General features: G+C 40.0%; 2 protein-coding genes across 2 annotated transcripts; both read left to right on the top strand.

The window, feature by feature from the left end:
• The first annotated feature begins 8,462 nt into the window (after positions 1-8,462).
• EFCAB2 (EF-hand calcium binding domain 2) lies at positions 8,463-34,095 on the top strand. The gene is made up of 7 exons (XM_072141197.1): positions 8,463-8,700; positions 16,704-16,788; positions 17,355-17,427; positions 30,467-30,546; positions 32,682-32,724; positions 32,886-32,952; positions 33,038-34,095. Exons 1-7 carry the CDS (start codon positions 8,676-8,678, stop codon positions 33,151-33,153), a joined length of 489 nt encoding a protein of 162 aa, XP_071997298.1. The 5' UTR covers positions 8,463-8,675; the 3' UTR covers positions 33,154-34,095.
• Positions 34,096-56,483: 22,388 nt separating this feature from the next.
• On the top strand, positions 56,484-271,183 carry KIF26B (kinesin family member 26B). Its single transcript, XM_072141195.1, has 15 exons — positions 56,484-57,152; positions 66,253-66,654; positions 146,499-147,032; positions 173,533-173,699; positions 197,101-197,284; positions 229,308-229,514; positions 235,109-235,202; positions 235,838-236,100; positions 237,753-237,936; positions 243,121-243,280; positions 252,691-252,853; positions 254,141-257,495; positions 267,457-267,659; positions 268,847-268,997; positions 270,302-271,183. The coding sequence occupies exons 1-15, from the start codon at positions 57,090-57,092 to the stop codon at positions 270,448-270,450; spliced, it is 6,279 nt and encodes a 2,092-aa protein (XP_071997296.1). The 5' UTR covers positions 56,484-57,089; the 3' UTR covers positions 270,451-271,183.
• The last annotated feature ends 17,175 nt before the right edge of the window (positions 271,184-288,358 follow it).

The following is a 288,358-nucleotide window of genomic DNA, read 5'->3' as shown; positions in this document are numbered from 1 at the left end:
AAAAAAAAAGTCTAAATCATAACACAAACCCCACATATATAGTATCACCGCGTCCGTAACAACCCGTAGAATAAAAGTAAATCATTATTGAACCCCCACGATAAACGCCGTAAAAAAAAAATGTTATAAACCCTCCAAAAATTATGATTTTTACCTTTTCAATCCCACAAAAAATGCTATAAAATGCGACCAAAAAACCATATGTACTCAGACATGATACTGGTGCAAAGTACAACATGTCCCGCAAAAAACAAGCCATCAACCAGCTCCGTAGCCAAAAACGTAACAAAGTTATGCCACTTGGAAGATGGCAATACAAAAATTATAGATTTTTCCCCACATTAGGGTTTTGTTTGACAAATTTAGTAAAACGTAAGAAAATATATTCATGTCTGGTATCCCCGTAATCGTATCGACCCATAGAATAAAGATAACAGGATTATTAGTCTATACGGTGAACACCAAAAAAAAAAAAAGTCAAAAATCCAGTACAGAATTGATGCTTTTCTACTCCTGCCCTCAAAAAAAGTTCCTAAATTTTCAACAATAGGTGATACCAACCCCAAAATGGTAACAATGGAAAAAGCATCTCATCCCGCAAAAAAAATGCCGTCACATGGCCCCAATAACGAAAAAGCGAAAATTTTATAGCCTTCAAAAGGGGCCAATGAGGAAACTAAAATCCTGGCAGCTGCAGCGCCCTCCTTCCCTTCTGCGCCTTGCTGTGCGCCCATAAAACAAGTCACAGCCACATGTGGGGGGTCGCTGCACTCAGGAGAAATTGCAGAACAAATTGTATGGTGGGTTTTCTCTTTTTATATTTTGGAAATGTGTAAATTTTAGGGCTAAATGAACGTATAAGGGAACAGTATGACCATTCTAAATTTCACCTCCATTTTGATTCAATTACTATGAAGATCTCAAGGGGTTAACAATCTTCGTAAAAGCTGTTTCTGATAGCTTGAGGGGTGCAGATTTGAAAATGGGTAGATTATATAGGGGGTTTTGATGCTAAATATGTAAAATTTCATTCAAAACTGTATTTATCCCCAAAATAGTCAATTCTGAAAATCCGGAAAAGCGATATTCTATTTGTAGGCCGCGTGACGTCAAAATAAATTATCCAAACATTTCAGAAATTATGAAAATGTAAAGTAGACAAATGGGAAATGTTATTCTGCAAGTTATTTGGGTGGTAAATCTATCTGCCTGAAAACGCAATGATTTTGAATTTCGAAAATGGCAAATTTTTCAAAAAATTTATCATATTTTCTTTTTTTTTGTAAATAAACGCAAAACTTATCAGCCAAAATTTACCACTAAAATGAAGTACAACATGTGGGGAAAAAACAATCTCAGAATCGTTTTGATAAGTAACAGTGTTCAAAAGTTATAACCATATAAAGCGACGCAGGTCAGAATCCAAAAAATCGGGCTGAGCCTTAAGCTGTAAAATGGCTGCGTCCTTAAGGGGTTAAGATTGTTTTCAGGCAGCTACTGATTTATTTTTATTTTTATCTATATGGTACTTATTTGTCCATTTTATAATCATTTTTTATACTAACTCATCTGATGTGACTTGAGCATCTATGTATTACTTTATGCAAGGGTCCTGCATTAGTATGTCTTTGTATTTTATGTATTTTTAGATTACCATTAATAAATATATGTGATATTTCCATCTATTGCAGTGCCTGTTTATATTTTTACATTTTATACCATTTCATGTTTTAAGAATTAAGTTGGGATTTTTACCAAATGTTCCATCACAGCTGGCTACAACTCAGGATCTTTTTACCTGTCTTGTGTTCTTATCCAATTATTGAACAACAAAAGAAACTCCATTCTCCAGATTTATAGAGAGCAAGTCCATCCTATTTATAACTTAAGGCCTTCTGGACAGTCAGGTAAAGTGAGTTTTACCCATCTTTGACTTGTTTAATAAAACCATAAAATAGTCCACTAAAGTAAATGAGAGCCATGGCTGCAGTTACAATTTCTAGGCTACTACTCAGAGCACTAAACAGTCAATTACTTGGTAAAACTGCAGATGTGGGTGTTGATGGATGGTAAACGTAATTTTAGTGACCAGAGCCAGGCATCGGCTGCTAAAGCAAATACAATTATGGGATGTATTAAGAGAGGAATAGATTCTCATGATAAGGACATGGAATATTGGGGCACATTTACTAAGGACTTTGCGACAGTTTTCTGTCAGACTTTGCACATTCTTTTAGGTGTAAACTGCTTGCATGGGTATTTAAGAAGTGTTTGTGCCACTATTGTGCACGCGACCCTTATGTGGTGCAGCTGCGCTAGCCACCATGTGGCACAAGTTAGGGGGCATTTAACATGCAAAGTCTGTTGCACGCCCTATGTTAAAGTTGCAGCACAAAAAAGTTTTTGAATTCAGTCAGGACAGAGCAGGGAAGCGGCAGAGTCATGATTTCTGCCGCACGTTTTTAATGAATATGTTGCACCCAAAATTATACATGGGCAGAGCACTTTTAGTGCAGAATGGGAACAGGTGCAGAGGAGAGCAACCAAGATTATTAGGGGAATGGGCGGACTAGAATACAATGACAGATTACAAAATTTGGGGATATTCAGTTTAGAAAAAAAACGGAACTGAGTAGAGATCTCATCTAATGTACAATTACATGAATGGACAGTATAAGGATCTCTCCAAAGATCTTTTTATACCTCGGCCTGTGACCAGGACAAGGGGGCATTCTCTACGCCTAGAGGAGAGACGATTCTACCATCAACATAGACAAAGGTTCTTTACTGTAAGAGCAGTGAGACTATGGAACTCTCTGCCGCAGGAGGTTGTTATGGCGGACTCTATGTACATGTTCAAGAGAGGCCTGGATGCCTTTCTCGAGAGCAGAAATATCACGGGTTATGGGAAAAACATTTGCTTTTTTTAAAGGTTGGTCTTGATGGACTTTTTCCAGCCTTATATACTATGATACTATGAATTATAAATTTCAGGACAACTCCTTTAAAATGTAGTCATTAAAAGGGTTTTCCAATCTTTTTCTTTTTAACTGAATTGGAGCAGAGCCTGCAGCACTTCATAACGCCCTTCACAGTGGCTTAAGACTGCTTTCTGGTTCTCTCCACTCTGTTGTGATTGATTGTGGGCTGGGTGTCAACCCCTACAATTATATATTGATGTACTATTTGAAGTATAGGTCATTACAAAAGAAGCGTGGATCCCCCTATAACTGACTGTGGGAACTTACAGAATGTCACATGTTTGCATAATACATCACTGTGTAAGGGGATTTTAACCTCTCTCAACATGACATTAATTTCTGGGTACATTAGTTTCCCAATGTAATAACCTATTAGCAAAAATAAAATGTGAATCGCCATTGGGTTTTCTGCACTGTTATAGGGACAGCAGGTTAAAATGCTTGGAGACCCCAGTTCCCCAGATAAGGAACTAATATAATTTATGGAGAAAAGTCTGTGATTGTACTAAATAAATTATCTTTCTGTGGTTATACAGGATTTCTCTCACTGAGCAAATTGATATGCAAACTAGTTTTCCTTTGTACCATGTTTGTACATGGTGGACGTCATATTGGTCTTTACAATCCCAAATTCAGAATAACAATGTTTTGTGTACCTTTTCTAGTAAATCTGAATAAAAGCTTTATTATGCCTCATGTATACAAAACACACCATTTGGAATATTCCATTCAGTGCGTAAAGTGACACCTCTGCCCCATACAATAAGTGAGCAAACAGGAAATAAAATAGGCATTGAGAATTTACTACTAAATAAAATATTCCTATGTTAATAGATTTTAAAATAAAAAAAATATTAATACCATGTACTAGGTATATGTATACTCAGCTTCTATTAAATAACTTAGCAACAAAAAAAATTTAATTTTACAAGTTATTACCACGTTGAATAAGCAGGATAATGTTTTCCAACATGCAGGGGTTTCCCAGGAATGTCTCCTCCAGGCCTGCCTGGTGATAAGATTTATTGCCAATTAAGTATGTTATTTATAAAAAAAAACTGGAATGCCAGCTTCTACAACCAGAGAGTAGCATCTACAGGCTCAGCTTTAACATATGTGGGCTTATATACTGCAGGATACTATACAGATCCTACATGTCTGTAACTTTCCAATTTTCACTGACTTTGTAAAAATGGTGTGCCACTCCAAAGTGACTAAAACTGGCAGAGGGTTGTGTCATAAGGGCCAAAGAGAATATCCATGGGTAATTGTTTCAACACTACAGCTGGAATTACTCACCATCACAGCACTGAACAGGGTAAGTGTCACGCACGGGGGTGTGGGATAGTCTCTTGAGTCTGTGGACTCCCTGGACCACCGTGGAGAATGATTGTACTGGCCGCAACCTGGGAGCGGAGTCTAAGTGGACCCCTGGTCTTCGCAACAGCCCACCGCAAAGCGGGATGGTCCTACTGCGGTGGGAGCCACCAGGTCGCTCCACGGGTGCGACTAGGCCCGCGGTGGCAGCCAAGGTAGGGACACGGGGAAGCCAGGACCATGGGCAGGCAGGATCACGGGATACTGGACTGCCACAGGAGTACAGGACGCCACAGGAATACCACAGGAATACAGGTATACTACAGGAACACGGGAAACACGAAGGCACCTGGAAACGCACAGGAATGCAGAGGTGTCTGGAAATGCTCAGGAAACACGGAGGGCTTTCTCTTCAACAGAAAGACCTGAAGATCCGGCAGGGGATGCTGGGAGCCACCGGGCTATATAGGAACCCGGAAATGCCAGCGCCAATTAGGAGGACGCTGGCCCTTTAAATCTTGCAGAGTCGGCGCGCGCGCGCCCTAGTAAGCGCGCGGCCAAGTCAGGCAGCAGGAGCACCGGAGCCAGGAACCGGGAGAGGTGAGTACGGACCCTGGGGGAGCAGGCGTGGCAGCGGGGGCACAGGTGCACCTGTGATCCATACTGAGGATCGCGGGTGTATCCATAACAGTAAAGAACTGTCTCATCATGCATTCTCTTCATGTTTAAGAGCATTTGGACTTTGCAGTGACCTTTCATTATCAGAAAGAATCAAAAGGCTAGACTCACCTTTGCTGAGGAGCATGTTGTGTGGACAGAAGAGAAGTGGTCCACAGTTCATTTTAGTGATGAAAGCAAGTTTAATTTATTTTGATGGGATATATTGGGGGTCATTTACTAAGGGCCCGATTCGCGTTTTCCCGACGTGTTACCCGAATATTTCCGATTTGCGCCGATTGTACCTGAATTGCCCCGGGCGTGGCCGAACGAAAACCTGACGTATTCGGAAAACCGCCGCATTTAAAAACCGAAAAAGTGTCGCTTTGGGAGCGCTTACCTTCACCTGGTCCGAGGTGGTGCATTCCGGCGCGTTGAGATGATTTTCAGCGCAGCAGCGCCACCTGGTGGACGGCGGAGGAACTACCTTCATACATCCCGGCCGGACCCGAATCCTGAACAGAGAACGCGCCGCTGGATCGCGAATGGGCCGGGTAAGTAAATCTGCCCCATTATGTTTGGCTTCAAACTGAGGAAAGACTGAACCCCAAGTGTGTAAATAAGTCAGTGAAAGGTGGTGGATGAGGTGTCTTGTTTTGAGGAATGTTTTCTGCAGCAGGAGTTGGACCTCTCATACAGTTAAATGTGAACCTTCTTCCACAATACGTAGTTCCTTTGTTCATTCAATCAGCGTAATTTTAATGCCTCCTGTCACAGAGCAACATAAATAAATCATAACATTGAAACAATGAAATAGCCAGCCAAGATCTAAACCCAATAGAAAATCTGGAAAATCCTTGGTACAAGTTACTCGTACTATCTGGCCGCTCACATGGTCTATCCCCAGTGGTGGCTTGACATTGATAGGCGTAACACTGCTACGGTTCTGGCAGGTGCCATTAAGAGTTTTAAATGTGGTGCTTCCACTTTTCCTCCTCGCTCCTCTGGGCCTGTTCTTGTAGTAGTGACCCAGGAAGCGCGATCAAGCGCTTCCTGTGTCACAGGCACTGCACAGGACGTCCTGTGCCACGCTGTCAGCAGATGCAAGTGCTATTGCTTCTAGTAGGTAGCGGAGCATCTGGTGAGGATGAGCTCGGCGCCTTCTCCGCCGACCCCCCCCTACCCTCTGTGGGACAATCCTCCAACATTGGTGGGGGCCCCCGTAGAAGCAAAGTGGTGGGGGGCCCGGGAACGCTTTATATAAAATAACCATGAGGGGGCTGTTTGGTATGATAAACTGGAGCCGACCTGGAGTCGACCTTGTTCACACATATAAAGTTTCAACCAATTCCTACAACTCCTTAATGCATTGGTGCATCAATGATCTGCAATTAGCTTTGGCCTACTTATCCAGGAGAAGAAAGTAGCTCAAGCCTCTCAGGATGTATGCTAAAAATATGCTATTAAAGACTTTTTTTTGTAAAGCACCTGGTTGCTTTGCCATGATGCTGGATAACTAAAAATGACCAGCCTTCATTGTGAAGGAGAATGCCTCAAGCATGCCACTTTTACTGGGATAAAGACGGTATTTGTTATGTTATTGTTATTTTTTGCATGCTTTGTGGCAATTTATAGGTTTATTGCATTTATCAACAGCAAAGTGGACCCACTAAGTACAGTTTGCCTCACGTATCTGCAGATTGTGCCAGATAAGTGAATACTGGCGCACAATTATCTGCCGCACCCTGCACTGCTTGGAAAGTGCGCACCATATTATTTTTGTTGCTTGTTTAACCACTTAATGACCGCCCTATCGTCTTTTTACAGCGGTCATTAAGGGTACGGCGCGTCAGAAGAATATTTTGGGACATCGGGTCCTGCAAGTGCCAGTGTTGGGCTGTGATGTCCGGCACTAACACCCGGGATCGGAAAATCTCAGATCCCGGGTATCTAACCCCTTAAACCCCTTACACACCAGGCATGTAAGTTTGTCCCCCGTGGATTGGACCCCCGGTCAGCTTACTGGGTGATCCGATCCCTCCTGCCGCAGCCCCGGGATCTAGCGAGTGCCCCGAGGCTGCCGGCTCCTCTTCATGCTGGGTTCCGCCTCCTGGCAGGACCCGGCTATAAGTAACTGAGCATGCTGAACAGTTACTTACATTGTACACTGCAATACAAGTGTATTACAGTGTAAGGGCTTGAACAAGCGATCGGATGAATCGATCCCATAAATCCCCCAGTTACATATAAAATGCTAATAAATGTATATACACATATTAACACAATTAAAAATACATATTTGATATCACCGAGTCCGTAATAATCTGTACAATAAATCTAAATCAATATTGAACCCGCTCGGTGAACAACGTAAAAAAAAATACAAAAAATGTTCTAAAAAGTGATCAAATAAAGTTATACGCTTTAATATGATACGACTCAAAAAAACAACTCTTTTCGCACAAAAGTAAGCCCTCAACCAGTCAACAAAAAAATACAGAAGTTATGCCCCTGAAAAGTTGTCAATAGTAAACAAAATGCAATTTTTTCCAATATTGGTTTTGCTCAGGAAAATTGAGCAAAGATATAATCGCAATCGTAGTGAATCATAGAATAAAGCTAAAATATTAGTTTTATGTTATGATGATTTTGTTTGTGTCCCCCTTTAGATAGTTCATAAAATATCATGAATAACCTATAGACGCCCAAAATGAATTATTTATACAAGTGTACCTCACCTTGCAAATAATAAGCCTCATATGTTCACATTACCAAAAAAAATTTTAATTTTATAGTCTGTACAATGTGACAATACAAATCTGCTATGAATGGTTCTGCTTTCATTCTATACCCGGCCCTGCGCCCATACAGCAGTTTTCCACCACATTTGGGGTATTGCCACACCTGTTTCCCCGTGCGAAGTTGTGCAGGTGCGAGTGTGCCTGAGAGCTCGGTGACGTCACCGGCGCTCCGGCACTTCAGAATCAGCCGCACGCACGGTTTTTAATATAAAGTATAAATCAGTGATCGGGGGTTTATTCTACTAATGAAAATATGCTCCGGCACCGGTGCCATGTATCTGTGGGTGCCATGTATCTGTGGATATGTTAAAGCCTTCTGAAGTTATAACTAATTATTGTGACATGTTGGATTCTAAAAATCAAGTCTGGTTAAAATTCTTATATTTTGCATCACAACATTTGGCAATATGCTATTAAATATTCTGTATATTAGTTAAAATTCTTTCAAATAGAAAATAAAAGGTCAGCATGCTGTCTTGCTGCTAGATGTAATAGCATGTTAGTACAACACTGAATTGAGTTAGTTGTGTAAAGAGCCATAGTGTATGGTATGGGACCGGCTGAGGGCAGGAGGTCACTTTACAATGGCAGATGGTCCAGCAATGAGAGTAGCAGGAGAGAAGACAGATGGACACAATGGAAAATGTGACTGCCTGCAATTCACAGACTGTTCCCTAGGATGGTCCGATCAGCCAGGAGCTTCACGTCACGTCATTGGCCCCTGTTGGCGCATCTTGTTGTCACCGTGCTAAAAATAATTGTGAAATAATAGATAAAATGCTAAGTATATAAATATGTGGTAAGATACTACAAGCCCCAGGGCTCAGTGCCGGCGCTGCAGCTCCGCCTCCTCATTCAGCCATGGCGGCCGCGTGATAACTGGCAGGACGCGTCACCACGGAGACTGAGCACAACAAACATGGCGGAGGAGAAGGACGCAGCCGGTAAGCGAGCATATTGATGAGTGCTCCAACACGTTCAGTATTCTGCTTTTGATCACTTCAGTGAGACATAGTTTTTTATTTTATTCGTTTTTGGGTAGTGGGGGGTATAAAAAGAGAGTAAAAATTCCACCATTTCGGGGATTTTGACGTTTGTCTTTCTTTCTAGAGCTTTGAAATGTCTTGTCAGTCATTACAATTTTATATGTCTTTTTTACTTTTATTGGTACATTATTACACTATTTTGCAGGATGTAAAAAATGTAATGCGTTTTATTCTTTATCTTGGAAAGCAGAAAAAAGAACACCGGAAGGTTAAATAATATCATACCTATCAATTATTATTTAATGGGCTATACATGGCAAATAGATGGGTGTGCTGTCTATATCTCTCTTCACAATAATATCACAGCAGTGTGTTGTGCTTGTTGTCATGTTCACAGGTATCCAGCCGCTACCTGCTGCCGAGCAAGTGCCATGTAAGGGGTAGACAAAGGTATTCCCCCCCAAAATGCCATCTCCACCCCTCAAATGCTGGTGGAGGGGGTGAAGTTTTGGAGTACATGAGACATTAAAGGGGTTGTCTACTTTACCTCATGTTTTTTGTAATGTGTGAGGAGCAGGATATTAGGTAATTTACCAATGTACATCTATTACAGGTTCTGCACTGCGTTCTGATTTCTTGATATGTAAAGTGAAGCCTCCTGTCTTTTTCCTCATCAGCCAGACATTACCGTCCATAAAATGGCTGCAGATGGAGAATAATGTGATCTCTATCTGTCCATGAACAATCATATGCCCTGGCAGGGTGATTGCTCATGGACAGATCGAAGGACGGAAGGTAAAGTGGCCAGCCCCTCTAAACCTGGCAATACTTCAGGTAGGCTACATTCAGATGCCCGTTGCCCACCATACCATAGCACGACGGGCACACGGCAGCGCGGGGAGAGGAGGAGGTGAGCGCTGCTCACACTGGCCCCTCTCCATAGGGATATATGGCGAACGGCGCCGTATGCCGTGTAAAGATAGGACATGTCTTATCTTTTCACGGAGTACGCAGCAGTGCGGTGCCGCACATGTGCTGCACCATACCGCTCCCGTAGGGCGTCGTGTGTGTCTGTGTGAGTAGTGTGTTGTGTCGTGAGAGGTTTATATTATTTAGGAACACTTATTTAGTTGACTTTTTACAGTAAGTGACTGTGGTATTTTTATGTATAATAAAGGTTTATTAGGATAAACACAAATAGGGGAAATACAAGTAAGTAATGGCATTATATGGCTTATCACGCAGGATCAGATACATTATAAAATATACATGTTCATTAAATGTTGGAATGAGTTCACAGCTTCAAACAGGGAGTAAGATAACTTCTAATGGGTAATTGTTAAAGCATGTCCATATATTAAGCCCTCTCCATAGCTGGTAAGTATTTGCTGCATAATGCAGCAAAGGCTTACCGGTAACATCTGCAATCGGTGCTAGCACCGATCGCGGGTTCTTTCACGTCGATCGCTGCCGGCAATGCTGCCAGCGGCTTCAAATAGATGGCGGCGCATGGGCATGTAGAATGGCATGTAGTATGGCAGTATATGGTAGGATCGATCAGACAACCTAGGGTTAAATACCCTAGGGAGACTGAAAAATAGTAAAAGTAAAAATAAAAAAAAAGTTTAAAAAAAAATTATAATAACCCCCCCCCCTTTCCTTAGAACTGATATAAATATTAATAAACAGTAAAAATCATAAACACATTAGGTATCGTCGCGTCCGAAAATGCCCGATCTATCAAAATATAATAACGGGTTTTCACTGCGTTTAACCCCGTAACGGAAAATAGCGTCCAAATTCGAAAATGGCATTTTTTTTTGCCATTTTGAAAAATATAAAAAATTTTATAAAAAGTGATCAAAAGTTCGCAGTCCTAAAAATTATAGCAATGAAAACGCCATCAAAAGACGCAAAAAAATTACACCACCCACAGCTCCGTACACCAAAGTATGAAAAAGTTATTGGCGCCAGGAGTTGGCAAAATCCCCCCCCAAATTTTTGTACAGGAGGTTTTAATTTTTGTAAATGTATGAAACCATTATAAAACCTACACATATTTGGTATCCCCGTAATTGTAGCGACCCAAAGAATAAAGTAGACATGTCATTTGGTGCGCAAAGTGAAAGCTGTAAATTCCAAGCCCACAAGAAAACCTAGCAAATGCGTTTTTCACCATTTTCACAGAATTTTTTTCCCGCTTCCCAGTACAGGGCATGGAATATTGTTACGCAGAAAACAAGCCAACACAGAGCTCTTTATGTGTAAAAGTAGAAAAGTGATAGATTTTTGAAGGTGGGGAATGAAAAATGTAAATGAAAAAACAAAAAAGAGGTCAGGTCGTTTAAGGGTTAATAGATGAGATGGAGCCAGGTATAATTGACAACATAGCTATATGGGGGGATGGGGTGACCCTCCTACCAGTAACGTGATGGTAGGTGTCAAAGACCTTTACTCCATATTTGGTGGAGCTGTTAAGTGCTCCAACCATTCTGGAATGAGTTCCCACCTCCGCACCGCATAGCCAACACACGTCTGACACATCAGGGAAAATTCTGTAAGGTTCAGAGGGGCATCAAAACCATCTGGACAATATTTTATAGTTCTTTTCCTGGGTGCTATAGGGGAGCGGTATCTTGTGTGAAAATAGGAAGGCTTTTTCTAGTTCTGCATCAGTTATTTTGCCAAAAAGTACCTCTTCCCATGCCCTAATGAAGCCCACCCTACCCGGGGTAGCATCCTCTAGCAACATGCCGTAACGGGTAGAAAGCACGTGGGCTCGTGGAGACGGCAGTCTAAATAGAGCCTTCAGGGCTGTAGGGGATGACCCAAAGGTAGTATTATCTGGATCTACGGATACGTAGGACGTCAATGGTCTATGTTCAAGTCACAACATAGGGATGTCTGGATGAGAGGCCTGCATGGACTCCAAATTAGGGATAGATGTGGCATCAACAATCTGGCCTAAGTGGATGTCAGAGAAGGTGACTGTGGTATTTTATGGGTGTTGTGCGGAGATGTGGTGCCGGGAGCTGAAGACATCTGGCAGCAACATAACAGTCATGGGCGGGAAAAGTCATAATGAAGTCCACTTGCAGATGGAGCAGATTGTCACCTGTGAGGTACTAGATGCAACTAATGTCTGTGTCACTGACTGACTACTAGCTCTTAGCACATGTAGTGTCAGTCACAGAGGGCCAGTTACTAATGTCGTCATTTTTTTTATCAGGTTGAAGATGCTTCTTAAAAGTTTGTAAAGGTAGAGGGCCGGACATATTCTGGAAGAAGGGGTGTCTGGTGTTGGGGGACATTTATATTTTCGCCTCAGGCAGCAAATAGGCTAGAATCATTCCTGATTGGGCATGTTAAAAGACTGCCCATGGAATAAGACCTGCTCTAAAATTTGCAACTCTAAAATTAGCCGACACCTGGGACCGTAATCCAAGTGGCACCTGGTTTTCACCAGAGCCCGCCGCAAAGCGGGTTGGACTTGCTGCGGCAGGATACCACCAGGTCGTTCCCAGGTGCGACTAGCCCGCGATGGCAGCCGAGGTCGAGGTACCTTAGCACAAGACAGTCTCGTAGTCAGGTCCAGGCTCGGGGTCAGGGCAGGCGGCAGAGATGCAAGGTCAAGTCCAAATCCGGGGTCAGCAATGGGAGGTCCAGGCACGTGGGACCGGGAACACAGGCACACGGGAACACAGCAACACGGAGGAACTCGGGTAACACGGCTACACAGGACTCAGGAGCGGAGACACACAGGAACGCAGGAATAATCACCAGGAAGCTTTCTCTTAGGCTGTGAGGCACAAAGATCCGGCAGGGGACACAGGAAGAGGCAGGATTCTTAAAGGTGAGGTGTTCAGCCAGTGCACCAATTAGCGGTGCGCTGGCCCTTTAAATTTTCATCAGGAGCTGCGCGTCCCCGCCTCCTAGGGCAGTCAGGAGAAGAGCAGGAGCCGGGAGAGGTGAGTGGTGTGACCGGGCAGCAGCGGGGGCACACGCAGGAGCACGGATGCGCCCGCGATCCGAGACAGGGATCGCGGGAGCACCCGTGACAGTACCCCCCCTTTGGCCCCCCTCTCTTCTTGGGCCTGAGAAAACGTTGGAGCAGGCTCTTGTCCAGGATGTTATCCTCTGGCTCCCAAGATCTCGCCTCAAGAACAAATCCTTTCCAGTCTACCAGAAACAACCGCCTACCTCTCACTGTCTTAGTATCCAGGATCTCTTTCACCTCGAAGACATCGGTGGAATCAGCTTGTGGTGCCGAAGGAGGAGTAATTTGTCGGTTAAAGCGGTTGAAGATGCGCATGCTGGGAGGCAGGCGCAACTTGTAAGCCACCGGGTTGATGCGGCTGAGAATTTCAAATGGACCCAAGAACCGGGGTCCCAATTTATAGCTCGGGATCTTCAGCCGAACATACTTGGCGGACAGCCAGATCCTGTCACCAGGAGCTAAAACAGGAAATGGTCGGCGTCTTTTGTCTGCTTGACGCTTGGTCTGGGCTGAAGCTTGGAGCAATGAGGTGTGGACTTGTTCCCAGATGGCTTTTGGATCACGTACCAGGTCCTCCACAGCAGGAACATCTGCAGACATGGGTAATGGAAGAGGAGGCTGAGGATGCAGTCCGTAGTTAATAAAAAAAAGGGTGCAGAACCGGCAGAAGTGGAGTCCGGGGAATTGTAAGAGAACTCTGCCCATGGTAGAAGAGAGGCCCAGTCGTCCTGACGGGCAGAGACGAAGTGGCGGAGATAGCAACCTAAAGTCTGATTCACCCTCTCCACTTGGCCGTTAGTCTGTGGGTGATAGGCAGAAGAGAAGTCCAAGTTCACCTGCAACTGGTTGCACAGAGATCTCCAGAATTTGGACACAAACTGAACTCTTCGATCCGAGACGATGTGCCGAGGGAGACCATGAAGCCGGAAAATATGCTGGAAGAAGAGGCTGGTGAGACGTGGAGCAGAAGGCAAACCTGGTAGACGAACAAAATGAGACATTTTCGAAAAGCGGTCTGTCACCACCCAGATAACGATATTGCCAGAAGATGGCGGTAGATCCATAACAAAGACCATAGCCACATGAGACCATGGGCTGGTAGGCACGGGTAACGGCAACAGAATACCAGCAGGTTTTAGTCATGAGGGCTTGTTGCGGGCACAAGAGGCACAGGAACCCACGAAATCCCAAACGTCCTTGACCAAGTCAGGCCACCAGTAGAAATTAAGGCCACAGAGCGCTGCACCCCAGGGTGCACAGCCACACGAGAAGAATGTCCCCAGGTCAGGATCCCCTTTCAGAGACCACGTCTCACACAAGTCTTGCTGGGAGGCAGCTGCCGGAGGTCCACCGGTGCGGCAAGCACAAGTCTCTCTGGAGTAACAATATGCCTCGGAGTCCTCCCCCATAACATCAGAAGCACGGGACAAGGCGTCAGCCTTGATGTTTTTCTCTGCAGGACGAAAATGGATTCGGAAGTCAAAGCAAAAAAAAAGAAGAGGGACCACCGGCCTTGACGCGGATTCAAACGCTGAGCCGTCTGTAGATACTGAAGGTTTTTGTGGTCCGTGAAAATGCTGACTGGAAATCGGGCTCCCTCCAGCAGATGACGCCACTCTTCCAAAGCCAGCTTGATGGCCAGAAGCTCCCGATCTCTAATGGAATAATTTCTCTCCGTGGAGGAGAAGGTTTTTGAGAAGAAGCCACAAGTGAGTATTCGGCCCCTAGGCCCCTTCTGGGTAAGTACTGGCCCAGCGCCTACAGAGGAGGCATCAACTTCTACCAGGAACGACTTTTCAGTATCAGGTCGGGTAAGGACTGAAGCAGAGGGACGTAGCCTGGGTTCAGCAGCAGGAAGATAAGCTGGGGTAGCAGGAGTCACAGCGGCCGCTTCAGGAGACTGTTGCTGATGTTGGGTAGCTTGCAGCTGTTGTAGCATGGCGGTGAGTTGCTCTAGCTGATTCCGCTGTGCGGCAATCTGCCGGGACTGGTGGATCACGATGGTGGCGAGATCAGGCTGACTGGGAGGATGAGCCACAGTGGGATCCATGGCCAGATCTTACTGTCAGGATCAGTGGATCCTCTGGACCACCGCGGGAGATGGAACTAGCCGACACCTGGGGCCGTAATCCAAGTGGCACCTGGTTTTCACCAGAGCCCACCGCAAAGCGGGTTGGACTTGCTGCGGCAGGATACCACCAGGTCGTTCCCAGGTGCGACTAGCGCGTGATGGCAGCCAAGGTCGAAGTACCTTAGCAGAAGACAGTCTCGTAGTCAGGTCCAGGCTCGGGGTCAGGGCAGGCGGCAGAGATGCAAGGTCAAGTCCAAATCCGGGGTCAGCAATGGGCGGTCCAGGCTAGTGGGAATGGGAACACAGGCACACGGGAACACAGCAACATGGAGGAACTCGGGTAACACGGCTACACAGGACTCTGGAGGGAAGACACGCAGGAACACAGGAATACACAGGAATGCCATAATTTACGTCACATAAATGAAGGAATGGATAAGAGAAAAAATGTGTGCTCTACTATTCACTTTAATGGGCCGGATCTCCATCAGTCCCAAAAAGAATAATTGCAGCAGACGCACAACCTGGTGCTCCATTCTTTAGAGGGTACAAGAAACTCTTGATTTGTGATCAGTAGAAATCACTGTAGAAGGACTACTACAAATCAGCAAGATATGCATCTTATGCTGCAAGAAGAAATTCCATGGGATAAAATTCCTGGGCCACCCTTATATTTAAAAAAAAAAAATAAAATCTTTGCTTATCTGAGTGGAAATTAAACTGTCAATCCTTATAGCAGATAATAGAGTCTGTGCTGCCATATTGTTGCTTTGTGCTAAATTTGTAATCTCTATTGTAATTGTATATCAACAGATTTTTCATTTTTTAATGTAATATTTATATATTTATTGAAGTCTTCTTCTGTAGCGTAGTATGGTACCCCGTGGCCTTGCAGCAAAGGAGTCCATGTATCTTATCCTCCTTGGAAACAATGTAAAAAAGAAGATTTGAAAATCCATTATGCCCATCCTTCTGTCCCCCTATTCCTTTTGTGGAGAGTCAGACAACCCGTTCACATTTAATGGTCATCTGGTTGTTCTGCCAACATATATATAGAGCAGGAGAGAAAGACATTGCTGGTGAAAGCAGAAAAATTAAAACAAAGAAAGAAAGGACTGATTTGGCAAGATCTGTGCAGTGCTTCGTAATCTGTTTGCGCTATATAAATAAAAGAATTATTATTATTATAAGGATGATGTGACAAATCCCCACATTGGCGCACATTTATTAAAGTGTTTGCACCAGTTTTATGTATAACTTTGCACTGGAAAGAATACGCAAACTGCTTGAACATGTATTTATAAAGTGTCTGCACCAGTATTGTGTCGCGACTGCACTGTGCGCGACAAGACAGAAAAAATGTGCACCTAAATGGTCGTGTTAGTGCTTAGTCAGAGTTTGCACCACATTTATTACTGACATACACTTCAATTCTGTCTGCACCACAATTCTGCAGCATGAACAAACAGACCCCAAAAAATGATGCCCATTTCCAGAGCAGTGCAGGGGTGCCAGATTAGTGAAGAGGGGCAACACTTTTGATGAATCTGGCGCAATTTGCACACTCCACAGGCTGAACTAGTTTTGATAAATGTGGACCAAGGAGTTTCATATTTTCCTGCAAGAATAGTGAGCATGATACCTATTGAGTTAGAGACTGGCCATCCATTTGGCAAATGTTGGGAATGAAAAGGGTTAATTTAGTTGAATTTAGGCAATTTTCCTATATATTTTCTTTTACAAGAATGACAAAATATTGCTTCCTTGTTGTACATATTATTGTTTCTTTCCAATTGTCAGATAGTGATTTGAATAAAAAAATAATTCTACTTTTGTATTACTGCACTTGTCATGGTCTAACTTTTGTCCATTTGCTTTATACTATTTCTATAGATTCTCTTGTATCTGATCTCCAAAAAAGAATTACAGAAGCGTTTGAAGTTTTTGACCATGAAAGCAACAAAACTGTAGATGTCCGGTAAGATGATCTTGATATTTTTCCACAAATGTGGAATTGTATTGCCCATCAATTTGGGTAGATTGAATAATTGTCTGTTTGGGAAAGCTTCCTTTTTTTGTTTTGTTATGATTTTCTCATAACACAGTGTAGTATAAATTAGTGCGGCTATAGATTCCTTATAATATGTTTTTGTTAATCAAAATTGTAGAGATATATATATTTGAGAGTGACAGCACTGAAACTGCATGCAACATATAAAATAGAAATTTCAATAATACAGGTCATACTAAATGTCCAAGGTTTGGGAGAAATAATGGAGAACCACTTTGGTAGAGGTACCTCCTGCACCGGTGAACTCGATCCATTCTTATAGTATACATTATATATACATTCCTGCAGGAGAATTGCCTAGCTGGCTGCTGTATACCCTAGCAAATCACAGCTGAGTTCCACATTCTGAAATAGCCTAATATCTAACCTCTCTATACATGTATGGAATAAACATTTTAAAAAACATTTTAAACAAAAATTTAAAAGAATGTGATTCTGTGAAAAGAATGATTTGTGGTTATTCTATTTTACAGTGAAATTGGGACTATCATTCGGTCCTTAGGATGTTGTCCAACAGAAGGAGAACTCCATGACATGCTTGCAGAGGTAGGAAAGTTTTCATACTATGGTTTTTTCACATTTATATTTAATGCCAACATGTAACATCCAAGTCAAAATTTTTACCATGTTTTCAAAATGTGTGGTCGCAATTTGGGTTGGGTCAGCATGATATTGTAATGCAGAGTCTGGGAATGGGCCAAGGACATAGACATAGACGGTGGGCCTGAAACTAATCCGCTTTTCAGCTATTCATCTTAGGGAGTGGGTAGACAACTAGAAGATGATCCCTCCCTGCACCAAAGCGTAAAACATGTAGACAAGGACAAAACAATACAAACAGAATACAGTGGTCGCCAAAGCCGGGTCACAACTGAGAACGCAAAATCACAAAAATGAGAGGTCTAAACAAGAGCAAAGAAAGAGGAAACCATTAAAGCAATGAGTAAAGCAATGAACAAGGATAAAACTAACTAGGATAAATTCTTTAGTGGAGTCCGCAGGACTCTTATATGATCTCAGAGCCCTGGCCTCCATACTGATTGAACCAGAACTCAGAGAAGCAGACAACACAGGAGTGAGAGAGAAGTGTGAGGAGGTGTCAATCACAATGGTTAACTAAGAACCAGAGCGAATGCTACAGGAAAGAGATGAGTGTGGTAATAATCAAACCAAACAGCATTGCCACCAAAACCCATATTCACACTGCAGTAATTCAGACAGTACAGACAGAGCCTCCTGAGGTGCATATCACGAAAACACAGGATGATCCCACGGTAGGTGTTACAGAGATTTTATTGCTTTTTGATTGGAATTCTGTTAAATATGGTTTTTATGGTTATGAAAGATCTGTATTAGGCTGCATTTACACAAACATATGCCAGGTGGGCATACGTCCGGCACGCTGGAGAGGAGGAGGTGTGACCCTCCCCTCTCCAAAGACATAGGCACAACATAAGGCCGTGCACACGGGGAAGTATAGGACATGTGTGGAGCGGTATGGTAGCCCCATCCTTATTCTTTTCTGTAGTTCCATCATTATAAGGACGATCCACAGAAAAGTGGAGTTTATAAGGAGTGGGCCACAGAAGACGGGGCATTATGATAGCTCCTTTTCTCTTGCCCCTTACTTGAAAATGCCCACCTTCACCCACTCCCCTCAAGCAGCAGTGGTCCTCTTCTCCTTGTTCTTATCCTTGTGCAACCGCTGTACCCAAGGCTGAAGCTGTCAGCCACGATGATGTCATCACTTAGTGCCTGCCTGCTTCAGAGCAGAGAAGTTGTCTGCTATATTATAGAGCAGACAACTGCAGTAAACTGCCAGCATTTAACCAGTTATGTGCCAGGGACAAACCAGACAGTAGTGTCAAATGGCAGTTTCTATAGCACATAAGAATCAAACACCCTAGGGGGCCCTTAAATAAGCCATAAGATAAGATTACATCTATAAAAAAAAGTAGATAAATGAAAAAGAATTAATAAGGGGGTTGTACTCCCTTATTAAAGAGGTTGTACCAACTATGTAAGTTATCCCCTAGACACAATGTTGGCGGATAACAAGCTGCTCAGTGAGGGTTCGACTGCTGGGACCCCTATTGATCACAAGAATATTTTCACCATGAAAAATGGCGCCAAACCACCATGAAAAATAAATTACTTCTTCACTATATATTAACAACAATAGGATTCAATTGGGCCAGCATTGGAAGTTGTCATGATCAGTCCTGTAGGAATGGACTTACCTTATAGTGTGTGCAGTGTATATATATCAATCATATATCTGGGTATGACTGAACGTATGCATGTGTGTATGAGTTTACAAATGTATGTTAGTATAAATGAGTGAATAAATAAGTATTTTAACCAGTTCGTGACCGCCCGGCGTGTATTCACGGCGGCGGTCGGGTCGCGCTGCATGGAGAGGGCTCATGGGCTGAGCCCTCTCCATAGCTGGTAAGTCTTTGCTGCATATTGCAGCAAAGGCTTACCGGTAACACCCGCGATCGGTGCTAGCAAAAGCGATGGCTTCAAAAAGATAGCAGGATCGTACCTGGGATCGCCACTCCCCGATGACGTCACGGGGAGCGGCGATCCCAGGTACGATCCCGCTATGTTTTTGAGTCTCCCGCTTATCTTTTTGAGTGTCCATGGTAGCCTCGGGTCTTCCGAAGACCCAAGGCTATTTCGTTTTAACCCCTTCATTACAATGTGCTGATTGTAATGAATGAGGAGGAAAATCCCCATATACTGCCATACTGTAGTATGGCAGTATATGATAGGATCGATCAGACAACCTAGGGTTAAAGTACCCTAGGGAGTCTGAAAAATAGTAAAAATAAGTTTAAAAAAAAAAATTATAATAAAAAACCCTAAAATTTCAAATCACCCCCCTTTCCCTAGAACTGACATAAATATAAATAAAAAAGAAAAACTCATAAACAGATTGGGGCAGATTTACTTACCTGGTCCATTCGCAATCCTGCGGCGCGTTTTTGCCATTTTGAAAAATATAAAAAAATCTATAAAAAGTGATCAAAAGGTCATACAGTCCTAAAAATGATATCATTGAAAATATTATCAAATTTCGGAAAAAATTACACCACCCACAGCTTCGTACACCAAAGTGTAAAAAAGTTATTAGGGCCAGAAGTTGGCAAAATCCCAAAAATAATTTTTGTTCAGTAGGTTTTAATTTTTGTAAATGTATGAAAACATTATAAAACCTATACAAATTTGGTATCCCCTTAATCGTACCGACCCAAAGAATAAAGTAGACATGTCATTTGGGGCGCTCAGTGAAAGACGTAATATCCAAGCCCACAAGAAATTGGCGCAAATGTGGTTTTTCACCATTTTCACTGCATTTGGAATTTTTTCCCCGCTTCCGAGTACATGGCATGGAATGCAATTTGTTACGCAGAAAAAAAGCCGTCACACAGCTCTTTACATGTAAAAATAAAAAAGTTCTAGATTTTTGAAGGTGGGGAGTGAAAAATGGACATGAAAAAACAGGAAAGGGCCCGTTAAAGGGAAGGACGGCCCCATTCAGAAATCTGCTATGGTGTCCAGACTCCCTTAGTTACACCCCTGGGTTAAGACATAACTTTTATTAATTTAACACTAAAATCCAATAGTGCAGCTTTATTCTTGCTGCGGACACAAAGACATAACATCACAGGTCTGATTATGATGACAAGCTTCAGCCTTGCTCTGATGACAGCAACCAGCCACAGATTCTGGTCACTAGATGTCTCCCTCTCTCTGAAATGATCCGGTTGTTAAAAATTACTGTGGGCCGGGCTGGGGCGGGTTATATACAGCCCCCCTATATTAACTATATCCAGTTCTCCTACAATAAATATATCCAGCCCCCTGTAATAACTATATACAGCCCCCCTACAATAAATATATATAGCCCCCCTACAGTAACTATATACAGCCCTCAAAAGGAATATGAACAGCATCGCTATAATAACTATATACAGCCCCCCTATAATAACTATATACAGCCCCCTAAAATAAGTATATGCAGCCCCCTATAATAACTTTATACAGCTCCCCTATAATAACTATATACAGCCCCCTATAATAACTAAATATAGCCCCCCCTACACTAACTACATACAGCCCCCCAACAATAACAATATACAACCCCCCTACAATAACTGTATACAGCCCTCTATAATGACTATATACAGCCCCCTATAATAACTATATACAGCCCCCTATAATAACTATATACAGCCCCCTAAAATAACTACATAAAGCCCCCTATAACTATATACAGCACCCCTACAATAACTATATACAGACCCCCTATATTAACTATATCCAGCTCTCCTACAATGAATATATCCAGCCCCCTGTAATAACTATATACAGCCCCCCTACAATAAATATATATAGCCCCCCTACAATAACTATATACAGCCCTCAAAAGGAATATGAACAGCACCGCTATAATAACTATATACAGCCCCCTGTAATAACTATATGCAGCCCCTATAATAACTGTATACAGCTCCAATATAATAACTATATACAGCCCCCTATAATAACTAAATATAGCCCACCCTACACTAACTACATACAGCCCCCCAACAATAACAATACACAACCCCCCTACAATAACTGTATACAGCCCCCTATATTAACTATATACAGACCCCTATAATAACTATATACAGACCCCTATAACTATATATTGCCCCCTACAATAACTATATACAGCCACACTATAATAACTATATACAGCCCCCTATAATAACTATATACAGCCCCCTCAAATAACTATATAAAGCCCCCTATAACTATATACAGCCCCCCTACAATAGTAATATACAGCTTTCTGTAACAAATATATACAGAACCCCTCAGTAATACATTTTTATACAGCCCTCCATAAAATAATAAAATTGTACTCACCTTCCCATGTTCCCCTGATGCTCACTATCTTCATTTCCCTCGTGGTGTCGGCATACTGGCACTAGCACCAACATCCTGTGTGCGCTCCGATGGCCTATGGCAGAGCAGGGAACTCATAGACTTATAGATTCTTGAATTGGCTGTTCAGTCGGGAAGCCGGACCCACACATACTATGGGCGCATTAATCCGCTATGCGACCGCATGAATTGCCCACCTTTGGTGTTGGGCCCTTTTAAGGGCAGAGTGGTGGGGGCATTGGGCCGCGCACTGATTACGGCGGCATCTGACCACCGCTGGATCTACAGCTAAATAAAATAACCCCCTCCCACCAAAGGAGTATGTGATGCAGAGCCTATCAGTAAGCAAGCACAACGATTGGAGAGACATGCCGCATTTCCCACAGCTGTTCCAGCCATCGGTAGGAAAAAACCCAGACCTGGACAAGTTAAGTGGAAACCACGTCATCACTTACTTCACCCACAGGGCGGGGTATGTGATGCTTTTCCCCACCCCCAGCCCAATCGCACTGCATAGTGACAACGCCACCTGCCCTGAGGGGAGAGGAGAACATGGTAGCAACATCAGGACAGGAGGTGTACAGGTAAGCCCCTCCGGCACCCAAATCAGATATACAGGTGAAGGGGGTTCAAATGCAACAAAAATGGAAGAGATGCCCACTGGTATAGTTCACATGAGTGGTTCCTGTGATTTCTGACAAGCACTCAAAAACCAGGCTACACATAAACAATACACATATACAGGCAGTCCCCGGGTTACAGATCAATTCTGTAGGTTTGTTCTTAAGTTGAATTTGTATGTAAGTTGGAACTGTTTATTTTATAATTGTAACTCCAGACAATTTTTATTTTTGATCTCTGTGAAATTTGGATTTTAAAAATGTTGAGTTGTCATAAGAACCATGATTAACAATAAAGCTTAATTGCAGACACCTTTAATAACTGTTATAGCTGATCATTGTGGCATAAGGCTAAAGTACAGTAAATTAACAATTACCCGAGGTCTGTGTATAATTAGGCGTCGTCTGTAAGTCGGGTGTTCTTAAGTAGAGAACCGCCTGTATACTGCAAATGTGAAGGAGAGCATTAGGAGATTATTATTGTCAACAAAGAGCTATGTGGACACAGATGGTAAGACATCATACACAACGCTGTAGGAGGCTCCCCACATAATAATTCAAATTGATAGTGCCAGCATTCTTGTATGAAGAGCCGCATTCTTATGTAAAGCACGTAGAACTGATACCTTTAAGACCTTTTGGGGGTTACACTCAAACTTAAAAATCGATTGATAATAATAATAACAATAATAATTGGGCCTCCTTCCTATAAATCAGATTGTCCTAGTCTCCTCCATGCTTCAGAGGCCAGATTTGTTCAATGGATTGAAATAATCTAAAATCCCCACAATGGATCTCCCACATGGGTGTCATTTGTGTCTAACATCCCCCATCTGATCCTGTATAGCTCCAGCATAGTTTTCCCAACATAATTGAGGGGACATGAGCCTGGATGCAGGAAGGGTATCCAGGTAGCTATGCACAAGCCAATCTCTGCTGTTTTCACCCCTTTGGAATGTCCCTAATGGTCTCTTAGCGCCACCTGCTGGCTGTAAGAAAACATGCATGACCTATAAGAATTCTACTTTCAAATAACAATAATAATACATCTTTATATGCCACCATCACCTTCTGAAGTATTCAGCCCCCTTAAACTTTTTTACCTTCAAATATAAAGATATAAAATTGTAATTTTTTTGGTGAAGAATCAACAAGTGGGACACAATTGTGAAGAGAAATGATCCAATGTCCTAAATGACTGATGATGATGATAAATATAATCCACCTGTGTGTAATCAAGTCTCCATATAAGCAGAGAAGCTTAAAGCCGCATTTGGATACAAAAAGATTTCACAAACTTTAACTCCACAGTGCAATAAGACGTACCCTTACTTCTTGTTGCGCATGGGGGATTATGAAGAGGGCTCACAGCTGAGCCCTCTTCATACTCACCGGGCGTTTACTTTACAATGAAACAAACGCCCGTCGCTAACACCAGCGATTGGTGCTGGCACCAATCACAGCTGTTATCCCTTTGATTGCTGCCAGCAAAGCTGCCAGCGGTTTTAACGAGCCAGCGGCGCGTGAGCACCGCCATCATGGCTCTGATCGTCGCTCCCCATGATGTCATCGGGGAGCGGCAATCCATTCCATGACAGCCTCGGGTCAATCGAAGATTCAAGGCTATCATGATCTAGGCCAGTGGTGGCGAACCTATGGCACCAGTGCCAGAGGTGGCACTCAGAGCCCTGTTTGTGGGCACCTAAACCATCAACACAGCACAGAGTTTACCAGACAGGACTCAAAGGATCATCCTGCAGTCGCAGGCGAATCAAGAAATGCCATTGCTGTCATTGCTATTTTAAACCAACACATTCTTGGTGACTTGGGATTGCAATAAGAAGTAGAACATATGGAAATGGGCTGATTATCTTTAGAGCTCCTGCTGGCCCCACATTTTTTCCTATACAGGGGGACCCTCATGAGAAGCTACAATGACAGTCCAAATTTACCCTCAATTTTTCAACTGTATTGCTGTCTGATGATATGATTGAAAGTTGTGGTAGGACAGGTAGCAATAAATTACAGTGGATTTTGGTTGTAGTTTGGGCACTTGGTCTCTAAAAGGTTCGGCATCACTTGGCTATCTATTACAATGTGCGATTTGCACATTATAATAGATGGTGTGCAAAATCCCCATACACTGCCATACTGTAGTATGGCAGTATATGGTAGGATCAATCAGACAATCTACGGTTTATATAAATAAATATAAATAAACAGTAAAAATCATAAACACATTAGGTATTGCCGCATCTGAAAATGCGCAATCTATCAAAATATAATAACGTTTTTTCACTCACATTTAAACCTGTAACGGGAAATAGTCGAAAATGGTACTTTTTTGCCATTTCGAAAAATATAAAAAATTCAATAAAATGTGATCAAAAGCTCGTACAGTCCTAAAAATAGAAGCACTGAAAACGTCATCAAAAGTCGCAAAAATGACATCACCCACAGCTCCATACACCAAAGTATGAAAAAGTTATTAGCCCCAGAAGATGGCAAAATCCCCCCCAAAAATTTTGTACAGGAGGTTTTAATTTTTTTAAATGTATGAAAACATTATAAAACCTATACAAATTTGGTATCCCCGTAATCGTACCGACCCAAATAATAAAGTAGACATGTCATTTGGGGTGCACAGTGAAATCCGTAAAATCCAAGCCCACAAGAATACGGCACAAATGTGTTTTTTTTACCAATTTCACTGCATTTGGAATTTTTTTCCCGGTACATGGCATGAAATATTAAATACCACCATTTTGAAGTGTAATTTGTTACCAGAAAATAAGCCATCACACAGCTCTGTACATGGAAAAATAAAAAAGTTACAGATTTTTGAATGTGGAAAAATTAAAACGCAAAATCGAAAAAGGGCCGCGTCGGGAAGGGGTTAATATTAATAAACAGTAAAAATAATAAACACATTAGGTATCGCCGCGTCCGAAAAATGTCCGATCTATCAAAATATAATAGCGGTTTTTCACTGCGTTTAACCCCGTAATGGAAAATAGCGTCCATAGTCAAAAATGACATTTTTTTGCCATTTTGGAAAATATAAAAAAATTAATAAAAAGTGATCAAAAGGTCGCAAAGTCCTAAAAATGATAGCAATGAAAACGCCATCAAAAGTCGCAAAAAATGACACCACCCACAGCTCCGTACATCAAAGTATGAAAAAGTTATTGCCGCCAGAAGATGGCAAATTAAAAAAAAAATTTTGTACAGGAGGTTTTAATTTTTTTAAATGTATGAAAACATTATAAAACCTATACAAATTTGGTATCCACGTAATCGTAGCAACCCAAAGAATAAAGTAGACATGTCATTTGGGGCACACAGTGAAAGCTGTAAAATCCAAGCCCACAAGAAAACGTCGCAAATGTGTTTTTTCACCATTTTCGCTGCATTTGGAATTTTTTTCCCACTTCCCAGTATGCGCCATGGAATATTAAATACCGTCACTATGAAGTGCAATTTGTTACGCAGAAAATAAGCCATAACAGAGCTCTTTATGTGGAAAAATAAAAAAGTTATAGATTTTTGAAGGTGGGGAGTGAAAAATGGAAGTGAAAAAACTAAAAAAGGCCAAGTCGTTAAGGGGTTAAAGATTGCCACAAGCCTCCTGGTAGACACCAAACATGTGGAAAAAGATGCTCTGGTCAGATGAAACCAAAATTGAACCTGACTCCAATAGAGAATCTGTGTAAAGAGCTGAAAACTGCTGTTCACAAACGCTCTCCATCCATCCTCACTGAGCTGGAGCTATTTTCCAAGTAAGAATGGGCAAGAATTTCAGAACAAATAAGTAAATTACCGTAAAACCTTACCAATGTGTGACGTATTAGAAAGAGGCACAAAGAGAGAAAAAGCTTCTTCCACTTTTTTCTAAACTACCCACTGTAGTAACCACCCGTCCTCCAGCTTCCTCATCCTGTAGCCTCCTGTCCTCCAGCCTCCTCATCCTGTGGCCTCTGCCCTCCAGCCTCCTCCTCCTGTCCCCCAGCATCATCCAACCCTCCTCCTCCTGTCCTCCAGTCTTCTCCGCCAGCATTCTCCTCCTGTCCCCCAGCCTGCTCCAGCCTCCTCCTCCTGTCCCCCAGCCTTCTCCTGTACTCCAGGCTCCTCCTCCTGCCCCCAGAGACTCCAGCCCTTCAGCCTCCTGCTCCTGTCCTCCACCTCCTCCTGTCCTCCAGCCACTCCTGTCATCTATCCTCCTCCAGTCCCCCAGCCTCCTCCAGCATCCTCTTGTCCACCAGTCTCATCCTCCTCCTGTCCCCAGCTTCCTTCAGTTCTCCTCCATAATTCTCCTTCTCTCCTCCAGCCTCCTCTTGTCCTCCTCCAGCATCCTCCTCCTGTCTCCCAGCCTGCTCCCGCCTCCTCCTGTCCTTCAGCCTCCTCCTTTTGTGCCCTAGCCTGCTACAGCATCCTCCTGTCCTGCAGCCTCCTCCTCCTGTCCCCCAGCCTTCTCCTGTACTCCAGGCTCCTCCTCCTGCCCCCCAGAGACTCCAGCCCTTCAGCCTCCTGCTCCTGTCCTCCACCTCCTCCTGTCCTCCAGCCACTCCTGTCATCTATCCTCCTCCAGCCCCCCAGCCTCCTCCAGCATCCTCTTGTCCACCAGTCTCATCCTCCTCCTGTCCCCAGCTTCCTTCAGTTCTCCTCCATAATTCTCCTTCTCTCCTCCAGCCTCCTCTTGTCCTCCTCCAGCATCCTCCTCCTGTCTCCCAGCCTGCTCCCGCCTCCTCCTGTCCTTCAGCCTCCTCCTTTTGTGCCCTAGCCTGCTACAGCATCCTCCTGTCCCCCAGCATCCTCCTGTCCTCCAGTCTCCTCCTCCTGTCCTCCAGTCTCCCTGCCCTCTATCCTCCTACTGTCCTCCAGCCTCCTGTTGTCCAGCATCCTCCTCCTGTCCCCCAGCCTGCTCCAGCCTCCTCATGTCCTCCAGACCCACTGTCCTCTATCCTCCTCCTGTCCTCTAGCCTCCTGTCATCCACCATCCTCCTCCTGTCCCCCAGCCTGCTCCAGCCTTCTCCTGTCCTACAGCTTCCTCCTCCAGCATCTTCCTCCTGTCCCCAAGCCTGCTCCAGCATCCTCCTGTCGTCCAGCATCCTCCTCCTGTCGTCCAGCATCCCCCGGTTCATCATCCTCCTCCTGTCCTCCAGCCCCACTGTCCTCTATCCCCCTTCTGTCCTCCACCCCCTCCTGTCCTCCAGCCACTCTTGTCACCTATCCTCCTCCAGTCAACCAGCCTCCTCCTCCTGTCCCCAGCTTGCTCCAGCCTTCTCTTCCTGTCCTCCAGCATCCTCCTCCTGTCCCCTAGCTTGCTCCAGCCTCCTCCTTCCTTCCCCCACCCTCTTCCAGCATCCTCCTGTCCTCCAGTCTCCTCCTCCTGTCCACCAGCCCCTGTCCTCTATCCTCCTACTGTCCTCCAGCCTCCTGTCCTCCAGCATCCTCTTCCTGTTCCCCAGGGTCCTCCTCCTCCAGCATCCTCATGTCCTCCAGCCAACTCTTCCTGTCCCCCAGCCTCCTCTAGCATTCTTCTTCCTCCAGCTTCCTCCTCCTGTCCCCCAGCCTCCTCCTGTCCCCCAGCCTTCTGTCCTCCAGCCTCCTCCTCCCGTCCCCCAGCCTCCACCTCCTGTCCCCCAGCCTCCTCGAGAATCCTCCTGTCCTCCGGCCTGTCCCCCAGCCTACCCCTGTCCTTCAACCTCCTCCTCCTGTCCCCCAGTCTGCTCCGGCCTCTTCCATCCTCCTCCTTCTGTCCCCCAGCCTCCTCTTCTTGTCCCCCAGCCTTCTGTCCTCCACCTTACACCAGTCCTCCATCCTCCTCCTGTCCCCCAGCCTCCTTCAGCATCCCCCTCCTGTCCCCCAGCCTCCTCTTATCCTCCATCTTCCTCCTCCTGTCCCCAGCCTCCTCCTATCTTCAAGCCTCCTCCTTCTGTCCCCCAGCCTCCTCCTGTTCTCCATCCTCATCCTGTCCCTCAGCCTCTGCCATCCTCCTCCTGTCCCCAGCCTCCTCCAGCATCCACATCCTCTTGTCCTCCATCCCTCTCCTCCAGCATCCACATTTATTACAGCAACTCAACAGAATTGTGTTGCTTGCAGTATGTTTAAGGTGCACCAAAAAAGATGGTGCACACTTCGAGAGCAGTGCAGGGTGTGTCACATTAATGAAGACTATGCACCAGTATTTAATAATCTGCACAATCCCTACACATTAGTGCAGTTTGTACTACTCTTGATAAATCTGGGACTAAAAATTTGGCTAGAGACATAAAAAAAGAAAGAGTGAACAATGCCCTTAAAGCCAATGAAGTGAAGTAAAACAAGGTGTACAGGCAGTACCAGGGTTCCGTACAAAACATGTTCATTAGATTTGTTCTTACAGGCGTTTTTGCATGAAATAAATTTCTCACATTTTAATCCCCTAGTGATGTTTACACAATAAAGATCTTTTTTAACCCCCTTACTTTACAATTTTACAAAATTCCAGAGTGTGGACTCTCTAAGAAGGCACTTCATGATTGCTGTGTGCTGACAATGGGGCTCATTTACTAAGGGTCCAAATTGCACATTTTCGCTGGGTTTCCAAATATTCCGATTTGCGCCAAATTGCCCCGGGATTTTGGCGTACGCGATCGTATTGTGCCGCATCGGCGCCGGCTTTGACGCGGCAGAATTTGGGGGTGTGGTCGTCGGAAAACCCGACGGATTCTGAAAAACTGCAGAATTTTTTTTAAAAATTGTGTCGCAAGAATAGCAGTCACGTACGCTGGAACGGAGAAGGTGAACTCCGGCGGACTTCAGCACAGTAGCGACACCTAGTGGACATCAGGCGCACGACCTTCACTTTACATATCAATATAGCAGTGCAGAACTATTAACAGATGTTAATTGGTAAATTACCTAACACATACATTACTAAAAAGTTGAGGTAAAGTGACCAACCTCTTTAAATAAATCTCCCCCAAGGTCTCTAAATTATCAAAAGTGTCTGAGAGCAAAACTGTTCTAGTTTCTCATGGCAACCAATCAGAGCTCATTTTTCAGACTAAAGCTGAGCTCTGAAACCAAAGAAAGGAAGCCAAACTTATTCCAAACTGTATCGCTACAGCTCTCAAACATAAAGTTTAATACACAACTCAAACAAAGAGAGCTGTAAAGAGCCATCCATAAAAATGCATAATATATTTTATTAAAGTAATAATGTAAACAATACAAAGTATATATCACGTGATAGGGAAGAAAAAGGGGGAAACAAGTGGCCCCTGATGGAAATGGGGCAACCATAAGAAACACAAGCACCCTCAGAAGAACCTTCCCAGAGCCTAAAAGTCAGTAAATAACAGTACAGACTACAAGTCTGACAAATAAGAGATGCAAACAGGAATGTAAACAATTAAATGTCCTAAACAATTAAATGTATCGGTCCTTTGTGAAGTGGAGACCGGAGGTACCTTCCGGTTCCCACAATACATATATACAATTAGTGCTTACCCGAAAGCATGATGAAAGGCTCAGTGGGGAAACCTAAGGGGCCAGTAAACTACACCCCGACGCGCGTTTTGCTGATGCTTCGCCAGGAGCTGAGCTCTGATTGGTTTCCATGGGCAACTTGAACGGTTTGCTCTCAGACAATTCTAATACATCTCCCTTTTGTCAGGGGAAGCCCTCAGAGATGTAGACATACCATACATGGACACATCTTCTCAGAGAGGATTCCCTTGCAGCTACCAACAACAACCTCCAACAGCTATTACTGGAGGCAGAAACATGAGCCAGTGTGCAGGAAGAGAAGTCGTATGAATGAGATACCTGTTCATAACTAGAGGACTTTTGAAAGTTAGAATGACATAAGTCAGGACCTTCGGTAATATTCTTCTCATTAGAGATAGCAGTGATAGAATAAAGATGTGCTGATGATTTTCTATCATGCTTGATTATTACATTTCAACACAGGAGATGTTTTATAATCCTTTACAATGTAACGTTCATCATATTTAATCAATCTTTTTATTTTTGGCAAGGTGGAAGAAGAGGAGCCTACAGGATACATTCGCTTTGAGAAGTTCTCACCAATGATGACAAAAGTCTTATTAGAGAGAAGGTATGGGAAATCTTGAGCTGTTACAGACACAATGGGGGTTATTTATCATTAGGTAGATCCTTGGGACAGCTCTATGTCTGTCTTTGGAGACACGCTGCCATCAGTTTCATTAAAGTGGCCTTTTAATAAATGTACTTATGTGCTACTTGTGTCTCGGATTTTTCTTTCAAAAAGGTGCAAACAAAAAGGTGCAAAATGCATAAAAATATGCAGCACATACATCAGCAGGGGGCCAGAGTGACTATGTGCGAAAAGTCTGAATCTGGCTTTGCACGGCATTGCATTGTTTACGCCAGTATAGTGAAGTGGCAGAAATAGTCATGTTCAACTTTTTAGCAAAGTTGCAAAAACAACCTCTACACAACTTTGTGATTGTCTTACAAAATTTTCATAGCATGCACTAAGGCTAAGAGATTTACCAAATTAATTTAATCAATTTGCCCATTCATAGATAATAATAATTCTTTATTTATATAGCGCACACAGATTACGCAGCGCTGCACAGAACTTGCCAGATCGGTCCCTGTCCCCAATGGGGCTCACTATCTAATCAACCTACCAGTGTGTTTTGGAGTGTGGGAGCAAACCCAAGGACCCGGAGGAAACCCACGCAAACACAGAGAGAACATACAAACTCTTTACAGATGTTGATCAAAGCTCAGCTCATTGCCGAGAGATATGAGAATAGTGATGTTAGCTTCACCTCCAGGACAGAGAAAGTGGTGGAAAGGGGATGGAGCTGGTACTTTTGGAGCAAGATGGAAAGAAGGGAAAAGGGCAACATAAATGGTTGTGGAAAAAGATATAAGAGGGGCCCGAGAGCAGGGGCATAGAGAGTTAACCTCATAAAACTGTGGAATATGTACAATAATACAGTAAGTACAAGAATACTGACAGGGTATGAGAGAGTATGATACAATAAATGGTTGCAAGCAAAACAAATTAACATAATGGCTGATACAAAATGTATATCATAATGTCATAGGACTAAGGGTCGTAGTAATTAAATTGTATACTTATACAACATACTTATATCATGCATCATAAATGCATAAGACAGAGGCAAGGATAATGCGACACCTAACGGACTACTAGAGGGCAAATAAGAAGAGTGAGAAGATGAAGAAATATCGGCCACTGTGTGGTTCTGTTTATGTGTACAGCATAGTAGGTAGTACAACTCACCACGTGTGGAGGGACGCTGCATGTATGGGCATCAGGCAGGAAATAAAAGGAGAGGGAGCAGCTTGGGCATTTATCACTGGAAGCCAATTATTCTGTACTATTCTGTACACATAAACGGAGCAGAGGTGTTATTTGGAGCGCACAGTGAAAGTTGTACAAACAGAGCCCACAAGAAAATGAAGCAAATGTGTTTTTTGCCAATTTCACTGCATTTAGAATTTATTTTCCAGCTTCCCAGTACTTGGTGTGGAATAATAAATAACATCACTGAGAAATAAAATGTGTTATGCAGAAAACAAGCCCTCACACAGCTCTATACACAGAAAAATTAAAAAGTTATGAATTTTTGAAGAGAGCAAAAAATGAGCGAAAAAAACCCCTGCTTCCTTAAGGGGTTAAATAGATGAAGGAGTCATAAAGATAAGAGGGAGGATCCTGGAGAGATGGGGACTTAAATAGGAAAATCAAGGTTAAAGTCACCAATTGCCTTGTTAATTGAAATAATAATTGACTTTTATTTTAGTTAAAATCAGCCATCCCTATCGTACTTTGGAGCTCTGTTTTTCTTGCGCTATTGCATACCTTCTGCAGTATTTTCCATGGTATTTTCCCTCTAAGGGCTCATTCACAGGGCCGTCTGCAGGGACGTATATGCGGCCGCAAATTTGCAGACACATATACGTTACCACAGACGGCAAAGGCCGCCCGGAATTGGTACGGTGCCACACATATGTGGCACCGTTCCGCTTTGCACACCAGGAAATAGACCATGCCGCTTGTGAATGAAGCTTAAGAGAGATGTATAATCAAAGAACATACCGATATACAGAATATAATATTCATAGGAAAATTCATAGTGAACAATTTAATTTGCTTATCTTACACAGACAGTTAAGGGAACTTTGCTTTGCATATCTATTTTACCTTTTCCTTCTTTGATTTGATTGTAGATACCGGCCAATATCTGAAGATATTCTCCTGCGAGCGTTTGAGGTCTGGATATACTTCTTACAGTTGTCTCAAAATCTCAGCTTCTAGAATGGCATGATAGCATGACCGCTACAGACTTTCATGGCATACTGGGAGTTTAGCTTTACAATATCATATTTATCTATTCAATGACCAGGCTCTTCATTTCTTGGTCTACTCTTTAGGTTTTAGATGAAAAGAAAAAGGGATTCCTAACTAAAGATGAGCTCGTCAAATATATGACTGAAGAAGGTAATTTACATGAATCTTCTATTACTGAGGTCCGTCTTTCTGTGCTATGAGAATTACTATATGAGATTAATTCTATCTCTCATAGGAGAACCATTCACTCAAGAGGAAATGGAGGAGATGATCTCAGCTTCTGTGGATCCAGACAAGAATATTGTTCCTTACAAGGAATACGCTGCAATGATGGTAGTAGAAGACTACTGAAAAGCTCACAAGCAAAAATAGTTCTCCAGGCTGCTGTTCTACAAAAGATATTAGATAGATTTTAGTGATTTGGTGTTTGGTGGGGGTGCACCTTCCAGCACCTTAGTTGAAATAATTGTTCAGAGTTGGAAGAACAAAACTCAAAAGGCACAGTCATAAGTTTTATGGACATGATCGAGAGCTGAGACTGCAGTCAGGTTAGATGCTAGATACACTATGGAGAAGTCTGATGTCTGATTCCTGTTTTAACCATAATACAGTAAGTTTGCACAATTTCAGTCAGTGGGGTGACGGATGTCGCACCCTCACAGATCCTATGGATATGTCATTAGTAGTATAAAGAAGCCTGGAAATCCTCCCAACATTTGTATCAGCCTGCAGTATTACAGAATAATTGGGAATGTGTAGTAGCACCAGACTCCTGAGTATGCTGCATTAAGCAGTGAAACATATTGGCAAAAATGGCTAAAACTTTTACTTATTTTTAAGCATCAACATATTTCACAGGATTCATGACAACATCTGCCATTGCTAGTGGTTTGAACCTTGAATCCCAGACACCTGTGCTCAACAAAGTTGTTGGAGATTATCCATATAAATACGGCATTACAGTATTTTACGGACTATAAGGCGCACCATCAATAAATGCCTGCTTAAATGTCCAGGTTCATATATAAGGCGCACTGGACTATAAGGCGCACCTGATTATAAGGATGAATGACCAGCAGGTGGCAGACCTGTGCACATTTCAAAGCAGCTGTTGTCTGTAAGTAAGGTTCGTATATAAGGCGCACTGGACTATAAGGCGCACCTTTGATTTTTTGCGCGCCTTATAGTCCAAAAAATATGGTACTCTTGAAAGCAAATGTCTTACAAAGCCCCCCGTTAGAGATATAGAAATATGATTTCTAAATAAAGTTTAGAACACAAAAATACAATATACATACATGTTTTTATTGTTTATTTTAAATCCCCTTATGACATGGTTTTATGATGGCCCTTTGGGGGCTATATTTTTTCACAGAGAAAACATACAACATAGATAACATCAGGGCCACTGACGATGTGATGATCGTATAATTGCTGGGAGTAAGCACAGCCATGAATGTAACTAATGTGACAGGATCTTACCGGCATTTACTATGGACAGTCCTAGAGATTTGGATCAGAATCCAGGGCTGCCATAGCAATGACACCACCAGAAAACACTGTGGGGGGTCTCGAGCAGGCAGGGAATGCCCCTGCAAGCATTTAAATGCCAAGGACATCAGAGCTCTCTTTGACCACGGGTGTTGCACAGGGACGTCAGCTGTAAGTTACAGCTAACACCCAGTTTTTCCCTAAATCCAGCATCCAGTTCATGACATTACTGCATGGAGTGCTAAGTTACAATGCTCCATGCAGTAATAGTTTGTCATGGAGTACTACGGAGTAAAAGCACTCACTCTCTTCCATACTCCTATCCCCATCCTAATCAATATGATTTGTCTTCAGGGTGGTGCACAAATATAAAATATAAGAGGATTACCACAGTCACAGTGCCAGATCTATGATTATGTAGTATAGCATGCTTGGTTTTGATGGTAGATTTTCTTTAACATGGAAAACAGGTGCAGAGATAAGGGCCTAGAACGCATAAATATGTTATGTCTCAAAAAATGCTATATCAAATCTATGAAAAACAGCCCTGTACAACAAGTATAAAACATTATGGGGCAGATTTACTTACCCGGTCCATTCGCGATCCAGTAGCACGTTCTCTGCGCTGGATCCGGGTCCGGCCGGGATTTATTAAGGCAGTTCCTCCGACGTCCACCAGGTGGCGCTGCTGCGCTGAAGTTCCCTTAAAGCACTGGAATACACCGAGCCGGGCTGAGTGAAGGTAAGTGCAATTTTCGCAACACATTTTTTTTTTTTTTTAAAGGCGGCAGTTTTTCCGAATCCGTCGGGTTTTCGTTAGGCCACGCCCCCGATTTCCGTTGCGTGCATGCCGGCGCCGATGCGCCACAATCTGATTGCGTGCGCGAAAATCCCGGGGCAATTCAGGGGAAATCGGTCAAATAGGAAATATTCGGGTAACACGTCGGGAAAAGGTGAATTGGGCCCTTAGTAAATGACCCCATATGGGTGTTAAATGTTAGATTTTTGTTGCAGGTGTTAAAGGAAATCTACCATCAAAATCAATCATGATAAACCAGGGACTTGCTCATAGATCCAGGCACCATGACTGTGGTAATCTTCTTATGTTTGTTATCCAACTTAAATGAACTCTTAAAGTTCAAATTATTTTAATGAGCTTCAAAGGCTACTGAGGCGTTTCCCAGAGCCCCTCCATGCTGCAGAGGCACAGCGCAGCAGATGTGCTGAAACTTCCTCTGCTGCAGTGAGATTACATCAGGCAGATGTAAGGTTGAAGTGCGGGGGAGCAGAGAGGGAAGGTGAGACAATCTAACAATCTGTTAATCTGCAGCATGGAAGTACTGTGGGAACCGCCCCAGCAGTGTTTCAGGCTCATTAGCCTGTTTCAAGTAGATTTTTTTTAATAACACATTTTATTTGATTTTTTATTACACAACTGTAATACATTGTAACATAAATAAGATGAAAAAGAACATACATTTCTAGGAAACATTTTCATCACTCCAGTTGCTACAGGACAGCATATTGTTTTTCAGATGTATGAACATAAAACATTTAAGAGAAATTGTGGTTGGACCCTCTACTTGATTTCCCCTCAGAAGGTTGACTTCCTTATGAAATCTTTCATCTCATAGTTTGATTTTTAATTACACCTGCAGGGCACCAAGGGAACCTTTTAGTTGTTCTGTGTTGTACCATTACGGCAGAATGGTGAGACCAACTCTACAAACTCTGTTCTATTCATATTCAAAATCCCTTTGTTTGCTTATCTTTGTGCCTTAAGGTCTCCAGCCTCTCCATCCATATCAGATATCACATTTGGGCTATTATTTCAGAGACAGTGGGCATGGACTGCTCAATCCAGTTGGTCATTACACATCTTTTTGCCACCAATAGAAAGGCGCGTAAATCTAGATGTAGGGTTAGGTTTTTGTTTCTGACTTCCTCCCCTTCCTCGTCATTAAAGATAAGAAGTAGCAGGTCCATGGGTAAGTCAACCTCTTACCGACGCGCACTACAGCACGCTTCAGGTTCCGGTGCATGGAGAGGGGTCAATGGCTGAGCCCTCTCCATAGCCGGTAAGTCTTTGGTGCATATTGCAGCAAAGACTTACCGGTAAGCACCAGAAGATGGCAGGAGGACTTTTTTTTTTAGTACAGGAGGTTTTAATTTTTGTAAATGTATACAAACATTATTAAACCTAAGTAAATATATTATCCCTGTGATCGTACTGACCCACAGAATAAAGTAGACATGTCGTTTGGGGTGCACAGTGGAAGCTGTAAAATCCAAGCCCACAAGAAAATGTCACAAAGGCATTTTTTTAACCAATTTTACTGCATTTGGAATTTTTTACCACTTCCCAGTACAGGGAATTGGATACTAAATACCATCACTATGAAGTGCAATTTTTTATGCAGAGCTTTTTCAGGGTGGGGAGTAAAAAATGGAAACGCAAAAACAAAAAGGGGGTAAAGATGGCAATATTTGGTCCATGCACAAGCTAACTTATCACAGTCCCCCAGTCCCTGCATGTACTCAGGACTACTGTCACTGTATGGGGGTAATGATAATCAGTATATGGCGGTAATATACCTCACTGAATGGCAGTAATATGATATTCATTGCTATATTTGTATAGCATAGTATAGCAATACTATAACATTGGCCTTTCTATAGTCTTTATTACCAGAATGATGCTATTTATGTGGTTGTAAAGGTGGCATCATGATAAGGCAGTATTATTTGTCTTATTGTTAGGTGGTATTGTGGCACCATTTGGCTAAATTTCCGTGTTGGCACCTCGCGATAGAAACGTTGGCTTTGGTTTGCAGTTTGGACACTCGGCCTCTCAAAGGTTCGCCATCACTGCTATATAGTATGGCAGTATATGATAGGATCGATCAGACAACCTACTGTTAAAGTACCTTAGGCACTCTGAAAATAGTAAAAATAAAATTGTTTAAAAACCTAAAAATTCAAATATAAATAAACAGTAAAAATCATGCACACATTAGGTATTGCCGCATCTGAAAATGCCCGATCTATCAAAATATCAAAAGTCGAAAAATTTGGCACTTTTTTGGCATTTTAAAAAATATAAAAAATTCTATAAAAAGTGATTGAAAGGTCATACAGTCCTAAAAATGGAAGCATTGAAAACGTCATCAAAAGTCACAATAAATGACACCAGCCACAGCTCCGTTAAAGTCATTAGCGCCAGAAGATGGCAAAATCCCCCCAAAATTTTTTGTAAAAGAGGTTTTAATTTTTGTAAATGTATGAAAACATTATAAAACCTATACAAATTTAGTATCCTCGTGATCGCACTGACCCAAAGAATAAAGTAGACATGTCATTTGGGGCGCATAGTGAAAGCCATAAAATCGAAGCCCACAAGAAAACGTTGCAAATGAGTTTTTTCACCATTTTGTATTTGGAATTTTTTTCCCGCTTCCCAGTAGACGACTTGGAAAATTAAATACCATCACTATGAAGTGCAATTTGTTACACAGAAAACAAGCCATCACAGAGCTTTTTACGTGGGAAAAAAAATTTATAGACTTTTGAGGATGGGGAGTGAAAAATGGAAGTGAAAAAATTAAAAAGGGCCAGGTCGTTAAGGGGTTACTTTTCCAGTGTAATTTGATATATTCCCTAACAGAGTTCCAGAAATTTTGTGAGTGCTTGCATTGCCATAAGCCATGCCATACATCTGTGTTTGTTGTGGAGCATTTTGGACATTCAGTCAGTCTATCGGGTTTAGAGGATGTTTTAGGAAGGTTGAAACCATATAAAGCATGGTGGAGAATTTTAAAGAAGGTTTCCCTCCATTTCTCACTCTGTACACATTTACATATTTTTGCCTATCCCTTTAAACTCCCTTCCAGCTCCTCTCTATCTGGGAATAGAGAGATTCCCAACATCTACCCACAGTTAGCTGCGCTCCTTTGAGCATTTGTGTTTTTAGGTCACTATATAATATGGAGATGGATCATGTTACTCTGTGGAGTTCCTAATAGTCTGAGCTATGCCAGAGCCTGTTGGACTTGCTACACCGTGGTACCACCATGTCACTCCACAGGCTCGACCTTGTCCGCGGTGGTAGCCAAGGCAAGGTACAGGGGGACAGGGAACGCAGGAGTACCAGTGACAACTTGCTGAAGAAAAATCAGCCCCCTCCCTCACCCCTCCCTCAGGAATTCTCTTCAGCGAGTCACACACATATCCTAAGGGAGAGTGGAATGAGCTGGAGGCGCAGCTGAGCAGGAAGAACATGAATATGCCAGACTCAGCTCAAAGGAAAGGCGTTGAATGGACTCACAAGGGGTAATTTGCATACATGTTGAGTCAAATTTATGAACGGACTGTGGAACTTCACATGCATGGTAAGGTATAAAGGGATAGTTGTACTGCTGTATAACAGTTTTCAAAGTTGTGTTTAGTTAGTGTCAGTATAACTGACAGGTTCCCTTTATGACATTACAAAACTGTATAAATGTATCTCCATAATCATACAGACCCAAAGAATAAATGGTATGTGTAAGTTTGACTGTACAGAGGCATGGACTGTGACATTTTTGCACAGATCATTAGGCACACTACAGCTTTTTGTCCAGTTTCTGGGATGTAAACATTGGAAGGTGTGTGAATGCATCAGGAACCATTGTGCACAGAAGCAGGTGAGCACTGATCTCTTACCCTCCCCCTGGCAATACACCTCCTCTACAGTACTTTCAAGTAGGCACTTAGTGTACCAGGAGCTGCCCTTAAAGTGAATCTAACACCAGTTTTACACCACTAAACTACGAGCACCCTCAGGTAGGGTATGAAATGTCTTTTCTAGAACTTCCTCTATCATGTTAAATGTCACCCCTTTACCTATGCAAAAATCATCCCAAAAGGCATGCAAATGAACTAAGAGGAGTCATTTTTTTGCTTAATATGAGTTACTTTGAAGCTGAGATAGGAGCATCACTTCAGATATACATATATTCTGTAGTACCTTTGGTGTCTTAATAAAACAATCGCATTATTCAAAGCACATCAGGCTTGTGGTTCTGTGATCTACATAACCGGAAATACAGAGACACTTCTGATCTCATTTCAGTACTTTATATAAGTTTAATTCACATTACCTGGCTTCCTTCCAGCATCATATGGTGAGTCCCTTTAACTGTCAATTTTACTGTCTGTCAGGTTCTTTAGAATTCTTATTTTTAATATGAAAGTAACAAGATGGTTCTAAGTACAACATAGCTCACAACAGGAGCATTTGAAGTGTTGCTCCCACTTCAGCCTGTCAGTGTGTCTCATCTCTGGTTACCTTCAGCTCTTCTTAATTCGTTTGTGTATTGCATTGGAGGTAGAAAGGATATTTTATACCCTACCTGAAGGTTCTACGAGTTTAGTCATTGTAACAGCTGGTGACAATATCCCTTTAACCTCCATCCACTGCTGGAGAGTGGGGGCCACAGTGTCCTCTAAAGTATAAATCATTAGGTGTCAATAAATTCCGTATCGTGTCATATGGTAATCCGCCCACAAAATGGCAGCATTTTGATTATAAAATGACGCAAGACACACTATGCAGTATATATTAGATGTATTGTACATAATTGGTAAACTCTTTAATTGTAACTTCCAATAACACCCATTTCTGGGTCATGGTACTAGGAAATTGATCAGTTGGGTATCCTCAGAATACTGTACCAATAAAAAAAATTGATCACAGCCCACTGAATTCAACCTAGTCCTCTTGCAAAATATGCAAAAATGTATCTCCAAAATTTGGATTCTTAAATAAGAAGGGGATATATATCTGATATTATGTTGTATACCCAAGCATCGATCAGGACACATTTACTGGATACTAGGTATAATATCATACAGAAGTGGAGAAATCTCTGTTACATAATTACTCAGTTAGTATAATTTAGTCCCTTTCTGTAGAGGAGATACTCATATTTTTATGATTTTATTACTTCAGTAAGAATAAGCTGATGTTTTGTTTCTATATCAACACTAGAGGGCACCAAGTCCCCATGAACATGACACATGGGGGACGCCTGAACTGTTTAGGAATGCAACCCATTGCTGCAGTAAGGGCACATGTGTTCCCAGGAGACTGTGTGATGCTCAGATAATTGAGTATTTCAATGCTTACACTGCTGCTGCAGGAGAAATGCTGAATGTGATGATATTCTGACATTGCCTTCCAGTTTCATCTGTGCAAATATAAAAAAGGAGTGTTGAATCCCAGGTAATTTGATGCTTGGTTGAGACACTAAATTGCAGAACAAAGAAAGGTAAATCTACTTAGCCATGAAGTATACGACAGTGTGTGCACAAATACAAGGCCTGAATATGGTGTTTCACCAGTATTATAAAGAGCAGGTCTTCATCCATTCCCAAAAGGTTCAAATCAGTGCAAGCAAGACATAAAAAGACATCAAAATTAAATTGTTTTTATCCACAGCATGTGTATGGCATTGATTTTACTATCATCCAGTGTGACTGTTAATAGCTTCTCTAAGTATGGATTCACACTGCTGTGTCCATTGACAACAGATGTATTGTCTCTGTATTGCTAACAGTATTTTTCCATATTATACCCATAATGCTTCCATTGTTCCGTTTTTTTCACTGCAAAAAAAATTGAGGTTTTAAAATTGGTTAGAAAAAAATAACACCTGGTCCCCCAGCCACATCAGTGAAAAAAAATGGATGTATCATCAGTATTCTATTTCCTTCCGTGATACACATCTTCTATGCAAGTGTGAAAGAGCCCATAGGGTGATGCCACACGTGGCGTTTTTGGACTGTTTTAGGCTGTGGTCACACGTGGCGTTTTGAACCCGTTTTTGGCCTGTTTCAAGCAGTCCGTCGTTAAAATGTATCCGTTTTTGACAGGTTTGACCGATTATCTTAATTAAAACTGGTCAAAAAAACGACTGCGTTTTCAAAAAACGCATGCGCTTTTTGACAGACTGCTTAAAAGCGGGCCAAAAACGGGTTCAAAACGCCTTAGAGCATGCGTTTTCAGTCCGTTTAAAAATGCATGCATTTTAAAAACACATCCTTTTTTTACTGTTTACCATGTTTTGGCTGTTTTGAACATCTTAATAGATAAACAGGTTCAAAGCAGCCAAACACATGGAAAACAGTAAAAAACAGATGTTTTTTTAAACGGACTGAAATGCATGTTCTAAAACAAACCAGAAATGGCAAAAATCACCAAAGGGTGATGGCACAGGTGGCGTTTTGAACGTGTTTTTGGCCCATTTTTAAGCAGTCTGTAAAAAAACGCATGCGTTTCAAACTGTTTTTTTTGACGGACTGCTTAAAACCTGGCCAAAAACGGGTTCAAAACGCCACGTGTGCCATCACCCTAAGGGTACCTGACCACTTCACCATACACAGACATCATTAACCAGGAGGAGTGCCCTACAATGTGTACACTGACAAGCCTATATGACTCGAATGGCTTCTGGAGACTGAAGTATGGTATAGTGAAAAGTTATTGAACTTAATGGCTTGTTTGACTGAACAATATGATGAGATAAAATCACAGAGTAGTGTGTATACCCCAAATGCCCTAAAACAATGCATTTCTAATGAGAAATTTTAAACTTTGCCAGGTAGGGTAAAAGTGGTAGGATTACTTTTATAAATAAGGGAACTGACATTGTTGCTTTACTAAATGTGCCCTTTTCTGTTTTAGAAAACATTTGCATATTTGTGTTTATAATTTAATTTCCTGTTTTGTAAGATATACAATATAGACCAGCCCTGAACAGATCAATGTGTCTTCATAAAAAAACATTCCTCCATGTAGTATGATCAGACATGAGTCACCCTACTCCATGTGCCCTGCACTAAAATACAGATAAATAGGTTCCTTGTTTTGACTGCTAGTTAGTAATAGGCAGCAGAGCCCCCTAGGGCCATTACTGTATCTGGGTGGTCTTGGGTGGTCCAGATTTATCAAAAGTGAACTGAGACATTTCCCTGCCACCAGAGAGTGGAAAATGGAACACACTGCTGGATTATGGTTTAATAACAGGTTAAATATTTCTTGCACTGATGGAAGTAATTGAATTGTCCTGAAGGAAACCTGCCAACTCTGAAATTACCCCACATGGACAAGTTTCCCATTGATCTGTCATTTTAGAGAATATTCTGTCTTTATCTTTTTGCTCTTTTTACACCTCCTTTTGCATAGCCACACCAGCACCAAGAAGCTCATTTAAATAAATTTAAGAGATTTAACATTTTTACTAAAATGAAATATCTTAGAATGAAAAAGGAAATGTATGTCTGGAAAAGTGCCATGCACAATGCTCTTATGACATCAGTCATTTGGGAGCCTTTTAAGAAGTCATTGGTCTCATGTATCTATATTTTTTTTTCTCTTCCACAATGTTAAAAAGAGTCCCTATAACGTTATGTTACCATATAAAATTTGCTAATTCAATAGCTTAGAAGTTTGCAGATTCTAGTGCACATCGCAGCAGAGGTTTCCGATAACGCTAGCAGTGTAAGGCCCGTTCCACACTTGCGAGTGTGATGCGATGAACTCGCATCACACTCGCAACGCATGCTGCCGGGAACGCACGGCCTGAACGCTGCACCGCGGGAGTGAACTGACATGCTGAGTTCACTCCCGCGGTGCAGCGTTCGGGCCGTGCGTTCCCGGCAGCATGCGTTGCGAGTGTGATGCGAGTTCATCGCATCACAGTCGCAAGTGTGGAACGGGCCTAACACTGCTGCGTCTGTTGTAGCACTAGAAGCTGCTTATTCTACCATCAAAATCAAGCATGATAAATCAGCGACTCATAGATCTAGGCACTGTTATTTTGGTAATCCTTTTATATTTGTTATCCATGGCCTCCTTCCTTTGAAAATCAACTTTTAAAATTATGCTAGCCCCTCTATGATCTGGCTTTACAGACTGTTACATTGTTTTGTCCTCCCCTGCTCCCTCAGCAGTGAGCAGGAGGGGATTGATTTATTTTTAGGGACGCAATGTTGAGATGGACTGCTTCCTAACTTAAAGGGTACCGTCACACATTGCGTTTTGGTTGCATTTTCATTGCGTTTCAAAATGCATTACAACAGCTGAGGAGTGGGGATTTTTTTTTTTCTATAGGGAAATGACATTGTACTTTTATTAATATTTATTTTCTTTTACAAGTTTTCCCCTGTAACTAAGAGCCTCAGTTACAGGGGAAATGACCACCTGTGACTGGGGATTCTGATCAGAGCTCTACTGGGTCTAATTTGGCATTTCTGACTAGAAATAAACAGTATCTAATAAGAAGAAAGAGGTCTATAGCCACTAACTTACTGATGCTAGTAATAGAGACTCTCAGAACTTTGCTGCGATCACTTCAACTCCAACAAGCATATTTACTAGACAGCCTTTACTTGGTGCAGTGTTATGCCAACAATGAGTGCTGTATTTATTATACTCTCCCTCCAATCCCCTGGTGGGAAATCACCTATAGACTAATGAAACATGTCCAAATGAAACCATGCTTTTGGTATAGTATAAATTTATGCAGTTGTTTGTTGGTAGGCATTTCTTCGGAGAGCCTCACAACCTGCTTCACAGCCCCCCATGTATTAGCAAGAGGTACCCTGATCTCCATTACACTATGGGTTGATTCTCTGACCCATTGTCAACCATATGAATGGGCATAGTGAGGCACTGAATTAAGCCTGCAATTTGACTTTCCACTTTGATTTTGATTATCATCTCAAACCTAGACCTCCATTTTGATTATCACTGATCATTTTTAGGTTTTATTGTTCTTACCATTCATTGAGATCTAGGATGTGGTATATTGGTGTCCTTTTTATTTTTTGAGCAGTATATTTATATATGTATACCGTATATACTCAAGTATAAGCTGATAAATGTGCTCAAAAACCCTAACTCGGCTTGTACTCACCATTCCGACACCCCCCACAGGTCTTCTTCTTTCTCCGGTGAAGCTTTGGCTCTGTTGCTGGAGCATCACTGGAGAAACAAGAAGACCTAGGCTGGGCATACCTCGGGCAGGGAGCTGTAAGGCTATATACTGAATATAGGGCTGAATATAGCCCTGAATATAGGGCTGAATGGCTACATTGTGGGGGGAAGGGCTGAAGGCTATATACGGGGGTGGAATTGCTATATACAGTGAGGGAAGGGGCTGCTGGCTATATACTGGGCTGGGCAAAGGGCTGGCTGTATATTGGGGACATGAGCTGGCTGTATACTGGTGCTGGGACAAGCTGCCTGTATATTGGGGCTTCAGCTGGCTGTATACTGGGGCTGGGACTAGCTGGCTGTATACTGGGGGCAGGGACTAGCAGGCTGTATACCGGGGCAGGGACTATCTGGCTTTCTACTGGCATGGGCTTGCTCGCTATGTATTAGGGACAGTGGCTGCTGGCTACATATTGGGGAGGCTGTGACAAATGCATTTCCCACCCTTGGCTTATAATGGGTCGGCTTATACTTGAGTATATAATATATAATATATATTATACACACACATTCAAGCTCCATTTACTGTGTGAGAATGCCATCTACTTGCCTTCCTATATAGCTCACACAGAATAGTAACAATAGACAAAGATAAATAGGCGTCTCTGTGTACCTGTGTTTCTTTGTAATGGTTGGTTGTCACTTTAGAACTGTGTGTTTACATTCCATCACTAGCAAATAGTATGTAATATATGCTGCATGTGGTTTACTGATATTGTTGTCCACTGTATCATGCAATAACTTGTAACCCCTTGTACGGCAGGTGGCAAGTGAGCACATGACCCAGAAAATTCTCAGCTTGTTAAACCATAAAGTATGATTTTGGGGTAAGGAATCCATTTAATTGGTTTCGTTAAGGCAGATTTCATTTTTGGTTTGATGCAGTGCAGTAAATAAATTTGTTTCTACTGATTATACACATTGAATAAAACATTGCTTTTACCTTCTTACCGTCTCTTGTTTTACTACATAAAGCTACACTAATACATACATAGATTGACACCATAGATTAATAAGGCTTGCTTCACACTTCACGTCTCCCAAACACATTAATATAAGACTTGTCAGCTCCCAATGCATTCATTAAACCTACCCATAGACCCCCATTTACTGATGGTGGTATATTTTTGCATTCCATTTTCCAGCATCCTCTAGGATTCGTAAGCTGTATGGAATAGCACAAAAGAGTGCTTTATACCATAAACAGGCATCCACAATTATGAGTGTACAGGCGGTCCCCTACTTAAGGACACCCGACTTACAGACAACCCATAGTTACAGACAGACCCCTCTGACCTCTGGTGAAGCTTTCTGAATGCTTTACTATAGTCCCAGGCTGCAATAATCAGCTGTAACCTCCGGACCCTATCTTGTATGTAACCCGGGGACTGCCTGTATATGAAAGTGGTCGGCTTAAAAAGGTCAAAAAAATGGATTCAAAACGCCATGTGTGGCATCACCCTCACTCTTTTGCAGATGCTTTTTTTTTATGCATGGTACATTAAATTTTTTTGCTGCATATTTTTCGGGGCACATAGAGCTAGTTAAAAAGGTATAAAATGTTTAAACATTTTTTTAAAATTTTTATTTCATGTTAAAAGTGGAATTTATAGTACTTTTTTTAAATTTTCAAATTTACATAAAATTAACATTATTAATGAATTTCCTATTTTGTTTTGTGTTTTTACTTTATATGTCCCCCCATGAGGTTATATAGACCCCTAGAGGACATCTTCACTTCTTTTTTTTTTTTTTAAATTTGACTTTATTTATTTTTTTCTTTTACAAATTTTCCCCTGTAACTGAGGCATGTGTAAGAGAACTCGCATCACACTTGCAACGTGTGCTGCTCGGATTGCACAGCCCGAACACTGCAAAGCGGAACTGAACTCAGCATATCTGTTCAGTTCCGGTTTGCAGCGTGCGGGCTGTGCGATCCGAACCCGTTTTTGGCCAGACTGCTTAGAAACAGACCAAAAACTGGTTCAAAACGCCATGTGTGGCATCACCCTAAGAGCCTCAGTTACAGGGGAAATGACCACCTGTGACTGGTGGTGCTGATCAGAGCTGGGACTAATTAGACCCAGCAGCTCTGTTTAATCCCCTTAGACCCAGCGGTCACGTGACCACCAAGTCTATGTAGCCGGTGGCAGTGCTGGCTCTGCTCCTCTGTGCATCACGCTCATTTATCTCATTCAGATGCTGTGAGAAGTGGAGAAGGGAGAACTAACCACATCTCTCTTCTCCCTAGGGTCTCCAGGTGCCTCTGACACCTGGAGACCGGATCCTGCTCCCGTGGCTAGCACAGTTGCAGTAAAAAGTTAAAAGTCAGTGGGTGGTCCGAGAGGAGTTAATAGAAGCACCAGAGATACAGGGCCAGTCACAAGAATTCTATGTTAAATATAAAATATAGACATAAGTTACATTATATTTCATTGTGAGGAGAATATACATTGGGCATAGCAGGACAGGAAAAGGAAACAGGATCTCACTCTCAGTCTGTCCCCCCTCTGCATTTGGCACCCAGGGTTACAAATAGGCTAAATAGAGCTACAGCACACATCATTTTCTCTGTTATAATTAACAAAAACATAACACAAGAAGAGCCTTGTGTACAGGTATCCCATTGGGAACCCTCCGTCACCTTCCATTTGGATTTTATGCAGTGGCGTAACTAGGAGAGGCAGGGCCCCATAGCAGATTCCTGCATGGGGCCCCCCATCCCTCTTAAAAATATTCATGCATACACAGACGTTTATACAATCATACACATTTATACACTTAAATACACCACACACATAACATTCTACACTCACTTTTATATACTCGTACACACAAACATACGTATACACTCATATGCACACATTTATGTACTCAAACATACATTTATACACTAATACATACAGTATATACACACTCATACTGTATATATATACTACTGTATGTATATACAGTATGAGTTTGTATATACTGTATGTATTAGTGTATAAATGTATAAATGAGTACATATATGCATCAAAGTTTCAAAGGATGGACTGGGCCCTGCGGCCGCGGAAGCAGTGGACCGGCAGGGTGGCCGTGAAGAGCCTGGGCCGCGGATGGACAAGGCCACCCGAGCGGCTGTGGAAGGAGTACGCAGGCGACTGCAAACAGACTGGGGTGGGCTACCGCGGGACGAGGCTGGCGGGCGGCTGCGGAAAAGAAGTGGGCGGGCTGAGTGCCAACAAATGAAGTGGCCAAGTCCGGCGGCCTGCAGTGGGCGGACAGGGACAGAGGGACGGTCTGGTGTCCGTATTACTGTGCAAGGGTGGTCCAATTTTGGCTTTTCATCCCGGGCCCCTGTGCCGCCCGGGCCCCGTAGCAACCGCTACGGCTTCTACGGCTATTGTTACGGCACTGATTTTATGTTAAAACTAGCTGTAGATCCCGGGACTGCCCAGGATAAGAAATAACTGCTTTTAGCTATGACAAAATAGAATGGGTTAACAAAAAATATTTTATATGTATCTATCTTTCTCTCTGACTCTCTCTGTGTCTCTCTGTCTTTTACTGACTGTCTCTTTCAGTGACCATCTTTGTCTTTTTCAGTGATTGTCCCTGACCGTCTCTTTCTCTTTCAGTGACTGTCTATGACCCTCTCTTTCAGTGACTGTCACTGACGTCCCTGTCTCTTTCAGTGACTGTCACTGACCATTTCTGTCTCCTTCAGTGACTGTCCCTGACCGTCTGTTCCTTCAAGTAACTGCCACTGACTGTCTCTGTCTCTTTCAGTGACCGTCACCGACCATCTCTTTTAGTGACTATCTTTGTATCTGACTCCGACTGTCTCTGACTGCCACTTGGTCTGAGGGGGGATTTATCAGAAGTGCTCTAGTTGACCAAGAGCTCAAGTTTCATTTTTGCACAGCTGTTTACAAAATTACAGCTGATCTCTGATTGGTTTCCATGGAACAGTTTTACCTCAGACATTTCTGATAAATCTCCCCCTACCTCCTTATCCCTATCCATCTTACCTCACACATAAGTGCCTTATACTCATTGTCTATAGTAACCACTCAAAGCTCAGCGCTCATATTAATGTCAGCAACAGCAGCAGACAATGGCTCCTGTATATGGTGGATAATAAGTTTATTTTGGAAAGCGCAGGGTGAAAATTTCAGCTCAAAACTGAGTCTATGATGTTCTCTGAGTCACAGGAAGCGGCTGTGCAAAATTGGGTGATTGTAAACGCGGTGTTACAGATTCCTTTAGCAGACATACATACATACACGCATATATCCAGCTTTATATATTAGATTGGAAGAACATAACAGAAAAGTATGCCCTTCCAGGAATTAAAATTGAAAAATGATCGCTGCAGCCAGGGGTGGATTCAGACTGCCACTTTCCCTGGGCTGTATGAATATTATAGCCCCTAAAAGTCTGGAACCGATTCCTACAGCATGGTACTAGAATCAAGCTTCTTGGAGAATGGAGGATGCGTCCCTTCAGGCTGCTTTCAAGTACCACTGGAGGACCTGCAAAGGTCGTGAAAAGGCTCTTGTGTACATGTTTATTGAGAGGAGGAACAGAGGTATGAGGATTTCATGGATGAATGCCCTTCTCAGTATAGAATTTGGTGGGTGGTTTTGGTGGCCATGGAACCCCTAGAAAGCTTGGCCATCGGGGGTTTCTTTTTGGGGGCAACACTATGACTAGTGGCAAGAGCACTAGGACAACTGGGGTCTGTACTGGTGCATCTGGGTACTGGGGGCAGAGTTAGGACTACTGGGGTCTGCACTGGGACATCTGGGTACTGGGGGGGGCAGAGCTAGGACTACTCGCTACTCGGGGCAGGAAATGTGACTATTTACTTGGGGCAGCACCTAGGACTAATGGCTACTGGGGAAGCAACTAGGACTCTTGACTACTGGGGGCAGCACTAGGTATCATGGCTATTAGGGGCAGCACTAGAACTACTGGCTACTGGGGAAGCACTGTGACTACAGACACTGAAACTACTCTCAAAAATATTGTGTCTACTGGCATTATGAGTATACTATATTAACTAATGTGGGGGGACTGTTATTATATTAGTTACTGTGTTGTACTGTTACCTTATTGTTAGAGAACAGTATTAGGTTTGTTATAAGAAGATGGAGGAGATGATGATGACGTGAGGAACCTAAACTTTCTGTAGAAATGAGTTATGGCTGTAAAAGGCTTAAAGGGGTATTCTCGCCTGAGCATTCACATTCAGTTTCACTAATCTTCCATTTATAAACATTTCTTAAATTGGATGTTATTAAAAAAAATGTTCCTGTGTGAAGATAATTTCTCATAAATAGTAGTCATTCTGTCCCTTAGAAACGAGATGGCTTCCTCGGTTATGACCACGTCACACTCTGGCAGCGGTGGCCAGACATGAGCTATTGAGTCTTGTCTGACCTCCTGGATTCAGCAATCATTACCACAGGACGGCTGTGGGTCATGTAGTAAATCCCAGACATTTCATATACAAAAACTATTTGTTTCTTTGTGCAATCCCTCCAGCAGACGTGGCCGTATCCGAGGAAGCTGTCTCGTTTCTAAGGGACAACATGACTACATTTATGAGAAATTATCTTCACACAGGAACATTCTTTTTAATAACATCTAATTGAAGAAATGTTTATATATGGCAGATTTATCAAACTGAATGTGGATGCCCAGATGAGAATACCCCTTTAAATTGTGGCAAGGTGGAAAAGGAAAATAAGAAAGACTCCTTAGATCAAGGACAAGTGCTGGGATTACACATGAGCTCACACTTCTGCTCTTAATATTTATGAACTGAGCATGATGGGTTTTGGTGCTATAGTTTTTCGACGGATTTAGGTTCTGGTGCCACATTTATGTACTGCGCCTGGTTCTGGAGTTGTAAATATATATGAACTTTGATTTAGTGCTGTATTTACAGTGAAGACAGAAAGTTTTCAGACCCCTTTAAATTTTTCACTCTTTGTTTCATTTCAGCCAATTGGTAAAGTAAAAAATGTTCTTTTTTTGCTCATTAATGCACTCTTGACAAAAAAAAATGAAATGCAGATATTTTTGGTAATTTATCAAACAAGAAAAACTGAAATATCACATGGTCATAAGCATTCAGACCTCTTGTTGTGACGCTAATACTTAACTCACATGCTGTACATTGCCTTCTGATCCTCTTGAGATGGTTCTACTCCTTAATTGGAGTCCAACTGTGTTTACGTAAACTGACTTCATTAGGAAAGGCACACAGCTGTCTATATAAGACCTCACAGTGCATATCAAGAGGTCTAAGGGTGATGCCACACATGGCGTTTTGAACCCGTTTTGAAACCGTTTTGAATCTGTTTTTGGCCCGTTTTTAAGCAAAAAGAATGCGTTATGCTTAACAACAGATTCAAAACGGGTTCAAAACGCCATGTGTTGTATCACCCTAAGGATCTAACCAAGCAGCACAGAGACAGAATTGTGGCAAAGCACAGGTCTGGACAAGGTTACAGCACTCATGAGGGGAGATTTATCATTAGGCAGGATTTTGAGCAGTTGTCTATGTGTTAGGCCCCTTCCACACCCCTTCCAGTGTCTCAGTTTTTCATGCACATTTTCAATGCAATTTCAGTGTGTGAAAAGGACTCAGGTCTGAGCTCTATCTTTTCTATGGCAATTGATGCTTGAAAAACGCATTGCACTTGCATTGACTTGTATGGTGCATTTTTCCCGCGCTTGACTTGCAAAAGTAGAGCATACTGAGATTTAAACGCACGTTAAAAAAAACGCATGTGTGTGGATGAAAAAAAATGCAAGTCTGGAAAAGCCCTGAAGTCTGAAAAGCATTGATTACAATGGGTCAGAGTGCCATGCAAGTTCTGCGCATCAAAAGCATAGAACTTGCATTGCACTCTGACTCATTGTAATCAATGGTCATTTTTTTTCACGTGCACATGTGCATTTTTTTCTCTACTTTTGCAAGTCACGCACATGAAAAACGCACCATACAAGTCTATGGTGATGCATCTGAGACACATGCAAGTGCAAGGCGTTTTTCACGCATCAATTGCCATAGAAAAGATAGAGCTCAGTCCAGAGTCCTTTTCACGCGTGTTATCTGCGCATGAAAAACGCATTGAAAATGCATTTGAAAAACTGACACTGAACAAACTCTGACTGAAAACTGATTGCACTCTGATGCAAAATGTCAGTTTTTCACTGACCAAACCCTGATCGCACCCTGATCAGACTCTGAAGTGAAGGGGCCTTAAACTGGATGGTTTCCATCAGTCTGATCTTTTGTCTGGAGTATGTCAACTGTGAGTGCTCTATGCGGATAGACTGCACATATTAAAGGGGTTGTCCGAGAGTTATGAAAAAAAACTAAAGGTGGCCGGAGGGGGCTGCTTAAAAAAATAAAGATCTACTTAACTTCTGGCACCCTCCGGTGTCCCACGCTGCTGTCGCTCCGGTCCGGGCGCCATGTAAACAAACATGGCCGCCAGAGCAGCACTGGACTCAGCTTCCGGCCGGACCCGACAACCATCCGGCCCGCATACACAGTGCTTTTAATAGGGACGGGTAGGCTTCGCCGGCCGGAAGCTGAGTTTACATGGCTCCCGGATCGGATCGACAGCATAGAGGGACACCGGAGGGCGCCGGAAGGTAAGTAGATCTTTATTTTTTTAAGCAGCCCCCTCCGGCCACCTTTAGTTTTTTTCATAACTCTCGGACAACCAATGATGTTTTTGCACAGGAAATTCTTTAATACCTCAAACATAAAATTGAGCAAAAGCTTTAAAATGGAGCAAAACCTTCCCCCTGTAGTAGCAATGGACCCAAAATACAGGTTACAGGTAATTTACAGGTTTCTATAAAAACAGGTGAAGCCAATTTCACTGATGAAGACAACGGGAGGATGGATATATATGAACATGTCCCTCAAGACTTGGGTCAACATTCACTTAAGCATTATCATAGTATATAAGGCTGGAAGGAGACGCAAGTCCATCAAGTCCAACCTTTAAGAATTAAATAAATGTTTTATCCCCATAACCCGTGATATTTTTGCTCTCCAGAAAGGCATCCAGGCCTCTCTTGAACATGTACATAGAGTCCACCATAACAACCTCCTGCGGCAGAGAGTTCCACAGTCTCACTGCTCTTACAGTAAAGTACCTTTGTCTATGTTGATGGTAGAATCGCCTCTCCTCTAGGCGTAGAGGATGCCCCCTTGTCCTGGTCACAGGCCGAGGTATAAAAAGATCTTTGGAGAGATCTTTGTACTGTCCGTTCAGGTATTTGTACATTGTAATGAGGTCTCCCCTCAGTCGTCTTTTTTCTAAACTGAATAATCCCAAATTTTTTAATCTGTCAGTGTATTCTAGTTCCCCCATTCCCCTAATAATCCTGGTTGCTCTCCTCTGCACCCGTTCCAGCTCTAATATATCCTTTTTATACACTGGTGCCCAAAACTGTACACAATATTCCATGTGTGGTCTGACCAGGGATTTGTATAAGGGCAAAACTATGTCTTTATCATGAGAATCTATTCCTCTCTTGATACATCCCATTATTTTATTTGCTTTAGCAGCAGCCTCCTGGCTCTGGTCACTAAAATTAAGTTTACCATCCACCAATACCCCCAAGTCCTTTTCAGCTTCAGTTTTACTAAGTAATTGACCGTTTAGAACATAATTATACTTTTTGTTTCCATGGCCCAAGTGCATAACTTTACATTTATCTACATTAAACCTCATCAACCATTTCTCTGCCCACTCCTCAAGCTTCCACAAATCCCTCTGTAATGCTAGACTATCGACCTCAGTATTTATTACTTTACACAGCTTAGTATCATCTGCAAATATTGAAACTTGACTGTGTAAACCCACTACAAGGTCATTAATAAAAATATTAAAAAGAAGTGTCCCCAATACTGACCCCTGTGGCACTCCAGTGGTAACATCAACCCAATCTGAGAATGTGCCATTAATGACGACCCTCTGTTTTCTATCACTAAGCCAATTACTTACCCAAATACACAGATTTTCTCCTATTCCCAGCAGTCTCATTTTATATACCAACCTTTTATGTGGCACGATGTCAAATGCCTTTGAGAAGTCCAGATATACAACATCCACAGCGTCCCCCAGATCCAGTCTTGAACTTACCTCCTCGTAGAAACCAATCAGATTAGTCTGACAGGACCGATCTCTCATAAACCCATGCTGATGCTGGGTTATAAGGTTGTGCACAGTGAGATACTCCAGGATAGCATCTCTAACAAACCCCTCAAATATTTTCCCCACCACAGCAGTTAGACTCACGGGTCTGTAGTTTCCAGGATCGCTATTTGATCCTTTTTTGTATATTGGTACCACATTTGCTATGCGCCATTCCTGTGGAACATAACCAGTCCTAAGTGAATCTTCAAATATTAAAAATAACGGTCTGTCTATCACCGTACATAGTTCATGCAGAACCCGGGGGTGTATGCCATCTGGCCCAGGTGATTTATCTATCTTAGTGGTTGCGAGGCGGCGCCGTACCTCTTCCTGGGTTAAACTGTTGACATTATAAAAAGAATTAACATTATTCCTCATTGTGTCTTCCACCAGGGGATTTTCCTGGGTAAAGACAGTTGAGAAGGCGACATTCAGTAGATTGGCCCTTTCCTCATCTCGTTCCACCATGACCCCCATGTTATTTCTAAGGGGACCCACACTCTCTGTTTTTAGTTTCTTATCATTTATATACTTGAAAAATAATTTGGGATTATTTTTGCTCTCCCTGGCAATATTTCTCTCAGTCTCTATTTTTGCGGCCTTTATCTGCTTTTTACAGGATTTATTTTTCTCTCTATAATCCTGTAATGCCTCATCACTACCTTCACGTTTTAGCACCTTAAACGCTTTATCTTTCTCGCTTATTGCTTTCCTTACAAGACTAGTTAGCCACATAGGGTTTTTCTTGTTCCTTTTATGCTTTTTCTCATAAGGTATGTGTTTCTCACAGGACTTTTTCAGAATATATGAGAAAAAGTCCCATTTTTTTTTGGGGGGGGGGGGGGGGCTTTTGTCTTTGAGAACATTATCCCAGTCTATGCCTTTAAGGTCTTCCTTATGGGTGAGTTTGTACACACTATTCACAAATTAATATTGTTTAGCATTTCATTATATAGTATTTATATTTATTTATATATTATTAGTGTATATTAGTAAGAATTTTATAGTCCACTTATTTTGAACATGGGCCTTGGCCCCCTGTAGTCTTTGGGACTCTTACAGTCCCTGTACCCTTAGGCTTGGGATTTTTACAGTCCCCTTACTTGGCTTACACATGTGTTTCCCTTTGCTTGTCACTATAATAATATTTTTCTTCTTTTATATTATGTTACCCACCCTTAGAACAACTACAAGTCCAACTATATATACAGTGGTACAATGAATTTTGCATCTTCTCAAGAAACCCCCTACAATTAGAAAAAAACATCTTTTGGATAATCATGGACACCGTTCCGTATCTGAATGAAGTAAGTAATAACAGAAAATAAAAATTTTACTTTGATAAATGTGGTGTTGCACATTCTGTGGTGCATTTTTAACGCCACTGCGTGACTTTAGAGATTTTTCCTCGCAAAAAAAAGGAAAAAAGATGTTTGTGCAAAAATTTGCGACACTTATACGCCAAGAAGCTACATAGGACTAATGATAAATCTCCCCCATGGTTTCTAAGTGTGCAGTGGCATCCAGAATCCTTAAATGGAAGAAGTTTGGGATGACCAAACCTGGCCGTCCAGCCAAAAATAAGCAATTGTGCGAGAAAAGCCTTGGTGAGAGAGGGAATGAAGAACCCTAAGATCACTGTGGCTGAGCTCCAGAGATGCAATAGAGAGAAAGTTCCACAAGGTCACCTATCACTGCAGCTTCCACCAGTCAGGGCTTAATGGCAGAGTATGCTGACAGAAGCCTCTCCTTAGTGCAAGACATATGAAAGCCACATACAGTTTGTAAAAAAAACACATGAAGGACTCCCAGACTATGAAGAATACGATTCTTTGGACTGATGAAATGAAGATCAAACTTTTTGGTGTCAATTCTAAGTGGTGGCAGCATCATGCTATGGGGGTGTTTTTCAGCGGCAGGGACAAGATAACTGGTCGCAATTGAAAGAAAGATGAATGCGGCCCATTACAGAGCTATCCTGGATGAAACCCTCTTCCAGAGAGCTCTGGACCTCAGGGTGCATTCACATGATGCCTTGCATTTTTTGATGCGTTTTTGACACATTCCAAAGCCTTTAGCCTAGATCACTTGCTGAGGTTACATTGCGTTTTAACAGATGCAGTGGAAACGCAATGTAACCTTGGTACGTGATCAAGGCTTAAGCCTTTATAATGCGTCAAAAACGCATCAAAAAAGGTAACACATCGTCTAATTGCGCCCTCAGACTGGTTCACCTTCCAACAAGACAAAGACCCGAAACAAACAGCTACAATGCACTTTGCACACAGCTAAAAGCACTTTATTCATGCTGCAGAAGTGTGGTATATGCCACTAAATAAACATGGCACAAACTCCAACTAAGCTCTTACATGCCCCTTTAGGTGCACATTTTTCTGTCTTGTCGTACACAGTCTTTCAGACAGAAATCTGACCATAGTCACACAGGTGCACGGCTCGTTGTATCACACAGATCTGATTATTCTGTGATATTAATGAGCCGTGCACCTGTGTGACCATGGTCAGATTCCTGTACGTTGGAATTATAGAAGCTTTCTATAGAACGACAGCAAGCAGAGATCTAGAAAACAGAAAGGAATTGAAATATATTGTAAATTGCATAACTTTTTGTTACACAATAATTTATTATTATCTTTATGTGTGGAAACAGGAATACCCCTTTAAGCACTTGTGTTTTGTGGCTTGCTGTCCCAGGAGCAGGTTATGAATACAGGTGTAAATGCTGTGGAGAAAGTAGTATGGAGGCCGCAGGTAGCCCGTCCCCAGCATCTGCCTCCCTCTCTCAGGGTGACTATGTGCATTACAAGCTGTGCCCAGCCTCTCATAAACCCACATCAAACAGGCTGCCCTCTCCATGTGCGGGAATATGGAGGCAGGCGGCTTTTATGAGCGGCGCCCCTGCCCCTCGCCGCCACATAACAGGCGTCCTGTGTTGTGCTGCTGCTGCAGGAGGCTGCGTTTTATACGGCGCTGAAGTTACTGAGCCCTGAACACAAAACCGTACGATCAGAAAGCAACTTGTGCACAGCAGCGCGTTCCTGCTGCCGCCAGTGAGTGTCAGTCAAGGTGTGTGCTGTAACCCTGCAAGCTGAGGCACAGCCTCCCGGCCGGGAGGAGGGGGACCGCCGCTCACCGCTTCCCCACTCATTGAGCACAAGCCACACTGCTGCAGCACGGAGCGCTTCTCCGAGCAGGCTGCCTTATATAGCGCTGCCAGCCAGGCACAGGCTCCTCCCAGGGCAGCAGCTATTACCGGGCACCACCGAGGCGGGCATGGAGTAAGTCGCAGGGACTTGTCGCTCAGTTACATTGCCAGGTGTGTGGATGCCACCTTCCTGCCCGAGCTGTACTATGCTCACCAGTGGATGTGCTGCAGATGAAGGGCAGCGGTAGGTACAAGGATCTGATGTGAGGACTGCTGCTACATACCGCTCACTTCTGGAAGGACTAAGGAGCTACTTACCTTCTCCTGAGAACTGGATGTAAATTGTACTCCTTCAGATTGTCCCTGATCCCATCACATCATGAGCTCAGTGACAGGAAATAAAGAGAGGATCCCAGTCACCTCCAGGAGCAGGAAATATGGGGTAAGACATGCCATTATACCAGCCAGTGGGCATCACACTGCTAGAGGTGTATGCTGTGTCACTGATCACCTATACATCAGTATATGTACCAGCCAGTGGGCATCACACTGCTAGACGTGTATGCTGTGTCACTGATCACCTATACATCAGTATATGTACCAGCCAGTGGGCACAACACTGCTAGACGTGTATGTTGTGTCACTGATCACCTATACATCAGTATATGTACCAGCCAGTGGGCATCACACTGCTAGAGGTGTATGCTGTGTCACTGATCACCTATACATCAGTATATGTACCAGGCAGCGGGCACAACAATGCTAGACATGTATGTTGTGTCACTGATCACCTATACATCAGTATATGTACCAGGCAGCGGGCACAACACTGCTAAACATGCATGTATGTACTCCTAGAGGTGTATGCTGTGTGACTGATCACCTATACATGTACCAGGCAGCGGGCACAACACTGCTAGACGTGTATGCTGTGTCACTGATCACCTACATATCTGTATATGTACCAGGCAGTGGGAACAACACTGCTAGAGGTGTATGCTGTGTGAGTGATCACTTATACATCAGTATATGTACCAGCCAGTGGACATAACACTGATAGCGGTGTAAGCTATGTGACTGATCATACCTATATATCAACATATGTACCAGCCAGTGGGCACAACACTGCTAGAGGTGTATGCTGTGTGACTGATCATACCTATATATGTACCAGCCAGGTGAGCACATGCCATCACACACATACCCATCATATTACACTGCATATAGCAGCCAGCATGCACATAACAAGTATCCATTCCTAAATCACTATACATAGCATCCAGTGTGTACAATACTTTACACAGTACAGCACTTAAATATGAGGGATCATATGTATATATCCTAGTGTATAGCAGCCAGTTTGTACAGTGCATTACATAGCTCTACACTAATATATGAGGGATCATATGTATATATCCTAGTATATAGCATCAAGTGTGTACAGCACATTATACAGCGCTACACTAAAATGTGGCTGATCATAGGTATATAATACTGTGTATAGCAGCCAGTGTGTACAGGACGTTTACACAGTGCTACACTGATATATGACAGATCTATGTGACTGATCATATGTATACATCAGCATACATGCCAGACAGCCTGCACATTACATCATGCAGAGATATAACAATATATGACTGATCATATATAAGCATTAACATAAGATCACATAGAAATGCACTATAGACATAGAGTATAGATATAGAGTATATAGAGAATCATTGCTCATGTCATCTCGGTGCATTTGATAGAGGTGAATTGATATGTGACTGGGGCATAAATCACCATGTATAATATTACATAGACGTGCACCAATATATTATTAGTCTCTTATACATACCAGTCAATGACCAAACTATAATATGCTGCATGTCATAGAAGTGGGCAATTAATATTATGAACTTTACAGCCAGCACATAAAATGTCTATGCACTGGTACTGTGCCAGCCAGTGGGCACATAAAATGCTCATGCACAGGTATTATACCAGCCAGTGGGTATCTAATGTCTATGCGCAGGTACTATACCAGCCAGTGGGCATATACATTGTTCATGAACAGATATTATACCACACTGTGGGCACATAAAATGACTATGAACAAGTACTAGAACAGCCAGTGGGCATACAGCATTACACTGATATTTTATGTATGTATTTAGGTGTTAATGTGTAATATATTGTATTGTCTCTTATTGTCAAATTGTAAATAACTACACATGAAAACAGAAAATTTACAAAATCTGTGCTAAAAGGAAATAAAACAAATGCCAATGTTGTTGGCACAGATTAATACATGAACAGGGAATATCCACATTTGGCACGTGGGGGTTATAGTCAATACTAACAGATGCTTTATGATGGATACACATTGGTCTTTTATTGAGACATGTATGTGCAGAAAGCTGTCATTGCCCCAGACATTTGTAACATGTGATGTATAACAGAAGACACGACTATCCCTGACAAGGACTATGCCAGATAAACATGAGTGGTCACATTGATAACTGTCTATAATATTATGATAGTCTTCCTCTGGAAAGAAGAACATCTGTGCTATATAAAGTACACTTTCCATATCCATATGGTGTGTATTGGAAATGATTTCTTTAATACTTTTAATTTCACGTCATTGAACTTGATGGAATGAAGAACCTGGGTATTTATTCCAGAATCAATTCATCTCTCCAGCCAGGAGCCTCATGGGCATACTTCTACATTACTGTCTAGGAAAAAAAACATGATGAGATCTATGTTTCTTACTTATAGCAAAGACAGAGAGCAATTTATGAGGAAGAATTAGCTATTGTCAGAGGTGTCTACTTGTCCTCAAAGACAAGATGACACAGGGACAGCACTTATCTTTGTAGACCTGCACCTAGATTGTGGTGGTGGCAATTACAGGGTATGTGTCCACAGATCCCATGTCATCCATGGCAAGAATGTCAATTACCGGCAGAACACAGATTGTCCACGTTATTTCCAGGGAATTCATCTCCATTCCATGTAACTACATATCTGAGGAATATTATCTGCATTGAGGAGGAGCTGTGTTTCCTGCAGGATTTCTGCTCTTGATGAATCGGAGCTTGGGTTGAAAGCTAAATTAGGAGGATTAGAGGGAATTATTGAAGTGATCATATTAAAATTGAAGCGTATAGTACTGTGCAAACACGGTACATCCCTATGTCACATAAGAATGCAGGGAGATGATCAGGGTAGGACGATATGATAAGTGTATCATTGTTCCATCAGCACGGCACACAGATGGGCATATCAGTGCAGAGAAGAGAGAGAAAGGGACATAAAATGCACATGTTGGCAGCTTGTGTCTGATTTAATGTTTAATTCCTGCACAGATCTTTATAGACTATAGGTAAATCCAATAAAATATTCTCATCTGTGGTCACGTCATGTCCATGACAATATCACTATGGCCCAAAGTTCTACCTCTATGCTTGCCTTTCCGCTACATTTTGATCCCTATGCAGATCTCTGCTCCATTTCTTTTGTCTTTTTGCTGTGTTGCCAAAGCATATGACTACTGAGGCTCTGTGCAGTATCTGTATAGAGAATGACATTCCTATATGAGGATATATACGTATGTCTGTTGTACAATGGCATTTTAGTCATTGCTATATTTTAGATTTCATTTTGCGCTGGCATTACAAGTGCAGTTTTTCCGGCATTTGTGGCCACTGTTGTCATTCTGTGCCTTTGTTCATAATTGTAACACTGGCAGATTAAAGGGGTTTTTGGGGACCATGATATAATATCAGCTACCCCCAGCACCACTGTAGACCAGCTGTTAGATGAGGCCTCAGGGTATGGATGGTATAGTGCCTGAGCTTGGTAGAGCAGTTCAGTCCAATTCATTTCAATGCGTCAATGAAAGCGATGTCACAAGCGTCCAACGTGAAGGGTTAGTAGATTAGTTGCGCTGTTTATGGCAGTCTGTATTCTGGTAGTGCAAAGCACATGGGCTGCAATAAACAATAATCTCTGCTGTCCCCTATAATATAACTTTGTGGAATAAAACTTCTGTATATACTGAAGGCTACATAGACATAAAAACTGTGAGAAGAGGAAAGGCTTTGAATTAAGGGAAAGGGAATGTAATACTCCCCATACTGGTCACTCTGTGTAAAGTGAATCTCTACAATGAGTAACATTGTTGTATATAACATATATACACTATAATTACTGTTAGTCAATAGGTTATAAAATCCTGTTGTGTTATAGTCACAGAAACCTACATAACTTTACTGTGGATCATTGTGGGATCCAAACCCACTTTTACAGATCATGACTCCAATAATACATTATATTAGCTTCCTACTAGGCAAGTGCCATAAAATTTTTGCCTACTTTTCTATAGGTCAGCAGAGTATACAATTAGTTGCCTATATTCTACAGACTTCCTACTTGTCTTATTTCTTTGTAATATACGCCAATAAGCTTTTTCTTGGATGGAGGCTGCTCCCATCATGGCCAGATGCTTGTTCTGTAGTGAGGCTGCAGCAGGTGACCTCTGAACCTCCACCGTCACCGTGATGTCTATCACCAGTGCTACACAACATTGAGGTACAGACTTTATAAGACCTCATAAAAATTATAAAATGTATTAAATCTGGGAACTAGAATTTAGCAGCAGGTCTAGTAGACTGCCAGCAAGGCCTCCATTGATCAGACTTGCTTTTCATATCACATCGGATGCTTGTCAGATTGAGATTTGGGGGATTTGGAACTAAATTAGTTTAATTTATATGGCCTTCGATAGACCATCAGATTTCCTCCTTCCCATAGAGCTTCTTAGTGCTTTCTTAGGTAAGCAATGTGTCTAGAAAGAAAAATAAGAAAATATTACATTACAGAGCAATAACATGGTTAGACAGAACAATAGGAATGTGGACCCTTCTCATAAGAGCTTACAATCTATGAATGGTCTAGTCTTAAAGGGGTATTCCCATAAAGACAAGTTTCTTAACTTGTCTCAGGATAACAAAATAACACATTCTCTAATTCACTGTTATTTACTAAAATGCAGAATTTCACAGGTATAAGCACTACCTGTCTCTATCAGTCCTGCTGCACACAATTTCAGTTTCCCCTAGTCACGACCCTGTAACTTCCGACTTCTTGGATTTCTGTGTGACAGAGGTGCTGCTGAGTTTCTCTCTCTCTCTCTGCTGCCTGCACTCTAGCCCCGCCCCCCTGCAGTCCAGGACTGGCTCACTCAGCCTGAGGAGAACTACAAGCTACGGACAGATAAGTTCTTTATCTGAGGAGGCACAGCAGGAATGTACATCAGATGTAGTGTGTTGTGGAATGACACAATGTAGGAGAGCTGACTGTGTCATTGTGTGCCATAGGTATCTAATGGATCTCATCTCATCTCTGATCTGTTTCATCTCTGTTTCTATGTGTCAGATACTAGTACAGTGTTCAGAAGGTAAATGAAAGTGTATATAAACCTGTACCCTTATATTCTAACCACATTGTCAGCTCACAGAACTAGATGGATTATAATGTGTTTGCTTAGGCAACGTGTTAACATCACTCTGGGATTGAAATTTGCGAATTTTCTTTCATGGGAAAGCCCTTTTAATGTCCTTATGCCAATTGCAGGTGCTTATGGTGATGGATTGAGGTTATCATGAAAATTGTGTTGGGTCTGGTTCTATTTATAGTGTCCTGACACCTTTCGGTAACATATTTGCAGTATATACTACATTAACTAACTCAGACATCAGACCTGTAGCGTTATGAGCCTTGGGCAGCCATCGCCCATTTGCTGCTGTATCAGTTGTGCCTTTGTAGACCACCTTTGGTAGGTACCTAATGCGTATCGAGAACACCCCAGACTTGCATTTTTCACAGTCTAGCAATGATAATTTGACCCTTCTCAATGTTTCCCAAATCATTGTACTTTCCTACTATACATCAACTTCAATAACTGATTGTTCATTTTCTGCCTCATAGTTACCTCAATATCATTTGCGTCAACTGATGGTTGATCCCTGTACTAGTTACAGTAATGATGGCAGTTGTTATAGAGAAATCCATGCAAATATTATACATTCCCAATTCTTTCCAGGAGCTTGTGGTCCCTTATCACAGCATAATTAAGGCTCTGTACGCTATAATTACAATAAGTGGATTAGCTATGGATATTACAAGCTCTGACACTTGACATGAGATATTTCAGGTTGTTTGGTTAGTTTGTAGCAAGTGTGCACAGACTCCATTCAGTTGGTAATGCATGTGAATGAGGTTTTATAACCTATTCACGAAACGTGGTTTGGAAAAATGTGCAGCATATTCATTATTTCCATTGATTCCATGCTGGAAATCCACTGAACATCAATACATCTAATCCATCTATGGCACGACGTAACATTTGCAAAATAATTTGCACTTTGAATGTGGATTTCTGTCAGTGAAATTTGTGTCAGTCTATGGTACATGTGTAAATCCTTATCAAATGAATATGACCTTGGGGCTTGTACATATGGCTTTAGTATGTAAATCCAAAGTATGGTGGCCAAATAAGTACAAATCCATCAAAAACCTGGTGTACTCCATCCAACTTATTTATTTAGCACTAATTACATTTCTGAACTGTTTTATACTCTGTGCTAATGTGGTGAGAGATAAGAATGACATTATGACATTTTGGTATATTTAGTGAAAGCTAAGCCGTCTAATAAGAGGTGCAACACAGATTTATCATTATCACCAGATGATAATAATATACGTCTGTCTAGTTTTACACTGCCTTAAAATAGCAAATAGTAAGGCTACCCCTGTATATATTAAGGTATTCTAGCCTAAAAAGCATTCTACCTGATAAAGCCTTTACACATGCACATATTAAAGAGGATCTACCACCAGGATGAAGGATTGTAAACCAAGCACACTGACATACTGGTGTGTGCCCCCTCTGGCAGGATCTGCTCTTCTTTTAGCATCTTATGCCTGGATTTTACAAAACTTTCAAAATGTTTCAAATGAGCCCTTGGGGCTCCAAGCTCCATAGCTGTTAATGGAGCCTGGAGCCCCTCAGGCTAATTTGCATATTTTTTAAGGCCTTATTTTCTTAAAAACAAGGTCATAGGAAGAGTGGGTCCTGACAGAGGGGACACACACCAGTTTGTCAGTGTGCTTGGTGTACAATCCTTGATTCTGGTTGTAGAGGTCCTTTATGGATGGCTTTATGTTATAGGTATGCCAGACCCAAGTTTAGTAACTGGAAGCTTCATCTGGAAACTTAGTTACAGTGTTGCTATATCCGTTTGTAGGCAGCACTATGTAACAGCCTTCAGATCATTAAAGACCAGTAGAACCCATATGTAGCTGTTCACAGCAAGCAGGTTACATGAAAGACCGGGCACATCTACTCTGTTTGTTTGAAGAGCCGGTGTTGTTACAGCATGACGTCAGTGGGGGGTGCTTGTAGGATTTGTACAGAGGAAGATTTCTGCACTCCTCTTTAAAGAGCTTTCCTATCCTGCGGAAGGTTTTCTTGATATCACCTTAATAAATGTATGAAAATAATTAGTCTCCTAGACCTTTCAGTTATGTCAGAAATATAGGGATTATGTTATTTGTAGAGTTACATTACAAAGATGTGATTGTTAAACGTATAACTTCCAATATCGGATTTACCTAAAAGATTAAACGTGGTCACAAGTTGAGCAGTGAAACTAATGCAGTGTCTTATGTTTGATGATAAATCTGGGGTAGTTCAAGATTATTAGGTCAAATGTTAAACCTCTTTTTTGTTTGCAAAATTTTAGCCAGAGAAACAAAGTAAAATGTTAGTACAGTTGCATAATTTATTATTATACTATGCACCCCTTTTATTAGACCATAGCACTATTTATAAAAGTATCTAAAACTTGTCTGAAACCTTTGATAAATGTGGCGTGAGGCACAGTAGGCAGTTTTTTTTTTGGTCACGAAAAAAAAAAACTGATTTCCAATGTTTAAAGCAATCCTACAAATTCTAGCATGAGAACCAGGTATCTTCTTTCTTGTGGGTTATTGAGTCTCACGAATGAAAACCAGGTAGCCTTTTAGTGTATTAAAAAAATGTACCACCACGATGAAGGATTCTAAACCAAGAACACTTACATGCTGGTGTGTGCCCCCTCTGGCAGGATCCTGGAGGGCTCTGGGCTCCTTTGCTGTTAATTGAGCCCAGAGCCCCTCAAAGTTAATTTGCATCATTTTTTAAATCCTTTTTTTTTTTGGTAAAAACAAGAACATAAGAAGCTAAAAGAAAATATAAGAAAAGCGGATCCTGTCAAAGGGGACACACAACAGTGGGCTTGGTTTACAATCCTTTATACCTTATAGACCAGATATTTTATATACCGGTAGTTGTTTTGACTTCAGTTAATCTACAGCATTTAACCAATTTATTATATGGTGTGATGCTGACATGATATGTAAGCTGGTCATAGATCCTAGATGAAATGGACATACATGACCATAAGCGAAGGCTATAAAAGATGAAATTCCAAGTTTTCCCTACAATCTTCTTCTCTTTTTGTGTGTGACATGTAGATACTGTTATATAGTTCACATTTTTGCAGTGTTGTGTCTGTGCTGTATGCTGTGTTTTCAGTGAAACCTACAATTTAAAGAGGTATTCCAATTGCAGCAAATGAATGTAATCCCTTTTATAATAAAAAGTTATACAATTTTCCAATATCTTTTCTGTAGCAATTACTCACATATTATTAGATCTCTGCTTGCTGTCATTTTATGGATAGCTTCTATGTTTACTACCAGTGGACAGAAATCTGACCATGGTCACACGGGTGCGCGGCTCATTATAACACACAGCTCTGATTACTGTCTATGATACTAACGAGTTGTGCCCCTGTGTAACCATGGTCATATTTCTGTCCACTAGTAGTAAACATAAAAGCTTCCTATAGAATGTCAGCAAGCAGAGATCTAGAAATCTGTGAGGAATTAATACTAAAAAGTATATTGGAAAATAGTATAATTTTTTATCATAAAAGGAATGACATTCATTTGTTGGAATGCCCCAACCATAATAAACCACATAACATTTTAAGGAAGCAATACAATATGTTCTTCAGATGTCTACATGACTTTTAAGCATTGCTGATTGACAATCTTCTCCCTCTGCTTCAATCAGCTGTCACAACATGGCAGAAGGCACCACACCAAGAACCATATTAGTGGAACTTGGCTCCAGTTTTACTTGATACTATAGTAACTATTGTAGGATTAGACTTTGCGCTGACACTATTTGACTGATTGACTGTAAATGTTAAACATATATTGCATCTAATCATTTTAGAGCATTTCAGTTGTGTCATTAATATATTCTTTATTCTGCTTTTGTATTGCAATGTAGACGACAAGCTAAGAAATAATGGGGAAATTTATGTTGTTTATATTGCCAAACTTGATTTAAGAAACAAAATACATTTTCTTATTTTGGAAGTTCAAAAAGCCTTGTCTGTTTCTTACACAAAGAACAATCTGCTGCTGTCTTGTAGGTCAATGAGGTCTGCTCCCCAACAAAAACATCAGCACCCTTCTCTCCAGAGAGCTGGTATAGGAAAGCCTATGAGGAATCCCGTGCCGGTGGAAGGCCTGCCCCTGAAGGTGCGGGATCTATACCAGGCTCTTCTGGCACCCCTTCTCCTGGCTCTGGAACATCTTCCCCTGGCTCCTTCTCTGGGTCTCCTGGACCAGCATCTCCTGGGATTGGCAACAGCTCTCCAGGATCCTTAGGAGGATCTCCAGGATTTGGCACGGGATCTCCCGGTTCTGGTAGTGGAGGAGGATCATCACCTGGATCAGACAGGGGTGTGTGGTGTGAGAACTGCAATGCCCGTTTGGTAGAACTAAAGAGGCAGGCCCTAAAGCTTTTACTGCCCGGACCCCACTCCAGTAAGGTAAGAAAACCATTTGTATAGTTTTTTTTGTTGTGATCAGTTGAACTACATCTGAGCTGGTATATATGAAATTTTGAGTCCAGGAACCATGAGGATCTCTGTTATGTTTTGTAGTGAAAAACATAATGATGAATAATTATTTCCTAGTGAAAATATGCTACAGACCATACTGAGCCATTACATAGTAATATCACTGTGTTAACTATTTAACTGTGGGTTATTTATTGGTTAAGAAATTACTTGGACACCTAGTAAGTATATAAAAATCTTATATGTAAGAGGTTAAAAAAAATAAACTGGATGTCTCCCAAGAATTTGTGGGCAGTCCCATGTTACACATGAATCTATAAATGTGTCTTAAACTGTAACATGGGCAGAAACTGCAACAAAACCTTATATCACTATTAAATAAAAAACATATAATGTAAACTTGTTAATGTCATGTTTAATATTTAAATGACTAAAACATTATTTTATTTGCTTATAGGACCCTCCTTTTACTGCTGTTTGTATATTATAGAACTATATATATATATAACACTTTGGTGCCTTTTGTTTTCCTTATGCTTTGATGTCCATTAAACACAGTGGGGGGGATTTACTAATTCTGGCGCAAGCACGACTGTCGGCAACAGAGATCAGTCTCCGCAAAGCACAGCCAAATGTTTTAAAGTGGTGCTGTAAGTAAATAATGGGTAGGCGGTAATAATCAGTCGTGCGCCATAAATGTGCGCCAAAATCTTACATGGACTGCGCCTTAATTTTGCTCTCTGACCATTTTTTTCCTGGTCTATTGTGCGCCAAAAATTGTGCCTAAAAATGCAGACAAAATACACATAAATGTGATATTGTGCCAAAGTTAGGCCACACCCACTTGGCGGAAAAAGAAAAGACGAAGTCGGGATAGTCTGAAACATCTGTTCTTTCTGGCGCAAACTCATTATAAATGATCCGCAACAATTCTGCGCCCAAAAAAACGAAATATCCCAGCATTTTTAGGCGCAGATACGATAATACATGTCCCCCAGTGTGTGTGAGATCAGGGATGGCAAATTCTCATGGCCGGTCCTGTTAAGAACACTACTTTTATCAATATGCATAAAACAAATGACACCTGCCAACCACTCTTGTCTACTTCAAAGGAACTGCTTATAATCTTGTGCCCAATGTTTATGTGTAGATTGGAAAAACATGTAAATATGGTACATTTTTATTCGGCTGTCTCTGGCACTCTTATTTATCTTTAATCGGCTCCATTCATTTATGAGAATTAGACCTTCATTCTTGTAATCATTTGGGATCCCAGTGGTCGATCCTCCACCAGTCAGATTATTATCCCTTACCCAATGATGTCTTATTTTCTTCTGTCTTTTATGGTCACCAGTGCTCAGAAAAGAAGAATCTGTACTGAATGTTGAGGGCTATAACATAAGGTCACTAGAGGTCCTCTAAACACGTCCCCTGGTTCTCCTAGTTTCATGATTTATTGCCCCTCTCGGATTTCTCCTATAGCCAATATACCCTTGTCATATATGGGCAGACAATTGTCTAAAAGTAAAACCTTGGTGAAGACTGTCTGGTCTTACTTTGCACCTACTGTACATTCAGCATTTTGGGCAGGATTTTTCTTAGGACACGCTCCTTTAAACTGAGGACACACACCTTTTGCTGCAAAAGTAGCAAAGCTGTCTGAAACCTTTGGATACATGTGGTGCAAGGTGTTTTGGCATAAATTATTATATAATTCTTTTATAAACAGATTGATAAATATGCCCGATAGTCTGCCAAAAGAAGGTGCATGCTTGAAGGGGATCAAAAATACAGGCAGTCCCCGGGTTACGAACAAGATAGCTTCTGTAGGTTTGTTCTTAAGTAGAATTTGTATGTAAGTTGGAGCTATATATTTTATAATTGTAACCCCAGCTAAAATTTTATAGTCTCTGTGACAATTGGATTTAAAAAATGTTGGGTTATCATAAGAACCAGGATTAACAATAAAGCTTCATTACAGACACCTGTGATAACTGTTACAGCTGTTTATTGTAGCCTAGGACTAAAGCACAATAAATTACCAATATCCAGAGGTCCGTGTGTAAATAGGGGACGTCTGTAAGTCAGGTGTCCTTAAGACAGGGGATAAATATCATAGGGGGGTCTGTGCTGTTGGAACACACCTAGTCCCCCACCCCACTATCTTCAGAACAGGGTATTGGGGATCACATATTTCTCTCATCAACTCTGGATGTCTGGGTTCTGGACATCCTGCTAGCCAAACAGAAGTTCCATTTAAGTTAATGGAGTACTGGTTGTAGCTCTGTCCTGTGCTCCATTGATGTCTATGGGACTTTGGGATTTCCTAACAGTACAGCTGGTCCAATGGAAGAGACATACACAGAATAGAGGGCACATATTATTGAGGACACCGCTTTTAGTCATTGAGCCTCTACAATAATGTGTATTTGTACTTATGTGCACATTTTTACATTTTTGTTCTGCACACATATCCTTTTGGTGAGATTATTCAAGCATTTAGTCTGGTAACATCATAATTTGGCTTTGTTTATAAAACATTAGGGATGATAGCTGATGTCTTCTGCCGTTCGTTATGCGTGCAAGAAAAAGAAAAATGTCATTCCATAAGTGACCTGTTTCATTAAACCACAAATATCATTGTGTAATCCTAAGTGACTGCAGCCGTGGTTGTTAGGGAAACCTTACATTGAGCAGGTGGCGATTTCACATCACCTAGCCATTACATTAATGGCAGAAAAAAGAAATACCGTAATAATGGCAATGATTTGGGCAGAAGGTTCACATGGGGACAACACAAAAACACATCTCATTATTTAGTATTTTGAAGTCGATAAATTGCGAACTCCAGTCACACTGTTATTATGTAACATTTGCGATTTTTTTAATGAAAAATCATAGCAAACATCCAAAAGGTAGAGGTGTCATTTCAGTCATAGAACTGATCTTCATCAGATTCTGTGAATAGATCGAATGAGTGAAAAACTAAAAAAAAAAATAGTTTTCAATAAAACAAACAGTAGCAAAAGTCTATACATGCAGGAGGAAGCAGACATTCTGTGTCAATCTTAACCAGGATAAGGTAAGTATTAGAAAATGATGATATGTTCACAGATAAATCAAATTAATATCATAAATTCGAGGTGTAAGGAAGTATAGTGTAGTAGCTATACTACATGACCTGAAGACAAGATGTAGTAAAACGCTGTAAGTATAGAGGGCGTGATAGTCTGATGAAGGTGGGTTCCAAGACCAAAACATCTCCTCTACCTTTTGGATGCGAGCTATGAATTTTCAGTAAAAATCTTACACAATATTACACAATAACAGTGTGACTGGAGTCTGCAATTTTATCTATTTTACAAGGGACTGAGCCCCTCTCCAGAGCACCTGTGATCTCTTAAGTGCAGTGAAAATCCTATTCAATTAGTATTTTGAAGAATACAATATTTTATTACAGGTAAACCCAGTTAAATAATAGATTAGATTAGATTCACAGTATTGACCTAAGATGTTCTAAGAAATGCAAAAAGGAGGGTGCTTCATGGATTTGTTTAGCAATTAATGGGTTTGCTTTAATGGGTTTTCACAAAATTGCAAGTTATCCAGCCATTGGTTGCAATTCCTCTCTCTCAGTTCTCTCCAATGTCGACTTCCAGCATCGAATCATCCAGAATTCCCATTGCGGGATGAAAACATTATTTGTTAATTGACCCCCTCCAGCCATCTCTATATCTATTACATTAATGTTACCGGCTTCCTACGTTATGGTAAGCTCTTGGGGAAGGCTATTCTGTAGGTCCAGTCCCATGTGGTTCTGCCTGGTCAGGATACAAATGTCATTGTTCAGGGAAAGTCAAATGACCAGAAAAATAGAGCTCAGCATGAGTATAGCACATGGCGTTAATGGGTTAATCAGTGGTGTGTGGCGTTACCATGGTGACAATCTTTATGCTGAAATCTTTTTAAAGGGAAACTGCCATGAAATATAATGTATGTGTAGCGCTGCGCCATAGAAGCATGTGATAGCACACATACAATAAATACCCTGAGCTTTACATTATTCATTTAGTAGTGGGAGAAGCATTTTCTGAGTGGCGGACATATTTATCATTCCCTTCGATGGGTCACTTATGTTATTTTACATTGTAAACTAATAAGGATTTCTAACATATATTTTAGAATACAATATAAAAAGGGTAATAAATATGTTCTTCCATATGGTGGTGCTCACTTTTAAGGTTTAAAGGGGTTATCCGGGTTAAAAAATTTTTTATGTCCGGGCTGGGGAAGGCTAGTTAAACATATACTTAAACATACACATGTACTTACCCCCTCCGGCGGCGCCGTTGTCCCGCGCCGCGGTCCCTTCTATCCGTGCCCCTGTTTGTTTACAGGGGCACGGAAGCCGCGCACAGGGAGCTTCCGGTCCACGATGTGGACGGCTCCTCCCATGCGTCCCTATCTCTCAGCGTTGTAAGCGCTGAGAGATGGTGCGCATGGGAGCTTCCGGCCGGCCGGAAGCTCCCTGTGCGCCGGTGTAATGAAACCGGCGCACAGAGAAGACGGGCCGCGGCGCGGGACATCGGCAGCACCGGAGGAGGTAAGTACATGTTTATTATGTTTAACTAGCCCTCCCCAGCCCGGACATAAAAAAAAATTTAAACCCGGATAACCCCTTTAATGGTGCCAGGATTATGTTTCTTTTTTGCCATAAGTTAAAAACTTCATATATTTTTCTGTATATGGAGAACATGCTGATTCTTCACATGTAAGGAATCTGATCTTCTATATTTTTTACGTTATTGAAGCTAATAGTTGGTTAGTGAATTGACCAAAAAAGTTATTGGGGGACATTTATTTTCTTTATTTTCTCCTGTTAGTGCTTATTCTCCATATTGTCGCAAGTTAAAACATCCAATGGTTTCTAAGATCTTCTTATGCATTTTTATACACCCTTTCTTTCTTTCAAGGGCCTCTGAGGGACCAGTCTGATCTTGCATTTTTTCATCCTTCCTTTTTTATTTAGATTGTCTTTCTATTGTTAACTGATACTATAGGAAAGACTGGTTATGGACAGAATTATATTACCTTCGGATCACTAAAGATATACTAGAAAGGTATTTGTATGGATGGGTGAACTATAAGGGAAACAGTACATGGTTGTTAATTGAACCTGGAACACTCATTCGCATAATTTTTTTAACTTTTTTTTTTTTTTGTAAAAACAAGACCATAAGAGGCTAAAAGAAGATTAAATCCTGTCAGATGGGGCACACCGGCATGTGAGTGTGTTTGGTTTTCAATCCTTGATCCTGGTGGTAGTTTTCCTTTTACCCCTTCCGGGTCCTCCGGTTTCCTCCCACGCTGGTAGGTTGCATACTGGTAGGTTGATTAGATTGGGAGCCCCATGGGGACAGGGATTGATTTGGCAAGTTCTGTGTAGTGCTGCGTAGTCTGTGTGCACTACATAAATAAAGGAATTATTAATTATTATTATAACCCCTTAATAATGTGTGCATAGAGCTGAGCCCTCTCCATAGTCGATGAGCGTTTGCTGCATATTGCAACAAACACTTGCGGTTTTAACCCTACATTTGCTGCCAGGAAAGCGCATAGGCGCCGTCGTCATACAAAGACCTGAGGCTGTCTGATTTTAATTCCTTGTATCTGCAATTTGCACATTATAATAGATGAAGTAGAAATAGTACTGTAGTATGGCAGTATATGGTAGGAATAATCAGACAACCTCGGTTTAAGGTACCCTAGGGCAGTGGTGGCGAACCTATGGCACGCGTGCCAGAGAGGGCACGCCGAGCCCTCTCTGTGGGCACGCGGACCATCTCCCCTGCTGTCTATACATAAATCATTAGAACTCCCGGCAGGCAGGAAAAGCTGCCGATCGCCGAGAGCTCCAGTGATCTCTTTCACTGAAGGCTGCGTCTGACCTGCTCTGTGATCATTAGTGCTGCCTAGAGACACAGCAGCAGGTCAATGCCCGCCCCTCCACTCCCTCCCCCCTCAGCCCGGGAACAGGAGGAGAGTGAGAGGGAACTGCCGGAGCTTACAGCATCAGCGCACAGTGAGTACAGAGGAGTGCAGCAGGAGGGCAGGAGCTGCTCTGTGTGTATTACACAGGCAGCAGGCAGGCAGCTTTGGGACACTGAACAACTGTAGGTGCTTATTGTTTAGTGTCCCAAACTGCCCTGTATGACACATGTCTGTGGCCACATGTATACTGCCCCTTATCCAGTTCTCCTGTCACTGTGCCATGCTGCCAGTGACCCTGGGGTGCGCTATACTGCCCTCACTGGCAGCATGGCACAGGTGCCCAGAGCTCCAGACCAAGGGCAGTATATATATGTATAAACGTATGTGTGTGTGGACACAGGCATGTCATGTGGGGATTTGATGGTAAATTCACCTGCCTGATTGCATGTAGATTTGCTTTTCAGTGCACCCACCCTACAACATACACATTACCCTACACACCCCCTCCCGAATTCAAAAATCCTTCAAATTGCCACTGGATGGGGGTAGTGATCCTCAGTGGATGGGGGTAGTGATCCTCAGTGGATGGGGGTAGTGATCCTCAGTGGATGGGGGTAGTGATCCTCAGTGGATGGGGGTAGTGATCCTCAGTGGATGGGGGTAGTGATCCTCAGTGGATGGGGGTAGTGATCCTCAGTGGATGGGGGTAGTGATCCTCAGTGGATGGGGGTAGTGATCCTCACTGTATGGGGGTAGTGATCCTCACTGGATGGGGGTAGTGTTCCTCACTGGATGGGGGTAGTGTTCCTCACTGGATGGGGGTAGTGATCCTCACTGGATGGGGGTAGTGATCCTCACTGGATGGAGGTAGTGATCCTCACTGGATGGGGGTAGTGATCCTCACTGGATGGGGGTAGTGATCCTCACTGGATGGGGGTAGTGATCCTCACTGGATGGGGGTAGTGTTCCTCACTGGGTGGGGGTAGTGTCCCTCACTGGGTGGGGGTAGTGTCCCTCACTGGGTGGGGGTAGTGATCCTCACTGGGTGGGGGTAGTGTCCCTCACTGGGTGGGGGTAGTGTCCCTCACTGGGTGGGGGTAGTGTCCCTCACTGGGTGGGGGTAGTGTCCCTCACTGGGTGGGGGTAGTGTCCCTCACTGGGTGGGGGTGGTAATCTCCGCTGTATTTGCTCCTGCTTTGTGATATAATTGGAGATGTTGGTCTTTCTTTAGTGGTCTGTTTATTATCAGTATGGTGGTATTTATCTTGTTGTACTGGTAATGGTCATCATGTAGCAGTATTATATGTCCCTTATAGAGTGGTATGGTGTGATTTTAGGCTAAATAGACATGTTGGCACTTTGCGGTGATTACATGGACTTTGGTTTGGAGTTTGGGCACTCGGTCTCTAAAAGGTTCGCCATCACTGCCCTAGGGGGTCTTAAAAATAGTAAAAAAATTGAAAAAAGAACTGATATAAAATAAACAATAAAAATCATAAACATGTTAGATATCGCTCGTCCCAAAATGTCCAATCTATCAAAATATAATACTGGTATTCCTGGCTTTTAGCCTTTGTAACAGAAAATAGCGCCAGAAGTCGAAAATGCAACTTTTTTTTTCCATTTTACAACATATATAAAATTTAATAAAAATTGATCAAAATGTAGTACAGTCCTCAAAATAGAACATTGAAAACGCCATCTTATCTTGCAAAAAAAAAAACACACACACTAAAGTATGAAAAAGTGCCAGAACATGGCAAAATTAAGATTTTTTTTTTTTTTTTGTACAGGAGGTTTTATTTTTTGTAAATGTATGAAAACATTATAAAATCTGTATAAATTTGGTATCCCCGTGATCATACTGACCCAAAGAACAAAGGTGACATGTCATTTGGGGCGCACAGGGAAAGCCATAAAATCCAAGCACACAAGAAAATGACGCAAATGTGGTTTTTTTCCCACCAATTTCACTGCATTTTTTCCCGCTCTCCAGTACACGACATGGAATATTAAATACCATCACTATGAAGTGCAATTTGTTACACAAAACAAGCTCCATAGAGCTCTTTACATGGAAAAATAAAAAAGTTATAGATTTTTGAAGGTGGGGAGTGAAAAATGAAAACTCAAAAACATAAAAGGGACCTGGTTGTTAAGGGGTTAAGGCCCATTAAGTCCATCTCTCCAATAAAGGATGCCTTGCAGGCGTGTGGAGACTTACAGCCATTGATGCTCCACTGGGGCATTCCGGGAAATATGCAAATACATTTTCCTAGGCAGAAAATAATTTCCTGTTTGCACCAAAGGCAGTCATTTGCCGTTTTTCGGCCTACAGCTTTTCAGCCCACTCCTTTAGCAGAATAAATATGGAATAGGAACTCCTTTTCGCACATATCAGGCATTTTAAAATTGCCCTTCTTTCATCCAATATCTGCTGTTGGTGGAGTTGAGGTTCTGCCAATCCTGCCAAAAATGTTGGCTTCAGCTACCCTAATGTGAATAGTTATCATTGCATCTTGAAATCAGATTGTCATAAGATACTTTGAGATGTGTACTTGTGTTTTTAAGCTTGCAGGCACGTCTTCTTTGGCTCACTTCTTCTGAGGAATGCATCATATAAGCATCTAAGGGGTAACAAAGCACACAAGTATGTTTAACTTCCCAATATCTTTAAATGATTGCTCATTCGTATCATGTAATGAACATTCCCAGATCATGTATAGGGTGAAGTAATGGACTGTGGACCCTAAGCAGATTCACTTAATTTATACCCAGTCATGTCTTCTTCATCTTTCCCTCCGCACCAAGATGAAGATGGTCCGTTCTTTTTCATCAACCTTATTTATCTGGCTATGTTCACACCCACATACTTCTACTGGGAGCTGGCTTTGTAAAATGTATCTGATCCTACCCATGGTGGTTTGTTGTAAAGCAATGAATGATTATAAAGATGTAGCTATTACACATTCACAACATCTCACTTTATTTCTTGCAGTCATATTCATCCAGAGTCTTATTATTGGTAACCATCATACAGTGGAAAGTGACAATTTACTAAATTGTTCTCTATATCAGTCTGTTTCATCTGTTCTTGTAAGTGGAAGTAATACAGTTATGAGTATAGTTAAGAATAGCACTGTATTTACACTCTGCTTTTTAACTTGCTTCATAAGCACAATAAAAACACACACTTTAAAAATACACAGCACACACATACAGCATTTTAGGCATATCTTTATAATGTTCAGTTCAGGGTGTTCCCAGCTGCAATGACGACATTGAAGACACAATAACATTTTTCTTTATAAATTGTAAAGATAGCTAAACATCAAGATCTATCAAAATGGTACAGGAGCTACAGGTAAATTGGTGCATCCAGATAAATATTTGTCGTGTGTGTGTGTGTGTGTGTGTGTGTGTGTGTGTGTGTGTGTGCTATATGCATGCTACACCACATACCACAACATCAATAATAGACTGTACAATATAAGCTTTCCTGCTGTGCGGCTGGTGCACAGGGGAGAGAAGTGACTGGCAATTACATTGCATCTTACCCCCTGGGATTTACAACCAGCAATATCCTGAAACCTTCGATAAGAAATCCACATATCCAGAAGTGCAGGCTACTACATGAGATGGAAAGTGCTGCACATTCATATGATTGCATAGCACTGCTTTCCATTTTCCTTTCCTATATATATGTATGTGTAGAATGAAATTGCCAGCTGTGAAGATTATTCTGAGTGGCTTCGCACAAGGTCTCGCTTATCTTGTTGATATTGACTTGGGTTCCCTTTCACGTTGACCATCTACACTCCAGTTATGTTGTGAATGCTAATTGGGTTAGAGGGTTATGTCTTATGAGAGGATGATTTCACTTGCAGTATTGTGTTTGTGCTATTACAGAAAATTTCTTAGAAAATACTGAGGTCAGTTGTAGTCCTGTTGGTAGAGGCGAGCACCCCGCAAGTACATAACAACTGTGTATGCATAGACCAGTGAATGGATGCTTGAGCACAGAGATACAAGTGTTATCAAACGGTAATGTTTACCCTTCCACTTCAAAGCTTTCAGATTAGATCAAGTTCAACGCTGATGTTGTACAGGCATGACGGTTGCAGTTGGTTATAACTCTTTACATTGTGGCCATTCTTTATATTACTGCTTCTGTGCAATGTGTAACTCGATGGAGAAATTCTATTATGAAATGTTCACCCCTATCTCTGTGTAATTGATGGCTTTCATGTTATCATCTTCACCTTATGTTTAACTAAAGAAGGCATGCCGGTTAGTAATGGGTGTGCACTAAGAAAGAAGTTATGTCTAGGTATGTACTTAGTCTAGTAGCCTCAAGCAACCACTTATCGCAGCACTATGGCACAACATTAATCCTTTATATTCATATAGTCAGGCAGCAATTCTCAGGTGCAGTTTGCCGCTTTATCTGCCAAAACCACAGCAGAAAGCTGAAAGAATTGTGACCAATGGGTCTTCCCTATCTGCCTTTTTAATAAGCAGTGTCCTTGCACAGTTACTGATTGGACAGGGCCAAGGACACAATTCCAACAACCCTCATTTTGGTAGAAATAATAAGCCAATAGGACAGCACAAAGCTTAAATTTTTTTGCCAAAATACTGTAGATGTTAACATGATTGCACATTCATAAATTTTTTTTGTAACAAAACCCGCACATCACCACTGCTTTTTTTTAATTTTACTTTTTTTTTTAAATTGTTCTGCTCCAAAAACTGAGGGGTACAATAGAAGCCCTAGTGGTTATGTGGACACCGTTTTATGCTCCTTTTACACGACCGTACAAACAGCAGCTATGATATGGCATAGCATATTCGATATGCCGTAGAAATGCATTGTATACAGCATGCTTGTGACACAAAAAAGATATTGCATGCTTTATCTTTTGCTGTATAGAGAGGGGAGGGATGAGGAGCGCCTTCCCCTATTCTCTAGCTGCACGTATGCTACCATACGTGTGAAGGGAACCTTACTTTAAGAGTGGAATAAATAATGAAAAACGGAGTCGGAGGAGGCCGAGGTCACAGCAAATCCAAGTAGATCGCATTGCTTCAATTACATTTTGTAGGTAACAAGTTATTGTAATTCAGGAGGGAGAGGAGGAAAGAAAGTTCAAATGCCGGCACTGCTCACTCCAGAATACATAAATGAACACCTTTTGCAGACCAAAGGCAGGAGACTGGGCATTAGGGAAAACAAAGCAGTCCAGGGTGCACCTCCAATATATGCAGACAGATGCGGCAAAACAAAAGAGGGAAATGTGGCACTCACCGGAATGATGTGAAAATGCTTTCTTTATTAATGTTGTAGAGGTGCAGAGTTCTTGTGCCCGCTTTTACTTCCCTAGATGCGTTTTGTCCTTTCCCACCATCTGTAGGAACTGATATCCCTGCATGGATTAGCACAATATTTTACTAGTGCACTGTGTATCTCCACCTAAACAACTGCAGCCAACTGGAAGCTCTGGAATAAAAAACACAATGCCGGTGGATTCATTTCCTCCCAGACCTATTATTTGTGTATAATATTGGCCAGAGAGCATTGTGCCCTGATTTGCTGTACAGTCCAGTGCCTGATCATTTCACCCTTAACTCATTGTAATGCAGATAGGATTATTGTATTAGAAATGTGATTTTCAATGGCCTAGGAGGGTAATTTGTCAGCATTCGGGAGGATTAACTGCCTCATAGCCGGTCCTATAGAAAATATTAAAAACAAGCGAATGCCAATATCAAATGTCCTGAAAAACCTCTCTACCACCTTTTGTGTTCTGTAATAGCTGCAGCAATGAAGTCCTATGAGGCAGTGGATTTTATTTATTGGCGCTCACCCTTGTGTACCACATTGTGCAGTATAACTAAAATGCAGCAATTGTACATGTAAATTCAGAGCAGTTTTAGTATCATATTTAGATTGTGTTCATAGAGGTAATCTTTACATAAAACATTGGGGCACATTTACTTACCCATCCGGCGGAATTCACAGAAAGTGCATTGCCCGACTATAATTCACTAAGATTGTGCACCCGATATCCTGCATGTGTCGCTTCCCCGCTCAGGTCCCCCGAGTTCACCTTCTTCTTCCTGGTGCATGTAAGTGCATTGTCTTGTGACACAATTAGAAAGTTATATCCCGCGCTCAGTCCAAATCAGTCGGATCATCCAACGGCCTGCTCCCCGATTTCTGTCGCATGAAAGCCAGCAGAGCTGCGGCACAATCTGATCGTGTGCAACACAATCCCCTGTCAAATACCTGTCACAGCCGTGCAAAACCCTAAAACGTCGGAAAGTCTGACGAAAATGCGTTCGCAGACTATTAGTACGTAAGCCCCATTGTGTATATATCTGCTACCTTAAGCTTAGGTTTTGTTCACATCTATGGAGCAACCACTTTTTAAATCAAAAATGTTTAAACCACAACAGAACCTGATGGTTGGTCCTTTAGCTGGGGGGGATGTCTGGAATAGCTGTAGTGGATTAGTTCTCATTCTAGAGAGAGGTGCCGCCCGTGCCCTAAGGGAGCTGATGCACGGTGGCTGAATGTAAGCCTGCAACGGGAACCAGCACAAGAGTTATAATTCCTTATGTCAGTGGTTCTCAACCTTTCTAATGCTGTGAGCCCGCAATACAGTTCCTCATCTTGCGGTGACCCCAAACCATGTACAAGAATATTGTATTTGTGCCAAAAATGCAATAAAATCGTGGCTCCGATGGCTTTAGGCGACCCCTGTTTTTGGGTCATTCGACCCCCGCCGGGGTCGCGACCCACAGGTTGAGAACCACTGCCTTATGTACATACACAGTGCCAGTGCATTGAAAGATTAGGTAAGAAATGTTTTCACTTTTGTCAGCTTTTCATTTTGAGATTGTCATCTTTGCTTATAATAATGTGTAAATAATAGTTGGCATATGGCTTCCACTGTTGCCGATTTGAGCACCAGGATCCAAATGAGTTTCCTAAGAAAAAAAATCCATACATAAAACCTTTCATGCATGCCAACATAAATTAATTCAGTGATCGATTGTTTTCAGGAAAATTAGAATTTTACTTGAAATGAGGAAACCGCTTAAATGTCCTCTGTCATTGCACCATGTTAAAATATATATTTCAGGTGTTGTGTTGCTGAACAATAGAATGCTAGTAATAATAATAATGTGCAATACACACCACTTATACACGCACATATCATTATTTTCATGGCTCCAGGGCTGACACGACATTTAGAAGCATTTCAATGCTTTATAGAAAACAAGACTTTTCAGAGTAAATTTGGCAGGGAATCTGTTCATTAAAATGAGGACAATCTTACTGTGTACTAATATGAAGGACAGTGTGTTGGTACTAGTCATTTATCATTTATTCTGATCGCCTATTAAGATTTTCTTGGGAATTTGAGATTAAAAATATTAAAACTTCAACTGGCCCCAAAAATGATCTGGTAGCTCAATTAGAGGCCGTGAAAACATGAGATTAGTAATATATGCTTCTGACTCCAGGCTTTATTTACCGGTACATACATCACAATATTTATTTTAATCTTATTATATTATTCAATGTTTTTACTGTTTCTATAACGTTTGATAAAACTATACAGGCAAGTATGATTATTATATACACAGACATACATGTATATACATACACAAAAGACATCTGTGCACAATAGTATAACACATCCAGAGATCATGCATACCACAGGCACATTCATAATACATACTGTATACGGTACATAAGACATGCTGCATACTTACACATGTGCATTTATTATACTTATTATTGCTTATTGTTCATGTATGTCTCCTGTTATTAGGAAAGTATTTTGTATGTAGAGGGATTTTTATGACCTCATAAACTCTGGTCACGCACCCAGACCCCCTGGGAGGAACAGACAGAAGATATATCAGACAGGTCAGGGCTGTAATTGAAATTTGGCTTTTCATTTGGTCGGTTGGTGTGAAGAATAGTAAATCTGTGCTATCTGTTCCTGCTCGAGTACTGTAATTTAGGAATTCATTTCTCTCTCCTCCATGAGTTATCACCATGCAGGAATGACGCTTGCAGAGCCACAACTATTGGGAATAGCTTGGTGTAGTTGGGAATTCCGCTCATATTGTTCATTTGTCATTTTGCTTTCAGTATTATGTAAGCACCAATGCCTTACATCCTTAAAATAGTTTCGTATTCGGTTTGTGTGTTCATGTTTCCAGTTTATATATTTGCAGATTATTTATTTTTATACCATAATTCTCAGGGAAAAAAACATATCTTTCATTCATCTTTTGCCAAACCCATATAACTGTATTGATCTCAATATATTTGTTAAGCTGACACATTTTTCGTGATTACAACACATTTACTGGACAGAAGATTTATGATGCCTTTTCCATGGTCAGAATGAAATTCAGGTTTCCTTTAAAAGTTCTTAATTATACACTATAACTTATTCCCCCATAGTTTTTGTCCATGTACTATTCACTGATTTAAATTCATTTATATGGGATCACACTTGTGACCATGGTTTACATGTCCCCTTGTGTGAACTGGTTGCCGAGCTACATAACTCAGAGCAGGTCGTATTTCTGCCTGCATTTGCACAGTCTTTATTGTGGTCATTGGCGTGTGACCAGACCTCATGTGCTGATGACACATAGACCGTGGATTTGTTGTCTTCTGCCCCATGAAAAACACATCTTGGTGTGTAAGGAACCTTACATTGTTCTTAGTAAAAATCAAAGCAGGTCCAAGCAGGCGGGTATAGTGCTTGGTTGGAGTATATGACAATGGTTTCCCAGATTAATGAAGACCGGGGTCAGTATTCAATTATCTGGCGCACCCTGCACATTTGTGAGGCAAAGTTCACTTAGTGCAGTTAGCCTCACTATTAATAAATCTGGGCCATATTGTTTGCAGATACAATAACAGTTTTGATGTTTATGTCTGTGTTCATATGCAGCTGCAGGGAGGGGCTTGGCCTGTTCAGATGTGTTTGGTTTGTATATGTACCCCATGATCTGTAAAGTTCTGTGGAGTATAATGTGATTACATAAATATTTATTATTAATATTACTAATATATTTATCATAGATGCTTTCATAAGCCATGAGAACATTGGGAATTTTAGATCCCATGTGGTTAAAATGCAGTGTCACTGGCATGGGCGCCCCTGCGATTTTCTCCGCAGCCCCGCTCCCTAGGCCACGCACAGCGGTACTTCAAGATTTAAAGGGCCAGCGCACAGGTGATTGGCGCTGGCCACTTCCGGGAATGCATTTAATCCAGCGGCTCCCATCATTCCCTGCCGGATCTTCAAGCATTCTTGTGAAGAGAAAGCCCTCCATGTCCCTGTGTCTTCAGCATATCCTGTGTTCCTGTCCCATGTGCCAGCTCCGGTTTCCTGACGTAAGTCCTATTGTCTCCTGCATCGCTACCTTGGCTGCCAACGCAGGCTAGTCTCACCTGTGGAACGACATGGTGGCACCCCGCCGCAGCAAGACCATCCCGCTTTGCAGCGAGCTCTATTGAAGACCAGGTGCCACTTAGACTCCGGTCCCAGGTGTCGGCTAGTACCATCTTCTGCGGTGGTCCAAAAGGGTCCGCAGCCCTGACATGCAGGTCCATTAGGAGACACTGAGACACACATTTTTTTAAAGTGTTTGCACCAGTATTGAGCCGCGGTTGCACTGTGTCCAACAAATATGTGCACCTAAAGGGACGTTTTAGTTCTTAGTAGTGCTTATCATATAAATAAAGATTTTTGTTGTTAATAATAATAATATTACTGATTTGCGCCACAATTCTGCAGATTGCACCAAAAAAAAAATGGTTCACAATTCCAGAGCAGTCAGGAGGCACCAGATTGATGAAAACTCTGCACACTCCAAGTGTTTTTTGTCAATAATACTACCGGTAGGTGCATCTCAGTGCTTTCAGTCCATAGATACATTTCCTGTCCCAGAAGATGTCCTAGTACTGGTTTGTTGACAGAATGTCATGGGGTGTAAAGTCTTTGTGCCCAGGAACAACGTCCAGTGCAAATTCCTGGCATTCTTAAGAATTCACTACTTTAACCTTGATGTCTTGGCTCACAGGGGTGTAGTAAAACACTAGAGGAGGCCATCGAGGAGTCTTTGCTTAACACTTCTCCTGGACACAGAGACCTGCCTCCTTTGCGCCTCCAGGTGTAGCACCAAGAGGCTCTCGGTGTTGACAGTAGGAAAGCAAGTTAGTTTTCATTTGTTTTGCTTTGGTGAAAAAGCCTTTGAACATGGCAAGTAGTTTTACAACAGATTCTCATCATTCCTTAAGGTAAATTCTTAGGCTTTTCCCTTAAAACACCTGGAAATGCAGTGTTGTTATCTTCATTTTTTGTCATATTCTCCATGCGGGAGTGATTTAGTACGTGCTACCTCAGAGCTAGTTCACTATGGGTCAAACTTGATATAGAAGCATACTGCCCAGAGATATCATTTTTGTCTTTCTTTGAAATAAAAAGAACATCTTTGGAGCTTGCACATGTATTTATGAGGTGTTTGCTCCACTTTTGTTCTGCATTGCACTATGCCCAACACTTTAGAAAACTGTGCACCAAAAGGGGCCGTGGTGGTTCTTAGTTTGAGTTTGGGACACGTTTATTACTCTGACTGAACACAGTTGTGTCGTACGCTGTATAATGAAAGAGCACCAAAAAGAAAAAGGTGCAATTGTGTCCACTCTTCCCATAGCAGTTTAAAATATTTGGGCCAGTATTGGGAAAATGCAGGCTTTTATTTTGTTTCATTGACTAAAGATAGATAAAACCATTGATAATGTTGCTATTTTATCCTGTACAGATCATTACACCTTGCTAGTGTCTCCTACAGAAAAGATTTCTGCAGATCTTCCGAAAAGATCATATCTGAGAGTAGGCTGAGTTCCAAGATGTACAGGGTAAATGTTGACAGTACCATAAGGAGAGAGGGGAGGTTTATTATTGCAGTTATATCAGGTTTTTAACTTAAAGGTGTATTCCCATCTCGGCCTTCATATTTAATTTAATTAATCTCTTTTATACATACATTTCTCCAATTACATGTTAATAAAAATGGACTTGTATGAAGATAATTTCCCATAAATGTAGTCGTATGGTTCTTTAGAAACAAGATAGCTGTCCTTGAGTACAACCACCACTGCTGAAGTGATTGCACACAGAAGCCGTGCCCCACACCAATCCTGTGGTAATGATCACTGAATTCAGGTGGTTGGACACCTCAATAGAGCGTGCGTGGCCACTGCTGGAAGAGTGTGCATAATTATCAGGCTGGAGCGCAGGATAACTTGTCCCCATACTTTGGGCTGCTAATTATAAGTTTCTTTTCTAGGTGATCTAGGAGAGGAGGTGAGTATTTTCTAGTATAATTAATTTTTTTTTTTTGAGGATTTTTTTTTTTTTGTGATTTTTGAGGCCTAAGGCTGTGATCACATTCAGTGTTTGGATCTTATTTTGAAATGTAATGCCAATGCTGCAGGGACGGACTTGGCCGATTGTAGATCTTCACTTGCAAAAAATGTGGTGCTCGTTCCTGTTTGCATGCGTTTCAGTGGAAACTCATCTGTGATCAGGCTTAGTCTCTTCCTGCAGCTATTGAATTGCGTTTCAATGCACAATTAATATGCTGCATATGGCCATGGCTTAAGAGGCACCCAAGGTGATTGAAGAGGGAGCTCCAGCACTGAACCCTGTCCCCAAATGGTAAATATGTATATCTGGTAGATAAAGCTCAGTAAAAACAATGATTTGTATACGAGTTATTTTTTGAGCCTTAGGCCTCAAAAATCACAAAAAATTGATTTTTCTAGAAAATCCTCTCCTCCTCTCCTAGATCACCTAGAAAAGAAAGTTCTAATTAGCAGCCCAAAGTGTGGGGAAAGATCTATTAGGGTAAGGACATACATTTTTGATTTTTTTGATGCAGCTTTTGAATCAAAAACCTGAAGTGGAAGATAATCATATGTATGTATGTGTGTGTTTAGGTATGTGTGTGTGTGTGATATATATATTATTCCTTTCCTTTATAAACCTCTACCGGTTTGGATTGAAATGCATTGTAAATGTGCATCCTTTTTGCCCTTAAGAAATGTAAGGGCTGCCATCATATAAGATTTCTTCCTTCTCCCCATGTTTTCTGTAGCTGTGGTGTTTCACAGGATGGAACTGGAGTATAAGAGCCTTAACCTTGTCCAGTTTCTCTCTAGTTACATACGTGAATCCCAGCCTAGGGTAATCTTTGGCATAGCATAATCCATTTCTTCTTCTATTACAGCATGTTAGCGCTCCAGCATTGCATGGAGGCTTATTAATGTTGTGACAAAGTAATAATGCTGACACTGGGATTATTTCACATCATTTTCTACATGAACTCAGGTTTCTCATTCATCTGCTGTATATCTCAGGAGACCTGTAAAGTACCGCAAGTAAAAACAATTATGTGTGACGTGAAGAGGTATGTAATGATTTTATCCTCAGATACATGTATTTACAGCACCATAATAGGGAAAAAAACCTTGTGATTATCTCATAATTGCCCCCCATTGTAGACCCCAGAACCCATCTCCCTGCGGTGATGGCTAGTCGGACCAGAGTTAATGAATTTTGTATGCCGTATATAGGTGAGATTTATGGCCGTGTGTATACATGGTCATTACCTTATTGTATGCAAAGCCCCAAAGGAGAACATAAACAGCGGTTCAGCACTGAACACTGTTAGCCATTTTCAGTCTCCAGTTTCAGGCATTTTGCTTTACCGTAGAAAGCTTTTATTGTAGGTCAGGACAGCTCATAAAGAGGGACATGCAATTAAAAAGGCATTCAGCAGGAAAAGGGACAGCTCGCTGTCTGGGCAGGCTGAGGGTAGCTGAATGGCTGTCAGCTGGAAACCCATAATGGGGGCCTTTATGGGCACTTTCTGGAGGCAGGGCAGTAAATGAACTAACAAAGGTACTTAGTTAATATGGGTCATATAAGTCCTTCCTGTGTGAGCTATTTTTCTGATTTTGAAATAAACCCTGGAGGGATGTGTAGGTTTGAGGGTCTTTCTTTGGTGGAAATGTAATATGAGCGTGGTTTCCAGGCACAGCTCTATACCTGAGCTCTCTCAGCAGATGTGAGAATGTACATTTACACTGTGATTTGTATTACAGCTGGGGGCAGGGATGGCAGCAGAGCGGAGCCCATAAGGATAGTATTATATTGATTCACTTTATGTTTCTAGCTCTCATTATAGATACTGCAGTAAAATAATAAACCTTGGGTAATAGTAATGTAGTGAATGTGATGGCATCTAGGAAACTGACATAGCTAGATAATGAAGATCGAGGAAACAACATACCTGTTAGCAATGCACTATTGACAAGATACAACCTTAAAGTCGATTATGACACCATCAGCAAAGTGTTCGGAGAATTTTCATCCAAATATCTAAAAAAAACAGCCTCTATTGGTTACGGTTATTCAATTGGTTGGTTATTCAATTAAATGTATTGAATAATACCATCTAAATTGACATGGAGGTTTTAATAACATTCATGTCTCATACCAGATGTATATGTCTGTCTTGACAGCAGAAATCCACCCCTAACATACTAACTTGTAAATGGCTATACATTTCATTTATTTGTATACATGTTTGGATACTGTATGTCTGTATAAATAAAAAAACAATACTCCCCTGTGCAAAAATACTATACGAAAGTATCAGGAGATGTGTTTTAGGAATAAGAATGGGAGGTTTTCCAACTTTATACACATACCCCCTGTCTAATTGATCTCAGCAACCAGGAGAATTGGGCAAGTGCCTGAAGTGCCTCATGTCAATGTTTGGCAAGTGATCCATTCCTTTCTAAGGGACAATGGGAAGTACTGTATGCCAGCAGATGGCCTTTCCAAATAAGTCTTTCCAAAAGTCTTTCCAAAGACGTTTTACATTTATATTCACCTACCCACAGGAGAGAGGATAAGTGTTTGATCTCTCAAACCCACTGTGAGTAAGTGACCCCGAATGATGTGTGAGTGTATCTCTGGAAGTCCATTGGAAGTAAACCATGCTAACAACTCCTTCAATCACATTGCACTTGTGGATCCCGATATTTGTGATTAGCAGAATGGGGGGGCGGCGAAGGGCACTGGAAAACAGGCTTCCCATAGTTAGGGGATAAATCTGATTAAGGGGAAAATCCCTCTTTTCCTGTAAAATAAAAAAATCCCTGATAAACTCTTCATGGAAGAATATGAGGCTATATTTAGCACATTGCCTGACTTCATTGGCAGCTCTGTCAGGGGTTAATAAGTAACCCTATAAATTTATTAAGACTGGCACATCATGCACATCAAAATTCCTGCACAAGCAGAAGGAAATCTTCTCCAGGTCCTGCCTGGCATAGATATCAGCTATAACCTGCGCTGGTATTTTGGTACGTGCAATAAGCCCGTACCAAACGCCTGTGCCCACCTCACCCACTTAACCAAAAAAGTGGCATGCAGGATGTAAAACCCTGGCAAACAAAGCATGATAAATCTGCTCCTGTTGTGTTGTATCATGTTAACATATATAAAAATGTGCTCGCAGTTTCACGCGAGTCCTAAAGGGAGTTTATTATTAGATATATTCACTCGGAGAAGCTGGAAGTGTGCGGCTTCTACAGCCATTCTAAGATGAGACAATGATAAATGAGAAATGTGGATAGCTATTCGCTGTAGTTCCGAACAACTGAAGTTATTTCCCAGAATCCCCTGTTAGATACTTAGCAAAATCACTTTCAATCCCTCCATTTAGTTATTATGTCAGTATCGGATGTAATTCAGCCTGCCTGAATTCCATATAAAACTGTCAGAAAAAGCATATGTATACTATGCCTCCATCTGAAATCATATCATACAGAGGTACAACATGGACATTCAGTATGGGTTTCCATCAGTGCTTATACACTAACCACTGGTTCTACTTGTCATGTTGATTTGGATGATGTGGGCTCAGAGCAGCAGCCACTATATTGCAGATAATAGTATTAGTTTATCCCCATGGATGGTGACTCCCAGGTGCCTTAGATCACTGCCACTGAATTTATAACATGGCTCTGCCTTATCCTTATTTGTTATTTGCTTTATAGTATGTCAGAATTTGTCAATATTTTTGAGGGTATAGTGCCTTTGTGGGTTATTCTTGTGGTGATTTAGTTGTTGTGGTAAATTATTGCCCTTTAAACATTCTCCCATACATACCAATTGCTTCTTGGTAAAAAATGGGAAATTTAAATCCTGCCAAACTAGGACTTCATCAATCTATTCTGGATGCCTAGATTTAATAATAATAAGTAATAATAATTCTTTATTTATATAGCGCACACAGATTACGCAGCGCTGCACAAGCATGTCAAATTGGTCCCTGTCCCCAAGGGGCTCACAATCTAAACAACCTAACAGTATGTTTTGAAGTGTGGGAGGAAACCGGAGTACCCGGAGGAAACCCACGCAAACACGGAGAGAACATACAAACTCTTTGCAGATGTTGACCTGGGTGGGATTCGAACCCAGGACCCCAGTGCTGCAAGGCAGATGTGCTACTCACTCAGCCACCGTGCCGCCCTTAGATTTAGAAAGGGTTTACTCAAATCCTGTCACCTTTTACTCTACAACTAGGCAAATTGGTTGTACTCTTCAGGAAGGGGACCCAACGGCTTGACTTTATAACATGGCTCTGTCTTATCTTTATTTGGGTCCTTATCATTTTTCAGAGGACTTAAACCTTCATCAGAGGTTTCCTTTATGTCCACAGATCAACACAACCAACCTGTTGTCCAGTAAAGTGACAGGTAAAGTTGTATATTTGTGGAGATTAAGCTTAATATAAAATAGATCTTTGAAATCTGTATTCAAGGAGTCACAGGAGTAGAAAGAGTCATGGCAGGCTGTCGGCTCTGGGCTTGAGTGAGATGCTGAAGGTAGCTTGTGATTATGTACTCGATTTCTTGGACTTAAGCTACGTCAGGAGGGGTCAGGCCACCATGATTAGCCCTTTGACTGAGCCATATTTATGCAATATTTACATCTTTTTTTTTAGTGTAATGCTGAATTTCCTCTGATTATAAAAGGACATAATTATGTTTGTCACAATGTCCTCCATAAAAAGTTGGCAACAGCTTATGGTCTTAAATGCTTCATAGGCTTCCATTCAATAAAATATCTACCAGCAGCCTCCGCTCAATAAAATATCCAGCAGCAGCCTCCACTTAATAAAATGTCTATCGGCAGCCTCCCCTCATTAATAAGATGTCTAGCAGCAGCCTCCTCACATTTAATAAGTTGTCCATTAGCAGTCACAGGGTCCCTCATCATATAACAAAAAAAATAAACTCCGTACTTACCTGCCACACTCTGCCTTCCTCTTCTCCCCGTGGCATCCCGTATAGTAGCGAGGGCAGAGACAAGTCTGTGAGCTCTGCCCTCGCAAACTGTATGATGTCACAAAGTGTGCACAAGTACGACTACAATTAATTAACTTCCCCTGTCATGGATCCTTTCCACCTTAGGCCCGGTAGATGGATGGTAGAGAGACCACCATTTGGTACCGGTAGTGGATTATAATACAGCACCAAATTTATACTCGGAGACAAAAGCCATTTCAGGACCTTTGAATGTCCTCCAAAGGTCCTGAAAGGGATGCATCCATCCTTTCCCTAGAAGCTTGATTCTAGTACCATATGTAGGAAGTAAATTCCAGACTTTTATAATATTCATTCTGTCTGTATGATTGGTATAAAGTGGTGCATAAAGGTTGGAAAAAAAAAACAGCTGTGAAAAAACAACATTAACACCCATTTGTCATGGCCGATCAGTCTGTGATCCATTTTTTTCATGGACTATCTTAAGCTGTAGTACAGGAGTTATTTATTAAAAGCGGTTCTGACTATGGCATGCCCTACTTGTGAATGGATCAGTCTCACAGTCTGTTAAAATAATGGCTGTGGGCACTGATCCATTGTGAAGTATTGCATTCAATGCAGTTGTGTGCCAACGTTTTTATAGATTATAGCCTTATTTACTGGCATGATGGTGAGCATTGGTCAGCATTGCTATATGCTCTATTGCTGTTGCAATGGCATAAGACAAACTCTGTTCAGGGTGTCAAAATGCTTCCAGAGAAACAAATAATAAAAAGTGAAATACCACTCTCTATTAATAATAGTGTTTAGTGATTATATGAGGATGACTTTCAGATCTTATCTGATCCTTACTACTACCAGTTATTCACCGGCACCCAGCTTTAAGGTTAGATCAATGGGTTAAGAACAAGACAAGCTCCATCTTGATTTATTGATTGCAAACAATATTCAGTAGGACTTCTGCAATTTGCTTTCTTAGACAACTCTCAGAGGTACAGCAATGCCTCCTGTTCTGACAATAGCTGTGTGCAGTGCAGGAGAAGGAAATCATAAAGTAAAATAAATGGGTTGAGTCACAGCCAATACATATAGGCCAAGTATTCAATTGACTTTCTATTGGCAGCATCTGCCGTAGAGGTGAACTCTCTGGGGGAGATTAACTCCAGAAGACTCGCAGCTAATCAAGGAAGCGGCATGACCCCCTCGATCTGGAACACTGACAAAACAAATATGTTCTTAGAGTAAGATACAGACGTCACCATTAAATCACTGACATGTACAGACTTTCTCTTGCTCACTACAAATGTGCACATACTGGATTTCCACAATGATTCTTGTATAGAGAGTGATGTTATAGAAGCAACAAGGTAGCACATTAGGAAAATGAGCTAAAATACCTTGAAGATTTAGTAAGAGAAAGTGATAAGAGAAAAACTTTGGAGTTGTAGCAAATAATAAAATAATAAGGGCTTTCATTTTACTTTCCAAATTGTGCTGGAGAAGCAACAATCAGTAGTTGTAGTGGTACCCAGCCTTAATATCAGTAAAGGGAGAATTCTTTAAATATTTTAGTCTCTTATCTAATAAAATGTATTAATCAGAAACCCCCTTTAATTACATTTCAGTGGATACCTATGTTACTATTTGTTGCTAGTCAAAAGTGTGGTTACCTGCATCCACGTCTAGTACAGTGCATGTATGTATCAATGGAGTCAAATGCTACACTTTGTTAGTTCCAGAACTGTAAGTCAGGGCAACAGTTTCTGTACTACAATGGAATTTAAAGCAAACCTGTCACTAGGAATGAGATTTTTAGTTGGTAACAGGTTCCAATAGTCTATGCTATGCTGATTTTCAAAATGCCTTTGTCAATATTCTAAATCTTTTCAGTACTTTTATATAAGTTTAATTCACTTTATTTGGCTCCATGTACTTTGTATAAAGTACTGAAATGATTGAGAATGCTGACAAAGGCTTTTATCAGCATAGCATAGGCTATTGGAACCTGCCGCCAGCTAAAAATTACATTCCTTGTCACAGGTTCTATAAAATTATTCCTATTGTAATAGAGGAGTTAAACACATTCAGGTTTAGTGCAAAATCTGACATTTCTATGATGATCAGAAAAATTTTTCCTGATTATTTTTGTTCTTTGCATCCACTGACCCCACGGTATCTTTCCTACGAATACTGATCTAAACATAACTTCTTGTATTGAATAGCAGTTTCCCAATTCTGGCAAGATGCAGGTGTCACTCTGGATAACCTTTACTGGCAAAATACTTCAGTGATGTTGGAACAGCAAAACGCTGGCTCCCAGCCAGATGCAGACCTGTTAATTATACTGATTTTAACACTTACTTTGGCTGTCTACAACTAGACTTGATGCCAAAATCAACTTCTGCAAAAAGTGAACAAAGTGATAAAAAGTAGAGGCACATATACCGACAAAAACCTTTGCTATGACAGGAATATATGAAAAATAAATACAATGACATTACCGTAATATTAATTAAACATACAGTGTGAAACTGTTATTTTGTTTAGAAAATTAATATAATAATTGCATTTTTTTTAATAGATTTGGATAATTTAATACATTTCTGTTATGTTTCTTGTAACTGTTTGGTAGATGAATGTCAAAGTTTATTAAGCACATTATTGTATTAAATAAGTGCCATAAAAGCAAATTCATCAACTTCACTGCATCAACTAGTAAATAAGTGGCAGTGGTAACAGAAGATGCGTATGCATATTATATATGACTGTTGTAAAAAATAATGGGACATTGGGGATCCGTTGTCCTTTAAAATGTAAGACATTAAATATTTATTCCACTTCGCTTGTATATTGCAGCAACGTGGATACCATACTTGATCCATTCATTATATATGAATATCGGCCAAACTGGCATACTTTTATTGGCCAGCTATGATATAACCATGGTCAAATCTTGTTACGTGTCATAAAGTGATATAAAGAAAGAATTGGCAAAAAAAAGTATTGATAAAGAAGACATATTTTAACCTATTATCGCTAACCATGGTGACTCCAGGTCCTTTTCTGTCATATTACAGTTGGTTGATGCAGGGATAATATACTTTCCTTGAGATGAGTCTGATAAGGTGCACCCTACTCATCTCTGGTGATCGCGTTAACAGAGTAGTATACCAGGGCTCATCGCGCTTTTGTTGAACCTAATGAACATGCGCAGTAAAGGTGCGGTGTACAACATTGACATCATTGCATCAGTGTGCAAGAGCACCAGACCGAAGCAGGTATCGAAGTTTGTCCTTTTCTTTACAGGCAATTTGGGGCACTAAGGATCTGTTGGTGGTGGTTTAGTATTCCAAATTGAGCTAAACAGTTGTCTAAGAACAAACATCAATTTTATTTGAGCAACAACCAAATAATTTTCATTTCCCCAAATCTAGTAGAATAAGAAGAAAATCTACCTCTTTGATCCAAATCTCTTTCAGAAAAGGGGTTGGACTGAGGGTGGTAGTGGCCACACATGCACAGCTCTCTCCATTTACTTTCATTGGGAATTATGTTGTGCTCTTCCATTTTGGAACGCACCAAACAATGATTGCAGACATAATGGTTGTCACCTTTATTGGTCTCTTGGTAAATTCATAGTTGAATGACAGATGATTTGACAGTTTCTGGGATGCCACTATAAGGGTGACGAACATTGTGGCAATGTATCCTATATTAATAAATTGCTGCCTCTTTTAGGATTTTTTCTCTTTGTTTTACTCCATCACAGACCACAAGTAGTTGTGGCTTCAAACTTGAAGAATACAAATGTATGTGTATATCGTGCATGTTAATCTAGCGCTGCCCTTGTTACATAAACATGGTTGTGCCTAAGCATCCATTCACAGGGAGCAGAATAGAAAGCAAAATTTTACTTAATACGGCAAATAGAGCTTGTGTATATTATATTTTAAACAATTTAAACTCAACCATATAAACTACAAAAGTTTCTCTTCCTTGAAACCAGGAATTAAGTGCACGTCTGGACATTGTCTGTCAGCACACGGGTAGGATGAAGTTGAATGTCGTCTGTCACCTGATGACTTTAAAGTTAAAACAGAATAGCGCATGTCCAGGTAATAATGTTCATCAAGAGCAAGATGCTTTGAAGAGAGGAAGTACTTTTCTACTCATGCAGGGATTTTAAGCAGTTAGATCATGTAGAGCCCTGCAAAGTAAATCCTTCTACTTAAAGAATGAATATACTGCTTGAAAGTCTAACAGGCTTGCGACATGCAAACAGTGGCATGTCCTCATGGTCAACAATTTCCCATATAATGGCTTATTGTTTAAAGAAAGGAATTAAAAACTACATACTTCAGATCAATCTGAAATGGTAGAAATATGTTTTTTATTAAAGGAAACCTGTCAGCAGAAATTGACCTAACACACCATAACTAAATTGTTGTGAAGCAGGTTAAAAACTTCCAGATCATGTTTCTATTATGGCCTGGTGTGGTGGCATCATCCAGAAAATCAACTTTGAAGTGAGATGTAAATTTGTTGTTTAAATTCATGAGGGAGGAGATCTCAACACTGAAGTCAAGTTCCCCTTGCTGTAGAATACCCACTTTATTGTACTTGACAGTCCTGTGTCCAGGGACGTCACTAACTGTCTCTGCTGAAGTCTGGTGCATGATGTCAATTACAGTAGATGGGGTATTCTGAGACAGAGCTTGACCTCAGTGCTGAAGTCCTTGACTTTATGCAACCCATTTATCTAACTTTAAAGTTGATTTTCTGGATGATGCCATTACACTGGACCGTGAAAAGAACATCATCCTGAACGTGTTAATCTGATTTACAACAATCTAGTAGTAGATTATTTGGCCAATTTCTGACAGGTTCCTTTTAAAGAAAATCTTCTATGAGATCAACGGGTTAGAACTACATGTTTATTAGGAGGTCTGCTCCTATACTTTACTTATAAAAAGAACTTTAGTTTTATGTTAATGAAGCACAAGTGCTTCAGGGGGCATCACCAGAGACCTTTATGCTCTATGCTAAAATCTAGCAGCATACAGCGGATATCCACTACTGCTGCCTCGAAATCTCCAGCAGAAGTATCACAGAAGTGGGGGAGTGGTCCTATGGGGGTGTATTTCAATAACTTAGAACATTTACTTGAAGAAACTTAATTTTTAAGTAAAGTATAGGTGCAAAGCTCCTAATAAACATATAGTTTAGAATATTGCTGCTTTGAGCTACCCATTAGCTATAGTGGTTAATAAAGAAGACATCTGGGAGATTTTTTTAAAGAGAACCTGTCGCCAGGTTTTACTCCACTAAACTACTAGCTCCCTCAAAGGAGGGAATTCTAGAAAGGACATTTCATAATCTATGTGAAATCTCATCAATTTACCTATAAAAATCTCCCACAAAGTCAGGTGAATATGACTCTTCTAACCTAATTTTCAAAAGAGATGAGTCAAGTTTAGTGATTGCAGGATAAGTGTCACTACATAATCCCCTGTATTCTGTTTTATAGCACCTACAAACATGCTTGTGCAATGTTTAAGTATCAAATCTGTCAGATATATGTCAGATATATACATATAGAGCTTATGGCTTTGTAAGCTACAGAACCAGACCTACAGGCAGATAAATACAAATGTGTAGCTGTAGATAAAGATCAATCGACATGATTGTTTTTTATAACAATGGACCATTATGTACCCGGTGCATGGGCCTTCAGATTAACCTGTATAATGATATTAAAGAAAATCAAGAGATGAGACAAATACTCATAGATCGAGGCACTGTGAATTTGATAATCTTATTTTCTATCCGTGGCACTACCTGCTGCTACATTACACCGGCAGAGGGAGGAGAGAGAGAGCAGGGGGAGACATGTTCTTCTCATTGTAACAACCAACGAGTGAAAAAACAGCACTGAGGGGCTCCAGAAACACCCTCAGGGCCTTTCAGGCTAATTAGCATCATTCTAAAACTTTAGAAAGAAGGAAGCCATGGATAACAAATACAAGAAGATTACCACAGTCACAGTGCCTGGATCTCTGAGTGTCCAAGTGTCCCTGGTTTATCATCCCAGATTTTGATTGTAGATTTCCTATAAGTGCTGAGGGATAACATGGATAGGAGGAGTAGACAGAGGTGGCTGGTGAAATTAGAGTTGAAGTTACAGAAAGTAAGGGGTATGTTCGGCCTGTTCGAAGATGTTGGTTTTTAGAGCATTTTTGAAACTTAGTAGTTGGGTTTTAATCTAACGACATTAGTCTAGTTCTGGGTTGGGAATTCAAAAGAATTTGGTGCAGCGTGGAAGAATTCCTGTAGATGTGAGGGGGAGGGTTGAATTAAAGAAGAGAATAATATTAGCTAGTGAGATCAAAGAGCACGGGTAAACTAGTCTGCTTTTTTCACACATCACTCGTACACTATAGTTTATGAGGATCCGCGAGATGTAACTCGGCAATGAAAAACAGAACAAAGCATTTTTCCCCCACGTATGTCTTAATGTTAAAGTGTACCTGTGATTCATTCTCAGCTTGTGTGGTAACCAGGCAGTAATGTAGTGTGGCTGAAGCATGTGATCTATAGGAAGCTGGTAATTACATGAATGGGTCTGAGGTGAGAGACTCGCCTACAAAGGAAGTCCCTTTGAGAGTGTTAATGAGAGGCTTTTGGGAGCTTGGTAGCCTTGAACTCCTAAAAGGAGAAGATAAGAGGAAGTGTGTGTCTAGAGCACAGTCTGAAAGGGTTTTCTTTCTCCCTGCCTTTTCATGTCACTACAAGCATCTGACAAAAGGTCAACATTACGCCCATCCCACAGCCCTTTGTAGTCCTAATAGGGGATGTCCGAGTGCAAGGTTATATATGTAAAATATTACAACAAAAATTTTCAAAAGTACTGTACTGTTTAGTATAAAATATATACCCTTTATTAACCTTCCCTTCATATAGAAATTGCAAGAGCTCAGGACTGTAGCCGAAAAAGGCCAATTTACCAAAGACCTAACCGAGCCTCTGTTTCCTAGCAACAGTACCCTGCCATATTATACTATGAATGGTGCTGCTTATACTCCAGTCATGGTGCTTTGTAAGAAACATTTAACATCGTAAATCTGGAGAATAGAACTATGAATTGGGTAAATGTATACTCACAAATATATTAGCATTTTTTCCCATTCATATTATATTACAATTGTGCCTTAAACTACATATCACATAAATAATGATACTAGTAATAAGAAACTGGTAATCAGATTCTAAGAGGCTCTCCTGATATGTCTATTTTAGTTATTCTCCCAGAAATGATTCATTCTTTTATTATTACTCTGATATGCCATTTCTATGTTATTCCACCTGACATTAAAGGTCAGTCAAAAACTTGTCGCTGTAGACTGCAATTTATAGAACCTTCTGCCAATTTTCAGCCTATGAGAATAGTTTATCATTATTAGTTATGCATGTCAGCCACTCGGATTACTGCTTTCATTTTCCAAATAAGTGGTTAGCTGTGATCTCAGTTGTTGCTATTGCACTACAATTCCTCCAAAACAATTATTACTACTATTGATAAATTTGTGGGGCGCAGTGTCTTTATAAACCCAATTGTATTACAGCTATCCATTTATTAGCTTACTTGTACACATGGTTGCATTTTCTATGTAATTGTAAAAAAAAGAAAGCTGTTTTGTTGTTCTTAGCGAATCACAAATGGATATAAAATAGTTACAAGACTTCTGTGAGCTTTATCCGAGCAGTAACTATTCCACTGTGATCACTTTGTCATTTTACTAGCTGTGCTCCAGTTTCCTAAGTTACATTCACACCTCTAAAGAAAGCAGCACAAGCCACTTGCTCCTTGACTAAATTACCCTGGTGCCGCTCAGACTAGGCCTCTGCAGCTATTAAAAGTATGTTACATGAAAAGCCAGACAGCAAAGAGGCAGAATGCTGTTGTGCATAGTAGTGTTTTCCCTGCATTCTCTTTTATTATTATTATTATTATTATTGTAACCCATGTAAGAAGATGACCTCTCCTTCTGAGTTCATTAAACATTGGTCCTAAACACAAATGATGGAAAAAAAAAACTGGTGAGGTGATTGTGTTGGATTATAATATATATCATTTTGATATATATAAAAAATAAAAGGGAACCTGCCATCAGGTTTTCACAATTAAACCTAATGACAGGTTACCACAGAAGTCTTCATACTATGCTTATGCTTTTTTGTATAAATATCAATAGCTCAGATATATCTGAATCACTTTAAAAAAAAAAAAAAAAAGTTGTTGGTACCTTACCAGGAGAGTCACATGAGATCTTTTCAGCCAAGTCAATTTCTCCATCCTATGGGAATTCTCTTCAGTGAGTCACACACAGCCAACTTCTTCTTACACTCCCTCCTTCCCCCCTCCCTCAGGAATTCTCTTCTGCAAGTCACGCACATGCCACTTGTGACTCGGCAAGTCTCTTTGCAAGGTGCCACCAACTTTTTAAAATAGATTTTAGCTATATCTGAGCTACAGTTTTTATGCAAACATGAAGACTACTGTGGGAACTTGTCACTAGGTTTAATGGTGGAAACTTGATGACAGGTTCCCTTTTAGTGTCACTGGAAAGCTGCAGGGACATAAGAAGACTCCTTGAGGAGTATTAGCCATTTGAGGCCACCCCTGCAAGCGTGTGGAGAATTATACCTATTAATGCACCAGTGGGGGATTCTGGAAAATATGCAAATATGTTTTCAAGGATGAGATAAGAAAAACGTGTGACCCATTTTGCCAAGGAGTCCAGCTGATTAATTCCAAGAAGTGCTCCCTGCCAGAAGAATATGTCGAAAATATAGTTCTCCATGCGATACACGGTAAAATGGCTATGAGAACCCTCTATTTTAGCTCAAACAGTGGTGTCACTTTCCTTCAAATTCTCCTATGAATTATGTGGTTGCTGACAGTTTTAGACTGCACATAATATTTTCCACACCACAGTAACTCATTACGTTGATTTATTAATCCTGTCTAAGATTTATTCAGTAAAAGGCAAGACCGTCTTATAATGGGCTGAATTTAAAGTGAAGTTTCTAGAGAGATAGTGGTATTGGATACTATAATGTGGGCACTCCACCCCAGCTACATTGAAGAAGGTACCTGTTTTGCTTTGTATACAGTATTGTGATTTTAACCACAGCAAATGCAACATGACATGAAGCAGAAATTAAACAGATTGCTATTGCACAATAGATGCATGTAGATTTCTCAGTTTTCATTGGGAAATATTTTAGCTCTGCAATTGCCACCTCTCAGCCTGCAGCCATACTCAATGAAGAGGAACCTATATAATAAATGGCTGAAAGTACAGCCCCTTTACCCTCCTCTTCTGTTAGATGCTTACTGAAATATATCCATGCTGAATTTACTCATACATGAAGAGGATTAAATGCATTTAATTTTATTCGAATCTCTCGCTTCTGGAGGCAAGAAGGTTGATGCAGGAGATAGTGGGAGTCATTTACAAAAATTAGATATGCTTTCTGATCACCACCTTAAATATGTTTCTTTCTAGATGCATGTGTCTCTGTTTCTGCTTCTCTACTGTATAGTAAACCTGTTGCTACTCTCCTTCCAAAGCTCTGAGGCAACTGCAAATTAGAGAAAGGAAATACAGAATTAAAATCATTTTATGGAAACATCCTTTTAATCCTCATATGAACACTACTGTAACTGGTATCCTATATAAAGCAGTTGATATATAGTTTTAAGATCAGTATAGAGAATAGCAATAAATGTATACCAATTATAGAATATTAATATATCTATATCTCCCCATATATCCAATCTACAGGGGGAGTTTTGACCCTTTATGCTTAATGCTTAATAATATAACAAGTTACATGTTAAGGACTGCAAAAATAACAAAGGAATCAAGGAAATGTTCAGTGAATGCATTGTATGTTTCATTGTATTTGAACACTTTCACAGCTTACTAGTATTTATGGATTTCCAGATATAAGGTATATGAATAAATAAGTGTTTTTATGTATAACTAGGTGGTCCTAGATAACACACTTATCACTTTGCCTTGCACTGGCAGGATATTAAACTGATAAGAATAGATTCAGTACTTGATCTCACCCAGGCAGAATTAAGTGTTGTACTTCTGTTGGAATATATTTAGTTTAGTGAAATCAGAACCAAGCAATGTACAGTTTATATTTTTATCCATAGTCAGACTGTACTGTATGATCTCAAGGAAATTTTCAAGTAATGAGTCAATAATGACGCTATATAAATAAAGATTATTTTATTATTATTATCATCTCCCAGGCTCTTTTTCAAGCCAATGACCAGTCATCAGCTTGAGAAAGCGCCTGTGAGCGTAAAACGGCCCCACTGTCGCAGCTTGTACCCTCCCTGCATGTGTCACTATGAATAAAGAATAACATTTTGCACATCGGTTAGTGCTGCTACTTTTACTCCTTGAATTGGAGCCCGATACATAAAAAGGCTTCGGTCTCATGATGTATCCGGCAGGCTCCTGCGTAGACGGCGACTTTTCACATATGAAGCAGGTTCAGAGCAGCGGCAATTGGTTCAGAGAAAAGCCGAGCAAGATCTGCACATACTGTGGGCGATTCAGGCACCTACATTTGGTGGGGGGTCCTTTTAGGGCAGAGTGGTGGGAACCCTGGGAGCCCACCACATGATCCGGCCCTGGCCAAAAAGATGCATTTATTCTGGCATTTTGAAATGTCAAATGGGTATATTGCTAAATAAACTAACTTGTAACCACTGTGATAAAACATTAACTGCAAATGTGTCATACATTGTTTGGCTGCAGCCGTATATTAATTTTTAGAATATTTCTTTTTGTGTTCCCCAGTCTTACAATGAGCTCAAGGTCAATTGCCTTCTTACATACTTTATTTTCAATATTGTGTTTCTTTGAAGGATGCAGTGCTCTACTAATCGTGCCTCTATTATATCGAACAATAGCGATTATAATTATATCAAGGAAGCACACGATCAGTCATGTGACAAAACAGATCATTAAAAGTAATACATAATTGTCATTTCTAGGGAAACTTAAAGGAAAACCTACCACTTACAAGTGGTAGGTTTAGACACATATACATGGCACCAGCTCAGGGTGAGCTGGTGCCAGAGCATATTTTTGTTAGGGGAACAAAGCCCCTATCGCCGTTTTATAAGTTATATCAACTTATAACTCGGCGCACCGCACTTGGGCACGGCGCACCATGCGCGTGCCCGTGCGTGCGCCGGATTCTAACGTGCTGGAGAGCCGGTGACGTCACCGAGCTCTCCGGCACACGCGCGCCTGTGCAACTTAGCACGGGGAAACAGGCCGTGCTATGTTGCGCAGGCGTGCGTGTGCCGGAGAGATCGGTGACGTCACCGCTCTCCAGCACTTTAGAATCCGGCGCACGCACGGGCACGCGCATGGTGCGCCATGCCCAAGTGCGGTGCGACGAGTTATAAGTTAATATAACTTATAAAACGGCGATAGGGGCTTTGTTCCCCTAACAAAAATATGCTCTGGCACCAGCTCACCCTGAGCTGGTGCCATGTATATGTGTCTAAACCTACCACTTTTAAGTGGTAGGTTTCCTTTAAAAAAAAGCAGATAGCTATTTCAGATCCTGTCCTGATGATTGGAATATAAAGGTTGACAACCCACCACACGTTTTGCTATTAGACTCCTCTATGATTTCCCTCAAGTAAATGATGACCATATCGGGGTTTATCATTAAGCCTATAGGGTTTTTTCAGTGTCTAATGCAAAAGGAATGTTGACTCATCAGAGAACAAGATCCAGAGAACATGGGTCCTGCTCTACTACGACTATCTTCCCATAGAAGTGAGAGGAATGGCCTCACATGCATGACCAACCTCTTAATTTTTACAGGCAGGAGTAGAGACGACCCCGATTATTGTAGTGATCTTATATCTAGCAGACCGGGAGAACTCAAAATGACCAGAATGCTGCTTTGATTTAAATCTACCTAAAAGTCAAGCATGATAAACGAAGGGCACATAGCCATTGTCACGAACCCGACTCACTGGAGTTCACACACGGGGATACCTACTCTGTGGAGTCCCAGAATTTAGCCCTTAAGCTCCGCCCACTTCCACAAAATGGCGTCCTTACGCTAAATTTACTCCACAGAATTTCAGCCCCAGCCAATCCGCACTGCCACCACCCACGAGTTACTTACGCAAAGAAGGCCGTAGGCACCTCAACCACACAGACAATGCACCCTGATGATAACTCAGCACATGCACTCACTACTCACACAATATTACAATTATGAATTCACACAGAACATGCAATCGCTTACTACATGGACTATGCTAATAATGACCTCTGGTAACGTGATTCCCTTCAGAGACTCAGATTCTTTAAGGCTACAAGCAGAGGCTTATTAAAAAGTTTTAATTTACATAAAAATGCAGTACACTCAAAGAATTAAATTGTCAGATAAAATGAAAAAAGGATTAAAACCATACACATACGATACTTACAAACAGAGAAACAAAAAAATTCTTGCTAGTGGAATAGGAAGAAATTCTTTGGCCCGAGGACAGGGCATAGACATCGATCCGGCCTTCTATTGTGATAGAGTCACTCAGACTGAACACTACTATGTGGCTGCTTCATTAATTTAAACCCAGGTGATTTTTTGACCCCCACCCCTGGCTGTGATGTCACTGTGAGAGAGAGTTTTTCTATCCCCCTCCCATCAGTGAGGTACTTTTTGGGTCTGGGTTTTTATCAAAACCCCATAACTTTTGATTGGAAGATGGCACAATTGTGCCATGGCTTCCAACCAAACGGGTACGTTATTCCCATCAACCACATACCAAACTCGGGGTGTCTCAGCCTAATATCATGGGTGTTTTGCTGTTGGCTGCCTTTCCCTGGTGCTAACATTCTGATTTTCGCTCCAGGGGTGTGTCCCCTTAACTGTCCTGTGTAACTGGAGACCCATAATTATGAATTATGCCCCAGTTATGGTATTCCCTTTTGTCTAGGTGTTAATTTTACCACTTAGGAAGACCATGCTTCTCTGATCAAACATAGACTCCCTGCGGTGTTATAAACACACTGCCAGGCTCATCTTCCTGGCTGGTCTTAAACAAATGGAGCCTAATGATTTATAACAGGCAGAATGAAACAACACAAAGAAAGAAAAATAAAAAAATATATATAACAAACAAACTGTGGAGGAGTAATATTATTATCACACCCATAGATCCAGGTACCGTTACTTTGGCAAGCACTTTGGTAACCACCACGTGTGAATGTACCCTTACACTTCAGGCTTGGAGCCACACAATCTCAGCTCTGCTAGACCTCCTGGCTAATAAATGCAAGGCAACACTGGCCTGAATACATAGCAGTAGTCATCCCACCCAGCTCTCAGACTACTCCAGTAAAAGCCGGCCCGGTTTAACTGTACTACTATTACGAAAGGGTCAGCAACCTAAGGCTAATGACAAAGATTAGTGGCTTCCTTCACTGAGGTCAGGCACCTCGGTGAAACACATCGACTCTCAACCACAATACCTTGTGCCTTGTCACAATTTGTATAAATATAGAGAATATTCCAAAGGGAAAACCTTGGAATTTATAGGGGTCATTTATCTTTAGCCAGGACCTTTGTGCATGTCTGTTTTTTGGGGGTTTTGGACTCGATTTATCTATACACCTGTACACTGTATCTCAAATGTGCAACTGTAAGCTGCCTTTTTAGAAGCCTATAATGGCTGCCCCAAGTGTAGAAGGTATGGCAGGTTTCAATCTTAAATCCAGATCTTTATGTAAATCATCTTTAGTAGCAACTGAAGTCCCTTAGCCTTCTTTTTATTTGAAAGACCTGCTAACCTCCAATGCAAACCTTAGAAGAAGTAGATGTCAGTATGGCAGTGAACGAGTTAAGTCTGCGAAAGTAAAACTTAAGCAATTTCCCTTTATTTAGTAGATTTCCTGGGTGAAGAGCTGTCATCTCTCCTCTGAGTTGTGAGCCTTCCTATTGATCGTGTGATTGAAGTCAGCTTATGCTGTCTGATGGCACAGTACAAACCTTTTCCCAGTGATTGAGTGCTCTCATTTCTTTTCTCACTTTTTCAAATATTGATCCTGCGGCTATGGTCTAACCCACCACGCTTCGTCTCTAAATAGGACTAACCTCATTTCATAGGCAAATGACAAGCCTGGCTGTACCAGAGGAGCAGAAAAAGAAAGAAACAAACATGCAATAATTATTTGCAGATGTTTCCATCGCCACAGGGTCAGAACAGTGGAATGTCTACCTCTGACAATAATTGTATCTATTATTTATGTTCCTTTGCTGTATTGCTTTGATATTCTTGCCTTTTTATTTATTTTTTTAATAAACATAAATATGACTATTGAAATTATAAAACTAGGGCTATGATAAAGACCATGAGAAGACATTTTCATTGTTTTTTTAAATATGTTTTATGACTTTATTCCATGTTATATTCCATATATTATTATTGTGAATTGTATTTGATTTGTATTCCCTTACAACCCTTCCTTATCCCATCTCTTCCCTTCCTTGAACTTAATGGACATGTGTTACTATGTAATTAATATTCGCTATATCTAAATAACTGTATTATCTTGGATTGAAGGTGACATACCTGGCTCTAGATTATCTCTGGTGAGAGAAATGAAATGAGCACATAGGCAAAACTATAACTATAGCAGCCATACTACTTCAAGATGTCAGGGGGTCTCAGCAGCCGAAACTAGATGACTGAAGGTTGTGAAGAATGATTGTGTGCGGGGCTCCCTCCAAAATCTCCTTCTTCCAGCATAAGTAGATGTGTTTGTCTTGAAGACAACATTGTAGGTACCATTTAACACATTACGGTCCAATGAACATAAATATATTTATCATAGTATATAAGGTTGGAAAAAGATATAAGTCCAATAGTTGCAACCTATAAGATTAAACAAATATTTTTCTTTCCAGAAAGGCATCCAGGCCTCTCTTGAACATGTACATAGAGTTCGCCATAACAACCTCCTGCTGGAGAGAGTTCCATATTCTCACTGCTCTTACAGTAAAGAACCTTTGTCTATGTTGATGGTAGAATCGCCTCTCCTCTAGGTGTAGAGGATGCCCCCTTGTCCTGGTCACAGGCCTAGGTATAAAAAGATTTTTGGAGAGATCCTTGTCCTGCCCATTCAGGTATTTGTACATTGTAATGAGGTCTCCCCTTGGCCATCTTTTTTCTAAACTGAATAACCACAATCTTTGCAATCTGTTTTCTCCATCCCCCTAATAATGTGTCCTTTTGATAGACTGGTGCCCAAAACTGTACACAATATTCCATGTGTGGTCATAGATATCATGAGAATCTATTCCTATCTTGATACTTGCTTTAGCAGCAGCTTCCTGGCTCTGGTCACTAAAATGAAGTTTATTATCCACCGATACCCCCAAGTCTTTTTCTGCTGAAGTCTTACCACATAAATAACTGTTTAATTGTACTTTTTGTTTCCATGGTCTGAGTACAAAACTTTACATTTATCTACAACACTCTAAACTTCAGGAGGGCAAATTTTCTGCAACTGAGGGAAGACCTTAAAGGCATAGACTGGGATAATGTTCTCAAAGACAAAAGCCCCCCCAAAAATTGGACTTTTTCTCATATATTCTGAAAAAGTCCTGTGAGAAACACATACCTTATGGGAAAAAGCATAAAAGGAACAAGAAAAACCCTATGTGGCTAACTATTCTTGTAAGGAAAGCAATAAGCGAGAAAGATAAAGCGTTTAAGGTGCTAAAACGTGAAGGTAGCGATGAGGCATTACAGGATTATAGAGAGAAAAATAAATCCTGTAAAAAGCAGATAAAGGCTGCAAAAATAGAGACTGAGAGAAATATTGCCAGGGAGAGCAAAAATAATCCCAAATTATTTTTCCAGTATATAAATGATAAGAAACTAAAAACAGAGAGTGTGGGTCCCCTTAGAAAAAACATGGGGGTCATGGTGGAAGGAGATGAGGGAAGGGCCAATATACTGAATGTCGCCTTCTCAACTGTCTTTACCCAGGAAAATCCCCTGGTGGAAGACACACTGAGGAATAATGTTAATTCTTTTTATAATGTCAACAGTTTAACCCAGGAAGAGGTACGGCGCCGCCTCGCAACCACTAAGATAGATAAATCACCGGGGCCAGATGGCATACACCCCCGGGTTCTGCATGAATTATGTACGGTGATAGACAAACCGTTATTTTTAATATTTGAAGATTCACTGAGGACTGGTTATGTTCCACAGGAATGGCGCATAGCAAATGTGGTACTAATATACAAAAAAGGAATCAAATAGCGATCCTGGAAACTACAGACCCGTGAGTCTAACTGCTGTGGTGGGGAAAATATTTGAGGGGTTTATTAGAGATGCTATCCTGGAGTATCTCACTGTGCACAACCTTATAACCCAGCGTCAGCATGGGTTTATGAGAGATCGGTCCTGTCAGACTAATCTGATTGGTTTCTACGAGGAGGTAAGTTCAAGACTGGATCTGGGGGACGCTGTGGATGTTGTATATCTGGACTTCTCAAAGGCATTTGACACCGTGCCACATAAAAGGTTGGTATATAAAATGAGACTGCTGGGAATAGGAGAAAATCTGTGTATTTGGGTAAGTAATTGGCTTAGTGATAGAAAACAGAGGGTGGTCATTAATGGCACATTCTCAGATTGGGTTGATGTTACCAGTGGAGTGCCACAGGGGTCAGTATTGGGGCCACTTCTTTTTAATATTTTTATTAATGACCTTGTAGTGGGTTTACACAGTCAAGTTTCAATATTTGCAGATGATACTAAGCTGTGTAAAGTAATAAATACTGAGGTCGATAGTTTAGCATTACAGAGGGATTTGTGGAAGCTTGAGGGATGGGCAGAGAAATGGTTGATGAGGTTTAATGTAGATAAATGTAAAGTTATGCACTTGGGCCATGGAAACAAAAAGTATAATTATGTTCTAAACGGTCAACTACTTAGTAAAACTGAAGCTGAAAAGGACTTGGGGGTATTGGTGGATGGTAAACTTAATTTTAGTGACCAGAGCCAGGCGGCTGCTGCTAAAGCAAATAAAATAATGGGATGTATCAAGAGAGGAATAGATTCTCATGATAAAGACATAGTTTTGCCATTATACAAATCCCTGGTCAGACCACACATGGAATATTGTGTACAGTTTTGGGCACCAGTGTATAAAAAGGATATAGTAGAGCTGGAACGGGTGCAGAGGAGAGCAACCAGGATTATTAGGGGAATGGGGGAACTAGAATACACTGACAGATTAAAAAATTTGGGATTATTCAGTTTAGAAAAAAGACGACTGAGGGGAGACCTCATTACAATGTACAATTACATGAATGGACAGTACAAGGATCTCTCCAAAGATCTTTTTATACCTCGGCCTGTGACCAGGACAAGGGGGCATCCTCTATGCCTAGAGGAGAGGCGATTTTACCATCACCATAGACAAAGGTTCTTTACTGTAAGAGCAGTGAGACTATGGAACTCTCTGCCGCAGGAGGTTGTTATGGCCGACTCTATGTACATGTTCAAGAGAGGCCTGGATGCCTTTCTGGAGAGAAAAAATATCACGGGTTATGGGGATAAAACATTTATTTAATTCTTAAAGGTTGGACTTGATGGACTTGCGTCTCCTTCCAGCCTTATATACTATGATACTATGATACATTAAACCTAATCTCCCATTTCTCCGTCCACCCCTCAAGCTTCCACAAATCCCTCTGTACTATTGGCCAGATAGATTCCGTCTGAATATTGTTACTGTACATACAGTCATTTATAGACTTCTAGTGAAGATAACATAAACCTAATTCTCATGAAAAACAGCAGATCAGACAACGCTTCAGCACTGTAGACTTTCTAGTATTTGTGGGTGGCCCTCCTGAGGTCATTATTCATTTTAATTTTACTGTGATAGATAAGATGTCCCACATGATTCCTGGGGGCAGATGATGTCTTAAATAATCCTCCTCTTCTATTCTCCGCTAGACACTGTTGATGTAATTTGCTAGTTCTGTTACTCAAGACGGACATTTATAGTATTAGTCTTTTTGAGATCCTTTGTCGCTGTATTCTAAGATATAAAATACATGATGTATCATTTTACTTGGAAAATGCCAGTAGGGTGGCACATCATAGAGACAGAGGTTGACATCAATCCCACAAAAACCGCAGTGCAGATAAACAAGATAATTCAAGTGCCAGACTAGAATAGGACCTGTGAGTTCTAACATAGCTCTGTATCATCTGAAATGTGGATGTTCTCATGTTTCTTGCATTATTAGCTTTAACCATTTCATTTCTGAAAGGGCTTTGCTTTATTGCACTCTATAGCCCCCATTTATTAAAGTGATTGTGCCAGTTTTCTGCCTGATTTTGCACTGAAAAGAACGTGCATACTGCTTGGATATCTATTTATGAAGTGTTTGTGCCAGTATTGTGTTGCACTATGCCACAAAATTCTGCACCTAAAGGGGCGTTCTGGTGCAAAGACATTTATTACTGTACCACATTTATTACTGCGACTCGGAACAGAATTGTGTCGCAAGCTCTATGTTAAAGATGCACCAAAAAAAGTTGGTGCACACTTCCGAGCAGTGGAGAGTGTGCCAGATTCATGAAGACTGTGAGCCAGTATTCAATAATCTGATGCACTCTGCACATTAGTGAGGCAAGCTGCATGTATTGCAGTTTGTACTACTTTAGATAAATGTGGGCCTATATGTACAGTCTCTGCTCACATATCTAATGGTACATTATATACAGTCCTATATTTATAAACCTTGGTCTAGGTCAGTGGTGGTGAGCCTATGGCACGGTTGAGAGGTGGCAAAATGGGTTTTAGTTGGAATCTGGGCACTCATCTTGGTGAACACTTTTCCCTCTTTCCTATTCCTGGACAGTAGATAAAGACTTGCCTTCCTTCTTCCCCGTGAATAATCAATGTTACTGAAACATCTTAAAGTAAGACAGAATCTTAAGTAATTGGGGAGTGCTGGAGTAAATGAGAGATCAGTCAATACATTGATATAATACTTCTTGTGATAGAGACATGGTACTTAGATTTGTAGTTGGTATAATTATCGTATGCCCTGAACCAATATCTATTCAGAAAATGGGTTGTTTACGTAAGTGTATTTTTAGAATAGATCTGAACAATGTTGTGCCTGAAGAATGGCATGATCAGAACTCTTAACCTATCTGAGTGGTGCCAATCTAGGTTTGTATTAAGGGAGTCACTTTCTAATCACCACATTGTACAAGACATTGGACATTCCGTGTTCCAGAAACTAGAAGTGCCAATCCAATAGGTAGATTTAGGATTTTTATTGGTAAAAACCAGGGTTAGTGTAAAAGCCATGTGTAACGCGTTTCGAGAGAGGACCTCCCTCTACTTCAGACCCTAAAGTTTTGCACGTCATATAGTTAAAGGACACCTGTCATCAGGTCTGTGTCACTAGTTCTGTCACCTCTACCTGTTGGAGCAGCTCACAAGGATCCCATCCCAGCCTTTATCTAGTTATTTCATACATTATTAATTGTAAAATCATCTATTTTTTATCATGTAAATGAGGCTGGTCACATGGTCAGAGGCAGTGATGTCACCCCTGTTACCCCTCCCCTCTCCTCCCCCTGCTCATGTCTGTGTGTAATGTATAGTAAAGCATTGCTAGTGTGTGTGCTGCATCTGCTGACATGCTGCATCCTCTTAATATACAGGTGAGAGACACAGACATCAGCTACACATGAATCTGACATGTTCTGCTGTAACATGGCTGCCTGGAGCTGCTGTATCTCTCCTAAACACACACACATGCACACAGTCTGCAGGGGGTGTGGCCACCAGCACCAGGAAGCACATCATTATACAGCCTCACACCATTATACAGGCTGTCAATCATGCACTGGGGGTGTGTCTGTGCCTCCCACTCATGAATAAGGTGGACAGCTTGAATATGCTAATGCTTCATTGTACATTTCACAGGTCATTTGCACACAGCTTTAGGACCTCATTGCTTGGGTTTACAGGCATGTAGAGGGACAATGAAGGGATAGAGGCAATGCTCCCTAATGGCAGTTTATGAAAATATATTTAGTTTCGTGGGGTTATTTTGCATGACGGGTTCTCTTTAAGAAAATATTACAGAACATTATATAAATAAGCCAAATAGTAATAAAATTGCTTCACACTGGGAATTTGAGCCAACACATGATTCACAGGTGTCTTCTGCAAGTTGCTCAGTTCTTCAAGCAGCATAGAATTGTCACAGAACCAAGAGCAATACAGGATAAAATGAGTTTATCTGGGTTTCAGTTAATCCTTTCCACTTAAAAGTTCAGAAATGGACTACAGGTAAGATTAATATTTTTTAATATTTATCAGCACATCTGTGATGGTGCCTCCTCCCTCCTTTATTCTGGTCAGCTATTTGGGGGGCTCTGGGAGATTCTGGGGAGGGGGCTCCTGTGTAGTTAGCTCTGGGGTGTTTCCAGTTTAGTTAGCTCTGGGCGTGGTCTCCTGTATTAAAGTCAACTCTGAGTAGGTCTTCTGTATAGTCAGCCTTTGGGTGTCTCCTCTATAGTAAGCTCTGAATGGTTATCCTGTATAGTCGGTTCTCAAGGGAAAGGGTCTCCTGTAAAGTCAGCTGTTGGGGGTCAACTCTGGGGTGGGGGAAGTTTCCTGTATTATATTCTGCTGTGGGGGTCTCCAGTATAATACATCTGCTTGGGGGGTCTCCAGTAGTATAGCTTGCTTTGGGGTCTCCAGTATTATAGCCTGCTCTGGGGGTCTCAATAATTATACTTCTGCTATGGGGTCTCCAATATTATAAGTGCCTCCTCTAGAGGGGGGTCTCCATTATTATTATCTGCTTCGGACAATTTCCATTATCCATTATTATTGTCTGGTTTGGGCACTGTATTTGTAGTCTTCTCTGGAGCTCTCCAGTAGTGTAGTCTACTTTGTGGTCTCTAGTATTATAGTCTTCTCTGGGAATTCTCCAGTGGTTTAGCTTGCTTTGGGGTCTCCAGTATTATACCATGTTCTGGGGGGGTCTCCATTATTATAGTTCTGCTATGGGGTCTCCAGTTTATTAGTGCCTTCTCTAGGGGGAAGGGTCTCCATTATTATTATCTGCTTTGGACGATTTCCATTATCATTATTATTGTCTGGTTTGGGCACTGTGTTGGTAGTCTATTAGTTATTGTACACATGCAGTATTTGGTTGCTGGGGTGGCATTTTTGTTTTTCTTTGGTTGTTGGTGTATCTGGGGTGCTGGTTGTTAGAGCGACCCCTTGAAGTTGAGTGGGATGAAAATGCCCGGGTCTAGTGGGTTATTTTTACTATAATGAAGAATGGCTTTCATGATTGGCACTAATATGTTTGTTGTGTACAGTAACATGTTTAAAGTGAACCTGTTATCACACTAACTCCCCCACCCCCCCAAGCCCACAAACCATACTTTCTTCTGTAATATGTACGTACCCTGGGGGTCTCTTTAGCATATTTTTAGGTTGTAGTATGAATGAAAAATCATCTTTTTATTCTTTTGTACGTTGCAGCCAAGCATTCAGATAACTCCGCCTCCTGCAGGCAGGTAACCCCACCTCCTGTTGTCAGTTTGCTCTGCACACTCTATGCATTTGGCATCTCACTAACTGCCTCCTAACTGCAGTGTCATTCTCTTGCTAGTTTAGATCCAGTTCCAGTTAGGAGACAGGGCTGAGATACCAGATGCATGGAATGGGCAGAGCAGACTCACTTCAGGAGGCGGGGTTACCTGACTGCAAGAGGTGGGGTTACCTGACTGCAGGAGGTGGGGTTACCTGATTGCAGGTGGGGGGTACCTGACTGCATGACTGCATCGTACAAAAGAATAAAAGATCATTATTCATGTTGCAAGCCAAATATGCTAAAAAGACCCCATGGGGACATTTCTATTACAATAGAAGGTACTCCTTGTGGGCTTGAGGTGGGGGGTTAGTGTGGGGACAGTTTTCCTTTGGCCTATGTGTCTTTATACAGTGAAACGGAATCTGATCATGGGATTTGTTTTCTCTGGAAGATAACTAAATATCAATTAATTAGGCCCTAGTCAGAGGCGTAACAATTGCGGTCACAAGTGGTGCGTTGTGAGACAGAGGCCCTGATTATCAATGCAGCACAGTGGGCAGATGTTCTACATTTTGAATTGTGATCCAACGCAAAGACTGTGCATCTGGTCCGCACGCAGGATCAGGATGACCCGCGGCTGTCACAATTCAAAAGCAGAACTCTTGACTAGCCGGGCCCCCGCTCCGTCCACCCTCCATCCCCTATTAGATTATTGGTGGCACGTGTAATTCCTCCTGTTTTGGGTCTGTCTTTGACCCGGCACCTAATCCAGCAGGCGCGTCATCAGACTTCTCCTGCACCTGGTCTGTCTATGACCTGTCATCAGACATCATCAGCAGAGAAGAGCGAGCTAGAAGAGGAGGTTATAAGGTAACGCCACTGGCCCTAGTTACGCCACTGGCCCTAGTATGCTTTCTTTAAAATGTTTCTTTTAAAAAAACAAGGTAAAAACAATCATGTGAATATTCCCTATGTGTTTGTGATGGGAAAATCAAATTTATACCAATATGGAAAATTTTGATATTAAATGCACATATTCCTGTGTAGTTGATGTCTATTGTTCCCTTGAATCAGCCATTTTTCAAGACTGTTATCTGGAAAATGTCTCTCCTAATTATTTCTGTATTAGGCAACTTCCAAGACATTTGTGCATGAAATTACTGGTGATTTTATAAACCACTATATACTCCTTTCAATGCAATATTTCAGCACCCAAGTAACTGTTCATTTAGTCAATGTGGCAATGGGATTATCAATTGTACTGTACGAGACACAAAAGACTATTTTCTGTGCCTCCAGAGAACATCCGCTTGCCACATTACACAGCGGCCACTGCAACCTCTTTACTGCCGGGAAAATGCATGGAATAAGCAATTGTATTTGAACATTGAAAGCAAATTGACTATGCTCTGAAGCAAGGCGATTTGTCATTTATTCATCTCCATGAAATATTGGCCTATTTCACTTGGTGGGACTTGGCTGGTGTGTGTTATCCTGAATTAGGTTTTTGGCTTGTGTAGAAGAAATAAATAATAATTGAATAGAAATTGCTATAATGATATTTGTACTTATTAGTATTTATCTGATATACTGTAAACCTCTTAGTATTGCAGCTCAACCCAATCTGCTAGAACAGGCTGACCAGGCCGTAGGCAAAAGTGGCACTCACAAGAGCACATAAAACAAAGCAGTATTTAGGGGTTGGAAGTCCTCCAATCTGACATTACGGTAATCATAAGTGTAGGTGATCAATGCATCAAACACAAAACTAGTGCAAAGAATATACGGTATACTGCTGCCCATAGCAACAGTTACATTTCATTTGTAATTTTAGTTAAAATCAAAATATTCAAGCTGTTTGGTCCAGGTCACTGCATATGAGAACGTCAAGAATCAGAGAGAAATATATATTGGCTTGTATGTTATTCAATTTATTTCTGCTCATGATATTTGAGGTCATCACAAAGGTTTTCAGTCCCTTGACCTCCCCTTTAAGACAGCAAAAGGGAGTAAAAGAAATATTAAGAAATTATTAATATATACATATTAATAGCAGTAGACAAACAGTGACATATATTGTATATTACAATTTGTGGAGTATGTTAAGCTGGTCCCTCTTCCTGGAGTACTGAAGCGCTACAGTTTTACATTGACAATCTATACTGTTCTATATAACCCACATCAGTGACCACACACATGCATTGTTCAGACAGTTATAAACCTCTGCTGCAACCACAAGCATTTTTAAATAATTTTTTCCTTGCCGTGTACATTACATTACGTCTTTTCTAATTAAAGGGAAGTCATTACAATTTTGGATCATCCTGTTTATGTTTACACTTAGCCCCGGGTAGTAATATGTAGTTTTCTGTTTCATTTAGTTGCCAATTTACATACAATTATGTAATTTTTGATCTTTCACGTGATGTAGCTTTACGGTTTTCATCTCTGGGGAGGTGGGTTAAAAGAGTTGGGACATAGGGCAAATAAAATAATTGCTTTATTAAGTGCTTCTAGAGATACTTAGAGGAAATAAAATGTATTCATTCAGATATAAATCCAAATTTATTGTGGGTGTCCAACTCCTTTATTTGTTTGCTTATCCCTATGAGAGCAAGATATGACAGAGAAGGAGAGACTTCACTCTGTGATATTTTCTTTGGATCAGGAAAGAAAGTAAAACGTATTAACAGGACACATTGGAAAAGCTGTGACGGTTCTGCTTGCCCTTCCCATACATTAATAAATAACAAGTAGGGGCTCCACTGCCCATTGACTAGTATGGATGAGTAAAGAGTGAGAGTTACAGAGGCCAGCAGTTGCTGTCCCAAACATAGTTACATGCATTAGTTGCTGTAGAAGGAATATGCAAGTAATGGAGAAACCCCAATTGAAGGCAGTAGTAGGGAATAAATTCCACAGAGGTCTGTGCTGAGTATTCAGCCAGGTATCCATATCAGCAGGTGAGGTGAAGAAGTGTGTCTTACTCTCAGACAAGCAGGGGGGTAAATCATTGAATAGGGAAGCTGTATTTCTACAAGACACTTCTTAAAGAGGACCTGTCATGGCAATTTGGGACACTAAACCCTTTATCAAGTTCCTTCACGGGGGCTGTGAAAAATATAGCTTTATACTAATCTAGAAATGGGTCAGATGAGGCGCATCAGACCCATCTCTAGTACTCCACGTGCCTTCAGCATAAGAGTCCAAGCAACTCCAATAGGCGATGATGAGGTTAGAAGAAGTACCGCAGCAGGGCAGCAGGTGTCTGAAGTATTGATCAGCAGGAGAGCGCTCTGGTTGCTGGATGTGCTTCAAAATTGAGACCGTGGCTTTAGCCTGCAAGTAGGCCTTGGATGGCTAACTTCCAATTTCAGCCACTGGATCACTGCAGAAACCCGAGGAAACAAAGGCAGGACAGGATGCAACCCTCAGATGAGCCTGAGGGAATCGAGGCCTTGCATGGCGTACAATGTCCAGAGTAACGGTCACCAACTGGTAGGTGAGGTCTCTCAAGGGTGAAAGGTAAGAGTTAGATCAGGAAATGAGGCTTTAATGTGGTAGGATGGCACAAGATATAGAAGAAGGGTCAGGAGATTCTTAGATGTGCGTCAGCTCTGATCCCCTTTTTCAAGTCATTCTGCTGATTTTCCTTTGCTTCGCTCATCTAAGGAGAGGGACAGTGTTCATATTTTCTGGCTTATTATGGACCTTTTGTCTGTTTTTTTCTAAAGTCGGGGCTGCGCAGGAAATGCAAGGACCGGACCTCTCAGATTTGGAATAATGTAAATATACTAATAAAAATGCTGAAATCCCAAGATATAGATTCTGTTTATGGATGTAATTAGGCTTCTGTGTCTCTGGTATTAATTAGTTGTCTTTAATATACCGAAATACAGGAATGTATATGACTCTGCTGCTGCCGCCTTCCAATAAACATGTCAATAAAAGTCAAATTATTGCACACGCTTATATTTTATTCATCTTCCTGCGGGGCTAGTTGGAAATCTCAGCTACTGTGGTTGCCCCAGGTAACAGGATCCTGCAATCTCCATGGTGATATGTTTTTACCTTGTTGATTTATATCCTGCATTTTGCAACATTCATTAAAAGGAAAGGATGTAAAATTCCCTCTTCAGGGATGTGACCTCCCGGTGCAGAGACACGGTCCCTCGAGCAGAAAAGCTCTGATGGTAAAGCTTAGTGATTTTTGTCATAGTATTGGAAAAGAGAACATATAGCGTGTTTTGTGATCACACTCTTATAATGACACTGACAGCAGTGTAGCGGTGTAGAGTGACCTGACACTTATAGATTTTTTTTACAGCTCCAAACAAGCGTTTTACAGTTTATTATACCAGAGCTGTGAACATATGTTTAATAACGTTACCATTACTTGGAATAGATTAGGATTTTGATAAATGCATACTTCTTTTTATAATGTGCAAGTTGTACTTGCTATAGCTCTAGAATTGATAAAAGGGAAATCAATAAACACTTATCATACTAAGTTTGATACATTCATAAATTGTTTCCAGTTTGGAGCTTTTTCTACCTTCAGACTTGTGGCTGTGGGGCATTGGTCACAGCTTTAGCTCCTCTGCTCCCCATACCTTCCCTATTCACACTACAAATGCACATATGGGAGAGGAAGGACTGAGCAGTGAGTGAGAGTTACACAGAGGGTTGTTGCACTGAACTGTCTTCTGTGGGAGAGTGGCTTAAATGCAGGACTTTCTGAGGTAAGTAGCTAAGGCTCATGTATGAGGGGAAAGAGGGAGTTGACCATCTGACTCTTATTCAGTCGGCTTTTATTGATAAAGCAACCGGATATCTATGCTGTGTATAGTATTACCATGCATGCAATGTGAATCTCTTTGACAATATTTTCCTTTTCTGCCTATTGCTTTTACAAAGGTGAACATAGCATTTAAAGGGGGTGTCCACATTTTTTATTGTGAAAGTTGATAAGTCATATTCCATAGTTTGAAGTCAGGGGAAAAAAAACAAACCTTTCCCGATCTTGGATCACCCCTTTATCTGCATGTCTGTATTGAGAGAAGTGGGGGATTTAGATCTTGTATCAGGTTAAAGACTTCATATGGAGGCTAGTTTGTTTCAGTGTCTATTTTTTTCCCTGGCATTTTTTTCTATTATTGTGACACTTTTTCTCTATTGTAGTCGTTTGAAAATAGCATCTCTGCAAATAAATCCCACAATGCACATGTGATAGATATGACAGACAGGTAGTAATGATTTACTAAGTAAATTAACCAGGAGGTAGGAAACATCTATAAAAGAAAGCAAATCCATTAGTTGATATTTGGGGAAATGACAACCTTTAGGCTACATTCAGACATGATGGATTGGTGTGAATTTTATACTAAAATCTTCAACATGGTACAATGTAACAGAAGTGGATTTGGAATTACACTGTGGACACTGCAGAATACACTATATGCCCTTCATATCACTGATTTCATGCACATTGTAGCACACGGATTGATGCAGCCATGGAGTACAGTGGGGTTTCTTCTTTGGTAGCCACATTTTCAGGAAACTTCAACATTGATATTACATTTCTGGCCCTCATACAGTCTTCTTAAGACGGCTTCCAAGTCATTCTTTGGGCACACTCACTGGACGGGTCCGTATATCCTAGTAGTTTCCAATGAAGAGATCCTCAAAGGCTATGATTTTAAGTAAAGAACCTATAGTTCTAGGTAAAGAGATCCTGAAAGGCAGGGCTTAGCTGGTATTCCTCCCAAGGGGTCCAAACCATGGTTGTTTAAAAGATATATATATATTATATAATTAAAATTGGAAGAGTCCAGAGCAGCATAGCCCCCAGTGAGTGTAAAGCCGTAGATCCCTTGGCGTGGGTAACATATATAAATCCAATGAAGAGGCAGCACTCCGACGTACTTGAAAGAAGGGTGAAGCTTTATTCCATTTTAGCGACGTTGAAGCTTGAAAAAGGTGAACCACTACACCAAAACAACACTAAAATGGAATAAAGCTTATACCTTCTTTCACGTATATTGGAGTGCTGCCCCTTTGATTGACTTACACATTATATATAAATATATGCATGTGTGTGTGTGTGTATATATATATATATATATATATATATATATATATATATATATATATTTCCTATAGGCATTTTTCTATATTATTTTTATATTAGTATCTTATTTCCTCAGCATTATTTTCCATAACTTTATACGGAACCAATGTTTCATTTATATATAATAAAATATTTTTGCATATATTTAAAAATCACCATAAATTAATAGTAAAAATATCACAGTGGATATTTACTAACCTATATCTGCCCTGCTTTGCCTGTAAGTGACTGGTTTTTCTCAGCTATTAATTCCTCTGCGAGAATTTCCCATTGATGTATTCTTTGATCCCTGCAGTTTAAAAGCTTGAGTGCACAGGGAAAGGACAATACGCCCTTTGTGTATAATATGACCTGTCACAAGATGGAGCACAAGACACCTGCTTCTCTACATTCAGTGTGTGAGAGTGAAGTCCTGAAGATACTTTCTGTTTCTTTCATGAACACATAGGGGCACATTTACTAAGGGCTTTGCGACACAATTTAGGGGGTGCGCTATTGGTCTCACTGATTGGGTAGAGTGCCGTATCTAACTTTTGAAGTTGTTTCGCAAGCCCTATGTTAAGGATGCACCACAAAAACAATGGTGATCTCTCATACATGAAAATTTGCAGGCTGTATTTATTTCAAAGGCCATGCAGGGCCTGGCATAGAAATAACCGCTGAGCAGGCCTCTGCCAGATATATCAAGAGGCAGAAGCATGTACATTGGCGTACGATAAATTACCCCCACTGAATATGACTTGTAGCTTATAAAGTACAACCCTATTTCACATTGCAGGTTGGTTGTATAATATCTTGCTGTCTGGATTCCCCACAATTTACCATAAGGAATTTTGCTAATAAATTTTCTTACACTATGATGCTTACAGGTTTTTTTTAAATTCCATTTAGTAAATTTTAAATCTTATATCCGTATTTGTTTTCCAGAATTCATAACATTGCATACTTGATCAATGAGATGCCACATAATTGCAAAAATGGCTTGCAAAGGCCTTCTCTTTAAGGTGACACATTACCTGTAATAATTTACTGTTCACCAAAAGCGTAAATATTTTCCAGATAAAATAATTGAAAAATGCACCTGTGATGCTCCTGTGGGGCAGATCATTGAAAGAAGTTTCACTTTCTGGATTGATCTGGAAAAGTATCTGGATAAAGGTTTAGTCCAATAAAAACAGTTATTCCCTATACTGGGAACCCCACAGATCACAAGAACAGGGATCTGCAGCCCCCCTGTTGTACCTCATATGAATGGAGCAGCAAGGTCAGACATGCACTTTTCATTTCACATGAGTGGCTGGACATTCCCTTCAAGACACTACACCAAAAGAGCCATCATTTTGAGAAGTTAACATTCTAAAGATACACTAGAATCTATGATCTAGAATCATCTTCTGTGATAAATCTGGCACATTTTAGAAATGCTTAGTCTAAATTACAGTGCACGGCATTGGAACTCATGTTGATGAGTGCTGATTGATGCTGCCTGGATTGAACAGTAGCAGGATTCCATCCAGGGGAATCTAATCTAAGAGAATCTAATGTGGCTTACTAAGCTGCTGTATTGCACATGCGTGATTTCATTATTTCCGTGGGGCATATTTATAATTGCTCCCTGTAGCTAGCAATGATTATTTCCCGAATCCACCACCTTCATGCCAAAGGGCGTGAAGGAGGGGCGCGGGGAGCGGTCTGGTCCCCACACCTGCACACTCGCTGCGGCCGCCAAATTTTCAAATGTATCAGGCCCGGCCAGATACATCAAGTGGCTGGGATGATAAATAACCAACCCCCCCCCCCCCCATGGCTCCTTACTTGTAAAGGTGTGAGAGGACCCTGGCCATGAGGGCATCATTGTTTATACTGGACACGCCACACCAGGTGGATGTTCTTAGAAGGAATCTGATCCAGGGAGGTCTAATTTTATACGAGATGGACTTTCAAGAGCAAAATCCTTATGCAACTTCTGTTTTAAGCATCAAGCGAACCAAAAACACAACTATTTGTGATAATAGGTTATCAGTAAGTATAGATTGTAAACTTCATTGCCTCATCACCTTTTGTCTCATTGTTCATAATTTGTTTCTTACTTTCCACTAATTATTATTATTAATGTTATTATTAGGTTGATGATTTCATGGTACGCATATTACCTGACACCACACTAACCTGCCAAACCCACAAACAGCACCTTCTTCTGTAACATGGAGGTCTCTTTAGCATATTTCTAGGTTTTAGTATGAATGAAAAATCATCTTTTATTCTTTTGTACATGCACCCAGCCTCCTGCAGTCAGGTAACCCCGCCTCCTGCAGTCAGGTAACCCCGCCTCCTGCAGTCAGGTAACCCCGCCTCCTGCAGTCAGGTAACCCTTTTATGATATCGTGCTAAAAAGACCTCCAGGGGTTATTGTTAGTGCGTTGGCAGGTTCCCTTTAAGTGGTTCTATAAGGATAGATTTACACAGCTTTCATACCATGATGTCTTTTATGTGGTGTTCAGTACTGAATGAAAGGTGGTACAATATGGTAGAATGGGGTAAGTTAACTAATGTATAAAATGAGAATAAAAAAATTCCTAGTCTGACCTATGACATTTGCTGTTGCTTTCACACTTACAAGTATTAAGGATGATCTGATGAGCTGCTCTTGGTTTCTGTCTGTCTGTATTGATTTATATTGGCTGCAGACTGACAAGTGTTGCATGAAAGCCGCTCTCTCTCCTAAACCCGTGTGTGTAATTAGATGCCAAGCTATTGGTGACAAGCACTGCCACACAGCCACTGACAAAGAGGTTGAGAGGTCTCGGAGCTTACCAGTGCTTTTTCTTGACAGCTGTCTTTCCTATTGATTATTTTCCTTTTCCTATAATGATTTTCCTTTAAGAATATGTAGCCTAAGCTAACCTTCAGCAATATAAAGCACTTGAAAACTCCTTGTATTATCTAGGAGATTATTAAATGATGGTTAATTTTATTTCAGAACATGATTTGTAAAGTCACAAACAAAATGAATGGCATGATGTTGCCCAAATATCTTATGCAGATGACAAAGTTTTATGTGAAATAGTACTGTCAACTTCTTAATACAATAGTCTGTAGGGAAAACAATAGGGGATTATAATATAGGCGGTTTGGGTGGTAGCCCAAGCCTTCTATGGAAGCCACGGCCATCCAAACCACCCATCAAGAACCTCCATCCATGAAATCCGCGTCCATCTGTTCCTGCTCTCAATACACATTTGCATAAGAGCCATTTTAGGAACTTTAGGGACCTACAAACGTCTTTAAAGCAGACAGTAGGGACGCATCCTCCATTCCTCAAGAAGCTGATTCTAGTACCATTCTGATTCCAAACTTGTAGGGACTATAAAAATTGTAGAGCCCAGGGCCCATATCAGTCTTAACCCACCTCTGAGGGAAAAGTATCCCTAATAGTTACCGTGGTCCATAGAATAGGGACCTGAGTTACTAGAATAAATTTGACAACAGTTTAATATATAAATAGTTGTTGGCACCAAAACGTTATAAAATAACATCTTCATTTAGACATAGCAATTGTACAATACCAACACATTACATAATTAACAAAGACAAAGACCATATTTTAATCCCCATGTGTTTCTAATTTCTAAACCATATACACACACAGAAATCATTGGTGACATTGATAAGGTAGGACCTGAACACCAAGAAGGTGAACATGACCAAGGTGTCATCTTAGGCACTGGAAGAACAATGATGTATGTTTGCCTCAATCGTTCATTTTTCCTTAGAAAAGTACAACGGTAGAATTGTTATATTGCTCTGGTGAGAGCGATTTATCATATGATTGGGGCTTTTGCTTGTTTTGCACAGTTAATGTCTCCGGGCCCAGGGAATAAAAGACAACCAATCAAAGTGACTCTTTAACCTCTGGGAAACAATGAAGTCGCTGAGAGCTGCATAACGCCTGTGACAGTGACTGACATGTTATTGTTGGCTTGTCCCTCAGCAGAGAAGGTGGGACATAATGAGTCTTTCTTTGGAGAAAGCCAAGGTCAGACCCATATCCTGAAGAATAGTTTCCTGCTTTCTTTGACTCTTATGAGCCCAAAGAGCAGCCACTTTCTTGCCACTTTCCTCAGCATTTGCTTCAAAGAAAGTGAAAAATAATAACATATTGTACTTGGCCGTCGATTCCTAGCCAAGGTCATGAGGACTCTCTGGGCTAACTGGTTCCTCTGTGTATCATTGTAACATATTTACCACTTCAGGGGCAGACTGACCCAAAATCAAATGAAAACCCATACATAGTTGCCTCCTGAAAAGGTCTTTGATTCTTGCTGCCAAATATTCTCTTTAACAATGCAGCAACTCTTACAAACAGATGCTGAAATCCATGTGTATAAATCTTTCCCACCTCGTAAACACTTAATTGTAGCCTAAGCTTCAGAATATATTTGATAAACTGTATTCTTTTATGTATTTCAGTAATACAGCTTTACTTGTAGGTTACTGCTGAAAACTACGCATGACTTGTGTTTCAGTTCCCTTTTCTGTACAGTATTTGGTTATTGGGTATGTGAGATGGTTGCCACTTCTGTAGTGTGGAGACCTTCAGGAAGAGTTCAGCTAGCAGAATGTCATGTACATCGCAGAAGCAGGGTTCATTACTAGACTTTATGCCGGTGACCAGAGAGATATTTCTGCCCATGACTTATTCACCTCTTCCTCTGCAGTTTGTTTTCAGCCTTTAGCCTTTTAGACTTCTTCTCCAATCCTCCATTCTGGTGCCTCAACTTCTGGTTTCCTCCATATTCCTCTTTACTTCATTGCTCCAGATGCTCCATCCATAGTTTTTGGCTTCTCCGTTCTCTGCTATTTAGTATCCTTACTACAAAGCCATGTGAAGGAGACATGTTCTGTGCAGAGGAAAATTAATGTTACTCTTCTCAAGGATACTTTTATAAAGTTAGAAAGTATGATTGAACTTTTAGTGATCAATTGCCATACAAGTGTAAGATTACACACATCTATATGTATAGACTTGGGGTGGGATAGTTAGCTTAATGTGCCCAGCTCCTGGCACTTGCTGAATGCTGTTCCTGTTCGTACTTAATGCTCAGTATTTAATACTTTGTTTTCACCACGTGTTATCCAAACGCCAATATAAGAATCTGAGAAAAGGCAATGTACTTTGTCATTTGTCTTTTTGTACATGAGGACAACACTGTACATATATGTATATCTAACATTACCTTCAATTCAGATATCAAGCAATAGCAGAAAGTTCTAGAAGGAAAGTACTAATATTGTCCAGCACTCACTGACTTTTCTGTGGCTTACTGGCTGTCAAACACCTTCTTGAATGGAGAACTTGTTCATTATATGAAAGTGAACAGTGGCTAAGTCTCGATTTTACCTGGGGCCAGAGAAATAATTTGTTGCAGATGCTGTTTGGGATTCCAGCGATCCGATCTTGAGTGAGCAGAAATGAGGCCCTTTTTAGCAGAAACTCTTTAGTCCTGTGAATATATAAAACCTTCTCACAAGTCCAGGAAAAGCACAGAGGACATTCCTGGGGAAAGACCCAAGAGAGCATTAGTATGGAAATGTGATCTGTGATTGAGAGTGATTGGTAAATGTAACCTTTCTCACCTAGAATTTATGGAACTTATACCAACTTATACCATTATGGAACTAATATCTAAATGTTATTTTTGTTTGCTCGTGTAGATAGTAATATGTTGAGAGGAGACAACTATTGCCCATATAATTCTTCTTTTCTAGATCAGAATTCCATGTTAGATGTTTTGTTATACTGTATATTATTATGCATTATGCCTTCTTCTTTGCGAAGACCACTTACCTAGAAGACTGGCTGAGAAGGTTTCACTCTACATGAGATATATATGATATAGATACCTTCAATGCATGGGAGGTTATATGGTTTGGCACTTTTCCGCATGTGTTTTGTAATGTATGTGTAATAGTGGGGGGCAGGATATCAGGTAATTTATCAATATACATCTATTAATAGGTCTGCATCGCTTTATTGAAATGTAAAGTTAAGCCTCCAGTCTTTTTTACCTCATCAACCAGACATTACCATCCATAAAATGGCCGATTATGGAAGGTCATAGGAATTCTATATGTCCATGAACAATCGCCAGGACCATATCATAGTATTGATGAATATAAGATCAAGGACCTGGCACATGAATTGAACAGTTAGAGATCACCTGACCCTCCATCTGCGGCCATTTTATGCACAGGAATGTCTGGCAGATGAGGTAAAAGACAGGAGAACTTACTTTACATATCAAAAAAACTGTGCATAAATTTTAAGATCTATACTGGTAAATTACTTAATATCCTGCCCCTCACACCTAGACACGCATTACAAAAAAACGTGAAATAAATGGGCCAACCCCTTTAATAGATGCTATATACACATATAGATAGATACTTTACAAACTTTGATTTTGTTCAATAATACTTTTTAGCTAAGGTCACCTCTAAATGACAGTCATGTTACATGTTTACACCCTATGTGGCTGTACTTTGTTTTAAGTATTTCAGTTGAGTAGTTTCCCCGAGTGTTTCTTTTGCTTGAGTGAAGAGCACTTGTAATTTATTTGTATATTTTCTGAACAATTTCCTCTGCTGCAGACATGGCTCATGCTGTATTTATATAAGCAGAGCTCAGTGGGTGATAATCTAGTAACCTTCCCTCTCCTCGTCATTACTGTCTATTTGTTATTTGTAGTAGAGAGGAAGTTCAAGAGAGAGTTCAAGTCCAGTTTCTGGTTCATCCCTTGTGGGATCTGCGTTTTAGAATTTCAGAACATGTTGTAGATGAAAATTTTGTTAACTATTATTGTGTAGACCAAATGTTAGAACATATGTCCAACTCTAGACAGCACTGTTTCAATGTCTTCGGATCAGGTCAGTACAGTGTAGGGAACTGGTTTGGTTGAGTGAGAGGCTTTTGACTGGGGCTGGGAAGTAAGAGCTCTCCTTACGGAGCCTTTGCCAATTTAATGTCTGGAGTTGGGTATCTGTTCCTTTTGGAATAGACAATATGATTTGGCTTTAATCCCACATCATGTCATTAAGCTTGACAGTCATGTTTGATGTTAAGGGACCTGCCTTACAGGGTATCTAAAAGAAACCCACCCTGGAAATTGTATTTGCATATTTCTCAGAATCCCCCAGAGGCTCATCAATGGCTGTAAGTCTCCACATCCTTGCAAGGTGGCCTTTATTGGCTAATTCTCCGTAAGGAGACCTCTTACTTCTGTAACAGTAGGTATTCCCACAAAGACAGGTTTCCTATATGTACTCAGGACCACAAAATAACACATTCTCTAATTCACTGTTATTAACAAAAATGCAGCATTTCCCAGATAGAAGTCCAACCTGTCTCTATCAGTCTTGTACACAATTTCAGTTGCCCCTAGACACAACCCAGTAACTTCTCAATTAGGGTCGGGTGGTGGCCATCTTGGATTTCTGTGTTCGATCATGGAGCCGAGATTACTGTCTTTCTCTGCTGTGCCTGTAGCTACGCCCCCTGCACGGAGCTCACACTGAGACACAGACACTTCCTGCCAGGAAATCGTGAGGCAGCAAAGTACAAACTACAAGGAGATAAGTGACCTGGGGGAAGGGGCAGGCAGGCAAATGTCAGTGAGTTGTAGTAGAGCCCACAGTGTAACAGTATAAAAATCTGTCAGCCTCTGTGTAATATGTATCTCATGTATCTCATCATCTCTCATCTGTCTCATCTCTCTTTCTATGTTAGTACAATGTCAGAAGCCAGATGAAAGTGCATAACCACATTGTCACCCCACAGAACTAGATGGATAATATAGTAATAGTAATAGAGTAAAATTGTATAGTAAAGGGTTACAATGAGCTTTATTGTGTTAAAATCACTAGGGGATTGAAATGTGAGAATTTTCTTTCATGGGAAAACCCCTTTGAAGAAAATCTATCATCAAAATCCAGCATGATAATCCTGGGACACTTACTCATAGATCCAGGCACTGTAACTGTGGTAATCTTCTCATATTTGTTATCCAGGGCCTCCTTCCTTCTAATATAAACCTTACAATTTATGCTAATGGTGGGTGTGGTGGGTTTTTCCAGAGCCCCTCAGTGTTGTCTTTTCACTCACTGTTACAATGAGCAGAGCGGGTCTCCTCCAGAGCGGGTGAGACATGTTCTGCGCATTGTAACAGCATACAGCCTGTATCACTGTAGCACTGAGGTGCCACACCAGAGCCCCACAGGCGCATCAGCATAATTTAAAAAGTTAGGAGCCATGGATAACAAATATAATAAAATTACCACAATCACGGTGCCTGGGTCTATGAGTAAGTGTCCCTGGTTTATCATGATGGATTCTGATGGTAGATTCCTTGAAAGATGCAGACTCAAACCAGACATAAACCTTTAAATTTTAGCTAGCTCCCTCGTATGTATGAGCCCTTGGCTTGGTAGAGTTAGGCCGGCGCCACACAGGGCGCTTTGTCTGCGCTTGCAAACGCAGACAAAGTCGCGCCCACCGGGGCGGGCCTCGGCCCGATCGCATCGGCGTTTCTATGGAAACGCCTGCGATCGGGAACGAGCCGCCGGTGTTTTGCGTTAATTTAACGCGAAACACCGGCGGCTCGTTCCCGATCGCAGGCGTTTCCATAGAAACGCCGATGCGATCGGGCCGAGGCCCGCCCCGGTGGGCGCGACTTTGTCTGCGTTTGCGTTTGCAAGCGCAGACAAAGCGCCCTGTGTGGCGCCGGCCTAAGGAGCAGCTCCCATACATAAACATTACATGACTAGATGAACTTTGATGAATCACATTGATGATGAACAAAAATCCAAGTTTAAATAGAAACACAGTAAATGAAATGAGTAAGAGCAGGACAGCCTCTAAAATAGTGACACCTTCCAATATTTATCTACATAGTAGCACTTTAGCCTATGGCAATACTCAATTTTATTGGTGAAATTTAATAATTTCATCAAAATCTCTAAGATTCAGCAGTAGGTTACCTATTGTTTAATAAAGTTTTTTTTATCGTTTTTTTTTCCCCATCCTTCTTACTTCTTAATATAGGAAGGTGATGTTAGGCAGCAATTAGCCATATGAAGCCTTAATGAAGCCTTAATGAAGCATATGGCTGTTGTGTCACGGTGAAGTTGAAGTTTACTATAGCTGTTGCATTTTTTTTCTGCTGAGTATCTGGGCTTGGGGAGATTGCTATGACCTCTAAGCAGACTCAGCTGTCAAGAAGACAAATTTGCAGCCTGTGAACAAGTCATTTATCATCCATCACCAGTGGTTTCTGCTGGGAGTGTGAGCATCCCTTGCAATTATATACCAGCATAGCTCTGCGTGCCACTGGAATTCTGCACTGTTGCACACTGCAGAACCCATTTAGAAATGTCTTAAGGGGCATCTAGTATTTCTTTAGAATTACACTTTCCTATCCCTCTAAACATTACAGAATTTCTTTTTTCCCTTGGAGTTATTTCAATGACTTCACTTTTTTTTGTTGAGGTTATTACCCCGTGTGTTTCTGTTGTGAAGCATTGCTTATTATGAAAATAATTTGTAAATGGCTTAATAACAAGGCTGTCTTATTGCACACATATGACATCAATATTGATGCTAAATATTAATGATGGCAATTTTTTTTAATACAGCTTCCTAGAAGTTAATTGAAAAAATCATTCATTTTTCTGTTTACGATGGCAAAAATTCTATTCCGACTAAAATGTTGTTGCATATTGTTCCAATTTGTTCCCCGATAGTCAGCGCAGTGTCAACTGGCCAAACATATGTTCAGATTATCACTGGTGATTCTTAAATACTGTAACCAGGCTGCTTTTCTTCCAAGGTCAAGAGTGGCTTCATCTTGCTGGAAAGATGTTATCTAAGGTAAGCAGTCTGTGTCTCATGAGATAGTGCAGGCCATCCGTCAACAAAAGGCTAGGAATTTGAAGAATAAGTTACAGTGGAAGAAAAGTTTTTTTTTTTTTGGTTTGTCGTAACATGTTGTAATGGTATACTAGCCATAAATCTTAAAGTAGTCTTTACTGCAAAGAAGATACCAGAGTTTGACCACATAATTACTATTGAAAAAATGTTATTTTATATACAGTGTGCTGCAGTTTGTTTGTTAGTTTCTTTTTTTTACAAAAATTGGGTAAACATAGTACCGTATATACTCGAGTATAAGCCGACCCGAGTATAAGCCGAGACCCCTAATTTCAACACAAAAAACTTGGAAAACCTATTGACTCGAGTATAAGCCGAGGGTGGGAAATGCATTGGTTACAGCCTCCCAGTATATAGTCTGCCAGCCCCTGTAGCATGCAGCCTACCCAGCCCCTGTAGCATACAGCCTACCCAGCCCCTGTAGCATACAGCCTAGCCAGCCCCTGTAGCATACAGCCTACCCAGCCCCTGTAGCATACAGCCTACCCAGCCCCTGTAGCATAGAGCCTACCCAGCCCCTGTAGCATACAGCCTACCCAGCCCCTGTAGAAGGAAAAAAAAATAACACTGTACTCATCTTTCCGACGTCCCCCATAGGTCCTCTTCTGTCTCAGACTGTCTCAGACAGAAGAGGACCTATGGGTGACGTCAGAAAGGTGAGTTTTGTCTTTATGTTTTTAGTTGACTCGAGTATAAGCCGAGTTAGGGTTTTTGAGCACAAATTTTGTGCTGAAAAACTAGGCTTATACTCGAGTATATAAGGTAAATGAAGCTACCGTAATATGTTTTTTTTATTCCTTTCCCCTACTTTCTTTTGGTGGAAAATGCTGCATACTGACTACCATGAGGAGAGTTATGTGTCTTCTCTGCCAGGCAACTGTTGGAGGAGGCATAATAAATATCCCCCATAATGTTGTGTAATTTGTACAACTCAATGGGAAGTTACACATTTATACGTTTTATCACATCAGTTTATCTGGTTGTTGTGTGAAAAAAAAAACAACGCCTTGTATCCTTTAGTTGGGCAGGAAGTAATAGCAGCACATTTATGGAATTTTTTAAATTTTTGATGTATATAATTTATCTAGAAAATATTGCTAAATATATGAGGAGTTCTTGCAAACAATATAAAATTGAGACATGTTTGAGAATGCCCACAAGTCCCTCAGCATCTGTAGTAGTGGTGCTGCAGAGCAGACATTGCTTTTGATCTTTACTAATTAGAGACGGGAGAGCCGCCATAGTTATTAAACTTTCAGAAAGTCTCATGGATAATTAGCCGCAGAGCTGAGGAAGCCGCCATGTACCGCTTCCTACTGACTCCTGCTTATAGGCTAATAACATATTGCACTGATAATATCGCTGCTGTATTACTATAATTACTACTTTTTTATACTTGAGGCAAATCATAAAGTGACATAACAATATTCATTAAGACTAAAAACACATTGTAACCACTAGTAAAATTTTCTAATGTTCATCCAATGCCCCGAGGAAAGGGTTAAACAGCAACTTATAATCAACAGCTTGGCACAGTGCCCTTGCTTTGTGATCTGGTGATTGGCTATTTTTGGCAGTCCCAATATTCTACATTAGATGGTATACAAGCTACATTTTTTTCCAGACATTCTGTAACATGAATATTACTCAGATTCGCTTAATAATCCTTATACTTTGCCTTACATATATTAAAATCATTAATTCTAAATGCTAAACCATGAACAATAAATGTTTATCTGGCACCCTAAGCTGGGTATGACTTGATAGGAAAAGCTATAATAAAAGTCTGCATGAACAAATCTCACAAGACTGTGCATACTGATGCAGCCTTAGCAGGATTCCCCTGCAATATATTTGTGCTTATTTATTGCAATTAAAACCCATCATGTGAAACCAAATACCAAGCTGCAGTTTTATCTGTGGTCCCATTGACCATGGCCGGCTTGTTCAAGCAGCTGCATTTTTATTTATTAAATTATGTTTATAAGGCAGTCCCTGGGTTACGTATAAGATCTGTTCTGTAGGTTTGTTCTTAAGTTGAATTTGTATGTAGGTCGGAAGTGTATATTTTAGAATTGTAACCCCAACCAAATTTTTTTGTCTATGTGACAATTGGATCTTTGTAGCCCTGGGCTAAAGTATAGTAAATTACCAATTACAAGTGGTCCGTTTGTAACTAGGGGGTCATGTGTATGTCAGGTTGTAGGGGACCGCCTGTATTCTGTTCCCTTATAAAAAATGGCTAGGCCATTATACACAATCTAATACTCTTCACCTGCAGATTGTAGGCTCTTGTGAGCAGGGCCCACACTTGTATTGTTTCTACTTTGTATTATCTTATTCAATTTATATATGCCCCTCATGATTTTTAAAGCGCTACAGTATTAATGTCGCTATAAAGTAAAGATTATTATTTACATTGTTGGGTTTAGTCTTATATTATGTTGATTGTGCTGCACTTATAATACACAAATAGAAACACAGGGGCACATTTACTTACAATGCCACCCGAGTTCACTGAAAGTGCATTATCCGTCTATAATGTAGCGTGCAGCGATTCACTAAGATCATGCGCCTGAAATCATGAATGGTGCTCATGTCTGACAGAGTTCATCATTTTTTTTTGTGGTGCACCTTTAACATAAGGCGTATGACACAATTTCATAGTTAAATCAGCTGGACCAGCCAACTGCACGCCCATTTGTGTCACATGGAAGCCAGTGCACCTGCGCCACAAAAGGTTTGTGTGCGCCACAATCGCAGCACACACACACTTCTTAAATACCTGTGAATTTCAGCCATGAAGAACGTGAACAGTCCAACTACAGTGCGACACAAAACGGCCCAAAGTCCTAAAGGTGCCCCTCTTGAAATGGAAGTTCTCGATCTATGTACTAACAAAACCATTGATTCATGATAATAATCATAATCTATATTTATCAACTTCATTAGCGCTTAACAAATTCTTTGGAACACATACAAATAAAATAAGACATTGTAGAGTGGTAACAGTTATATGAAACAAAGTTGCAGCATGGTGTCTCAGTGATAGCACTACAGCCTTGCAGTTCTGGGGTCCTAGGTTCAAGTCCCATCCAGGTCAACATCTGCAAAGAGTTTGTATGTTCTCTCCCTGTTTGTGTGGGTTTCCTCCAGGTTCTCTGGTTTCCTCCCACACTCCAAAAACATACTGGTAGGTTGATTAGATTGTGAACCCCATGAGGATAGGGACTGATCTGGCAAGCTCTGCAGCGCTGCGTAATCTGTGTGCGCTATATAAATATAGGAATTGTTATCATAATTATTGTAGGAATGAGGGCTCTGCACACAAGAGCTTACAGTCTATGAGGAAGGGGTTGGCACAAGAGGTTTAAGAGCTTGTATGAGGGGGAAGCAAACTGGGTGTATGCCCAGGGCTCCCTACCTAAGGGGCCCCTGACTTTTGTGGGCAGAGGATGTATTGCTCCATTAATACCTTCTTGTTGAATGCCTGGGTGAAAATGCTTATCATCTATCTTCTGTCTATGTATCTAGCTATCTAGTTATCTATCTCCTATAACAGTGATGGCTAACCTATGGCACTGGTGCCAGAGGTGGCACTCAGAGCCCTTTCTGTGGGCACTCAGGCCATCACCAGAGATGACTCCAGGTATATTCCTGCAGTCCCAGACAGCCCAGGACTTGCTGTGCACAGAGCTATTTTAAAGTGACAGCTGTACCTGGGATTATTTTCTGCTTTATTGGTGGCTCAGGTGCTGGTATCAATGAAAACTGTGACAGAGAAGGGAGTATAAATCACAAATTAAATTTCTGTGTTGGCACTTTGCGATAAATAAGAGGGTCTTTGTTGTAGTTTGGGCACTCGGTCTCTAAAAGGTTTGCCGTCACTGTCCTATAACTTGTCTATTTCAGATCTAACGGTATCTGTCTATCTAACCATTTATCTATCTAGCTTTTTGTCTATCTATATATTTTCTCTCTGTTATCTATCCATTTATCAATCAATCTTTTATCTCTGATATCTATTTATCTTTTATCATCTATCTGGCTATCTATCAATATCTAATCTACTTTATTTATGCATCTATCACCTATGTATTAATATATATCATCTTTCATATATATCTTCTATCACCAATCTACCAACCACCTTTCCATCTCCTACAAAATTCTCCCACAGTCCCATATTACAGAAACTTACCATACTACGGTTTGTAAGCTACAAAGTGTTATTATTGTGCAGGGCTAAAGGGAGCCACTTACTGACTGTGACTGTTCATGAAATAGTTTTACTTTGGGGCCCAACTTTTAGTTTTGCCCAGGGCCCCACTTTGTCCAAAACCGACCCTGAAGGGAATGGAATAAAAATAATTTAATAAATAAAAATGCTGCTGCTTGAACCAGCCGTGATATATTCTGACTTCCATATTTGGAGTCAAACCTATAATGGCCAATCAGTCTTATAGGTTTTTTGCCATGCTCTGAATCATGAGGGACTTAGGTTTTCATTCAAATCTACTCGGATAATATGATATTTTCTTGCTTTTTTTGGCTAAAGTAATAATAATTAGCAACATAATTTCCTGTGCTAGTTTGGTGGTGACTATTAACAGGATAAAGAAACAGTACAACTGTAGATTATTGTATGTGAGTCCATCTATTTCTAAGGGCTAGAACAATAATATTATATACTAAGAGATCACACTAATATTTTAAAAATATCCTATTACAAAGAAGATCCTTGGACAGATACATGTAATTTTCTAGACCTGACTGCCTGCAATAGGCAAGATCATCATAGAAATCTAAGAGTATGGGGCACATTTACTTACCTGGTCCAGTCGCGATCCAGCGGCGGGTTCTCCGACGCTGATTCGGGTTCTGCCGGGATTCACTAAGCTCCGTGCGCCGATATTCACCAGGTGTCGCTGCTGTGCCGAGGTCCGCCGAAGTTCACCTGCTTTTTTCTGGTGTATGTGAGTGCTTGATCTTGCGACACAAATGGCTTTTTAAATTCTGCGGTTTTTCCGAATCCTTTGGGTTGTCCGGTGGCCACGCCCCCGATTTCTGTCGCGCGAAAGTCGGCGCGACTGCGCCAAAAATTGATCGCGTGCGTCACAATCCCGTGAAATACAGCGCAAAGCGGAAATATTCGGGAAAAACCCGACGGATTCGCGGCTGCGGACCCTTAGTAAATGTGCCCCATTGAGTTCAGAGGAGAAACTACATCAGTTCCCTGTTACTAGAATTCATCTTTATAAGACATGTCATTCAAGCTGACCATTACATGACACCTCCAAAGGAGGAAAAGGTGAAATACATTGTTTGCAGTGTCAAAAATGTAACAAACATGTTACAATACAGTAATATGTATGAAGCCTTTGGTGGATAGACTGGGCACGTTGTTAGTTTCCATTAAGATCTGCTATTCAGTCCCTTTCTCATTCAGATATCAGCTTGTAACACATTGTCAGATAATGCCGTTTCACAGTTTGGCCCTGCCAATATATCTAGCTTTTCATTCTGCTCTGTCTGCATATCTTCTGCATGAATTCTTAGTATAGAATCACATTCAAATCACTGCATCCCTCTTTATGTAAGGTTATGGGGAATTTACTAGAGGGGGAAGGAAAATCCTCTTGGCCCATACCCCAGTGTGTCAGTAATACAGTGACTTCATCTATCTAACACAGATATCACATAGACACAACGGATCTGGTTTAGCCCGTCTTCATGCCAGCATTGGACCTGTTATTTCACGGACGTTTGGATCACTGAGTGGATCATCATGATTTGTGTATTATAATTACACAGTGCTTTCAATATGCTACTTATCCCTTCTTTGTTCACATAGGACTAGTTGTTTGCAGAATAAATATGGCTGCATGTCAATTTAGAAGCTGTTTAGATGATTCTATACAAATAAAATGTATGACCAGACAAGGAAATTGTAATTCTTGTGCAGTATTTTGCATGTATCACTGGGAGCTTTGTCCTTCGGCTTCTTTGTCCTTTGTTCTTCAGCTTTGTCCCCTGTTTTTTAAAAGTTTTTTAAGACTCCTTTGAAACACTTTTTTTAAAGTTTTTTTTTTTTAATATTTAAAATGCAGACAGTATGTTACAGAGCAGGAAGAGCACAGCATATTCATACATAGCTTTGTTAAATAGATTTACTCATACCTTTCTATGGTTGTATCAGTCAGTCATTTCGTCATGAGGTGGTCTTACTAGTGATTAATAGCTATTAATAGCTTCTAAGTATAGAAAGAGAAAGTTATACAGAAGGTGTTTCCAAAGAGTTATATGTTAAACTCTCCAAACACCATACATAGACCTTAATTTCTTGTCAAATTAACTGATCCTAAGAATGAAACAAAAACACATAAAACAAAAGTATGCCTGCAGCATTTCGAATGAAAAAGAAAAAACAAGTTTGCAACACATAGGGGCACATTTACTTACCAGTCCCTGGCGCGCTCCGCGATCCGGAATGTCCGTCTGGAATGCATTGTGCTGCGATTCACTTAGATCGTTCGCCGATTTGCTGCATGTGTTGCTTCTCCGATCAGTTCTGTCGGAGTTCACCTTCTTCTTCCCGGTGTATGTAAGTGCATGTCTTGCGGCACAATTATAAAGTTAAATCGTGCGCTATTTCCGAATCTGTCAGATCGCCCACGGCCTGGCATGATTGCACCAAAATCCGATCGCGTGCAACACAGTCCCCTACTAAATGGCTGACACAGCATCGCAAATTCCGAAAATTTTCAAAATCCGATGAAAGTGCGTTCCGCGGACCCTTAGTAAATAAGCCCCAGTGTGTGTGAATCCAGACAATGCATTAAAGAGTCATTTAGACCTATGGTTAAAGGGGTTGCCTAGGATTGGAGAAATCACCCTTACCTGTAAAATCACCAGCTCTGTCAGCAGTGCCACACTCCTCCATGTCTGTCTTTGTTTACAGGACTGGATGCTAAAGTCATGTCAACAACATGTGACTACTGCAGCCAATTATTCGCTTTTAAACTATGAGGCCAGTGAATGGCTACAGTGCTCATGTGTTATTGTAATGTCTTTGCTGCAGAGATGGTAGCCATGCACGTCATTCCTTCAGGGAAGGTGGTGCTCCGGTAGGATACCACCCCTAAACACTATACAACCAGCAATCAAATTTTATACAGTAAAGTATATTTCTTGTATTTGTAGAAACATTAGATAGAAATCCAGAATTATAACGTTTCAGTCGTAAAGACCTTGTTCATATACGGATTGCTAGGTTCATAAGTCTGAAAGCAGTATTGAGAAAAGTAGTGAAGCCCATGGCCTGTGGCTTTTGTAGCGTTTGTATGGAGAGCCACGGTACAATAACCGCATGGGAAACAACAATAAGGACTGAGATGGATGCTGAAGTAGGGTTAATTGAACTAGTAAGGGTGACTGTTTACTAAATTAACACTCACACCGTATTGTAGGGTCCACTATATGTAGTTACTCGATTTTTTTTGTTTTGTTTTTTACTGAACAATAAAAATGTAACGAAAAAAATTACCATTAGGGAGACCTCTTTGTGTTCTCTCCTGCTCTCAGTAGGCGGTGTGAAGTATTGTCTTACAAAAAGAAGTTCTAGAAGAGTTTATGGGGCTGCTATTGTGCACCTTAAAGGAAATCTACCATTTGTTTCTATGTTATGTGAACCAAACATATTTTGAGAATGCTGTAGCTACACTGATGAAAAAACATTTATAAAGGCACCCCTCTGGAAAGCGGGGTGCCTACATAAACACGTTACACACGGAGCTTCCTGAACTGTCCAGACAGGACTAATCAACCTGAGCTGGATGACTCCTACACAGTAGCTGGGGGATGTTGCAGTGATTTATTACTACTGCCTGTCAGGGACAACACATGCAGCCTTCTCTGTAGCAGTGCATAATTGCGGTAAGAGGAGAAGCGCTGGGGCAGCCACCGGAGCGACAGAGTCTCATTATAATAATTTTATAATTGTTTTTTTCAGCAAAACCACTCAATTCAGGAATTAAACAAGATACATTTCTGCATCAGAGTGGCTACAGCATTCTCAAGGTATGATTGGTTCACAATGCATAAAAACAAATAGTAGATTTCCTTTAACCCCTTCCCGCCGTGGCCCTTTTTCGATTTTGCGTTTTCATTTTTCACTCCCCACATTCAAAAATCTGTAACTTTTTTATTTTTCCATGTACAGAGCTGTATTTGGGCTTATTTTCTGCGTAACAAATTACACTTCAAAATGGTGGTATTTAATATTTCATGCCATGTACCGGGAAGGGGGAAAAAAATTCCAAATGCAGTGAAATTGGTAAAAAAACGCATTTGTGCCGTATTCTTGTGGGCTTGGATTTTACGGATTTCACTGTGCACCCCAAATGACATGTCTACTTTATTCTTTGGGTCGGTACGATTACGGGGATACCAAATTTGTATAGGTTTTATAATGTTTTCATACATTTAAAAAAATTAAAACCTCCTGTACAAAAATTTTTTGGGGAATTTTGCCATCTTCTGGGGCTAATAACTTTTTCATACTTTGGTGTATGGAGCTGTGGGTGGTGTCGTTTTTTGCAGATTTTGATGACGTTTACAATGTTATAATTTTTAGGACTGTACGACCTTTTGATCACTTTTTATAGAATTTTAAAAAAAATTTTAAATGGCCAAAAAGTGCCATTTTCGACTTTGGGCGCGATTTTCCGTTACGGGGTTAAACGCAGTGAAAAACCGTTATCATATTTTGATAGATCGGGCAATACCTAATGTGTTTATGATTTTTACTGTTTATTTATATTTATATAAATTCTAGGGAAAGGGGGGTGATTTGAATTTTTAGGCTTTTTTATTATAATTTTTTTATTAACTTTTTTTTATTTTTACTATTTTTCAGAATCCCTAGGGTACTTTAACCCTAGGTTGTCTGATCGATCCTATCATATACTGCCATACTACAGTATGGCAGTATATGGGGATTTTACTACTCATACATTACCATGTGCTGACAGCACATGGTAATGAATGGGTTAACCCGAAGTAGCTTCGGGTCTTCGTGAGACCCGAAGTTACCATGGCGATGGATCGCCGCTCCCCGATGACGTCACGGGGAGCGACGATCCACGGAAAGATGGCGGCGCTTGCGCCGGCGATCAGCGGTAAAGCACCCACGATCGGTGCCGGGTGTTACCGGTAAGCCTTTGCTGCAATATGCAGCAAATACTTACCGGCTATGGAGAGGGCTCGGCCCGCGAGCCCTCTCCATGTACCGGGACCCGACATGTGACGTACTATTACGTCACATGTCGGTAAGGGGTTAAACCATTCAGGAAACCAGTGACAAGTTGTACAATTGTTTCCCACTGTATTGGGAAGCACCAGTTCTCTACATACAGTATCCTTCACTTATACACCTGTGTTTTACATATTTCTCATCATCTACGGGTCAACTGTAGTGGATCATCAGATCAACAAAACTTTTATTAAGATAAACTGCTTGTTTATTACTTTGTCTTCTGAATCCCATAAGTAAGAAAGTACAAGTCAGTGCCTCACGGATCAGACATCAGACATGGTTTTATAATCCTAAATTTTGCTGAAACAGTCATTTACCAAAATGCCAAGCTAAAAATAGACAGTGCGGGCCTCTTGCCAGCCTGCTGTTTATGAAATATATCTTTGATTTCCCAGTGATGGATGGCTTTACAAGGGCATTCAGTGAAAGTAATTGAATGAACTTTAAACATTTATCATTTGGATAATTTATTTCACATCATTGTTTAGCCAAAAGACGTCTGTGTGAGCATTAGTGGTTCTCTCTAAATAAATATGCTGGATATACTCACCGGCCACTTTATTAGGTACACCATGCTAGTAACGGGTTGGACCCCCTTTTGCCTTCAGAGCTGCCTCAATTCTTCGTGGCATAGATTCAACAAGGTGCTGGAAGCATTCCTCAGAGATTTTGGTCCATATTGACATGATGGCATCACACAGTTGCCGCAGATTTGTCGGCTGCACATGCATGATGCGAATCTCCCGTTCCACCACATCCCAAAGATGCTCTATTGGATTGAGATCTGGTGACTGTGGAGGCCATTTGAGTACAGTGAACTCATTGTCATGTTCAAGAAACCAGTCTGAGATGATTCCAGCTTTATGACATGGCGCATTATCCTGCTGAAAGTAGCCATCAGATGTTGGGTACATTGTGGTCATAAAGGGATGGACATGGTCAGCAACAATACTCAGATAGGCTGTGGCGTTGCAACGATGCTCAATTGGTACCAAGGGGCTCAAAGAGTGCCAAGAAAGTATTCCCCACACCATGACACCACCACCACCAGCCTGAACCGTTGATACAAGGCAGGATGGATCCATGCTTTCATGTTGTTGACGCCAAATTCTGACCCTACCGTCCGAATGTCGCAGCAGAAATCGAGACTCATCAGACCAGGCAACGTTTTTCCAATCTTCTAATGTCCAATTTCGATGAGCTTGTGCAAATTGTAGCCTCAGTTTCTTGTTCTTAGCTGAAAGGAGTGGCACCCAGTGTGGTCTTCTGCTGCTGTAGCCCATCTGCCCCAAAGTTCGACGTACTGTGCGTTCAGAGATGCTCTTCTGCCTACCTTGGTTGTAACGGGTGGCGATTTGAGTCACTGTTGCCTTTCTATCAGCTCGAACCAGTCTGCCCATTCACCTCTGACCTCTGGCATCAACAAGGCATTTCCGGCCACAGAACTGCCGCTCACTGAATGTTTTTTCTTTTTCGGACCATTCTCTGTAAACCCTAGAGATGGTTGTGCGTGAAAATCCCAGTAGATCAGCAGTTTCTGGTAGCAACAACCATGCCACGTTCAAAGGCACTCAAATCACCTTTCTTCCCCATACTGATGCTCGGTTTGAACTGCAGGAGATTGTCTTGACCATGTCTACATGCCTAAATGCAATGAGTTGCCGCCATGTGATTGGCTGATTAGAAATTAAGTGTTAACGAGCAGTTGGACAAGTGTACCTAATAAAGTGGCCGGTGAGTGTAATTATTTACCTTAAACTTCAGTTGCATCAGTCAAACAGGATCTGTTGCTCAGGATTTTGTTTCTATTATGACCATTAATGATTATAGTACAGTAATATATCATTCATATTCAAGTGTATCAAGTGTATTCATCTGGTACCAGAGAAGATGCCTTCATTGACTTGGTAGAGTTGTAGAATACTTTAAGCTTTAAATTATTGTAATCAATCCTTGCCAGATTAATTTTTGTTCCCATTGTATAACCTTTAATACCTGCACCTAAACCTAATGGGGCTTATTTACTAAGGGGCCGTGGCCGCACTTTAGTCAGTTATTCTGACGTTTTCGGGATTCGCGCCGAATGGGATTGTGGCACACGCGATGGGATTGTGGGGCGGCTGCGCTGGCTTTCATGTGACAGAAATCGGCCTGCGCTGTCGGACGATTCGGACTGAGCGCCGGATTTAACTTTCAAATTGTGTTGCAAGATCAAGCACTTGCATACACCAAGAAGAAGAAGGTGAACTCAGTCAGACCTGAGCGGGGAAGCGACACATGGAGGGTATTGGGCGCACGATCATAGGGAATCGCGGCACAGTGCATTATCGTCGGACAATGCACTTTTGTGAACTCCCAATTTATTGTATCTATGTGTTTGTTTATGTTGGATGAGTTTGTCATGATCTTTAGGAATTTTTAGTGATTAATGCTATAATCATACAACTATGATGTCCTTAAAGGGGTTGTCGAGTTCTGAAAAAAAACTAAGGGTGGCCGGGAGGGCGCTGCTTAAAAAAATAAAGTCCTACTTACCTTCCGGTGCCCTCCGGTATCCCGCTGCCAGAGCAGCGCTGGACTCAGCTTCCGGCCGGACCCGACAACCTTCCGGCCCGCATTCACAATGCTGTGAATAGGGACGGGTAGGCGTGCCCGGCCGCGGACGGCCGGAAGCTGAATCCTGGAGGGCACCAGAAGGTAAGTAGGACTTTATTTTTTTAAGCAGCGCCCTCCCGGCCATCCTTAGTTGTTTTTTTAAGAGCTTTTAGAAAGTATTAAGAAACTCAGACTTTTTAGTTTTAAGTAAGATCCATTCCTTTTTTTGGTATTCACCAGGATGCATTAATATAAAAATACAGACACCTAAAAAAAATTTCACAAAGTTTTCCTCCATATGAAAACTTTTGTATAATGATACAACTTAGTTTTTTAATGGAATTTCTGTAGACATATACACATGTGAACCCATTTAGTTCTCTTCTAACAAAAACACTAATAGAGGTAGGGAACATAGTGAGTTCACTGTTAAGTTTAAGATTAGGAATACATAAATTATCATGTGGTATGCCAATATGAACACACAGCCTAGCAGACTGAGGAGTGGTCTATCCTTCAGGAATTCAAAGGTCAAACAACTATTATTTCTTGTCACTTACATAGTCTTGTCAATTTTACCACCATTTCAACACAGGGCCTCTGTCTAACGAAAAACACTGGGCACTCACCACTTATTTAGGGCACAATCTATTTTGATATATTCATATTCCTATGACATCTACAACTGAGCAAGCTCTACTTAGTTATTGCATCTCTGTACTGACTGATGTCTGTTGTGTTGCAACTCGTGATATATTATTTAGTGGATTTTTGTACTAGGTTCTACATAGATCACATTCTCAAAATATTGCTTAGGTTAAATGTGATTTAGACTCTGTTGCATTAATATAAGCCAAAAAATAGCATTGCATTTGTTGAAGCTATTAATAATGGAAAGGTAATGGAAGGTCCGTTGATGTTGATGGGGAATTCAAGGTAAACAGAAAATGTGAAAATGTAGAAGTTCTGAGTCTATATTTAATATTAAACATTAATATATAAAATAAGCTGTGGTTATCACCTCTCAATAAAGCAGGATACACAATGTTCAATACAACAAAAGACTAGTCAGGAAGTTGTTACAGACTGCTCCCCATCAGTGGCTCATTCCAGACAAAAGTCAGATAAGGGAAGTGTAATGTGATGGCTTTAGTCCATTCTTCCCAAACACCACCCGCTGATAAGCAGAAGGGGGCTAGCTCTGCAGGGGATCTGGCAGCACATGTTATGTATCCTCACTGCTGCTGCTCTCAAAGTCATTGCTAAAGATATCATTCATGTAGTTTTGTAATGAGAAAGTTAGTGAGGAGACAAATTATGTCACTTGGCATTTCTATCTCTCTATTAGGTTTACTTCCAGTTAGTAGGGAAGTAAACAGCAGTTCCTTAGTCAATTGATTTGGGATCTAGGAGAGGGTCACTTTAAACAAACTGTGCATTGGATGTGGCAGTGATTTAGACGCAAACATTTTACTGACCTTATTTTGCAAAATAACATGTTACCTAATTGGCTACTGTTGGCCACCCCCCTCCTAGACAGTATTAGTTTTTACAGCGATATGGATGGTTTCCAGTGGGTGTCTTTTCAGATTGTGGTAACTTCTTTCCCAATACATATATTTCACAACTGATGTTCTGTTAAGTGTTCCTGAGTGTTCCGATGGCTGCATTGTCTTATAATGAGGCCTACTGGAGTTGTGCTAGGTTGTCCATCATTCTGACGGCACGAGTAGTATCACATTAACCTCACATCTGTTTGGTATTTGACTTCTTTTATATCAACACACTTTAATATACAGGCGGTCCCCGGGTTACATACAAGATAGGTTCTGTTGGTTTGTTCTTAAGCTGAATTTGTATGTAAGTCAGAACTGTATACTTTATATTTGTAACCCTAGCCAGAATTTTTTTGGTCTCTGTGACAATTGGATTTTAAAAATGTTGGGTTGTCATAAGAACCAGGATTAACAATAAGGCATAATTGTAGACACCTTTGATAACTGTTATAGCAGTTTATTGTAGCCTAAGGCTAAAGTACTGTAAATTACCAAAATCCAGAGGTCCGTTTGTAACTAGGGGTCGTTTGTAAATCGGGTGTTCTTAAGTAGGGGACCGCCTGTATATCTTCTCCATTTACTCTGTGGTTCCCATAATATCACATTCTTGTTGATTGCTGAAGTGCATGTGTAAGAAAAGCCAAAAACTAAAGAGATGTGGTAATGCCTTAATAGTGGGATACCAATATATTACAAAAATACAAATATAACCTTATTGAAATTTCATACCACAGACAAAAATAAAAGCATTTAAAAACACATTCAAGTGTAAATTCATGTTCACTAAATTGGAACTACGCTTATTCTACAGGCAGGTCTAGCCCAAACCTGGCACAAAGTTAATGAGTACACACAGAATTAAAACTATGGGGATTCATACTATATAGTAGTTTGGGTAATGATGGTAAAAAAATAAACCCCCATAGACCACAATCGATGAGTTGTCACAGTAACAGTGAGTATCAAACATCACTTCATGCAAATCGATAAAAAAGGTTATCTCCAGGTATGGAGAAAAGGGGCTGGCTGCCCAACTCGTTCCTTGTGGCTTCTTCAGGGTTTTATCTTTGTCTGTGCTATAAAATTTCAATAAAGATATATTTGTATTTTTGTAATAGTTCAGTATCCCATTATTGAGGCATTACCACATCTCTTTGGTTTTGAGTTGATTATATTTATCAGATGTGTGGCCCTGTAGTTGTTTTAGGTTACATGTATCAGGGCAGGTTACATGTATCTTAATGTTTGAATTCTTGTTAAATTTATTTCCTATGCATCTTAACAATGGTAGTGTATTAAGATTGTTAGCACCTACTGATATAAGTTTAACAGCTGTGAAAATTGAGAGGCTTCTCTGATCTTAAGAAACAACATACTAAAGTCTCCGACAATTTTAGTTATAATTGGTAAGGCAGGTGGCAGAGATGGTATTTACTGATCTGTTCCCCTTTTTCCACATCTACAGACAATTCTTAGTCCACATCCATATAAATAGGTTCATTAGCCTGTGTAATTTGACTTCAGAGTCCTTAACATGCTTGACTTTACAATTGGATGCCAATACCCTAATATTGCAACTAAAAATTATTAATCGTGATGTATTCGTTATAAACCCATGACTGTTGAATGCTTATTTGGCGATCATCTAATTCTTCAAACACTTCCATGCATTTGTTTTCAAAAGGGAGAGGAAAGTGGCTCCCAGTGGCCTCCAATTTTGTCCTGTGACTGTTCAAGCTCTCCTTCAAAACATTACAAAGTCATACTCAATAAAAGTTTGGCTTGTTCCACCATGATCAGTCAGGTCAGGTCGCAACAATGAGGACAAATAAAATACAAAATCACATGGATGGGTAGTTAGAATAAGGGCAAAAAGTCAGGATACCATAATACAGAAAAACACAATATCAAGATACAAGGAGTTTGCTGCAAACAGAAAATATTGCAAGCACAGTTGATTTCCTTTAGGGATACATATATGTACAATTTAATTATCTATAATATAGTTACTAAACTGTGAAACAAATCCATAATGTTCACATCAAAAATATGTTGTTTCACAGAATCTTTTTAGGATCATCTGATACAATGGGGCTCATTTACTTACCCAGTCCAGGGAGTCCACAAAAAGTGCATGGTCCGACGTTCATGCACTCTGCCACGATTCACTAAGATCGAGTGCACGATATCCTGCATGTGTCGCTTCCCCGCCTAGGTCCGACAGAGTTCACCTTCTTCTTCCTGGTGCATGTAAGTGCATTGTCTTGCGACACAAATTGAAAGTTAAATTGTGCTCAGTCTGAATCAGTCAGATTGTCCGACGGCTTGCCCCCTTGATTTCCGTTGCATGAAAGCCAGTGCAGCTGCGCCAAAATTTGATCGCGTGCGACACAATCCCCTGCTAATTACCTGTCACAGCCGTGCAATCTCCAACAAAGTCGGAAAATCTGACAGAAGTGCAGCCGCGGACCCTTAGTAAATAAGCCCCAATGTTCGCAAAACCAGGTACTGCACACTACAGCATTTATTATAACAAATTAAATGTTTATTCTTATTTTCACTATATGCTTTCTATTTTAGCTCAGAAAATCTGTACCTTCAATTGTAGTAATGATATGAAGCTGTAAGAAAGCTAGCTATCCGGCCTTGTGCCTTTGTATCCTATTCTGTGTATTGTGCAGTCTTTGAGTCTGCAGATGCTTATCTGATATGAAGTTCAACTAACTAAAAGGACCTTTTGCCATCTTTCTACATAGGTCTTTCAGCTCATCTGTAACTGTAGCACCCTGTCTCAATGAAGTGAATATATTGCTCTAGGTTACTGTAGTGTTGTCTCCTTCCTCTTGCTGTTGGAGTCATTTGGAAAACATATATGGAGGTATGTAATGTAAGACCTCCTCAGACCACACAAGTCAAGGGGCTGAGTCCTTCTGTGGCCTGTCAGCACTTAACCTATTCAGCTGACATCCCAATAGGGAGGTAAGGTTAGCCTAAGCTTTCTGATTAGCGCTGGGGGCCACTTATGTCCTACTGTTTGGAGCCCAGCTCTCATTAAGTGGCTTTTATGTTGCACACGGAGGTGATGCCGACATAAGGGGTAGGGGTTGACATTGCTTTACTCCTGACACTGAATGGACTCATTGAGAATCCATGCTTTATACGTTGCCTTATATTTACTGAGGGATATCTACGTAAACTGAAGTGATGAAACATAAGGCTTCATTCAACTACTTCATCATTTTGTGAGCTTCATTCTTCTGCTAAGTCCTGTGTTGTGTATTTGGAGTAAACATTACATGACCTTAATATGCGGTGACATACATTGACTTTCCGGCATTATATGTAGAGGCACTTTTCATTTTGTGGGCTCTGTTTACATACAATGGCCTTTTTCCTTGTAAATGTCTAGTTTGTCTAACCCATGACTCCACTGTAAATAAAGCTGATTTGTATTTTTTGGAGACTAGTTCAGAAAATAGACTTGTTAGATATATTACTGTATGAGAAATTATTGCTTTATTAAACTCTGAGGCCAAGATTTCATGAAAGTCAAATTCCTGTTGTGTCTGTGTGTGAACATGGGACTAGTGAGGACAGCTTGACACCTTGGTATACAATTAGAAAGACAGCATGAAGTGAGAACACTGCTTCAAAGTAAAAATCCTCCATCCTCCCTGATAGCCATGAGGTTGTCATCAGGTATGAGAAGCCAGCATGCTACAGACATCTCTGAATTCTATCGGATCAATGCTGTGTTTCAGTACTATGCCTCTTATCTGGAGAAATGATTATCCAGTATTCAGTATTACTCAGACTTCTTAATGTATTACTGCTCTGTGCTGGGGCACCAATGGATCTTCATGAATTGAACATGTTGGATCATCTGCCTTCAGTCGTGTTTGTTATACTTGTTCATATAATCAGAAAGTGTTGGCCTTCACTAAAAAAGTGACAAAGTACCAATGTTGGTTCCCCACGTTTTTTTTCCCATTTTTTTTTATGCGCACACCTCAAACCATTTTCCAGGATTACATTATCAATTTTGGGCAACTATTCGAAAGAACCGTCAGCATACTTATTGTTAACATAGAAATGTAGCCCTTCAAATATCTAAGAGTCTGACCCCCAGTGATCTGATATAGATGAACGATTCTAATTATAGGCCCCTTTAACAGGGTTTGTTCAATCCATATTTCATGGAAAACCATATATCTCTGTCAGAATGGAGGCAGCAGAATGCTTCATTAGAATATAAATTAAGGTTAATATACGTGTTTACTATAAGTAGTATATGGTATGGTATAAAACTGTAAGGGTTCAATGAAAGTCATGAACTATACATTAATTATGGAGATAAGATACTGCTCTTATTAAGGGAACCTGTCACCATCTTTTACACCACTATCATCATCCTCAGATAAGGCATGAAAAGCCCCTTCTCGCATTCCTTCTTTTATGTAAAATGGGCAAGGTGTAGCTGGTAGTTTAGTGGTATAAAAGCTGGTGACCGTATCCATTTATGTTACCCTTCAATTTCTATGTCCTATAGTGTCATTATTTCTTGTATAATAACTGTTTAGTGTGTGACTATTCATCAGTAAGAGGAAGCAAAATAAATGTAAAAAAAAAATTATATTCTATTCTTATTTTTAATGATTTAATAATTGATTGATTAACACATGTCAATACTGTTGACAATACAGAGTCGTGCCTACTGTCCATTTGTTGATGCTTTATAAGAGCTCTGCATACGCCATGTGATGTCTTACAATGTGACTTTGACATTGGTGACACGCTGGGATTAGCAGTGATTGACAATATTGGTTTGCACACGTCTGCTTATGACATAGACAGGTTGTTTTTGTGTTTTTTTTTTTTTTTATAATTTTTGACAAGGTAAAATCCTTCTCCAATGTTTCTTAGCTCTTTGTCAGAGTTTTTGTATCTGCCCTTCCATGTCACCAATGATTTATAAATCAGCTGCACCACCTGCAGTGAAGACACAAAATACTATAGGCTTTAGATTTCCATTATGACCTTGAATGTCCTTGTTAAAAATGAAAATGACCATGGGTATCTGATTAATGTAACTGATGTCAAGAATAATTATTTTACACAATTTTCTGTGCTTCACCTTAGAAATACTATATTGTAAAGTGGTACAGAATTTGATGTCGCTATATAAATAAAGATTATTATCATAATACAACACTTTAGGAGAGAATAGTGCACCAGATTTATTAGCAGCGTATATAGCAAAAAACATTTACTATAGCTTACCGCATGCATATGTTAGACACCAATCTGTAGTTGATACCTTACAATATCATTTTGCCCTCATTTAGGATACATGTTTTGTAATATATAGTGTCATGTAATCTGAACTATTGGCATTCATTTGTGTGCTATACAGTATCCCAGGGCCCTTAGAAGAAGTCTTTCTACATATGGAAGTATATGATAACTTGCAACACTTACCTTATTTAATCTTGTGGCCACCAAGCTATATATTCCTATTCACCCTACCATACCCATACACACTTGGCTAGCATGGATGTGTTCTCAATACGCAAAGGGAAGTAAGCTTCTACCAGACAACCTTAATTTGACTGTCTCCCCTGAAAACCTGCTGCCAATCGATCTTACCACCCTTCACCAATATCTTCCATCATGGCAAAGTGTGGGGGCCCTCTAACGCTTTAGATGGTCTGGCAGTTAGAGTAAAAAATGGCAAGAGCAAAATGTGAACAATTGAAAATTCCAGAGGGAATGAACTGTTTTAATATTTTAAAGAACGTGGCAGGCCTGCTAACAATAGAGTATACCTGCACTTTGATATCAGCTTCACAAGAGCCCTGCAGAACAATAATAATGTACACAGATGTCCTTCACTATGGAAAGAATACTGTATTAAGGAAAAGTACAATATACTTCATGTTTCATAAATGATATGCTCTAAAGTGTCAGAATAAGAAAATGGCTTCCTTTATATAATCATGGAATTTCTTAAACTTGTCATTTATAGTTCCCAGAAATAACAGAACATTGTATTAATTTATGTTTTTCAGGACCCATCCATCACCCTTGGAATACATGACAAGCTACAAGTACCAAACACCATTAGAAAGTCTTGGAATGAAAGAGACAACCGTTGTGACATTTGCGCCACTCATCTCAATCAGCTGAAACAGGAAGCTATCCAAATGGTAACATCCCTGGAGCAGTCTGCCAATGCTGAGCACTATGATGCTGCTTCTCCAGGATCTCCTCCAGGACATTCTAATATTCCAGCCTTAGTAGGTCCAAGACACATGGGCCTTCAGCCAAAAGACTGGGTATACATGCCAAATCCCTACACAACACCCAACTACCCTGGCTTTGTGGCCAACAAACATGGTGGTAAGCCTAACAGTCTTGGGCTTGCCAACGGTCAAGAAAAGAAAAATGGGTCTCCTTCACATCAAGCCAAAGTCAGTCTCCCAATGGCAACAAGCCCAAATAATGGCAACATCATGAATTCAGTAGCCATTCAAGCTCATCAATACCTTGATGGTACATGGTCATTATCACGAACAAATGGTGTGACACTGTATCCATATCAGGTAAGTCTTATTTTTGACTATGGAGCTAAGCTTTTTTCTAAAAGTAATTAAATTGTTTGTGGATACATGCCCTATTTCCAAAAGAAATGAATGGAAAGAAAACTCATTTGTTGTATGTATGTCAGACCTCTCGAAATTGGTTCTGGTGGCAGGCGTCTGAGCATGTTAACCAGACCCACAGCTGCCTTGCGCCATCCATAGAAATCATGGTGATTCATTCCTAAACTCAGGGCTCAGGCTGTGGAATGAATGATGCAGGCCTTAGCCAGTGAGCCCAAAGGGCATTATCCAGGAACTGGATAAATGGCTAATTCCCAGTTTACTCAGGGCTGGTTATACATCTTCCTGTGAAGTATTAACTGATCAGGACCTCCAAACCTGTACCTAAGCATGGTTGCTGCTTGATCCAGTACCCTAAATCCCAGCCTGGATCTCCAAACCTGTAAATTGACCCTGTTTCCTGTCTGTTCTGAAACCCTGTATCCTGCCTGATCTGGAATCCTGGAACAAACCCCATTCTTTTGCCTATACCCTGATTTTCATGGTTGTTCCCCTGTACTCTTGTGCCTGCATATTTATCTGTCCTGACAATGTATTTAGAGAGAGGACAGGAGTGAAGGTGAGGAGTGAAAGATCATCTTTAAATGCATTCCAATACTGAATTAAGTATCAAGTGGGTATTTTGTAACAATGTAAAGCCTAACTAAACCATTGAAGATAACTTTTTTTTTTATTGGAGAAATAAATAATGCAAATCATACTTCTAAAGATGGTAATATACGTCACTAAAGGGAACCTGTCACCACACTAACCCCCCTAAGCCCACAAACAGTAAATTCTTCTGTAATATGAACGTCTCCTGGAGGTCTGTTTATCAGGTAACCCTGCTCCCTGCAGCCAGTTTGCTCTGCCCACTCCATGCATCTTGTGTCCCAGCTTTGCCTCCTAATTTTGATGTCATTCTGGAGATCTCGGAGTCAGGGCTGGGACGCAAAATGCATGGAGTGGGCAGAGTAAACTGACTGCAGGAGCCGGGGTTACATTACTGCCTGACGGCATTGTAGTCGGGTTCGTGGTCAGGTTCGACCGCGGCACTTAACAGGTTAACTGCTGCAGTCGGTGCCAGCAGTAAGTGTCAGCCATGTTATACAGCTTACACCCGCTGTGTATGCAGAGAGCTCTTCCCATACTCTCCCTGCAGCACCACACTGTAATAGTATGTCTGGGTGCGCGAAAGAGTGAAGTGATACAGCTCCTGTGCCTTCATTCTGCGCTTCCTCCTGCAGTGAGCAGCTATCTATCTGTGGTCTGATAAGGCTAAGATCTAAAAGATGAGACTATCATAATTATATTATTAACAGTATCAGGTTCCTTTATCTTTCAGTTGTCAGTGGATACAGGGAAAAATATTATTTAGGGTAATTCTATAGAAACTGATGGCAAGCAAAAAGGCTTCCATTTACCAACAGCATTAGGCATCTGCCCTTCTCTTCATTTTGGGGCTGTGTTGTGACTGGAAACTGAGCTAACCACAAAGCTCTAGCATTAAAGGACACCTGTCATCAGGTCTCTTCCACTAGTCCTGTCACTACTACCTGTTGGAGCAGCTCACAAGGATCCCATCACAGCCTTTATCTAGTTATTTCATACATTATTCATTGTAAAATCATCTGTTCTTTATTATGTAAATGAGGCTGGTCACATGGTCAGAGGCAGTGATGTCACCCCTGTTCCCCCTCCCCTCTCCTCCCCCTGCTCCTGTCTGTGTGTAATGTATAGTAAAGCATTGCTGGTGTGTGCTGCATCTGCTGACATGCTGCATCCTCCTAATACACAGAGACATGTTCTGTTATAACATGTTCTGCTATAACATGGCTGCCTGTAGCTGTTGTATCTCTCCTATACACACACACAGGCTGCAGGGGGCGTGGCCACCAGCAAGCACATGGAGCCATCACATCATTATACAGCCTCACATCATTATACAGCCTCACATCATTATACAGGCTGTCAGTCAAGCACTGGGGGTGTGGCTGTGCCTCCCACTCATGAATAGAGTGGACAGCTTGAATATGCTAATGCTTCATTGGACATTTCACGGGTCATTTGCATACAGCTTTAGGACCTCATTGCTTAGGTTTACAGGCATGTAAAGGGACAATGAAGGGATACAGGCAATGCTCTCTAATGGTAGAATATGAAAATATATTTAGATTAGGGGGTTATTTTGCATGACGGGTTCTCTTTAAGAAGAAAATAATTTCAGTGAAAATTAATTTTTGTCTAATTTATCAAGGATGTATATCAGCATCCAAGCATTTATGTGAAGGAGGCTCATCTGCGTTATGATTTGTAGTGAATCCTATGTAGGGAATCGTGGCCTCTTCTAACATCCCATTCTCTGGCTGAGTTTTAATTACCAGTGAGGCTGGCTAGACTGCACGGCTCCTGGTGTGGGCATCCTCCACTTCACAAATGTGTGAGCTTCTATCTTCCCAGACTTCTCAGAAATGGTTGAGTGGCCTGTAAACTAAATCCCCTTCTGTCTTCTGAACAAGTATCGGCATCACTATGTAATGCTATAGGTGAAAAAAGGAAACGGTTAAATGGTCTAAATTAATTTCATATTGTTGTAAAAAAATTGTGTCTTTATGATTCGGTAGAGCACAAACGTTTTCAATTTTTTATTTTTTTTTTTGTTAATCCTAAATAATCCATGGCTAATGGCATTTCATAGCTGTGCAATTACATCTTTAACCCCTCTGTGACCAACGCTTATTGGTGCGTGAATGTCCACATACATTTCATAACAATTTTTACTTAGTTTCTTTTGTGAAAATATTTTTCTTAATAACATATTCTTTTATATAATTAGCAGACAATTAACTAAATATGTTATAAAAAGTATGTTGTTTTGTCATTTTTAGCATTTAGATTTTTTTAATAAGCGGTAAAATTGTAAAAACCTTTACAAAAATATGTAATAAATAACTACAGTGTCAATCTGTCACCAAAGGGTTTTATTTAGCAAAGTGTCTTCTGCTGCTCCTAAAGCTGTCTGCCTTCAGCTGGCAGGCTTGAGGGGACGCGCTTCAAACGGTCATATCTCCTGGATTGTGGCAACTAGAAACACAATTCTGGTCCACTTAAAAATAACGAGGATTGTGTTGTCTAGCTGAAACAGAACCAGAGATATCCACTCTTAAAGTTACAGTCAAGAATTGAGATCTGTATTTTAAACATTTTTACTGTAACTTTAACAGTGGATTTATAGGGTTCTGTTTATCCTAGAAGGGGGATTCTCCTCTTTAACCCCTTAACGCTCTGCGCCATAGCTCTACAGCGCAGAGGTGCAGGGAGTGTATGAAGAGGGCTCACGGGCTGAGTCCTCTTCATACAGAGGTGGGGGTTGTTGCATATTGCAGCAAACCCCCACCGCTAATAACCCGATCGGTGCAAGCACCGATCGCGGCTATTAACCCTTTCATTGCCGGAGCCATCTTTATTACGATCGTCGCGCCCCTGAACGTCATCGGGGGGGCGGCGATCGGTTGCCATGGTAGCCTCGGGTCTTCGTTTGACCCGAGGCTATCTGTCTTCTGCCGATTCGTTACAATGAGCCAGTGGCTCATTGTAATGAATGAGCTGCAAAAATGCCATATATTGCAATACAGAAGTATTGCAGTATATGGTAGGGTTAATGAACCCTAGATGGTCTAAGAATTAGTGGGGAAAAAAAAGTTTAAAAAATAAAAAAAATTAATAAAATATTAAAAATTCAAATCACCCCCCTTTCCCTAGAACTGATATAAAACATAATAAACAGTAAAAATCACAGACACATTAGGTATCGCCGCATCCCAAAATGCCCAATCTGTCAAAATATAAAAACGGTTACAGCCGGCGGTGACCTCCGAGGCGGGAAATGGTGCCCAAATGTCCGAAATGCGACTTTTACACCTTTTTACATCACATAAAAAAATGGAATAAAAAATGCTCAAAATGCCGCACAGACCTCAAAATGGTAGCAATGAAAACATTGGTTCATTTCGCAAAAAATTACTCCCCAGCCCCGTGCACCAAAGTATGAAAAAGTTAGTAGCGTTAGAAGATGGCAAAAAATTTTTTTTTCCTTTTTTGTACACATTCGTTTAATTTTTGAAAATGTATTAAAACACAATAAAACCTATATAAATTTGGTATCGCGCGATCGCACCGAACCAAAGAATAAAGAAGACGTGTTATTTTGAGTGCACAGTCAAAGTCGTAAAAACTGAGCCCACAAGAAATTTTTTCAATTTTTCCACATTTGGAATTTTTTTTCAGCTTCGCAGTACACGGCATGTTAAAATAAATAACATTTCGGGAAAGTAAAATTTGGTACGCACAAAATAAGCCGTCACACAGGTCTGTACACGTAAAAATGAAAAAGTTATGGATTTTTGAAGGTGGAGAGTGAGAAATGAGCGAAAAAACCCTGCGTCCTTAAGGGGTTAATAGGACACCAGAATTGTGTTTCTAGGTGCCACGGTTCACAAGATCAGGTTCAGGGACTGTTTTCAGTTTGGCACTGTCATGACTGCAGATAAGACATACATAACTGTATTGCAGTTGTGAAGGGGTTACTATACTTCTATATTTCTTAGCATTTTTTCTGGTAAGCATCAGCATTATAGGTGTCATATGTTACTAATCTGTCTCTATGTATTATTCCTTGAACTCATTGGTAGAAGACTGTAATATAACTAACAAACTGGATGAAAAGTCGGTAACTACAGCTTTAACCCCTTCCCACTGATGCCCTTTTTCGATTTAGAATTTCTGTTTTTTGCTCCCCTTCTTTAAAAATCCATTACTTACTTGCTTATTTTAAGCAATTGTTCTTCCTAGTGGCTGTATTTAAATTTCCATGCCATGTCGGTTTGATTATGGATATACAAAATTTATATTAGTTTTATTTGGTTTTAAAAAATGAAAACCTTTTGTACAAAAAAAAATGTCTTCATTTTGCCATATTGTGATGCTAATAACTTTTGTATACTTTGGCATATGGAGCTTTGTGAGGTGTCGTTTTTCGCAAGACATTATGACATTTTCATTGCTACCATTTTGAGGACTGAATGACCTTTTCATAACTTTATATAAAATGTTTTATGTGACAAAAGTTTTGGACATTTCGGCACTATTTTCTGTCATGGGGTTCACCGTGGGGAATATTCTGATGTGTCCTAGAAGTTTGTGACTTGTATTATTTTTTTTTTTTTTATGACCTTTTATGACATTTTCTGAGGAACCCTGGGTTAGGAACGTGGCTGTTATAGCAACTGAATAACATCCACCGATGATGTCAGTGGGGGCGCAGTCCAGATCCAAAATGGAGGCTACCATGCAGCGCCATCGTTTAAGTGCCGCCATCACGTTTAATGGCACATGCATAATGCAGCTAACACCCGCTGTGTATGGAGTGGGCTCAGCCCTTCAGTACAGTTATGTCACATTTCAGAAAAGGGTTAAAGAGAACCTGTCACCAGGAATGTCCCAGTAGCCTATGCTATTCTGATTTAAAATATGCCTTTGTCAGTGTTCGGAATCATTTAAGTAGTTTATACAAGTTTAATTCACATTAACTGGGTCCGGGCCAGGAGTATGTGGTAGGGTGTGAAGGGGCAGCTTCAGCTTGTTGGTGCCTGTTTCAGTCTCCTTTCCTCCACACTCATCCAGCTCCCTCCCCACTAACAACTTCCTGTAATGTATATTAAGTTGGCAGGGGAGGGCGGTGCTGCGGAGAAGAGGAGGAATGCATGAAAAGACACAGGCACACACAGGCTGCAGCTGCCCTCCAAGGACACACCACATGCAGCTGGCAGGGAGCCAGGTAATGTGAATTGATCTTATATACAGTAGAAGCAGTATTCAGAATGCTGACAAAGGCATTTGAAAGATTCAGGTTCAGGTTACTGGACCTGATTCTGGTTACAGGTTTGCTTTAACTAATACTAATACATATAGATTGGACTTGATGGACTTATGTCTTTTTCCTGCCTAATATACTATGATACATGAAGATTTGTTGCATAAGCATCAAAGTGAGAATTTAAAAAATGGATACCCACGGATACAGAGTACAATTAGCAAGTCCTAAAGAAAAGAAAAAAACTTAAAAAGAAAATCAACATGGTTATGACCTCCTAGTACTTTCATGGATTCCTTGTCTTCTCTCCTGCCAGTCTCTAGAGCAGTAACATGGGACAGAACATCAATGGAGGTCAGGTGTGCAAAGGTTGTCAAGGAACCAAAAATATGTCCTGGGGACATATCATTGGTTCTGCTTATCAAGATGATGCTAAAGACCAATTCTGAATGAGCTCATTTTTAAGGCATGGGCCATGGACCTGCTTGGACAGAGCAGCTATAGTAATTAGATACAGAGTGATACAGAGAGTCATAAGGCATCAGCTGACCTCATCCTCGGCAAGGAATCAGTCAGGTTTTTGTATCACAGTAAATTAGCTAATTACGTCTCAAATGTGTTATCCCCGTGTTATCCAACCTCCAAAAGGGATCAAGAGGGGGAAGTGGAACTCATTGGAAATTCAAGACTACTTCGTTACATTTTAGGTTTTAATTAGTTTAGCCTGATTTGATCTCGTGTGACATTCTGTTCATGCTTCACGAAAAGAATAATTACATTAATATTTTCCCTTGGGACACAGCTGTGTTGGGTCTAGAAGTTTGCAGACTTGGGTTTGTTTGGGTAAATGAGTAAGCTAATCTTGTAACTGGTTAAATCACATGTCCCAGTTAGAAGTTAATAACGGACACTTTTTGGGACTCAATACTCAGACTGCCCATTGACTTTTCTGTACAGTTCTATGTGTGGTTGTCACATGTTTCCTTCCGCCTGCAAACACATAAAACATTTTCTGATGAGTCAAGCATTTCTACACCACTTATACCTATCAATATTCCATTCATGGAATATAATAGCAAAGGACACTTGGCACTCCATAGTGTAATATGGAGTCTGCTAAGAGGTAAGAGAATATTGAGAAGATGCGTTCTATCCTTGTGGTTGCTGTGGCTCCTTGAGCCCAGTGTGTGCTTATATTATAAACCAAAGACAAAATCTGTGACCAATGTCAAGAAAATAATCAATCGAGACCCATAGAAGCTCTAGATCAGGGTTCCCCAAACTACGGCCCATGGACCGTTTCGATCCGGCCGCCGACGCTTGCTGCGCCAATCCTGGGCCCCCACGGCGCTCCACAGTCGGGCAGGAGCCTCCGTCCGTCCGGACTGGAAGCTCCTGTCCGTCACTGTGTAGTGCTCGGTGCGGCCGGAAACGGCCGCTCGAGCACTATTACTGGAGCGATGTGGCCGGAATACAACCCCGGCGCACATCGCTCCATGAACTAGGCTGCGCGGCCGCGCGATGACGTCATCACGCGGCCGCGCACCCCTTCCTGCCCGGACGCGGCAACAAGATAGAAGACTTAGGTGAGTACTGGGTTTTTCATTTTTTTTATCAAAAAGGGCAGTAAAAAGATTGTGGTGGCCGGGGTCAATAGTTAGTTATGAGGGGCAGCTTAGAAAATAATTAATTATGAGGGGCAGCTTAGGAAATAATTAATTATGAGAGGCAGTATAGGAAATATTTAATTATGAGGGGCAGTATAGGAAATATTTAATTATGAGGGGCAGCATAGGAAATAATTAATTATGAGGGGGCAGCATAGGAAATAATTAATTATGAGGGGCATCTTAGGAAATAATTAATTATGAGGGGCAGTATAGGAAATATTTAATTATGAGGGGCAGTATAGGAAATATTTAATTATGAGGGGCAGCATAGGAAATGATTAATTATGAGGGGCAGCTTAGGAATTATTTAATTATGAGGGGCAGTATAGGAAATATTTAATTATGAGGGGCAGTATAGGAAATAATTAATTATGAGGGGGAGTATAGGAAATAACTCATTATGAGGGGGAGTATAGGAAATAATTAATTATGAGGGGCAGTATAGGAAATAATTATGAGGGGCAGCACAGGAAATAATTAATTATGAGGGGCAGCATAGGAAATAATTCATTATGAGGGGGAGTATAGGAAATAATTCATTATGAGGGGGAGTATAGGAAATAATTAATTATGAGGGGCAGTATAGGAAATAATTAATTATGAGGGGCAGTATAGGAAATAATTAATTATGAGGGGCAGTATAGGAAATAATTATGAGGGGCAGCATAGGAAACAATTAATGGTGAGGGGCAGCATAGGAAATAATTCATTATGAGGGGCAGTCTAGTAATTAATGGGGGGAGGCATATTCAATAATTAATGGAGAGGGGTCCCAGTATATTTAATAATTAGCCTAATTAATTAATTAATTGGGCCAATATATAAAATATTTAATATACTGCACCCCCTTGTGAACTAATTAATTGAGGGGGTACCAGTGTATTATGGATGCGGTCACATGTACCGCTATTTATTTTTAAACTTTAGTCCGGCCCTCCAACGGTCTGAGGGGGGAGTGAACGGCCCCCTATGTAAAAAGTTTGGGGACCCCTGCTCTAGATCATACCCAAAAAGAAAGGTTTTACCATCAAATCACAAAGAGCTTACAAAAATACTTTATTAATCACGCAAAAATACATAAAGTTTGAAGTAAACTAAACTTTGGGTTATTGAGCTTAGAAAAAAGACGACTGGGGGAGACCTCATTACAATGTACAAATACCTGAACGGACAGTACAAGGATCTCTCCAAAGATCTTTTTATACCTAGGCCTGTGACCTTGACAAGGGGGCATCCTCTACGCCTAGAGGAGAGGCGATTTTACCATCAACATAGACAAAGTTTCTTTACTGTAAGAGCAGTGAGACTATGGAACTCTCTGCCGCAGGAGGTTGTTATGGCGGACTCTATGTACATGTTCAAGAGAGGCCTGGATACCTTTCTCGAGAGGAATAATATAACATTATATGGGAAGAAAACGTTTCGTTAGTAGTTTCTGTTGATCCAGAGAGTTATTCTGTCCTCAGGAAGGAGTTCCCTGCTTTGGGCCAATTGGCATCAGTCTTTAAGGGTTTTTGCCTTTGGATCAACGCAAAAGGTCGGACTTAATGGACTGATGTCTTTTTCCAACCTCTTTTACTCTGATACTATGAACATCAGCATATTATATTGTGTGACTTTCATTTTAGCCTATTATCTTGTTTAAAGGGGTATTCCAGGAATCAGCATAATTCATATACAAGTGGGCACTCAAAATATAAGCTAATGTGTAATTAGTTGTTATTTAAAATTTTGCTTCCCTTAGCAGAAAATGCTGGTGACATAGACTTTAATGAAGAATTAAAATGCTACTGGCCCTTTAATCAGTCCGTTAATTTCCTCCGCGCGGTCCGTCGCAGAAAAGAAGATGGCCGCTGGTCACATGTCCACATCACATGTCCTGTACCTGTCTGGGCAGGTCATGTGATCACCACTACGTTTGGCAGTAGTCGGTTGGTTGCAGTGCATCCTGTATGGTCAGTGTTGTGGTGATGGCAGTTACACATCATTACTATGGTAACAGGGCAAGAAAACCTGTTACATCATCACTGTTAGCAGAGCATAAGAGGGAGGAGGAGTTACTGAGAACTAAAGGATCATGGAACTTGTAGTTTCCAGTGGCGGTCATCTTAGTGATAACTCCACCTACTTTAGAGAGGCCATACATTTTGTAAATCATAAAATCATATTATTTTAGCTCCGTTTTGTGACTAATGACATTGAGTATTGTTGTATTCATTTATTCATATCATCATTGGTTTTTGTGTCAGACGTTCATATTCCCGGAATACCCCTTTAAGTTGTTTCCCTGTTGGGTTCAAACTTTATGTATTGTGTATTTTGCTAATTTTATTGCTTGATTTTAGTTTTGTAAACTCTTTGTAAATTGGCGGCAGAGTACTGTACATATATAGTACAAATGTGGTTTCAGGAAAAAGTACTTCCCAAAATATGCTTGGCATGGTGACTGTACTGACACTATGGCTGTGATGTATATAACTATGTTTGATTATCCTATCAATATAGCATCCCTTTACAAGATGGGAAGACCATTGTAATCATCATGTGTTAAAATTGCTGTCCATGATACATGTACAGGCGGTCCCCTACTTAAAAACACCTGACTTACAGACGACCACTAATTACAAACAGACCTCTGGATGTTGGTAAATAACTGTACTTTAGCCCTAGGCTACAACGATCAGCTGTAGGAGTATTAAAGGCGTCTGCAATGAAGCTTTATTGTTAATCCTGGTTCTTATGACAATCCAACATGTTTTAAATTCAATTGTCACAAAGAGGAATAAAATTTGTCTGGAGTTACAATTATAAAATATACAGCTCCAAGTCACATACAAATTCGACTTGAGAACAAACCTATAGAACCTATCTTGTACGTAACCCAAGTACTGCCTGTATTCTGATACAGGTGTCTGTGTATCATACAGGTCTTCATTAGACATTACACAATGACAATATTCCTGTATTGCTCTTTATGATCGAACCCTTGTACAGTTCCACTTTGCCAGACATAGCTTTTCTATTAACACATTGCCCCCATAGCAATTCCAGCGACACAGTATCCTCATAGATGAACCAGGCATACTTTGCCATCCATTACTGCAATGCCGTGTACTTCCTGATCATGGAGGAGATTTATCAGTGATGTTATCACTACCCCGCAGGTCGCAGTGCCAAGATCTACAACAGGCTATAGCAAGTGCGTAGGCCCAGGGTGTCCCTAACCCACACCAGCTCAATCTATGGTCCGGCAAGGGCCACTCTGTGCCCTCCACCTCTACTTAGTTTAGAGGTCTTGTGAGTTACAATTCCTGGCCATGTACCCTTGATAAACCCCCTCCTATCTGTTGTGCATTTGCCAGATAATAATAGAAATGTGATCTGTCAATCTCTCCGTTTTTTGACAGCAAGCAAATACATGTCCTGGTGGTTTAAACTGTGGGTCATGGGCTGTTCACTCATGTTCTCCACCATTAACATTAGTGATAACAACATTGTACAATCCATTTTTATAAAGCAAGGAATGCCGACCGTTTTGTTAATGGGAGTTAACTAGAAGGTGACTTTTGGGTCCTTTTTCGCATTAACGCATCACCACGGGTCATAAACGCATGACGAGGTGCCCTTACCCCTCAAAATAATTGCCATGCGTAAAGTTACGCTTGGAAATTATTCCCTGTAGCGAGCAGACTGAGCGGTGTGGCACGCACTGTAAAAGAGGGAAATGTCAGTAGCAAGATCGCAGCGCACGCCGGACCGCTCAGCAGGATGCAGAGATCAGTGGGATCTATGTGAGTGCCGGCCCCAGGGGAGACATGTGGGCTGCGAAGCTGCAGCTCCTCCTCATGCTCCAGCTCTACCTGCCCGAAGCGGACAGCGTTATGTGAGTGGTTAGTGTGTAGTGTGAGGTTAGTGTGTAGTGTGTAGTGTGAGGTTAGTGTGTAGTGTGAGGTGAGTGCGTAGTGTGTGTGCTGTTTGCAGTGAGTGTGCGGTGCAGTGTGCGGTTTATGTAGTAAATATGTAGGGCGTGCAGCACAGAAGATACTGACATGATTTTTTTTGTATAAATAGCGTCTATTAACATTATATACGGCAATTGGATATATATATATATATATATATATATATATATATATATATATGTATTACCGAAATTTTCATACTGCTCCTTGGCTAAAAATAATCCTCAAAAATAGTAAGAAGAGTATTTTCACCCTTCTGGAAAAATGTGCGACCTCTGGTAACCATCTTTATCTAGAAGACCACTAGGAAGCCCAGTCTTAAAGCATGTTCCTCGAATATGACTGCTAAAAATCTGCTCAGAGTGCTTCCTGCCTGCCCCAACTTTATTTGTCTCTCCTCATATAGCCTGAGCTGACCTTGATGAAGTGAATTTGACACTTCAGAAATTCATCCCAGCCATATTGTCAGAGGAGCTGCTGAGTCTGTATACCTCAGGAGTTCTTCTTGTCTGCCCTCATCCTCTTTTGCTTTGTGTTCAATGTAACTCAATGTAATGTATCGCGAAAACAAAGAATATTTCTGATGCAGTTTGTCAAATGTTTCTTAACTTTCCAATGTTTTGGCATTGTTTTGTAAATTACAATAAAATGAACGAGAGAGGGGAAAACACTTTAACCGGTTAAGGACCGGGCCCTTTCCTGTTTTTTCATGTCCATTTTTCACTCCCCACCTTCAAAAATCTATAACTTTTTTATTTTTACACGTAAAGAGCTGTGTGATGGCTTGTTTTCTGCGTAACAAATTGCACTTCATAATGATGGTATTAAATATTCCATGCCATGTACTCGGAAGCGGGAAAAAAATTCCAAATGCAATGAAAATGGTGAAAAAACGCATTTGCGCCATTTTCTTGTGGGCTTGGATATTACGTCTTTCACTGAGTGCCCCAAATGACATGTCTACTTTATTCTTTGGGTCGGTACGATTAAGGGGATACCAAATTTGTATAGGTTTTATAATGTTTTCATACATTTACAAAAATTAAAACCTCCTGTACAAAAATAATTTTTTTGATTTTGCCAACTTCTGGTGCTAATAACTTTTTTATACTTTGGTGTACGGAGCTGTGGGTGGTGTCATTTTTTGCGAAATTTGATAATATTTTCAATGATATCATTTTTAGGACTGTACGACCTTTTGATCACTTTTTATAGATTTTTTTTGATTTTTCAACATGGCAAAAAAGTGCCATTTTCGACTTTGGGCGCTATTTTCCGTTACGGGGTTAAACGCATTGAAAAACCGTTATCATATTTTGATAGATCGGGCATTTTCGGACGCGTCGATACCTGATGTGTTTATGATTTTTACTGTTTATTTATATTTATGTCAGTTCTAGGGAAAGGGGGGTGATTTGAAATTTTAGGTTTTTTTATTATAATTTTTTTTTTAAACTTTTTTTTATTTTTATTTATACTATTTTTCAGACTCCCTAGGGTACTTTAACCCTAGGTTGTCTGATCGATCCTATCATATACTGCCATACTACAGTATAGCAGTATATGGGGATTTTCTAACTCATTCATTACAATGTGCTATCAGCACATTGTAATGAAGGGGTTAAAACGAAATAGCCTCGGGTCTTCGGAAGACCCGAGGCTACCATGGAGACGGATCGCCGCCCCCCGTTGACGTCACGGGGAGCGGCGATCCCAGGTAAGATGGCGGCGCCCATGCGCCGCTATCTGTTTGAGGCTGCCGGCAGCTTTGCCGGCAGCCCACGCTGTAAAAACACCCGCGATCGGTGCTAGCACCGATCGCGGATGTTACCGGTAAGCCTTTGCTGCAATATGCAGCAAAGACTTACCGGCTATGGAGAGGGCTCAGCCCGTGAGCCCTCTCCATGCAGCGCGACGCGACCGCCGCCGTGAATACACGGCGGGCGGTCGCGAACCGGTTAAAGTTGCAAGTGTGCCCATTACTTTTAGAACATCACAATTATGTCTATGTTCTAATCTGCATTAAAAAAATAGTCACCCCTTTCCATGTTTCTTTTACTCTTTATTTTTCTGTTATAAACATAAACATTTAAAGGGGTATTCCCATTTCAGCAAATTAATGTTATTGTTTGTATGATAAAAAGTTATACAATTTTCCAATATCCTTTCTGTATCAATCCTTAAGGCTTTTCTGGATCTCTGTTTGCTGTCACTCTGTTTACTTCCAGTGGATAGAAATCTGACCATGGTCACACAGGTGCACGACTCGTTAGTATTAGAGAGTAATCTGTGGGTTATAACGAGCCGTGCACCTGTGTGACCATGGTCAGATTTCTGTCCACTGGAAGTAAACATAGAAGCTTCCTATAAAATGACAGCAAAAAGAGATCTAAAAAAACCCTTAGGAATTGAGCCAAAAAATATATTTGAAAAATGTATAACTTTTCAATATACAAACAAAAATATTTATTTGCTGAAATGGGAATCTTCCTTTAAGTCAAAGAATCCAACCATAAACCCAGCATAATCCCCTTCACAACTATATAGACCTTGAAAATGTTATAATTCTTTCTGAAGTTTTTTTGGCTTCATTTATTATGCTCTGTTTAAAACAATAATATTATGTAGACTTCAGTAAAGTTATCCCTGCACCAGAATGTTATTTCTGATGCAACTTATTATTATTTATTTATAGAGCAGCATTAATTCCAAGTATTTCAAGATATTAAACATATTATTACATTATGACAAAAACTAAAGACAAAAATTAAATGGAGTACATAGGTAGAAAACTACAATGAACTAGAAAAAGAGGAAAAGTGTTTTCAGATCTTTTCCAGTCCAGTAATGTCATTTCTGGGGATGGGGCTATCTCTTCTCCCCCCAAGATTAAGATAACACCTCCTGCCACCAGCTCTGAATGCTTTAAAGGGAACCTGTCATCAGGAGCCCTTTTTCTGACTCCCACAGAGTCTTAATAACATCTCCGTATCATTATTTTTGTTAATATGTGCATTTTATCTAATAAATGTGACATAGATATATTTCCTTACAGTAGAAGAGACAGTTTAATCAGCATCTACATTATTTATCAGACCAAAGAATTTACTCAATAACATGGTAACCTCCATATTTAGATGGAAGTTACATGCATTTCTGTCTTCATTGAAGAGTAATCAAAGAGTCATCAAAGTTTAGGTTAAAATGAATAATCAATGTTTTCTATGGAACATACAAGTCATTGGCATTTTGTAATAAATTAACTGTCGCACCTGTGTCTGTACAATGGCCTTACCTGTCTCTGAAGCTTCTAAGATTGGCTTCAGATGGGGTATTAAGTCCATCATGTGGACAGTATTTCAGCCATACTTAACTTTAACACTGCCCCATAATCTGTACTTACATCAACATATAAGTGAGTGTAAATCCTCCACATTGGAAAACTTGCTTTACAGCATTATATATGGCTGTTGTGATTTCAATCTGTGAAATAAGCAGTGTTTAGTCTGAGAAATATGGCTGACGTAAATTTCACAGTGCATGGATTAAATGCGCCCGTATATTGGTTAGATATTATTGATGCACAGTAAATGTTTTTTTTATTGCCTGCCCACATGATTTGTCTGTAAGTTGTCAACATGTAGAAAATGCAAAGAAGAGAAAAATATTGAACTTGCTCGGCACCAGAAAGTATTTTTTGTATGAAAATAATTGATGGATATTTCCACCTGTGATTCGGATGTGGTACTACTCATATGTACCCAGTAGAGGAGTCACTAAATTCTAGATTTGAAATGGTTAGGATTGAATTGACGAGAAATTGAATATACAATTGAAAAATACGGCATATTTAATATATAAGTATAAAACAATCGTCTCAAAAACACAGAAAAAAAGGTGGAGTATTGAGATGGGGGGATTATTCCATCAGCGCTGACTGAAGTAGGTCCATACATTCCCACCAAGGAGATCTGCCAAAAGAGAATCAGGCTAATAACTGGGAAGGTGCATTTTTCTGTTGGAAGAATGTATGTAAATAAAATAACAGAAACAAAATGTTGCCATTGAAGGGAAATAAAGCTGGCACAATGTGTGGCATTCCGCAAGAAAACATTTAATAGGAAAGCTAAACACATGTTCTACATCTCTATAAATGGTTCTCATTCTGCGTTTGGCAGGAAAATCTTAGTTTACCTCAGCATAATTTATGTTGACGCATTTCGGTGCCTTGTGAATTTTAATGTGTTACATTTATATCCTCCCTGAAATAAAAGTGATGATTAGAATATGAAAGGTAGATAAAAAGTGCAGAAATGATGCCGTGCCTCTTGTCAGCTGAAAAAACCTGATAAAGACTTTATATCTGAGAAAATGTAGACTCCAGGAAATGTGCAGAAGTCTTATGTCAGGGGTGGTGACTGACACATTTCAACATGCTATGACAATTTTCCCCTTTGCCTAAGGAAAGAACTAATTTCTGGTTCTTGACAGGAAGGAAAATGTCTTAACTTTTCTGCAATTTACCTGTTCTTTTCCTTTTTCTGCTAATCCTTGATTGATTTGCCCTGCAACTTGTCTGAAGGGAACCTGTCAGAACTTTCACTCACCCAAAACTGCCACTCCAGCATTAAAATGTAGGAGGCTATGTTTGTAAATTTGTCAGCACAACAATTTGGTGTTTCTGACAATATGCTCACAGCATACAATCTACTCTGAGGTGACTCATCTTTGTTGAATATTCAGGCTAGGTGGTTCCCGTATGGTTTTATGGACCTTCATCTTGCCAGAATTCACCATCGTACACTTTCTCCATCATAGTGTAGTGAAGCAAAGTGCACTGGAGCTGCTTAGTATGATGAATCCTGTCAGAGAGAGAACAAACAAGCCACAAATGGAGCTGCCCGTATGACTGGTACATGTAAACAGCTTTGTTGATGCCTGCATGACTGAGGCCAGTAATAGACTGCAGCAGTCACAACCTTCATCATGTTGACATTGCTGCATCTTCTGTATACAAACAGAGGGGGACAGAGTCCATGCTGGACTAGAGCAGAGGATTACTACATCAGAATTCAGACAGAAGCAAAACTGTCTGTAGAAAAGAGATGTCATAAGGCTACCTTAGACAATCATTATTACACACAATGGAAGTCCCCAAAGGCAGATCCACATTTGCATCTACAGTGTGGGATTTGATTTTTTTTTTGTTTATTTGACAAGCAAAAGCTGCCCCCTCTGTTAGTGATCCAGCCTAGACCAACCCAGATCACAGATTAATGCATAGATCAATCAACAATTTATCATTCAACCTCCTAACCAATCTAAAATATTGTATTTATCCATAGCACCATAATTATGGTTGTCCAACATAAGTCTATAGCATCTCAGCCTACTTCTGTTGCATATGAAATACACACAGAACATCAAAATTACAGAGCAATGTATGGTGAATTGATTTTTTCAGATATAATGAAATCTCCATTGTACAACATTTGATGTATTTTTTGTAAGAGGTACACGAAGCCACTATGCCAGTGTTTTACAAAATTGCCAAAGTGTATCAACATGAAAACGTTATTTTGCAAAAAACGTGATGATCATAAGTAGAGAACAGCAATGACTGCAGTACAGAGAAAGATTATAATTACATTTTCTGAAGGTTACATCAGTCACCAATCAGTAGGAAGTGTACAGGTCTTTGCTCTGAATGACTTCAGCACATCTGCAGCCACAGGACATCACTAGTCTCTCACTCTGCTCTGCTGGGATTTTGGTCCACTCTTATCCCAGTTTCCTCCACAGTTCTGTGACAGTTGTGGTTTTCTTGGCCATAACTTTGTCACCAAGGATTTTCCATGTTTTCCATTGTGTTTAGATCAGGACCATGGGCTGGCCATTTCACTGTTTAAGTGTTTTCAGTTTCAAGGAACTGCTTTACACATTTTGCTGTATAACAGGAGTGCATTGTCCCGCATGAAAATTGCTGGCTGTTTGAGTGAAGAACTCAAGGAAGGAACCACATGTTTTTAAAGTTTTTAAATGTTCTGATAAATAGTTGCTTCACTCTGACATGTAGCTGTATGAGAGGCCCAGCACCTGCAGCATTAAACATTTCTCAAACCTCGGTACTTCCTCCACCACCTTTCACGGACTTCTTTACACACTTTTGGTTCAGTCTTTCCCAAGTTTGCTAACAAAAATAATGGGGTAGATTTATCAAGTGTCTGAAAGTCACTGAATATTTCTAGTTGCCCATGGCAACCAATCACATCTCCCTTTTAAAATATTCATGAGCACTGGTAAAATGAAAGCTGAGCTGTGATTGTGATTGACTTTCAGACACTTGATAAATCTCTCCCAATGTGTTCCATCCGATCCAAAGAAATTAATCTTGTTTTCATTACTTGTTGTGCTAATGAGAGATTTGGTAACTGTAGAGTGGGCTTTCAGTCCAAATGGTCTTAGACATCGAGACACTTTATAACAAGACAGATCCTTACCCTGTTCAGTGCTGAACTAGTGAGCAATTCCAGCTCCAATTTTTTAACGATTACCCATGGAGATTCTCTGCATGATCCTGTCCTCATCTGCATTTGTCTTTCGAGGGCAACCAGCCTTCTTGGGGAACTGGAGTTTGCGTTATTGTAAAGATTAAAAGTTCTAGAAAACACAGAATAGGAACAAACAACTTATTTAGCTGTGGCTGATAGGGTTCAGGGTCCCCTTTGACCTTCATCTGGACATCTTGCTGCCAGAGGGTTTCAATCACTTTGCAATGGCACACCATTTTTGCAGTCAGAGTTAGTTTGTGAGCTAATTGAGGTGCCAGACTAACATCAATAACTTGCAGGTATCCGAGTATTTTCTAATCTTGATCATTGTTCTTTTACAAATATATTCTTAACATTTTCCTTCTGTGCTTTAGAATTTAAACAATTTTATGAAATAAGCTAAAAATACTTACTCATGTCAGGATATATTCACATAGAACTTCACAATGACCTTGACATTTAGGAATTGTGTGTCCTCTATTTTTGATCTGCTGTGTGTGTGTGTGTGTGTGTAATATAATATATTAATAAATTATATATATGTGTGTGTGTGTGTGTGTGTACTGTATGTATATATAATATACTTGTGTGTGTATATATATATATATTATATATATATATATATATATTTTTTATTTATTTTTTTTTTCAAGTTGAACCATTTGTATTTTAAGACATAGCTTCCCTCAGTATTGATTATACCTTAGAACTATAATAATAGCAGTAACACTGGTAACACTGTGCTGCGAGTTCTAAAAGCCACTCAGTTTGGACATAAAGATATTCATCATAAATTTGCTTCAGATGAAGTGATTGAATACGGGATTATAATTTGCCTCGTAAACCACTGGCAGCACTTTACCCTATTCAAGCACAATGAACTCATTACCTGACTATGAGCAGGTAAGTACTAAATACCAAAACACATAGATTCTGATTGGATAATGTTGTGATTTCAGTAGATGACAGCAAGATCAGTGACAGGTTGTACAAATGATGTCTTTTCTATGTTTCTCAATAAGTAATGCAAATTGACAGATTGATTAAAGGCATAAAACATGATTTAATGTATTTCTTGAAGTTCTTTTATTTCTTGTTAGTGTAGCGGAGACATGGCTAGAGGCATCACATGATTTGGGTGTTAATATTCAAAGTTTTATACTCTTTAGGAAAGAGCTTTGAGAAAATTATATTTGGTGAAATTTATAGACCCCCTAACATCTCTGAGGAAATAGAGGGTCACCTATATAAACAGATGGAGCGGGCTGTACAGGAGGTGAGCGTAGTGATAATGGGAGACTTTAACTTTCCAAATATAAATTGGAGTCAGGGCTCTTCTTCATCTGTGAAGGGGAGACATTTTATCAACTTTCTGCAGGATAATTTTATGGAGCAGCTTGTAGAAGATCCCACAAGAGGTGACGCATTGTTGGACCTTGTGATTTATAAGAATGCAGAGATTCTCCAAAATGTCAGTGTCTGGGAAAACCTTGGGAACAGCGATCATAACTAGAGATGAGCGAGCACTAAAATGCTTGAGTGCTCGTTACTTGTGTCAAACCTTTCCCGATGCTCGTGTCGAATAACGAACCCCATTGAAGTCAATGGGAGACTCGAGCATTTTTCACTGAAAGAACACATTGAAAGAAGAACACTGAAGAACACATCGCAGATGTTTGCAGATGTTTTCACTGAAAGAACACTGAAGAGCACATTGCAGATGTTTCTGTACATCTGTCTGTGATTACAGGGAGTTCCGGCTGCACAGCCTCAGTCTGTTTTTGTTATTATGTATCTGTGTGAAGATAATTTTCCATAGAAGTATTTATAAGGTCCCTTAGAAACCGAGGACAGCTGTCTTTGGAAACAAATTGTTTTTGCATATGAAATTGGCACGTGTTATAGCTTGTCCTATAATAACAAACTCTGAATCCTCAATAGCGTAAGAGTGCAGTGGTGGTCATATCCAAGGATGACTATCTAATTTCTAAGCAACAACATGGCTTCACTCAGATACATTTTTAATAGCAGTTGAAGAAATGTATAAATATGGCAAACAAATTAAACATGTATGCTCAGATGAGAATGCCCCTTTAACATAAGGATCCTCAAATGAGAATAAAGATTGATAAATAATTTAGAAATAAAGGGACTGTTTTACTATGATTTGATTGATCACCTCTGTTACATGTGATTATATTAGAATAGTATTGAGCAACTCTGCTGTCCCTGCTGTGACCAGCTCCTGAGGCAGGCTATTCCACAGATTGACAGGTGATTAAACCTTGATTTCTCCAGACGGAGACAGTGCACCCTTCGTCTTTTGATTTGATTTAATCTGAAACAACTCACCACCATATTTTTTGTATGGACCATTCATATATTTAAATAAATGAATCATGTCCCCTCGTAGTCGTCTCTTTTCCAGACTACATAAATCTAGTTGTTTTAATCTTTCCTCATAACACACAGGTCATGAAAAGGAAACCTTTAGTGATAAGGGCGATACTTTTTAATCATAGATTTTAATTAAATATTTATTTTGGGTGGCTTAATTTAAATGACAGGTTCTCCTTAAAAAATATATACTTTTTTTTGTATTTTTACTTTTAACCCCTTAGTGCTCAGCGTCCGATATATCAGACTGATGCATCGGAACACACGGGGTGCCGGCTGTAACGAACACCCCAGTGTAACACCCGTGGTCGGAGTGGGCTCCGATCGCAGGTCATTGCAACCGCAGCATTTAACCTGCTTTTGGGGGCTCTTTCCCCCATGATCAGCCCTCCCACGCTGTTTTTAGGGGGGCGACGATTGTTGCTATGGCAGCCCTGGGGTTTGATCAGGACCCCAGAGCTGCCTGTAGGCACTGCCTGAAAGATGGCGTCTGTGTCAGCCTATGCATGGACACTGCTAATACCCTGCAATATATTAGTATTGATGAGTATTATCATGAACAAGCAATCAGATGATTGCTTGTTCATGTCCCGTGGTGGAAATAGTCAAAAAGTAAAAAAAAAATGTTATTCAATAAAAAATAAAGTAATAAATCAATAAAAATTCCCATAAGCCCCATAACATATAAAGAGACATATAACCCCCAAAAATAAATAATAACACAAACCCTACATATATAGTACACCGCATCCTTAACAACCCGTAGAATAAAAGTAAATAATTATTGAACCCGCTTGATGTACCCTGTTAAAAAAAACTGTTAAAAACCCACCAAAAATTATGATTTTTACCTATACAATCCCACAAAAAAATGCAATAAAAAGTGATCAAAAAAACATATGTACGCCAGAATGATACTGTTGCAAAGTACAACATGTCAAGCAAAAAACAAGCCATCAACCAGCTCCATAGCCAAAACATAAAAAAATGTTATGCCACTTGGAAGACGGCAATGCAAAAATGATAGATTTTTCCCACATTAGGGTTTTATTTGACAAATGTAGTAAAATGTAAGAAAAAATATTCATGTATGGTATCCCTGTAAACTTCTCCTCCCAAAAGGCAACTGCCTAGTCACACAGCACATGCTAATGAAAGGTACAATATAACATATCTTTTTCTGTAAAACCAATTTTTAATACAAAAACACTTTGGCAGTGAATGTACTATGCTCCTTGGGGACTGGGGGAGTGCTAAAAATGGGTCTCCTGGTGACAGGTTCCCGTTATGCTACAAAATGGCTGCTTCCTTAAGGGGTTAATAAATCTGGACCTCCAGCATCATTTGCAAGTAGCAGAATGCAATTGCAAATGCAAAGGAATAATCTGAATAACAGATCATTAACACATTTAATGTAGTTGGGATGTATAATTTAACAACCACTTACTCAGTTACTCCACCATTGAAAGGTCAATCAGAGAAATGTTTGCTATATAAATAGTTAGAACAAGTCTGAATGTTCCAGTACCAGTAACTGGCGCTAATTATTAATAAGTGATGGCGCCCGCTACCCCGGCCTCTAGTAATTGAATCTCTTGTGTCCTGCTTGGCTATTTTTATTATTAAATTGAAGTGGGAAAGACAAAAGTTTAGAATAATAGAAAAAGCAGAGGTAGACTTATAATTAGTTAGACGTGTAGTCAGGCAATTTCCTTTATTACATTCTCCTTTCTTAATATGAATATTTATGTTGTACTTGAAAACACCATTTATCTGGGAGCTCCTCCAGGGGATCCACTGTATTGAAGCTTGGAATGAATTCCTGCAGCTCTCTGCACAGTGCAAGTGCCTTGGAATAAATGTGATTTCAGCCAAAGAAGAATCCAAGGACTACATAGCTCATTCAGAAGAGCATTAGCATTTATTAGCTTTCTTGTGCTGTTGCTGGGAATGACAAATATTATATGGGTGACTCGTACATTCTACCAGCCACTATATGATTGTTGAGGAGCCTCCAGGAGGTAAATTGACAGATATGAGAGTGAAAGAAGGCCACAAATATGTAAATAAAAAGGTATATATTATGTTGTGCACATGTAGCTACCAGAAAGGTGAGATGACTTTGTTGTGACTTGCAGTTAATGTTATCTTCGCAGTAAGACATCAGTAAGTGGTATATTTCAGGACACATCAGTATGCTTTCTCCTGAATACCAATTTTCTGCAAGTAAAATTCAGCATTAGTAGAACAAACTGGAAACCCTCTTGTGCAGAACTTCTGAAACGTGTTTAGCTTATTGTTTTGTGATATGTGATGTTAAATTAACATTATTCATTATTTGGAGGTGGGAGGCTGCACTAAAGCTTTTGCATTGGAGCCCATGTCCTTCACTTGCTCATTAAAACTAAAAATTCCTTAGTTTAAAGGGAACCTGTCACCAGGAGACCCATTATTAGCACTCCCCCAGTCGCCACAGAGCATAGTACATACGCTGCCAAAGTGTTTTTGTATTCAAAATTGGTTTTACAGAAAAAAAGATATGTTATATTGTACCTTTCATTAGAATCTGCTGTGTGACTATGCAGTTGCCAAATGGGAGGGGCTGGAAAGGAGCACTTCCCCCCCACCCTTGGGGAACAGCTTCTCCATGTGACCTTTTCAAATATATGAAAACACCCATCACTTGGTTTAGCGACGCCCCCTGCTCCTCTACAGCCAATCTCGAGTGTGGGGAGTTATTCATATATTTGAAAAGGTCACATGTTTCCCAAGGGTGGGGGGGGGACTGCTCCTTTCCAGCCCCTCCCATTTGGCAACTGCCTAGTCACACAGCAGATGCTAATGAAAGGTACAATTTAACATATCTTTTTTTCTGTAAAACCATATTTTTTATACAAAAACACTTTGGCAGTGTATGTACTATGCTCTGTGGGGACTGGGGAGAGCTAAAAATGTGTCTCCTGGTGACAGGTTCCCTTTAAGTAAACATAAGACATTTTAGCTAGTCTTAATCAACCAGCTCAGGAAGTTGGGACACATACTTGATTCATGTAAAGTAACAAGGGAAGTTGATTTATACTTTTGACACAATATGATGTTGATATGATTGGATGCCCACTGCAAATTTACAAAATTTTTTTACAATAAATATGGGCCAAAGCAGCACCAAATAAAGATAAATTTGTTAGATTAAGTTTTTGGTTCCCTGCACATAGGGAAGAATAGGCATCACACTGTACTCATTCAAATGATTAGGTTGTTTTTTTTTATTTCAGGCCCAGTACTCCAAAGGGTAAGATACTCTCTAAATATACTGTGTTGGCCAAAAGGCAAGGATTTGTAATTGGAAAATCCATAATATGGCAATATAACAATATACTTTCTAAACTGTACAACTCCTTTAACTCCTTCCTGCACCAGGACGGTATAGTACAACAACCTACTATCCCGTCCTGAACATTGCTCAGGCTCTGGAGCAGACCATATACCGGGCTCCTGCCACAGCAGCCATGGTCAGTATACTCACCGACCAGTAGTGACCGCAGCATCTAAGACTCTCTGAAAGTTCAGCCGATGGCAGGACCTAATATGGCTGGCAAATGTATGTCTGTACACACTGCAGTATTATGGTACTGTAGTGTATAGATGGTGCAAACAGGGTATTCCACCTTCTAGTCCCCCCCCCCCCCCCCGGAATAAAATAAAAAAGTAAAATAAAAGTCTGAAAATATAACCCCCCCTTTATTCCATATAATCCATTTTAATATTATAAAAAAAAAAATATTTACTAAAATCCACCCAATTTTGGTATCGCTGCGTCTGTACTGCACTATTATTTAACCTGTTTAGGGAGCACAAGTAAAGACAAGTAAACAATATGTAGGTATGTTGCTTATATGAATATTAATAAGTTTTGTAATTTATCTATTTTGTTGTTTTTATTAGTTTCTGGCAAACATCTAGATAAAAAGGGTTAAATGTGACACATACTGTGTGGGCATCCGCTGAGGAGATTTATGTTTCTCTATGCCTTGAAGGCAGATTGTTTTCTGGATCATTAATGCCCTTTACATGGCCCACATGCTGACACAGCCCAGTAGTTTCTCTCTCCACAACACAAGACAACACTAGAAAAAGGTCACCGACCTGTAAGATCAATGCTTGTGATATTAAAGCAACCAAGACTTGTTCAGTTCACTCGGCTGCCTCCTGGGAAGTGAAGATGGGAAGATCGGAATAAGAGATAGTGGAAGATGTCTGCATGGAAAGTAGAATGGGAAGAATGCAAATAAGTTTTCCAAGGTGTTAAATGGAAAACAATACCTCCTTTTACTGTCTGACCCTGGAAAGTAGAATGAAATTATAAAAAAAGGAACAAGAAATTTTATGATCACTTGATCGTGTCCTTTATTTCTGGACCCGAAAAGGATTGGTCTTCTTGAGTAACTGCTGTTAGGAGAGAGTTGGGAGGCCCGCGTAAAATCTAGATGGTTGGATGTTCCTCCAAAAATTGCTGTTTTGGCTTACATTAGTGTTTAGTCTTCTGCCATCTGGTAAAATGAAATTCTGAATATATAAATGTGTGTGTATATAATATGTGTATGTGTATATATGTGTGTATATAATGTGTTCTTATATACCTTACATATCACTGTTGGAGGGTAAATGTAGAACCCGAACACATATAATACTCCATTGTTGTTCTGTGTTTACTCACATCATGTACTGACAATGCTGCAATTTCCAGATAAGCACCAGTGACAGGTAGGCTCTGCTATCCGACAGGAGTGAATCAGTGTTACATATCAAGTCGATACTGAATTGCTAGCAGGATCAAGCAGCTGGAGCTTTAATCTCAAGAGAAAGAGGACGACGCAATGACTCTAATAATGAAGTCATTATTGTTTCAAGACTCATCTCCTACCAGACTGATGCATTACACTTTTTCATCTAAAAAGGTTTAAAAGGTTTAGACTCAAACTATATATCTGAAGGAAAGAACACATTGTACGGATGCCAATAAAGCCGAAAGCAGATAACCATATTTAACAGAGCCCGTCTTACTGTACACATGACCACACCAGTCATTGCACCCGTCCTGGAGATAATTACATTTTAATCACTAGGTGGTCAAGTTGTCAATAGAGGTAATTTGATATGGAGCATCTGGTATAATTAATTAATCTTCAATATTGGATTTTCTCTTTGGAAAAGGTATTCTTTCCAGGGACAACACTCCAGCGAGTGGCTGCATTTAATCTGATAAGAACAAACAACAATGAAAATCCACAAAAGAGACTTTGCGCTATTTAAATAAACTTCCCTTTAAATTTATAAATATGCAAATCAGAGGGAAGTATGTGTTGACTGTGCTCTGTAATGAAGAGATATGTGGACCTATAGAATGCTTTTGTGGTAAAACAACATGGCTTCAATTGTCAGAGTACATGTGTGAGCTACAGATAAGTAAATCATCTTCATCCACATGTTAATTAAGTAAGGTAATGGGGAAAATGTATTGTACGTCAGCAATTGATGTTAGTCCCGCTCTACAGGTTGCGTTGGATATACTAAAAGGCTCCTGTCTTTTAGTATATTCAGTACATGATTGTGTGTCTGGAGCAATTCTATGCCAGGCCCTGCCTGTGTAGAAATGCGCGATAACCTGTGCCAGGAACTAGTGCAGGCAATAGTTAGTGTCACAATTTCTGGCGCATATTGGATGCCAGTACAACCCATGATAGATCCCCCCCCCCCCCTCCGCTTTGAATTTATGAGCAAGAAGTTTATTTATGTGATCAATTTTTTTTTTAATTGTGAAACCCCTTTAAGACTAAATGCACCCACAAATGATTGAGTTTACTATCATGGGTTAAATGTTGTATATGTCAGCAGGATTATAGTTAAATCCTGGGTATATGCACATGAATTCTGATACATAGAGATATTAATTTTCCATGATGTTCATTTGATGTTGTATGGCTAATAGTTGTGTTTTTCTGTTTGCAGATCTCTCAGCTGATGACAGAGACTGGTAGGGAAGGTCTCACCGAGGCAGCGCTGAACCGCTACAATGCTGATAAACCTTCCATTTATAGCTTCCCCGCTTCACAAACTACATATGTTGCCAGTGAGGCATCTACAGGAACCTCAGTGGCTGCATCTTTCTTTGCCAGGTAAATTTATATATTTGCCATTTTGTCTCAATACAGTTGAGGCCCAATGTACAAGGGGTCCCCAGGAGGACGTGATACCAAGGGTACACCTGTAAATGTAGGTTTACATTATATATGTAGGTTTACATCATAGCAGTATTTCCATAATTTTACACTATATAGTCCGCTGACTTTTTTGCTTTGTTGATATCCTCAGTAACTAATAGATTATGTTCTAAAAAGTTGTAAGGGCCCTTTATACAGGCCATCCAAGCAGGAAACAATCTGGGAAAGTATTCATACATGGTACATTTGTTGACAGCATCAAGTAAAGACAAACATACATCTCTTATGCTGCATACAAATGTCTTTGTTGGCACTGTTACATTGGTTTAGGAAATTTTGCTTGTCATTGGCCTGTACAAAAGGGCCGTAAATGAGTTGTCTGGCATCAGAAGCTTTTAAATATACGTTCCAGAGAGGTAAAAAAATAACTAACATGCCATACTCACCCCACTGTCCAAAAGACCAAGAGAGGCGGGACTAGCACTCCTTAAATAGGTATGATGATGGTCAAGGCCATACATGTAAGACATATGATAAACTCACAAGAAAAAGAAGTATGCCAAAGGACCAAAAATAAAGTATGAGCAAATGTTATTGGTACTATGAACTACACCACAACACAAAAAAACAATAAAAACATTTAAAAGTGTGAACAACACACAAAAACAGTCCAGCAGGGAGACCTAGCATGTAATAGTGCCAGTCACCCCTACAAACTACCAGCTCCCCCTCCTCGAATGACACTCCCCTAGCCACACAAGATGAAAAAGTATCTTATAGTTGATGGTATTGCCAATAAATATCATGGAAACAAGTAAATCCCGGAAGAGTCAGAGTAAACCGACAGTCATCCGACGAGAAAATCTAACAGCATGTGCAAAAGCCTATATGTGGAAAATCAATGCGGATATCTACCTGCTACAGCCGGGATAGACGCAAAGGGGAGGTGAGGGGAAGCTGGGGCACACAGCACCCCTGAGGAAGCCAGTTGGGTGGCGATACACGTGGGGCTGTGTGCCCCAGCTTCCCCTCACCTCCCCTTTGCGTCTATCCCGGCTGTAGCAGGTAGATATCCGCATTGATTTTCCACATATAGGCTTTTGCACATGCTTTTAGATTTTCTCGTCGGATGACTGTCGGTTTACTCTGACTCTTCCGGGATTTACTTGTTTCCATGATATTTATTGGCAATACCATCAACCATAATATACTTTTTCATCTTGTGTGGCTAGGGGAGTGTCATTCCAGGAGGGGGAGCTGGTGGTTTGTAGGGGTGACCGGCACTATTACATGCTAGGTCTCCCTGCTGGACTGTTTTTGTGTGTTGTTCACACTTCTAAATGTTTTTATTGTTTTTTTGTGTTGTGGTGTAGTTCATAGTACCAATAAAATTTGTTCATACTTTATTTTTAGTCCTTTGGCATACTTCTTTTTCTTGTGAGTTTATCATACTCACCCCACTGTGGCACCAGGGACACAGTCTATCTTGTACGTAACCCAGGAACTGCCTGTAGTGCTTTCTTAATTTTTTACTCCTCTGGGGCTTATATGTGAAAAAAACCATGATCCTGGGGAACCCCTTTTAAGCTGTTTTATTAAATAATTGTATTCATAGTGGGAAAACAATTCTGGATCAACTTCTGGACACTCCTGACCATTTAGCCACATGGGTGTTGCTAGTTGTGGAGGCTGCCCCTGATACTGTCCAATCATTGCTGACAGTGTTAGACCACTCAGGACCACATCTCCATCTGGGAACATCCACTTTCTTTCACATATATTTCTATAACAAAGGATTACCACATTATAAAGATCTATAAATGAATGATTATTTCATTTGAAATCCTAAGGTTGTTGTGAAAAGAAAGTCAAGAAATAGTTCTTTTTAAATGGGTGTTTTGGTATAAGAAGGGGCATGTGCCCTGGCTATGTGTGGGACATGCTCTAGGAGTTTTCTCTTCCCATATACCAAACAATTTTAGAAACAGAATGTGACTAGAATCTTAGAGCAATGGAGTCTTCAATAGCCAAAGGTCTGGTACTGTAGATTAGCTATTTGCATTCAATAGTCACTGGACTGATCTGTCAGTCAGACTCAAGATTTAAAAAGAGGTTAAAACCCATTTTCTGGGATTTGTACAGTCGGAGCTGAGGGACATACTATTTATTTACTTACAAATCCCTTTATATTATCTGGCAGTGTGCTATCATTGTGCATAGTTGTTATTGTAATCATCATTCACAGCCAGCATTTGGTTATCCCACTAGAACTCTTCTATTAAGTACACACCACACTGTTCTGCATTTGCTGGGTTTTGAAAGACTAGTATTTAGAATAAATGTTAAAATTGCAGTAATCTCGCCCAAGTTGTTGCCAAGGAAATGGACAGCGATGAGCATGTTTAAGATGCAGAAATTGTTCTAGCTGAAATGTAAATCTCCTGTGGGATTTAGCTTTGTAACATTTGATAGACTGCAGAAACAAATAGAAAAATAGCCAGTCATTAAATCACTTTTTATTCAGGTAGGACATGAACAAGTGAATTTGGACATGTCTAAGTATATGTCCCTTCCAAATCTGCACCATTCTCCTATAATTGCAGATATATAATAATTTATTAGCTCTAAGCACAGAGCAGAAGTCATAGAAGGACAACCCATTCTTCACTGCCTGCATGAATGCCAGTGAATTAAAGAGCTCCAGAGTCAGGATACTGTAATTCCTTACTGACAAGAGTCTAGCAGATCCAGTCCTCTCGGGATCCTAGGTCTGCACGTTTATAATTTTACAGAAAGCTCACGCTTTACTTCTGGTGGAGGAGCCCTTATGCTACTTTGACCTTGAAATTCCATAAGAGATTGAACAACTCAGCTGTTTTTAGTTATCAGATTTAAGTTTAGAATATTTTTGTGATGCTGTCAATGCATGGAGAAAATGTTGAAAATGCGTGACATCCATTTTTAATTATATTTCTCTTTTTCCCTTTCATAAATTTATAAGATAAAGCAATATATGTACATTTAATTAGGTAAAAGATATTACTGCACAATTGAGGAACATTCATGTATAAGACATGAATCAACTGCAGGGAACCATGTATTAATTATGTGACATATAATAACATAAACTGCATACCGTATATATTCATGTATAATGCGAGTTTTTCAGCACAAAAAATGTGCTGAAAAATCTCACCTTGGCTTATACATGAGTCAATTAAAAAAAAATTAAACTTACATACTCGCCTTCCCGCGTCCCTGATTTTTGTTGCGGCTTCGCGATGCTAGTCACGGGTCCTCTTCCATCTTCTCTCCGCTATAACAGCCGGCTGAGCCACGGCCATGTGACCTGCTGGCCGGCGCATGCTACAATGCGGCCACTGGTGACGTCATAGCACGGAGGCGTCTCTGCCGGCCGTAACAGTGGAGAGAAGACAGAAGAGGACCCGCGACGAGCATTGGGAAGCCGCAACGAGCATTGGGGAGACCGGAAGGTGAGTATTTAAGTTTTTTTTTAAATGTGGGCTCGCTATATACTAAAGTTGTTTGGCGGGTTGTAGAGTAAAGGGGGCTTGCTGGCTGTATACTTATGGGGGCTGGCTGTACACTTATGGGGGCTGGCTGTATACTTAAGGGGCTGACTGGCTGTATACTTAAAGGGGCTGGCTGTATACTTAAGGAGGCTGGCTGGCTATACACTACAGGGGGCTGGTAGGCTATAGACTACAGGGGTTTGTGATAAAATGAAATAATGTTTGTGCCGTAGTGTGTGTGTGTATGTATATATATATATATATATATATATATATATATATATATATATATTATTCTTTGCAAAATGTATTTTGTTTTTTGCCATTTTGTTGTTTTTATAATAGTAATAGTGTTCTTTGTATTAAAACGATTTCTATTGGAGATGCATGAAAAAGTGGGCGTAGTGTTTGTGAACAGGTGTTACAATTAGAAAAACACCCTACAGCCCTTATAAAGTGTGTGTCTCATATATGTACTGTATGCCTTGTGTAACTGATGAAGAGCCCGGTTCGGGCTCAAAACGCGTCTTACCCAATAAAGGAACTCTAAGTCTATATAATACTGCAAATTCTGAGTATTTGGCGCCGAAATATCCTCCTGGAAAAACACTATTACCCTACTATGCACGCTCCATAGACGCCCACTGCTACGGAGACCCGGAAGGCTGCCAGGATTTTACTCATACTTCATCAAAAAACGCCTTTTAACGTGTTGTACCAGACGTACAACCAAAAAAGGTGAGTGAAACTGATCTTGTTTGAAAAACTCACACATCGAAAATAGATTTCACACATGTGGCGCCTGCATTGTCCTTCTTCTTTTTCCTGAACCCATGTCTCATTATTTGTAACACAGCCATGAGGAAGGACGCATAGTGTGTTTGAAACGCGTTGCTGATTTGGGTTTTTTAAGCTGTTTTAGGTTTTTTAAGATGTGTAGGAATTGGAAACTTGTGACTATGGTCCTGAAATAAAAGCATGAGGTTGTATCTTTGAAAAATTGGGTTTGGGGTCTGCTGTTTGCTGGATCGTAACAAGTTTGAAACTTGAGCTGGCAGGCTATATACTACAGGGGGCTGGCAGGCAATATACTTCTGGGCGCTTCCTGGCTATATACTGGGAGGCTGTGGCCAATTCATTTCCCACCCTTAGCTTATACGCAAGTCAATTGGTTTTCCCAGTTTTTGGTGGTAAAATTAGGGGCCTTGGCTTATTCTCGGGTTGGCTTATAATCGCGTCTATTATATGGTAGTGCAGTAGTATTCTCACTAGTGGTATCTTAGTATTCTCAATTTATTGCCAATTATCACTTCCATAGTCTGTAATGGTCAAGTCTTTTCTATGATGGCCCTGAAAATATATCATAACCATGTTATGTGTTGGGAGAATAATTCCCTCTTTTTAAGAAATGGAATCAATGATTGATCTCCCTAATATTTTGAGATAAAGGTTTTGCTAAACTTATCTGGAACATTGCAGTGATCATTGACCTTCTAGGGCCTGTAACATTGAATGTGACAGTTCACTATATTAAATTACTTACAGATACAGTATTGACATATTAAATTCTCTAAATGTCATTTTAGAGATCCATACTATACAGAATACAGCCATGACCCAAAACCACTCAAATATATTTTTTATGCTGACCTTGATTCCCAGTTGACATATACTGCTGTTCACAATAATTTGTAAAATACATCCATTTTTACATTAATAAGTTGTTCCGCATGTGGATTGGAAATACAGCTGGGTAACAGACGTAGTAATACACTAGGTGGAGTCCATATTAATTACAGAGGACATGAGTTCGGAGCACAGCTGGGACATATATACAAACAACCCAGTCACCACATGTCTAAACGCTAACTATGAAGCCGTCACATGCTACGCCTGAGGAAGGGGGCTGTTTTCATTTAGGGCATTGTCCTAGGCAGTGTATATCATCTAATGTGATTGATGTAATTTTCCCATCAACCTCTTACTCCAAGAGGGGGGATTTTCTCAAATGAGAGATGAAAGACTACAGACTAAGTCATGAAGTTTGGTGCTACGGGTTTTTACTAGTGCAGTGCCCGAACATATGGAGCACTGAACATGTAATTTTCTTGTTTCTTGTACAAAGACGCTGACATTTGTTCCCAATTGAGATGCCACCCCATACTTGAAATCTTGTTTATGGAAGACACAAATGTCAATGCACTGTACCACAAAATGTCATACTCAATATGCATTTCTATGTACAACATTACTTTCCACTGTATTTGTGTGCTTGGTTTATTACAGTATATACTGTATATTTTTATTTTTATTTAAAACATTTTAGAATAATTGTCCTTTTAGCAGATTAAAAACAAAGGGGCAGATTATCAGGGTTTGTATGCCAGTTTTCCCTCCTTTTTCACCTCCACGCCAAGTGAGCATGGGGAGGGGGATGAGGCTGGCTGTGACTGAAAGTTTGCAGGTTATGCCACAATTCTAAGGCAGGTAGGGCCCGGCATAGAATTGTACGCTGCACATCCCAGCCACCAGATAGATCCAGAGGGGACTTAATCATGATAAATCCCCCCAGTGTTTGTACAGTATCTTTCTTTGAAAAGGCCACCCGCTAGTAAGTCATTTAATAAAATTTGGGTTGTTTGTCACAGAGAATTTTTACTTTAATTTTTTCAAAAAGTCAAAAGTTAAATATTAAAACCACAATAAAATGTCCCTTATTTTAGGATGTAAAGTAAAATGTCCTGTCTATATGTGGGGGCAAAATTAAAGAACAGCTGTAAAGTTTTCCCCACAAATCAATAGCTCTTGGGATGTAGAACAATTTCACCTATTATCTTTGTTAGCTATAGCCAACATTTTTTTGGCTATGTTCCTTAGGTTATCTTATAGCTGAAGTAGCTTCTTCCTCTGCCTGTGCTGATAAGCCCTGCAGTCCATCCTATAAACAAATCTACACTCTTACAGGAGGGGAGGGGCTGCTGCACAGAGGAAGAAGTCATGTGACATAGCTCTGTATGTAGCAGAGCTGCATGTTCAGGTCTGTGGATACAGATGTCTCATACACAGAATAGTGAGGTACTCCTCTATTCCCTATCAGTGCCTCCATCCCAGTCTGTGATGCTACAGAACTTTCTCTATCTCTCTCTTCGCCTCATGCTGCAGCCCTTCCCCCCACCTTGTACTCTGCACTAGAAGAGACGCTATTAACCCTTAGTGCTCACACAGCACAGGTTGTACACCTCATGTACTATTGATTTCTACCACTTATTACATGCCCCCTGCACCTCCAAGTGATGGAAGCAGCCAGGCTAGTCACTATGTGCATCTTCTTTGTACACTGTGCAGTGTTCAGTGGATTTACTTGTAGGAATCTCACTGGATTTGTTGCTAAATTACTATGAGATGGAACACAAGGCATCATGGGATCTGTGGGCAAACTAATTGGACTCAGCTTGAAGGCAGATACAGGAAGAACTTAACCTCTAGCCACTTCATCTCTGGTGAGAAAGTTTTTTGTCAAACACTTTTATAACAGAAAATACCTTAACCATGGAAATAAAAGATGGGCATTGTCCTGTTTGTTTTTACAGGAGGGGGGTCACATATGAGAATTGGTATAATAATAGGAAGTTCTCATGCACACAACACAAACTGTGTCTAACTCACAGCCCCATATTCTTCTATTTGGCACCATTCTGGTGCAGTGAGGTACAGTGAGCCAGGTAGCAAGCAACACACATGGTCTGTTGCTTGTGGCTTGCAATGCAACTTTGGGCTCTGAAATGTCCAGATCTACTAGGAGTGAAGGCTTTGGTTACACATTTGTGATTCAGAAAAGAGGCCAAACAGATATACAGATAGCATTCCCAAAAATAAAGGACTGCAAGGTTGGTGCTACACATCGTCCTGAGCTTAGTGGGTTTGCTGGACATAAATGTGTATTGATCAGTTTCATTCCACCCACTGTTTACTTTGGTGCTTGTCGAAATGCTCTAGTATGTAAATGACAATTTTAATTCCATTTTATTGGAATCACCTAAGCTAAATCTACTATATTTTCCATGGTAACTGAAAGTAGGCAGACGACTCGCACTCCCTGGATGGCTTCGGTCCATTCCTCAGCCCAGGTATTTTAGCAGTTTTTGCATCAGTTATTGTGATGCAGAATCAGGTGGTGTTATACCTTGTCTCCACACCTGTATTGTCTCAGACTGATAATATAATTGAACTGGCCCTTACTAGTATTATGATTTTGTTCCATTTTTACATGGGTAGAATTGTTTAAGTAGTAATTTTGCGGTTAAGGCATTGAAACCACAGTAGTAGAATGAAGTTGGAAAATCTCTGGCATACATTTACAACCGCTGCAGGCGGCCTATAACAGCTGTAGAACTACAACTCCCAGCATCCTTTTAATGCTCCTGCCTACAGCAGATTATAGCAGCCCATGCCTCATGCTGTAGATTGTGTTCAGTCTGGGATTAGTTAAGTGACATGTGATTTAGGAAACACATGCTCTATGCGTTATCATTGCATCACCGCAAATACCATCTATTATGCTACCCAATAATGTAATCCATGTAAAACAGGGAAACTGTATGGCAGAACTCCTCTGAGGTTTTGTTGACTTGTACTCAGACAGGTCTGGTACTTTTTTGCTTCATTATCTGCAGCTCCTCACTGCTTTTACAGCTTCACCATCGTGTAGTCAGTGCGAGCAGGAACCCCTGAGGGGCTGACAGTACCGCTTTCACTAATGATTCTTCTGCATCCCCCCTCTCCCCACCCAGAGGTTCTGCAGTTATTAGTCACCGTCATCTGAGCCGACTCAGGTGAATTATTTAATCGAGGTGCCTTGAGTTTATTTCCCAGGAACATTACAATCCTAGTTAATATGTTCATTTTACTGACACGGAGAATCTGATGGAACTTTAAAAATTAGGAAGACCCTGTTGCTTAGGTAACCAAATATTAAGATTTCCAATACGTCTTATTCAGCATGCCTTCTTTAATGTCATTTTAAAAAAAAATATGTTAGTCTGGCTTCAATTGACATTTATCTACTTATCTACCTAGTACAATAGTACAAATCGAATAACAAGTTATTGTAAGGATTAATATGTTGATTGCTGTTAGCATTTGAGTATGGGGGTATCAAGTGTTTACTGCAAGGTGTATTAACAATGTTCACTTGTACATAGTAGAAACAAAGGAATGCACCTGAGAGTGGTTTTAGAATTTTTCTTTTTTTGGAAAGACATGCTGTGATCTAGCAAATAAAAATGCTCTATTGATGAAAAGGAAGAAAAGTGAAAAAAAAAACCTGAAGAAAAATAAGAACAATGTGTAAAAAAGATCCTCTTTACGGTTCTGTTGATAGGCTGGGTTATGTGTCACCTTTAAGCAGCATTGTTTGGTCGCACAGTATATATCCCTGTTGTTGGTCTTTGTACAAGCTCCATGCAGAACATTTGTACCTAGATGCATTGAATTTCCACCAGTAGCTGTGTTACTGAAGCAGTCCTGCTGGTAAAGGTCAGTATTGAGCGGAGACTCTTCTTACCTCTTAGGAGATAAATAACTTTGAAGTGTGGATCGCTTTCCTTTCAATGAAAAAGAGAACCTATTGCGAGTAATAAATCCGCTTACTACCTGGCTGAAGAGGGGGCTAGAGCTACTGGCCCTGTTTATTGTAAAGCAGCCAGAAAGCATTCAGTAAATACCAGATATTTTTCAGTATGAGCTAAAAGTCCCACAATGTGATAAAAAGATTTTTTATTTTTAATGCCACCAACATTGTATTTGGGAAGTTTTTAGCAGTCTCTTCAAAAGAACAGTCAATAATGGATTATAATTCTCATTATTGAGCCTATTGTACACAACTTTATGCATTTTTGGACACAAAAGCGGGCCACTTGTCACCAGTATGTAACCCACATCAATTTTCAGTGATTTATTTTGACCTCTTTGTACAGATAACAAAGTTTACAAATGCAATGCAAATGCTTTGGGGCGGGGCTTAGCCCCATCACATCTGAAACGCAAGTACTCGGTGTTTTGCATGTACACAATAAGTGTGAAAAAGACGAAAAGAATGGTTCAGTAAAGCATCAGTTAAAAATCACTGAAGCCTGGAAGAGAAAACCAATCTGCATGTGTTCATAAGACAAAATGGCTTCAGTGGAAAATCACTGATGTTCAGAAAAGCACTAATGTGAAAGAACCCTAACTATGGGGGCAGGATATTAGGTTATTTACCAGTAGACATCTATTAAATGTTCTGCACTGCTTTATTGATATGTAAAGTGAAGCCTCCTGTCTTTTACCTCATCAGCCAGACATTCCTGTGCATAAAATGGCTGCAGAGGGAAGTTCATGTGATCTCTAACTGTCCATGAGCAATCGCCCTGTCGAAACCATTATATTATTTCATGAATTTGCAGGGCAATTACAAAAAAAATGAGGGAGGGAAAGTATAATAATAATAATAAAATAATATATTGTTTTAATTAAAACACATGATGTCATAACAACAGGGCCATGTTTTTCCTGGATCGCCAACTTTTTCCGGCATGTGATCCAATGTCTTAGTCGACATATGAAGTCATATGTATTTTGCAGCCCAACTTAATCAGCACTTAAAGAATTCAGACGCCATGCCTATCTCATTGCTGTGTCCTTCTGCATTATCATTGTGACAGTGTTTATCAGTACTGGCCTTATCTCTCAATCCTTCTTCACATACAAATGTGGATTAGAACATTGTGCAGACTTGCTGACTGGGAAGTTCCATGTCCTGTGTTCTTTCCATAAATGGCTTAGAAAAACAAATCTGATGGATGTAGAGCATATTCAAAGCCTTTTTGGCTGGGCAGTGGCATGTAATATATACATAATTATGTCACCAAACCAACTCTTTACTTTTTTAGAACTGAATAGTGAGGAATCCATCTTTTGTCTGATTTTAGATGTAAAGCGCAATGCACCACTCATATTAGACATTATAATGTTTGCAGGTTATCTAAAAAAACTAAAGACTAAAATGAAAAGCAGATAACCTCTGTGTATTCTTTGTCTACAATGTGGCCTCAACATATCTTATCAAGGATATTCAGGTGAAACAGCAATTAGGTGTATTTCTATTGTATAAATTTGCTTATTAAAGGGGTTGCACGCTATTTATATATGGCTGGAGGGGGCTTTAAAAATAATAAAGACCTTATTCTCACCTTTCTCCATGCTCCTGTTCTGCTCCAGTGCAGCCCATCACTTCTGGTCTTTGTATACAAGTCTTCAGCCGCTGTACAATGTTCATACACTGCCACTGTACAGAAAATGAACCAAATTGACACCCTAGGATTTTATATTGACACATGAAATGTTACAAACTATGGAAATTTGCATTAAATTGAAGTTTGTTGCCTAATTTTTTATAATATGGACAGTTCTGTCATGTGGTCTCTCAGTCTAACCATAGATTGCTTTTTTGTGCAGCTCAGACATCACTTTGGTTTATTTCCTGTGAATTCCATAATTATATCCTACTACATACCTTCTGGCTAATCATAGACACTCATTCTTGCAACTTAGGTGGGCCCTCTAAGCTGTTATATGAGCCAGAGGGATTGTGGGTAAGAAAGTTATGGTCTTTTCCACATTGATTTCCCAGGTTCCAGCCCCAAATAGGACAGCGCATAGGGTAGCAAAGTCAAGAATGAGTCAAGATCAAAACTGTAGAATCATAGGTGCCAGACAGGGGTTTAGTAGATCAGTTCAATTGGTAGGTCATAACGTATTCTAAAGTCAGCAATATAAAAAACCTGGATCACAAATAGGTAAATTCTACCTATAAAATAACCCCTACTCTTCATACCACCCATCTTCTATTCATGAGCTATCCTGAGGATGAGGAGAGTCCCAAACAGGGTCAAAGTAGAGATGGAAAATTTCCCACAAATGCTTGCTATGAATACACAGAAATCAGCCAACTAAGGCTGCATTCACACTGCCGCATGGGGGGAGTATATACGGTCGATGTATGACGGCAATGGGCACACAGCGCCCTACGGGAGCAGTACGGTGCCGCACATGTGAATAGGACATGTCCTATTTTTCAGGGCATAGGGCGCCGTGCGCCATGTATCCTTATGGAGAGGGGCGGGGGATATTGCGGGCTTCGGTTACGGCGGGCAACGGTAGTGTGAATCCAGCCAAATCATGTAGAGAATGTAGCCAGAATGTAGAATGACTATTTAACATATCCTTTCTCTATACACTTTTCTTGTAGAAATGTGCATAGGTGTTGCTCCAAACCATTGGTGCCAAGATGTCGGCCGCCACAATTTTGTATAGAAAATAGGGAAAAATCTACTTACACAAATTAAAAACAAATGATACAAAAATTGCCTCTTGATGTATCTGGCGGCCCCAGAGTAGCAGGACTTCTATCATATGGCAGTGCACGAGCGCTGGCGTATGCCAAATCTCCCCATTGAATAGCTATAGTAGGCAATGTAAGTCCATACAATGCAGTGCACACATTTGTTTAATATAAAAATTTGTTGGTGATTGAGCCTTGATTTGGTCTTGGAATTCCCTTACTACACCTCAAAGGAGTCTAAGACAACCCCTTCAAAGTTAAAATTTCATAGTTCTAAACTTTTTTGTGACCCCCACTAGTACAACAATAAGGTGTTAGCTTCTCGATTCCAACAATTTTTAAACCAAATGAAATTGAGTGCATAATAATATTAATTTGTATTTTGTACATCTAAAATGTATTAAGATGTTAGTACTCCATGTATATAACCAGTGATGAGAAGAATTTTTAAGCCAAGTGTCGTTGAATGGAGCTTACAGTATGGTAATACTTACTTTACGAAAACTTGTAAACTCTGCATGATCTTAGTGGTAATATAAACAGTGCTGGCGCACAACATATTATCTGTCTGTTTCGGTGTCTACAAAGCCTCATTGGAAACCATTGACCTGAATTTGAGATGAAGAGACAGAAGAATAAATATGACTTTTATCACCTACACTCAGCAGGTATTGAAAAGAAAAATTTACCCAGCAAGGGATCTATGTTGTTTTTTTGGTTCTGAGATCTAGAAAATAAATGCAGCACTACTTCTTAATTAGGTTAAAAGAACTAATTTTAATAGTGTATAGAAATTATTAAGCAAGGATATAAAAGTACATAGAAAGCATATAGGAACATGTTAAATGCAAAACAACTTTTTCATCCTTTATCTACAATAAGTTTAAAGGGAATCTGTGACCATTATTTACCTACCTGAACCAACATGCCACCCATACATATGCTTTTTTTGCTTGCTTAATAAAACATCTCTATTCATGCCAAAACCTAAATGAGACTGAAGTGCTCTTAGAAGGGTTAGCAGGGCTCTAGTTCCACAGCAATAACAACCCCTGCTACACAGAAACCCCTTAGCATCTTTTCTATTTCTCCCCCTGTCAGCTGTCACTATTGGGTCCAGTAAGATGTGGAGCCATAAGTCTGAGGTGCTCTGTCAATGCACTTCAGCCTAATATGTATGTTTCTAAAGGGAAGTTTTGGCACAGAAGAGCTGAATAATAGATACATACTGGGATTAATACACACACAGTGATGTCACAGAACAGGAGGTCAATACACACACTGATGTCACTGTACAGGGGGTTAATATACACTGATGTCACAGCATGGGGATCAATACACACACCAATGTCACAGCATATATCAATGCGTGTATTAACCCTTTGTGCTGTGATATCAGTGTGTGTATATATAAAACCTCTCTGCTGTGACATCAGTGTGTGTATTTACCCGCTGTGTTGGGAGATCAGTGTGTGTATTAACCACTGTGCTGTAATGTCCTTGTGTATAAACCCCCTGTACAGTGACATCAGTGTATACATTGACCCTTTGTGCTGTGACATCAGTGTGTATAAACTCACTGTGCTGTGACATAAATCAGTGTGTGTGTACTAACCCCCTATGCCAGTGATGGCGAACCTTTTAGAGCCTGAGTGCCCAAACTTCAACCAAAAGCCACTTATTTATTGCAAAGTGCCACCACAGCAATATAAGTAGTAATGTATTTCTCCTTGTTCTTTGACAACTTTCAATTGTTCAGACTCCTAAAGACACCAATGCAGTTGAATAGAGGAGGGCAAATTCGCCTATCATTGTAGGAAGATTCTGCAGGATGATTCTTTGAGTCCTGTCTGGTGAACATGCTGGGGTGATGGCCTGGGTGCCCACAGAGAGGGCTCCGAGTGCCGCCTCTGGCACTAGTGCCATAGGTTCGCCATCACTGGTATAGGGGGTTAATACACATACATTGGTGTCACAGCACAGAGGGTTTATACACACACTGAAGTCATAGCACAGGGGGTCAGTACACACACTGATCTCACACCACAGTGGGTAATGCCCACACTGATGTCACAGCACGGGCGGTTTACACACACACACTGATATCACAGCACAGGGGGTCAATACACACACTGATATCACAGCACAGTGGGTTAATAGGCACACTGATGTCACAGCACAGGCATTTCCTACACACAGTGATGTCACAGCACAGGGGGTTAATACACCCACTGATGTCACAGTACGGGCAGTCTATACACACGCTGATGTCACAGTATAGAGGGTTAATACATACACACACACAGCAGATATATAAGACGCTAATAAGGTTTATTGTGACTTGGCGTGTAGCATCATCCATATATACGGTAAATACACAGTCTATAAATGGGGCACTGTTTGGAAATTAACACATAAGCAGTAGCGGATGGTTTTAATTTACGGTTTATTAACGGGCTGCTAAATGCAAAGAATAAGCTACCTTAGAAAAGGTGTTAATAATATACACTTGTATATTATAAAATATTGCATACCTTGACATCATTCAAGGTTTTAACTTTGCATATGCAGTGAAAATTATTATTTTCTAAATAAATCGTTTCACAAGGTTTTCTAGGCCATTTATTGAGATTAAAAAATTGAGATTAAAAAATAATAAATTCCTGTCATACTGTTTATTCAGAATAAAAACCTATTTGAGGCATGAAATATAATATCTGCACTACAAAACAGCCTTATATTTAAGTTGTGTTACTGCTCTTTTGTCTATATCACCAGGCCAACCATATAACCACACTCATCCATACAGTTTTTGGTAGAAGTACAGTACTATTTTTTTATGAAAAACCATTGAACAGTAATTTTAAGTGCAGCTTTGCCAATAAATGTGTGAATATTATTTGACTAGTTAGTTGTACCTAATGCACAGAGGAAAGTGAGGAAAGATAAATTGTGCTATTGCTTAGAAGATGCCTTCATGTAGGAGTTTGTCGCCAATCACCCATCATCTACTCTCCTATTTAGCTTCATTATTTCTATGATATTTAGTATAACAAATGTCTTTTCTACATTACCTCCCTAAATATTTGAGCTGACATACACCAGATTATGTATTTTTCATGTACACTCCCTCTAAAATCCTTTAGGATACACATCAAAACGATCCAGCAATGTCATGTGGGCAATATCGATGCTAATGTTTCAAAATCTGCCTGGAAAAAGTCAAGATGATAGAGATCAGCCATTCCCTTATTTAAAATAAATAACTGCACAAAGTGATGTCTACAGAAAATTTCCCCTTTGAAGATGTAAATAGGTATCATAATATCCGTTCCTTGTATATGGTATAAGGACGTGACGCTGCACAACAAAACACTAATATACTGTATAGAAATATATAAATATATATAATATATAAATGTATATAAATATACAGGACAAACTGTTTTTTAAGGAGGTCATCTATAATTGTGGTCCTCGCTCCCTTTTATGAGGTTTGTTGCATTCCCCAACCTCAAAGTATGCATCTAATATGACATATAGTTTAAGGTCTCATTTACTTGCTTATATTTCTTATATCAATTTTAAAACTTGAATGATTTCCTGAAATGTAGAAAATATATCTCTAAGTAAGTAAAAACCTTTTACTTACCTAACCCTGATCCTTTGCTGTAACACATGCAGCAAAGTGCCAAACCTGCCAGTCTTCCAGCACAGGAAGCACAGTGCGGTAACATCATTGTGCCCCCTGTGCATGGGCGCTATGGTTCAGTGCACCATAGAATATGGCAAAGTATAGAGTATATTGATCCCTGCTGTGCTGCGAAGAAAATTCCATCCAGGCCAGTATTAGCTGCACACCATTTGGGGCACTAGATGTTCTGGGCTAGTAACTATTCTTCTCAACATTGATCATTAGGCATTTATAACTGAGATGATGGTCAGTAGGAATCATTGTCCAAAACTCTCTTCATGTCATCATTTAGCCAGTTTTAAACCAATTACAAATGATGTTAGAAAGACTGAGTTAAATGCAGCTTGTAAAGACTAAGAAGTCTGTATCCACAGTGGCCCCTCCGAGGGACTGCAGCATGTTTTACATTGTGTCATTCCCCTGACACAGTATAAGTCACTAGAGAATTTCTAAAATTAATAACTAAAATCTATAGCTGCGCAGTCCAATTGTGGACTGGAAGAATTTTGTGGCTTAATTACTTGGGTTTTTGGTGTATTTAGTAATTCTCCTTTAATTTATACAGATAAGGAGGTTTTCCATCAATGCGCTTTTCAACAAAATGTGATGACTAGAGAAGTGAAAGGTTTATAAGTCACATTCATGAATCATCTTCTCATCAAGCTTTACAATTTCTTTAAGAGTAATTAGGAATTTACTCTATTTAAGAGCTATGCTCTTCTCCTATATGCTATGATGTGACCGTAATATATATACAGACGGTCCCCTACTTAATGACACCTGACTTACAGACAACCCATAGTTACAGACAGACCCCTCTGAACTCTGGTGAAGCTTTCTGAATGCTTTACTATAGTCCCAGGCTGCAATAATCAGTTGTAAGGTGTCTGTAATGAAGCGTTATTGATAATCCTTGGTCCCATTACAGCAAAAAAATGTTTAAACTCCAATTGTCACTTGAGCCAAATTTTTTTTTCTGGATCTACAATTATAAAATATACAGTTTCGACTTACATACAAATTCAACTTAAGAGCAAACCTCTGGACCCTATCTTGTACGTAATCCGGGGACCGCCTGTATATATATAGATTTTGAAGATTTATAGCATTTTTGTATATATATATATATATTATATATATACATCAAATTCAGTCATGTACACATATGCACCAGCTTCTTTCAGGGTAGCAGGAAAGATAGATGGATAAATAGACTGGATTTTGTAGATAAATCCATAGAGATGTATAAATAGAATAGATAGATAAAAAAATAGAAAGGATAGTTATACATTTTTTATTACAGAAGAGGATAAGATAAATGGAAGGGATATACTTAATTCTTGTGTCTGTGCTTTCCATTCAGACTCTTCCCATGATCTCAAAAGGAAGTGCAGTGATAGTCTGCTGGTTTCTAGTATAGAACAACCCTGGCTGCTCACATTAATTCAATCTGATAGCGGATGGTGTTCAGTTCTATGATCTAGAGATAATAGCTTCAGGAGGACATTCCATGTGGAGTCTTGAGTCTTAACAAATACATCATCCTTATATATCTTGGGAAATATGATGCTCTGAACAAAACTGTGGACTTTTACTTTTTGCACACATGGGACAAAAATTGTATATTTTGAAGCACCTGCTGTAAAATATCTTACAAAAATGCAGCGAGGAAATGGCCTAAGATGTCTGCAAAGATGGACTAGTCATCATGTGAGTATAATATTAGTAAAGTCTTCTCGACTGGACTCTTCTTTGATCTAAAGCTACAGGACCTCTTTTAACTGCAGCATTATATGCCTTGTATCTGTAGTATATTTGCTCCTTGTGTTGCAGATATCTCTCGGTCATGTTGAATGAACTCATTTGTATCAGATGAAATTAATGTGACACTAGCACCTAAAGGCATTGGTCATTGTGACTGATAGCAGAAGTTTGTGTCAGCTTTCCTATGTCTCACAGACCTCTATTCCCCCGTGTATAGAGCAATTTTATAGAAGATTTATCTTGACCTTATATTATAAATTAGATTTTGGATGCTGTAGAGATGCCTTCTCTGGTGCACCGCCATCTGGCTAGGCTTCCAATAAACCTGGGTGAAAATAATATTATATCTTCTACTTTAGTTATGACAATGCCATATTTTTTATGTATAGTAACAAAAATATATTTTTAAATTAGCCTAATAGTCATTTAATAATATACATCTGTAGTAGACAATGCATTCATTTCTTGATCTTGAGTTACATTTACTCTAGATTAGCAGAAAAAGAAAAAATATTTTCCAGCATCCTTAAATCAAAATAATTACCTCTTAAATCCTTTTAAAATTAGTGTTACATGGTACAGTTGATAAAATATATATATACAGATGGTCCCCTACTTAAGAACAACCGACTTACGGACGACCACTAGTTACAAACAGACCTCTTGTAATTGGTAATTTACTGTACTTTAGTCTTGGGCTACAATAAACAGCTGTAACCGTTATCAAATGTGTCTGCAATGAAGCTTTATTGTTAATCCTGGTTCTTATCACAAATCAACACTTTTAAAATCCAATTGTCATCAAATTGAGACCATAAAAAATATTATCTGGGGTTAAAATGATAAAGTATTCACTTCTGGCTTACATACAAACTCAACTTAAGAACAAACCTACAGAACCTATCCTGTACGTAACCCAGGGACTGCCTGTATATATGGAAAGAGACAATGATGGCAGCCTTATAATGCTTTTTGGTCATCAGCGATCCTTTGTCGTGCAGGCTGTGCTTATGGTTTATACAAGCTATATATTTGAGAAAAAAATAGTCAACAATTAGTCTTAAAAAAAATTCTACTTTCTCCCTAGGCTGTGCTGATTATTGTGATAATTATTGGATGCCCAATACATAGTAGGACAGGGAAAATTATTTCAATCACAATAAAAAGCTCATGTTATAAGAAGACTTGAAAATTTATTGAATATGCTTTGTGAAGCAAATTAACAGTGAGGAAATTTTAGTGTTATAATCTGTTTCCCTTAAATCATGAATAGGACAGGTACATAACACTTTTCATATGGTTTGCATATATAGTATTCTAGACATCTTTTTCACAAACAATACAAGTTGACACTATATTTACATCCAGAAAATACTGTCAATTTAATTCATGGAATTATTTTCTGTGCAGCCCATGTGAACGCATCCCTCCACCTTTCTGGTGTGCTTTATCTCATTGTACGTTCAGCATCTGTAATTATTTGTTCCCATTAGTGCTGAAGAAGAAATTTAATTTCATAACTTCATGAAATATGCATGACAGCACTTTAGAATCAAGCCTTTCATGCAAGTGCCAATGCAGTGTGCTGCAAGACATTTTATCAAGGTTTCTAAAGTCGTCAGAGACTTTCTAGAAAATCCCTGCAAGCAGGAATGAAGGCATTGTGATCCAGGTACGGCATAGGATCCCTCAGTTTATTGGTCTCTTGACAGTCAGTTTTCGGTGCATATGAACTGGAAGAAGCTGTTTGCTTAGTGTTGCTGAGTGTGTAACCAAGCAACCTGGCCGGTAATTGGCAAATGCCTGGCCCCGATTTGATTAAAGTTACTTACAAACATATGTACTTGCTTCTAATGGAGCGCCACACTAATGATAACTGTATAAAGCGATTTCACTAGAGAGACCAAAGTTAATTTCTTCAATATATAATTCTTTGACATGCAAGAAGTGTAGTCATCTCATTTTTTTATTTAGCAACAAAATTAGGTAGATTATTCAGATATATAGAGCTCAGATATAGAAATATAGGGGACACAGACACCAGTAAAGTTGGGTCTGGTGTAAGGATGGGGATGGATGTGTCATTTGTGAATGACTCAAAGGGACACATTGGTCTTGTGTGATAATCAGTTTCTACAGAATAATCTTTCCCACTCTTCATTGTAGCAATTATTCATTACATAGTACTATTATTGGGGTAATTTGTTCTTAAAATAGTTGGCCAAGGTGCAAATGTGCAAATGATCATCTGACAAGCAAGGACACTGTATGTTTGTTGGGTTACCACATCAGTTATAGAAAATAAAAGATGATAGACTATGGAGAGACACAAAATGGCAAGCACAATTTAAAAATTTACATCTAGGGTGCAGTTGAATTATAACTCTAGAAAAGAACCAAATTTATAGAACAGAACAAAAGGCACGCACCATAAATAAACACGAGATGTAGATTATACAACAAATAGAAACAAACACTACAGGGGGTTAAAACAATAAAAACATTTAAAACAAGCAAATAACACAATGCATGCAAATTCCTAAGTTGTCCAACTAAAAGGAAATGTGTATGACTATATCAAAGGCTATACAAAAGCCATGTGACTAAGTGAAGGTCCAATACATGCTTACACAATAGGAACAATAAAATACTTGCAAATGATCCTAAGTAAGCCCTGCTAATGAGAAATGTAAATATCAGCAGCAAGGGTTCACAGAGGGAAGTGTCTAATAAGACATACACAAACCTACTTTGGTTGTCCAGGGTGGTGATGTGTCCCAAGAAGATGGTAGACTGTTGGCAGTACGTCAAAGCAGTGCAATTAGGGCAGTGTTCTGCGAAGAAAAGAAAACTGTGGGAATAAATGACTGAAAAGCAAGTAGTGATGACCCGTTGCATTTAAAGGGAACCTGTCAGCAGAAATTGACCTTGTAAACAACTGCCAGTTTGTTGTCAAGCAGATCTGATCATGTTTCTTTCATGGCCTGGTGTGGTGGAATCATCCATAAAATTAATTTTGAGGTGAGTTGTAAATTGGTATTATAAAATCAAAAGATGCAGAGTTTAGTGCTAAAGTCAAGCTCTCCCTCTCTCCACACGCCCTCTCTACTGTGATTGTGAAAATGCACCAGTCTTCTGGAGGGCTGGATAGTGATGTTTCTTGATGCAGCAGAGTGGAATGTCTCAGGCAGGGAAGGCTTGACTTTAGTGCTGAGTACTCTGTGACTTTATGCAACCAATTTACATCTCACTTTAAAGTAGATTTTTAGCATGATGCCACTTTGGGCCATGAAAGAAACATGATCTGAAAGGTGTTAATATTCTTCACAACATACAGATAGTGGAGTGCTAGGCAGAGGTCGCACTAACATTTTTCCAGGAGGGTAAAAATACTCCTCTCACCATTTTTGAGGAGTATTTTTACCCGAGGAGGAGTATGAAATTTTTGGTTATACACCGCACACACAGCACAGCACACGCTCGCTCGCCGCTCACAGCACAGCACACGCTCGACTCACAGCACAGCACAGGCTCGCCGCACAGCACACGCTCGCTCGCCGCACAGCACACGCTCGCTTCTTCGCGGCCCACGTGTCTCCCCCCGGGCTGGTGCTCTCACTCCAGGTCTCTCTGTAGCGCGCAGGCTGAGCGGTTCAGCGCACGCTTCAAATGAGGGATCACAGCGCAAGTGATCCCGCATTTCCCTCATTTGCAGCGCGCGCTGAACCGCTCAGCCTGCGCGCTACAGTGAATAATTGCCAAGCGTAACTTTAGGCATGGCAATTATTTTGGGGGGGTAATGGCGCCTCATCACGCGTCTATGACGCGTGGTCAGGCGTTAATGCGACCTCTGGTGCTAGGTCAATTTCTGGTGACTGGGTCCTTTTAAATTCTGTAAAGTGTTATAGTATGATATAAGTATTATACAATATATTAATATTTATCAACCTTCCTGAATTTGCCACCATTGCTCTAATTATGGTTATTAATATTGATTTCACAAATAAAACCGATTTGGCAAGTTTTGTTCAATTTTTTTTGTCGAAGCGGTCCAATAACTCACTGTAGTATTGTCCAGTGATCTTATTCCTTTTTCTAAAAAATCCAACTCGAAGCAAAAACTCCTTCGGATCTCGCTTAAATTGCTCCAAACACTTCATCGAAGTTCACAGTCTCTGTGAGCAATTGCGGCACCCCTCGGGCCGATGATTTGTTCATTGCCAACTTATCATGTAAAATATTAATTGCCATTCCAGTCGACACACCTACAGCCTCTGCTACTTTGTGCATTGTCATCTCGTTGACTTTTTGAATAATTTCGTCGGTAACCACGTCTGCCGGGCGTTCTGGCCACTCCTCATCAAAAACGGATGTTCGCCCACATCTAAATTCATTGAACCAATACCTAACTGTGGTCATAGATGGCGAAGTGTCCTCATAAACAGCATCCAACTTTTTTTTAATCTCCTCACATTTTTTCCCATCCAAAAACAAAAAGCGAATTACCGAACGATACTGCTCTTTTTCCTTCTTCGCGAAAATCACGAAACATGTCTTACTCAAATGGCTGCCATATCCAAACTAACCTATCAATCCGTCTGCAATTTGTTTTGCCATTGTTTTATAGATGGTAGCACACTATGATAACACCAACTTCCCTCAGGAATGCCCTTTGTCCTCATACACGGGTACTTATTGAACCGCCCTCATAATCCACCATTTCTCTAATTACCTTATATAGTCCATAATTGTCTGTAAAATATAAAAAAAAATCTTTCAGTTGATTTTAGGGCTGTAAGTTAAAATACACCATTGTCAGCCAGCCGTAGCTGGGAAGAATTGGCTGGGATTGTAGTTCTGAACATGAATTACATTTTTTTGACCCACAATGGTAGATATGTGCTGTAAGTTGCAAAGGTACAGTCAGAGATATCATGTTCTAAATGTCAGACCAAAGGTTAATGCTGTTAAGAAATGACAAAATGCCTATGGATTTCCAAGTAAAACTACTGTATGACTTATTAAGTTTCTTTATTGTCTCTGACTTTGCAAGTAAATGTCAAACAATTTGGCACAAAGCAAGTTACCTGCTACATTGAAATTTGAGCATATAAATAAATCCCATCAAGAAACCTTGAAGCGGGTGATTACATTGTTATTGTTATCATCATCATATGTATGCTATCATTGGCACACAGGTTACTATAATAGTATTTACCATGAGCCTTTAGTTCACCAAAGATCCAGCACTGGCCAACTATGAGTTTTAGACTGTATTCAGCATATGACCACAAATTTTAGCAAAATCTGTGAACAAGCTAGTCCCCATGTGAGTCATACAGTGATGGTAAGTCACTGTATTCCAAGAGCAGATAATGTACACTTCACAGGAAGGTTCTTCTCTCTTCCTAGCCATGCCCAAGACCCCCCTCAGGTCATATTGCTCCCAGGTGAGAGTTTGTGCATGCTCTTTTCATTCTGAGAGTTGGTCTATGCCAGTGGTGGCGAACCTATGGCACGAGTGCCAGAGGCGGCACTCTGAGCCCTTTCTGTGGGCACCCAGGCCATCACCCCAGAAGGAAGTTCACCAGACAGAACTCAAAGAATCTGCCTGCAGAATCTTCCTACAATGATAGATGAATTTGCCCTCCTTCTTTCAACTGCGTTGGTGTCCTTGGGAGGCTGAAGGATTGAAAGTTGTCAATGAACAAGGAGAAATACATTACTGCTTTGCAATAAATAAGAGGTTTTTGTTTGAAGTTTGGGCACTGAATTAGCATAATTGATTAAAGTAGACTTTATCAGTAAGAAGGATGTATTGAACTGTGACAAAGAATTCTTCACCAGTCAATTAAAATCATCTGACAGATACCCTTTAATGTTATGTTAGAACTGATAGCTATTGAACGCAATTTTATGTCTATGGTCAACTGCGAGGAGTAAAGTAAATAACTTTTTGATTACATTTTATGTTGCTTGTTACAGGGCTGCTCAGAAGTTAAATTTGTCATCTAAAAAGAAGAAACAAAGGACAACACCTTCCTTGGTGTCAGAGCCCCCACTTTTCTCAACTAGCTTCTGTGGTATTCTACAGACTTGTCCTCCACCTGCACCACCATGTTTACTGAGAGCAGTCAACAAAGTGAAAGATACTCCTGGACTGGGGAAGGTAAGGAAGAATTAACATTAATGTACAAATAAAAACAAATATTTTTTACAATAAGAAAATTGAAAGTTATATAGTTATCATGTTATGACCTATCAACATGATGACAGGTTCCTATCAATATGATGACAGGTTTCAACATCCAGAAACCAAGCATATTTTTCCCCAGAAAGTCCATAGCCAGAGTGAACAACCAGCTGCACACTGGAGAGGAAGAGCAGCACCTCTCCATAGAGAAGCAAGCGGTGGCACCATAACGCTGCCAAATATAGGACACGTCCAGGCCAGGCGCCAATGATGTCAATGAGGACCGATATGCGGCCCCATATGGTGTGAGTTATTTTGTTAAGCAAGATGAAGAGTTTGATGACACACACACTTATTGTTTTTATGCTGTTCTTTACTGAAACATTAATTTTCCTTGGATCATAGCCAAAAGTCCTAAGGCTTTTTTAAAATTTCTTGTCCCCGTTGGACATCCCTCACATACAATGAACCTTTTAGCACCAAGGGTTAACTGTATTGTGTAGATCAGTAAAATTGTTTCACAAACTTTTTCCGCCTGTATATGTTAGCTCCAACCACTTGTACTTGGCTCCGCCGACTTCTGCTAGGCCACACCCATCACGTGGTCTTTGAAATGGTGACATTTCTGTAGTGGTTTAATTCACCATGAAAGGACTTCCTGCCTGCTCAGGCTGGGATTTGAAGAGACATTGAACTGTCAATCAAAAGAAGGAGGCAGGGTTCACTGGCACCCCGGAGAAAATGTGACTCTTCTCTCAGAATTTGCCTCATTTCTACTCATTTGCATATAAGAAAAATGGCTGTAATTAAGGTACAGTGCCTCGGTGGCAGATAATGTTAGGTGATATGGGGAGGGAATTCAACCCTTTACCAGCAAGTACTAAAGGTGTGAGGGGTACAGTTCTGGTGACCGTTTATAAACATGTATAAAAAGTTCACAGGATGGGTAAAATTACTGTATATGTGTTGTGTTTAGACCAGGGAGGGTTAATATTGTGTTCGGCATGATTTCAAATAATCGCTAAAGCATGGATCCAGGTTTGTGATTTGACATTTATCAAACACCTGGAATAACAATCTGCAGCGTATTCAGCTCAGTTATTTACGCTGTCTACCTGTAACGTTAACGCCCGCTTAAGTTATTGTTAACCTTGGCACTTAGTTATTGGATTGAAGTGAAGTTAACAAATAAAGGATTTCACACATGAGTAAGTATAAAAAAATGACAGTCAGATAATTTATCCAGGTAAATGGCAGTTAATGATTATCCAAGACACTTGGCTGCGATTCCCTGCCATATTTATACATCGTATATTCATATATCAGAATAAAGATGTGTGTACATAGTAAAATGAAATTGTGTCAATGGATAAATATAGGCAGATTTATGTGATCTAGCGGAAACCAGGAGAACATGCTGTGCTGACTAAAACCCTGAACTTATTCACATCTCCTGGATCTAGCCTAGAATAATATAATCATTACAGGGGGTTTGAAGGGGTTGTTGAGAGGTTTAAAAACATGGCGTCTTACTTTTAAAAACAGCTCCTCTCCTGACCATGGGTTGTGCTTAGTATTGTAATTACCGTAGTTACTCGAGTATAAGCCAAGTTTTTGTATTCGGCTCATACTTAAGTATATTAAAAAAAAAACGTAGTACCTACCTCCGGCGCTCACCCCCGACATACTCTTCTCCTCACAGCTTGCCTTTCCACAAAGCCCTGGTTTCCCAGCAGTGCGGGCAGAGGCAAGTCTTTGCTCTTTGCCCGCGTATGCATTATCGTGTTGTCGCCAGCTTATGTCGTAGTGTGTGTCCACGGGCAAAGTGCATAGACAATGCCTCCACCTGCGCTGTGGAGAGAAGAGGAGGAATCCAGAGGTGAGTACAAACTTTATTATTTTTAAGGGAGGCTCTGCTGCTGGATATTAATTTATTATGGGGGCTCTGCTGCTGGACATTTTATTAAAGAATAGTTTCTGCATTTCCTAACTTCCTAGGCTTATACTCGAGGCAATTTTTGAAAACGCATCCGACAGGTTTGACCAATTATCTTAATTCAAACTGGACAAAAACGCATGTTTTCAAAAAACGCATGCGTTTTTTGACGGACTGCTTAAAAATGGGCCAAAAACGCGTTCAAATGGCATCACCCTTACTATGATTTATGTCAGAAACTGAAGTATAATTTAGCTTATATTTACACCAGCACAGAGATACTGCCATTCTAAATAAGATGAGTCTGCAGTCTCCTAAAAAATCATATGTAACAATGTGACAAACTTAGCCATATTTTCATGTTCTGCTTGAATTACTTTATTTCTTCATGATTTCAATCAATTTTTTTTTAATACGGTAAATACAAAAATAATCAGTTCATATATGTTTCCTGATACAGTATATGCTCTTATATAACTGTAGTCTTCCCCAATTTACAAGGAGCTAAGATAGATTACCCCATCATGGGTTTTTGAAGCCATTCCTAATGCATCACTTTGTAAGATATTCCCACTTTGACTAACAACCCAGTGCACAATATTGATTAAACCACAGGTCATATTCTTCCACTCCCCTATTTCGTTTTATGACCTTATCCTTTCTTCTCCTCTATTATCATTGCATGTTTTTATGGCCTGAAATCATTTAGCCATTGAGAATGGTTTTCACGGCCACAGTCAATTGATTTCTAGTCAACTTCTTTGAGGCACACAGGCTCAGGTGCTGCCAATTGCCACCCGGGAATGCTAGCCAATTACCTTCTGCTATAATATGGCCCGCACTGCCTAGTCATGCATAACATTTTGTTAGAAGATGCCTCAACACTGGCTGAGTGATGGAATGAGATGGCCTGAGGGAATAGGATTACAGGTTACCGTCTCAGTTCCCAGTTATTTTTCTAGCTACAATATTTAGCTCATCTAAGCTGGTCAAAGAATGCCCCTTCCACACGCAAGCCATGTAAAGCAAGGAGTGACCTGGAAATATTTTCAGTAATACCCAGACCATCTGAAACATAAGTCATATTTTCAGGGATTCCTGCATGTGCTAGATGTTCAGATATACCAATAGTCAGATATATCAATAGTCAAGGTAATAATATATATATTTATGACCTAGAAACAAGTCGTCATTAATCATTTCGTGACTTGTGAGCATCATAGCCTTTCGACTCCTCTGCCACTTGCTCATTGAATAGCAATCAGCACTGGGCTAATAGAGGAGCCCCTTTCTTATTCTGATAGGATTAAACCTCCAAAAACAATATTGATAACCCTAACGACCCTAAACCAACATAACCCCATTAGGCATCTGCCCCATAGCTAGTTTACTCCAGGGAATTACGGTAATAGCATTCACACTTTTTGTAGTTAAGAATTTTTTAGACATTCAGCATTTTCCTGTTAACATGGCCATGAATTCCTGTTATAAGCTATAGCTTTACAACGTGGTAATGCTAAACAGTCTGCACTTTGCATATGAATGGTTTATTAGCCATCTGTAAAAGCAGATTGATCATTTCAGTAAAACTTTATGGGCTGCAACTGACCAGAGTGAAAGCAGTCATCTTGATCATTTGTGGAGATGATTTTGTAAAGCAGATGTGCTGGATGGATCAAGAAAGAGGTTGCACTTATAATGGTAACACTGTCCTATTGTCTAGACATGATTTTCCTTCTTAGAAGAAATAGAAGAAAACAGTGGCATCTTAAAGCCCACGGATTCCTTCCCAGTCTGATAATGTCAAACCCAGACCAGTAAAAGTAAAATACATCAGTTCTTGCCCAAAGCTAAGTGGCGGCAATTTAATGTTAGCTTTTTTAGATGTGCCAGGAGCTGTGCTATCTTCTCAAATAACTTCCACAGCCAATCACATTTCTTTAATTATGAATTATAATAATCTTTATTTATGTAGCGCCATGAAGTTCTGCAGCGCTTTACAAATCAATGATCTACTATTACATGTAAATCAGATTTTACAATGGCCCAGTTACCAGTTAAACTGTTCCATTTTGTTTCAGAAGAAAGCAAATGGTCCAAAATTATATTTCCTGGCAATTAATGAAATTTAGATATTTAGAAATTTTGACTTTTGGAAAGGCAGCTTAGTCTGTTGTATGGTATGGCTGGTAAACATTTTTCAAGAAATTATATAGAAGATTTTTAAGACATATTTAATTATGGCACCAACCAGAAAACTTTGGTGATGGAACCTTTCCAGATATATTGATACACTAACCACATACATGTGATGTATTCCCTTATTGATTGACTACATACATGATGAGTATTCCCTTATTGTTTGACAATATACATGATGAGTATTCCCTTATTGTTTGACCACATACATGATGAGTATTCCCTTATAGATTGACAATATACATGATGAGTATTCCCTTATTGATTGACCACATACATGATGAGTATTCCCTTATAGATTGACAATATACATGAGTATTCCCTTATTGATTGACCACATACATGTGGTGTATTCCCTTATTGATTGACTACATACATGAGGTGTATTCCCTTATTGATTGACCACATACATGAGGTTTATTCCTTTATTGATTGACTACATACATGAGGTGTATTCCCTTATTGATTGACCACATACATGAGGTTTATTCCCTTATTGATTGACCAAACACATGAGGTGTATTCCCTTATTGATTGACTACATACATGAGGTGTATTCCCTTATTGATTGACTACATACATAAGGTGTATTCCCTTATTGATTGACCACATACATGAGGTGTATTCCCTTATTGATTGACTACATACATGAGGTGTATTCCCTTATTGATTAACCACACACATGTGGTGTATTCCCTTATTGATTGACCACATACATGAGGTTTATTCCCTTATTGATTGACCAAACACATGAGGTGTATTCCCTTATTGATTGACTACATACATGAGGTGTATTCCCTTATTGATTGACTACATACATGAGGTGTATTCCCTTATTGATTGACCACATACATGAGGTGTATTCCCTTATTGATTGACCAAACACATGAGGTGTATTCCCTTATTGATTGACTACATACATGAGGTGTATTCCCTTATTGATTGACTACATACATGAGGTGTATTCCCTTATTGATTGACCACATACATGAGGTGTATTCCCTTATTGATTGACTACATACATGAGGTGTATTCCCTTATTGATTGACTACATACATGAGGTGTATTCCCTTATTGATTGACTACATACATGAGGTGTATTCCCTTATTGATTGACTACATACATGAGGTGTATTCCCTTATTGATTAACCACACACATGTGGTGTATTCCCTTATTGATTGACTACATACATGATGAGTATTCCCTTATTGATTAACCACACACATGTGGTGTATTCCCTTATTGATTGACTACATACATGAGGAGTATTCCCTTATTGATTGACCACATACATGTGGTGTATTCCCTTATTGATTGACTACATACATGAGGAGTATTCCCTTATTGATTGACCACATACATGAGGTGTATTCCCTTATTGATTGACCACATACATGAGGTGTATTCCCTTATTGATTGACCAAACACATGAGGTGTATTCCCTTATTGATTGACTACATACATGAGGTGTATTCCCTTATTGATTGACTACATACATGAGGTGTATTCCCTTATTGATTGACCACACACATGTGGTGTATTCCCTTATTGATTGACTACATACATGATGAGTATTCCCTTATTGATTAACCACACACATGTGGTGTATTCCCTTATTGATTGACTACATACATCAGGAGTATTCCCTTATTGATTGACCACATACATGTGGTGTATTCCCTTATTGATTGACTACATACATGAGGAGTATTCCCTTATTGATTGACCACATACATGAGGTGTATTCCCTTATTGATTGACCACATACATGAGGTTTATTCCCTTATTGATTGACCACACACATGATGAGTATTCCCTTATTGATTGACAACATACATGAGGTGTATTCCCTTATTGATTGACCACACACATGAGGTGTATTCCCTTATTGATTGACCACATACATGTGGTGTATTCCCTTATTGATTGACTACATACACGAGGTGTATTCCCTTATAGATTGACCATATACATGATGAGTATTCCCTTATTGTTTGACCATATACAGGCAGTCCCCGGGTTACATACAAGATAGGGTCTGTAGGTTTGTTCTTAAGTTGAATTTGTATGTAAGTCGGAACTGTATATTTTATCATTGTAATCCCAGCCAGAACTTTTTTGGTCTCTGTGACAATTGGATTTTAAAAATGTTGGGTTGTCATAAGAATCAGTATTAACACTAAAGCTTCATTACAGACAACATTGATAACTGTTATAGCTGATTATTGTAGCCTAGGACTAAAGCACAATAAATTACCAATATCCAGAGGTCCGTTTGTAACTAGGGGTTGTATGTAAGTCGAGTGTTCTTAAGTAGGGGACTGCCTGTACATGATGAGTATTCCCTTATTGATTGACTACATACATGAGGTGTATTCCCTTATTGATTGACCACATACTTGGGGTGTATTCCCTTACTAATTGACCAAATACATGAGGTGTATTCCCTTATCTATTCACCTCATGCATGAGGTGAATCCCCTAATTCATTGACCACTTCAGTTTCCTTGAGGTTCATGAAATTCCTGCAGGCATGAAATACCACAGGCTTCCATATTACTCACAGCTATCTATAACACTTAAACACTGTGTGGATAGTAAAGCAGTTCTCACATGGGTGGAGGCCCCTTTAGCTTCCTACTTCTTATTTGGGTACAAGTGAGATTTGTCCATCAAGCCAAGCTGTGCAGGAAGAATCCAATGGGGAGCTGCCCAAATTACCATTCTATCTGTTCCTAGCTCATGATTAATCTATGTTTTCTATGGAGAACTGCAGTGTTAAATATTGATGTTTCCCTTTAACCTGATTCTGATCGATGTCAGGCAGGGATGCTACTCTGCAATTGGACCCAGAGATTGTGTGATTGTTGATACGGATTTGGTTTAGCAGAGATGCTGTGTTCTCTGAGATCCAGCACAGTTCTGCAGGTTTGTTCAGTGCTGGTGAGTTAAGTTGTTTCCCCTGTAAAATCTGTCTTTTACTCCTGCTTGGGGATCGCAGTATGTTTAAAGAAAAGACAAGCACAAGTTACAAAAAAATAGAAAAAAAATGCCCACAATTGGTCAATTGGAAGTTAATTTTATTTTGTGGAATTAGTGCTTTTCAGTGACATATCCATCATCAACTGTTGTTATATCTGGAAATTCAACCATAAATCATTTGAATATAGGATTGAAGCACAAAGGATGTCCTACTATAACACTGAAGGGCTGGCACTGCCATGCAGTCCATACCGTCCATCTTTACAGAAACATTTTTGTTCTCCTTTTTCTCTTGATAAGTTCACTCATTCAGTTGTATCACTCAAATGAAGTGTTCAGCTTCTCAGCTCCTGCCTCATGATTATAATCCTTTGATCCATGAACAAGCTAATTTACGGTAATAATGTAATTACCTTCTAAAGCAAGTCAAGGTAAATGAGATCAAATGCTCAGCACATAATATTGCGTAGGCAATATGTAGTATACATACAACATTTGGGCAGCTGTTTCTTGCAACATTTATTTTGCATTATTTATGATATATATAAATGTTTGCAAAGTGCTTACTAACCCTGCAGAAATACTTAGCAGTCCTGTACAAATGACTGATAAAAATCATTATATGCTAACACCTTTAACTGGATTTTGGTAAATGTCTTCTGTATTCCAGTACTTCTTTATGCAAGTAACACAACACATTGGTGGAAACAGTCATCAGTACTTAGGGTCAACCACTAATGACACCTACTGGTCATCTTTGAGGCTTACATCTAACTGAAGCCCAAGTATTCTATTGCATTAGTGGCTGCTAATATGTGTGACTCTCGGCTTTTGTGATGTATAAATTAGACATGGGAAAATAAGGTATATGAGGGTGCGATCTCACCTTGCAGTTACAACTGCATTGCAATGCATTTTTAGGTGCTATTACGTGCAGTTTTGTTGATTTACCACATGAAAGACATTAACTGAATGGGTGAATTTGATTTTGAACTCATTCCACAAATGTCATTTACCTGTTAAATTAACAAAACTGCACCTAAAACCACCTCAAAGCTGATTGGGATGCAGTTTTAACTGCAATGTGTGACTGCAATATAAACATATTTTAATGGCTGCTTTTACATGGTGTCGGATTACTCATGTTGCTCATGTTAATTTTATGGATTTTATTATAACTAAAAAAAATATTGCATATGTTGGACATACTTTTTTAGGGTGCTCATAGTTCATGCAAAGGTTATACAGGTGGTGAATATTCTGGTGAATAGAATTCTGTACCCCATAAAAATATTTAGACACTTGATTCAGTTGTTAGATATCCTGCTTGTATGATGTTTTTGTACCTTACAATTAGAATAACTAGTTGACATTCTTGAACAAAAAAGTAAACAAGGAAAGAGATCAGGAATGTCAATAGGTGTCTGCTGTGAAGCCCTCAGGCTTAGCGAAGTGGTGAGAAGGGATTACAGAAGAGAATGACATGTAGGAAGGTATTTTAACAACTTGATGAGCAATTATGAGGGCTGTAACCTGGACCAGCATTAGGTAGCAAAGTGTACAGTACCTTAAGGAGTACCATATAGTCTGCACATTATGCAATACAAAAACTTTCAGCTAAGAAATAGAGTTGTGTAGCTGTGTAGCTACATTTCCAAGGTTTGGGGACCAGGTATCAGATACGTGTATAAAGCTTGAGGCCATTAGTACTAGCACTGAGATTTTCATTCCAATCTGTGGTAATACTGTTTATGCCAGTGATGGTGAACCTATGCCACTGGTGCCAGAGGCGGCACTCGGAGCCCTCTCTGTGGGCACCCAGGCCATCACCCCAGCATGAAGTTCACCAGACAGAACTCAAAGAATCTTCCTACAGAATCTTCCTACAATGATAGGCGAATTTGCCCTCCTCCCTTCAACTGCATTGATGTCTTTAGGAGGCTGAACGACTGAAAGAACAAGGAGAAATAAATTACTGCTTAAATTGCTGTGCTGGCACTTTGCTATAAATAAGTGGCTTTTGGTTGACGTTTGGGCACTCAGGCTCTAAAAGGTTCGCCATCACTGGTTTATGCTATAATATTTGTAAAACAAAGGGGTTGTTCCATTATTTTAAAATGAAAGTAAAAGTTCAGAAGAAATTCCATTGCTGTTCCAATCATAATCCAATCTATTTAACCTGATACGCAGTAGATTATATTAATATCTTATAAAAAGAAGTTAAGGCATACCATTCGATACAACTTTTCAAGAACCAAGACTCTTTTGGTATCTACAAAAGTGAAAATGCTCTTTTGCTTTTTTGTATATTTTATTATTTTTATTAATTTGTGGGTGCTCATTGCTGTCTAATAAACAATAAAGCCCATTATATATCTTTCAAGATGTGCAGAAATCTTAAAAAAGAGCCACATATTCACATATTACATAATTATAATATATATTATATATGAAAGGAAACCTACCATGAAATCAAGCATGATAAACCAGGTACACTTACTCATAGATCCAGGCACCATGACTGTGGTAATCTTCTTATATTTGTTATCCATGGCTTCCATCCTTCGAGTATAAGCCGATCCGACTATAAGCCGAGGTACCTAACTTTTACACAAAAACCTGTGAAAACCTATTGACTCGGGTATAAGCCTAGCATATAACCTGCTAGCTCTTGCCCCAGTATATAGCTAAAAGCCCCTTTTCCCCACTATATAGACAGACAGGTCATGCTCCCAGTATGTAGTCTGCAGCCCCTGCCCCCAATATGTAGTCTGCAGCCCCTGCCTCCAGTATATAGCCTGCAGCCCCAGCCCCCCAGTATATAGCCAGCAGCCCATGCCCCCAGGATATAGCCTGCTGCCCCTGCCTCCCAGTAAATAGCCCGGAGTCCCTGCCTCCCAGGTTATGGCCCGCAGCCCCTGCCCCCCCACTATATAACCAGCAGCCCCTGCCCCCCACTATATAGCCTACAGCCCCCTCCCGAGGTATTTCCAGCCTATAAGAAGCAAAATGTGTACTCACCTTCCGACTCCCCACCTGACAGGTCCTCTTCTATCCATCGATGCTCCGTGTCCCTGTCAGTCACTCGCTGACATTATAGTGTGTGCCCACAGCGGCACACACACTAGAATGTCAGCGAGCAGCTGAAGTTATGATGCAAGCGACGGCACCGCGCCAGGAGACACGGAGCCAAAGCATCGATGGAAAAAGAAGACTTGCCAGGGGGTGTCGGAAGGTGAGTACACCTTTTGTTTTTGTTTTTTCATAGACCCTAGTAAAGGCCTAGTATGGGTTTTTCACACAGTGGAGCTACAGCACAGAGAAGCTCTGGTAACACCCCTATGGCCCTTCTGAACCATTAGCATTATTTTAAAAGTTGATTTTAGAAGAAAGGAGGCCATGTATAACAAATATAAAAACAATTACAACAGTCACAGTGCCTGGATATATGAGTTAATGTCATTGGCTTATCATACTTGATTTAAATGGTAGATTTCCTTTATTTAAATGGTGAATGCAGGTTATTGGTAGTCAGTAAAGAGGTGTACACTTATGTTTCCTATTTTATTATAGCACATTTGGAGTCCATTGTGCAGCAAGCTGTATTGTTACAATGGAACCAAATAGCACACATTTAGGTGGGCCAAAAGATGGATGTAAGTGCCCCATTCCCCACCAAGGGTAATAACCATGAACCATGATTAATCGAATGTCCTTGTCTGAAGGCGCAGCCACTATCTATTGTCTCCCAGGGACAGGCAAGGAAGATGTGTTCAGAAAAATAAGCTGAACCCTGCACTGTGTTTAGGTAGACAGACAATTAATAATACTTCACTATCCTATCGCGCACAGCATTTAGGATTATTGGGACAATAGACTGAGCAAGTGGCCTGTTAACCATGATCATTTTTCTCTGTAAGTTGTTCTGCCCTAATAAAACATTACAGCTCCTTCTTTCTTTGTTGCGGAAAAAAAAGCTCCCAAGTAAACCTTCTTCACTTTTCATTGACAGCGATATTAGTTCCATCCATCAACCCTTTAGTGCCACAATGTGTTATTTAGACCAATGGTGGCACTTCCTGTAGGGATGAATAACGATGGCCACTTCTATACAATATGATTATCAATGAAAAATGAAGAGGAAAGAACAAAAATCAGGAAGATATATTGGCAATCTTCTTATTTTCTAAAGCAAAAGCTTTTTTTAGGCATAACTGTTATTTTATTGGTGTTTATTTAGAGGTCTATGATGCACATAGTAAATAGCCTTATATTTAGGTAACCGTATAAGAAGTATTGGGGGAACACTTGTTGGCAGCTATTCTACCAAAATTATCTATAAATGCACCGCTTGGCTCATCTGAATTTGCATGTTTATTTTAGAGGATACATCAGAATAACCTACTTCAAGAAGAACCTAGCTGCAGTTTATATACCATGGGAAAAGGCATGGCATATTGTAATTTACTGTGTTGATTTCTCTATCCTAGAACATCAGGGGAGAAATTATATATACATGGACAGTTTAAGGTCGCCTCACAGTTTACTAAAATAAAAAATAATCCTCTTTTTATTTTATAGAGATTTATTGAAAAATCCACTCCAGAAGAAGTGCAAAAAATGGTGTCCTTGAATAAGACCTTTAGCAGGCTACCTTACCGTACGACAACATTATTATATCCAATCATCTATAATTTAACCACGTGTAACACAGACAATATTATAAAAACTAGCAAATTTAGTTATTGATTAAGAATTAAGATTGAAAATTCTTGGTAAGGAATGTGCAAACAATTTTTTCCCCCTGACACATATTTTAAATATAAAATATGGTAAGTATTTTTACATTTTCATAGGAAAGTTGTATCTTAGTTGAAGCTAGTAGAAACTTCATAAAGGAAGCTCTGGAAGACAGAACTTCTTGTTGGTGCTATGCCTCAAACAACATTTATCCTCATGTGTCCTTGACAGCTGCATGAAAACCCTTGCTAAATGAAAACGAAGAAGCTCTGGCAAACTGGCAATGCTGGCCAACCTCTGCATTGAAAAAGGCTAATCGTCCAATAGATAGACATGCATGACTTGGCTTTCTCTTTATGCCTCCTTGATTGAGACAAGATGAGCTTGCTGGCTCGGACAGCAGCTAATTTTGCTAGAACAATTTCCTCAGGGAATGGCTTTTATCCACAAAGGATGACAAGTGTGGCAAATTGCTTACAAAGCCACAGACCTAAAGGGCTTTTTGAGAGTTCTCAGATTTTTCCGATCATTGTGGTGCAGCAATGTCCCTGCTAAATCTGTGAACAATACTTCTTCTTGATCATTTCCCATTAATCTCATACTTTATCATTAAAGCAGTAGGGAAAGGTTAACTGGATACCATCAACATTCTAAGTCTTTTGCCTACTTACAGTGTTTATATAATAACAACTACATACTCATTGCTGATTTTTTTTTTTTTTTTACCAAGTCCTACTAAGTCTTCAACTTTTTACTCCTAGAGCTTGCCTTTGACGACAGACCTGGAGGTTGCTTTTGATGTTGGGTCTAGTGAATGCTAAATATTGAGGCTCAGTGTTATAGTATAGTATTGTCCTCTTTTAACTTATATGATATCCTCTAAAAAAAATAAATTAATTAATAAATGTCACACAAAAGCTATTTAGACTGGACAGGCGCCTAACTGAGACCATACACCCCCTTCCCCTGCAACATTTTGGTTTACAAATATATCAGCCGCGACAACATGCAGTTACCCCTGCATAAAAATTTATTTGGTGCGCTAACCCCACACAGTTTGTGCCCACAATAATAGCACCCCCTTTCCTTTAGCTACAACTTATGTTGCTCCCCCACCAGTTATAGTACCTCTTTTCCTGAGACCTCCTGACTTATTATGACCCCTCTCTGTGCTGTCCGTTTTGTAGTCTCCCTCCCAAATTTATGTTCCTTTTTTCGGAAGCCCCTCTCATCATTTCTTGAAGTACAATAATAAATCATTGCCTTAGACGGTCTGCTTTCCTGTTTTGCCATGGCTGTGCGCAATTCTGAAGCCATCATATAATGGCTACTGGCCTGCGGGATTTAGCTGTGAAAAGGATGAATGGTGATATGGAAAGGCAACATATCACCAAAGCAGTAAACTCTATCTGGGTACTCTGGAGAGTGGACTGCACAGCCACTGCGCAGGCCCCGTAGCTGCTACAACAGATCTTCGTCCTTTTAGACTAAGACATAACAGTCGTAATCGCCTCAGCTTTACGAGCAGATTATTGAGAATCTAGCTATTTACAATTCAGGAAAGTTGGATGAGACATAAACAAATTTAAGCACAAGATGGTTCATGCAGCAGACTTCAGATTTCAACCCATTTCCAGGAGTTGAAGGTACCCAGCAGCCATTTCACTATAAACACGCCGTGTGTATCCCCATCTATCCGTATTTTTCTACTAAAGAGGCAGAATGCAATGTATTCATGAATATTTTCACATCTTCTGCTCTTGTGGTCTCATCAGTAGAATTTGGGCCTATAGATATGGTTTGATGTGCATCTCATTAAATCTTTCCCCTTCACATATGTAATGCGCAATGCAGTGTTAAATTATCCTTCGGAAGACCTGAACATTATTGTAACAGCTCAAGGACAACCGAAGGACCTGAATTTATTGTAATTTTTACAACAAAGAAAAAAACACCAGCATTTCCATGCATTGTCATTTCAGTTCTATTCTATGATTTTGTCTTTTGTTTTAAACTAATGAAAAATCTATTACATTGTAATGATTTCATGTTAGACTATGCTGCTGGAATGGCGATAACGCTGATCCCCCAGCACTAGAATTATGTATTCTTAAATTAGCTCTAGTGTCATCTCTGCAAATAATTGGCGTCAGCATCTGTAATAGGAAGGCATTTATTAACAATTAACCTATATAAATGCCATGTAAAACAGAATGATATACTTCATGATTTCATCTCCTCCTCTTCTTAGAAGAAGAATTGCCAGTCTCAGGAGAGCGTACGGCTAAAGAATGACATATTACACATCTGATTTATCCCTCTAGCTGTAGGATAATGAATATGAAATATCCAATTCCTATTTACTCTAAAAAGTGAATGAAGAATCACTCTAGATATGAAAGCAAGATTTTACAGACAATTTTGGGAGCCAGTTTGTGACTTCTCCTGTTTTATTTTCCCTTACATGGTAATTATAGGTTTTAAGGAAAAGTAAATCTGTACCAATAGCGCTTCTGAGACATCTGCAGGGCTATATAAAGGATTATAGCCAGTTGCCAATAGTAACCAATATTAGCCCAGCAATTGCTGGCTGGCGAGACGTCTGCTGACTGTTCTATGTGCACTCCTACATCCTCAGGTTGGTAGTGTAATGTAATCCATCTTCAGGGGTCTTCTGCTAATCTTGCAGCCCACACAGGCTTTGTTTTGATTTCAGTTCAATTTGTCATTGGCTTTATACACATGAAGTCAGGTTTAATTTGTGTCTGCAGCTTCAAGCCAGATTACAACTAATTGTGTCGGAGGCTGCAATTTCCCAGCATTCAAGGCAATGCATATATTATACAGGCAGGAAGGCTGGAATCGGAAAATAAATAATCAATTTCTAATCAGAAAACATCATAAAAGGGACCAGTAACACATATTGTGCAATGACCCCTGTGACAGCAGCGTACCGAGGACACATTTACTAAGAACTGTGTACCAGTTTTCTGTCGGACTTTGAACATTCTTTTGGGCTTAAACTGCTTGCACAGGTATTTAAGAAGTGCCTGCATGACATTTGTGTTGCACATGACCCTTTTGTGGCGTGGGTGCACTAGTCATTATGCAGTTGCATTAACATGCAAAGTCCATCAGAATTGTATAGCACACCCCCCCCCCCCATGTTAAAGGTGCACCAAAAAAAGTGGTGCATTCTGTCGGAGCAGTGCAGATTCATGAAGAACTATAAACAGCAACATACCTGCCCTGTCTGGTAATTAAGCTTGGTTTCATTGGTGTGAACAGAACAAATCTCAAAAAAGTGCCCCCTCTCTCATCCAATAGTAATAATAATAATAGATGAAGTACCACTGCCTGAATGAACTATGGAACATACCTAACTTCTTACCAAAGTAATTACAAAATATGTCATGCTGCTACCCCAAAAATAATAATATTGTATATATAGTGCTTCCCTTTAAGTGAATTTTACTATATACAGCAGTGATGGCGAACCTTTTAGCGGCCGAGTGCTCAAACTGAGCCCCAAACCCCTCTTATTTATCGTGAGGTGCCAACCAAAAATTAAAGCAGTAACTTATTGCTCCCTGTTCAACAACTTCATATTTGCCTCCTATGGACAGCAACACAGTAGAAAGATGAAATATTTTCATCATTTTAGCTTCTTTCCACTGTCCTTCTGTACAGAGAGAATCATGTCCCTCTTCCTACAGTCCCAAGTATCAAACTATGACTGAAAGCAGCATATTTTAAGTTGCTTGGAACTGGAGGAAGATTCTTTGAGTCCTGTCTGGTGTGCTGGGGCTATGGCCCGGGTGCCCACAGAAAGGCCTCTGAGTGCCGCCTCTGGCACCCGTGCCGTAGGTTCGCCACCACTGATATACAGTATCCTACTTTTATAAAAATATTAAAAGTCCTCCCCATATTTAAATTTAAAATTGTGTTTTTAATTAAAATATATATCTAGTGCAATCCTCTCACATTCACTATATTTTAGGCTCTCCTTCCCTGCAGCATTATAAAATGCTGAGAACAATTGTAGTAATTCACTAAAGTAAACCCCCAAACTGAATTCATTATGAAATCAAATGTATTATATTAAAAACTGTGAAAACGAAAGCATAGTAATATATATAATACAGCTCCCCTCCACTGAAGTCATTGAGAAATATAGCATTTTAATTATTATTATTATAATTATTATTATAGCCTCACCAAGAATTCTTTATAAAAGCACATTAAAATTTTTAAAGGAAAAATTATTATTTATTACAGCTAAAGTTTGTGCTAGTTTAATTTTGGCGCATGATGGTCTGCAGGAAACTCTTTAGAAAAACCCAATGAATAATGTGTACAATACACTAAAATACCTCAACAAAAAATTATAGAAATAAAATGATGCTTTATTTGGTCTTGTTTATTTGAGTAAGGAATGAAGAAAGGTGTCATTGGAAGCAGCAGCCTTTTTGGCTTGTTCTAAATGGTTTGGACACATTATACAGTGAGACATTTTGACTGCACTCACTTTCCTAATAGTTCTCCTAAAATATAGAACTAATGTTTACAACTATTGTTGTTGTTGAGGTCTCAGCGTACTGTAGCAATGGCCAACAATCGGCTACTTTAGTGACATTTCTCCAACTTTATGCATGAAAAATAGGAAGAACTTGTTCAATGGTTCACAGCATAGAAAATCAACATCCAAACTGTGAAAAACTAAATCTAGACAACACCAGAACAAAAGTGTCAAATCATGTGATAAATACTAAATCAATAGTAATTTTAGGCAACACAAATGTGAATATGAGCTGTGACCTACATGCACTTTGGTAGCTAAAAATAGAAAAACAATATGGTGAAAGAAATGGCTAAAGTTAGAGAACTCAGCACAAAAGCGGCCATTAAATGCCTCCATTACTTACTCAGAGATGGTGTAACTGTACTGTGTGCTGGAGGGTAAATGAACAATGATGGGAGATTTTCTCGGTTGGAATCGTACGGTCCCTGAGCAGGACAGAATGAAGTTTTATATTTTCAGCAAAAGATAGCTGCGGGATATTCATCTGGGCCCGTGATAAATGGTTTTGACATTTTCCACAGACATAACTTGTAAGACAGGCCTTTTTATTCTCCAATGGTGAAGTCTGCATTATTGATCAGGCGCTGTTTGTTAAAGGTTGCTGGTAAGAATTACACTCGTCTGTGTAAAACAAGAAAACATTTATTGCAGTCTTTTTATGTTGTTCCATGTCTTCCTTTTATGCTTTGGGAAGTTAACACTAATGTATACAGTAAATAATACAGATCTGTTCAAAACATGATTGGAATTAAGAGAATGGAAGGAGAGCATAGGGTCAAATGAAGTAGTCTAAAGTCTAACACAATTCAGATAAGACAGAAAGAAATCAAATTATTGTATGTTTTTGTTACTTTCAGACTGTAAGAACGTTTTCAGCCATTTCCGCAATCATTTATTATCAGTAGGGTGATATGAAAGTGTCAGTCAAATCTCCTCAAGGATGTAAATGATGATATCTCTATACAAGACAATACAACTTTATACTTGAAAACAAAGGTTTTTCATTGCCAAATTAGCATTTTGTTTGGCATTTAGTGTTTTCCATTTTCCCTGTCAGAAGACATAAATAATTGTAGATACAAATTTATTACGTCCTATTGCTGAGAACAAAGCGGCATATTTTTGGCAGTAAATCTGTTATGTCTTATCTTTAACTGCACCTTTAATATCCCTTTTCTATCTGCCTCTAAGGAATTTAGTGAAACAAATTACGCAAATATAAAATATGAACTAATAAGTTAGTATGTGTAGATTTTATAGCACAACTGTATTCCAAAATGAATATTTGATTATACATACTGCAGCACTGTGGTTCCAAGTAACAGTGAGATATTTTAACCACATGCAATAGCTTTGTCATACGGCTTTCAGACATGAGGATCCTGGTGCAAAAAATTGGGAGCTAAAAGCTGACCATAAACATGGCTTAATGTTTGCTAGTGGGACTGGTCTACCAACTGATGTGTTTAGAGGCCTCCTGTCTGTCTTTTGGTGGAAGATAATTGGGAAATATGAATCTGTGTTGTGCTTTAACTTATCCAATATTTGTGTTCTCGCTCCGAGTCTGGCAGTAGTTTACTCCACTTTTCCAATTGGGAACATATGCATTCTCAGATGAGCTCAGTGTGGATCTGCTGGACAAGGGAGAGATAGTTGTCAGCATAACAAGCATTTATTCAATAGCTATCTGAAGTATATGGCCATATACGGTACTAAAAGAAGTAGTCATACGACTGTGCCAGAGAAAGCTGTCTAGTTAATTTGAATGAAACTGTTCCAAATACTATTAGGAGGTGAGCCATTATCTCAATATTTACCCAGTTGCTCATTAGAGGTTTTTGTGCTTTGTTTTACTTTACTTCCTATGTTGCTATCATATTGTAGCTTCTAATAATGTAGCTTGGTAACACATGTAATAAAATAGTTATTTGCAGGCAATAGAATAATGAATTCTTTGGTAAGGTATTCATGCCATATATTAGCCACAGTTTAGGAATAGGATGTACAAATCACAGGTATAGGATGAGACAATGATCAAAAGTTCATTAAATTTGTATTGATCCAAGGTATATTATATGACATTTTAACATGCTTTTGAAATAATGTAAAACTTTTAATGACTGGGAATGTGGAGGTATTTAATCTATCCTCAGATTACCAGGAGCAGCACTCCTAAAGTAACTATTTCCCTAATTCAATCCTCTGCCTAGAAGCCAGAAGGAAACTGCAGTTCACCACCAGTTATTATATATGTCAAATGAAATGGTCACAGTCGTATAACTACTTCTTTCATAAGAATGTTGGCTCTAGCTGAAAGGTTGTTTGTATGAACTTTGCTTATTAGATAGACAGACAGTCTGGGAAAGTGATATCCTTCTTTCTGTGGTCTATACGGGCTTACTTTTTATCAAGTATGGTTTGCAGAAAGAAAGTTTATTGGACCTATACTTTGCAAGCGTCTGGCACTATTGATTGAGGGCTGTTGATTGGTAAAGTATACATGCATGGAAGGCTTTTAAGCAGAAGCCCTGAAATTTCCTGAGTTACCTATACTTGAATGGAATCTTTGTCCATACAGCACGGCTTGAGTCACATGTCTGGAATAGCAGTTCTTCAAGTGAAGGAACATAGATAGCTCTCATAATTTTTCATGTCATGTTTTGGTTTCCACTAGTATCAGACCAGTCTCTAGTGGGTAGCATGTATCTAATTCTGTGGGCACACATTATGGGCTTAGTGTTAATGTACAGCAGAGAAAATCTAAATACAGTCAAGATTTAAGCAGGCTGTTCTATCATTTATAAGTATAAAAGTGCATTCATACCTCAGAGCTGGAATTTTATATATTTATTCAGGACTGGGGAAGTTGACGGATCAATAGGTGTGTTGTGTATTCACAGTGTCCTGTTTAGTAAAAATTCATAGGAAGAAACTAAAATACACAATAGAAATATTTACCATTTAGGATTTTGATATTTTATTGGGATGGAAGCGGATAAAATTAACCTATTCTGAAACGATGGACTTAAAACTTGCCTCATATCACCTGAAGTGTGGTCAAGAAAATGTTTAGTAGTTAAAACTGTACCTTTCTTTATGTAAATATTCAAAAATAAGTTTGAAAGAAACCGTTGATTTAGATCTTTAAAGGGAACTTGTCACCAGAAAACCCTTAAATAAATATAATGTACATTACCTTATAGGTGGTTTAATTGTCTTGTAATAATGTATGTGGGTATCCGCTGTCTTTATTCTCCATGATTATCTTCTTGGATGCTGTCAAGGAGGTGGGAGAGAGCTTGCATCCAGTCAGGCTCCCCTCCCTCCTCACAGCCGCTGTGGCTTGTAAAATCCACCCCTCCTCTCTCCCCATGCTCCACGTCTCTACTAGCTATTTGAAAACTGTAGCGCATACCCGGTGCATCTGACGTGTTGGTGCTGGGCAGCCTGTACTGGTCACTGCAGCAGTGCACCACGCATTCACCAGTGTTATGTGCGCAGTGTTGGCGAGAAAGTGCTAGCCGGTCATGCTCCAACATATACGTAGATGTCACTGATGAGCAGCGGATCGGCTTGTTCTCTCTTTCCAGCGCCGCACACATAATACTCACATGCCTTAAGTTTTCCACCACTGCTTTAGACTATTATTTTCAGTATTTGATTTTCTGACAGTACTTTCAAAGTGTCTAGCATGGTACAAGTATAATATCAGCAACAAACTGATCTTAATTGATTTGAGCAAAAAAGTTCAATTTACACCAGACTAAAGAGCAAAGACCCAAAATGATGTGGGTCTTTTGTGTTCATAACTACCGATGGAAGAGCATAAGTAGGTACATTGTAGAAATCATTGTGAAGAAGCCTCCTCTACAGATGTCACAGGCGTGTCTAAGTTCATCAATATTGCTTCCATATGCTTTGGATATATGCTTCCATATGCTTAGTACTGTATATTCTGAGACTGGTTAGAGCAGTAGGACATGACTTCATATTTATTTGCTTTTTTGATGTCAAGGAGACTCCAGCCTTCACACTCTGTATGAAAAGGTCAACTATTCAGGTAAATGCAGAATTACTCAGCTTTAACGAGATAAGGGAGAGACATACGGTACCCAATACGGCTAGCTTTCATTACACGCAACTGCGACACGCATTCAAAGCCCAATTCGGCTCCTTCAGCCTGACAGTGAAATTCTCCAAACTAGAGACTCTGATGAGTACCCCGGACCTCCCTAAGCCACTCACTCAGTGCTATGCTCTCCTACAAGAGCAAAAGTCCAGACCGTTTGATAGAGCCTGTGAACGCTGGAGACAGGATATCCCTGACCTGTCAGATGATGACTGGAGGGAGGTCGAACTGTCCTACTTCACATCTGTTGTGAGTGCGAGGGACTTCCTGATCCAATCTAAATTCCTCCATAGAGTTTACTTCACCCCTGCTAGACTATTTCGCATGGGAGCAATGCCTGATGATCTTTGCTTTCGCTGTCAGGCTGAAGTTGGATCCTTCCTGCATTGTGTCTGGTCCTGCCCTAGGGTCCATGTCTTCTGGTCCGAAGTGCTGGAGTTCCTTAATATACACTTTGATTTCCCACGCTTACTATCTCCCTCTGTGTGTCTCCTCGGCATCATAAACGAAGTTGTCAATGGCCACTATGACAAAATTTTCTTTAGGTTTGTCCTATACTACGCCCGAAAAGTGGTGGTGATGACCTGGAAGGACCAGGAGCCCCCTCCATTAAAAAGATGGATACTACTCATTAATAGTGTCATTCCCCACTACCGGTCCCTGTATGCCAACAGGAAGTGTCCCCAGAAGTTTGATCGCATCTGGTCCAGATGGTGCGCGACTCCCCATACAGCCTTATAATCACATGTGACATATACTCCTCTCCATGATGATGGAGACTGAGCGTGCTGGTGTGTGTGTGTGTGTGTGACTGATTGTCCCTGTGTCAATAGTTATTTGTGTTGTATCAAGATGTCTGGCTGCAGTATCCTGCTGTTATCTACTGTGTAATATCCCTCAGGTAGTTTTGAAACGCAGTAAGAACCTGATTGTTACCATGGCTGTTGTATAATAATCCTGTATTGGGGGAAAGGAAATATGTGACAGACAATCTTGTTCTCTGGTTTTGTTTATTATGTTTGTATAAAAATTAAAAAACTGCAAAAATAAATACTTTTAAAAAAAAACTATTCAGGTAAATGTCAGCAGGTGATCAGGAACCTAAAAGTCATAATCAGGCCTTTTTTATTTGTATTTTATTTGGCGGTTTTGAGAAATATGGCTTCTTTACTTTCTCTTCAATCCAAATTGGTTCCATCTACATTATTGCTACTGTTGCTAACTTGTTAGAAAAATAAAAAATTGCAATTAGATCATGTACGGAGAATAAAAAGTTTTTTTAACGTATAGTACATTTTATATACACTGCTGGTGGTTAAAGGAGTTGTACTGTGAATGCAAGTTCTCTTTAATTAATCAGCTCATTAATTTAATCATTTTAATTATTAGAACCTTTTCGAAAATGCTCCACAGACATCACCACTTATAGCAAGTCCAAGCATTCCCTGCTGTTACCTCACTTTGGGTCACCGCATGTCACTACAGTGAGGATTTAACAGGTCTCTTCTCATATAATTCCCCACTGTCTGGAAAAGACCAATAAGCTAACAGAGACAACCATAGATTTCATCCACCAGGGACAGATGGGAAATACCTACTAGTAATTACCCTCTGTGGAGAGAGATGACACAGCCATATTTATGTTTTGAGAGGGAAGGAGCCATACACTATTCTACACAGTCACAGGGCTAAGAATGGTTTGCCTTTCCCATACTTATGTATCTTCTTTATAACATCATAGTATATATAAATAATAACAATCCCTATTATTTATATGAGCTGCCTGGGTTCACTGTATGAAGGGCTAGTACATATACTGTAGGAAATGCAGAAAGGTGAGAGGAGACTCCACAATGAAAGGCATTATGGGGCTTGTAGGAAACTGCTTTCAAATATTAACATTGCTAACATTTTAGGAAACATTATAAATAAAAACCATTTTGGGACAAATCTTTACCTGTAAAATGTTTTGAAACACTTTTAAATGAATTTTTATGGTTGTAAGGATCCAGGCCCTGAGGCAACTGTTCCATATTTAGGATGAAGTTTTACCAATGATTTGCAGTGTTCACTAATTTTGAGATATATTATTGTGCTCAAGATTTCTACACTTGTCTCAACTGCCCATAGAACACTTTCTCAGGAACACAGGAGAATCCAAGTGGTTTTGGTCAAGATTGACATTCTTTATTTTCTGCATTATCTCTTGTGGTGTTCCTCTGAGTAAAAAGAAATAAAATTCATCAGCTTACCCAGCCTAATTTTACAGTATGTAGTTTAAAAGATCTGAACACGGATAATTGCAGGAGAAAAAAGAAACAAACTTTATCTGCAGCTTCCTTCATAGACCTTTAGTATCCTTTTTTTCCTATGAGTAGAATACTTATTTTCTTTCTAATAATAAACCACATCAACTAAGGTTTTGGCAGTTTGTAGCCATATGTAGTTTGTTTGCTTTCTGACTGTTTAGCAAATTTTATAGAGAGTATTAACCAATCGTTTCCTTAACAATGGATTGATGTTCTCCTGAGTCTTGATAATTTTTTATAGCCTTTTCCAGCTTTATCCATTCAGAGGTCTTCTATAAAAACATTGTGCACACAGGCCAAACTCTCTTTAGTAAACAAATGTGTCAGTATCCAGGCTATTTATGCTTTTATTTAAGTGGCAAAATATTTGTGAACCCCAGACTTCTAAGCTTATCTCCCAAATTGAATCACCTTTGCCAATAATTACCGTAAATTATAAAACTGAAGCCCTTTACTCTTTTACAGCTTTTAAAGGTCAACATTTTTTCGCTATGTGCTACATAAGGGCTTATTTTAGGATACATAATCAGACAATGTTCTAGTTTGGGTCATATTCTTGATTGCCTTCATAGGTCAATCCAATATGATGGACATGGGCTGCTATGGTTACACATTGGCATCCTGCAATCTTGTTCTAGGGGGGCCAATTCACCTTGGGCATGTCAAGCCAGCACCTTATGTGCCATGTTCACTAATAAATACTGCTTCTAAAAGGTAGTCGATTCACAGTATTGGAGCCACATTGTTTATGGAAGTGAATGGTCTTCTGTGATATCCTTTTGAGACTGCTTGCTTTGATTGTACGGCTCTACTTCTCAGCTGATAAAATCATCATAATATAATGGTATTAATGGATACACTTACTTTTGTTAGTGTTGTGTGCATATTTATACAATGAGCTCAGTAAAACACATGAACCAAAATTCTCTGCCTTATTAGGTTAGTGGGAAGGATTTTGCCAACAATTGTGATAAAAATCATTTCAGATTTTATTAGGAAGCAATGCAGAAATCCAAGTAGTTTTGGTTTACTATTTGATCATTGAAGTTATTGATAAAAAGGAATATATTTCAAAATCGCTATAAAATGTGCATATGGCTGCTGGCTAGGTGTGACAGGCTTGTGGCGATGAATTCATTTGTTGCAGTTTTCTTTTAGCTGTGCTTATAAAGTCCACATAGTTTACATTGTGTAGCCAGATGGGATAATAGCAGGATGTTACATAATTGGTTTTTACAGTTAAAGCCAAAGCATTAAATCATAAGTTCAATTTTTCGCCATCAGAAAATGGATACTTTTTTGGAGTCATTGTTATATCCCTGGTGAACTTTGACATAACATCTATATTAAATACAGTGTCACTTTAAGTGAAAATATGCTTCTAGTTCTTGTGACGAGGGTGAGTGGCCCCAGAAACCTGATATTTATTTTCATTCAGTAAATTGATTATGGCTCAGGCAGAAGCTGTGTGAGTGCTCTCGCTAAATGCGAGTGCTATCATCTTAAAGCACATTAATTACATAGGATTAGTCAAATATGTTGCCTTAATCCAAAGGGAATAATGACACGTTGGAAGCCAAACACAAAAGACCAATTTTCTTTAAGCTGTACAAAAAACTGTTTACATAAATGTGTGTGAATAGTTTTAGAACTAAAAAAATGACAGTATTTTTTCCATGTTTCACTCATTTCTAATGCTAATAGTATTATTTTAATACATTTAAAACCACCTATAGAAATGCAGAATTTACAAGTCACTGAAACAAAACTTTATTTTTATATAGCATCTTGGGTTTCCCCCTGTAAGACTAAAGGCAGTTTACCAGCAGGTTTTTGAGAATATAAAGCTTCAGACAGTGGTAAGCAGCGGCCCTCTAGCTATAACCATGTGCAAAAAACACATTTATATTCCAACATAGTAGACTTGGTGCAATGGTGCATGTGATATCTACATTATACTGGGAGGGGCTAGGGGCCAATGCTAAGAAGAGATCTCATAACACAATATAAATGCATTTTTCACAGTCATGCTGATACTAACACACATAGGTAGGGTTGCACAGATCTTGGGGTTTTTTGTCGCAATCGCCCCAGCTTTCATGCAACACAAATCAGGAGCGGGCCGTCGGCCGATACAACGGATTCGGACTACGAGTGGGATTTAGCAAGTCAAATTGTGTTGCGAGACATGCACTCACATACACCAGGAGGAAAATGGTGAACTCCGGCAGACCTGAGTGGGGAAGGGACAGATGCAGGATATCGGGCGCACGATCTTGATGAATCGCTGCAGCCTTCATCCTCGTCGGACAACACACCTCGGGGATCGCGCAGGGATGTAAATGTGCCCCATTGTATCAAAACTGCTGCCAGGCTCCCTGGTATATGAATACTTATGCAGATGTTATTTTTAAGGGTCTTTTAAAATGGACAGTGCAGGTCAATAATCAGTGGTTATTGACAATAAATATGTCCAGGTCCATCATTTCCATCTCCTGTTACACAGACAGATGCAAAATAATAGTAGAGCCATGTTGGCTGCCGCTGCCTCGTCTTGTAGCCATCCCTGTTTATACCCGGTGATGTAATACAAATAATCAGTTATGTTGCATGCAGCCCTCAGCCTATAGATGAGCATTTATTTGTATCTTGGCCGATCTGCAGTGCGGCTGCTGAAACCAATTTTCATCCCTATGAGTGTTCCTAAAAAGTGGTAGACTAACCTGAGGCAAACTCACAAGCTTGTATAGGGAGTTTCCATGCTGTTATCTGGCGTTCTCCTCACCCCAGCCTAGCTACAAATGAGCTCCGCTTGCTTAAACACCGCTGAAGTTGTCAGGAGAGTGAGCAACTTCTAACTCTGACGCCAGTTCCCCCTTATAAACACAGTTCTGTGGGGGAATAGTTTGCCCTCACCCTTAAAAGAAAAGACGACATGCAGCACCAGAAGTCACATTAATGGTAAGAAGTACTTCATTGATCATTGGTTAGCAGCAGCATAACCATGTTATTAAAAAGAATTCAGACTTATTGTACTTTAAGGGTGTTGGCTTATATAAAATTTAGTTTAAAACATATTGTATGGCTTTCACAGAATTACATTTAAATAAATATAGCGTTCATGGTTCTCTCAAGCAAAAAGGTTTCTGACCTGCTCCAATCCAAGTACATGGTCCTTGTATAATGTCTGTCCTCTACGGGGAAAACTGCTATGGGGGGGGGGGACTCTAAAACATTCCTTTAAGGGCTCAGGCTGCATATTTAGCGGGAAGGATTCTATGTTGTTCTATATCCCTATATTTATTTTTAAAAGTTGCACAAAAGTCACAATGTATTGGGATACCCATACCATTCTATTGGTTAAGTCTTCAATGGACCATAGTAGAAACCAGAGTATCGTTTTACTATTATATTGTTGGGACCTTTCTGTACATGGATGCCACTTGTCTTCTTACACTCAACATTAAATCAGTTAGTTTTGATGACATCTTCTAAGACCCTCAGGTTTCTCCTTAAGCCCCAATCTATTTGTAACATTGAAGTGTGATGATTCATATGTTCAAGATTTATAAAAACGATTTGTGTGAGGTTTGTAGATGTAACTGTGCCTTTAAGGAAGATTGAAATATTCTTGACGTGGCTAATTAGAACATTGTTGAGTAGCTGCTGTCATCTTTCATAAAGCAATGTAACTATGTTAAATCCGTAAATTGTGTTTGATCTTTATAATGTTCTCTTTAAAAGGCATCTGAAGCGGATGCTCTGAGGCTGTAAATTCCTGGCACTGGTTAAGTCACGCATGAATGGATATGTGCCGCACAACCAGATATTAGAATGTACAACTCTACAATCATATCCGGACTTAAAAACAGACGCTGTAGTATGTGGCATCTTTACACTTTGCAGTAGTTCAGAATTGGATTTAGTGTTTTGTAGCACAATTTCGGTAAAAATGTCAGTACACAGAACTGTAGGAACGAAAACCTTAGATCCCTATGTGAACTGCCCTATGAATTTATTAGATTAGAACAAGTGCTTGTAAGAATATTTGCAATGTTTATTATGAGAGAAAAGTTCTTCTTCTGCTGTACTCTTGTCATCCTACCTCCCTTTGTAATAACTTGACTTTCTTTCTGACATGTCTCACTGATCTATCAGCACCTATGATACAGACTGCAGTGAGGCAAACAGTAAGAAAAATAAAATTATGTAATAATAATAATAATATTCCCCCCAAAAAACTTTATTAAAATGAATAAAAATATGTCACATTTGTCACTACATATAGTGAACAATACAAGGAGATAAAAATAATCATAAAAAGTATTTACCTTTATTGTTTTGTGACGGGAATCTTTCTAAAACTATTATAGGAGGTGTTAACTTTGTTTCTAAAAAAGCATCCACTTTGGGGCAAATGCTTTCTCCTAGTCTTTTTTCTTCTGTTACATCCAGTCCACCACTTGGTTGCATACAAAAGTTTTTTTTAAGTGCGGTCACAACATATGTATTTGCTGCAAATATGCTTATTCTAGTGATAGAGTGACAGCCACACAGCAATCATATAATATAAAAAGCTATGTACAGTAAATTGCAACTCAACATATGTAGTTTATTGTATTACCTGCAAAAAATGTAAGATACAATATGTGGGAGGCACCACATGTGCCATAAAGGTGAGAATTAGATGCCATTTATGGGATGTCAAGAACAAATAAGCTGTTAATATATCTATGGCATCGAAACACTTTCAAATGGTACACGATGATGCAAATTGTACAGATTATTCCATAACTGCTATAGAGAAAGTCAGAAAACCAGCAAGAGGTGGCGACCACAGACGTAAGCTGTTGAATAGAGAGTTTTTGGATATTCTCTCTTGATAGAAGATTGCCATATGGTCTGAATAAGAGACAAGATATGATATTCCAAATTTAATATATTTGTAACTATATCTTTTTTTCTCTCTCTGACGGCGTGTATCTGTTTGATCGCCACCATTTTTTCATTTGTTTACCCCAGGCTTTTATGTACAATTGTTTTAATTTTTCAGATTTTAAACTTGTGTGTGTGTTCCCTTTAACAAGAGAGGTCATGTGACCATAGGTGTGGGTGATTTATACACACCTGCACACACACCATGTCAGGTCATGAGTAAGGATGTTTTTCGAAACACATAGACCGCGAAGCTGTGGCCATGCGTTTCCCCCTGTTATCGTAGAGAGAATATGTGAATGTTTCAATAAATGTGAATGTTTCAATAAAGAAGAAGTTATGTTTTTACTTCTACCTGGTTTTGTCCTTGAGCTAGAATCCCTCTGTGCATAAATCAGAAACAGTGTTATTCCTCATGTACACCCTATAGGTATGGTAATTATGGACACATGAGATTTTCTTTCATGACAGCAAGTTGGCATGCAGAGCCATAAAAGTTGTAGATTTAATAATAACATTGGTTACGCCAGAATTCTGGAGTAATTTGCACCTGAAATGGCTTATGCCACATTTTTATTTTTTAGTTTATAAGTTTTAGACTATCTTTTTGGCATTTTTCTGAGTTGTCGGAAAAATGGGTGTGACCCTGCAAAATAGAGGATGTGCTCTATTCTGTTGAGCAGAATATTTAGTCCCTGTGCCAGAAATGGGAAATTAGCCCAACTAAAAACTCTTCTAAAGTAGAATCCACATTCTCAAGATACTCATCCTGCATGATTACATTGCAAAAAATACAAGTGGGTAATCTAACTGTGCACTGGTCTTTTCACAGACACTGTCATAAATCTGCCACAGTGGGCCAGATGTATCAAAAGTGGCTTAAACTTGGACAGTCTTTAACTGCACCAGATTTATCAAGCTGGATGATAAATGTGGCATAGTTTAAGACTATCTAGTCTAACTTGGCACCTCTTAGTTTGACCGTAACCAGAGGCCCTTGGTGTGACCTAAAACACGTAAATTAAAGAGTGATTTTATTCATTCTTTGTCTTGTAGGAGGGAGCCACAGCACCAGAGGTCAAAATTCAAAAGGATTTATTTACAAGTGCATCCAAACATGATGAGCGCGACGTTTCGATTCACAATGAATCTTTATCAATGCTTGATAAACATTGATGTCTAGTCCTGGGTCTATATGTAAAACATTTACATATATCTAAGAAGGAAGCAATTCTCTGTAAATTTAAAAAAAAAAAAAAAAGTTTCATCCCTTATAATGTAATTCAATTTAATGCTACAGGAAACTGCTCCTAATGTTTCACCTGTGGTGCTGGCTTATCGCGGGCACTGAACCATAGCATGTGATGTTTAGATTTAGAGAGGTGCCATGGAAGTCATTCCTAATAGCTAAAGGAGATTGCATCTTCTAGCAACCCTTCTCACACAGTGTATTTCTTCACTTTCTCCCCTCCTGTAATAACCTGTTTGTTTCTCTCCACAGCTCTCTGATAATGACTTGGTCTCAGCAAACCAATTTCTTTGCTTTTCATCATGCTTGCACTGAATGATTACTGGGCGATAAATTCATTTAGCTACTTCCAAGAATATATCATCACTGGAAGCAAATGATTATCTGTTCTCTGGCATGCCTCTGGGGTTGCCAGTCAGAACACGTATAATCTATAGACGTCATTCACAAGGCGGGTTGGGTGTCACTATAGGTGTTGTGGAATGACCAGTCATCTAGACTCCAAGCCAAGAAATAATGTTTTGTTTTAAACGTGAAGATAACAATAGCAATAAACTGTTAGCTTTTCTCAAACCAAGCGATTATAATAGATACAAAAGGGTTCAAAAAAGTAGCAGTTCAACGGCATTAGGCTGGATTCACACGACCTCAAGGGGGACGTATATATACGGACGATATATGTCCCCCATAGACGGCAATTGGCGCGTGGCACCCTACGGGAGCGGTACAGTTCTGCCCCATACCCCATGAAAAAATAGAACGTGTCCTGTTTTTTCAGGGCATATGGCGCCGTGCGCCATGTATCCCTATGGTGTATCCCGCGGCTGCCCCAGTGGCGCTCCAGACTCCGCAGCTTCCCAGTGCTGCCCCAGCGGCGCCCCAGACTCCGCAGCTTGCCACGGCTGCTCCAGAGACTCTCCAGCCTCCGCAGCTTCCCAGTGCTGCTCCAGAGACTCTCCAGCCTCTGCAGCTTCCCAGTGCTGCTCCAGAGACTCTCCAGCCTCTGCAGCTTCCCAGTGCTGCTCCAGAGACTCCCCAACCTCCGCAGCTTCCCAGTGCTGCTCCAGAGACTCTCCAGCCTCCGCAGCTTCCCAGTGCTGCTCCAGAGACTCTCCAGCCTCTGCAGCTTCCCAGTGCTGCTCCCGTGGCCCCGCAGCTTCCCACAGCTGCTCCTGTGGCTCCGCAGCTTCCCGCAGCTGCTCCCGTTGCTCCGCAGCTTCCCGCAGCTGCTCCCGTGGCTCCGCGGCTTCCCGCAGCTGTGCCAAGGGCTTTTCAGAAGTCGTCTCGGCCTCCACAGCCTGCCAGTGCTGCTCTGGTGTCTCCGCAGCTTGCCACGGCTGCCCCAGTGGCACCCCAGACTCCGCAGCTTGCCACGGCTGCCCCAGTGGCGCCCCAGACTCCGCAGCTTCCCACGGCTGTTCCAGTGGTGCTCCAGACTCTGCAGCTTGCCAGTGTTGCTCCAGTGGCACCCCAGACTCCGCAGCTTCCCATGGCTGTTCTAGTGGTGCCCCAGACTCCGCAGCTTCCCACAGCTGCTCCGGCCACCCCTGAGGTCGCTCCAGAGTCTCCACCACCCTCCCCTGAGGCCGCTCCAGAGTCTCCACCGGCCTCCCCTGAGGCCGCTCCGGTGTGCCTATAGTCAACCCAGCCTGCGGCTTCCCAAGTCTTCCCGGTGCCTTCTCTCCTGCTAAGGTGTCTCATCACCAAGAGGAATTGGAGGAGGCGAAGAAAGAAGAACAGCGGGCTGAATAAGAAGAGAAGAGGGGCCCTAAGGGGGGGGGGGGTACTGTCACGGTTACACCCGCGATCCTCGGTACGGATTGAGGGTGTACCCGTGGCTGCTGCCGCGGTCCCCGCTCCCCCAGCTCTCACTTACCTCTCCTGGCTCCGGCTGGCACTCTTGCTCCCAGCGTGTAGGCCGCATGCTTCTTTCATGCAGTCGCGTGCTCCTGCCACTAGAGGGGCCGCGCGCGGACTTCTCCCAGCCTTAAAGGGCCAGCGTCTTCCTTATTGGCTCTGGCATTCCTGGCTCGGCTATATAGCCTGGCGACTCCCAGCATCCCCGGCCGGATCTTCATGTCCTGTTACTGAAGAGAAAAATTAAGAGATAGAATACAATTAAAAATAACATGTGTTTCATCTTTTAAGGTCTCTTTTTATTGGTAAGCTAAATTATTTGTCTCTTTGTACACAAAAAATGTGTTGTTTGTTTTTACACTTTCCTAAGTGTTTTTGAGTCTCCTCTAGGACCTTGCCTAAGGGCCGTGTGTAATAGTGAAATCACTTAAAGGAATTCTAAAAAGTGCTAATCACATGACTGGAATGTTGAGATGTTTAATCCACAAACTGAGTTGGAATAGCAGAGTACAGGGATGGTGGCCGCTGTTAAACATCTCCATGGGAGTTATTCATTATAATGTTATAATGCTGTTATAGTACAAAAGCTGCTAACTGTAACCATTGCAGTGGGAAAATCAATACAGAGATTTATTAGAAGTGACGGAGAACAAAACTTTTCTAGTTGCCCGTGGCAACCAATCAGAGCCCAGCTTTTATTTTCCCACAGCAGTTTAATTAAATAAAGCTGAGGTCTGATTGTTGCCATGAGCAACTCGAACCGTTTTTCTCTCAGACACTTGTGATTAATCTCCCTCATTTTGTCTTCATCTTTCCTCCCCTAACACTAGATATTGTTTTGTGAATGGTTGACATGAAGTATATGTTTTGCTGTCTAGTTAAGAATACAATTTGTGTCACCCAGGAAATAAGTTTCACTCATAATTTTTGTCAATTCTTTGAACATGGTCATTTTTTTTTTTTATGAAATACACCTTGTATAGAATTCATTTATATATAGTCTGCTGCATTAAATTCTTATTCTTACAGTACAGCCCTAAATACAGTTTCTAAGCAATTGTCCGTATCTTGAATTTCAGGTGAAGGTTATGGTCCGTATTTGCTCAACGCTAGTAGGAGAGTCAGCTGATTCCAGTTCCTTCTTAAAAGCTGATCCCAGAAAGAAACAGATTACATTGTATGACCCATTATCTTGTGGAGGACAGACTACCTTCCAGAAGAGAGGAACTCAGATACCACCAAAAATGTTTGCCTTCGATGCTGTGTTTCCCCAAGATGCTTCTCAGGTAGGGGAAGTTTACGTTTGTATTGGCCGTGCACATGTTTACTACCAGTAGTGTTTTACATATAAGTTAAGCAGCTTTGTCGTCCATGTATTTAATAGAATTGGTTCTGTTACATCAAGGTAAAATAGATTCCATAACTAATTGTATGAAAAAACAGTGGGATCAATCATTTGCCAACAAGAAACCAACACGTGAAGGGGGATTCTCTTACCTAAATTTACAGTTACTAAGCTACTGTAAGGTCAAGGTTCAAAGATCTTTTCTTTTTTCTGTTCCATTAAAGGAAGCTAGATGTGGATTAATATAACAGGCTTACACATTGGGGCTCATTTACTTTTGTACATGCACACTTTTGTAAATGCAAAGTTTTGTCGGACTGTGCACCATTTTCGGGGCTAAAACTGCTTACACAGGTATTTTTGAAGATGTGTGTGCTTGGATTCTGGCGCACGCGACTCTTTTGTGGCACAGCTGCACTAGCTTCCATGCAACACAAATTTGGGTTCAATAAAGGTTTATTGATAACAAAATAACAGAATAAAACAACCATGTGACACAAATTAGGGATGTGCCATCAGACGGTCCAACTGATTCAGACAGAACGTGGTATTTAACCTTTAAATTGTGTCGCACGTACTATGTTTAACATGCACCACAAAAAAGATGGTGAACTCTGTCGGACCTGAGCGGGGAAGCAACACATACATGATTTCAATCGCACGATCTTAGTGAATCGCCGCATTATAGACTGACAATGCACTTTCAGTGAACTCCAGTAAGTTAATGAGCCCCATACTATTGGACCTCATTGACTATAGTGGGATAGGTTGGTTTTTTGCCTTTTTAGGCAGACTCTGAAATAGAGACTGCAGTGAAAAACCGAAATGTGAACATTGTCAACTTATGCTGACCTGTAGTCCTTCAAATCCACTATACCCAAATTGTACTATATTTTTATTCCAGACATAGAAGACCCCCACTGTGCACAATACAGAATGTTTCAATTCTAGATATAGATCTCCTCTCACACAGCGCACATTGCAGTATAATTCAGATTCTTTTCCCTCTGTACTGTACAGTATATTACACTAACATTTGCACATGCTGGAAATTCTATATTGGTTATTTCATCTCCCACTATTTTCTTACTAGTAGTGCTCTTTGCTTGGTGGAAAAAGAAACTCTGCTCGTCTCCTAGGCATTAAATCACAGCTCATTAATTTGCAGTTTGTGTGTTTTATGCCTTTAAACATTAAGAAGACTTCCCTAAATTTTATATGGCCTATAAATTTGTGGCACCAATGCCACATTGAAACTAGATAGCATTTGAGCTCTAGCTGACAAGTAATGGAGCTGATTATATCTGGGCAGAAATTCATGAATTGTAATGAAGCCACCTCAGCATTCCATGTGCTAAATGTATCATTGATGTTCTTTTGTGTTGATTTTATCATGAACATACACAACAAGGGGAAAATGCAGACACTGCAGAATTTCCCTTCCCCTCAGCATGTGTGAAGAAGAGCACTGAAGCGATAGCTACAGCTGCTGTTTGGTCTCCCATTCCTGCTTAGGTGGTAGTTTTCTATCTGAAATCCCCTTTTATGGCCATTGAGTACATTCAAATATGAGGAAACCCAAATTCATCTTTACTACTTTCAACCAACCAAACGGTATTATATAATATATTTTATAAAGAATTGCACAAACTCAGAAATATTTTTGCATTGTCACAGCTTTTATTAAAGTAACAATATTCACAATAATAATAATAATCTTTTTTTTTTATTTCAAAACAATTACACAATCATTTTAAATTGCTATATAAATTGCCTGCTCAAAATAAAGGACCTTTCCTTATTACCGTGAACAATAAAATAGACATATTGGACATAAAAAACAGCACTTGAGTACCAATTACAATTTTTTTCTTCTGTATTGGAAAAAATAAGTTGGGGACACCCAACTACTAGACGGAGGCTTCCAAAAACTTTTTCCCTTCTTCAGAAAAATGGGAGGTATGCAGTATATAATCTACATTAACAAGGACTATAGATTTTACATTTTTCCTGGCTAAGGCTACATTCACACGATGTATGCCTGCCGTACCGCAGTACGGCGGGCATACATCGGCACTGCGGAGAGGAGCAGGGGATGAGCGCTGCACACCCCCGCCCCTCTCCATTGGAAGATACAGCGCACGGCGCCATATCACGGGAAAAGATAGGACATGTCCTATCTTTTCCCGGGCTACGGAGCGGTACGGTGCCCCATGTGTGCTGCACCGCACCGCTCCCGTACAAGGCCGTGAGCCCATAGAAGTGTATGGGGAATGTATATCGGCCGTACATACGTCGGCTGTATATACGTCCCCCATACATGTGTGTGAATGTAGCCTAACACAGTACTTCTACACTTTTCTCAACATACTAAGCTAATAGGGGGAAATACAGTGTTCAGCAGAGAGAGAAAAACTATATAAAACCCTGCACTTGGACAAAAGACTACTGCAGCAAAACACATGGCTGCTAAAACACAAAACAAAGTTTTTAACCCCTACGCGCACCAGGACGTACTATAACGTCTTGGTGCTATAGGGGGTGTATGGAAAAGCATCACGGGCTGAGCTCTCTTCATACACAGCAGGTGTCGATCACGGCAGTTGACCTATTAAGTGCCTCGATCGAACTTGACCATGGCAATTAACATATCATTTCATGGGCGCCGCCATCTCAGATAGCCGATCGCCAACCCCCATGACATCATCGGGGGGCAGCGATCGTTGCAATGGCAGCCTACAGTCTCAATGAGACTTGTAGGCTTGCCATGTGTAATGATATCTAATAGCCATCAGATGGCAGGCTTTTAGAGATCACCAGTAATATTGCTATATACTGCAATACAGTAGTATAGCAGTATATCATATTAGCAATCAGATTCAGGCCCACATCTGCGCTGCCACTGCTTCGAAACCGGAGATGTGCAGACGGGCCTGCTGTTCTGCGTATGTGCAGACGGCAGGTTTGCTGGAAGAGGGCGCAAAGCTACGAGGAGCTGTGCACTGAAGATTTCTGGTAGGAGGATCGAAAAGACTACTGGGGCATGGAGAAGCCGCCCCGTGTAGCCTCTGCTCCAGCTATTTCCCAGTAGCCTCTTTAGAAAATTTACATATTCGGATAATAAAAGTTATTTAAAAAGTGCAGGGACGTGAGGATTAGCCCTTAAAAGGGCTATCCTCACGTCCTTTGGATCCACCTACCACCCGATCTACCTTTAGATTCGTGGTGGTAGGTTCCCTTTAAATAGTTCCATAGAAAACTCATTATTAGGAGTTATAGTATGAAAGAGCATTGCCCCTAAAATTACACTAGATATCAAAAACACATAGTCTAGCTGGTCAGGAAATCAGTGAAATGATAGCTAACCTCTAGCAATCTTGTAGTGGAAAATTGTAGTGTAGTTTGCATGTTATTTAAAGCACATTGACCTCCAGGAGGAGGAACTATAAACCAAGCACACTGTCATATTTGTGTGAATCCCCTCTGACAGGATCTTCCCTTCTTTAACCCCCTAGTGGCCTAGCACTTTTTTGTTTTTTCATTTCCATTTTTCACTCCCCACTTTCAAAGATCTACAATTTTTTTCTTTTTACCCATAAAGAGCTCTATGGTGGCTTGTTTTTTTGCGTAATAAATGGCACTTCATAGTGATGGTGTTTAATTTTCCATGTCATACTCTGGGAAGCAGGAAAAAAATTCCAAATGCAGTGAAAATGGTGAAAAAATGCATTTGCATTTTTTGAAGTGGCGATACCGAATGTGTTTATGATTTTTACTGTTTATTTATATTTATATCAGTTCTAGGAAAAGGGGGTGATTTTGAATTTTTATGTTTTTTTATTATAATTTTTTTTTTAAACTTTTTTTTATTTTCACTATTTTTCAGACCCCCTAGGGCAGTGATGGCAAACCTTTTAGAGACCGAGTGCCCAAACTACAACAAATACCCGCTTATTTATCGCAAAGTGCCAACACAAATGTAATTTGTGATTTATACTCCCTTCTCTGTCACAGTTTTCATTGATACCAGCACCTGAGGACACCAATAAAGCAGAAAATAGTCCCAGGTACAGCTGTCACTTTAAAATACCTCTGTGCACAGCAAGTCCTGGACTGTCTGGGACTGCAGGAAGATACCTGGAGTCATCTCTGGTTATGTTCTGGGTGCCCACAGAAAGGGCTCTGAGTGCCACCTCTGGCACCAGTGCCATAGGTTAGCCATCACTGCCCTAGGGTACTTTAATCCTAGGATTTCTGATTGATCCTACCATATACTGCCATACTACAGTATGGCAGTATATGGGGATTTTCATCCTCATACAGTACAATGTGCAATTAGCACATTGTACTAAATGGGTTAAAACGAGACCGCCTCGGGTCTTCGGAAGACCTGAGGCAGTCATAGTAACGGATCGCTAGCACCGATTGCGGGTGTTACTGGTAAGTCTTTGATGCAATATGCTCCACACTCGCATCATGTATTGGCACCCTTAGGCCCCTTCCACAATTGCGTTGCAGATCACGTCTGAGTTTGGTCAGGGTGCGATCAGGGTTTGGTCAGTGAAAAACTGACATTTTGCATCAATCAGTTCAATCAGTTTTCAGTAAGAGTTTGTTTTTCACGCGCATTTTCAATGCAATTTCAATGTGTTTTTCATGTGCAGATAACTTGCGTGAAAAGGACTCAGGACTGAGGTGTATCTTTTCTATGACAATTGATGTGTGAAAAACGCATTGCACTTGCATGCGTCTCAGAGTGAAATGAGTTTTTGATGCATCTCCATTGACTTGTATGGTGCATTTTTCACGTGCGTGACTTGCAAAAGTAGAGCATGTCGAGATTTAAAGTCTGAAAAAACCCATTGATTACAATGCAAGAGTGCAATGCAAGTTCTGCGCATCAAAAGCATGCGCAGAACACGTGCGTGAAAAACGCAAGTGTGGAAGGGGCCTAATTTTAACACCTAGTTTTCTGTTGGATGCTTGAAGCATCTGGAGATTATTAGTTAAGGTTATGGTATTTCCTAAGCTATAGAAGCTCTCCTATGATACCACTGACAAAAATGTTAGGACATTTCTGGAAAAATCTTCCTTTAAATGATGGCAGCTCCCCAGTTACATTTTATATGAATACATATGCTTCAAAATGGAAATTATCCTGTGACTGTACATGTAGATGAGCTGTCTACTTAGACTTTAAAGCAGGTGCTGCTAATGAAGTCAAGGGTCAACTTGCTACACATTCAAAGCATCAGATCCACGCCATAAGTTTTAACATATACCACATTTGAAGGGGCTAGATCTTTTTGAATAAAAATTTGTGAATGTTGAAAAGTGATGGAGTGTGGAAAGAAAATAATGAGCAATGGTAACACTAACTATACATTTATTTAATCTATACATGCGAAGAGAAAGTATATTGTCTGGATAAATGTATGTTCCGTGTACATGTGAATTCAAGCATTTAATGAAGCAAAATTCATTATTCTAATCTTTGATAATGAGGAGGTGACTTTTCTCTTTTTTTCCATATAGGCGGAGGTGTGTGCTGGAACAGTGGCTGAAGTCATACAATCTGTTGTAAATGGAGCAGACGGATGTGTTTTCTGCTTTGGTCATTCCAAGCTTGGTTAGTATTAAGTGGCATAACTATAGTAATAAATGCTTCCTCAATGAGAATAAGTCTACAGCAGTCCATTAGATTTACATTAACATTATTCCCATGTGTTAAAGGGGATAAAAATTGGTAAGCAGGGAAGTTAGTAGTCCTCCTTCATGCAGCCTCTCTTGAGTTGCGTTTTGACACATTTTTGTGGCTCTTTGATGCAACCAAGGTCACGTTCACTTCTTCAGAAGCCACAGGAATCACAAGTGTCAAGAAATTTACTTCAACACTTGATAAATAAATCAGAAAGGAAAGTGTTTCATATGCTTAAAATTGTTTTAAGATCATATCAAACCAAGAGCTTGAATTGAAAAGGTCATCACTTTCTCTGCTGTAACAGCAACAATGAGAGATATGAAGGCTTTCTACATAGCCCTACTGTATCTGTAGTCAGTGACTGGCTCCACTTGCAGTGGGTGGCTTATTAATAATTCAATCTCTTACACTGTTAAACATTCTTATCAATATTGTGGTGTTTTTTTTTTCATAGGAGGAGAACTAACGTTATTAAAAATCATTACATTTAATTAACCATTATTAAAATTTACCTTTTGGCAGAATATCTGTTTTATATGTATGTATGCTTTCTTATTTGTCAGGAAAGTCATATACTATGATCGGCAAGGATGACTCCATGCAGAATCTTGGCATTATCCCTTGTGCTATTTCATGGCTCTTTAAGTTGATTAATGAACGGAAGGAAAAGACAGGAGCTCGGTTCTCAGTTAGAGTTTCAGCAGTGGAAGTGTGGGGAAAGGAGGAGAACCTGAGAGATCTCTTATCAGAAGTGGCTACGGGAAGTCTTCAGGATGGTCAGTCTCCTGGAGTCTACCTGTGTGAGGATCCAATATGTGGCATGCAGGTAACTAAAAAACTTTCCTATAAAACTCCTTAAAAAAACTTAATGACGGACTGATGTATGTGTGTATATATATATATATATATATATATATATATATATATATGTATTAAATGGATTTTACTATATTTGCTTATACAATCATATATATATATATGATTGAATATGTGTAGACGGTCATGACAATTACACCTCAGTCCCTGTGGCATTAAACACTTAATGTATATTTAATTTTAGGCCATCCAATATTTGTTGCATATATTTTTTGTGAGATGTCTCCTTTTTTGATCAATTTTATACCTATTTTTAGTTTTGGTGATTATAGCGCCATCTGTCAATTAAAATGACTTAAATTGTAGATTGAATAAATGATTTAAGATTTTAAAGTTGCCACACTCCCAGGGGTTGGAGTTTGAGGGTTTCGTATCATTGGATAGATTTTTGAAAATTATTTGACACATATATTTTTAGTTTTTCGATCTGATGTATTTCACATGATATCCCACTGTCCCAACCTTTTTGTTACACCTTGTATGCACATATACAATCTTTGCAATTTTTTATTATGAATTTTATGTTTGTGATTTATCCATGTTTCCATGGGCAAACTGTATACAAAATATAGCGTTACTTCTGTAAATATGTCTTTTATAAACAACAATTTCATACTAAAACATGCATTGTACAGAGGCTGCTGAATGGCCTTGAACACATGGTTCCACAACTGTAAACCCCAACATATTAGATAAACTGTAAATTATAGGAATATAAAATCCTATAGATTGTATTTAGTGTAAGCAATACTCCATTTATCAGGCTGTACTCCATCAAATAAGCACACAGTGGTGTAACCTGCAGTGTGATGAACCGTGATAATAAAACTTATGACTTATAGTAATAAATTAGAAGTGTATCAGACACCACAATCAATCATCCTGGTAGATAGGGAAAGCTGGCAGTTCCAGTATATCTTTCAGAGAAGGATGTCAAGTGCAAAACATTGAAAAATATAAAACAATTAATTTGAGTTTTGAGTTCTTCTGTTGCATTATAAATCAATCTGCTATCTGCAGATTGTTTTCCCAGTATCTCCTTCATGGTAACCACATAATGCAGAATTTGAGCGAAAGAATAACGTTATGTATCGCTTATATAAGTGAGATGTTTTTTGGAATTTAGTAAATGCCAAAAATAATACATGGCATAAGGTGTGATAAAAACACAATTTGGGCATGTATGTTATATGGTTTTCTATGGAATCACTGTTTACAGTAGATTAGTCTTTTATGCATTTACTTACCATACATACTCGAGTATAAGCCTAGTTTTTCAGCACAAAAAAAATGTGCCGAAAACCCAAACTCTGCTTATACTCGAGTAAAAAAAATATAGGTTTTACCAGGTTTTTGTGGTAAAATTAGGGGCCTCGGCTTATACTTGGGTCAGCTTATACTCGAGGAGTATATATACGGTATATAGACGTTTTTCACATTTGTTAGTAATGATACAGCCTTTAAATCATAGCTGATCTTTTCTGTGGCCACAATGGCTGCCTCCACTATTTGGAAATAATACAGTGGAAGAAATTAGTATAATGAGTATAGTTTAAATGTATTTTACTATATTTGCTTATACAATGCTAAATCTGTGTTCAGCTGCAAAACCAGAGTGAACTGCGAGCACCCACAGCCGAAAAAGCTGCCTTTTTCTTGGATGCGGCTATTGCTTCACGTAAGGGCAGCCAACGGGACTGTGATGAGGATGACCACAGGAACTCCCACATGCTCTTTACTCTGCACATTTATCAGTACCGCATGGAGAAGAGCGGGAAAGGAGGCAGTAAGTATAGAGATCTGAACCTTCTGTCTACCCTGCAAACTATACTGTATATGTTCTGTAACATTATGTGTGATAACAATTTGTATATTTAAAAGAGATGTCAAGTTATGTCAATAACAAAAGAAATTTAACTCAATTAAACAAACCCTGCTCCACCACCTTCTAAACCCCAACCTGTCTCCTGAGCTTCAGAATTGACGTCTCAACATTTAAAGGGGTGTTCCACTTTCAGCAAGCAATTGATATTGTTTGTATTATAAAAAGTTATACAATTTTCCAAAATACTTTCTGTATCAATTCCTCATGGTTTTCTAGATCTCTACTTGCTGTTATGCAATAGGAAGCTTCTATGTTTACTTCCAGTTGACTTGTACGGCTTAGTACACACGGTAGTATCACAGAGAGTAATCAGAGCTGTGTGGTATATTGAGCCATGCACCTGGGTAACATCATATGACTATTTTTCTCCACAGGAAACAACGAAGCTTTCTATTGAATGCCAGCAAACAGTGGTCTAGAAAACGGAGGAATTGATAGAGAAAGTATATTAGACAATGATATATAACTTTTCATTATACAAACAATATCAATTACTTGCCAAAAGTGGACAACCTCTCTAAGTGTTGAGAAGTCAACACTGAACATGAGGATACAGAGACCAGTTAACCCCTTAGCGCTCTGCGCCGTAGCTGTACTGCGCTGAGTCCCGCGAATAGCGCTCAGCGCAGTACAGCTACTGCGCAGAGACGATGCCGGTTCAGCGCTGTATAGCAGCCGAACCGGCATCGTTAGCCGCGGGATTTCAACGGTAATCTACCGTTGACATCCCCGGCTAACACCCGCGGTCGGAGTGGGCTCCGATCGCGGGTGTTTAACCCGTTAAATGCCGCGGTCAACGCGACCGCGGCATTTAACCTGCCTTCTGGGGGTCTTTACATCACAATCGGCCCCCCCACACCGTTTTCGGGGGGGCCGATTGCTGTTTTGGCACCTCTGGGGTCCGATCGGGACCCCAGAGAAGCCTGGAGGCTTTACCTTTAAGATGGCGTCTGTGACGTCATCTTAAAGGCAAAGTGTCAGCCTATGCATCTGCATAGGCTGGCACTGATAATACCCTGCAATACATTAGTATTGCAGAGTATTATCAAGAACAAGCAATCAGATGATTGCTTGTTCATATCCCATGGTGGATCATGTAAAAAAATGTAAAAAAAATGTTTTTCAATAAAAAATTACTTTATAAATCACTAAAAATGCCCATAAGCCCCAAAACATATAAAGAGACATATAACACTCAAAAAAGTCTAAATCATAACACAAACCCCACATATATAGTATCACCGCGTCCGTAACAATCCATAGAATAAAACTAAATAACTATTGAACCCATATGATGAACGCCGTAAAAAAAAAACGTTAAAAACCCGCCAAAAATTATGATTTTTACCTATTATATCCCACTAAAAATGCAATAAAAAGTGATCAACAAAACATATGTACTCCAGAATGATATTGTTGCAAAGAAAAACATGTCCCGCAAAAAACAAGCCATCAACCAGCTCTGTAGCCAAAAACGTAACAATGTTATGCCACTTGGAAGACGGCGATGCAAAAATGATAGATTTTTCCCCACATTAGGGTTTTATTTGGCAAATTTAGTAAAACATAAGAAAAAATATTCATGTCTGGTATCCCCGTAATCGTATCGACCCATAGAATAAAGATAACAGGATTATTAGGCTATACGGTGAACACAAAAAAAAAAAAAAGTAAAAAATCCAGTACAGAATTGATGCTTTTCTACTCATGACCTCAAAAAAAGTTCCAAAATTTTCAACAATAGGTGATACCAACCCCAAAATGGTAACACTGGAAAAAGCATCTCGTCCCGCAAAAAAAATGCCGTCACATGGCCCAAATAACGGAAAAGCGAAAATGTTATAGCCTTCAAAAGGGGGCAACGAGGAAACTAAAATCCTGGCAGCTGCAGGGTGCTCCTTCCCTTCTGCGCCTTGCTGTGCCCCCATAACACAAGTAATGTCCACATGTGGGGGGTCGCTGCACTCAGGAGAAATTGTAGAACAAATTTTATGGTGAGTTTTCTCTTTTTATCTTTTGGAAATGTGTACATTTTAGGGCTAGATGAACGTATAACCGACAAAATTTGACCATTCTAAATTTCACCGCCATTTTGATTCAATTACTATGAAGATCTCAAGGGGTTAACAATCTTTGTAAATGCTGTTTCTGATAGTTTGAGGGGTGCAGATTTGAAAATGGGTTGGTTATATAGGTGGTTTTGTTGCTAAATATGTAAAATTTGATTTCAAACAGTATTTATCCCCAAAATAGTCAATTCCGAAAATACGGAAAAGCGCTATTCGATTTGTAGGCCGCGTGACGTCAAAATAAATGATCCAAACATTTCAAAAATTATGAAAATGTAAAGTAGACAAATGGGAAATGTTATTCTGCAAGTTATTTAGGTGGTAAATCTATCTGCCTGAAAACGCGGTGATTTTGAATTTCGAAAATGGCAAATTTTTCTAAAAATTCATCACTTTTTTCTTTTTTTTGTAAATAAACGCAAAACGTATCAGCCAAAATTTACCACTAAAATGAAGTACAACATGTGGGGAAAAAACAATATCAGAATCGCTTTGATAAGTAACAGTGTTCAAAAGTTATAACCATATAAAGAGACGCAGGTCAAATTTCAAAAAAAAGTTGCGAGCCTTAACCTGCAAACAGGCTGCGTCCTTAAGGGGTTAAAGACTGGAAAGTGTTGGAGCAGGGTTTGTTCAAGTGAGCTTCATTTCTTTTGTCAATCAATTATTTGTTGAACAAGGACAACCTTAATATCTGCCCTCTTCATCGTTAACACTCCTGAAGTAACTGCTGGAGCCATTGATTGACTTAAGAGATCATATTTTATAATCTGTAGAAAAAGAATACAGTGAGATGGTTACCATGGGAAAATAAAAGGATCGCAGACCAACTATAAGAAAAGGTTTGATGATGTGCTCAAGGAAGGATGAGGTGCCCACCAGGCTATGGGGTTACAGTGTCTTGATACACAGTTGACTTTTACATCTATATCACTATAATTTTAAAGATATATAATGTTAACCTGATAATATTTATTAAAATATATCATTACTATCAAATATACTTAATGGTCAATGAAATCCAGCAAGATATAAAATCAGCGTATATATTAGGAGTTCTTTGCATATAAGCCAAGGTTGATCAAAAGTGACAAGACGTAACCAAAGACTAGAAGATTTGAACAAAAGCAATTTTAAGTGAAAGGAGCAGTAAAAGTTCAGGCGTAGCTTTCTGCTGGACGGATTTATTTTCCAGTTGATTGATGACAACCAAGTACAAGAAGAAAACAGAAGAATTGTTCGTTTTCATCTAACTCTCAACTGACACAGTCGTGTACGGTAGACCCGTTTGATAGCGGAAAGCCGATGAGTGATGGATCTTCAAGCCTAGCACAGATAACACATTATATGGAAAGTGGAAAAGTGAAGCGAGACTTTTACATAATAACTGCATGAATAACAATATGACATACATAGCCCATCTTATGTGGAAGTTAGATGTTTGAGCTTTCCTTTGTCGTTCCCTCCATATGAAAACATATTTCTGTTTATTTGCATATTGCATTGTTAAGCACCAATTCAAAATTAAGGGAGAATGAAATTAGATTTGGTTCACTTTTTAATGCCCAAAATAAGCTGAATGAACTTGGCTTTCTGTGAATCCGTCACTGTGCAGCTGCGAATGTTGTATTGAGATTTGTCCTTATCATGTGGTGAACAGTGGAACCATGCTCTCCAGCTAGATAATGTTATTAGGCAGATGGTGATATAGCAAGGCAAAGCAATGTACAATCAGTTATTTAGTTGAATAGTCTACTCAGGTGTCTCAAAGATGTCTTTGCTATGCTGTTTAAATCAATAGTCAAGATCAATTCACACTTTGTAACAAATAACAAAGAGAAAATGAATTCTCCAGAACAGATATTGTGCATATTGTGAAAGTTCTACTGTAAACTCAACTTTCTACTTGAGCAGTTGGGGTTAACCAGGACTCACCTATCCTTTAGGTTACGGTCACACGTACTGCTAGTGCTGTGTTTACAAGCGCAACGCTAGTGCAATGGGGGCATGCCTCGGCCCAAACACATATGTTTGTGCCCTGAAATGCATGCGATCTATAAGCAATGGCATGCTTTTCCCTGGAAATGCGAATGAGATTGGGCTAAGGCAAGGCTCCCTGTGCTAACATTGTGCTTGCAAACGCTTGCTAGCTTAAATATTTTGTCCAAAAATTTTTTGTTGGGCATCTCAAGTAACACACTTAAGACGCTGTGGCTTTTATCCTGTAAAAATGGTTTAAGCACCTAGGTCAGTGATGGCTAACCTATGGCACTGGTGCCAGAGGTGGCACTCAGAGCCCTTTCTGTGGGCACTCAGGCCATCACCAGAGATGACTCCAGGTATCTTCCTGCAGTCCCAGGCAGCCCAGGACTTTCTGTGCACAGAGCTATTGTAAAGTGACAGCTCGACCTGGGACTATTTTCTGCTTTATTGGTGTCCTCAGGTGCTGGTATCAATGAAAACTGTGACTGACAGAGAAGGGAGTATAAATCACAAATTACATTTCTGTGTTGGCACTTTGCGATAAATAAGCATGTCTTTTTTGTAGTTTGGGCACTTGATCTCTAAAAGGTTTGCCATCACTGACCTAGGTTATCAGTGTTATAATGCCTTGAAAAGCCCTTTTAATAACTTCTTTACCCCAGTTTCTCACTTTTGAAACATTAAGGAAGTCCTGAAAATTTCCTTGGGGTAGACCATCAATATTAGAATAGTTGGGGTTCAGCTTTCTGCACCCAAATTTGTCAGATATACTAAGCAGCCATGGTGCGTCCCTGGCTGCACACCCTTCAGTATTTGACTGGCAAAGCCCTATACTATTAGGAGCTGTTGGGCTGGTGTAACAGCGTTGATCATCTGGGGTGCTGACTGCAGCACCCCCACTAATTCAATATTGATTATGTGTCCTAAGGTCCTAGCTAACCCATGAGTATAGAATATATAATAACACACCATCAAATTATATCAGAGTGTGCTCCACTTTTGAAGGTTAACCTGCTTTCCTTTCTCTTGGCAGTGTCGGGAGGTCGCAGTCGATTGCATCTTATTGATTTGGGAAGCTGCGTAAAGGTGCAGAGTAAAAATAGAGATAGCAGTGCGGGCTTGTGTCTCTCTTTGTCAGCACTTGGCAATGTCATTCTTGCTCTAGTCAATGGTAGCAAGCACATTCCATACAAGTAAGTTACCTAAATTTATGTTCCTTGTTAACAAAATAAAGTAATGTTCATTAAACCGTACAAAATGGCAAAAACAAACAACAGTTTGCAGACAACCACAGGTCATGTCTCTGTTATACAATTTAAATTTAACGTATAGTACTTCATGAAACTCAGTGATCATAGTGTCTGATACCTTGGACCTCCACCAAATGAAAGGGCTTCGGCTGGTAAATTACAGTAAAGAGGCCACTCCACACACACAGGATCTTTGCTTAAAGTAGATCACTTTGACGAACCCCCACACTAAGGTCACATCATGGGGTACACCTACACTAGGGAGCCTCACAAATTATCACATAAAACCCCACCCACCTATTCTACTTTCCTAGACTTTTAAATCACCCTCCTTTCCCTAGGACTAATGTAAAAAACAATTTGAAAGAATCATAAACATGTTCAGTATCTCCCTATCTCAAAATGCCGGAGCTATAAAAATGGTTATTCCCAACAACCCCATAACAGAAAATAGTGCCCAGATGTCAAAACTTTTTTGCCATTTTGTATGGTATTATGGTAGCAATAAAAACTTCACCCTCAAAAATGTGATAATGAATTCCCCTGGACTAGGGGGTTTCTCAGGCTCACTTATTTAAATCCAGTAGATATTAAATTTGCTCCAACTCCCTGACTTGTGATGTCACTGAAAGGGGGCTGATCACACGCTAATGGGTCTGATCTCTCCTCTCCGTGAAGTACATTTTGCAAACATTTGGTATGAAGCTGCATTACTTTTGACAGAAAGATGTTATGATTGTTCAATTGTCTTCAATCGACTGGGTATCGACTAACCCCCCTGACCCTATCCTATTGGTAGGTGCTTGTATTTATGGATTATGTGTATCCTATTTGGAAATATATGATTTTTCCTTTGTTTGAGTTTCCTTCCAAAATGCAGGACATAATCGCATGCTAATTTGTATGCTCCATTTGATCCTGCTTCCAGAATGAACTTGCTGGTCAGGTGTCTAAAAACGCTGCACGTGCAATGCATCAGCTTCTTTGAATTTAATGCTATGCTGATTCCCCCCTGGGAGTTCAAAGCATATTAAAAAAGTTTTATTATAGGCATGTCTGCTCCTAACTATTTTTGAGAAGTAATTTAGGATAGTAATTTAGAGAAGGAAGGTAGGCTACAGCAATAAAAAAATATCATATTTCTTTACTATTGCCAAAATCATCATTATGTAGGCACTGTACATTTATTTGAATGAGACTGTGTTGAAGTCCTCTGCACTGCTCCTAAATATGGAATAAATGGAGGTCCTATTGGCCAGAAACCCATTATCAATAAATTATTGCATGTCTTAGGCTGGGTTCACATTTTGTTTTCTGTATACGCTCAGCGTTAATTAAAGCAGACATATAGTAATTGTTAATGATAATAAGTAATTAAGTAAATCTTAATACATAATTTGAATGGTAAATGTCTAAAATGTGCACAATATTTTGAACACAAAATTTTGGAAATGAGGAATTTTGCTAAATTTTTGCCCAAATTTACCCAAATTTCTCATCTAAGACGAAGTACAATGTACATGAACAAAACAATCTCAAAATCAGCCTCATGTGTTAAATCGTTCTAAAGCTATTACCACATAAAGTAACACATTTCAACACATAACACATAACAAGAAAAATAGCCTTAATGGGAAAATGATAAAATAGGCACATTTTTCACATCTTTAGTCATTTGTCTATAAATAAAAAACATGTAGTCAATAAAACTATCCTATCAAGTAAAATCCCACATCAAAGTACAAATGGTTATGAAATCTAAAGCTCTTCTAAAGATATCATTTATAGAAGAGCACAACAAAAAATAGACATTCTGATACCAATTGGTCTTGATAGGGTTAATGTCAAATGCTTGTGACACACTCCCTAAAAAGGTCACCACCCCCTTGGCTAATATAAGCAGATTTACACAAACTTTGAGGAGCCATATAATTTCAATGGGTCAAATAGGTATTGCAGTTATTAGAGGGTAACCAAATCATTTTATCCGAAGCAACCAAGGAGCAGCGCACTTAAGACGTCTTGTGCAGTGACGTGTATTCTCCTGACAGCGCCCTTTCCCTGCTTAATAAATCTATCCTCAATAAAATTGCCTGATTTAGCAATTTATGTAATCAACACTTTGTACGTTTTGACATTTGTGTTCATGCTCCCTGGATGTATTTTGAGCACACTCATGCATAATCTATACCAATGTGGGTTTTATGTTGTCTCAGCTAATATCATGATCTGAACAAAATCCAATTTTGTTTCGTTATTTTTTTTTTCTCGTGCACACATTGCCTTTTATCTTGTTAGAAAAGAAATAAAAACAAACAGCTTCATTTGTCGCCCGTGACAGCTCTGTGAATGTTGCTGCAGCGGCTTGTGAAAAATTAGAAAAAATTCACACAGGGAGAATATGAAAAGTCCTCATTTTTCTTCATCAGTGTCAAGCTGTGAGAGGCTGCAGGAAAGTTGGAATTCATTAGTAGACACTCACAGCCTCTGATTAGTCTGTGCTGGGCTTGATAGCAGCTCATGTTCTGCATAACCCCTCTCGTGGAGCAATGTAGGAGGTAATGGATCAAAGGGGGCACCATATCATAAGCTGTCTGAAAATAGAAGCAGGAAGTGTTGTCATAGGGGAATAAAACGTAATCTGTGTGTGCAATATAAATAAAGGAATTATTATTATAATACAAAAATGAGATGTATTATTAATAATATTTTGTAATTATAGGTAAGATATTTTTAATGTGGTTGACTTTCCTTTATCAAATACCCTATAAGAGAAATCCAGGAGAAAGTATATTAAGATGGCAGTGGCTACCCCCTACAATTAGTTCTAAGTGTTCCAGGCAGCGCAGACGGTGTTATGTAGAAGTTAAATTAAATAGTAGATTTCCTTCAATGTATACTTTCCCCACAGTATATTACGGCTAGGTTCATGCTGGGAAAGCTCTTTGTATACATTGACATATACTGGCAGACAAAGGCATAGTTTTTTCTTTGTCTAACCAACATACATTGTATATAGTGTAAAAATCAGAAAGGAAAGGAACAGCCAGTTACGTCTTTCCATCTTTTTGCATCCGGCTGGGCAACACATATACTCAGCAGAGGCCATTGAAGTCTGTGGGGGATGGATATAGCAGTACTGCATCACTCCCTGGCCTCAGCTGAGTGTACTCTCAAGCACGCTGTGAGGACATATAAGGACAGTGACATCACTGGGGAAACAATGTTCACTCCTCCTACAACGAGCAGGGTTGAGGAGGAGCCACCAAGTGACTTATCCCACTGTATAAGGCATACAGTTGGATACGTTAGTGCCCTCCTTGGTAAGGGTACGTCAAGAATCCTCCCCCTCCATCCTTGCAATGGAGGGACACAATGAGGTGCTTCTAATTCAAAAGAGAAACAAGGTGGCACTCACCAACGTGGCAAACTTTCTTTATTGGAGCGAGGTGCAGTACAGAGAAGAGCAAGGCCAGGTGCTTCATTTGGCATTATTTGTCCACAGACCCAATATGTGAATGAAATACAATCCCATATGTATTTTGTAATGCTTATTTTCTCTTGTGGTGGAGATGCAGGAACATTTCATTTGATTCCTGAGGAAACCATGAGGCAGACCCAGTTTATTTTTGTAGGGAATGGGTAAAGTAGACCATATTAGGAAACCTCAGCATAGATATTTTTTTCATCATTTTTCACTTTTTGCAGCCATATTATGCAGATGATGCACCAGCTCCTCACAATATAATAAAAAGAGATCCATGCAGACTATTTTCATATGTAAGGGCTGATCTGAGCAGTGTGAGGGATGTTTTTTTTAAAATATATAAGTATGCATATTGTATTCATTTATTTACTTGATCTTCCTAATATTAGTGACCTGATTAGGATTAATTAAGGCTTTAACATTTACATAAAGACAAGTTTGCTCTGAATTCCCCAGACTGACAGTCAAATCTCCTGCTATAAATATTCTCATCTGTTTCCAACATGAGTAAGGCTTAATTACATGGAGACAAATCCCAACCAACCAATGCCGATTAGGGGCTATTTAATGGCAAAACTAACCCAATGGCGTCTCATCAGTATTCATGACACAACTAGTCATTTTCTCAACAAACAATACCACTCAACTAATATAATTAAATTTAAAAAATCCAATAACTTTCTTTTGAAAAAAGTTTAGCCTAACAATACTGTCTGAAGTTTCATTATCCATTTGGAGGTTTGAATACCATCCGTTACAAAGTAACCTGATGTGGGTTTTAGTTCTTTCACACATTTTCTTCCTTTTTTTTTCCAATAAAATTTTATTGAAGTATTCAAAAATGATTTATTATCACAATTGTCCAGGTAATGCAGCACCTATCTCAAGATGGGAATAGAATAACAAAAGATGTTTTGAATTAAGAAGGAATAAAAGAAAAAATAAAAGAAGGAATGGCAGAGGAGGGGATTGATGTAATTCTGTTGTACAACAACCACAATAAAGTGAAAGTTCATCATAAGTTACATAATCACAGCATAAATACATGTAGAAAAAGTGAATTCATATAACATACAAATTCACATAACCCCAAGTGTAGCAGCTGATGCATTGATAAAATCTTTGTATAAGTAAAGGATAGCTCATGGCGAAGATATCATCTCAATGTGTGAACAGTGCATGGCTGGAACCGTCGGCTGTGCATGAGCAGTAGTACAGAGTGATGTAAAACTCCCTCTTTGGGTATATATCTGTCTATGAGCACGCATTGCTTGAGAAAGGTAGTAATACATGTCACCTGATTGGGAATAAAACCAAATGTCACCTGATTGGGAATAAACTCTTCCACATTTTTCACCATTTTGGAGTTGGACATTTGTACAGGTTCTCTAGCTGGACTCTGGAGCCTTTTGCACCCCCTTTATTCAGGGTTGTAAGTGACACTGTGGCTTTTCTGATTGCTCAGATAGATAATGGTGCTTAGGTTGATCATAATCAAAAGATTCCCTAAGTAAATGGGAATCTGCTGTGAAAGCCTGATTTAATAGTGTCAGAAATACGGAATGACGGAAAAATACAAACATGTTTTCCAGGGGTTTTCTGAAAAGTTTGTAATGGTGGCCGGCACAGGCAAAATCTCCATCAAGAATTTTAAAACAAAAAATAGGCAGCGTTCCAACTTTAGGAAAGTAGGTTTATTCACCCATATAGCAACGTTGCGGTTGAGCAATATCACTTTTCTTAAACCATCCATCGGGAGTTTAGTTTCTTCTCTGACCTATGTTGATGGCCTGTAAACTAGCCAAAGCAGTTACCTACACTAAGCTGTTAAGATGCAGAAACTTTGAAACAGGGCTGTCCACAGTTGGAAAATACATTTAGCTATTATTCCTTGTCATGTCACTGGGTTTCTTTTAGGTCCTGCATTGGTTCTGCGTAAGGAGCTGCCTTTCAAGGTTAACGTGATACATACTTTTCCTTATCCCACCCAGGAAAACGTGTTTGCATATCTCCTTCCCAAAGTTCACAGCGGAGTATGCACGGTGTTAATTAAGCATTTTATGCCAGTTTTCTGGGGGAGAAAGCATAAAAAGCTCATCTCTTTTTCTGTCAGGGCAGAGAGCAGGGCAGGAATTTACTACAGTCTTCACCAGAAACCCAGTGAAGACCATAGCTGAAATTTCTGTGAAAAGTCGCACAATATCACGCACAGTGGACACTTAATAAATGCTCTAATAAGAAAGTAACCCATAGTGCCAGTAACCAGTACACTTGTTGCAATTTGTAGAAATTAATTTTTTTGGCTGATCCCAGCCCAATCTTTTTAATTCATAGAAAAGGGCGAACACTTTTGTAAAATACCTTAAAGGAAACCTACCACTTCTGATAGGGCTTATAAGCAGGACATGCCGTGCAGCAGCTCAGGGTGAGCTGGTGCCGGCGCTTATCTTTGTTATGTTTTTAAACTGTTTTAAAGAATCTAATTACTTTATTAATGTTTATATCGGAATTAGCTTCCCCGCACCAAGATCCACGCTCGGCGCACCATCACCGCGACCGTGTGTGGGTCTGAATAGGAAGTGGTAGCGCGCATGGTGCACCGAGCGCAGACCACGGGGCAGGGAAGCTACTTCCGATATAAACATCAATAAAGTAATTAAATGCTTTAAAACAGTTTAAAAACATAACTAAGATAAGCGCTGGCACCAGCTCACCCTGAGATGGTGCACGGCATGTCCTGCTTATAAGCCCTATCCCAAGTGGTAGGTTTCCTTTAACAGAGTGAATTTCCTCTTAGCTTGCTCCTACCTGCTAAAACTGCTTAGTTTACTGCTCAGATCTGTCTTTCCACCCAACATGTTGTGATGTGGAGTGGGACACACAGGAGGAGGGGATTTTTTTTCAATAATCAATATCAACACAGAATTTCCCACCCCCATATTACCACAGTAATGTTATTATTCACAAGTTGCTTCATATTTAAAGACGTTATTGATGGAAAAGATCATTTCTTTACCCTTGACAGGGGGTTCTATTGCCTCTGTGCTCCTTACTCATCATAGATCTAAAAAGGGGACTGGGCAGATTAAGGACATAGAGGCATTTTCCTGTTATAAGATATTTAACACACTTTTAGCTATTCACCTGAACCATTCATTTACAGAGAAATAATATTGCAGTGACAGTTACGCTTTCGACAATTACTATGTTGGTAACTTTGGGCAAGTCAGTGGCAAAGCAAGATTGGATATTTGTGTGAATGGGAGGCATAATTATTTCTGAAAAGCTGATTTCTGAGAGTCCATTACTGTACTTGACTAATTAACATTGTCATATAAAAATGAATTTGGAGTTCATTTTTTTGAGAAACAAAGAGAGAGATAACACAGAACTAATAGGTGCAACATTTTGTATCTAAATAGCTGTAGAGATGCTGATAAATGTAATTAATGGCTGAATGACAGAACATCCCCAGTGAATTTATATTCATTACAGACCATCTATATCAACATCACAGTACCTGGTGTCAAGACACAGTTGCATCTACAATATTTATCCAGAAACCTTCACACTCTATAGACGGCTGTTTTTCTTAAAAATATATAGATAGAATTACGTTGCCCTATTTTTCCATCTGAGTAGTCATAGACAGGTCATCACTGCCCTAGTTATCAGAGGAATCTGAGATTTTCTGTGATGACTTTATTGCTAACCTATCCTTGGAAAAGGCAATTACTATGAGAGAAGTGGTGGTCTGATTTCTGGCAAAGTGTCACAGCCCCTTCAAACCGCTTATTTATAGGGGTGCCAAGAGTAGGGCTCCCACCAGTCTATTATTGATGGCGTATTACAAGTATACCCCCAATGTATGATCACTTGATGTTTTCAGAAATAATGTAATATCCATTAATTTGATGGATTATTCTGTAAGAGTTACATCATGCCACAGCATTTTACAAAATTACCAAAATTTTACAAAATTATACAAAAATGTGCTGAAAACCTCTAACTCGGCTTATACTCAAGTCTATTAAAAAAAAGTGTACTCACCTTCCAAGGTCCTCTTCTGTCCAACATTGTTCCTGCTCCCTCTCTCCGTGCAGTGCCGTCGCTCGAGCTATGATGTCAGGGGGACAGGGGGCTGCTGGCTGTATACTAGGGACAGGGGGCTGCTGGCTGTATACCGGGGACAGGGGGCTGTAGGCTGTATACTAGGGACAAGGTGCTGTCCGTATACTGGGGGGCAGGGGCTGCAGATTATATATGCAAGCGGCAGGAACTGCAGGCTGTATACTCGGGGGCATAAGCATTTCTTACCCACGGCTTATACTCGAATCAATAGTTTTTTCCAGTTTTTTGTTTTAAAATTAGGCACCTCGGCTTATACTCGGGTTGGCTTATACTCAAGTATATACGGTATATCAACATAAAACTTTTATTTTGCAAAAAACATGATGATCATAATCATAGTACAGCAATTACTGTAGCAGAGAGAGAGAGAGAGATTAAAATTAAATCTTTAAGGGTTGCAACCATCACTAATCAGCAAGTGTTCAGGCCTTTGTCTTGAATGACTTCAGCACATCTTTCAGCACCTTCTTCCAGTCTCTTCCAACTGTGACTGTTGTGGGTTTCTTGGCCATAACTTTGTCATCAAGGTTTTTCCATAGGTTTTCTATTGAGTTTAGATCAGGACTCTGGGGTGGACATTTCATTGTTTCCATGTTTTCTGTTTCAAGGAACTGATTTACCTGTTTTGCTGTGCAACAGAGGGCATTGTCCTTCATGAAAATTGCTGGCTGATTGGGTCAACAACGCAAATAGGGAACCACTTATTGTTGAAGAAGGTTCAGATACACTCTTGCATTCATTCTGTCATGCAGCTGTATGAAAACTCCTGCTGCAGAAGGCATTTCTCAACTCATTATACTTACCTCCCCCCCCCACACACACACACACTTTTTATTGACTTTTATACACACTTTGGGTTCAGACTTTACCCAGTTTATTGACATATGCAATGGTTTCCATCAGATTCAAATAAGTTGAACTTTTTTTCATCACTAAAATGAACTGTGGACCACTTCCCTTTTATCCATACTCCTCAGCAACAGTGAGTCTTATTCTTATTCTTTCTACTGACAGGTTTGGGGACTACAGAGTAGTCTTTGGGACTGTAGGGAAGAAAGATCCTTACCCTGTTCAGTGCTGAACTGGGAAGCAATTCCAGCTGCAGTATTGAAACAATTACCCATGGAGATTCTCTGAATTATCCTGTCCTTCATCTGGACAACCTACTGCTGGAGGGTTTGGGTCACTTGGGATCAGCACACCATTTTTTTGCAAAGTCAGTAAGTAAAAAAGTTAGGCTGCCAGTTAAATAGGGTTTGTTGAATAATTAAGGAAATTAGCACCAGGTGCCAGAATAACACCAATATCTAGAAAATATTCTATTATGAGCTAATTTATGAAATGCCTTTAAAATACTATCTATTTTCTATCTTATTCATCTTAGGCTGTTAGAATATATTCACTACACAAAGGCCTTAAAATGTAGGAAATTGTGTATTGTTCTCTCATTTTGATCATGCAGCACTGAAAAATAATATTTAATTCAGGCCACCAAAAGTAATGCAGCTTCAGTATTTATTTGTCAGTAGATTGATATAATTTCATAAAGAAGATCCTAGTGACCCGTCTACAGTATTTCTCATCTTTCCCTGAGTGTGTGACTCTGCTGCATGATCCTGATTAGCATGCCATTAAGAAGAGAGAAAAAAAAACTTCAGGGCTCTGAAGTCACATCATGACAGTACAAGTGAAACATGTTTCTCTAATGCAGCCTTAATTCATTTTGTTTCTGCAGAGAGAGCAAGCTCACAATGCTACTTCGAGAGTCTCTGGGGAACATGAACTGCCGCACTACAATGATTGCTCACATTTCGGCTGCTGCAGGAAACTATGCTGAGACACTGTCCACTATCCAGATCGCCTCTCGGGTACTGAGGATGAAGAAAAAGAAAACCAAGGTAAGAAATGCTTGATAAAAATTAATATTGGTAAGTTAATATAGGGAGAGTTCAGAACTATTGCATGAAAGCAACAGATTATCAAATATATCAGAGCTTTGTTTAAGAGAAGAGTCAATACCCACCCGAGCAGTGAGCTATGGACAGATGCAAGACTATAAGACAGTGATGGCGAACCTATGGCACTAGTGCCAGAGGTGGCACTCAGAGCCCTTTCTGTGGGCACTCAGGCCATCACCAGAGAGGACTCCAGGTATCTTCCTGCAGTCCCAGACAGCCCAGGACTTGCTGTGCACAGAGCCATTTTAAAGTGACAGCTCTACCTGGGACTATTTTCTGCTTTATTGGTGCCTCAGGTGCTGGTATCAATGAAAACTGTGACAGAGAAGGGAGTATAAATCACAAATTACATTTCTGTGTTGGCACTTTGCGATAAATAAGCGGGTCTTTGTTGTAGTTTGGGCACTCGGTCTCTAAAAGGTTTGCCATCACTGCTATAAGAGATCCAGAGAATATTCTATGAATAAAAGAAAAGTGTGACTCAAACATTAAGTAACAAAATTATGTTATATGCATATCTGTTGAAATGCGTGGATCCTGAAATCTGTATACAGGCGGTCCCCTACTTAAGGACACCCGACTTACAGACAACCCATAGTTACAGACGGACCCCTCTGCCCACTGTGACCTCTGGTGAAGCTCTCTGGATGCTTTAAAATAGTCCCAGACTGCAATAATCAGCTTAAAATTGTCTGCAATGAAGCTTTATTGATAATTCTTGGTCCTATTACAGCAAAAAAATTTGAAACTCCAATTGTCACTGAGGCAAAAAAAAAAAATTGTCGGGAACTACAATGATAAAATATACAGTTTCGACTTACATACAAATTCAACTTAAGAACAAACCTACAGTCCCTATCTTGTATGTAACCCGGGGACTGCCTGTAGTTATAAACAAGGAACATTACCTCTTTGGTTCACAAACTATATATTTGACTGAAGATGTTGTCTGGTTTAATTAAATGTTAATGTACCCACTGTTATATAGCTTGTAGATGTACAAAATATTTTTGTAACCTAAATTGGGTCTGTCATTTTATAATTTTACACTATTTACAAGGAGACTTTCTTCTGCCCTGTTTATAGAAGTTCTGTTATATGTAACAGTTGTTACTCTTTAGTAAAACTACGTTGGAAAAACAACCCATGTTTCTTTTGTTAAGCTTTTTATTCACATCCAATATTTTCCGTTTTTCACATCTGAGATTTACCTTTTCTTATTAACAGTATACATCAAGTTCATCTGGAGGAGAGAGTTCTTGTGAAGAAGGACGAATGCGCAGGCCAACTCAGCTGAGACCCTTCCATTCGAGAAATGTTGTTGACCCTGACTTCCCTCTTCTCAGTTTATCCAGTGACCCAGATTATTCTTCTAGCAGTGAACAGTCATGTGATACAGTTATTTATGTGGGCCCCAATGGAACAGCCCTGTCTGACAAGGAACTTACAGATAATGAAGGGCCACCTGACTTTGTCCCAATTGTTCCAGTTTTACAAAAGTCAAAAAATGAAGTAAAACTAGAGGATGTAAATGAAGGGGCTCAAGGCAAAGAGAGGGATTGCCTAAAATGTAATACATTTGCAGAACTGCAGGAAAGGCTGGATTGTATTGATGGCAGTGAGGAGACAAATCGCTTCCCATTCGAAGAGCTTCCTGCTCAGTTTAGTGGAGACCAAACAACCAAAGCTTTATGCTCAGCCACAGAACTTAAAAACATAACAGAATCAAATAGAGAAGAAAGCACCTTGGAAAATATACAATCTGATAAGGATTCCAGAGAAAATATTGCTGGACCAGCTTGTAAGATACCGAGAAATCAATCTCCAGTCCCATCTGGAAATGTAGCTAATACATCTACTCCATCTTCTCCCAGAAGTGTTACAGGTAGCTGTTCAGTGCACAGTGGAGCTTCCCAGTTAGTTAAAGACGCCAGCTTACAGGGAAGCCGAGAAAGCCTAAGCAGTTGTGGGTTTGTTGAGGGAAAGCCAAGAGCAATGGGATCACCAAGATTAGGCATTGCTAGTCTCTCTAAAACTTCTGAGTACAAACCACCAAACTCTCCTTCACAGAGATGTAAAGTTTACACACAGAAAGGAGTTTTACCTAGTTCTACAAATAAGGAACCCGGATCAATATTGGAAACTCTCTCTCAGCCAGAGATTCGAACACCTCCTGTGGGTATGAGCCCACAAATAATGAAAAGATCAGTTTCCAGTTCCAGTAATTTATCTTCTGAGTCTATGCTTACAGAGCATCAAGGTTCTGAGGAGGCCAAAAAAGAAGTTCTTAGTACAACAATGGTAACTGTCCAGCAACCTTTGGAGTTAAATGGGGAGGATGAATTGGTTTTCACTTTAGTGGAAGAATTAACAATAAGTGGAGTCCTTGATAATGGCCGGCCAACTAGCATCATCAGTTTTAATAGTGACTGTTCTGTACAGGCCCTGGCTTCTGGATCTAGACCTGTAAGCATTATTAGTAGTATCAGTGAGGACCTTGAATGCTTTTCTAACTCAGCACCTGTATCTGAAGTGAACATTACACAATTCTTGCCCCTTCCTAAACCTGGACTAGAAGAAAAGTGTCAAGAAGGTGGAAGCAGGAGATCTTCTATCAGCTCCTGGTTAAGTGAAATGAGTACAGGTAGTGATGGTGAACAGTCATGCCACAGTTTTATTGCACAGACATGCTATGGTCATGGGGAAGCATTGGCTGAGCCTCCTATTTCTGAATTCACAACTGCATTGCAGAACATCAGTGTCATGCGTGCAAACAACAGACAGAAACCAGAAATGGACAAAGTGCTCATTCAGTCAGAAATAGTGGAGGCAGTTCAGAATAACGCATCCCCTGTAAAGAACTGCAAGATTTCCGCAGTAGGTAAAACCACAGTCACTATATCAAATACCTCAAGTTTGAATGGCTGTGAAAACTACATTCCAATGAAAACAAACATTACAGTTTATCCATGCATTGCAGTGGGTCCTTTTAAAGCTCATGAGACTAATGAATGCCTGCCAGGATTAAATCTGCCTGAAAAATTGTCACAGTCTGTAGAAACCAATTCTGGAGACTGTAAAATGGAACCTATATTCGATGATCCTTGGTTAAAACGTGAAGATGATACAAAAAGGGAGAAAAATGATTCATGTGATGGACAACTGCCTGAAGCTGGTAACTGCGTAACTAACCATGACTTGTACAGAAAGCAAAGTATGACAGATCGATTAAGCAGTAGCAGTGGAGAAGGCAGCATCTCACCACTCTCTGAGAACCTTAAAAGAATTGTAGATGGGTGTGAAATGGCACTAACCACACATAGTTCTATGCATATTAGTGATTACTCCCAAAGAGGCAGCCTTTCTAGAGTTTTAGAAAAATCATTTAAGCATGAGGAACATGACTTTTTAAATTATGACATTGAGAATAATACTGATGGATCAGCCAACCCTCTTCAAATATCTAGATCCACTTTAGAGAGAAGAGTTGCTTCTCCAAAACATTGCATCCTGACACGCCCAAAAGGCATTCCACCTCTTCCACCAGTTAGGAAATCAAGCCTAGATCATAGAAATAGAGCAAGCCCTCAGCACACTGCAAGCAGTCCTTCAAAACACTCTCTCTCTTCCTTACCTAGTCTTCCAGATGAACTTAATGGCAAATTGACAGGATTTAGTATGGACACAAGAAGCAACAGTAGTAGCAAGTTGTTCAGTGCAAAACTAGAGCAGTTAGCTAGCAGAACAAACTCATTGGGAAGATCCAATGGAAGTCATTATGAATGTTTGTCTTTAGAACGAGCAGGTAGCCTTTCTTCAGTAAGCTCTCGAATGATCCTCAGTAAAGATAGTACATTACCAAGATCCGGGAGAAGTCTTAATCGAAATGTTATGTCATCTCCAACACATGCCTCTCAGTCGGCAGGGACTTCTCCAAAAGCCAGTCCTTCAAAGATATCAGCAGTAAGCAAGCTACTTCTTGCCAGTCCTAAGGCACGCAGCCTCTCTGCCTCTGCTACCAAAACTCTAAGTTTTTCTACAAAGTCACTTCCACAGTCTGTAGGAAGAAGCTCAAGCCTTCCTCCAAATGGGAAAAATATGTCTTGGTCAACACAGTCTCTTAGCAGAAATAGAGGCTCTGTTCTTGCTTCCAAGTTGCCATTGAGAGCAGTAAATGGAAGGATCTCAGAACTACTTCAAGGAAGCACTGGAAGTCGAGGGGTGCATTCACACGGAAGTTCAGACTCAGATGAACGTGGAGCTCTCCATGCTGAGGAAAGGCCAACTGTACACACTTTACCCTCCCCATATAGCAAAATCACTCCTCCACGAAAGCCACACCGCTGCAGTAGTGGCCATGGCAGTGACAACAGTAGTGTTCTCAGTGGCGAGCTACCACCTGCAATGGGAAAAACTGCACTATTTTATCACAGTGGCGGCAGCAGTGGCTATGAAAGCATGATTAGAGACAGTGAAGCCACAGGAAGTGGTTCTTCTGCTCAAGACTCCATGAGTGAAAACAGTAGCTCTGTCAGTGGAAGGTGCCGAAGTCTTAAATCATCAAAAAAAAGATCTAATTCAGGTATAGTATTATAGAATAATATATAGTATCTTAAATATTGAAAGACTATAGGTAACTTCTAACAACTGTACAATGATTGTTTCTACACTTGTGTCTATTTTATACTTCATTACAAAATTATAATGATAGTTTTATAACGTTTTGGTGAAATTTGTGTTGGGTTCAGTCCCTATTTCCTCTGATCCTTCTGGCATATATGTACTTTGTAAATATTTCAAAGTGAAGAATATTTTCAGTGCATGCATTAACTGGCATGCATCACATATACCTCACAGTATAATTGTCTTTATGTTGGCCGATTGATTAGGAAATACAGTCTTCTGTGCTTTTCTACACAAGAAAAACATGACAATGCACGGATTGTGTTACATATGACAGAAATGGTACTGTAATACATTCATCAACCCTTTACCCTTTGTATGAATCAGTACATTATTGGTGTTGACATCATCAGGAGAGAAATTGATTGGAGAAACAGCTGGGAAGCATAAAATTGTAGCTGTATGCTATATTAGTAATCAATAGCACACAAAAAGGCTATGAGAAAATGGCCTTGGATATAATTAAGCAATAAAATTGATTGTGTGGGCTGTAAGATACTGTTCTGTGCTAGCAATATGCTATAGAAATTGAAGATAAAGTCATTTGTCTGTAAAAACATCTATAGACTACAGGACTGCATAACTCTAATGAAAATCTATATTCCTTAGAGCTATCACATTTTTGCACAAAATAAATCTCTAAATAAATTTTTTAAAAATTATGGAAATCTGTATATAATATAAGAATTATATAGGAAAGCTGTAGGTAGCATTCAAAGTAGCTGGTAATACTGAAATTAAACACATTTATTACATCCTTTTTTACTTTTGTATTAGGAATAGAGTTATAAAGATACATGCAATTCATTTAAACTCAACACACAGCTATTATGAGGCAATGATGGTCTGGGCAGGGCTGCATCTGCCATGAGTCAAGATGAAAATCTTGCTGCAGACAGCGGCTTCCTGAAGTAGTGATGGGAAGTCCGGTTGTTCTTAGTGAGCTGGATCATTAGGTTGCGCTAACTTCTGACTCCTTAACAGCTCCCTTTTAAATATATAATAGGGAGCTTCAGGCCAGTTAGTCACCCCACACCACTCCACTTTTAACCCTATCTGGTTAAAGGGGCCATTGTGAGCTGATTGAGAGCGGGGTTAAGTGATCCATTGGCTCACTGAGAGGATCCGACTCCCATCGTTTATGCGAAAGAGCTGACCTATCACTAGCCTGAAGTGGCGGCAATGCACAGCTCAGCCTCCTCAAGCACATCCTGACACACATTAACACACACATTAATGAATAAAGTTTCTATTCTACACGGTCCCTCCCCTAGTTATATATATATGTTATGACGTTCTAACTCAAGTTCCTATGAACTATAGGAGGTTCGGTGATCATACTGCTAATACAAAGGCACACATATTACACCCCTCTAAAGGGACATTAGTTGGCTAATTAATTATTCTTTTGGTTAGAATTTCTTATAATTGATGGAGGTGTTAGTGTGTGTGGGGGGGGGGAGCATTTTAATTTTCGCCTTAGGCAGCAAAACTAGAATCGGCCATGGATCTGGGTTACACTATCACTGAACCATCAGTATGACTACCTCTTGGGGTATCCTGGTCAAGTTTATAAGAAATTTGTTTTTTGGGAAAGTGTATTAAAATGTAATCTTGTATATTGGATAGTGTTAGGTAGCATAATGACCTTATTGAACAGGCCACTGTTTGTACAGTTCACCTTCTGACATTGTACAACACTCCTTCTGACATTGAGGATGGTTATCTATATTTATATAGATATCAAAGCATGCATTGCATACACAATATCAGCTTAATAGCTTACAAATTAAATAAAGTAAAGTGACAAGGTTGAAGTTAGTGTGTGTGTGTGGAAGGAAGGAAGCCATAAAACCCAAATGTATCCTCCCAGAAATGATCCTTAAAAGGTCACAAAATTTTTAACAAATTTGCATAGATCAATAAAAGTAAATTTGAAATATATAACATCACAGAAAATTTCCTTTCTCTGTTTACTTATGCTCCTTACCTTCCTAATAAAATGTCACTATGACATTTCTGCTAAATTATGTTTTGCAAAAGGGACAGAAGCTCCCTGAGGAGTCAGGTTACATGGAACGGAGAGGGAGGAGTGAATAAGGAAGTGAGTGGCTGCAGCTAGGTCTCCACTCACCAGAGGAGATTCAAAAGAAAGGAATTTCTTACAAAGAGTTTTTCTCTCAAATATTGTTCACAAATTTGTCCAAATCTGTGGTAGTGGCCACTTCTCCTTTATGGGGAACCTTAACCTCAAAGGTATGGCATATCAAATTGCTGATTAGGCAGCATGATTATTGCCGGCATCTCCCAAAGGACATCTACCATCAGTTTTAATGGTAGACGTGTCCTACTAAGGATGACTTCTTTTATTATAACTCTATATGCCGAGATTGCGAATCTATAGTTATAAACATTATGCTAATTTGTTACAGGGCGCTTTGGTGACATGGCATCCACAGTGTATAGGGCAGGGCTGGGGGAGTGAATAAATGAAAAGACTAGATGTTCTGAGGCTCTCCAGTGACGTAGCCAGAGCAACCAAGACTAATTGGCATATTGCATTTTATAGGACCCTCAGAAACTTCCTAGTAGGACATGTTTTCATTAGTAAAAATGATGGTAGATGCCTTTAAGCTTGCCTCAATGAAAGGCCACTCTAAAATGAGCAATTTTACTGTATTGGGTGTACCACTCACCCAGACAATGCCATAAACACATTCCTATCTGCCCAAAACAGGATTCCTCTGGAAACAGGAAAACACCTCTTCAATATGCCAGATACCATCACATTTGAGCATTTGCCCACTGAAGTTGGTTCTAATGACAAACTTCAATCAGGTGATGACCCTGATGAGGATTCAGATGAGCTTCCCTGAGACAGGTTTATTTAGTTATGCAAACTGATTGTTGCAGCATTTGTCTGAGGCTGCATTCATACGTGGTGTTTTGGATGTGTCAAAACGCATGCATAAGGAAGCATGCATTCTGACTGCACATATCCAGACGCCATGTGTGAACCCACCCTGAATGGCCTGTCTGAGATGATCTTGGAGGCAAAGCCTCCGTGTGTTGGGGAGGAGACGCCCTCTCTCCATAGAGAAGCGAGTGTCCGGTGCCGCAACACTGTGAAAAAGGACATGTCCTGTATTTCACCGCAATGGTCACAGCACAGTGAGACAACATATGCTCACCGCACAGTAAGAGGGCTCACTGTTAGCTAGCTCAGTTGCCCTTGTAGTTAGCCACCCCGCTTTTCCCTATAGTATGACAGCATTCTCCCAATATAATCAGCCCCCTGCCCCTGTAGCCAACCAGCCCCCTTTTGCCCAATTACTTAAAAAAAAAAACAAAGTCAAAACTCATCGTTACGTCGCCCCTCGCAGGTCTTCTCCTCCTTAGTCTGGCAGCGTCAGGTCTTGTGCACCGGTCGGCCGCCGCTATCATCATATTGTGTGTGCCGCCCAGCACTCTTGACTCAAGTATAAACCAAGTTTGAGTTTTTCAGCACATTTTTTCTACTGAAAAACGCGGCTTATACTCCAGTATATACATATGTTATATACATGGTGTATATATTATTGCTAATAATATTATATTAGTGGATTGGTGATGGAAACCATTTATGTGCTATTTTCCCTATTTGATTTGGGCTGTAGTTATATATAATAAAGATCCTGGAATAATATGATGAAGCAGTTTGAATTCTTCATGTCAGAAGTACTCTTATCTTACCTTTGGTTTCAGAGTAATTTAGTGGTGAGATAGCAGGAGATCTCAGGGGCTGGAATTAGTTCTCTTATGAGTCGATGCCCTGTGGCTATAAGACAGGAAAGCATCAAAGGCAACAACTCCCACAGCCCATCTTTGTCCAAATAGGATTTTTTTCATTATGGCAAATCATAAAAAAGGGCAAGCAGTTTAGGAGTGGAGATCACAATCTCCTTATTGGTCCTCAGCACTCCTGAGCCTTGTATACTGAGCTCTACAATTCATAGTGCTCCAAAGATTATGTCAGGAAGATACGCTCATCTCAGGTCACATAACCTTGTCCGGCTTATTTATGTCTGTTGTGACCAGAACCATTTCTGACATAAATGATTACAATATATCAGTCGAGGAAGACTTGCACTGACATTTAAGGGTCATTGTGAAGCTTTAAATTGGTGGTTAACCCTTTAGGATGCATATTTCCCCAATAGCTGCACCTATAAACGCTTTCCATCTGATAAAATGGTACTAAAAAAACAGAACAATTACAATTTCAACAGAAGACATCCTATGGCAAGCTAGTACCCAGTGGAAACCAAAGAGCACTGTTTTTTCCACCTCAAAGGTACTCAATGTCTAAGTGCCCTTTCTGCTGTAGCACTGAATAAAGATCGGTTACATTCAGTGATCCTACAGAGAACATATGTGCACGCTGCATTTCTGTGTATGCATAGTTAGGAGATGTATTTCATTTTCATTTCTGATGTACGAGGAGAGTAACTCGGCTTCCATTTACTTTGTGCTAGGTGTTGGCCCCTACCAGTCTGATACCACAAACAGTAAATGGACTTCCTGCTACATTCATCTGCAGTGCGATGAGGGTACAAGGGACCAGTGGTTACACGACCTGTGGGGGTCCCATCATTGAGACCTCCATTGATCAGCAAGTTAGCCCTTATCCTGTTAATAGGGGCTGACTTGTTGTGACTGTACAAACCCTTTAATTATAGAAGTACTACGAAAAGTTATACAATTTAATATCTACATAATGCCTTTACAAAATAATAGGCCATTAGCTATTTTAGCAATGTCAATTATACATGTCAAACATATCTCAAATTTTTGCCACAGTGTTGATACTGCAACTGTAGTTGGCAAATTCATGGCATGGTGATGCATGGCGCATCTCAGTGCATTCACTGCAGAGTGCACGTGCCCAATAAAAGGCAATGGGCCTGTGAGTTACCTGCTGGTTATGCAGCTAGTTCAAGGCCTTAGTCAGAGAGAAAACATTTTCATGCAATGTATTGCTTCTAACATTATTGGGGTATTATGGGGTGTACTACATTTCTGTTTTTTCCATTTTTGCATTATTTTTTTTAAAATAAATATTGGAATCTATTCTGTTTTTCATCCGAGGTTGCATTTACCTATTTTTAAGAGCTTCTAAATGCCAGATATTTTTCATAATGTTTTCATAAGTTAAACTGTAGAATTCAAAGAGGGTTTACTGTACTATTTGATTGTCATGCTGGTAATCACCTTGTAGGTGTTTGTAGGTTGTACTGTGCTGAGCTTTATGTTTATTGCTTCTATTTTTCATCATCACTTCTGTAATGATGAGATCACTCTGGAATTCATTCAAGGTCAAAAACCTTACAAAAATCACAATTTTTATGCAGGTTCTCCTCTCAGAGTTAATAATAAGTGCAGTCGTTGTGTGAATACTTAAATCCATGTTATAAGAGGTTTCTATAATTGAATTGGAGTGGAACGCGGGTGCAGTACAATTATTGATAGCGATATTTTAATAAGTAGATGAGGTCAGTATAAGTGCAGAGGTGTGTAGCGTGCATGCTTGACTGGCCACAGCAGGATCCGTAGGGGATTTTATTTTATTGCTGATGAGAGTCATAAATCTTTGGTTTGGGAAAGAACATCTCCGTAAGTAGCAGTAAGGAACAAGACATTTTCTTTATCCTGTAAATGCACAACCTCCTATAAGCTGGCCATGTGTCTCTTAGCAGCAGAATAACACAGCTATTAAAAGATCAAATTGTTTCTGTCTGAGCTTGTGCCGGGAATGCTCTCACACTTCCTGCATCATTCTTCTGTTCTCACAAGTGCCCCACATACAAGAGTTAATAGTCTACCTGAGAATAATGGTGGTGATGACAGCTTATCCGGTGCATAGACAACTTGTTACTGAGTGAATACAGGCATTCGCCATGTGCCAAATTTGTGACTCTTTTTGTGACTTTTTAGAACCCAATTCATTTTTCTCTTCAAACAACTTACTCCAGATTTATGAAGCAAAATCAAATTCATTACATGCAACTTTTCAATAAGTTGCAGATTAAGGAACAAATCCACCCAGTCCCTCAAAGGTGAAAGACTTTTCAACTAAAAAGACACATATCCACTGCAGGCATTTATCAAATTATAATGTCAAAGCCAAAAAAATATCTAATAAGATCTAAATAAACAAAAAAAAACCTGGAGTTCGTACTGCTTGATGAGAAATCTGCCCCATAGTTTTTTTTCACTTAGAAATTGGTATTTTCTGTTGTGTTGCTCTCTTTTTTGTGCAAAATTCTCATTTATCACATTGGAATCGAATTCTAGGAAACAGACTGTTTACTCATTCTGTGAGCATTTTAAATGAAGTGATAATTTTAATAAAGAGGTGACAAATATTTACACAAACACATATAGCCAGTAAAATCATAAGAGTTTGTCATTTTGTTGTGTCTTGCTGCTTTTCCTTCTATTCAGAAAAAGTCTAAAGTTTACCAAAAAGTTTACTATAATTCAAACAGAGATTGTAATTTTCCACACCAGTCTTTCTCAATGTTTTTATATATATATATATAGATCGGAGTGATGGTATATATTAACAATTTGTTTCACTTCTAGTTTTTTTATTCACTTTTAATTAATTAATTTAATTAAAATCCGATTAATGTGAATAAGATAGGCTTCTCCCACTAATTACCTACCTGTAACAATCAGTGGTAGCTCATGTTACTACTCTACAAGGAAAGACAAGCTTCATCCTGTTGTGCGGCATTGTTACCTGTGCCTTTCCAGCTAAGCTTATCAATTGTTTGTCATATGAACCACAAACACTAGGGAGTGATGGAGGGAATGTAAATGGAATTTACAAATGGGAGAACACTTCTTTAAGCTGAGTAATGCTGATCTTGTCAGTCATGGTGTCATACAAATACCCATGGCGCCTTTCCACTTAGTGAAACCACAAGAAAAGTGTCCTTCCACAACTATCTAGTTGTGTCTTGCTTCCTCAGGCAAAATTTTGTATTGCAGGATATACACATATGGGTTCATTTTGTCCACTAGTTTCACAGTAGTAGACTGTCCTATAATGCACACTCGTTACCTGCAGGGGATGAGTGACCCATTTTAAGCTATCTCCAGAGCCTCCGCATTAGAAAAGAAGGTTATAAAAATATACAAATGAGCCTGAGTACTTGAGCACCTTATGGCTCCTCCACTACTTAATTTATTGATGCCACCCACTTCATTGTTATTCACCCCTCCCACTCGCTCTGGCCAGACTGCTGGTGACGTCATCCGGCTGTCTGGAAATCTTGTGCATGTGCAAGATCTTCTACCTTTCCAGTGCAGCTGCCCAAGGAGGTTCGGTGCAGAATCCAAAATTGGTCACATTCACAACACAAATGTAGCTGTCAATTTAACAGCATTAATATTAAATTAAAAAACACCTACCTATTGTTTCGTTGAACAAAGATTTTCACAAAGTAATAACACAAGGTGTAAGATTTGTGGCCAAAAAAGGTGTAACTTTAGGTACCTCACTGTCCCCTAGCCTTTTTACAAGTGATAACTCTGACACAGAAAGACAAACTTGACTTGACTTCCCAGGTTTTCACAAGTGTAGCCATGGCCGCTGCAAACCCTGTGAGCATATCCTTCAGAGTAACTCTTTCACCTCCTATACCACACAAAAAACTTTTTCCATTAGGTCCTACATAGATTGTAACATCCCATATATTGTATATTTAGTGTCTTGGATTATATGCAGAATACAATATGTAGGATGTACTACCTGTCCAGTAAAAGTTCACATCAGAAGATCTCTGAAGTCACTAATTCCTCTGTTAATATCTCCTCGCTCACACGGAATTTCAGAGACATCCACAAGGAGGATATATCAAGCCTCAGATGGACATGCATAGAAAAGGTCTCCAGACCCATGAGGAGAGGGGGGAGACCACCAGAAAAAGTTATTAAATAGAGAATCCTATTGGATTTTTGTCTTACACAGCAGACAACAACGTGGAATGAATTATCGCCATTACCTAATCAGTGTCTATTGAACATATCCTGGATATATTTAGTTACTTAGCTTGTACATTGTTCTCAAGTGTAAAATACTTTTTTGTCATATTGCTCCATTTATCCTGATAATTTAAGTTAAGGAATACTGCCTTTACTATATGTATTAGCAGATATCCTTGTATTTAGAAGCAAATACTTACTACTAAGGGTTAATTTCCTCCTTCCAAAGTCATGTGACCAGGATTAGGAGTCTTATAAATTGTCTCATTTTATGTCTATTGTATGGATCATGAATAAGGCTTGTTAGCCGAAACGCGTTGATCGCTTTTCATCCATGTACTTTTATCGGATGTACTTTTCCTGATGCACAAATAAAGATTTCCTTTTAGACCTTGTGGGAGCCTGCACTGGAATTACTACATTTATCCTACCGAGAAACTAGTGGTAGATGTCCTTTACTCAATAGCTTAATGTCTATGCCAAATAATAATCTCCAGTCGTTATTGATTATAAGGTTGGATTTTTAAGTATTTGGACAATAGAATTTTCATAATTTATCCTTTGAACAGTGGATTTACAACAAATTAATTGATTGTAGCTCTTTAATACAAAGGAATTAACAAAGCTATTGCATTTACTAGTTTTTAAACTAGAGATATTTTTACAAGCTTGAAAGATATTGGACAACCAACGACTACAAATAGAACATTTTTACAGACTCCCCTGTATTTTCTTACATGGATGCATCTCCCACTCCTCCTATCCTTTAGATCTCATCCAACTATTGACCTTTCAAAGTGCTCAAAGTTATTTCATAAGAATTTAATATCACAGGAATCACAACCCTTCCATCAATGAGAACGTTGAGTTTACAGAGTGATGCAGGATAAAGTTGCATTGTTGGTTACAGAGGTAACTCTACCCTGTAGAATTGCCTTACTTCTCAGATCTCACACCACTAGGTAGTTAGCATGTTATACTGTTGTCGCATTTTTTGTCCTTACTCCCTGCTGCGAATATAAAACACACATTTCTTACCGCGTGGGAGCAATGCCCCAATCTCTACCGCGCAACACCTTGAGAGCCTTTAAATGCCAGGAGGTGAGCTACAAAGTTTACGAGCCAGATGGTACAAGCCAGTGGGGATCAATCAGATGGTCATGTAGCCGAGGGAATCACATTTTTATCACATGTTTATTGAAGACATTGTTTTAGGTTTAAGTGTGAGGGTTACTGGCCAGCATATTTACAGTCACTCTTCCACACTCCCAGGCTTTCTATCTCCTACATCATTCTGACATCCGTTTTAAAGCTTACTGGTCAACCAAACATTTGGTGCTTGCTGCTTGATCTTACACCCTGGCCCTGTTGAAACCAGTTCTTTTTTTATAAAAAAAAAAAAGCAGTTCTTTTTTTTAAAAAAAGAAACGGAAATCCTTTAATCAGTTATACAAAGTGCAAACTCTGCTAGAGCTATGGAAAATTGATCCAATTCATATGCAATTTATTTCTGCTTTCAGTTTGTACCTGTGATATGGATGCAAGCTATGTTTTAACTGAAATGCATATCTTAACAATAATTAGCCCAAAATGAGTTGAATTTATGGTAGCCAGTTGTACTGATATGAAATATGTGACCTGAATTCGTAATTGTGACTAGTAATTGTGACTAATTGTGACTAGTTTGTTTATCCAGATATCTAAAAAAATATTTCTACATATTATACAATAAGATTAGTCTTTTCAGTTATTCATAGTATTGCTAATGATAGTATGTATTGTAATAACTTACCTGACCTTGCTCAGTGATTGATTCTTCTTTCCACAAGGATCTCAAAGACGCAGGCTTATTCCAGCATTATCACTTGATGCAACTTCTCCTGTAAGGAAACCTGCCAACAGTCCAGGGGTCCGCTGGGTGGATGGTCCATTGCGTAATGGACAGCGAGGCCTAGGAGAACCATTTGAAATTAAAGTCTATGAAATAGATGATGTGGAAAGGCTCCAACGCCGCCGAAGTGAAGACAGCAAGGTAAGTGGACATAAATAAACTGTCCCACTAAGAGACCAAAGGAGGATGACAAGAAGCATTCTGATGAAGAAAAATCAAGCACTTTACAGCCAAATATAATACTGGTGCTACAACCGACATTTCCAAATAAACCCTTTGTCCATTTGCTGTTGAAGCACTGCATAGTTTTAGTGCCATTGCTGTAGAAATTGCATCACGTATCACAGAAAAAACATTTCCTCCTCTCCTTTTGTACTGGTGAGCATGTTATAATTTGGCACATAAACCCTTCCTATCTTAAGTTCAGACTGATAGAGGTAGCTCGGTGTTTTTAGGAAACACCATGGGGGTAATTTATCGTGAGTCAGGACATTTGTGCGTTTTTTCCAACATTTGGACTTGTTTGATTAATCTTAGAGGTAGATGTATCAGGCAGCTGTGCCTATACGTTTTTTTTTATTCAAAAGTCACACAAAAGTCTCAAACTCTTCTTCTAAAGTTTTGCCTACGTCTAGTCAGGACTGCGTTCACATCTGGATTTTAAACATACATCAGGCGCAAGATTGAAATATTCTTGCCCAGCTAGTTTTGCTAAAAGAGTGGAAAAGTTGCAAATTTAAGCACAAATATATTAAATGTGCCCCAAAAAAGTTGTAAAAATTAAAGAAATAAAGGAGAAAATTCTAAGATAAATGACCCCCCATAGGTCCTTTGATACGGTTGTATGACAGGATGATAAACTGAAATCCAAAGAAAGTCCTTTGCACTACAAGATGGGTGCCTCTTATGTAATTTTTTTACATTCAACTTGAAGTGATTGACAACTTCCATAAAATAGACTAAAAAGTTAAAAAAAGGTATTGGGAAGATCTATGATGACCAAGCATATGAAAAATTCATGTCTTTTTGGATATCAGTAAAAGGGAGTCTACAACTTCAACAAAATGTTGAATCTAATCTGTCCCAACATATTGTAGAAAAATGCACCATGCTTTCCACAGACCTCTATTATTTCTGCCCAGCACTCATAGCACTGATATTTCCACTTAAACAACTTCTAATGTTCAGCAGGTAGTGGTCCAGGCAGGAATAGTTTCTGAGGCTAAGGACACAACATTGCTGCACCAACCACCTCAATAGCATGTGGATTAAAATGGGAATTTATGTTGGTGAATATGCGTTTATAGTTTTTTTTCTTTTTGTATTAGACAGTGTCACGGTTTAGTTCAAAACTGAAGATCCTTGAGCATCGCCAGCAGAGAATTGCTGAGATCAAAGCCAAATATGAATGGCTTATGAAGGAATTGGAGATCACCAAACAGTACTTGATGCTCGATCCAAATAAATGGCTCAGTGAATGTAAGTCACTTTTGAATTAATATTGCCTTTTATGGAAAAATGTGTTTGGAATCTTCATATACCAATCATGTTTCAGAAACATAAAGCATGAACTCATGAAGGGGGAAAAGTCATTGAAAAGCCATAGTTTAATGACAGTGAAAGATGGTTGTTCCCAGGTTCCCAGTGGTCATCCAACACCCAGAACCCCAACAGGCAATTTATTTGGAACCTGATATACCATTTGGGCTTAAGAAAAAAAAGAAAGCATAAAGACATGAAGAGATTTTTAAAAATCCAGTAATCATCCACAACAGATTGGTAGTGATCCCACACCCTGAACCTGCTTCTGGTGTCTGCTGAGTAAAGAGCATAGTATATAAGGTTGGAAAAAGATGCAGGTCCATCAAGTTCAACCTAGAAAAAGAAACATTAAAATTACATTAAACAAATGTTGTATACGCATGATATATTTTCTCTCCAGAAATGCATCCAGGCCCCTATTGAACATGTACATAGAATCCGCCATAACAACCTCCTGCGGCAGAGAGTTCCATAGTCGCACTGCTCTTACAGTAAAGAATCTTTGTCTATGGCGATGGTAGAACCTTTTCACCTCTAGCCATAGAGGATCCCCCCTTGTCCTGATCACAGGCCTAGGTATAAAAAGATCCTTGGAGAGATCTCTGTACTGGCCACTCAGGTATTTGTACATTGTAATGAGGTACATGATTGTGATGAAGCTGAATAATCCCAAGTTTCGTTATCTGTCATGCCTCCCCATCCCACCATGATTTTGGGGTTGAAATTAGAAAACAACTACATTCAGCTATTGCTACTTAAAATTGTGTTAAAAACAATCAATATAAAGCAGTAATAGTAATACTGACAATGAAAAGGACCTCATAGGTATTTTAGAAAACACCATGGAATCAGGGGAAAAAATTAAGTGTACTTACGGTACTCTTATGCAGTTCCTGGTTACAGGATTGCTTCTCCCAGCAATTTACTGGCACTTTTGGTTGGGCCAGAAGCGTTTGCATTCATGGGACACAGTACTGCTAATCAGTGCCCACAGCAGTGCTCGGTAACATAGAACAAGTGATGATTCGCCAGGGCAGGTCCTGAGACTCCCAACACTTTTGTGCCAACTGTCAATGTTGAACGGTGGCCAAAGCAACGCAGCAACCACAAGATAGAGCAAGGTAAGTACACTTTTTTTTTTCCACATCCCCATACAGTTTTTCAGAATTCTTGGAAAACACCCTTAAGTAGAGGTTTATATGTACATTGTGTAATTTAAATCCATCTTCATTTTGTTTCAGTTGAGTTGGAACAAACCTATGAGGTGGACTCTTTGGAATATTTGGAAGCACTAGAGTGTGTGACTGAACGTTTAGAAAACAGAGTCAACTTCTGCAAGGCTCACCTTATGATGATAACCTGCTTTGATATCACCTCAAGGCGTCGGTAAACCGAGAAGGTTACGCTATTAATCATCAAAAAGACTTTTTTCCAGTGAATAGTTAATTTTTCCCAGTTCCTATCAACATCCAAAGACTTTGAAATGAAGACAACCAGTGGACAATGTAATGTCGGAAAGTGACAAGAATGTGAAAAGAAGGACATTTGCAAATTATGTTTTAAAATATATAAAAGACAAAGGTCAGCAGCAAACTGAAGAGAGCACTTTGAGAAACTGTAATGGTTAATCTTTGTAAATAGATACTGGTAGCAGAGTTGAATGTTTTCCTCTATTGTGAGCATCTGGGGACTAAGAGAGACTAAATGCTACGACAGAGAAGAGTCCACAGTGAGATGGAATAAGTGCCTTTAAATCTTTAATATCCAAACCTTTATGTTCATACTTTCTTGTGTACAGATGGTGCTAGTCACAAAAATGAAAAAAAAAAGAAAACCCTTTTTTTAATGTATTTGCAGCTTGTTTTCTCATTGTGTATTATCTTAACTCTGACTTGCCGTTTTAAGTACTTGTGTTTGTTGCAATGTTTTATGATCAGTACAAATTATCTGTCTGTTATAAATGTGTGGACACGTTAAGGATTCACATGGTCAGTACCTGGTAAAAGCTTCTTTTTGTGACAGTTACTGAAGATAAACAGCTTGTGTATGCATGTTTAGGTATACAGTATTAAATGTACAATGGGCACAGCTCCATACAGTATTAAAAGAAATGTTTTCTAGTCTCATTTGTCATGACTTGTCCACGTCCCTGAAAATATATGGAAAGATTGAGTTAAAAATTTTGCCATGAAATCTGGTTTTGGAAAAACTACCAAAAAACTAGAAAAACTACCAAAATCTAAACATCACATATTCTTAGGCGAAATCACCCTGTTTAAATCCATGTCATCCATTGCACCACTCAGTCTTCCAAAGTCATGAACGTGCACAGTGTACCTGTGATTTTAGCTCTTGCTCCTCTTCTCCTGATGGCACCTGGCTTCATAGATGCACTGCACTTCCACAGTGAATTGGCACATCTAAAGTGACTTCAAGGTTTGTACTTAAAATGAATGCATACATTGTTATCTATAGGGTTTGGCCAACTTCCATTTATGTTTCCACGTGCTTGTTGTGTTTATTTTTTAGCTCCGTTCCATTAGAGCATATATGTGGCCACAGTTTAGTTGTAGCATCTGATCATTGGCTCAGACTGCTGCTTTCTCCTTCCCTCTGTAGCCCTATATTAGGTGGGCTTCTGCATTTCAGTGCAAGCGGAGAAGAATTCGTATAGACCTATTGGCAGAGTAATAATAAAGTAAAGACTATTAAACCAAACCTTATAGATGAACTTGAGGTAGATACCACCTAAGTTACCGGTATGTGGCTTGTTAAGGTAAAAGTGTTGTTATTGGAAAAGAGCGGACGGAAAGCAGTTCCATTAAGTAACATTTATTATGAGATTTATTCAGTCTTTGCTAGCTTTAAATGCAATAAAAAACTATATATCAAGTCATTTCCATTGACCATACAAGCTAATGTGCAAACATTTTAAAACTGGCAGGTGTATTAGCTTCTTACATATCATAAGAAAATTCAGTAAGGTAAAACCACTAGTGTTGGGCAGACCTGAACTTTGCAGGTTCAGCTCCCTGGACCTGAACCCAAACTTCTGAAAGTTTGGCTCAACAGGAACACCCGCAACCTGTGGTTCTGTTGTTTACCATGTTTTTGGATCAAACATATATGTTTTGGCCATTTGTAATAAAATGTGTCCATATCACTGCACTTATAGATTTTAAGAGATCCTAAAAGCATACCATTCACTAAGCTTAGGGCAAGTGATTGTTCTGATTCTTAGCTGTGGTTTCCACGACTGAGAAGCAGCCCATGTGTGGTCCTTTTTATTCATTCACTTCAATGGGTTTATCAGGTCTGGGAACATTTCCCAGAAATTTGGCATTTCTTATGTCTTTTGACAAAAATGTCACATCAACCATCTGAGAAATGTGAAATGATAAACAATGGAATTCTGCTTTCATGGTTTCTATTGTGAAATTTGTTATCATTTTGCCATGTCTGCTTTTTTTTCAGAAAATTGCTGTATGCCCAAAATGCATAAAAGATCACATCCACAAGATGCCTCAGAAAAGCTTGTGGCTGTGGGGTCTGCATGGTGTCTGAGTCTTTTCAGTTAACACCAGCAAAAACCATGCCTGTGTACTGTGGTTTTTCTGATAGAGATTTTGAAGATTACATTTTATGTGAGAATCTGCATCTATAAAAACAATACAAATACAGACAACTGGGCTTAGGCCCATTGTTCAGAACTTTAGGTAAAGTGGAGGCCTTTTTAATGGCAGCTTAGCTACTACTGCTCAGCTCTATGTAAAATGGATGCCTAAATAATAGCTGTTTTTATATAACAGTTCAGCTTTGATTAAAGTTTATGCCAATACAGGCGGTCCCCTACTTAAGGACACCCGACTTACAGACGACCCCTAGTTAACGACGGACCTCCCTTCCCACTTCGACCTCAGGTGAAGCTCTCTGAATGCTTTGCTATAGTCCCAGGCTGCAATAATCAGCTGTAAGGTGTCTGATAATCATTATTGATAATCGTTGGTCCCAATACAGCCAAAAATTTTTTAACTCCGATTGTCACTGGGGCAACAAAAAAAATTTGTCTGGATCTACAATTATAAAATATACATTTTTGACTTGCATACAAATTCAACTTAGATACTGCCAATCAGCAGGGTAAAGGGTATACCTATACAGGCAGGCTACTTAAGAACACCCGACTTACATATGACCCCTAGTTACAAACAGACCTCTGGATTTTGGTAATTTACTTTACTTTAGCCCTAGGCTACAATAAACAGCTATAACAGTTATCAAATGTGTCTGTAATTAAGCTTTATTGTTAATCCTGGTTCTTTTGACAATCCAACATTTTTAAAATCCATTTGCCACAGAGACCAAAAAAATTTTGACTGAGGTTATAATAATAAAGTATACGGTTTCGACTTACATACAAACTCAACTTAAGAACAAACCTACAGAACCTATCTTGTATGTAACCCGGGGACTGCCTGTACAACCGCAGCTAAGACTACCGTGACTCATTTGTATGTATGCAAGAAACTGCTATAATATTGAATTTACCAGCTGTACCTGCTCCATTTACATCTTCTGTGAATTTAGTGAGAATGGAGTAAAGTGAGACTACTGTAATCCTTACAGCTGCATATTTCTCTACAGCCTCAGTTATTTGCATATGGCGACCTACTGCTACTTCTGACATTCAAATGTTAATAATATAAACAAGAGGGGGAACAGGCCTGGTTGAAGGATTAACAATTCTTAAATTGGGGGAAATCAAAGTGATGCACAGCCGCACATTGGCTCCTCAAATGCGACATCTATAGTTGTAGCAACATTAGTAAATGCATTGTCAAGCAAAATATAGCTGCACATATTTAAAACATTTTGTACAATTCATGTCGAGATGAATTTGAAAAAGGGGATAAATCTAACAGCTAATGAGACCACATACTCAAGCCACACCTCCTTTCTGTTATCCTTATTCATTTTTTGGCAGAAAAGGCACCAAACCCAATTTTTAGATGGGCAATCGGGTCAGAGGCACACACACTTACGGTATTTTATTATGTGTTTAAAGGAAGCTTTAGTAATACCATTATATCAGAATGTCCTTCTAGCTACAGTATATGCCATCTACTTAGTAGTGGTGGAGCACAGTATCACAGCTTTGCTCAAATTTAGGTAATTTTGAGGTTTTTAAACCTGACGTTGTTTAAACTACCTTTTGTGGTTTTTTTACCTGTTGGTTTCACTTCTTAGATATCCATACTTTGTTGCAGGTTGCTGTACATGGACTCTCCATATGTTCTTAAAGGGGATGTCCAGGATTTGAATAAAGTTTATATATACCTGAAGGGTAATTAAACAAATACTTATATTTCCTTTTCTTAACACGGTCATTCTCCCTTAGTGACAGCTGTTACTGCTCGCTTCTATTTGTATGCAGAGGTCGGCAGTGATGAATCAAGAAAAGTGCTTGCACCACTGCAGTCCGAATTTCCTGCTGTAGTGGTGCATGCAATGTCGACCTGACATCACCACCCCAGTAACGGCTAACACATGGAAGAGTGGTAAATAGAAGATGTTTGGTGTTTTAATACACCCCCAACTATATACAGGCGGTCCCCTACTTAAGAACACCTGACTTACAGACAACCCCTAGTTACAAACGGACCTCTGGTAATTGGTAATTTAATGTACTTTAGCCTTAGGCTACAATAAAGAGCTATAACAGTTATTAGAGGTGTCTGTAATGAAGCTTTATTCTTTATTTTATTCTTATGACAATCCAACTTAAGAACAAACCTACAGAACCTAACTTGTACATAACCCGGGGACTGCCTGTATAAAGTTTTTTTCTAGTCACTTCCAAGCTTGTCCTTCATAGAATTCATTATTTGGGATCATTTTTAAGTAAAACAAGACTTAAAGATCTTGAAAAAGTGACAATTGGTTAAAAAAAATGTATAGTTATTACCGACCCATTCTATTTTTTTGTGTTGTTAATTTATGGCCTTTGTTATGGGAACATTGTCCTTAGCAGTAAATGTAGACCTATTCCACCACTTGATCTGACCTTAAAGGTTGCTCCAAGTGGAGTACTTTGAAGTACTTATACACATTTGTAACTGTAATCCGACAAGTAAACACGAAAAAGAGGAAAGAAGTAAGGGTAAAGCAATCCTATATCGCTGTTCACGTATGGGCACTGGAGCTGCAATCTGTAGCGTCTGATATCCCATTAGGAATTTAAATTAAAGGGACTTGTTAAAGGTGTTGGGATATTAGGTAGGATTATCCATGTGATGTCAAATATTACACCCAGTACTGCTGACCAAAAACCATTGAGAGCGGGCATTCGTACCCGCTGCCCCACATCTGGCACCTGGTTATTGATTGTGGCATCTAAACTTAAGCTGCCAAATTTGCTCTTATTATTGTCATGACTTTCAGAGCTTAGGGACCTGTCATTTGTCTTTCCTACACTTGCCTCTGGCAGTACTATTTTACTATGTTATGAGAACAATTAGACCTTTAGGACAGGGGGACCTGGGAAAATGCCCAGTTCGCCCACCGCCAGCGCTGGCCCTTCAAAGCCCTATCCCTCACCATGCACTCCTATGCAAAGGAGCAAAAGTCTGAAGAAGATTTGATGATGTCATAACCATCTTACCTGTATGTAGGAGAACAGTGTGTAACAGGGCTGCATGCATATTTATATTTAGCTGGCAGTAGTGAATTATTATATAGATGGTTCGGGTGGTAGACCGGTGTTCAAGCCTTTTAGAGGGCCCATGGCCACCCCAACCACCCACCAAATTTTATGTTAAGGAGGACCTACACCAATAAAACAGCCATACATCAGTTCCTGCTCTCAATATACAAAAGCCATTTTTAAAGTCCTCCAAAAGTCCTGAAGCCAAAGAATGGACACATCCTCCATTCCCTAAGAATCTTGATTATAGTACTATATGTAGGAAGTGAATTCTGGACTTGTAGGGGCTATAATATTTATACAGCCCAGGACCAATGGCAGTCTTAATTCACCCCTGGTAATGAGCAAAGCAAAGTTCTGGTGTGTTAGGTTCACAGACCTGAATACGGAATTCAGTTACATGTTCAAGTCGGAGTTTGGAGTTCTGGGTAATGCGTTAGAGCTGGTTGATAAGCTGCTAAGCAGCCAACTGTCTGTCTAATGGTCCATTCCAGATTCACTGCAATAGCCTCTTATAGCGCAGTGAGAATAGATGTCTGGCTACCCATATCGCCTTATAGCTCAGTGACAGTAACAGCATTTTATTTTGTTTTCATTAAAAAAACTTTTTATAAATTTATTTCTTCATTTCATTTTATGTTATTATCTTAAGTATTTTCTCAAACTCATTTTTGGCAGGGTAATTGCCCTGTTGCCATTTAACATCCTATTTTGGGTGTTAAAGTTCGGGTCCACATAGATCTCAATGGAGTTTGGGGTCCAGTACAGTTACGTAACCAAACTTTTCCTCAAGTTTGGTTGAACCCAAATTTTGACATCTCGGTCATCACTAACCATGAACTAATGAAGAATAGAGCAGAAATAGAGGAGAAAATATGTTACTTGGGAAAATATATCACAATCTTCTAACAAGAACCTTTGTATGCAAGATCCTTATCAACATAGGATGTAAGGAAATTATGCCATTTCCAACCGGCAACTTCCAGCTTCTTATTTTCTTTTATGTTTTCGTATTAAACAAAATAATTGTATTTCGTCTTCCTTGGATGTGACGTTACTATGGTAACTTCCCAGCCTTCATTTAGACTCTAGGGAAATATCCATATTGCATCTTGAACAGCTAATTGTTCAACTTTTCACCTCTGAAATGAAGTAGCTAATTAAAAAAAGATACAACTGTTCCAGTATTTTAATTTTGATGATCAATTCTATTATTTTTATCAGTTATTTTGTCTCATCACTGGGACAACGTAAAATGGATGGGCTGTGGACTGCTGGGAAGGGGTTAACCTGAAATGTTGTCCAATAGAAATAGTTGTATTTCAAGGCGTGCGCTTTTTCAGTGAAATAATTGAAAAAAATCACTGATCTGAAATTGGTTTTACAAAACCCATTCTGCTGGTCTTGATGCCTTCTCTGGGAGCTTCTGTATTTTATATTCCTGGTTAGATTCCAAGCTGCAGCGACAATCACACAGGGGACTGGGACTGCGTGTGATACTATTGTCAGGTAGATACTGTGGCAGTTGCTATTCCTAAACGTAACATTCAAGTTCACAGCCACCGGGCTCTGGATTCTCTGTCAGGGCTTTGTTCACCTGCTGATTTTCTGGCAATCGGAGGTATCTCTGCAATGAAGGCTGGTGTGATGGCAGAATACTCTCATAGACAGATGTTGTCTGCCACTAATTATAAATGGTATGAATATATTCATTTTATAGATAAGACACAAAACTAAGGAATAGAAAATCAAGTAACATACTACACTGAAAACAAATCATGAACGCGTGACAATACTTTGTAATACATTCTACATTTGTCATTGCAGTGTTATATATTGCGCAGAAACACAACGTAATTGGATTCTTGCCATTATCATATTTTTACATTTTTGTATATGTGTTGGTTAATACTGAATGAAGATTACATTATGTGCTGCAGAGAAGAAAACATGTCTGGTGTTTGTTGTAAACAAGTTAAAGAGGCATTTATAGCAGGGTCGGACTGGGGTACCAGGGGCTCACCAGTGAAATAGATTTTGGGGGCCCATCTGCTACTACCGTATATACTACGAGTATAAGCCTACCCGAGTATAAGCCAAAACCCCTAATTTTACCATCGAAAACTGGGAAAATCTATTGACTCGAGTATAAGCCAAGGGTGGGAAATGCATTAGTCACAGACCCCCCCAGTATGTATACAGCCTGCCACCAGTAGTATACGGCTTGCCCCCAGTAGTATACGGCTTGCCCTCAGTAGTATACAGCCAGTCCCCAGTAGTATACAGCACTGCCCCCAGTAGTATACAGCACTGCCCCCAGTAGTATACAGCCAGTCCCCAGTAGTATACAGTCAGCCCCCAGTAGTATACAGCACTGCCCCCAGTAGTATACAGCCTGCCCCCAGTAGTATACAGCACTTCCCCCAGTAGTATACAGCACTGCCCCCAGTAGTATACAGCACTGCCCCCAGTAGTATACAGCCAGTTCCCAGTAGTATACAGCTTGCCCCCAGTAGTATACAGCTTGCCCCCAGCAGTATACAGCCAGTCCCCAGTAGTATACAGCCAGCCCCCAGTAGTATACAGCCTGCCCGCAGTAGTATACAGCCTGCATGCAGTAGTATACAGCACTGCCCCAGTAGTATACAGCACTGCCCCCAGTAGTATACAGCACTGCCCCCAGTAGTATACAGCCAGCCCAGCATTAAAAGAAAATAATAAACTTATATACTCACCCTCCGGTGGCCCCGACCTGCAGCGCTGCTCCCCCGATGTCCGCGCGGGTCCTCTTCTGGCTTCTGCGCCCATCTTCTGTCTTCACTAACTTCGTACCCGCCCGCCAGAAGCCAGAAGAGGACCCGCGCGGACATCGGGGGAGCAGCGCTGCAGGTCGGGGCCACCGGAGGGTGAGTATATAAGTTTAATATTTTTTAAAGATTTTTTTATGACTGTATGACTCGTGTGTAAGCCGAGGGGACGTTTTTCAGCGCATTTTTTGTGCTGAAAAACTTGGCTTATACACGAGTATATACGGTATTTATTCTGGGATAAGGGAATTTCTAAGCACTAGCGGGGGCAGTAAAATAGAGTATATGCTCATCCCTTTCTCCCTCCCTATCTGCTAGTGCTCGGCTTTTGGTTTTTGTACAGGGGCTGCAGTGGTGAAGTTATCTCAGGGTATTAATGTTAGGGATAGTATAAGAGTTACCACTTGTTTTCTGGGCTTTCTGCTGGTGGCTGGGCTGTGGTTAGGGATGTAAGTGTTTGCACTGTGACCAACCTTCCAATAAGGAAATGCTGAAAACCCTTATAAGAACAGATGACAATAATCCTACTATGGTGTCCCGCACCACATAGACAAGTCACACCTGGCACTCTGACCCTATAGATATAACAGTACATTAGCTGAGAGCCGTCTCACACTAGAAGGTTAATTAGTGACTACAATACTTATCTGATACAGGAAGAAGTAGGATCTAGTACCTCACAGATGACATGTCTTCTTCACATCCAGAATCATCGTAAAAGCTGAATGCAAAATTTTCCTGACAGATGTGTTCAGCTCTGAGAAGCAGATCCCCCTCACTGCGCCCCTAAAAATACCACAGTTACTTACAGTATAATGTCACCTGGATTAAACAATGTCCCACTCTGTAATTCTAAAGAATCTACATAACAAAACCCTCTTTGCCCCCAGCATACATAAAAAATTACATTGTTACGCCGAAATATATTACTATATTACAGTCCTTGAAAAAAATACTGTACCACTAAAAAATCATGTTTGGTCACCCCTTCCCCCCCATTAATTACATTATATATGGTTCCCCTGTGAATTATTTTAATTAATTAATTTATCTATCTAATGTCCCTTCTAATTATTTTTATACATTGCCCTTACTAAAAAATCTGTTATATAACAATGCTGCATAATCAATTATTTTATACAAAATGTACTAATAAGTTTTTATACCGAATTATTATTATGCATATAATCCCATACAAATTATTAATGAACATATAGCATCCCTTCAATTATACATTTCTACAACTTGCCTCCTATTTATTCATTGACACATAGTATCCGCACATTATTTAATTCTATTATTATATAAAGTGAATGACTTGCTGCGCACGGCGGTGGTTACTGGGAAACTCCCTTCTGACACGTTCCCTTTACATATAAATAGTTTTATTTCTGTATATTGCCCCCAAACATCTTATATGCTGTCACCTCTATGCATTTTCCAAAGTAGGTCATGAATTGTAGCCCACTGATGAATTTTATACACTGATTCCATCATGAGATTTTCACACTGAGCCCCCTCATGTATTCTTTATACTGGACCCTCCTCATTAAATTTTACATAAAGCCCTCTCATCATACACCGAGCCCCCCTTATTTAACATTGGGACCCATCATACACACCCCCAACCCAAGAATTTAACATTGGGCTCAATCGTACACACTCCCCCCCACCCAAGAATTTAACATTGGGCCCCCTCCAGATTTTAAATGGGCCCCATACACACTGCCCTCCCTCCAGATTTTAATAAGGCCCCCCCATACACACTGCTAGCCCTGCTCCATATTTTATTAAGGCCCCTCATACACACTGCCACCCACCCGCCATATTTTATTAAGGATCCCCCATGCACACTGCCATTTCCCCCTCCATATTTTATTAAGGTCCTCCATAATCACAGCCACCCCCTCCATATTTTATTAAGGCCCCCATCATACACACTGCCGCCCACTCCTCCATATTTGATTATGGCCACCCATGCACACTGTCTTCCCCCCTCCATATTTTATTGAGCCCCCCATGCACACTGCCAGCCCCCCACCCCCTCCCGCTTATTTTATTAATGCCCCCTATGGACACTGCCATCTCCCTCTCCATATTTTATTAAGCCCCCCCTCCATATTTTATTAAGGCCCCCACCCCATACACATTGCCACACACCCCTTCCATAGTTTATTAATGCCCCCGCCCAATACACACTGCCATTCCCTCCCATCCCTCTTCACCTCCCTCCTTTTTGCCAACAGCAAAAAAAAATCCTTTACTCACTTCATCCTGCGTCCGACTCATTTGGCACAGGGAGAGATGCAAGGCTGCACGATGCTGTCATGATGTGGCCACACATCTAGGGTCTGAGTGCGATGTGCGCCAGAAAGCCCCCGGTGTTAAAGAGGTACAGCAGTGAGGTAGCAGTTTCAGCAGTGATGTAGCAGGTACAGCAGTGATGTAGCAGTTTCAGCAGTGATGTAGCAGGTACAGCAGTGATGTAGCAGTTTCAGCAGTGATGTAGCAGGTACAGCAGTGATGTAGCAGTTTCAGCAGTGATGTAGCAGGTACAGCAGTGATGTAGCAGTTTCAGCAGTGATGTAGCAGGTACAGCAGTGATGTAGCAGTTTCAGCAGTGATGTAGCAGGTACAGCAGTGATGTAGCAGTTTCAGCAGTGATGTAGCAGGTACAGCAGTGATGTAGCAGGTACAGCCGATGATGTGATGTAGCAATGAAGGATGTGCATGTTCGCTATAGCCTACAAACCACAGCTAAATGCTGTAGTGAGCACACAGTTGTGGATGTGTATGAGTCTCAGTCAACAAACAGTGGGCAGTGGTGCACCGGAGAGGTGGAGAGAGGTAAGTATACACTATTTATGTTCATAACCCTGTGGGGCACAAAGGAAACAAAGAGTTATTCCCAGACAACCTCTTTAATGATGTGGTTATCAATGTCTACTATCCAGCAGAATGTGCTCTGTTAAAGAGAACCCGTCATGCAAAATAACCCCCCTAAACTAAATATATTTTCATAAACTGCCATTAGAGAGCATTGCCTCTATCCCTTCATTGTCCCTCTACATGCCTGTAAACCTAAGCAATGAGGTCCTAAAACTGTATGCAAATGACCTGTGAAATGTCCAATGAAGCATTAGCATATTCAAGCTGTGAGTGGGAGGCACAGCCACACCCCCAGTGCCTGACTGACAGCCTGTATAATGGCGTGAGGCTGTATAATGATGTGCTTCCTGGTGCTGGTGGCCACGCCCCCTGCAGCCTGTGTGTGCATGTGTGTGTGTGTATAGGAGAGATACAGCAGCTCCAGGCAGCTATGTTACAGCAGAAGATGTCAGATTCATGTGTGGCTGATGTCTGTGTCTCTCACCTGTATATTAGGAGGATGCAGCACGTCAGCAGATGCAGCACACACACTAGCAATGCTTTACTATACATTACACACAGACATGAGCAGGGGGAGGAGAGGGGAGGGGTAACAGGGGTGACATCACTGCCTCTGACCATGTGACCAGCCTCATTTATATGATAAAGAATAGATGATTTTATAATGATTAATGTATGAAATAACTAGATAAAGGGTGGGATGGGATCCTTGTGAGCTGCTCCAACAGGAAGAGGTGACAGGACTAGTGGCAGAGATCTGATGACAGGTGTCCTTTAAACTCTAGTGTCTAATGAAAGACTACTGCGGCTGTCACTCAGAGCTAAGGGGAGGGCTGTGGAGCAGCTTATTGCAGAGAGATGAAGCCATATTTATCATCATGGACTGCTGAGGCAGGCTAGGATGCAGTAAAGCTTACCGCAGGTAACGTAGCTGGCTGCAGAATCTGAATCTAGGGGTCATAAGATCTCTTTATATAAGGAAATAGAGGGTCTCTGTAAATGCTAATAAATGTTCAGATATGACGGCAGATGGGGCCCTAGTTTTTCCTTATAACTAACAGTTTTAATGGCCGATCAGCATTTCACCAGAACAGATTTCTACCCCCTAAAAGTTAACTATGAAAGCTCTCAAATTTAAATAAGAGCAGGTAAAGATCCTGTAAACCATGCAAGTTGTACTGTACAAATAGGATCTTGTGAAATAGTGCTTTGCTACATAGTTGTCCCACCACTGCTTACATCAGTGATTGTTATGTGAATGACTTTTCTCTAAACAGGGGAGTAACTACAGCCACAGCAGCTGCTATGGGGCCCGCAGTGTCACGGGGCCCTGGCAACCAACCTGGCACACTGAATAATGGAGCATGTGCACCATTATATACATATTATGCTGCACAACAATGCACATCTTTCACAGTACGCAGCATGAATCGGCAGTTCAGATAAGAATTGTCAGGGGAGATGGCGGGGGCCTCAGAACGACAGGACTAGGGATCTCTCATCTCTAATTCCTGCCGTGTACTTCCCCCATGTGGTCAGCAGCTACTAGGACAGATCTGTGTAAGTGTAAAACTTGTGTAAGTATAACACTGTATCTGTGCATAAACGTGTGCACATAAATGTGTTTATGTGTCTAAGAGTGTATAAATGTGATAGTATACAAATATGTATTATCTGATGGGGGCCCCATACCGATGTCTACTATGGGGCCCTGTCTCTCCTAGTTACATCCCTGGCCTCTACTTTTGGAGACCAAAATCAAATGGGTGAAAACCTGCATACTCTGTCGCCTATTTTTATAAGTTTGGCAATGCAGTATACATATCTGCATCCTGAAGTTTTTTCAAGCTTTCTTACAGATATTGATATTTTGATGTTATTTAGCCGGAATATTACTAATTGTTCTGTCATGGCGATGGCTCCCAGATAGAAACCTACATGACTGTGTCATATAGGAAACAACAATTCCCTTAATCTCGATATTTCTGTGTATTCTGATAAATATTCCATTATTCAAAATTTGAAAGTTGTTTCAATCATTAACATTTTATCTATTAGTTTTCAAGGTCATATGATGGAAATCAAAGTCAGATGCGTATCTCCAGTTAATTTCAATAATCGTGTAATCACAGCTACACTGTATGTATGAAGGACAGGATCTGATTATATAGAAGACTACAGATATGTTGTGCTGCAGTCAGTGATTAATAGCGATCTCTTATCTTAACTGCTACATAGTTAACTTTTGTGTTACATAAGACAATTTATAGAATTAGGATATGATCAAAGTGGCAATTATCCTCAAAAGACACCTAATCGAATATTGTATGCCACACTTACACTTACTGCCATAGCTTACAGGTCTTACTATTAAAGACAACCTGTCACCAGAATTTTATCCCTCACACCAGTAATATCTGCTGGTAAAGGGTTAAAAGTCCTTCCCAAATCACCTAAACGTATCTGTCACAGAGGCACAATACTTACCAATGTTTTCTGATATGCAAATGAGCCGCCAGTGAATTACACCTCCTTCTTTTGATTGACAGCTCTGTGTCTTTTCATATCTCAACCAGAGCATACAGGAAGTCGTCTTCCTGTGTACTTCCTGTCCTTACCACGATGCTGTCCCTCTCACCGCATGGTGAATTTAGCAGTCACCACTGTGTGGGAAACTGCAGATCTTCTTCCCATATCAAGCCCCAACCTGTAGTGGGTGGAGTCAAGTATCAGTGGGTGGAGCAGCAAAGGTAGAAAAAGTTTGGGGATTGATTTTACTGGTGGAAGCCTGCAACAGTGTTTGGGCAGAGGGGGGCGAGTAAGGTTTATTGTGTTTGTTCTTGTGGACAGGATACTTTTAAAGGAAATCTGCAAACAAAATCCATCATGATAAATAGGATCACTTACTCATAAGATAACCACAATCATGGTGTCTGGATCTATATTTGATATCCATGGCCTCCTGATTAAAAATCAACTTTGAAAATTATTTTAATGAGCCCATGAGGCTTAACAGACTGTTATACTGTCTTTTCTCCCTCAGAACTTGTGGAGTGAGCAGGAACAAAATGTGGTGATGTTTCTTGGAAACAAAATACAATACTAAATGGGAAGGAAAAGAACACCAGTGACACCATACCAGGATGGAACAGCTCAAGTCTTCAATTCTAGATATGTGTACATGTGTGTCACCAGTCTTGGCTTAATATGAAAATAGGTGCGCACTGCTACCAGAAATTTGTTCAAGTTACTTTTGTTTTGACCATATAATTACTGTATTACATTTTTTACGTAACCATTTATTATATGTGGGAACCAGGCATCAGGAATATTTTAAAGGGAAGCTGTCACCAGCTAATGACAGGTTTCCATAGAAGCCATTTAGCTAGTTGGCACCCTTTTCTTGGCTAAAAATCTTTGCAGAAGATCCACATTAAAAAGAGTTTATAATCTTACCATGCATGCATCGTGAGTCTGGCTTGGCTTATACCATTGTGCTAGGGCAAGTCTGCACTACATCCTACACCTCCCCTCCAGTGGTGTCATCCCGGCTTGCCGATGAATTTTCTACACATCTACGCTATTTTGTTTCTTGTCATGCGCAGTCCATGCGGAGTTGCGGTAAGTAATAGATGGAACATTAGTCTCACATTATCAACCTGCAGGTACTTTCTGTACCTCTGTAGTCTCGTGTCCTGTGACTAGTGAGAACTTCCTGGACTAGAGGAATACCTACCATCACCAGATGACATTCCCATACATCTGAGCAGAAATTCGGGCTCATGCATTCTTTCTCTCCTCATTGTGCCTCCTCAAGCAGCATCAAAGCAAAGAGTTGTGTCCTGTATGAATTGTATAAGAGTGGAGAGAGCCACAGCACTCGGTACGGTTCAATTCCAAGTCTTCTTTATTATAACATCATCAGGCATAAAATAGCAACGTTTCGATTCCAAATGAATCTTTCTCATGCTTGAGAAAGATTCATTTGGAATCGAAACGTTGCTATTTTATGCCTGATGATGTTATAATAAAGAAGACTTGGAATTGAACCGTACCGAGTGCTGTGGCTCTCTTCACTCTTATGCTGTTTATGGGACTCTGAGCACCGGATCCCCAGCTGCGAGCACCAACCAAACTTTCTAGGAATATCCAGGATTGCTGTCCTTTCTCTCTTTCTTCTGTATGAATTGTAGTCACCAAAAATAAAATAAATGTCCACAAATACACAAGAATCCCTTTTTTAACTTTCCTCGAAGATGGAAAACCCCTTTAAGACTCTCCAGTCCACACCAAAATGTTGGTGCCTTAGCATAACTCTAGCACTTTGCAGTTTGCTTGTGTAGTGTGCATAGTGCACCATATTCATGAATTGTGGCGCCCGTTCTTCATGAATATGGGCCTGCCTTCACCTTGACAGAATGCACCTTTAACATGGGGAGTGCAACACATTTCTGTTGGACACAGTTCCAGTTGCCCATGGCAACCAATCAGAGCTAATGTGGCGCATGTTCTGACTGAGCAACGGAACGTTCATTCCAATGTCGAAATTTGTGTCATGTGAAGAACAGTCCATATGATATAAAAGGGTGCATTGTGCCAAATATGCAAGCAGTTTGCACATGAAAGAACGTGCAAAGTCTGCCAGAAAACTTGTGCAAGTACCTTAGTAGATGTGCCCCAATGTAGCTCATTTAAGAAAAATAAATTTATTAGAAAATAAAAATCATTTGAGCGATTTACAAATAATTTTGTAAAACATTTTTATATGATTTTTAAATAGAGTAGAATGAAAGCTGTTTTTAGATATTTTTATTTGGCACATTTTTTCATTGATACTCCTTTGGAAAATCTGGGCCGACCCCCCCCCCCCTGGAAAAAAAATGGGAGGCCGCTGTACAGAAAAAAGGAGCACTGTGCCCTAAATTCTGAGCAGAATCTGCCTGGATTCCTCAAAAAATAATGGCAATCAAAACCTACTTCAGAAAGCTGTTGATGTTTCAAACAGATGTTGCAGTGGAAAATCCATGGTATATGTTTGTGTGTGAACATAACTTAAAATTTGGTATTATCATACTTACTGTACTGACCCATGGTAAAATTTGAATTAAATGCTGCGCAAAATCAAACCCTAAACAAGACTGAAAAATGCTACATTCTGCCCACAAATATTTTTATCAGCCACTCACATACATTATGTGCAACACTTCAAAATGCCACTAAAAATACAAAATTTCCTAATGCCCTAATGTGGCTATGTTAAAAGAAAAACTGGAAAAGTCAGATGGGTTTATCTTTGGCAACAATTTAAAGTATCCACTCACTAATAGTGAGGATGCATTGTAGCATATTCTTATACTGTAATTTCCTATCCTCATGAGATTGAGATATCATTTTACAAGCTAAAAGGGTTTTAATTTTCATAGATTAATGTGTAATACACATCATATAGATCAGTGATTTTCAACCTTTTTTGAGCCGCGGCACACTTTTTATACTTAGAAAATCCTGGGGCACACCACCAATCAAAATAGCACAAAATGACACTAAAACAGTCATAAAAGGCCTCCCTTTACTAATAAAAAACCCCTAGCGGCCTCCCTTTACTAATAAAAACCTCTAGCGGCCTCCCTTTACTAATTAAAAGACCCTAGTGGCCTCCCTTTGCTAATTAAAAGACCCTAGCGGCCTCCCTTTACTCATTAAAAGACCCTAGCGGCCTCCCTTTACTAATTAAGAGCCCCTAGCGGCCTCCCTTTACTAATTAAGAGCCCCTAGCGGCCTCCCTTTACTAATTAAGAGCCCCTAGCGGCCTCCCTTTACTAATTAAGAGCCCCTAGCGGCCTCCCTTTACTAATTAAAAGACCCTAGCGGCCTCCCTTTACTAATTAAAAGACCCTAGCGGCCTCCCTTTACTAATTAAAAGACCCTATTGGCCTCCCTTTACTAATTAAAAGACCCTAGTGGCCTCCCTTTACTAATTAAGAGCCCCTAGCGGCCTCCCTTTACTAATTAAGAGACCCTAGCGGCCTCCCTTTACTAATTAAGAGACCCTAGCGGCCTCCCTTTACTAATTAAGAGACCCTAGCGGCCTCCCTTTACTAATTAAGAGCCCCTAGCGGCCTCCCTTTACTAATTAAAAGACCCTAGCGGCCTCCCTTTACTAATTAAAAGACCCTAGCGGCCTCCCTTTACTAATTAAAAGACCCTATTGGCCTCCCTTTACTAATTAAAAGACCCTAGTGGCCTCCCTTTACTAATTAAAAGACCCTAGCGGCCTCCATTTACTAATTAAAAGCCCCTAGCGGCCTCCCTTTACTAATTAAGAGCCCCAAGCGGCCTCCCTTTACTAATTAAGAGCCCCTAGCGGCCTCCCTTTACTAATTAAGAGCCCCTAGCGGCCTCCCTTTACTAATTAAAAGACCCTAGCGGCCTCCCTTTACTAATTAAAAGACCCTAGCGGCCTCCCTTTACTAATTAAAAGGCCCTAGCGGCCCCCCTTTACTAATTAAAAGGCCCTAGAGGCCACCCTTAAAGGGGTATTCTCATCTGGGCATTCACATTTAATTAAATTCATTTGCCATATGCAAACATTTCTTCAATTGGATGTTATTAAAAAAAATGTTCCTGTGTGAAGATAATTTCTCATAAATGTAGTCATGTAGTCCCTTAGAAACGAGATGGCTTCCCCGGATACGACCACGTCACACTCTGGCAGCAGGGGCCAGACATGCGCTAATGAGCTCTACCTGACCACCTGGATTCAGCGTTCATTATTACAGGGCGGCTGTAGGACATGCAGTAACTCCCAGACATTTAATATTCAGAAACTTTTTGTTTCTTTGTGCAATCTCTCCAGCAGACGTGGCCGTAACCAAGGACACAGTCTTGTTTCTAAGGGA

Source organism: Engystomops pustulosus, chromosome 3 (genome assembly GCF_040894005.1).
Source record: "Engystomops pustulosus chromosome 3, aEngPut4.maternal, whole genome shotgun sequence".
NCBI lineage: Eukaryota > Metazoa > Chordata > Amphibia > Anura > Leptodactylidae > Engystomops > Engystomops pustulosus.
This window is presented reverse-complemented; position numbering and strand designations above follow the sequence as displayed.

What these genes read in the sequence shown, in the direction of transcription:
- EFCAB2 (XM_072141197.1), top strand. Translation starts at nt 8,676, where the DNA reads ATGGCGGAGGAGAAGGACGCAGCCG. An exon ending in TCCATGACATGCTTGCAGAG is followed by an intron (nt 17,428 to 30,466) that starts GTAGGAAAGTTT and finishes ATTTTTGGCAAG; the next exon opens with GTGGAAGAAGAGGAGCCTAC. An exon ending in TTCTCCTGCGAGCGTTTGAG is followed by an intron (nt 32,725 to 32,885) that starts GTCTGGATATAC and finishes TCTACTCTTTAG; the next exon opens with GTTTTAGATGAAAAGAAAAA.
- KIF26B (XM_072141195.1), top strand. Translation starts at nt 57,090, where the DNA reads ATGAGCTCAGTGACAGGAAATAAAGAGAGGATCCCAGTCACCTCCAGG. An exon ending in TTCCCCAAGATGCTTCTCAG is followed by an intron (nt 229,515 to 235,108) that starts GTAGGGGAAGTT and finishes TTTTCCATATAG; the next exon opens with GCGGAGGTGTGTGCTGGAAC. An exon ending in ATCCAATATGTGGCATGCAG is followed by an intron (nt 236,101 to 237,752) that starts GTAACTAAAAAA and finishes ATCTGTGTTCAG; the next exon opens with CTGCAAAACCAGAGTGAACT.